Consider the following 288358-nt stretch of genomic DNA (forward strand, 5'->3'; position numbering starts at 1 on the left):
TGCTTTAACGCTGTCTTTCCCCCAAAAAATGAACTTTTTTTTTTTTATTTTTTTTAGCCAAGTGTACATTCCTACCTGAAAGTCTCTGGGTCCCGAGGGTTGTCCTACTCTCCCTGGTGTCTCAAACTCCAAATTACCTATAGCTAATAACAAGACTTGTTTTTGAGCTTTAGGAGGTGGGGAGAATGTAACAGGAGGGAGGAGGCAGAGGAGGAGGTTGGTGTGGTGGAAAGAAAGGGGGGGGGGGGTGGCAGTGTGAAGGTCAAATATATTTCTGTCAAGGAGCGGCTGGAGTTGGGCTGGTTAATGAGTAACCCCACAGTATTTGGGCATTTTGCTATTGGGAATTACAAGTGTGCATATATAATCATTCTGAAACGGATACAGCTATATTCACCCAGGTGTGTTGTATATGTTGTGGGAAGGGAGATAAGGTGATCGAGATAAGGTAAAATAATTTAACTTTTCACTGACATAACGAAGAGCCAGAAATACAGGGAGGCAAAAATACCTGAAATGTGTATAAGTACAGTACACAAATGAGAGTGCATTGTATTCTGTAAGTTACCTATGTGATATGCACACTGGAGAGAAACAGGAGGCATGACAACAGAATTTAAACGTGCACAAATTTAAAAACCCTGACACCCTCCTACCAGTCATATTTTTTTTCAAACTTTTTACTTTCTTGTGCAGTAGGTCAGGTGGATTGTTTCCCGTATGAAGTGTCACAGAGCTCCATCTAGTGATTGAACATTGTCAACACTAGTTAGTTGTCTTCATAGTGAAAGGTAGCCAACTGCCCAGGTAGTACAGACAGGGGCAGGCAGGGGTACGGGGCAGGGGGGCATCTGCTCACCCGGGCCGGTCCCATAGTGGGCTAGGTCACTGGGCCACCTGCTGAGTTGAGACTTGCTCCCGGGCTAAAATTCGCCAGCCCTCCCCTGAGTACAGGTGACTAATATGTTAGTATAGAAGTCCTGGTAGAATTAGTCGAAGACAGCACATTTTAATGGGATATTTATTATTCAATGTCTTACAACACTACTTCTTCTGTACTGAGGACAATCAATGCACGGCAGGGCAACGGTAATGAAATGGTACAATGACACTGAAATATCCAAAGACTTTCGCTTTGGAAGAGACGGTCAGTCTTCGGAGTCCTCCGTGTTCTTGAACATAAGGATGGAGTTGTAAATTTTCACTGCTGGTCCTAATTTAATGCACAAGATCTTTACAATGTCCGTCTGCGTGAGGAGCAGTAGAGCTTGTCCGTCTATCATCTGCTGGGACAAAACAGAAGTCAGGGATTTGGTGCTTATATCATTATATGACAAAAGAATGAGGTTATAGTTACTGCATGCTGTAGTGTTATGAATACCTGTCACAGGAGGTGCTTTACCAACTACAAAACATGTAAAGGTGCATTACATGCCCACCTCACATATAATAAGGGGCAATACCACAGCACACCTATATACCAGATTATAGGACTCACAAATAAAACTGCTTCAGCGTCTGGGGGGGAGGAGGGTTGTGAAGGGCAGATGGGGGAGATTCGGAATACATGTGGGATCTGAGGGCTTTTGAGGGTCTGAGAACATGTAGGGGCATTTTGTGGCAGGTGTGGGTCTCAGGGCATGTGGAGGAATAATGGAGCATTCAGGGGAATTTTGGGATGAGTTATATGGCTGTGCTGAGATTTTGGGGCTTTTTTTTTTCATTTTTGAAATTAAGGGTAATGGGCAGCCCTTTTGAAGGTTGGAGGGCCACACATCAGGCTGCCCATCACTGGACTAAACTGTACAATCATCACTTCTTAGTCCTGCATTCTAACTCTTAAGAACCAGCAACTTCGTTAACTTCTGACTTTAGCCTCATTTATGTGTTATCGGGACTGTCTTTTTTATGTGTCACGTTTGTGTGTTTTTAATGTTCTTTATTACATTGATCGCATAAAAAAGGTGATTACCCATTTAAAGTACTCATGGAAATTGCAAAATGCACCCCACTGAAAGTATAGACCGAGGCCTGGTTTAGAAAATGATCTATGTCCACACACCCCACTTAACAGAGAACACCTTCCTAACTTCAACAGCCTTTCAATCTCATCTTAATTATTATGCCTCAGAAAACGACCTTGTGTTTGCACAGGGGTGCATAAGTAGGTACATTCACATAGCTCCCAGCATTTAATGTTTGTGAATCGGGCCATGGTCACATCAAGTTGGGGGTGCCACCACATCTGGGAGTGTACCTAGCACCTCTGAAGCACTAGATTGTCCCAACTCTCATGAAAACACCGTTGCATTCCATTTGCAAAGACGCACGGCACATCCTCACCAATATACCTCCCAACATTCCCAGCAGAAGGGACAAAGGTCATGACTGTTGAGGCAGCGAGACAGTGCCCTAAAAATTTAAGAGGTGGGTTTTGCAAGTAAGAGGTCGGGGTTAAGTTCCTAAACAGATGGTTTGTTCAGGGGAGAAGATTATATAAATTGTAAGGTGAGAGAATAAAGTTTGGGGTGAATAGAGCAGATTGAGGTAAGGGCTAAAACTAAAAGAAGGTTGTTTATGGAAACAGATGCCGTGATGGAAATGAAAGAGGAAATAAAAAGGGAAGTACATGATAATACTACCATTAATGACAATACTATACCAGTGCAGCAGTTCTGACTGCCAGATATAGTTATAGTTAAAGTATGGAGGCTGCACAGTACTACTTCTTAGGTTCTGCATGTCATATGCAGTTCTCAGTGTCTGTTACTCTGTATGCAATGCAGGTTAAAACGCAAAAATATAGAAAGAAAAATATAATTATAGTATGAACAAACGTGGTTAATTTTTATGTTTCTATAAACCACTTTAATGGAAAGTACCTGATTTTTTGTCACACTAAAGTACAATGAGCTCATACTGCAGGTATCAGTCAATACTGTTCTCTTATGTATAATTCTTTGTCATGGTAAACTGAGGGACATTTTACTTTTAGTCACCATTTTTTAATGGAAATATAAAGCAAAATGTTTTCTGAGTGGAGAACACAATCGTCAGAAAACAGAGAATAGGACTGAACCAGAGCAGCTGACTTCCACATCACGTGACCTCGTCTGCACCACGCAGGGGGGTCACACAGCACACCAGAGGAGGAGGGATTACAGCGTATTCTGCACCCTATGCTCTTCCTCCTTCCTATGCGGGCTCCAGCTGTAAAAGTGTTTTCATTTGATTAATCAGTAAAAGGACATGTGGGGGAGGTGTGAGGGGTATGTGGGGGGTATTCTAAGGGGTATGTGGGGAGGTCTGATGGGGATGTGGGGGGTCTGAGGGGTATGTGGGGGGTCTGAGGAGTATGTGGGGAGGTCTGATGGGGATGTGGGGGGTCTGAGGGGTATGTAGGTGGTCTGAGGGGTATGTGGGGAGGTCTGATGGGGATGTGGGGGGTCTGAGGGGTATGTGGGAGGTCTGAGGGGTATGTGGGGAGGTCTGATGGGGATGTGGGGGGTCTGAGGGGTATGTGGGAGGTCTGAGGGGTATGTGGGGAGGTCTGATGTTGATGTGGGAGGTCTGAGGGGTATGTAGGTGGTCTGAGGGGTATGTGGGGGGTCTGAGGGGGGTGTGGGGAGGTCTGATGGGGATGTGGGGAGGTCTGATGGGGATGTGGGGGGTCTGATGGGTATGTGGGGGGTCTGAGGGGGATGTGGGGAGGTCTGATGGGGATGTGGGGGGTCTGAGGGTATGTGGGGGGTCTGATGGGGATGTGGGGATGTGGGGGGTCTGAGGAGGGTCTGAGGGGGATGTGGGGAGGTCTGATGGGGATGTGGGGGGTCTGAGGGGTATGTGGGGGTTCTAAGGGGTATGTGGGGAGGTCTGATGGGGATGTGGGGGGTCTGAGGGGTATGTGGGGGGTCTGAGGAGTATGTGGGGAGGTCTGATGGGGATGTGGGGGGTCTGAGGGGTATGTGGGGGGTCTGAGGGGTATGTGAGGAGGTCTGATGGGAATGTCGAGGACTGAGGGGAATGTGGGTGGTCTGATGGGAATGTGGGGGGTCTGATGGGAATGTGAGGAGGCCTGATGTGAATGTGGGGAGGTCTGAGTGGCATGTGAGGAGGTCTGATGGGAATGTGAGGAGGTCTGATGTGAATGTTGAGGACTGATGGGAATGTGGAAGGTCTGATGGGAATGTGGGGGGTCTGATGTGAATGTGAGGAGGTCTTATTGGCATGTAAGGAGGTCTGATTGGCATGTGGGGGCACTTTGGAGTACATGTGAGATCTGAGAGCTTGTGCGGCAATTTTGGATCAAGTGGGAAGTCTGAGTGACATGAAGCAGAATTTTGGAGCAAGTGAGGGGAATTTTGGGATGAGTGTTTCAAGTGTGCTGAGGACTTGTGTTTTTTTCATTCAAGCAATTAAGGGTAATATGCGGACCTATTGAAGGCTGTAGGGGCACACATGCTGCCCTTGAAGTATATGAGGTTGTCTGTCACTGCTTTACATAATTCTTCTGTTCAGGGATGTTTTAAATACTTAGCTGGGGTGATACTATTTGCTGCCATGCAGGATGTTGACCTGGAAATATGCTGCCTTTTATATTTTATATGCTGGTTATTATGTGGATCAGTCATAGTAATTGTAATTGAGCATTTCTTTATGAATTACAGCAAAATCAGTCATAGTATGACATATGAGTTAGCATCAATTTGTAAAGCTCATTTGTATAAATCTATAATAGTAAGCAAGGAGTGTGTAGGAATCTTATGTACATAATGTTTGTTTTATGCTATTTTTTCTGCATAATGAGGTGCACATACCACCATACGACAAGTCCGCAGAGTCCAGCTGGCGACCTTACCAAGACAACTTGTTGAACAACATAATTTTTATCCCCAAGAGTCACGAATTCTGGTGTGGGGCTTACTGATTTGGAGACTGCCTCAATAAAATGGGAGCATGGCTAGGTGGATGGAGGGCATTATTATTATATGTCTCGATCCCACCACCTCCCAAAGTATAGTATTCATTCCACAAACATATAGCTATAACCAGTGGTTGAAGTGGAAATTTAGTGGCGTTATGGAAATCTAGAAGTGGACCTATGGTAAAGTAAGTGAATGGAGTGTGATAGTTTCACAATGAAGGCAGTAGGATAAGTAGAAGTATGGCACAGCACTGTATACCAGTCCACTATGAGCACTAGTTATAGAATATATGAAGCCCTCTTCATGAAAATACATGGACAGTACCAGACTGTGTCATAAAATGTATTAAGACTTTGGGGAAAATGTACCAATCTGCGTTTATTTGGTCAGTTCCTAAACTGCCATTACACAGTCATTACAGGTCCACTTATAAGGAGGACTTTAGTGTAGGTTGAAGAGACCAAAGTGCAGAACAAACTACTGAAAAGTAGCAAAACTGACTGTCTTCCGTTAAAAAAGTCATATAAACTATAGGAAAAACTGATAGAAACTGTAAAATAGCACCTAAAAGAGAAGACATATAATTAAGTCTTTTTGGCCTTTCACTGGTTGTATGGAGACGAGCATACAAGTGGCAGTTATAGCTAAGCATCTTGCAGAAAGTATTGAAAGAATGCACTGAAAACAGTAAACAGTATGACTGTAGCAGAGAGAGAACAAGAATTTGTTGATTTGATCCAAAACTTAACAAAAACTGAAGACATTAAGAGAAAGAAACAGTCAAAGGGGTATATTTACTAAACTGCGGGTTTAAAAAAGTGGAGATGTTGCCTATAGCAACCAATCAGATTCTAATTATCATTTATTTAGTACATTCTATAAAATGAAAACTAGAATCTGATTGGTTGCTATAGGCAACACCTGCACTTTTTCAAACCCGCAGTTTAGTAAATATACCCCAAAGTATTTAGGGTTCCAGGGGGTGGAGGGTGAAAAACTGTCAGCTGAGTTAATGGAAAAGGAGAATCAAGTGGCAAAGTTGAGAGAGGAATTGGCGAAAAAATCATTCCAGTTATGCAAACATGAAAAAAAATGAGAGACTCCGGCAGAAGAAGAGACAGTGAAAGGAAAAGGAGACTTAAAACAAGAGATCACTGACCTAAATTTCCAAGTGAGAAAACAAAGCGCAATGATAACCTCTCTTGAGAAAATCATATCTCTGAAAGAGGTGGATCTACAGAAAGCCAACACCTACGAGGCTATGGGCAAAATGAAGACTGAGGAACTGGACAACTGGAAAATATCACAATTCTTAAACAGCAAATAGAGATAATGATTATATTTAAAAAGCAAGCTGAAGGGATTTCACAGCAGAAGGAGCTCCTGCTGCTGCGAATTAGAAGCAACAATTATAAATCTCTAATACTCTGGATTAACGAGACATGGAGTAGAGGCGATTCAGCAGAGCAATCTGACGTTTTTTTTTCTTAATTGGAAGCCCAGGGTGGTACTTTGTGTCACCCAAGTGCTCCAAAAAAGTGCATAAAAACAAAAAAAAAGTGCACAGGGGTGCAGTCTTCAGGCTGTCCTCTAAAGAGAAACGGCTCTTCTGTCCCTGACACTGTGGAACCATAAGGTCCCTTAGGAGTGCAAAGCTAAGGGCGTCCCTTTTGCGCTGGTTTCTACAAGAGCTACACCCAGGGCACCAAATCTTTGGGAAGGGCCATCACGGGTTTCAGGGAGATGGGAACCACTAGGACCACTTTCCCTAGTACGTTGGAGCATGAGACCCATAAGGGTTGCCGCACCACGCCAAGCTGTGGAAAAACATAAAAATAAGTGCAAGTAACGTACAGGTGAGAGAATAAATTAAAGAAATAGAGATTGTTCAAGACGCCTCCAGCCTTTCATCTGGAAAGATAAAAGTGTGTACTTTCAAGTGAGGGTCAACCAAGTGATTTCAGGCACCCCCGGGTTGCTACTACAGGGGCACAACATCCTGGATTTCAAGCTAATAGCCTTCTGGTCAAAGGACAAAGGTAGTCTGTCCCTTATGGTAGGGTCCCTGAATTACCCTCCGAGGGATCTTAAAAAACAGAGAAGCGGAGTTACTTCACAAAAGTTACACGAACACAAAGTCTTTTTTGACCTGATATATGAAACTGCAGTAGCAGAGCGTACTGCCCGTACATCTAAAAGAGAGGGCATAGGGTAGAGAAGAGAGCAACATAGGGCACAGTTTCTGCAACAGTTAGAGGAAGACTCTACAGATTTATATTATGCCATTGCAGAGCTGAAAGAACAATTTGTGGAATTAAAGATGCAGATTGTAATGTAGAGTTGGAGAAACTCTGATCAAGAAAATGAGCAACAATAAATTGTGAGCCTGGCAAATGGAGTGCACATGACTGATAAACTGTGACCACACCAATCTGTCGTTCAGTAGAAGGTCCGCTGTGTGAGGTTGTTGTGTATCTTGCAAGAAGCAGGGAAGCTAAAACAAACCAGTTGTAGATGGATATGAGGTCTGTCCCGAGAGGACTGGATTCCAACAGACAGGAGCTCAGAGCTCTCCTGTATTACATAGAGCAAATATTTTTACAGTGGTCAGTTGGAGACAGCAGAGAGTCCATTCCCTGAATAGCTGGAACCATGCCGAGTGCAGGGACTATAGACTGTATGTTCTGCCTCTAAAGAGAAAGTGATAACTGGTTAGAGAGGGATCAGGAAGTAAGGTTGTGCCCTGATTGGGAGCTGAGTGTTTTTGTTTTCAAAGAAACATATGTGCGCCTAAACACTGTATCACTGACAAAAGGTTACCTTTGAATTATATGATATATATATATATATATATATATATATATATATATATATATATATATTGTATCATACCTGCCCTACTCTCCCGGAATTCCCGGGAGGCTCCCGAATTTCAGGGAGTCCTCACTGACTCCTGGAAGACTAGGCAAAACTCCCGAAATTTGGCAAAATTCACGGCAGTGAATGGAGGGGGCGGGGCTTAATAGAGCTTTTAATATAGTGGGGGCTGGGGCTATGGTGGGGCTCCTACTGCATGTCACATGACTTCTCCCCCGGATCTCCCGGGGAGAAATTGTAAAAGTGGGCATGTATTTTATATATATATATATATATATATATATATATATATATATATATATATATATATATAAAAACTATCAAGAAAGCAAGAAAATAAAATTGGATTATTAAAATTAAAATTAGGACTTCTCACCTCCTCTTTGAACAGTCTAGCCTGGTCCTCACATCCTGTCAGTGTTGTCACAAAGTTAAACACCTAGAAAATAAACACCCATTTACTATGTCTTTACCTGATAATAAACTTGGAACACAGAGATCTAAGGTATGGAATGAGTATATCCAGGGCCGGATTAAGGGAATGGAGGTCCCTGGGCTAAGGGGGCCTCCATTCCCCTGTGAGGCCCCCCCCCCCCCCGTGATCGGAGCTGCCTGCACCCCCCCCACCTCCCCGGCACTTACCTCCTTCTCTGGCGCGCTGTACTCTCTTTACTGAGGAGATCTCGTGAAAGTGAGACTCACAAGATCTCCTCAGTAGGATACTACAGCGCGCCGGAGAAGGACTGCAGGGAAAGTGCTCATCAGCACTGATCGCGCCGAGGGCACCCCTGACCGATCAATACTGCTGCTGAGCACTTTCAAGGGCCCCATGGATGCCATAGGCCCCTGGGCTGTAGCCCAGTTAGCCCTATGGTTAATCCGTCCTGAGTACATCCCGCGATGGGGTGAGATATATAGAATGGAGATATACCCATGATTTCTCTCTTAAGACATAACACTATTACACAAATGTAAGGGAGTTGTATCACTCCTCACCCCCTTTTCCACACACAGATCACTTTTACAATGAGGCTGGCAGGACTTATCCAACATAGCACGGGTGTAATACATGCAGAGGGGTCTGACTGATACCTCTTCTGTATTCCACTTAGACACTGTATTGGCACTAATACCAGCAACACCAGGCAGTAGACGACAGTGTTGCTCCCAGCAGTGAGCAAGGGCTCGATCCGGATGTACAGACATGGCTGACATGAAAAGTGACTGGTGAACTGTGTCTACGGATGGAGAAGGTAGAGAAACACAACAAAATATATTGGAAATATTAATGCTGAAAAAGGGCTTAGATGCAGTAAAGGAGAATTGGAATAATATACATGATTCAATGGTAGAAATTGTCACTTACCTTGAAAGTTGTCCGGTTGCACTCTACGATATTTGGGAGGACGTCCAATCCTGGAATGGGATATATACTTTAGGGTTCATATGTACTTATTAAAAAAACCAAGTGCTTTACCGTGAGTTCTTGTCTGCATTATAGATTTGTCCAGCTCTTCAGTATGTATCATGCAATCACAAGCATTTCAGCTTCCTTTACCATTGTAAAAACGCCCTATGTATTTATGCATATAGGAGCCTCTATTAGCATACATGTTGCATTGCGCTGAAACATGTGCTTATCAGATCTTAAGAAAAAACTGGAAACGTTGGAAGTGCTGTGTCGGCACCCGTTCTGATACCTGCCATGGTGTCTGGATTTCCTGCGGGGCGGTAGTGGGATGGGATTCCTGCTTCGCGCTGGTTGTTGGTTCCTATCAGCGAGAGGACAGCCAGATAGACAGTGATGAGCTGTGAACCTTCCAGTCACATGACCAGAACCATCACAACCAGGCGTGGGACACTTTCTGTGGGCAAGAAGACACATAGCTTAGAGCGGGTGAGAATGTTGGCAAACCTAAGTAGACAGTGCTAATGTAGACTAGAACAGCTTAGGTACACATAAGCAGACAAAGAATCCTACTACAGCAGGTTATAATACATTTTGCCCAGAGACAGATATGTATAGAGTGACCGAAAAGAAGAAGGACAGGGGATGTGACCAATTCCATTGACAGTGCACTAGTGACAAATGAGCGTACAAGCAGAATGGCTGACCTGTGCTGGAAACTGTATTTGCTGCTTCGTGAGTGAGAAATTCCCTTACAACTGAGGGATACACAACCTGGTAACATGTTGGGATCATCTCGATGTCCTGTGGAAAGAGGAGGGAGTGATGAAACGGTGCAGACTCATTTTTCTGCTGTTGATAGACTATGGCAGGTTTCTCCACTGGCAGGCCAAGACATGCGGAAACGGGTTTGCAAAGGAGTTTAATCATGGTATTTTTCAGAGCACTGTCTTGAAGGTATTATTGGGATGCATTATTAACTGAATACGGTTTGCTTGACTTATTTGCATTGGACTGCCCACAATTATTTGGCACATTATTTTCCAGCATTTTTGGCATTGTGTCGGAATAACGTTTGTTTGCCTGGTGGGAACTTACAATTGCTTTTTCTTCTAAGGAGACATTCATGACTGAACTAGTTGTGGTAGTACTCACGGAGGGGAGTCTGCAGTGGGTGTCCTGTTCTCTGGCACCAACCCACAGGATGTAAATCTGGGTGGTCAGCGTCCAGCCAAAAGTCATACAAATGGCTCCAGCCATCAAAGTGAACCTTGGGAGGTGGGATGGGTTGTCAGAGACCCAGAGTATTAGTAACCCTTCCCATTGCCCCACAGTTTAAGATGGATGCACACCAACACCCACAGGGAAGATGGTCTAAACCACAACAAACAGATGCATGTAATGGAAGAAAAGGAGACTGTCACATACAATGGATTTAACAACATGTTATTCACCTTTATCCTGCACTCTTCCACGTCTACCACAGATGCCACACGGATCAATGAGGGACTTCTTCTGTCTACTGCTTCCAGCCTCATGTTGACCTTGAACCCAAGTGGAAGCCACTTCAGGAGATTTAAGGTGGGAAATGGATTATGATTGAGGCACATTTGGTGACACAAATACTAAGCACTGACTTCCAGTGATATATTATCATATGACAGATGTTGACATTACCGTGTGAAAGGAGTGGGCAGGCACTGCAGTGGCTCCTGTCTCAGACAAATATCTGTCCCAAGTGAAGTTATCGGGGTCTGGATAATCTGCATGGAGACCACTGATCAGAATAGTCCAAAGCCTTTTTAATTATATGAGTTCTAATATCTAATACTGATAGTCCCATGTTTCCTAATCAGTACTTTATCATCATCACCATTTATTTATATAGCGCCACTGACTCCGCAGTGCTGTACAGAGAACTCACTCACATCAGTCCCTGCCCCATTGGAGCTTACAGTCTAAATTCCCCAACATACACACATTCATTGCAAGTCCTATTTGGGGGTCTAGTAGAGAAACTAGTAACTTTTCTTTGGTTTCAGTACAAACTCTGTATTGTTTTAATGTTTTAGGGAATTTTTAACAGCCATTGGACTTTATTTTAACAGGGAAAAGTTTAATTTAATGTTGGCAGCCCTCAGCGTGTTCTCTGTTCTGGACCTATTTATTTGTAACCCTGACCCTGTCTGCATACTGGTAGATCAATGTGAGAGAGGGACCTAGCACGTGTAAAATAGCACTATCTGAATCCATGTCTGAGAAAGAGATTGACAATATTATCGTAGTACAGGTTGTAAGGTTGACAATATTATTCCCACAGTGCAGTGTTCTGTGTCAAAGCTCAACTCACCCTGAGGGGGAGTAAGAGGCTTCCCATGTTCTGTACACCAGCCCACAGGATGAACATAGGGACTACTGGGGTCACACCTAAGAAAAAAATGTTCATGTCACATTAAAGATACAAAAGACAGATTTTGTTCAATTATGCTGAATAAGCTATTGCCATTAAACTGCCCAGCAAAACAATAAGTAAGACAGACCCAGGACTGGACTGGGACTGAAAATCAGCCCTGGTGCACAATCTGCACTAACCCATATTTGTGTGTATGACTGAAGTAAAATTTCAAAGGGGACATCAAAGAAGTGCCCAGAATTATTCAGCAATCCCCAGTACTGCCTACCAATACCCTGCAGTTCCCAGTACTGCCTACCAATACCCTGCAGTTCCCAGTACTGCCTACCAATACCCTGCAGTTCCCAGTACTGCCTACCAATACCCTGCAGTTCCCAGTACTGCCTACCAATACCCTGCAATTCCCAATTCCTGTACTGCCAAAGCAGGGTCAATAAAAGGATTCCCAGTAGCTCCCAGCACTGCCTCCATTATAATACTATTTATTACCCAGTATTACAGAGACTATTATCTCAGCAATGCCAATAAAATAATTCCCAATAAAGCCTAGCATTAACCAGCAGTGCCAAAACATTATTCCCTGTAGTACCCAACAGTGTTCAGAATATTACCTACAATAGTATCCAGTATAAGCTTATTGCAGTATAGTGGTCAATATATTATCGCTAGTAAAGTCCAGCTGTGCCTATCATTACCACGAGTGCAACAATAATCAATTATCAAATATAAAAATCACAAAAGGCAATCGCAGTTCAAAGTACAAGCCCTTATTAACACATTTCAACATAGACCTATGTGAATCATACACAACACTTATCACACACTCTGTAATTATGATAATAATTCACACAAACTAACCATATTGTATCAGTGAAGCAATTGAAAAAAATAAATAATAATAACCAACTAACCATAGCCACAAAAATTGTGGCACATACGCATATGATCAGTGTAGTCCAAGACACATCAATTTACAATTGCCTCATACAATGCAAACTCTATGGTCCATCTTATAAAACATGCAGAATATGGTAGAAATCCAAAAACCCAACCAAGGATTTGAGCAAGAAAACTGGTACTGCGAAATGCAGGAAAAGCAAAGAATCTGGGAATTGCACACAGCATACAGAACAAGAAAGTTGGTATTGCACAATAACTCTTGTGCTGAGCCCCAGTGCAGGCCACTCTCCTTGTTTATCTTCTCTATTACTTTGAGCCACAGGAGCTGTAGAGTTAAACAAACAGGGGTATTCAAATTGTAAAAATCACATGAATGCAGCAACTCTGCTTTATGTTATCACTCTACCTCTCCTTCATGCCATCAATATTTACTCCACATCAGCTATCACTGCACCTCTCCACATCATACCAGCAATGTGCACCGCAAATCATGCCTTCACTGCTCCATCCACTGTGCACCCATACCATCACTGTGCTCTAACTCTTCCCCGTGTCATCACTGCGCTCTGACTCCTCCCCATGCCATCACTATGCTCTGACTCTCCCCATGCCATCACTGCGCTCTGACTCTTCCCCGTGCCATCACTGCGCTATGACTCCTCCCCATGCCATCACTAGGCTCTGACTCCTCCCCATGCCATCACTGCGCTATGACTCCTCCCCATGCCATCACTGCGCTATGACTCCTCCCCATGCCATCACTATGCTCTGACTCCTCCCCATGCCATCACTGCACTCTGACTCCTCCCCATGCCATCACTGCGCTCTGACTCTCCCCATGCCATCACTGCGCTCTGACTCCTCCCCATGCCATCACTGCGCTCTGACTCCTCCCCATGCCATCACTGCGCTCTGACTCTTCCCCGTGCCATCACTGCGCTATGACTCCTCCCCATGCCATCACTAGGCTCTGACTCCTCCCCATGCCATCACTGCGCTATGACTCCTCCCCATGCCATCACTGCACTATGACTCCTCCCCATGCCATCACTATGCTCTGACTCCTCCCCATGCCATCACTATGCTCTGACTCTCCCCATGCCATCACTGCGCTCTGACTCTTCCCCGTGCCATCACTGCGCTATGACTCCTCACCATGCCATCACTGCGCTCTGACTCTTCCCCGTGCCATCACTAGGCTCTGACTCCTCCCCATGCCATCACTGCGCTCTGACTCTTCCCCATGCCATCACTGCGCTCTGACTCTTCCCCATGCCATCACTGCGCTCTGACTCCTCCCCATGCCATCACTGCGCTCTGACTCTTCCCCATGCCATCACTGCGCTATGACTCCTCCCCATGCCATCACTAGGCTCTGACTCCTCCCCATGCCATCACTGCGCTATGACTCCTCCCCATGCCATCACTGCGCTATGACTCCTCCCCATGCCATCACTATGCTCTGACTCCTCCCCATGCCATCACTATGCTCTGACTCTCCCCATGCCATCACTAGGCTCTGACTCCTCCCCATGCCATCACTGCGCTCTGACTCTTCCCCATGCCATCACTGCGCTCTGACTCTTCCCCGTGCCATCACTGCGCTATGACTCCTCACCATGCCATCACTGCGCTCTGACTCTTCCCCGTGCCATCACTAGGCTCTGACTCCTCCCCATGCCATCACTGCGCTCTGACTCTTCCCCATGCCATCACTGCGCTCTGACTCTTCCCCATGCCATCACTGCGCTCTGACTCTCCCCATACCATCACTGTGCTCTAACTCTTCCCCGTGTCATCACTGCGCTCTGACTCCTCCCCATGCCATCACTATGCTCTGACTCTCCCCATGCCATCACTGCGCTCTGACTCCTCCCCATGCCATCACTATGCTCTGACTCTCCCCATACCATCACTGTGCTCTAACTCTTCCCCGTGTCATCACTGCGCTCTGACTCCTCCCCATGCCATCACTATGCTCTGACTCTCCCCATGCCATCACTGCGCTCTGACTCTTCCCCATGCCATCACTGCACTCTGACTCCTCCCCAAGCCATCACTATGCTCTGACTCTCCCCATGCCATCACTGCGCTCTGACTCTTCCTCGTGCCATCACTGCGCTATGACTCCTCCCCGTGCCATCACTAGGCTCTAACTCCTCCCCATGCCATCACTGCGCTCTGACTCTTCCCCATGCCATCACTGCGCTCTGACTCTTCCCCATGCCATCACTGTGCTCTGACTCCTCCCCATGCCATCACTATGCTCTGACTCTCCCCATGCCATCACTGCGCTCTGACTCTTCCCCGTGTCATCACTGCGCTCTGACTCCTCCCCATGCTATCACTATGCTCTGACTCTCCCCATGCCATCACGGCGCTCTGACTCTTCCCCATGTCATCACTGTGCTCTGACTCTTCCCCATGCCATCACTGTGCTCTAACTCTTCCCCGTGTCATCACTGCGCTCTGACTCTTCCCCATGCCATCACTGCGCTCTGACTCTTCCCCATGCCATCACTGCGCTCTGACTCTTCCCCATGCCATCACTGCGCTCTGACTCTTCCCCATGCCATCACTATGCTGACTCTTCCCCGTGCCATCACTGCGCTCTGACTCTTCCTCATGCCATCACTGCGCTCTGACTCCTCCCCTTGTCATCACTGCGCTCTGACTCTTCCTCATGCCATCGCTGCGCTCTGACTCCTCCCCATGCCATCACTGCGCTCTGACTCTTCCTCATGCCATCATTGCGCTCTGACTCTTCCTCATGCCATCACTGCGCTCTAACTCTTCCTCATGCCATCATTGCTCTCTGACTCCTCCCCATGCCATCACTATGCTCTGACTCTTCCTCATGCCATCGCTGCGCTCTGACTCTTCCCCGTGCCATCACTTCGCTCTGACTCTTCCTCATGCCATCACTGCGCTCTGACTCCTCCCCATGTCATCACTATGCTCTGACTCTTCCTCATGCCATCACTATACTCTGACTCTCCCCGTGCCATCACTGTGCTCTGACTCTTCCTCATGCCATCACTGCGCTCTGACTCCTCCCCATGCCATCACTGTGCTATGACTCCTCTCCATGCCATCACTATGCTCTGACTCCTCCCCATGCCATCACTGCGCTCTGACTCTTCCTCATGCCATCACTGCGCTCTGACTCCTCCCCAAGCCATCACTATGCTCTGACTCTTCCCCATGCCATCACTGCGCTCTGACTCTTCCCCATGCCATCACTAGGCTCTGACTCCTCCCCATGCCATCACTATGCTCTGACTCCTTCCCATGCCATCACTGCGCTCTGACTCCTCCCCGTGCCATCACTGCGCTATGACTCCTCCCCATGCCATCACTATGCTCTGACTCCTCCCCATGCCATCACTGCGCTCTGACTCTTCCTCATGCCATCACTGCGCTCTGACTCCTCCCCATGCCATCACTGCGCTCTGACTCTTCCTCATGCCATCACTGCGCTCTGACTCCTCCCCATGCCATCACTATGCTCTGACTCTTCCACTACCACATAAGAAAATATGTTACTAACATAACCCCTCCCCCTTGCTGGAACCAATATGGGAGTTTTGAAACATTGTTTTAATATTGGGGTCCAGTCCCTGATGTACAACCATTCTGTATAACCAGAAGATATTACAAAACTACTTGTGACACAGGCTTTCATTCCCTGTTGTGAAGTGGGTGGGACTAGAACAACCTATAACCAATCAAAGCATTGGAATGGTCACAGTATAATAAAATATTTCAGGAGGCGAGTGTGCTGATCTTGGGGGAATACTCACATGATTTTGCAAGTGAAGACAGGGGGCAGTCTGCACCCTTCTATCCTCCCCTCCCCTGCTCACCTGACCCCATAACCCCCATGACCCCATCTCTTCTCACCTCCATTGCTCCCAGCTTGCACACCTTCTCAACCTATTCCTCTCCTATGCTACCTTCCCCTCCTTCTACAAACATGCCTCCCCATACTCCATACTCAAAGGACTATCTCTCTAATTACCGCCCTATCTTCCTTTTGCCTCCAAACATCTCAAATGGGTTTTTCTAACCATCTCACCCCCTTTCTCTCACCTTACGCCCTCCTGGACCCACTCCAATCTGGATTTTGCTCCCACCACTCAAATGAAAATGCCTTCACTTAAGTCACTAACAACCTTCTCTCCACTAAATATAAGGGATAATTCTCCCTTCTTATCCTTCTTGAGCTCTCTGCTGCCTTTGATAACATTTACCACTCCCTCCTTTGCAAACTCTCCAAACAATAGGCCTGTGTAACAATGTCCACTTCTGGTCTTCCCTTTACCTCACCAACAGCTTCTTTCATACAGTTGACTCCACATCTCCCCTCTCTCTCTTCCCTTATCTGTCAGAGTTCTCCAAGGATCCGTTTTTGGCCCCCTGCTTTTCTCCCTCTAAATCTCCTCCCTTAGTGACCTCATTAGCTCCTTTGGCCTCCAGCAACACTAATGCTAATGACACCCAAATCTATCATTCATCCCCTGACCTCTCCCTTTTTCTTGTGTCTCATGTCTCCTGCTATCTCTTGACAATCTCATCTTGGATGTCCCATTGCTTTTTAAACTTAATATTTCTAATATTGAAAGCACCCGTACAGCACTCCCTCTCCCTCCTCCCTCTCTTTTTCTGTTGACAACACTACCCTCTTCTCTGTCCCTCAAGTCTGCTTCTAGGGGTTATCATGGACTCCTTCCTCTCCTTCAAACCTTACATTCAGTCCCTCTCCAAATCCTGCCACCTCCACCTCCGAAATGTATCCAAGATCCGACCCTTTCTCATTGTCTCACAACCAAAACTCTTATCCGCACCCTTGCAATCTCTCGCCTTCATTACTTTAACCTTCTTTCTATAACTTAGATAAAGATATTAATAATAATAATAATAATAATAATAATAATAATAAATCTCATGATACAAGAAAGTGAATAGAGGTAAGCTGGAAGCCACACACTGAAAGTTAGATAATGGAAGGTACAGGGCCTCCAAGAAGCACAGAGAAGTCATGTGAGGTGCTCTATTTAAAAATTCTGAGAATGCTCCTACCAGTACATGGCATGTTCCACCTCTCATTAATACTGATGAATATTAATTTATACTTGTCTAGAGAATGGCTAACTTCATGCAGACATATACAAAGATCAATTTCGAATTTCCGTTGGGGAATGATGGCAGCTATGGTATAGATGACAGGTTCGCTGTTATATCTGTACCCTGAGAGAGTTCAGAGTACAGTTATATAGACATACACACATATATGACACTTATTTTACCATTGTGTCCTCATTGCCATGTGGATGGCACAAATCCCAATAAGTCATTCCTACCAATAATCATAGGTGTCGCCCCAGTTGTCAAAGTGCACAAGGAATCTGTCTTCTACCACATCCGTGACACTAGCCACACAGATAAGAGATGGATTCATCCTGTCCACGGCCTCTAGCTTCATCCCTACCCGAAAGAGGGAAGGGGGAGCACCCTATTAGGAAGAAAGATGACTAATGAGAGCCACAAGAATTGTGCAGAAACAAATGTTATAGAGTATAACTATAAATCATCATGAAAAAAGCATCTACAAAGTTTCACAAATATAGGGAAATGATCATAGGAGAAATGTGTCTTTTTCTTGGAAGCATAAGACGATCAAGGCACCACTTATCACATAGTTCATTTTAGTCTTCTATGGAGGGAAAAGGTCATATGCTCAAAAAAATGTGCTCGCTCAACTTTACCAAATCTCTGACCTTGCATATTACAAATGTTTTGCCATAACCAGCAAACAGTAAAATGACACTCACAATTTTTGGGGTTATAAATAGGTGTTTTGGAGCTACGTGTGCCTTCGTCAATCTTAGGTAATTAGTCCAACTGAAATCTTCATCTTTGTAACCTACACATAGGAAGCAGGAAATATAAAGGATGTGAATATGCAATTTTGTGTAAATGAAAGAGATATGGCACACTACAAGGGAGGGAGAAAATTAGTTTGCAATAGGAGTTACCCTTCAATAGTCACAGAACTGAATCCATAAAAAAACTGTGATAAAAAAAAAAATTAGCTCCTGAATGTGTGCCTTACACGTACATGTAAATCAGAGGAACGTTAGGGCTTAGGTTTCGCTTAGCTTCCTTAGTATTTGACTAATTGAGTGCATTCCAAATAACACCTAAATGAAAATAGAATGCAAGACTACAGGAGAAATCAGACAGACAATTATTGGCAAAAGTTGATGGCTATCAAAGTCAAAACCTCTCTTCCATGACCTTTTGGGGGCTGCAGTTTGTGTCTAGTTCTCTCGCACCAGCCGGCAGGGTGAATGTCAGGGCAGTCAGCGTTGACCCAGAAGTCATGGCAGTCAGAATACCCATCAAAGTGGAGCCTTATCCGAAATCCACACACCTTAAAGAGCAGAAGAGCGTAAAAGGAGAGTAGACAAAGAGACAGTAAATTGAGGGAAACAATTGACTGAAATATAAATAAAACATTCACCCTACACTGGGATGGATAATTTCCTTATATTTCTCAGCAGGGAGAAAGACAGCACAAACAGGTCACAGGCCAGCATTCTTGTTTACTAGTAAGGACAATGGCATTAGATCTCCTAGTAATGGGAGGAATAGTACCCCTATGTTACAAAGCAATGAGAGTGACAATACCTTATCACCCAGCAGTGAGAGGAACAGTATTTATCTAACATTACATGTGACACGGGCAATGTCCTTATGTCAATGAGAGGGAGAGTACCTTATATCATCCAGCAGTAAGAGGGACAGTACCATTAGGACACCTAGCAGTGAGAAAGGCAGTGTCTTTTTGTTAACTAGCAGTGAGAAAGACAATGACTCTATGTCAACCTGCAGTGAGAAAGGCAGTATCTTTTTGTTACTCAGCAGTGAGAAGACCAGTGTCATTATGTCAGCTAGCAGTGAGAAGGGCATTCCCTTTATGTCAGCATGCAGTGAGAAGGACAGTCCCTTGATGTTACCTAGCAGTGAGAAGGACAGTCCCTTGATGTTACCTAGCAGTGAGAAGGGCAATCCCTTGATGTTACCTAGTAGTGAGAAGGACAGTCCCTTGGTGTTACCTAGCAGTGAGAAGGACAGTACCTTAGTGTTACCTAGCAGTGAGAAGGACAGTACCTTGATGTTACCTAGCAGTGAGAAGGACAGTACCTTGATGTTACCTAGTAGTGAATAGAACAGTCCCTTGATGTTACCTAGTAGTGAATAGAACAGTCCCTTGTTGTTACCTAGCAGTGAGAAGGACAGCCCCTTGATGTTACCTAGCAGTGAGAAGAACAGTACCTTGATGTTACCTAGCAGTGAGAAGGACAGTATATTGATGTTACCTAGTAGTGAATAGAACAGTCCCTTGTTGTAACCTAGCAGTGAGAATGACAGTCCCTTGATGTTACCTAGCAGTGAGAAGAACAGTACCTTGATGTTACCTAGCAGTGAGAAGGACAGCAACTTGATGCTACCTAGCAGTGAGAAGGACAGCAACTTGATGCTACCTAGCAGTGAGAAGGACAGTCCCTTGATGTTGTCTAGCAGTGAGAAGAACAGTCCCTTTATGTTACCTAGCAGTGAGAAGGACAGTCCCTTTGTTACCTAGCAGTGAGAAGGACAGTCCCTTTATGTTACCTAGTAGTGACAGTAACTTGATGCTACCTAGCAGTGGGGAAAGAGTCCCTTGATGCTATCTTGCAGTGAGAAGGACAGTCCCTTGATGTTGTCTAGCAGTGAGAAGGACAGTCCCTTTATCTTACCTAGCAGTGAGAAGGACAGTCCATTTATGTTACCTAGCAGTGAGAAGGACAGTCCCTTTGTTACCTAGCAGTGAGAAGCACAGTCCCTTTATGTTACCTAGCAGTGACAGTAACTTGATGCTACCTAGCAGTGAGAAAGAGTCCCTTGATGCTATCTTGCAGTGAGAAGGACAGTCCCTTGATGTTGTCTAGCAGTGAGAAGGACAGTCCCTTTATCTTACCTAGCAGTGAGAAGGACAGTATCTTGATGTTACCTAGTAGTGAGTAGAACAGTCCCTTGTTGTTACCTAGCAGTGAGAAGGACAGTCCCTTGATGTTACCTACTGTGAGAAGGGCATTGCCTTTATGTTACCTAGCAGTGAGAAGGACAGTCCCTTAATGCTACCTAGCAGTGAGAATGACAGTCCCTTGATGCTATCTAGCAGTGAGAAGGACAGTACCTTGATGTTACCTACTGTGAGAAGGGCATTGCCTTTATGTTACCTAGCAGTGAGATGTGTAGTCTTTATTTCAGCCAGTAGTGGGAAGAACGTTGCCTTTACTTCACTATGTAAACTACAGGAATGTATCCATGTCACTATGCCAAGTCACCATGCAATTCTTTTTGTTGCTAGCAATCTCTGCTGCCCAACTCACCTCGGCCACAGTTAGGATGAAGTACATGGATGGATGCTGGGGATCTGTTCCCTCTAGCTTCATTCCCACCTTGAAGCTGTTCTTATGCTGTGTTCCTAGTTGCCACTGCATAAAAGTGAATAGTCACATAGCGATACACACAAAACAGTACACTTTACGAGCAATTTAATCTAAAGAGTGAAATCAGTTATCTGATTTTGGGTATATGAAGAGAGGGCTATGTTGTTACTGGAGACAGCTTATGTCTACCAAAACAAAAGTTTGTTGTAGACATCTAAGACCTTTAGGGATCTATTCATCAAGACATGGTGATATTGATTTTATCAGTTTATCAATTAGAGCCTTACCGCTTGCCGCATAAGTGTAGGATCCCTTTACGCATGCACACTGGAACTGGAAACTCAAGATTCAGTAAATAAACACCGGCGATACCCCTCCATAGGCTTCCTGGCCAGGGGGCTTTGTTAAATATTGAAAATCCTTAAATCCGACAAAACTTAACTTTTTGCTGAACATAGGGCTTCTCACCCACTCAACGGACCAGTCTCCATGGATAAGTGCATACATGATCCGGCTAGTCAGTTCATATGTGCGCAGTGGAATTGAATTACAAATTATTTTAATATAACTGACATGTCAAAAAAAGCTTTGTTCAAATAATAAAGTATTTTTCATTGCATTTCTCCTGCTATCTCTGTCCTGAGATGGCGATAGCAAAAGTAGAATTGCACAGTGTATATTGTTGAATAGGCTTTCACATGCTATCGCCAATGAACCCCAGAGAAACCTGGCAAATCTTTTCTTCGGTGGAGGCCGACCCTTTTATAGGTCTCTGTTTGATAAATAGAGCTGTCAAAAACAGACGTCAAGAACAGGAGTCTAAGCAGATTATTTGGTCACTAAAAGGAGGCTTCAGTAAGGCTGGGCTAGTATTTACAGACTTATGTATGCGTAGCCTAGTTTGCTTGGTCACATGTGCACAAAGCCAAATCTAGGGTTTCAGTTCCATTTGTAAATATTCTGTACTATCTCATGCAACCAACTGTCTTTCTGCTGTCTCCACATGGATGTCCCAATGCTACCTAAAGCTCAACATCTCCAAAACAGAACTTATCATCTTCCCTCCTGCCATAGTCACCACCTCCCCTCAAATCTTTCTCACTGTCAATAACACAATTTCTTCAGTCTTCCAAGCCCACTGTCTTGTGTCACACATGACTATGTCCTCTGCTGTATTCCTCACATCCAGACTCTCTCCCTGTCCTGTCGACTACACCTTAAAAACATTGCCAGGATATGCCCTTTCCTTACTCAACATGCTACCAAAACTCTTTATTCATTTCATCTCCCATCTTGACTACTGCAAATTCCTGTTATCTGGCATTCCCAATACCCCTGTACCCCCATGAGACGAATGGACCTCCAATGCCACCCTGTCCAGTGTTTGCTGGGGACCGACTGGGCTTGCCTTGCCCCTGTCCCCTTTCTTTATCCCAAATTGCGCCCCTCTAACTGCAGTTGGAGGAGCCTGCTGCCACAGACACATAGAACCGCGTCCTTCTGGGTAACTCTTGCTGCTAGTGTACCCCTTTGCTGGGCACCTGGACTGGTACACCTGACCTCTTTCTTCAGATCAGGGTTGCTGTGGATGGATCCTCCTGGCCTAACATGCTAGCCAAAGCTACAAGGTAGCAGGCAGAGCGTTGGATTGGATGCTCCTGTTATACACATTATGACACACAGGGGGTAACATCGCCCACTGATCCTAGATGGCTCCTCAAAGACTGAGATATTACATCAGATATTTAGTATCAGGATACAATATGTTCTCCACTTAGATTTAAATGCAATACAAAGTTGACAAAATTTACATCAATCTTTTATTTACTAAAACTTGCTGGTTGCATCAATCAGACAGGTTCTAAGATACAGGATGAAAACTAAACATAAAATGGAAGGTAATAACCTCCTGCGGTGCATTCAGGCTAAAACAAGTGTTTGTCACTTCACATGAAAAAGGTCTAATTAGCCTTCATGAGGATTTCCTCTCAAAGCTACACAACAGATTTCCTCTAACAATTGGCTACTTAATCAGAAATCAATACCTCAGAAATCAGTACATTTCTAATACACTGTATCAAAAATCAGTACATTTGCAATTATATTAATTGGCGCCTGCGCCACTGATTGAAATAAATTCTACAATAAGTTATTTCTACGTCATCTAGCCATACCCTACATCAATTCATCCTAAATGATGCTGCAAGACTGTTCTTCGTTTCTCACTGCTCTACAACTGCTGCATCTCTTTGCAAATCCCTACAATGGCTCTCTATGTATTTTAGAGTCCAATTTAAATTACTTACCTAAAAAGCCCCCAATAACACCACCCCTTCATGCATCTCAAATCTCATATCAAAATACTCTCTCTCCCGTCCTTCTACATCTACCTCTGACCTGCGCCTTGTCTCGTCTCTGGTAACCACCTTTCACTCTCACCTACAAGACTTCTCCTGTGCTGCTCCCCACTTATGGAATTCCCTACCAGGCTCAATCAAGCTATCCTACAGCCTTCAAATCTTTAGGCATTCTCTGAAAACCCATCTCTTTTTAGAGGGTGACCTTATGCCTGATTATAATAGTCACACTAATACACCCTAACAACCATCCCAATCTCCACCATAAGCTACACTCGCTCCTCTTATTTCAGCTGTACCCTCTTCCACTTACAATGTAAGCTCTCTAATGAGCAGGGTTCTTCATACCCTTTGTTTTCATGTCTGCATTTATCTTGTATACCTTGTATGTCCCTGTTTTATGTATGTACTGTTTTCCCTACTGTACGGCGCTGTGGAGCACTGTACCGCCTTTCAAATCCACGATAATCATCATAATAATAATAATAGTTAACCTATTTGAAATAAAAATGCTTTATAAAGCATTTTTTAAATGATTTTCATCTGTTAGAACAGGTACAGCTGTAGTACTTGTTAAATAGGAGAAGTCACCACCTGCGAATCATATCACCAATGAGGGTTACCGCTGGCAATAGCAGTGTTATTGCCGGAAGGCAAGTATTGGTTAAAGGCACAACATTGAAAATTGTGCCCCTCTTGAAAAAGTTCTGTAAAAATGAAATGCGTTGAGAAATCAGGCATTTCAATTATCATTACTGTTATTTTATCATGTGTTCATTGCCGGCGATTCAGAAGGGGACGCTGGCTGCAACCTAATATGTGCGTAGTTAACTTCACTTATGTGTAAGTACTACGTTTGCAAAGTTTGTTAAAAATTGATTATCCCCTTCCGTACTCTTATTAAGAGCCCGAGGCCATCTAAGTGGAGCGACATTTGGGTATACTGATACGCCTACTACGGACGCTAACGTCGTTAACGGAGTGCTGTTATATCCATACAAGGGACCCCAGGCTATCTGGACATATTGCACCTGACTGCTGTAGAAGGGAGTACAGAGATTTCAGCACGGAGAACACATACACCATGTGGAGAGATTACATGTAAGTGATCTACACTCTATATGCCGTGTTGTTATTCTGTGACTGATTCCGGTCTCATTTCTTTCATGTGCATCCATTGATGAACTATTGTGAGAACATTTTTCACCATCCATTGCCATCCAAGAACTATCATCTATGGACTGACCGATTATCCAATATGTATTATATTTATTATTGCATGTTATAATTCCAAACAATTCTGAAATTGAGCGCTGTAAAATTTTGGTATTGAAAATTGTGCTTGGCTGCTAGAAAAGGGTTTGAAAATGGAAGAAATAGATTTATATTCTAAGTAAATTAATCCTAATAAGGATTCCCACATAATAGGACTGGCAACTTCTCTTCCATTTATATTTAACTTAAATTATAGTTACTCTGTGTTGCAACATGTTTCTGGATGTCACAAAATCCCAACGTGATCTTCTGCAATCAATTAAGGTATAGATACTCTCTATGTGCACTACTGGCTCCAGTCTCCAAGTGACAGATAGAGAACCAAATTTGATTTCGTTTGGACGCCCTTGTTTCTCCCACTTCTGATGATAATCCAGATTCTAGAAAAGCAGTGAAAATCAGTGCCCCACAACTGTATTTCAGCTCCCCCTCCATGGGTGCTGCTTTCCAATTCAATAAAATTATGTTTTTAAACACTCTCACTAGGGGTAGGCTTTCAATTAGGATGTGGGATTAGGGTAATGCTTAGATTTTAGGGTGTTTGCTTTGGTATTTGGGTTGGTTTAGTTTTGCCCTTTCCAAAACCCAAGATAAACTTTTAGACCAATGAGCGTGTATGAAAACATGATTTTATTGAGGCATGATCTTATAGGTAAAATAAAATGAACAAAAATGGAGAGAAAGTTTAAGGAGAATCGATGTTCACAGCTACTGCATCATTAACAGGTAAAGCCAACCACAATCTGTAGCATGGTCAGCAGTGGGGGGAACTGAATTTCATGTAACACTGGAACAGTGGGTGTGTTCGTTAATAACTGACAGGCTCCAAGAAGATGGTAGTATCTCAATGGGATCTCCATTGTGCCCTGCGTTGCTCTGCACATTGCATTAGCATTAAGAGTCTATGTCTGCCATGAGGCTATAGTGCTAGAGAGCAAACTAGTGAAAAGTAGGCCTGGCAGAGCAGGTCTGAGCCATCCATACTACCCACCTGCACCAGGACAACGGCTTCTATTGATACATCAATGTTTTGTAACAGAACCTATGATAGTGATTTTGAGATTCTTAGTAGTATGCCTGTGCTTGTACTAGGTACCTAGAGTAGGGCACAGAGTTTTCTCATTGAAGTGTGTATGAGAAGAAATAAGTCCATGTTAGAACATGGAGAAGAGACAGACTACTTGCAAATTAGAGTCCCTGCTGAGACTATATGGCTAATGCTCCTGTTTAATAAAGTCCTGGTTGCTGTTCCCGCATGAGGTCTACCACCGCATCATACTAGTGCTAACCTCTTAATTATGTTGCACACACCTTACATCAGGCACTATACACTATACGGGAATCCAGCTAGACAAAATAGACACCATATTCTGCAAAACCAAAGCTTGCATTTATTTACTGATCCATTATTTATATTGTTTAGTTATTAGTTATTTTTCATTCCTTTACTGTTTATTTTTTAATTGTTGGGACTAAAAATAGATTTTGGTATTTGCGTATTTACTTTTAAACATTCTATTATACAATTGCATATTTTCATGTTATTAGCAAATGGTATATTAATAGAGTATTTATGAATTTTAATAAAACATGTTTTTGTGTATTTTTCCAGCACCAGACTTACCTCCCGAAAGAGATTAGGAGGAGCAGCAATGTATTTCTGTTCCTCCAAGTAGGTAGACCAAGACCAAGAATCTCCCAGCTCATCTCCGGAAACTTTAAGGAGAGGAAATAAGATCACTGTCAACAATCAAACTGTAAAAAAGAAGTGGGGCTGGAAGGAGGAAACCACAGTGTTGGGACAGAGAAAAGACGAGTCTGGGGACTGAAACATTTACTGTGTGCAGAGGAAGCTGGGATGTGTCCTACACAGGGACTGAAACATTAACTGTGTGCAGAGGAAGCTGGATGTGTCCTACACAGGGACTGAAACATGAACCGTGTGCAGAGGAAGCTGGGATGTGTCCGATACAGGGACTGAAACATGAGTCAGGTGCAGAGGAAACTGAGATGTGTCCTACACAGGGACTGAAACATGAACCGTGTGCAGAGGAAGCTGAGATGTGTCCTACACAGGGACTGAAACATGGATCGGGTGCAGAGGAAGCTGGGATGTGTCCTATGCAGGGACTGAAACATGAACCGGGTGCAGAGGAAGTTAAGATGTGTCCGATACAGGGACTGAAACATGAACCAGGTGCAGATGAAGCTGGGATATGTCCTACACAAGGACTGACACATGAACCAGGTGCAGAGGAAGCTGAGATGTGTCCTATACAGGGACTGAAACATGAACCGGGTGCAGAAGAATCTGGGATGTGTCCTATACAGGGACTGAAACATGAACCGGGTGCAGAGGAAGTTAAGATGTGTCCAATACAGGGAATGAAACATGAACCAGGTGGAGATGAAGCTGGGATGTGTCCTACACAGGGACTGACACATGAACCAGGTGCAGATGAAGCTGAGATGTGTCCTACACAAGGATACATTTTTTCCACACTTTTTATTTAAAGCCTGAAATCGTGATAAATCATTGTAAGACATTTTTCCACCTTTCATGTGACCTTGCAACCAACACAATCCAAGTGAAAAACAAATAGACAATTTATTTTAGGAAAAAGAAGTGAAAATAAAAAAAACTTCAAGGTGTAAAAAGGTCTGAAATAATTTTTCAGGCTTAACTTACAAACACCTGCAATTTCAATAAGGGTGTGTATACGTTTCATATCCACTAAATCTGGGTTTGATGTGATTACCGGTTTGCAGGGTAAGGCATGCCACTTTCCCTAAAAACGATAATGACTTTTTATTTGCTATTTTTACACGGGATGTTACAGCTATATGTAAAATATATACTGTAGGGTTTAGGATGGCCACATCAGTATTCTCAAAAAGAAAAAATAGCTTGCAAACTATTATAAAATGAGAGGGTTGCTCTGTAAGAAAGGAACAATATTGTTTTCAGTGATCTGTCTGGTCCAATAGCAACATGTGGGGGAAAATGTATTAAGCTCCGGGTTCTTCAACACCCGCGAGTTCGGCGTCTTCAGCGCTTAAATTTAAAGCGGCGCTGCCTTGTAAAGGGAAACTTCCTTTTACAAGGCAGCGCCGCTTTAAATTTAAGCGCTGAAGACGCCGAACTCGCGGGTGTTGAAGAACCCGGAGCTTAATACATTTACCCCCCGGTTGTTTTCCTGAATGTTACCATGCTTGGTGAGTTGTGCACAGGGTGACAAGATGCTGAATACCTGTCTTCAAATAATAACAAAGACACAAGGCATAGGGAAAGATAAATTAATTACTTTGTGTGTCTCTTTGGCTCCACATCTCCAGTTCTGAGTTCCTCATGTGCGGTTCCTCAGCATCTGAGGTCTTCTGGTCTTTCTGCTTTTCCTGAACACAAATATCTTGCACATACATATCTGGCAACATCATACAACAATAAACAGCAAGAATACAGCCAGCAACCTTCTGCCACAGCACACTTAACAATGTTCATATTTTGCACCACAGAGCTACATCATTCAACACAACAATCTTAACTGCACATTAGACAGTGTACTGTTTTTAAGCAATGTGTCCTTTAACGGTACACTATTTAATAACGCTAGAACCACCAGACTTCATGATATAATCCTAGAACACAGAACATAATTACGTGTGATATAGTTCTGCACACTGACACTGAGAACACTTCATGTCCTTGCACCAATAGAGTGATCCACAGCATTCTTCACTCACAACAACTCCACAATGAAATGCAGTGACAACACTCAGTTGACATGAGTGCAGTGATGGCTCTTGTCCTCACCATTAGTTCGGCCTCTGACTCAGCTGGGCTCTGATACTCTTTTGGTCTCCGTTTCTTGATGGGTTTTGGGGTCTCGTTGCCTACCCCAAACCCTTGTGATGTCTCCAGGACCAGGGACCTGCTGTGGACACCCCAGAAACCAGGGAGAGGGTGACACTGACCCGCTCCCCATTTTCCCCCATTATTGTGACCTGCAGGTCTCAATCTCACCTCTCTTTAAATTGACAGATTTCACCACATGTCTCACATTTTCCCCCAGCCATGTGCTGGCAGCCACAGGTATCACAAAGACACATCGTGGTATCACAAGTGGGACTTTCACTTCCTTCAAGACCTGTGAAGGCATAAAAGAGTCAGATCTGTAGAATCCACATGCACAGTCAAACGCACAATTACACAGCACCAGGTTACACAAATACGAAGTATCACGCCGTGCAAGTGCCAAGAGAGCGATTGACTTCAGCTTTCTTGACAAGTCTCCTTCATCTCTGCAGATCTCTGCTAAGACCTGGCAGTTGTTTGGTTGGCAGTGCTACCTGTTTCCATTCCTATGATGAAGCTCACATGTACATACATAAAATTATTTTACATAATTATATGCATTCTATACTGTAGAGATAAAATACAAATTCAATGAGAATTCTGCAGATATAAGGCAGCACATGTCTGAAATATGGATGAAACGAATAGATGTAATAATGCTGTTTCTACATCACTATTACATAATAAAGGTCACCTTGAGAGAGGGTCTGGCTGCTTATTTCTATGGTTTGCTTGGGGTTTCCTGCTTTGGGGGGTCTGGGGATCTCCTCTTGAGGATCCAACCGGCTGAAACGGAACTGACAGAGAACAGGCAATTAATATGAAATATAAAAGGATTTGATGTTAGCAAAGCTTTATACACACCCTTATCTGGGATGGGGAGAAGAATTTGGGGAACAAGTATATCTTTAAAATAACTGGTCTCTTTTTACCAGATGAAAAACCCACCAATGCTTAGAAATCATGGTCATTGGTCATATAATGCAAATAACTGATCGTATATATAACTGGACACCCACTCTCATTAGCAGAATGCCTTTGTTGTGACAATGGTCCTTTGAGCTGAAAGGGTATTGCTGAGCACTGTAAGTATGTGCAGTAACTGTATAGTTACAAACTGCAAATGCATCTCATGCTTCACTTGGACCGGTCAGAGCAAGACATGATGCTAGTCAAGGCAGTATGACAAGTGCTCGTAAGAAAGAGCCAATGGCCAAATCAATAAATTAAACAAGCTCATTGATTTATTGGATTTTTAAAGTTTTAAGACTCGTACTCATGAGAGTATAATTTGCTTGCTTTATCTGTCTAGTATTGTAGTTTATTTGTAAGTGTGCATTGGTTTCTATCAGCTCTGGTAGCATTCTTATCTTTTTAAAGTAGTTTCATGTGTTATGAGTTAAAGGTATTGAAAATACCCTTTAAAGCTGCATTGCCAGCTATGATCTGGCACTACACCTCCCTGGAGCTCCGGGGCTGCTCCATGCACCTGTCTTGCTGAGGTTCTGTGGTTTATCTCACATCCCTGCCAGAAAAAAAGGTCAGTGTGATGCTGCAGAGGGAATGTGTGTAAATGGGAGTTCCAATTAGAAGTTACAACCATTGAGATTGTGGCTTCTGATTGGTCCTCTCCCACACCCACCCTTCTACAGCCATTTGAAAAAGTGTCAAATAAAAAGTTTGACCACGTAAGAGGTAGTGCAGCTTTAACCATAGTGCATTCACCAGAGTGTGGAAATGTAGGTAACCATAATGGTCATAAACTCCTATGGCTACCACATGAAAAACACGTTGGGTGTCATATATGAAGGGCAACCAATGGGCACTGTAAAACGCCACTGGTTCAATACTGGTGTGTCTGAATGGTCTGCCCAGGATATATCAAAAGGGGTCCTATAAAAGTATAGGACAAGAAATGAAGACAACCAGCTGTACGCTGGTGCAAAACTGTGGAAATAGCGGTGTGCCTCTCTGCACAGTGAGTAAGGCTGGGTACATACTACAGGGTTTTCAGCCGCCTATCGGAACAATCACTCATTAGTGTGTACACTCCAACAATGAACATATATCGTTCCAAAGCCCATTGTATCGTTTCATTTGATTTTTAAACTGAGCTAAAAATCTTGTTCAACGATGGAATGATGTCATTCCAATTCTGCAGTGTGTATGCACTCAGGACCGCCAGTGTCCATAGATCTCTATGGAGTGTGCAGAGTCACAATTTGTTCAGCATATGTTTATGACAGATGAAGGGTGCAGACCTGAAGGTAAATCTTGTAAAACGTATTTAGTGTGTACACATGAATAGATATACTGATAGGGGCTTTTTGTTTTTTTTGCAGTCGTTGGTAATATTGCATCGGGAGAAATTTTCTGTAGTGTGTACCCAGCCTAAACACCCATAAATACACACCCGCACCTCACTTTATCTAATTGCAATAATACCTGTGTAGGAACACCTTCGCTGTGCCCGACTCCCCATCTTCCTATGCAAACGTCTACACCTCCTCCAGAAACAGTGCTATCTTGCGCTATAAACCCATGACCTCGGCAGAAATCTAGGCGAACATGTACAAATTGAGGTGTGCGGTGGGCCCGGAGTTATTTTTGTACTGTGCAGTGGATGATTTGCGCTTCAGAATTAATATCTATTATGTATAGTTCTCACATCATGGGGTAAAATGTATGATACTCCGGTTTCTTCAACTCCCGCGAGTTCGGCGGGATGACAGCTGCCTTGTAGGGAAACTTGCCTTTACAAGGCAGCGCCGCTTTAAATTTTAGCTGTCATCTCGCCGAACTCGCGGGAGTTGAAGAAACCGGAGTATCATACATTTACCCCATGATGTGAACAGACAACCGTTGACGAACGAATGTAAATTTTTTTGGTAAACTGTGTTCACAACTCTTTATCTTTGTGTAAACATGCCCTACAGATGTCAAACGTTTCCCCTATTACCTAGAAGGTTTACTTTTGAGGGCTAATGGTCTATCGTAGCAGGAGGAAGGGGATTGTAGGATATGGCAAGCCTTCTGCTCAATGGAAAAGAGTGTTTCGGACAAAGGACAAGTGAATGACAATAATGTGACTAACAAAACAAATTTGTACGGTCACGCTGTCAGAAGAGAAGAGAAAACACACACACACACACACACACACGTATACACACATATGTTTACAGCAGACCTTCATTGATCAGCTTGCAATTATCCAATAACCCTTTCGCACTAAAATCCCAAGTCAGACACGGGTGTCACGATCTGCCTGCAGCTTGCTGCTTTGTATTGGCAGCTCACGCCTCCAGGACTATTAGACTTTATTGTGTTTCTTTTTATGTGTTGCAGCAGTACCTCTATTCACCAGAGGTGCTGCTATTGTGCCTGCTTCTAATCCCTTAGGAGTTAACCCTGCTGCACTAATTATCCCTGGCACCTGGGTGTTCCCTATGTATACCTGTCTCTCCCAGCATTCATTGCTGGTTATTGATGTTACACTCTGTGGTCACATCCTGTTATTCTTTCTTGTTGCTACCTCCTGCTGTGCTGAAGGGTTTATGCTGCTTGGGATCTCTACATACATTGTGTTTACCAGTATCATCTGTGAACCTGGTAATTACCTCTGCATTTCCCTGCACTTGCTGCCTGGAATCATTCCACACCTCCTGTTTACCTGCAACTGCCGTATACCTGGTAATTCTGCAAAGCTCATTATTACATCTTCTGTTCATACTCTTCAGCAAATAAACATTGAATGTTTTTCACCTTATTCGTGGCTCCTTAGCTGTATTCCTGCATTGATTCGTGACAACGGGATAATGAACAAGTTTCAACCTGTGTTGCAACCCTTAATACCCCTTTCACCAGAGGCATGGACCCGGGAATAACCCAGGTCACTGCCTTTCACACTGGACTCGTGCCTGCCCTGTATTTTCAAGTTGAGCCCCTTTAAATCAGCTGCTTTTAACTGAACCCGGGTCGGATAACCCAGGAACACCTTTCATACATAAGCTTACTCGGCTCCATCCCGGGAATAACCCTGTGGCCTGGGTCGTGGACCCGGGTCGCATGACCTGGGTCACCCCTTTCACACAGACAAATGACCTGGGTTATTCTTGGTTTCATCTCTCTGTGAGGAGGGGTATTAGATACAACCCTGCCATTTTAATGTCACTATAACCTATAACAAAATAATACCCCTTTCAGATTGCCGTCCCTGCAATATCCCGGGTATACGAAACCGGGATATTGCAGGAGAACAGAGCCTCCCACCCCACCAAATTTCCAGGTAGACCGTGTTTACACTGAACACGGGTCTGCCCGAGTCTCCCTGGCAACATCACAAGAGGAGCTCTGATTGGCTCCGATTGACCCTGGGTCTCACCATTCACTCTGGCAGCTACCCGGGTCGCACCCGGGAATAACCCTTCAAGACGCCTGGGTCTAACTCCCGGGTCAGCGGGGCTTGTCCCGGCAAAACCCCGGGTCTTTTAGGCAGTGTGAATGGGGTATAACAATGCTTCTGAACAATCTGTAGTTTCTGATATTAACTTTTACTTCGGCCTAACCTGTGGATTTACTGTGGCTGTGACTGGCTCCATTCCCCTCCTCTCTCGCTGCTCCTCCAAAAGGGGGCGTTGCATGTCCGAGCAGCAGGTTAAGTGCAACTTGACAACTGTTGAGAAGAAGAATATTTTTAAACGGCTTAAGGAAGCTTAATAACCAGGAATAACCAATAATAAGGTACACTATACGTAACCGCTAGCTCTCAGTAAGGTATTAGCATCACTCTTTACTGATTTCTACAGAGAAGAAGACACAAAAGGTAGAGGCCACAAGAAACCCAGGAGCCACATGCAATATTTGATGTCCCTCAAAATCTTGGGTAGGATATTTAAGCAAGTTTCATATAGTAGACATTATGCATTTAAAGGGGGAGGGAGGGTCCTGGTTCAGCACCTCAGAGTCCCTCTAGCACACACAGCAACTTCATTTACACATATTTAGAGGTGCCAGAGATTGAGTGTCAGATAATATTTTCAATGTGATGCTTTTTACACACCATAAAATACATTGATACATGAAATAAAGGCAGCCCAGATGTCCCCTTATTCATTTGACTTAAGCCATAAATAAAGCTCCAACGAGCACTATTTTAAGGAAAATAAAAGTAATTAGGGGGGTGGTCTAGAATTCATGGTAAGCAGGGCTTTAAAGTCTTTACTTGTCCTGCTATATGCATTCCCAATTTAGAAACATAAGTCCGCAAATGGGCATGTAAAGTGTGTGAAGCTTCTTCCCGAAAACAGAAAGTGGATTTGCACCTATGTATGTGCATGGCAGGCAGATAGGCTGATTCCACACAAAAACTGCTGCAAGTCTCCATTTTTTGGAATTTATCATCATCATCATTTATTTATATAGCGCCACTAATTCCGCAGTGCTGTATAGAGGATATTTTTCATTCACATCAGTCCCTGCCCATTGGATCTTACAGTCTAAATTCCCTAACACACACACAGACATGGACAGACTAGGGTCAATCTAATAGCAGCCAATTAACCTCATAGTATGTTTTTGGAGTGCAGAGAATATACAAACTCCACACAGATAAGGTCATGGTTGGGAACTCATGACCCCAGCGCTGTGAGGCAGAAGTGCTAACCACTGAGCCACCGTGCTGCCCATTGTAAATGTAAAGGACACAGAGGCCACTGAAAAACATAATACCACACTCTACCACTCTAACTGGCCACACACCAGCTATGTACAATGGGTCAGAAATTAGGATCTCACAAGTCTACTGAGTTGATTGATAAATGGTATATACTGTGTATCCAAAATAGGAAAAGTTGTATTAAACTATTTGCTAAAGTATCCAATCTAAGCCAAGGATAATTAGCTTTATTTACAGTTTACATTGTATTTCCTTTTTTGTAACATTGAAAATATGCATATTTTTTTTTCATTTTGTTTTTATTTGAAGCCAATTTCTTTAAGATGATTACAGTACATGTTCACGCTATATTTCATTTAAACATGCCAGCCTCAGGGTTAATGTATCTCCTAGAGAGAAAAACTGACATCCCTTAGAACACTGTTGGTCCGACATTTTTGTGTGTCCTTGCTCTGATGTGTTTTACCTGTGGCAGCGGGAGAAGGTGAAAGTACAGCTCTGTCCTGGTGCACCTGGGACGAGGGTACATCATTGTCTTCATCACCTTGCACCTCGGCTACAAACATATCCATAGCATCACTGGCTCCAGTACAAAGAACAGAGACCCTGTATGGGCAGAAATAAGTAAAGAAGAAAGGAGGTTAAAGATAGAGAGGGATGAAGAAGGGATGGGCTGTTTAATAAAGAAGAACAGATTGTCAGCAATAATATGGAAGATCAGAGGAATGGTGTATATATGTGTGGGGTGGGCTGGGCAAGGAGGGAGTTTTAACACTGCAGAACAAAAAAAGCATGAAAGGAGGAAGAGAGGTTGCAGGAAAAATCAGCAAGAGACAAATATATTTTCTATAACCCCCTTGAATGCCCATAAGGGATAAATTTACTAAACCCATCACATGAAACAATAGCTTTAACATTGAGGAATTTTCCATTTCCACAATCTCGCCTCTTGCACCTATACAGTATAGAATACAACAATCCTCCAAACAGCAGACAGCATTTCTTTAATCTTCGAGAGCAGGATCCATTGTTGGTAGAAATAATGAGGTAAAGAATTGAATAGAATGATCACCAACCTGTTATGTCTCCCACGTGGCAGCAAAGAGGTTAAATACCAGAGAAGCTTACCTAATGTAACAGCACTGCTATTGCAACCGCAATCTGCAGGGTGCTTGTGCGCCTGTGCTATACTATTGTGTGCAGCACAGAGGGATCAGGCAGAAAGCACAGTAGCAGCATTCAGAGCTGGCGTGGGGGTGGAGGGAATGGTTGAAAAAGGGCAATGAATAATGTAAAACGGAATTTATATTCTGCTTTATTTATAACAGAAAAAAGTGTTACTGCTTTGCAGTTTAATAGATGACATAAAACAGTGATGAGTAGCTCATTTATATACTGCATGCTGATTTGCTACTGAATAATGATGCTACAAATAGTCTTATTCCATTTGTATGAGTATTACACAATACACACAGGGGCTCATTTAGACTTGGACATGTCTGCATTTCTGTACTGTACATTTATTCATATTATTGACTGGCATCTCCTTACACCTGGAGAGGTGACAAAGGGCAAACGTAAACCTAGTGCAGTAAATGCATGTTCATGTAAGTATGACACAATTAGACGTGTATGCATCCGCAGATACTCTTTCTAGGAGGCGTATCTATTGCGGGTGCTGGAGGGCGTGTGTAACAATGCACAAGAATAATGAGGACTATTAGCAGCACTATTAACCTGTTTCTGATTGGCTGACTGTGTTATGACCCCGTCAGCTGATAAATAAATGATTAGCGGCTATATTATATGAAGTTGCGGACATCTACAGACATTACTTCATATTTCCTTTTGGACTACTGGGGGAAAGATTGCTATTGGATATTTAAAGAGGAAACCGACCAATGTATTTGATTCAATATTTGGGTTTAATTATTTTTTTTTACTGAAAATGGCTTTCGACTTTCACATAAATTAAATACACTGTCAAGAAATTATTCTCTCTTGTATATATAACACTTTGTTTTAGTCTAACAAGGATTAATGGAAGGAACAAGAGAAAATGTTTATGGTCTACAACGAAGAAGATGAGGATGCCTATGGGAACAAAACCAGAATATGAAGATCCATATGGATTTAAGTGTGAAATAAAGACTGCAACAAGGGCATGGATGAGTACTTATTTATATTAAAGTATTTTATAAATCAGTATGTGTTTTTACTTGAATATATGGCACTACTAATCCCAGCGTGCTCCACCTTCAAGGACATGCTGGCACTTGTAGTTCTACAAGCGTCAGCAAGCCCATGAAGTTAATGGCTGCTGAGACCAGTAGTGCACCAGTTATTACACCAGACTCTAATTTGCACCATTGGTACTATAAAGTGCCAAGTCACTAGGAGAGGATGGCCCAGTTTTTTTTTGTCAACCCAATGCCTTAGGAAATTACCCTTGTGCTGACCTAGCTGGGGCTGGATCCCACTATTACAGGTGGGCCCCCACTCTGCAGATCTCCCCCTTATAGTGGAACCATCCCAGCCTGCATTTGTCATACAAGAGATCAAAAAGACTTTCATACTTTGTAAACATCTGATTAGGGCAATCTTACCTCTGTTGGTCTTAATAGCCAGTTTAGTTTTTTGTTCCCAAATGTAAAGCACCGTGGAGTTATATGGTGCATACAAATGAATGTTAATAATAATAGTAACAAGAAGGCAGTATGTCGGTACCAAGGGCAGAACAGTGCATCGCAGGGCTCCATAGCAAAATTTGTGTATGAAGAACCCGATGATACCGCTCTCTCCTGCTCTGCTCTCAATTAGCGGTCCGATTCGTGCGCTCAATAAAAATGCTCTTTTGAGAGTGTGGGTCTTATGGAGAAGCAGGGGTCTTGGGGGGAGAATGAATCGGCATTGTGGGTCCTCCCCTCACCTCCAGGCACTGTAGCTTCTGTAGCTATTGTTACATCCCTGGTCAATACGCAAATTTCCAGCACAGGGAAAATGCACTCCTACAGATCATGTATCTTTCAGATAAGTGAAGATTCCTAACACAATAAGGCAAAATTTTAAGAATAAGCACCTTGCACAGTCACATATACATTTCCGTACTGTGTATGTGCACCAAAGGTACGTACATATACATCTATATGCAGTTTCGGTCACATCTTACACTTTTGACTTGTTAATTTTAGAGAGGTGGAACAGATGTAGGAAGAGGCAGACAAGCATAGGCCGATACAGCAAGGGCATATTTTCATAAATGCTTCGTAGATCAAGACAGACATCCCTTTACTCACAGAAAACAAAGGTGTGTATCAGGGGCACTCCGTAGGTTAAATATATAAAACATAAATCACATTTTATATATATATTCAGTTTTATATATTTAACCATCGGAGTGGCCCTGATACACACCTTTGTTTTCTGTGAATATATTCAATCATTACTATGTGTGGGTGCACCACTTCTAGGGTGTTTAAATTTATAAAGGAGTTATAAGAGTTCCCATCAAGAAGTTGTTAACTATTCCTCTAGGATGTGTAGGAGTTTTCTGGTGCTGTATATATTTCTTTTCTTGATATAGACAAGTCTATACATAAGTCACGACAGGTGCTTTTTGTCCTAGCACTGAAAGAACACACTAAATATTGTCTCATAATTATGACAATTATTTTTTGTCTCCTTTTCTAATAGTTGTTTTAGTATAGCATAACTATTTTTTGACACTCTAGCTTGATTACTTAATTTAATCTTCTATATCAGCTTACTTGTAACTGAAAAATAAAAGGTTTCTTCAACAAATACTGGTCCAAAATGTGGCAAATGTATCATATATGCTGCAGGGATGCCATACATATATTGTTTTTAGATACTTGTTTACCAACACATTAAACAATGGTACATGTGGTCTGCTTGCATAATCAATGCACATAATTCCTCTGTTCTTTGTGTTAAGGTGTCATATCATTTTATGTTTTTATTATCTTCAGGAGTGAAAACAGCAGAAGCAACTACAATCAGACACAGGGGGCATATTTAAAGGGCACATGTAAGCCTTTTTGGGATTCCTGAACCAGAGATGAGAAGCCAGTTCAAACTCCCACCTTAGATCATCCTGGAAACTCTGACGATTTTGCAGAGTAACTTTGAGCAATAACACCTCTGAAATTGTTAGTTGTTTCACATTTCTGTGCATCGGTGTCATTCCAGACCACAGTAGCTGTGGAGGCAGGGATGTCACAGACTGCTTTTATAAGTGCACTAAAACAGGTTACATGGGCATTTCTGTCATGCATCAGCGAGTTTATTATACTGGCATTCAATTGATGAGGACTCCCTTTTGTGTATAAAAAAGCAATTTCTAACAACTTTGTGCATGTTATAGTGGCAGTGAATGTTACACATGTAACTCTTGTACCACCGATTCAAAATTAATCAATGTTTCAAAATCACAAATATTGCCAATCCCTCTATATATAGGCTTTAAGTGATGCATCTCTCCTCAATAGCCTGGTTAGCAATTTTCCTGGGTGTCCCCATAACTCCTTCATATTGAGACAATATGCAATATGGCAGACATTATCAGAAAGACATGAACAGGAGTGGCTAGTGGGTAAGCATGTAATGTATTCATTCACAGTCCATTTGGTCTGTATCATGGTTTTTGGCTCTAATTAGTACCTGTATGTATTATTTTACATACAGCTTCATTTTTTGCAACATTACTCCATGCATGGAATCAAAGGTTTACTTTATGACAATTGGGCTGCATTAGGAGTGCTGGTGATGTGGACAAAGAAAACAATTAAATTATCTAATCAGTAGCCCCAGCACACAAAAGCAATGAGAGCAGTAAATTGTATTTCATGCATTTAAATTCCTTTATGCTAGCTGTGCTAAATGCTAGTGTACAATGCTGCATACAAATTAAGTGATGTTGACATTTGGGTTTTCAAAGAATGTTCATGCACAATGCATCCTACTTCCAAGTCACTTTCAGGGCCCAAGTTTGTTTTGAAATATACCAAGGAAGAAGCATCTCCCGTATGCTAACTTATAACGTATACCAGCCTCTGGTCCTAACGAGACCCAACCTGAATAGGGAGAAGGTTTGGGGAATTTCTATAAATCCAGTGTTGCCACAGGAGGACCTCAATCAGATGGCCCCGCAAGCGTCTAAGGACATGTAACGAACTGAGGCTGCGTATCGTGTTTTTGCATACCTGTATCCCCTAACCTACAACAATGGCATGCTATAGGAACAGTGCCTTGTAACTGCACTGCCCCTTGGTCTGCCCAAGTTTCTAAAGCCCTAATGACCCTGCAATGAGTCAGGGATGGGATATTGGTTAGGTGAGTGTCTTAAGCACTAGATACATGCGGTACAATACTTTCACCATCAGGTTTGTTGCTAATTAGATAAGGTCCCAGGCTAGGTCAACTGCCACCACCAGATCCACCAAGTCTTTGTGCCTGTAGGTTTCTTCCAGAACCACTTGTGGGGAGAGGCAGAATCCTCCATACCGCTTCTGATTTAGAAGAGTCCTAGTCCGACAGGCTTCAAGGGCAGGCCAGAGTGAACCTCTGACACTTACGTACGTTCATGGCAACAGATTAAGGTCTCCACTAAACACCAAGCGATTGGGTTCTCCTGGGGGATGCTATGTGACCAAGTCGGGCCAGGCCCGTATCTTCTTTTGGGGCTGGTACTTGTCCACCTTGGAAGGGAGTACAGTAATGGAAAAAGGCTTCAGCTCTAGCTTATATCTCTGCCGGCCTGGCAAGTAGGTAAACACGTGTCGCTACTGTGTCCGCTCAGTTGCACACAAGCATATGTGCGTGTATGTATATATCTGGCGTGGTGTGTTACCCTGGTCCTACTTACCATGGGTAAGCCCCACAGTCTGCAAAGCCAGACCGGGGTCTTTCAGTCCACAAGAAAGACTATTATATACAGAGCAGCCACAGTAAGCCCAACTCCTTGGGCACTCAACAAACACTGGGGCTACAGGGGGTTGCAGAGGGGAGGAGTTGTCAGCAAATATTAAACAAATTAATTAACTTGTTCAGTAAACTTCAAGCTCCACACATGCAACCCATGGTAGCAGTGTCCCCCAGATAGAATGAAAGAGAAAAAAATGGATACCAGAGATAGTAAAGTCGATTTGTTGAGCATGCCAGATGAGGATGGAGTTTCAATTATTATAACTGATAAAAGGACAGGTATGGTTGACAGCAGCTACCAAAGTTTCTACAGTGACTGTTTCTTGTTTCATGTCTCCACCTTTCTCTGCCTATGTTTCACCTATGCCACCACCGGTAGGTGCACAGAAATGCCATACACGAAGTACTGCTTTATTATGGCAGCTTGCAATGCTGTAATAACATCGCATTTTCCCGCCCCGCTAATATTTCACTTCCTTATATAGCTGGTGTCACAATTTTGCCTACGAACACAGTCATGAATAAAGAATGGCACCAAAACATCCAAGAACAGTTTGGTGACGAACAATCCCATTGAGAACTTGTGGTCAGTCCTCAAGAGGCGGGTGGACAAACAAAAACCCACAAATTCTGACAAACTCCAAGCATTGATTAGGCAAGAATGGGCGGCCATCAGTCAGTATGTGGCCCAGAAGTTGATTGACAGCATGCCAGGGCGAATTGCAGAGTTCTTCAAAAAGATGGGTCAACATTGCAAATATTGAATCTTTGTATAAACTTAATGTAATTGTCAATAAAAGCATTTGACACTTATGAAATGTTTGTAATTTTATTTCAGTATACCATAGCAACATCTGACAAAAAGGTCTAAAAACACTGAAGCAGCAAACTTTGTGACAACCAATACTTGTGCCATTCTCCAAACTTTTGGCCATGACTATACATAAGAGTAACACAGGCATCTGCTACAAAAGCCAAAACAGGTCATATGTAGCCAATTGCATCAATAGCAAGGGCCTGGTGTTGTAAATGTTACAAAATGTCAACACTAGTAACAATTAATTATATCTTGATCTGTTTAAAGTTATAGACATAGAGTCCAATTTAGGAAACACAGGTTATGATGTATATGTAGTTAACTACTTAGGATTCTTAAAAATATGTTTTGCTGCAAGTGGCACAATGGCCCATTTTTTTTTAATTTAATATCTTGAATATTGTTGGGCGCCAATGTAACTTGCAAAGATAAAGCATAGTACATAACATTTGGGAGAGGACAAGAAGAGAGTAAAGAGAGGGCCCTATAACTAAGTGGTAGTATATGAAATATAATCTTTGCCGTGTTGCTGTGGAGAGGGGGGCTTTTCCATGTCCATTTCCTCAAATCCTACGATTTCAGGAACAGGGAGGGGAACGGACGTATACACAATTTAGTCAGGGCGCGTCGAGTGCGAGTGCACACAGCAATGTCCAATTCAAGCTTTGGTATCTCAAAGGTAGGTGGTTTTCTGTCGTATCACTCTACAGGTCAAGTGTAAGTGCCGATTAATATTGATGACCTTCTTTTAATGCCTGTTCTGTTGGGACTTTATATTCCATATATATATTGGACGTATCCTGCAGCGTATTGTATCTGTCAAAGCAGAGAGTAGCTAGACCCGTATCCGACTTGAGATGTATCTTCAGATCCACTTGTAGTTGTATACGGCTGTGCTTATGTCTGAACTACGTCTGTTTTGCATGCCATAATGAAACAGGTCCAAAATGTTTTATTTCATGTTGCTCATCATGTGTTTTATAAAAACAAAACCCAGTATTTACAGGGCCGTCTCTTCCATTGGGCACGATGGGCAGGTGCCCAGGGGCCCTGCAGGCAAGGGGGGCCCGTGATGTCACGCCCAGCATTCACTGCAACCACAGTACGGAAGAGGGCAGAAGAGACTCAGCGGCGCAGAAAAAAGAAGAGGATCGGCCTTAAGGTAAGTTAAGGGGGCCCATCTATATATGTAAAAAAAAAAGTGATTATATATAATCACGTTTTATTTTACATACATATATTTTTTTTTTACACACACACACACTATTTATATACATATATATATATTTTTTTTAGGGGCCCGGTACACTGCATTGCCCGGGGGCCCATAAAGTTGTTAAGGTGGCCCTGAGTATTTAATGTCCATGATCTGTGTACTGGATGGAGATTTGTGTGTATTATTAAGGGCAAAGATGCAGCACTGATATGTACTGAATTCTACCTCCACAGTGGAAATAAAAGTCAACATTCCCTAACCTAAAATAAAATTAAATGGTGCCTGTTACCACAGCAACAAAACAGCCTTACTCTGTGGTTCATTACTCAAAATAAAATTAATCGGCAGAGCTTAATGCTAGTATTTAAATGTATGCATGACACGTGGATGTGAAAGGGTAACACCACCTCATCGGTCTCAAATTACTAAAATCCCTCCAAATTAAATCTCGCTCACTCTTGCCACCAAAGAACTGCCAGCACTAAGATTTAGTTCAATAGCAGACACACTAGAAAGTCTTCAGTTACTGTATGACTGGAATCACATTCTCAAATTAATCAGACACTGTAAACCAAACAATTCCTTGCATATACAGCCTTCTAAAACCCAAAGCTATGTGAAAAATAAAATTATCTAAGCGCTCGAAGACAGTGTTATTAAATGGAGTTTAATATGATAATTAAATGACATTGATACCTTACTAAGGCTGTGATTTTACCACCACCCACTTTTAAAAAAGTGACAAGGGAACTATTGGTTACAGGACAGTTTTCTGCATTCAGCTGGTAAAACAATTTCACATTAATGTGATAACCCATCTGCCTTCCCATGCTCTCTGCCCTTCTTGTACTGTATATTTATTCCCCCCCACTGGTCATCCACATAACAGATTTGGGATCTGTAATTCATGTACGCTTTGGCACAAACCAATATCATTGAACTATCATCAATGTCCAAGTCTTGCAACTTACTTCACGGACAAGATTGATAAGATCCAGCATGAAATGTCATCCTCTTCCCGACAAAAAATCTGCTCAATTCATTGCTTGCCAAGGGGAACAAGCCATGAGACACACAAATGACATACAATAACATGAATCAGAAGGGAATGATTATTATTATTAATTTTTATTTATAGGGCGCCACTAGGTGTCCATAGCGCCGTACAGGGACAAACGAGATTACAATACGAGGTGAGACAGCACAATACAGTAAACAATAATCACAGTAACTCAGTGAGCTCAAAGCACCGCTAGAGGGGCGGAGGAGGGGAGAGGAGAAGGTCCGCCAACGACGGAGTCCAAGAGGGAAGCACGGATGACAGGCAGACCCCTAGAGGGGAGAGGAGGGAGCGAGAGGGGACGCGGGAAAGAGGGTCCTCAAGGAGGAGGGCTAAGTAGCTGGAGAGCAGAGTTAACAGTGGTGAAGACAGGAGGAGAGAATACCCTGCTCAAAGGAGCGTACAATCTAAGGGGTGGGGTAGACAGAGACACGGGGGAGAGATGGAGGAAAGGAGGATAAGGGGGGAGGAAGAGGCAGAAGAAAAGGTAGGAAGTTAAGTGGGAGACTGGAAGGCTTTAAGAAAAAGGTGGGTTTTTAAAGCCCGTTTGAAACTGGACAGATTAGGGGGAAGTTCTGATGGAGGGAGGGAGCTTGTTCCAGTAGAGGGGGGCAGCACGGGCGAAGTCTTGGATACGCGCGTGGAAGGAGGTGATCAGGGGGGAAGAGAGGCGACGGTCATTGGCAGAGCGGAGAGGGCGGGATGGAGCATGAATAGAGAGGAGGGTGGAGATGTAGGGTGCAGTGGAGTTGGCGAGGGCCTTGTATGTAAGAGTGAGGAGCTTGAACAGGATTCTGTAGGGGAAGGGGAGCCAGTGAAGGGATTGGTAGAGGGGGGAGACAGAAGAGGAGCGGCGAGAAAGGAAGATGAGCCTAGCGGCTGCGTTAAGTACAGATCAAAGGGGAGCGAGACGAGAGTGGGGGAGGTTGCAGTAGTCCAAGCGGGAGATGATCAATGAGTGAATAAGACATTTGGTGGCATCTTGGGAGAGGAAGGGCCGGATGCGAGCGATGTTGCGCAGCTGGAAGCAGCAGGATTTAGCAAGAGAGAGAATGTGGGGGCCAAAGGAGAGAGGAGTCAAGGATGACACCGAGGCAGCGAAGTTGGGGGTCCTGTCTACATGAGCTTACAATCTGGGAGGAGTGGGAAACAATACATAAAGCAGGGGTATTACTATTGTTTTTTGAGAATGGGGTAAACTGCGGGTGGCCAGTAATAAAGTCGCCAAAGGTGACAAATTTCTGTCCAGCTAATGGTGGTTTAGTACAGTTGAAACTGCAGAAGGCAGACACAAAATATGAACCAGTCACTGCAGAAATCATAAACTAGAAAAAGCTAGTAGCAACCATAACAAGTGTAGATTCAGTAGAGGGAAGACAGGTTTTTTTGTTTTTGTGCTTCATAGACACTCTAATCTACTATCACCTTCTCTTCCTCCTAAACTCTCAATTTAACTCTAAAACCTCACAAATCACAACCCCTACTTCCTGTGCTCATCCCAGCTGTAACTAATGATATGTAGCTATATTCATCCATAAGCTGGTACTGAGGGTAGGGAGTCCTGGGGGTTTGTGATGGAGTATATCAGCAAAGAGAGCGATCATGAATTCTCAGGCCCCTCCTCCACACCTTTTAACAAACATAGCTGTTTGCAGGACCTTCTCCAAGAGTTCTATAACTAAAGCTAAGGGTGACAGGGTGCAACCCTTGTCCCATCCCATTGGAGAGAGCTCAGGTCAGATAAATAACCATTAACCAAGACACTGGCCCATGGAAAGTTATACAATGCGGACAAATCAGTCAAGAATTCAGCCGAGAAACCATATGCCTTCACAGAATGAAAAGGTCCAAGAAATCCAGTCAAATTCCTTCTTGGCACCTAGAGTCTGGGAGTCAACTATGGTTGATGATCTCAACCAGATCTATCACCCAACAAGTGTTATTCCTGGCCTGGGGTGAACCCACCTGGTCAGTGGGTCAGTTCTGGAAGGACACTTCAGGCGGGTGGCCAGGATCTAGGCATATAACCTGACATCTACATTAAGGAGGAAGAGGACAGTAATTTGCAGTTGCATGGGTCCTTCCTTTCCTGGTAGTGTGCGCTACAGAAGCTCTTCTGTGGGATTGAACCAAACAGGCTAGCCTTCGCTCACCATGTGCATCAAATTAGCCTTGGGTACATCATACCTGCCAACTCCCGGAAACTTGTTTCCGGGAGAGGGGACGTGACTGGACGACGGGGCGGGGCAAGGCCAATCGTGTCATTTTGCCCCCCCCACAAAACGTAGTTTGTCACAGGGGCGGTGCCAAAATGACATGATTGGCCTCGCCCCGACCCTTCCAAAATGACGCGATTCTCTGTGAAATCCGGGAGAAATGCCAGCTCTCGCGGGAGCCCAGGAGACTGATACAAATTTCAGGAGAGTTGGTTAAGTATTGGGTACATATGACCATGGCACTGGTTCACTTTTGATAAATACTGCACACTGGGAACACCCCGCGATAGCTGCCATCTTTGGAGATGTAATGCCCCGTCATCTAACCATAATTCAGCCCTTGTCAACATAGCATTAAGCAGTACATAGCTGCAGATTGTCCCAGGCAGGTCAATGTGACTACTCGGGACAGTTGGGAGTGTATTATATACATATGCAAGTAGCCCTATCCAATGCCATTTTCTTCACACCATACTCATTTATTCATTCTATACCATCCTTTCTGCTTCATTTACTTACACAGCCTTCTGTTTATTCTCCATGGAAGTCATGCTCTAGAACTTCCCTCTCCAACCTATATTTTCCCCCCCTGCTTAACTTTCTCCCTCACCAACTCTTACTTTTTCACTCTACTCCTTAGATAAGCAGGCAAAACAAAGGATGCGTCAGACTGGTCATGTGATTCCACATTACATTGCTGCTCCTCAGTGTCAGGAAGCCTGGCACAGACACCTGATTTCTAACAAATCAGAAAATAGTTTGCATCCTCATTTTGCTGAATTAGACCCAGCTTTATATCTTCATTTTGTTTCTTGCATGTTACATCTTTCATGTAACATGCAAGAAAGTAACATGCAATCATCAAGCTACATCCTAGTTTAAATACTTCTACATGAAGACCTGTCCCCTTTTAGAATATAGGTTTGAGAAATATACCTATAAATCTACACTTTGCATCTAGATCAAATTTCGTAAAGCAAAAGCAAGACTGTAGGACAAGGTGACATCTGTAAAAGGATCTGCTGGCATTTCACCTGAAATAGAATATTGTCCTTACAAGTCTTGCACAGAAGGGACAACCTCGCATTTTGAAATATGGCTAACACCCATGCCATTGTGTTTGATTGTAGCCAATGAATGGTACCCATCTTTTGTGTCTTACTGCCAGGTTTAATGTCAAGGAAAAAATATATGACAAACATTGTATAGCATTTCTGGAAAGAAGTCATCTCAAATTTAACAACTTTTTGTTTTTTAAACTCTAAAATACAAAGGAAGGTGGTTTAAGGAATTTTTAAATGTAGTGCTCTAGTTTTATCATGTGCTGGGCAGGTAGGTGGAAAGCCTTAAACGTCCAGTAGATGTATCACCTGCACGACGTCGCATAAATTCTGGTTTATATTTAACTATGAGTAACTATATAAATTGTGAGCATTAATTTGTAATGAACTAAATTTTCCCGGTAAAAAGCTGAGGCATAAAATATTAAAATTGAGGGTTAAAACATTTCTACAATCTTCAGTTTAGGGTAAAACTTAAATATTTACGTAATTTATTATATCACTTTAAACATTTAGTTTAATGGCTCTTTAAAGCCTGAATGACAAATGCTTATTTATGCTCATAAAGAATTTTAAATTGAAAGGCATTAGAAGCCATAATTTCAAAGTAGTTTTTAACCATTACTTTGAGACTAGCCACCAGTCACTACTAGGCAAGATTACTGAAATAGAATAGTTTGCATTAACTTATAAACCTTGTGAACACATGGGTAAACAATGTTACTTAGCCCTTCACTTCTGAAGTACAGCTCAATGCTAAACAGGTAAAATAATTTCCCCAACTTCATGTGAGAAACGCTCTGAAAATACAGCAAGCACCATGATCATTGATGTCCATTTACAGGCTGTGCCTGTACTAGAGAAGTCTCCTTGCTCTGTAACAGTCTAAGGGGCGTATTCAATTGTCAGCGTTAACGCTGCAAAACGAGCGCTCGAAAAATCTTACCGTTAATACGGTAATTACTTGCAGAATTTCAGCTGAAATTCCACGAGTAAACTACCGTATTAACGGTTTTCGCGCGCAATATTACCGTATAAACGGTAATATTTTTCGAGCGCTCGTTTTGCAGCGTTAACGCTGACAACTGAATACGCCCCCAAGAGTTCTGAAATTGCTTATTTATCACCAATTACCATGAAGCTTTTTTCACACTTCTTGGCTGGTCATATTCCAACATTAATATCAGTAATTTGTGCAATACCCCCCATTTTTCCCCCCATAAAATACGATTAATATGGTTTTAATTCCTATCACTTTTAGTGGGCTCTCCCCATTCCCTGGCTCTTCATTCTTGTTCTGTAAGTAGTGTGCAGAAGACATGGGGCAATCATAAAGCCCCATCACCTCTTGACCACAGACAGGAAATAGCTGTGGGGTACAGGCAAGTAAAAATCGAACATGTTTGAAGCCCCTGTGTGCCAAGAACGAGTCTCATTTGTCTTTAGTGCTGAAGGGGCTAACCACGTTCTTAGGCTTTATGACCGTTCATTGCACTAATCAAGATGCTATGTGCAGCAAATGTGCTTGGTTAAGGAAAAAGTAATACCTCACCAACTGTAAAATGTTGCATAAAACATCCTTCTAATCTGAAAACGTGCAATTTTAAAAGAAATCTATGATCTAAAACGGCAGTATATTAAGAAAAAACTGGCATGACATGTACACCGAAATTAAACTACAGCACCATTTGACACCTTAAAACTGTAAACACATGCAATTGATACACTTATTAGGAAGCAATATTTATTAGGTCCAATAAACAAGTGTTGTAAAGCAAATACCATATAAAGTGTTGAATTCAGCAGTTTAACTGTGCAGCATGGGTGTAAGGTTGCTTTTTTTAGCCATTGAACATATATGAAATACACAGCCTGCAGCACAGACCACCATCTACACATCCACCATACTTACATGTCTATTTAATCCATGCAAGGCTTCATGTGATTGACAGCAGCAAGTCTCACTCGTCACCTTCAACCACGTTGGTTAAATTAAGAAGCAAGATCTCTTTAGCGGCCAGATTTACTAAATATGGCAAACAAGGAAGGAAGCCTTATTTACACTGAGCATTTTTTACGCATGGAGGGACAAAAGTAATATTTTATTTGGAGAAAACTCAAAAATAAATGATTAGTTTTAATTTAGGGAAACATGTTCTATCCGCCTGTCAAGTTTGCAACATCTTTGTATTTATTGTTACCATGTTGTGTAATCAAGTCTACATGGTAAAAACAATCACCCTTCAGACATAGTTAGGAAAAAAAAAAAACATTTCAGTCACACAGTGCACAGGATTAAGCCACAAGACAATCACAAAAAGGCAAAGCAAGTCAAAATCAAACCACTTATAATAGGAAGATTCAAATAAGCACTGCAGAAGGAGCAGGACATATTGGTCAAAAACTTTATATTGGAACATACATCAACCACTGCAGAGTTAATTTCTTTGCTAGAGATTCAATATTGCAATTTTTAACAACACTAAGCCAACCGTGCACAGTGGAAAAAGAAAAAAAAAACAACTACTATTTGCTATGCAAAATGTACATAAAGAACATCCTATAAAGGAAAAGTCACTCCTTCAAGACAATACAAATCTTTATTTACAATGTCGACAGCTAGCGACTGAAATGGGATCAACATTTCATTTTCATCAAGCACAGTAGAGTTTAATACTTTACACCATCCAATTCATTGAAAGGTGTACCATTTACCCCATCATAATGGTTTGAATTCATTTATGCACTATATAAATCAACTGTATTGGGTATAATTGAAGGGGAAAAAACCCTCAAAACTTAAAAGAAATAACATGCATTAGTTTTAAAAAGTTATTGCCTATGAGTATTTACACAACTGAAACCATTTTGCTAGGATAAATGGCATAGAAAAAACAAAACAAAACTCATGCCTGCACTGAAACATACAAGGCTTTTACCTATGGGTATTGACTTGAGGTTGCTCAGTTCTAACACTGGGCATATTAATCTACTTCACAATGAAAACTACTCTGGGGAGCTAGAACGTGACCTGGAGCTGGCAGCTGAGGAAGGCTGGGGAGGAGGAGACGCTGACCCCTCATAGCTGACAGATGGTGGAAGAGGAGATTTAGAACGAGATCTAGCATCCTCTTTCCCATTTTCCCTTGGCGAAAGAGATCTGGAGCGGCTGCGGGAAGATCTTTCCGGTTTAACGTTTGAGCGACTTCTTGAACGATCCCTTCTGCTTCTGGATCGACTACGGGAGCGGTCACGAGTCTCCTTTGACCGACTTCGGGATCTCTCCCTGGAAGCTTCTCGGGCCCCCTTTGACTGACTGCGGGATCTCTCTCGGGACCGCTCCCTTTTTTCCTTAGATTGTTCTCGTTTTCCTTTAGAGTGGCTTCGAGAACGTTCCCTTTTCCCTTTGGAGCGGCTCCTAGAACGCTCTCTCTTTCCTTTGGAACGGCTGCTAGACCTTTCACGCTTTACTTTGGTCCGACTGCTGGACCGCTCACGTCTCGACTTAGTGCGACTATTAGAGCGGTCTCGTTTCTCTTTAGAGTGGCTCCGGGACCTCTTTCTCTTTCCTTTGGACCGGCTGCGAGACCGTGAGCCACGATCTGATTTAGGTTTACTTTTTGAACGAGACTTTCTCTGCTTTGATGGCGAGTGTTCTTTGCTGATGGACCGAGATTTGGATCTACAATAATATACAACATACGTAAGGTAATGCAAACATGGCAAGAATTGTAGTCTTGAAGAACACACCAGTATTTCACATTTTAATTAATGGTGAAGGACTGGTGCATTCATTAGCTGTCACAGCTGAACAAAGCTTTCAAAAATCTTGACCACCATAAAAATCTTATAAGTCCTCAATTAATTTTATCTTGCGACATAAATGTGTAAAGTCAGGAACTTACCTGGATTGACTCTTAGCAACTGAATGTGAACGGCTCCGTTTTGGAGAACGAGAGCGGCTGCCCTTAGCAGGAGATGGAGAATGACTTTTAGCTGGAGAATGGGACCTGCTCTTTGCCAGTGAACGAGACCTGCTCCGTTTAGCTGGCGAGCGAGAACGGCTTCTGGATCTACTGTGACTACTATGTCTGCTCCTGCTGCGTGATCTCTTCCTGCTTCTGGATCGTGACCTAAAAAGAGAACAAGACATTTAAAAAAACCATAAAAAGAACTGACCTCCAAAAAAGATGGATTACAACATTAGTTGTTACCCCCTATATATCCCATTTATGTTGAGATACCAAGGGAACAAGATGGGGCCTCAAATAAGAAATGAGGCTACTTATAGCCTGAATAAATAGAGCACTACATAAAAGGTTCCTAATTTTTCTTCTAAAAATCAGCTTTGATTCGCTTCACAACTGCATCTGGTCTTCAGTATTTACCTGGACCGGCTGCCAGAATAAGATCTCCTTTGGCGTGTTTTACTTTCTACCAGGCGAATTTTTCTGCCGTTTATCTCTGTGCCATCCAACTTTTCCAAGGCTCTCCGCATGTCAGAGTGAGACCTGAACTCTATCACTCCCTCATTGGTACGCTCCTTGTGCGCATCTGCATAAGTAACCTCACCCGCTTGCCTCATGAAATCCTAAAGCAAGACACAGGTTCAAGGAGAAACATGAAATGCAGTACTGTTAATCATGGAAAAATATTACAGGATGAAAGGGTTAATTACATAAATTTTACACTTGCATTCGTTATTATCTAATTGAAAGGAAGGATATGCCTTTAAAAGTAATAGTACAAAATACCATTTATAAAAAAATTCTGCATAATGACACAAATATAAGAGCCCTACTTCTAATAGCTTAAGAGAAAACTACTTTGTTGAAGCTTTTTTGACTCCAAAGACATACATTAATAGAGAAATGGGGGTGGACAGGAGTTCACGGCTGTGGAGTCAGTACGCCAAACCTTTGACTCTGACCACTATTTTAGCGCTGACAAACTCCTTCATAAATGGCAAATGTAAATACCAAATTTACTGTAGTAAAATGGTATTCACACACCATACTACTACACTACATTGATTAATTGAACATAAAATATACTTTATTAAAATTTCTAAAGAAAAAAACGGTGCTAAGTTTTTAAGTAATGCTATGCATTTACTAACTGAAAAATGGTTTTAACATAAACATAGCATATACCTTAAAACTAAGTATAGAAAAATGCAAGTCTATCAGAACAGGATCATTTACAAGCTGTCCTCTGGTTACAAACATTTTATAATTACATGACCAACTGCTTTCCTATAAATATATTTAACTACTATTCTACTGTGTATGGTAAATCAAATGGGAAATGAAAACATTACAGAAAATAGGATATATCTTTAAACATATAAATAGGACTAGAAAACCACAAAATATCTTTACTTGAACAAAAAAAATTGAACACAAAAAGAATGCTGCAAGACGTATATATACACAATACTGTTATTCAGTGCACACTTAATATTTTTCATAAATCTATGAGGAAATTGACCCCAGTAACTCAGACCAACAACAGGAATCCACAAAACATTTCAGGTCACTTTTTGGAACACAAGTGTACTCTGAAAAATACTTTATTTAATCTTATATGTCATCTTGTTACATGTACATTATTGCTTAAAAATGCGATCTTGAAATAAACTTAAAATTATTAGTATTAAATCTTCTACACCGACTTACTGAAACTGAGGAAGCCATCTCAAGGACAAGAACTGTTTTACAGCTCCAAAAAAAAGCAGCATGTTTATATATTTAGATTATGCTTGTATATAATAAAATGATTTTGATAATTTACAAAATTGAAACCGGATGGAAGACAGTAATCAATTTTGTAAGAAAGAAAAAAAAAAAACAAACAAGAATTTTAAGTTTATGTTAAGGTAACTACAGTACTCTGCAATAGAAAGGTAATCATATAAACTGGACATTGCAATGTCTTCTGAAAGATAATCCAGGTAAAGTAATACCAACCTTAAGGTCCTGCCAGCTGCAGCGACTGGAGAGGTTCTCCACAATAAGCCGGAACTCTGTACGCACAGGGGGGCCATATTTATCTCTGCCAGATCTTTGGCTCCTGTAGCCACCTTTATTGCACATAGAAAACAAGATCAATGTTCATCGCAAAACCACAAGTCATTATCTAAAATGTTATGGGAGGGCTTTAAATAAAACTAGGATGACATTCTTTACATAAAACCTCCTTTGAAGCCGTGATTCTGGCCACTGATAAGCAGCAGGGATGCTGTGTTACTCACTCCATTCTGCTGTGTTAAGAATGGGCCTGTTTAGGGAGTGTACTCATCCAACCTTATCAACAGGACATCACAAAGCTTACAGGATTTATGACATTACAAGGTTTAACTCATTTACATGCATTTCTACAAAGCATTTTACAAGAGATGCCAGTCACTTTATTTACATTATGGCAGGAGGTATAAGAAAAGTGGTACTTTGAAGCACACGCAAGGGGAGTCCTCTATTCCAGATTAAAGCCGATTTGGTCTAACCCTTTTAATCCTCACCATCACCCTGCGTCTAATGGCAATAGGCTGCTGTCGTCATGGCTTCCGGTAAGGTCAGCCAAAGGGTCATAGGGCAAGGGTCACACAATGTTTGGAAAGGCCAACCAGGAAAGGCAGTCATCTTAAGCCTCAATGGTCTCAGCCCCCACTGGTCTCTTTCAAATTGAAACATCAAGGACGGTTAAAAAAGGATTTTGGAATTCGACATGCAAAAAGGTTAAGAATATACAAGTTAAACATGACAATAATACCACCCACTTGTAAAAACCCTTGCTCCCCTATTAGAACTAAAGCCTTCCCCTTCCACACACCAGATTTCCCAGATCAACCACTGTAAAGACCTAAAAATGTAACCCTTCGTGCTGCCAGAAGTATCAAATATTACCACAAGGTTTAACTGAGTGCAATACACCAGCTGACCATTAATAAACTTGCAAAAGGTGCACTGTCATAATAGAGGAATGTCTAAAAGCAATAGAGCAGAAGTGGTAACATTTAGATAGAAACTTGGCCTGTCTAAACAGCTACCACTGCTACACAAAGGGGTCTTACATTAAAATGGTCTGTACAGTCTACCTATGCACACCCAATTTGTTGCCTTTGCTGTGCAATAAGATACAAAATCATTGTATAGCAGAAGGAGTTTAAACTGCACAATGGCTAGCACAAAATAAAGACAGATTGACATAAGTGTCATTCAAGAGTAGGAGCACCCTCCACCCAGTTAACATACGACAATGGCAGTCAAGCATCGCATCAGCATGTTTTGAAATATGATGCATTAAAGTATGGAAAGCCAGTAAAAACTTTAAAATACTCTTCTTGAACATTCTCCTTCCAACAAAAGAAAAAATGTATTCCATCAATAGTATTCAATGTCAAACTCAAAGCAACAGCTCAAAACTTAGTTCCGTCAACTCTGGCACACCGCTACCATCTACAGCAAGTCTGTAAAGATGCCACACAGACAATTTAAAGCATTAAAAGGATACTTGAATTGTATAACTTTAGTGCAATGTTGCATATAAAATTTACTAGAACAGCTAGCAGTATTTTAGCATGTACATAACTTCATTAATAGTAGCCATTTAATAGATGGACTATTTTAGCTATTGAGAGGGGCTGTAGGCCTATTTACACAAGCTGGAACAAAGTTATGAGCTGTTTCTTAACTGTGGCAAGTCCAAGGCAAAAAGTCAGACTTTATGCAATACACCTGACAACAAGTACTCCTAGAACTCCCCAAAAGCTGCAGCCAAAATAGGCAATGCTTACTGCGACTTCCAAAGCTGTATCCATCCCTGTCCCGTCGTGGTCCTCGGGCGAGCTCAACAATCACACGTTCTCCACACAAGTCTTTCCCATTCAACTCGTATACTGCATCATCAGCATCACGCGAGTCCTCAAACTCCACAAACCCGTACCTATAAAGATAAAGAAACAAAAACTTTAAAACTCATGGCACAATCGTTCCAAGAAATTAACAAAAAATATATAAGCCAAAATATGGTGCCATAACTCATTAGGCTATTGATAATTAATTACCACGAGTAAAGATACACGAGGTCATTGCATGAATTACACTTCAACACAAAGGCAAATTAAGTCAACTAATAACTGAAAATGAACCTATGATCAATGTTATACTGCCCATACACATGGATACCAAATTCACAGTAACTCCAGAAAGAACAATAATGATGCCATTATTTCATTTCATGTATCCATTACATACTATGGAACAGATAGCAGATTCTGCCACTGTCTAGTGCTTGTTGTGCTCTAAATGACAGCGTTAAGATTTTGGAAGGTGATATTGCAATATATACAATTACAAGACATAAAATTTAAATCCAATTTCTGAAATGTTCTTTAAAACTGATCCCAGCTTTGCTACTTGTTAACCCCTGTTTTTGTAGCAGTAAACATTTGAATTGTCATTATGCCAGTCTAATACATACAGACCCCTCAAAACGTTCTACTGAATTTCTGCATATTGAGATCTTCTCTGTGAAGGAACATACCAAAGGGGCCTTTTTATTAATCATTTTCCTGGAAAATTCCCTTGCCGCTTTCGGGTAATAGATAAAAATCTAAATATCCTGTAAATGTATTAATACATCACGGCAGATCTCTCCTGCTTTACATTTCTTTTTACTGCAACAACTAATGAAAATGCATTTACACATACTGTAATGTACACCAGCTAGGTGTGGCATACATTACTGTGTGTAATTTTTCAGGTCTGCTCTATGGGGAGAGCATTACGGTTAGAGGGATCCGTTGCCACATCTTACTGCTCCCCCTTCCAGTCACTATGACAAAGGTGGTCACTTGGCAATAGTGACCATAGAAAATATATGAGGGGTCTTCCCAGGAACAGCAGTTTTTTCTGACTGCTTTCCCTGAAGTTTTTTTAATAAACAAAAACTATTAATCCTTATCTTTGCTATAAGGAGTGATCATTTTAAAAAACATTGACATTAATAAATAGTGGGTCCAAGAGGGGTATGCATTTTTAAAAGGACATTAATAAATTTCATAAACCACTATCATCCTTCAATGTACTTGTCACTTTAATCAACTCATTGCATTTAAGGCAAGTGACTGCAAACTCTTAAACTGGCATGGAGCAAGGCAAACAAAAAAAACTAAAAGGGAGTTCTAAATCAACGTTCAGTTAGTGTATTGCAAATGGGGTGCACTGTTCCCATTACACCATAGCAATTCCACTGCCAAAATGGTGCATCGTAGAATCAATCTTTGAAGGGGTAAGATTCCCAATTCATCCTAATGATACACTGGCTGAGCAAAACATCACTGTAGAACACTGCCAGAAAATAATGGCTCACTAAAGTGCCTGCCCAGGTTGATAGTAGAAGATAAGTTTATCTACTTCACATTTTTAACCCGTTGTGTGTTTCGGTTTAGCACATTTCTTGGTGACAAATAGTAACATTAAGTTACTTGTCTTCACGCCACTCAGTAACTATTTGTTTTGAGGAGTTAATCACTGCCTAAAAAACAGCTACCTACTACTTCTCTATGACTTCTATCATGACAAGATCACCAGAAAGAAAATGCATTTGCAAAGCTTTCCTTAAAATGTGAAAATGTAAATATTGTCTACAAAAAGACTTTGTACATGTGACTTCCATTCTAGAACCTGCACATAGTGAAATCCCAGCTAGGAGCAGCAGATTCTAGAGCAGTGTTGGCTAACCTGTGACAATCCAGGTGTCGTGAAACTACAAGTCCCAGCATACCCTTCCAGCAATAAGCTGCTATATATTGGCAATGCATGCTGGGACTTGTAGTTTCACAACACCTGGAGTGTCACAGGTTAGCCAACACTGATCTAGAGCAAAGACAATTACAAACTGGGGTCCCCTTATGCCACTGTAAAATTAAAATTCAAAGAGGATAGAGAAAACAATGACAAACAGATAGAAAAAATGATAGTAATTAACACACCCCTTGGGGACCCAAGCTCATACTGATCCAAATGATTAACTCAGACTGGTGTACTGCAGTTTTAAATCTACCTCAAACACTAGAAGGTAAAAAATAGAAAACCAATCAGTAACTAGTTAACACGTGGAGATGCAGAGGGGCAAAGTATAAATTCTCAGGCACTTTGAATAAATGTACATTACTCAAGTATATGCAATTTAAAGGGTTAAACTTTAGAATATGGTAAACAAAAACATGTGAAAATGGTTTAGAATAGCTGAAAACAAATGAAACTTGACATTACTAATGTAAGCTTTGCAGATCATTAATTGGATTAATTCCAAATATCTTTCTCTACAGGGGACAACACAGATGTGAGATCTTCATCAATGGCCAAAGCTACAAGCTATCCCACATGGTACGTGGAGTGGGTGTATATGTGTGTGATAGAGAGAGATAGAGATAGATATATATATATATATCTATCTATCTATCTATCTATCTCAGAGGGACACCAGGGCTGGTATAACAATGAGGGCCCCGCTGGCACAGAGGACCCAGACGTTATCTATGTAGACACCTTGTCCCCCCCCGGCCCCCATCAGCACACACTGCGCAGTATGGAGAGTGACGACACGGGGCAGTTTGGCCGCCACCATTTTGAATCAGATCCCTCGCCACACACTACACCCCCCTCTTCTCCATACTCAGGCAGCACCATCTCTCTCATCCACCAGTAACATCCCGCTGCCGCTAATCCACCGGCCAGGAATCTTCCCCCCCATTTACCGGACAAGGCCGAGACCCCCCCCCCCCATACCGAGCTGTAGTCCCCTCCGCTCTTACCCGTTCTTCAGATCCACCTCTAGCAGCTTCCCATAGCCTCCGAAGAACCTCTGGATGTCTTTCTCCCGGACATGGTAGCTGAGTCTCCCGATGTACACACGCGGCATGTCGCTGGCAGGCAGAGAAGATGGCGGCCTCAGCTCCGCAGCACAATGACGCCACAAAGGCGGGAGGGAAGAGGTTTAATAAACTGCGGGGCGTGTCCTGGCGAACAACGGTGCACGCATGCGCAACAACTGCGGGGCGTGTCTTGGCGGACAACGTGTGCACGCATGCGCAACACCACCAAGGAGAAGGGGGGAGAAAGTGGGGTATGTCTCCATGTCTGTCCTCTGTACCCCTCTGTGACCACCAGTGTGGCTGCTACCTACATACTACCAGGTCGTGTTGTGTAGTGTGCCCGGCCTTATGGCTAAGTGCAGGTGTGTAGTTAGGGTGTTACTATAGTCCTCTTGTATCCCCCACATAGCTGTAGTTAGGGTGTTACAATAGTCCTCTTTTATCCCCCACATAGCTGGCAAATGCATGGTTGCCAGCTGTTACTACAGTAACATACATCTCTTTCTGTATATTGGATGTCGTGTCTACCAACTGTTCTTATTTTTAAGGCTTTATAATTTAATACTTCTTGAAGAGGAAGACTTAAATTATAAATAAAAGCTCATTATATTCAGTTAACATGACATCATTGCAATTGTAGTGGCCCAATGTCTCCCCTAGTCCCCCATGATGTGTTTACAAGGAGGCTGAAGTTGGCTTCTTTTTTGGCCAGCTTCAAATTCACTTATTATTCATCATCATCATCATCATCATCATCATTATCTATTTATATAGTGCTACTAATTCCACAGCGCTGTACAGAGAACTCGCATCAGTCCCTACCCCATTGGAGCTTACAGTCTATATTCCCTAACACACACACAAACTCCACACATATAAGGCCATGGTCTGGAATTGAACTCATGACCCCAGTGCTGCCCCCATGCACCATACTCCAGCTTCCTATTCAGAAAAGCTTATTTTTAAAGGATTAAATCAAGGTGTATCACTGATTTCACATCAGATTAACACTAAAGGGTGTCTCTTATGCAAACTGCAATGGTATGTAGCTTGACCCAACAAGGTTTTGGGCATGAAAAGTCATCATATTTTATCATTTTGAATAAGTAGCTATAGTTTTACAAGGGTTAAATGCTTTTGGACCATCAATTTGATAGTGGGAATCAACACAGGGTGGTCAGTTACATATAAAACACCTGTCTTTTGCCTGACCCAACACTTTTCAAAATGTGGCAAAATGGGCACAGCATTTTGATCATTTTGAATAAGTAGCTGCAGTTTTGCAAGGGTTAAATGCCGTTGGGCCACCAATTTGATAGTGGGAATCAACACAGAGTGGTCAGTTACATTTAAAACACTTCTCTTTTGCCTGGGCCAACACTTTTTTGGGCATGTAATCAGGTGGCACGAATAAGAAGTGAATAAGAAGCTGTCCGAATAAAGAGCTAACTTCAGCCTCATGTGCTTACATCCATTGATTTGACACAACAGTCCTCGGAACATGTTGTGATATATTGGAAACTATGGAAATATTCCTGATTCTCGGACACAGTTTTTAACAAGGGTTCCTGAAAATAACCCTATTAACCCTATTAACCCTATTGAAACTGCATCATTTTGGACCTGCAATGCTTCTTCATAATAAACAAAGGTGGGGTCCGCGCTCCTAGACCTGTAGGTAAGCAGCCAATGGGATATGGATGGGGCTAGTCCTAATCCCCAGAAATTTCTAATAGTAATAGATAGATACCCAGGCGCTGGTGTGATAAAGGGATATAAATTGCATAAGTGTAAGCCGTTCACTTTATCACACCAGCGCCTGGGTATCTATCTATTACTAATGCTTCTTCATAGTCCATAATTGCTAATTTACAGGGACAGTTGTAGGTTTTAAAGATTACACACTACTCATTAACGCAAAAAAAGGAGTAAATTTGATCACAGACAAACCATGTTAGAATGCAAGGGGTACAAATGAGTTCATTGTTTTGCATGTATAGAAAATATTGCCTACTTTTTCATGTAGTACACAAATACTTGATAACTTTATTTTTACATTGAAATTTAAATTTGATCTAGGACACGCCCTACCCCAACTATAACTCTGTCCCCACATTTTAAATTTACCTCCCCCTCCAATGCAACATGGTTTTGCCAAGGTGCAAGGTTATTCCTTTTTTTTGCTTTGCTCTCCTTAATGACTCAGGCCCTAGCAATGTTCTTATTTTCCACTATTGAAGAAATGCATAATAAATTGCATTTTATTTCTGCATGATACATGTAATTCATAGACCTTATAGGTTAATATTTATTATAGAGGAGTATTTAAAGTTCAAAAAAGTGCATCATAATCAAGTTTTGTAAACATGACAAAAATTGGAAGTGTTTGTAGTTATGCACCCAGGCAGTTTTTCATGTTATGTGCTTAGATACAGTGTAGGACTGGAACATAAAGGGTCCACCAGGGGAATGCAGTGGTAGGGGCCTTCTTCATTGGGGTGTGGCCAACTGGAGGCAGGTGTGGTCAGCCAATGGAGAACAATGTATAGCACCATAGTGTGGTCCATAAAGAAAAAGTGGACATTACAAATAAGGCCAATTTCACATGTGTCATGTAAAAGAACTAGAGATGAAACTCCACTACACTTGGCTTTTTTAACTGGGTCACAGCAATCTTTGTCACTGATTTCATTGTCATTGTAAAATCAGAACTGTATAGCAGAATGCAGAGCTACTGAGAGTGAAGATGTGAGGGGGCTGTCACTCCTGCGCCTGTCATTGTCCCTCCTACTTGCTTATTCTCAAGTGCCTGCCCAAAGATGACTCATTATCTCAAGCCTTTACCATGGGAACATGTAAAGATTAAAACCTTCTACATTTTTCTTTCAGGTTTTCTTTTTACTTTGGATAACAACTATTCCTTTATATTTCAAAGTGAATTTCAGTTTATACCTGTCCCAATTTTGCACCCTAGGCTGCATCCTAGTCAACCTGTTGGATAATCAGGCCCTGCAAGAACCTCCCACCCCTAATAATAATATATATAGTATTTAGGAATAGGACTTTCATTTCTTTTAGATTTGTGCTCTGGCTTATGGCAGACACCCCCCCCCCTCCCCATACTAGTATACATAATGTTTTCTAGCAGGGCGTTTTTTTGTGTTCATTTGCTGACTTATGACAACCCCCCCCCCCCCATAACAGTGTACACAATGTTTTCTAGTAGGGTTTTTTTTTTATTATTTATGCACTGGCTGTGTTAGCTTTTTATTGTGTCAGAACCCCCCACCCCCCATTAACAGTATATAGTCTGTTATGTTTACTTATAGTGTACTTTTAGTGCTTCTTTATGTCAGAACCCCCCTTCCCCCATTAACAGTATAGTGTGTTATGTTTACTAGTAGTGCTTCTTTATGTCAGACCCCCCCTCCCATTAACATTATAGTGTGTTATGTTTACTAGTAGTGTACTGGTAGTACTTCTTTATGTCAGACCCTTCTTTCCCCATTAACTATAGTGTGTTATGTTTACTAGTAGTGCTTCTTTATGTCAGCCCCCCCTCCCCCCATTAACAATTGATACTAATTAGCTTCCCCCACCTCCAAAGATAAGATAGCAGTCAGCCCCTCCTAAAATTAACCCCTTACACTACTTTGTGATATCACAGGGTCCCCAGCTGTTCCATGCTTCCTGTAGAGGAAGGAGGGGGAGAATGAATGCAGCTCCAGTCCCCTCACCTGTATCCTGTACACCACCTGATCTTTACCCATAACCCACCCGGCTTCACTTTAAGGACAATGAATGACAACCTCACTGCCACATCATCAACATACAATACACAATATACATGTTTACAATGAGCTCCAATGTCCTCAACAATATTCTGTTGAGCTGGGGAACAAGAGCAAGGGCTATAAAAAGTACATGCTATAATCCACATTATGTGAGAAACGAGAAACAGGATGGTTAGTGTTATCACAATCGTTTCGTCACATAATGCCTGGTGAATATGGCTATGGGGTTTGTCTTATGACAGCCCTGGAGGATATCAGGGCAACTTTTGTTATTAGAGGTCGGTGTTGTCCATAGTCAGTTGACAAGACAGAAGCACAGTGATTTCATAATACTGTACATTCTGAAAACACCATAACCGTCAAGAGTAATAATCATGCCACATGCTTATATTCGGTTAAGAACGGCAAATCATAAATTACTGACATCTATCCATATTATGTCAGCTAATACATGTATTCAGGGTCAGATTGGGAATTTAAAGTGGCCCTGGAAAAAATTCTTGACGTGGACTCATGTGGGTTGGGCCAACACAAAAGTAGGTGGGATTTTGAACTACTGGAATGTGGTTGTAACATTTTGGAAAACCTGGATGTGATGACTTAAGACACAGTGGGTCATCTCTAAGGCAATGCAGTGGAAAAGCTGCCAGTCCTGTGCTATAAAAATACATGAAACCTTTTACATGATCTGCAACTTTTTTATGAAATCAATGCAAGAACCACTAAAGTATCACCAGAGCTGGAATAAGGCACTTAAGACAGGGGTGTTATCATTTTAGATAAGTTTTAGACAAATACACATGCAAAACTGTGTGCACTACTGTCAGGTGCATGCAGCTCTGCCTTCACAAGCAGTACAGTGTGAAGCGGGACATACCTCCCAACTGTCCTTGCAGTCGGACCAAATCCTGACTAAGCAAGACAGTCACCAAAAATTTAGGACTGACCCACCAGATTCAGGACTTTTGGCAGACTCTCCCGCTCTCTCCTACCTGTTCTTGTCACTTTCACCACTTGTGGCTGCTGGTGTCTTTAGATCAGTAGCTGCTTGTCTGGATCCTGGAATGTTTTGAATGTTTCCAAATAGGAAAAAAAAATAGGTGCATGAAATTTAGAGAATTTCAACCAGCCTCGGCATTAAATCAATAGCACCCACATTTAATAATTAGGCCTCTCTTCAGCCCCAACATTAAAATAATAGTATACACATTTAATAAATAGACATTTCCCTCCGACCAACCCCAACATTAAAGTAATAGTGTTCCCATTTAATAAATAAATCTATTACCTACCTTCCAACTAGCCCCAGTAATAAATTAATAGCATTTGAGTTTGATATAACCATTTCCTAGAACCACCCCCAGAATTAAATAATTAATATTTGCATTTAATAAATAGCACTCCTCCCCCAACTCTGCCCCACATTCAATTAATAGCCCCAAACTACCCCAACATTGAATTAAATAGACCCATTAATAAATTAAATTGCTCCACCATCACCCCACAAATAAAAAAGCACATATAAAATAATTAGCCCCTACCACTCCACCGTTAAATTAATAGCCTAGCTCCCACCGATGTGCTATTAAGATAGCCTCCCCTCCCTTCCCTCCTATCACACAATATAGTAGGACCCTCTCCCTATAGTTTGATATAGGCAGCCCCCCTCCATATAGCCTAATAGGTTCAGCCCCCCACTCCCTATAGCTTAATAGGTGCAGCCCCCCTCTATTTATAGCTTAGTAGGTGCAGTCCCCACTCTATTTATAGCTTAATAGGTGCAGCCCCTATCCCTATAGCTTAAAAGGTGCAGCCCCCCTCCCTATGGCTTAATAGGTGTAGCTCACCCCTCCTTATAGCTTCATAGGTGCAGCCCCCCCCCTCCTTATAGATTAATAGGTACAGCCCCTCCTCCCAATAGCTTAATAGGTTCAGCCCCCTAACTTACCTTTATTAGTGCTGGACGGCATTGCTCCTTGCTCCTCAGATCAGCAGACAGGAAGGGAAGACTTCCTGCTTCCTGTCTGCTGCATAGTATTGTGGGACCCCCATACAGCAACAGGCAGCCTAGCGATTGGCTGCCTGTTGCTGTTCAATGACCACCAATGATTTTTATGCTTTGGTGTGTTTAAGCATTTTTTCCCATATGTGTTGAATTATTTCTCCTGTCTTAGAGATCTCGGTGCACTCCTGACTGAAAATGTCGGGCATGATGACTTAATGCCCAACATTCAGTGCACATAAATAGCTGCTGATGATGATGATGAGCGCAGCAGGGAGGAGGGGAAGAGGGAGGGAGCCAGATCGCCACCGCAAACAGATAAGATTTTTATTTTTTCCCTTTCTTCCAGGCCCCGCCTATGGTGTCCCCAATGCCCGTGGGGCCCCCGGGTAATTGTCCAGCGTGCCCTTTCGGAAAGACTGCCCTGTGTCTGTCCCCGCAGCAGCAGACCTGTGAATCGAGGGCTGTGGTGCAGTTTTCTCCCTTTTGGGCTGCTTATTCAGTCTTGCCATTAGCATATGTTTGTCTAAGAAATTAAGTCATACATGTAGAACATACAGTGAAACTTTCATTAAATCAATTATTGTTGCATTGATTGCTTCATCTGTTCCTCAGACAACTTTGGTAATGCTGCAGCTAATATATGCAGTTGAGCAGTGACCCTCAGGGATGTGTGCATTTATTATTTAGAAAAAAACATTCTTGTTTGGTGTCTGTAGATGAACTTCATCCCCAAGATGGGAACAATACCTTCAAATATGTGCCTTATCAATTTGTGATGGTGCTTTCTGTACCTACCATGGTGACTATGGATAACAGGGAATCAAGATTACATTTTGGAGAATGAGTCTGAGAAACGGCTACCACATCCAAGGAAGGCAGCAGATGTATAAATTACCCACTTCCCCAAACTACAGAAGCTCAGACAAGTAACCAGGGAGTTGGTAATAAAGGCAGAAATCCAGCATTTGGTTGGAAGACATTAGCAGTTTAGTAGACCAAATTGTTGAGCCTGATGTCCCAAGTAAGAAACCACATTGGATCCTTTATAGCCTAATTTCTCACAAAATCTATTTTATATTTTCTAGTGTGAGGCTGCGAATTCCCCCGATATCCATACTGTGATATTAATCTACGGAACCAAGTTAAGGTTCAGTGGAAAGAAAGTTATGGTCTGAGGCCTAGCTACTAACCAGGCGTGAATGACCTGCAGCCTCTCCTTCCCTATCCCCCAGGAGAGACTTGCATATAAGACTCACGCATAATTAGAGCATATCACGCATATCAGAGCTGCTGCAGACCGGGTCCGCATGCCAGGGACTCACCCGGGATCGCCTGTACTTAACCGGGCGGCACACAAATTACCACTACACTGGGGCTATATACTGTTACACCCTAAAGGAGACTTCAAGCCATAGGGTACCATACCACCACTTAATTTAATTTCATTATCGGCACTCTCCAGACCGGCCAAGGAAGAAGGTACCACTTTCCCGCCTGTGTATTGCACAGGTGGGTGCCATTTTAAGACATATCAAAGCAGTCAGTGAACAATCTCAACAACCAGTCAAGTACATAGCACGCAGAATACTACAACTAGGAGTACATAAGTGTTCCTCCACCAGAAGCTAAACAGCGGTGAGTCACTGTTGAGAGTGTTTACAACTAGTTCTGTCCGAATACTATTGTCCGGGGCTTCCGCTCTACTCCCCCTGGATGAACAGTGCCTACATCCAAAGGGCAATAGATCTCGCTAATATAAAGAGGGGCACACTTGAGGCTTCTTTGGGGCAATGCGAAACCCAGATATATATATAAAGTCCAGGGATTAACATTAACAGCACCCTCCGAGAATAACAGCTCAGTATAGTTTTTATAGAACCAAAGCTTGTCACCTGACTTGTGTGCTTTTGCCTCCTGCAGGGAAATAGTCTATTTGGACTCCTTGTGATGTTCTCTATAAACTAGCCCAATGTTACTTACATGAACCTCTAATACTGCCGGCAGCTTCCTAGCAGCAACAACTGATAACTTGCTCTCTACTGCCACCAAGTGAACACTACTGGAAGGACAGTGTTTCTATGCAAGTTACAACCCCAGCTAAGATTAAGGTAAAGACACAGGGGCCTATTTATCAAAGGTACCCCTCCCTCTTAAATCCCCGAAAACTGTTGTTTTTGGGGATTTACAGCAAAATCACTATGTATTATTGTAGCATTGAAGCAGATATCTCAGATATATGTTGCTTTGCATTTATTAGCGTTTTTCTGAGCACTCCCCATAACAGTCTATGGGGAGTGCTCATTAACGCTATGTATCAAAGTGTCCCCTCTGAAATGTTTCTCTTTTTATACATGTTAATGTACGCCATCCGAAGCTGGCGTACATTAACGTAACTGAAATATTTTGCAGCTGTCAACTCTGCTCTGTAAAGCAGAGTTGGACAGCGCATGTGTGGAGGGATCATGTGATCCCTCCCTGTCACATGACTTACCTTTTTGCCGTCCAGGAAGTTAGTGCGCATGCCTGAAGTTTTCGGTCGGCGCATGCGCACTAACAAAAAAGAGAAGATCATTGCAGCTTTCTTCAATGAGAAAACGCTGCGATGAAGAGGTGAGTCACTTCTCAGGGACAGCAGGTTATTGGCACTGCTGTTCCTGAGATTTTTTTTTATATATTATCGGAAACTTTCAATCATTATCAAGGAGATAAGAATTTAAAAGTTTCAACCCAAAAAAAAAGAAGAATGATAAATAGTCCCTACAGTGTGGCTACATATATCTTAAAAAATAAGACTGCCATGATACATTCCTTATTAATGGCTCCTTAAATACCTGAGAATGCTTTAATCCCCATCCCTCACAGAGTAACCATACGATTTAGCTTGCAATTTACATCTAATCCCTGAAAGGATTATTAATTGATTATCAACTGTTCAAACAATATGGGGCCTCAAGCAAGCAAGACAGTCCCCCACTCCAAGTCTCAACCAATCAGATTCTAGCTGTCATTTTGAAGAATGTACTAAATAAATGATTACTTGAATCTGATTGGTTGCTATGGGCAACATCTTCACTTTTTCAAACCCGCAGTTTAGTAAATATACCTCCAAGTCCCCTAAAAACTGTAATACACAGCTGGATAGTGATCATATTGATTACCTGTCACAGATTAGCTGCATCCAAAACATATCCCAACGTTAGCAGATCGAAATGAACCACTGACAGTGGGGAAGATGCAGCAACTACTCGCTTCTTTATAAGCTGACATCACGGCTGAACTGAGAACAAACCTAAGGGAAATGAAAGAAAATATTATAGGTCTAGGAGGATGCACAGACCATACAGAGAATGAGATGAGACAGCTAGTGGAATCCTATAGTGACCTAATAAAAGCTCATGAGGCATTACAAATAAAGTAGGGACCTAAAGAGATAAAATAATATACTTGGAAGATAGGCCACGCAGGAATAATATTAAAATCTGGGGTATCACCGAATTAGTTAACAATGCAAGCTTAACTGATATCATCATTACACTCTTCAAGAAGTTGGTACCTTCCGAACCTGAAACAAACCTGCTGATTAACAGTATCCATCACCTCACAAAACCAGAATGCATGTCGGATAAAGAGCCCAGGGACACACTCGCAAGACTCCATTACTTCTAAGTACAAGAGAGAATCCTCAAAGCAACTAAACCAACTACAACCTCATCAGAGTTCTGTGTTATTCGCTTACCACTCTGGCTAAGACTAGGCTCTTCCATCAAGTTACCTTAACCCTGAGAGTAGTGAGTATTGCATAAAGATGGGGCTTACCGGCAAAATTGATGGTCCAATATAATGGTTCTTCAATTGTACAGAAAAGAGGATAGCAAAAAGGGAAAAAAAGAAAATCTACCGCACCAGTCTAACTTGTATAAAGATGTTTTATAGTGAAAATAGTATTAAAATATCATATTATCAAAATAATTTCAAATTTGAATTCACATCAGTCGTGTTATTAATTTATACTATGGGGAAAGTGCCCTTCTTTATGACCAATTAAATTACATACAGAAAAAAAGAGAATAAAATATTTTATTGGAAAGCACTATCTATATGTCTAAAAATAAAAAAATATAACCTTTATTAATCCATAATTTAAAATACCAATTTAATTACCAGGAAATACTTTTGTGTAAGCAGCAAAATATAAAATACAGTGAGATAAAGATAGTACTAGTGTTGAAAAATTGAAAATAGTGATTAAAATTAAGTCTGTGGTTGTGAATTTTAAAGAATCACGTATCGTCTGATATTATATAGCCTTATTGGCACCCCTAGGAATTCCTTCATATACTGCTTCCTTGTTTTGTCTGCTTAACTGAATGCTGAGTCGTACACTACAAGCGCTGGACCTGTCATTCATTCAAACCAGCTGAGGTTGTAGTAGCCTATTAAACTTTCTTGGGCCAGGGAGACGATAGGCGAGAGGATGGCGTCAAGACACCTAAAGACTATGGGGGGTATTCAATTAGGATTCGCGCCCGCGACTATGCGCGGCTTTGCGTGTAAAGTGTCATTACGGTACTGCAACAACATGGATTTCCCCTCGCAACCCTATGGGATACGCACGAAAATCCGCAATTTTGCGATATCGGTACCCGTGCTGCCGCGCGTAATCGTGGGCGTGAATGCTAATTGAATATGCCTCTATGAATTCACAGATGAAGTAAGATCTAAATCTGCCTCACCAGTCCAAACTGATGGAATCTCACATTGTAATATACTTGTGAAATGTTTGTTTCATCTAAATGTGTTGTTTTCCCCCTGGACTGCCCCTTTATGCTTGTTCTTCAGGGACTACTAAAGCTACTTACCACACCTACCCACAGTTCAGCAAAGGTATTGACAAGCTTCTCCACAACATATGAAATGTCAGTCAGTGAGTACCTGTAGAGACTCATTCTAATGTTGGTTGTGTATCTCTCTGAAAGGCAGTGGTTCTCTGAGAGAGATAATTATCTTTGTTGTTTTGGGTTGTTACCTAAAGCTAGCAATGTGGATAGGCAAAGATGTAGGTTATAAGCTTGGATGTGAACTGCCTCCTTTCTCTAAATAGCACTCGGGGCTGCCCTATCAGCTTCCCTGTAAACATAGGCTAAAGAAACTTAAGTTTTAAATATTATGGTGTTGTTAGCAAAAGTTAGAGTTTGTTATTTAGTCTCACTAGTTGAGTTGTGGGGACTAAACCATTTCCCCCACATAATTACTTGTTCCACAACTTTCTGCAACAAAATTGTAACTCTCTATAACAGCTATTTTAATTTGGTTACTTCCCAGCCCAAAACTACCCAGCCCCCTATACTCTCCTCACCCCCTTCACAGACAGAATACACTAAACAACAAAATGACTACACATATGCATGAGAAAGATTACCTGTAACCTTACATCTAGGCTTGGTTAAAATTAAATTTGCCTGTGTTGATACTGATGTTGTCAAATCCAACGTATGCTATCCGTGGATTGATGCCGAGCTTATATACAATCAAAGGAAATCTTCCTGCATGCATGCATTACGATCGATCGGAGAACAGAATATACACAGCACCATCTCTTCTGTATAGAATCTGCTCTGTTTAATGCATACCAGGTTCACATTTTTATAGTACTTGTGAAGAACTTGTTGATGTGCAAAAATAGTTGATGAATCACAAGATCAGTTTCCTGACAAGCCTGTGGTTGTACTTATGGTGGAATTTTCCAAGAAGTTTGAAGGTAGCACATTATTTGTAATAAGCTACTTCTACAAATGTCATCTTTACTTCTGCCTCTAACGTCCTCTACAAAACTTCTTACAATTTCTAAAATATATACATATATCCCTGAGCATATTAAAATGTGAAGCATTCTTAAAGGTACACTACATTTTGTATAAAATACATTATCATTCCCTTCTTTTGATTCACCTTTTAATCTAGAAGCTCTAAACTATACCCTGCCTGTAGTCCTATTTGGCTCCTGTGTAGACCCTACTCCACAATATAATTCCCTAAAGGTTTTATACAATGGAATCTTATAGATTCATTCAAGCCTACTGTCCGTACCAAATAAAATCTCACCTCTTTCATGGGAAAGGAAAAAGGAAAGGGAAGGAGAAAATATACAGTGCGCTCGGCAAGTGTTATATGTCCTTATCTGTGTGGAGTTTGTATGTTCTCCCCATGTTTGCGTGGGTTTCCTCCGGGTGTTCCGGTTTCCTCCCACACTCCAAAAAAACATACTAGTAGGTTAATTGGCTGCTATCAAAATTGACCCTAGTCTGTCTCTCTGTCTGTCTGTCTGTGTGTGTGTGTGCATGTTAGGGAATTTAGACTGTAAGCTCCAATGGGGCAGGGATTGATGTGAATGAGTTCTCTGTACAGCGCTGCGGAATCAGTGGCGCTATTTAAAAATAAATGGTGATGATGATGATGATGATGATATGTCACTTATTTCACAATAGAAAGGATTGTCCATTGTGCTGTATATCTTCATGTGGGTAGGTTCCATCATCAGTAATATTCATGGGGACTCCATGAAAGAGGTTCTTGACATCTGCATTGTTCACAAATGGAAGTGGTGCTTGGGGTTCCACACAAAGCGCATTTCTTTAGCGGGGTGTACAGTACGGCAGTTAAGGTGTGGTAGCTTTAATTTTTCTGGAAGAGAAACACTTAGCTTTAATACACTTGTTGATAAGCCACATCATCAGTTTTATTAGTGTATATATATATATAGATATATATATATATAATAAGGATTAGTAACAGTCCTTGAAATACAAAATGTATCAGATCTGGGGGTAAATGTATCAAGCTGAGAGTTTTCCGGCGGGTTTGAAAAACCAATCAGATTCTAGCTATCATTTATTTAGTACATTCTACAAAATGATAGCTAGAATCTGATTGGTTGCTATAGGCAATATCTCCACTTCTCAAACCCGCCGGAAAACTCTCAGCTTGATACATTTACCCCCTGATATCCATACTCCTATACCCTTGAACCAATTGGCCAGGTTCAGTCATATAAACCATCCTTCTAGATAAGCATTTCGAGTGTGCTCCTTTAAAAATTTATATTTCATGTCTCTTATTTCTTGTAAGTGTTTATCAATTATTTCCTCTGGGACATCTGTGTCATTAATGAAAAAGATGCAACACTGAGCTCTTTGTTTGTGGGGCTCCGGCACCATCTGATACACTTTTCTTCAGGAGGGTGTCCACAATATTCACAAATACATTTCTGTATTGGTGGTAAGCCCCTACAGTCATCGGTTGCCCTTTCCTTTATGTATTTGAGTTAAACTTTCATTGGAATTTTTCTCATTATGTATAATGATCTCTACACTACTATTGGTGTGAGTCTGGTTCTTTCAGACCTGGTTTCCTTTTGTAGACTGATAAACACCTATAGCGCAAAACAAAAGAAAATAACTTGCAATTAATATACCTCCCGCTAATATCATTGAACACCACTCTCTGGTGTCCCTTGGACCTTAAAGTAACTTGTATTTATACATTTTACTTAGACTCCCCTTGTCTGAAGGTGTCTGTTTCTTGCACCTTCACTGCCGTGGAAGTAGTCAATAAGATCTGGTATGTTCCTTCAAACCTGGGTTCAAGAGCTTTTCTAACATGTTTTCTTTATAACAACCCAATCTCCAGGTTCCTATAGATGAGTGTTAAGATCCTTGTTTAGATCTGGCATGGAAGAGAACACCTTGCAGTGGATGTTAGTCAATTGTTTCCTGTTTGTGCCATTAGTTTCTGCATTTTTAATTTTAATGTACCATTCAGCCTTTCTACCCGCCCACTACTCTGGGGATGTGTAGTGCTGATGTGATACCCACTTCTTCTGGTACCTGCTGTAGTTCCTTCCCATAAAATGGGTACCTCTGTCACTCTCAATCACTTCTGGAACCCCATATCGACATACTACTTTGAAATTTGTTTCTTTGCCATTTCTTTGTTGGTTGATGTTCTACAAGGCCACACCTCCACTCAGTGACTAAATAATGCAGTGCACACAACATACTCATAGACAGCTATTTTTGGCAACTGTATGAAGTCAATCTGCAGCCTTTGGAAAGAGTACACAGTCTGTGGGGTACTTTTGGATGGGACTTTTACAGTCTTACCAGGATTGTGTAAAGCACATATCACACATCGAGATACATATCCTTGTGCAGCTTGTGCAAATCCAGGAGCCACCCAGTTTCTTCCCAGGTCCTTTAACATGGTGTCCTTGGACACATGGACCTTTCCATGTAGGGCTTGTGGCATCACTGGGTACAATGCTTTTGGCAAACAATAGTGATCCTGCAACCGCCATTCATTTCCTTGTTCCTCTGCCCCCAGCTTCTTCTGGGCTTATTCTTGAAATTTTATGAGTGTCTCTTAAGTCTAGGATTGGGGGTAGGGCCACAGCTTTATGCTCACAGGGTTCAGTGGCATTGCATTACCTTTAGGGCATTACCTTTGGCTTCTGAGGTCTGCTCTCTAGTGTGTGCCTGTACCTTTATCACCGCTAGTTGCTTAGGCAGTTGAAGAGCAGCAAACAGGGACCTAATGAGTTCTGCACACCCTGTGTATGATGTGCCATCAATATAATATCGGGAACCATCTACAAACAATTCTAAATCAGCATTCGGGAGAAAAAGAAAACGTTTATGTATTTTCTGTGTCTTGCAGCTGCAGTCCTTGATAAGTTTGTTAAACCATAACTAAGCTGTGCCAAAACAGGCTACAAACTTTTTTTTTCTTGGTGCAACAAGCTTACCATCATTACCATCATTACTGCGCCACAAACCTGTGTGGGCAGGTTCACATCCTCATTGCTTGCCATCTGGAGAACTTCTGTGAAGAACAAACTTTTTGCATAGAGATTAACATTTATTCATTAAGGATTAAAGTAACTGTCATTAATTCACATTTTTGTTCTTCAATCCTTATTCTGCTGCTTACTTTTATTACTTTACCAGCTCTGGTATTAAACTATTTGCCAATCAGTGTGTGTCCACCCCCTATCACTGTGTTTCCCTCACTCTCCTGTAAACCATCATCATCATCATCATCATCATTTATTTATATAGCGCCACTAATTCCGCAGCGCTGTACAGAGAACTCATTCACATCAGTCCCTGCCCCATTGGGGCTTACAGTCTAAATTCCCTACTATAGACACACACTCAGACAGACAGACAGACAGGGAGAGACAAGGGTCAATTTTTTATTTTTTATTTTTTTTATTTTTATTGCAGCCAATTAACCTACCAGTATGTTTTTGGAGTGTGGGAGGAAACCGGACCACCCGGAGGAAACCCACGCAAACACAGGGAGAACATACAAACTCCACACAGATAAGGCCATGGTTGGGAATTGAACTCATGACCCCAGTGCTGTGAGGCAGACGTGCTAACCACTAGGCCACTGTGCTGCCACAAACCATCAGGTAACCAGTGAACATTTTGTACAGTAGGTGGCTGCTCATTAAATAGTAGAATTGCACCGCACCAAGTAAACCATTATTACTCCTTTTGTGTTTATGATAGGTAAATATTTTATTATAATACTTGATGGAGGGTGCGCTCACACACTGAATTTGAATCAATACTACATTGTGGAAGGGAGAAAAGCGTGTTGAGGAATTGAGGCACTCAAATGGGCATTTAAAACTTATAATTTTTATTAGTAATCTTTAAAAATAAAAAGCTAATAATTTAAATCCAACAAAGGACTTGTAGCGAAAATATTAAAAAGTGAATCTGAGTGATTAAGACATAAAAAATATTAGTAACTGTTAAGAAGGTAGACAAAAAGCTACCTAACTGCGATGCTGCTCTTTGTTTTTATATAGCATCAATATTATTCGTTAAGTAGACCAAAATTATAGATAAAGACCAACAGGTTGGTTCCACCTATATTAAATTATATTAGGTGGAACCAACCTGTTGGTCTTTATCTATAATTTTGGTCTACTTAACTAATAATATTGTGGCCGTAAGGTATCCGGGCCTACCGGTGAATTTACCGGTAGCCCGCTGGGCCAGTCCGACCCTGCACCTATATACATACATTTACAGTACACAAATTATATGACTTTGAATTTCAACATCAAAAGTATCTGTTACAGGGAAGGTAATTTTGTTAGAAGTCTGCCTTATGCAAATGCTCAAGATACTCAACAACCATTAAGCTATTTTTCCTATACATGTGACTAGCAACTAACCCTTCAGTAAAACTTGTTTTTAACTCATTTTAATGACAGATTCACAACACAAATAATGCTAGTCACAATATTTTCACCTCCTGGGTCCTTAATTTTGCAGCATTCCACATTTTACACATTTCTTTACTCTCCAAATATTCAGTCCTGTCTTACATTTAAATTTCCACATATATTTTGATTTTCCAGATCTCTTAACTTCCCTGTGCCACCTCAAACAATCTCTTGGGGTTGGATCTCAATACCCCTTTTGTTTGTCAGGATTCAAACCCAGTGCTTCTGCCTCTTTGGACTGCTGCTCTACTGACTGAGCTATTCTGGCTGCTGGACAGTTCCTTGCTGTTATTTTGTGTTCCAGATCAGTTCCTGTGATCTCCTGATGTCCCAGCATGCCTTAGCTCCACCCCTTGACTTCCTATAAAAGCCTAGCCAGTTCCTGTCACCAGTGCCTGATTATTGTGCTCTGTGCCTGTGATCTAGCTCCTGCTCCTGTTCCTGATTTCCAGCATCTAATACTCGTGTACCGACCTTGGCTTGCCCTCCACTTCGCCTCTGCCTCAACCTTTGGACCTCTTCGCCTCTCTGTGTAGCGAACTCCGCTGCTCCCCCCGCCTGATTCTTATTCCCTGCTTCACTTACCTGGTTCCACGCTGCAGCTCTCCTCCAGCGCTGTCTCTGTGCTTCCTGGATCGGCAATCACTGTTCTGCGCATGCGCAGAACGTCCTAACCCTTTTCTCTGCTTCTACTACCCTCTATTGGTTGCCTAATTGGAACTACACTATTTAATGCCTTCCTGACCTGAAATCTGTGCTGGTTCTTTCAGTCAGTCTCTGACATCAGTACTGAATACAGCTCCTGTGACGTCTCAAATTTCCGGGGATTCCTACTCAGCCTTTCCGAGTTCCTGCACCTCCGGGCTCCTACGCCACAGTATATTCCGCTATTCCCTCCTGGAGCTGGTTTCACCTCATTATCGCTACCATCTCCAGTGACAACGCGGAAGGCTATCCGGTAGATTCGCTCCTAGCAACATCTCTTGGCTCATCTTCTCGTCAGTTGCCAGTAGCAACGCATACTACCTACATCAGTCTACACTCTCTCTCTCTCTCATTGTGCGCTGGGAACTTCCTAGGGGGCCGCGGCCTGCAAGTGGAAGCCGCAAAGTCCATATTCCCTTGCGGGGATCACTGGTGAACACCATTTCGCTTGTTAGACTCTGCGCCCCTAGATAAAGTCACATCAATTCCAGTGAACCACCAGGATCCAGTTGTCCCTCGTTGGAATCATGACACCCAGCTTGTTTGACCTTTCTTACCATCTCATCTCCTGTTAGCCAGCCTTCCTCCCTGCCATTGGGCTCCTATCCTGTCTCCGGACCGTGACATCGTTATTGTCACATTGCCACTTGCAACACTCTAGTTACTCCATCCACACATGTCAATTACTTCTCTTACATCTGCCATTTCTGCACATTCACATACATAAATCAATTCCTCCATGGTTTACAGCTACGTTTCACATTTTTCTCTTAAGTTATGTTTATCAATATATTTTGACATACTCTTTATCATGTGTTGTATCTTAATTGGATCAAAACTGCCATCTTTGGTCAAACCAAACTTGTTAAACAATTCACCCATTCCTACACAAAATTCCTTGCCATGGATATATTCTATTATGTCCAGAGGCATTCCTGGAACATCAGATTCTGTACTATTGTTATTACCCATGATCAAAATACCTTATGACTTTTAGTAACAACTATTGTTATTTCCCCTGGTCAAAATACCTTATGACCTAATCTAAATACCTTTTGACTTGAAACCACAATTAATACAATCTGGACCCGTACCTAGGTCCCAAAGAATTAAATTCCTTATCAAATTGTGTATCTTATGGATTCCAGTGCAATGACGTTACACTTTGGCCATCAAATTTTCAAAGAACAACAGATAATATGCAAAACATACCTTAAACAAAGCAAATATAATTTTTTTCCTCTGATTGGCTGTTCGAGGCACAGCAATACACAGACCAGGCCGGACTGTAGAAAGACACAGAGGCAAAGCAGAAAATTGCTGACCACGTGGATTTATGCATCTGTGTCCCTCTCTGATCCGAAGATCGTTCCAGGGGTCACTGGGCGCTGACCATCTCGGTGGGACCTCCAAATAAATGTCAAATCAACGTATACTATCCGTGGATTGATGCCGAGCTTATACACAAGCAAAGGAAATCTTCCTGCATGCATACATTACGATCGATCGTAGAACAGAATATACACAGCACCATCTCTTCTGCATAGAATTTGCTCTGTTTAATGCATACTAGTTTCACATGTTTAAGGTACTTCTGAAGAACTTGTTGATGTGCAAAAATAGTTGATGAATGACAAGATCAGTTTCCTGACAAGCCTGTGGTTTTACTTATGGTGCAATTTTCGAAGAAGTTTGAAGATAGCATGTTATTTGTAATAAGCTACTTCTACAAATGCCATCTTCTGCTTCTAACATCCTGTGCAAAACTTCTTACAATTTCTAAAATATATACATATATCCCTGAGCATATTAAAATGTGAAGCATTCTTAAAGGTACACTACATTTCGTATAAAATACATTATCAATGTCTATCACTGCTACAAGACTGAATTCCCCTAATAAGTGGAGGTTGGCATTCAGAACCTTTGTGAACAGTAAGGCAGAAATTGTAGCTTTATTTTGTATAAAGTACAAAAAAACACAGGTCATACGTTTCATTCAAATGTACACAGTACACCGTAAGACATGATCATGCATACGTTTTAGTACAATACAGGGCATAAAGTACAAGACATGACATCCTACACTATATACATCAAGTACTGCACTAACCATTCAAACTTTAACCAATATCGCAGTACAATAAAAATACATTGGATGTGAGGGGTAGGTAGGTGAGAGGGGTAGGGTGATGGAGTCACGAGCAAAAAGTAAGGCAGAAATTGTAGCAGTTAAGGAGATACATTTTATGTCCCAGGTTCCACTGCAGCTTTTTAACCATAAATATCCGAACTGCTATACTGTCTGTAGACCTTTTATAAGACATGGAGTGACCTTACTAATAGGAACTAACTGCCCATTCACTTTAGAACAGAAAATATCTGACATAAATATGTAATCTTTGTTGGCAAATTAGAAAATAGAGATGTTACATTAGCATCAACTATGTGTCTCAAATCAAGTCCCACTTTATACAATGAAAGTTTTGCAATGAAATACAGAATATTATAGGGTGATTTTTGTATGACCCCCTTCCAAAGATGGGCAGATTTGAATTCCCCAACCAAACTAGGGAGCCCCCCAAAACAATTCATCCCTGGTATTAAGACAGACCCTTTTGAGCATAATTTATTTGATCTAAGCATTTAACTGTCAAGAAGACAGGGCAGGGCAAGTCACTTCATTTTGCCTCCGACCCTGCAACAAAATTGTAATTTTATTGCGGGGGCGGGGTCAAAATGACGTGATTTACTGCACAATGCATAATTTTGGAATTCAGTAGTCGCCCAGAATGTGGGCAATTATGAGTTAGAAATATGCTTAAATCAGAGTGGATTGAAAATGAAGTTAAAGAGACTATAAAATCAGCACTGAAGGATAAAGCACCAGGCATGGACGGATACATGAATAACTTCCACTTTATTTTCCAGTAGGAAATTTTGTTGATCCTAAGTAAATTATAATATACAATGAGGGTTCTGACAGAGACCAATTTCTCTAAGACATGATTTAAGCACATATTATAACCACCACAAAGCCCAATAAAGATCCAGCATACTGCAAATGCAGATCCATTTAACAAGCCAAGGTCAGGAGCAAGAGAATACAGCAGTACTGATAAACAATCCAGGGCAAATACTGAGAGTCATACTAGGTTCAGGATATAGGGGACACTAGATCAAGCAGGAACTATCACTAGCATTGGTATGTAACAGGAAGGGGTTTATAAATAGGGTAAAACCAAGGAGAGGTTGCAGAATGATTAGCTGCATGTGTGCAGCAAGTGATTTTAAGCAACTGCACACTGGCAGACTGAGAGCTGAGGAGATGCTGGTTGCTAATTAAGTAGCAACTTGCTAGATCAAGGCTACAAAAAATGGAGAGGACGCTGCAGCTGTTGCTAGGCAACAGCTGGAGAGTGTAGCAGAGTGTAGCAGCGAACATCCACGGAACGGAACTGACATTAGGGCACAATCAGCTGTATCTTGAAAGAGAGAGGAGGCTAGTAACAGATCTGGCATGTGATGGTGACCACCATATTCCTAAACAAATCCCGACACAATCCATTGCTGCCTAACAGGGAAAGGATGCCGGCAACAGATCTGACATGCGACCATGATCAACATATTTCTTAACACGTAAGGGCGCAATCCAGTGCCGCCTGACAAAAAAGGACACTGGTAACAGATCTGGGGGTACATTTACTAAACTGCGGGTTTGAAAAAGTGAAGATGTTGCCTATAGCAACCAATCAGATTCTAGTTATCAACACAACCATACATAGATGCTAGGATTAATCTGACATCACTTAATATAAAATCTGTCCCAATCAATTCAAATTTTGTTGTAAACCCCTCTGGTGGGCAACCTAACTACACTAGTAACTAGGCACAGCCTTGTCAAATCCCCAGAGACAGCCCTTTTACACTACTTCCTGCTATATGCCCGTCCTACGATAGTTATGTTGCGGGATTTCTCATTCCACTAGAGCGGCTATTGTGCAACGGTGTAGAGATTTCTCCACCCCAATTGGCTGAAATTAAAGCAAAAGTCCATAGAAGTTTTCAGATAGAGACAGTGGGGTTGAAATACCCAATGTCATTGTCATCTCTACAGGTTAAATGGCATCTGTTCAGTACTGAAATGAACCATAGAAAGAAAAATAAATATTAGCTATAGAACTTGCAATTTCCCCTATGCATCTTGTAACATCGATGCTATGTAGATACCAATATTACTGATGTACCTACCCTATTCTTTTGTTCTGTACCCCACAAACAACTTAAAATTCAATAAGAATTAATAAGTAAAAAATAAAAAAGCTCTAGATCCTCCAAAGTGTTGTGTTTTATGAATAATTTCAGGTAAAGATAAGATTAAGAAGACAGAAGGAGGAGGAAGATGGTAAATATAAGCACTGATGTGAAGAGGAGAGCTGAAAGCAGGAGTGAGGAAAATGAATAAGGAATAAAAAAACTAAAAACCATACAAACCAATACATGACTCAGACACCTGTTTCCAAGCCCTCTCAACTCCTTTGCCCCCCAGCTGGTATTAAATAGACATTGCCCTAGTCAAAATAGCTTTGTGGGACAGATTAAAAACTTGAAGCATTTGTACAGAAGACCATATATTGCTAAAAGGGAAGGGGTTTATGTTTATGTTGAAAATGTGAGTGCTGAAAGCAGTAGCAATTAAAAAGGTAAAAAGCTAAGTAATGAGGCATATGGAAATTTCCGCACCCCTGGGAAAAGGCAAAAACAATAATAAGTTACACTCAAAACGGAGACAACAAGCAAACAAATAAAATAACAAACTTGTACAATCATGGGCAAGCCAACACATTACAAAGTGAAAAAACTTTGTATTTCACATTTGGTGACCCCTATTTCCACTAGCTTTCCACTAGTGTAAGTGCCTAGGGATATCACATTTTTGTATTTATTAAGCCAGCAAATTAGATAAATGAAAACCTTATCATGGGAAGAGAGAGATTAACAGCATAAAAATAAAGCAAAGGAGAAAAGTACATGTTTAAACAGAGAAAATTGAATGATCACATGACTTGGTAGAGAATGAGGGTTGTCTTCTAATAAAATTAACCTGTAAATAGTAATATCTCTTCTGGTTAGAAGACAGAGACACGAGTAGAAGAACTGGCACCTACAAGTGTAAGAGTGAAACTACAGGTAGAAATTTCTTTGAAAAATGATCTGCCACCTGTTGGAGAGAAAGGAAACATAGATGAGGAAGAAAGGCGGGAGAAGGACGCAAGAAGTCACAAGCTACAGGAAGTTCCAATTTAACTATATCAAATGGAACACTATCTTATGCAGGAGTAGTGAGTGGAACAATGTCAAGATGTATGGCGCAGTGAAGGACTGAGGGCCTGATTCATTATCATTAAGGATAGTTAAGCAAAAAATTGAGGAAGTTTTCTTACTCAAGGTTTCTGGACAAAACCATGTCACAATTCAAGGGGTGCAAAGTAGTTTTTTATTTTGCACATAAGTTAAATACTGCCTGTGTTCTCATGTAGCACACAAATGCTTGATAGCTTTATTTTTACATCGAAATTTAAAGTTGATCTAAGACATGCCCTACCCTAACTATAAATCTTTCCCCACATTTTAAATTTACCTCCCCCTCCAATGCAACATGGTTTTACCTTACTTACTTTTGCTTAACTTTCCTTAATGAATCAGGCCCAAAAGGATCAGTTCTCCTTTACCTTATTCCCATTGTTACACATATCCCTACTAAGGAGCCCTGATACTCTTAAGCTGTAGTACGAGAAAAGTACATAAACAGGAAGCCTGACTGCACCACCACGGGACTTGTGGGATGTATAGAATGTGTGCTGTATTTAAGGATAATAAATGTAAAATGCATTTTCATCAGGTACAAATCCAGATACCACAACAGCAAAAAGCACAAACCTTGTTGTACTAAATGTTATAGACAAAAAGGCAATGGAACAGCTACTCAAAGTAATTCTATAATTTCCAATTAAGCTACATGAGAAAAGAGCTGCGGTAGATTGCCTTACCAAGTTAAAAGTTATATATATTAACTCAAATATCGCAGCAGTCTACTTAAATCAAAGTTAATGATATCTATTATAACAAAATATAAAAACAGGTATAAATAAGCATAAAATGTATTTAAAATTAAAATGATATAGCTGATGCACTTAGATTTATTCAATAACCGCAGATAAATATCCACAACAGCAAATAGAATATAATGTATAGATATGATTGTTATTAAAGAAATAAAGTCCCATGAATAAGCTTATTGAGGAAGACAGCAATATAGCAGCCTGACCTTTAGTTCAGCCAGGGAGCCAGTAATATGGAACGGAGCTTTAGTCCAAGCCGCAACTGCTTATAAAGCAATATTCTGGCATGAATCTCACTGTTTCTAGTCCACTGGGATCATCATTCCTCCTGTGAATAGGTCTTAAGAAAGCCAGGTTGCATTTTTAAACGCTGATTCCAAATTATATCCTGCACTGTGGAAGCGAAATGGTGATAGAAACTGCACCGCTCCAACAGTCCAGCCAATCGCTAAGCTAAGTTTTAATTTGGTAAGGCAATCTAACGTTACTGTTTTCCTACAAATTCAAATACAAGCAGGTCTGCCAATTATAGGCAATTACATGTATGTTGTTGTGGGTTTTAAAAGTGTTATTCTGCATTACTGTAACACATACCTCCGAACATTTTGAATCACGAAAACGGGATACAAAATGCCCAGCTTCCATTCTGCCCAAACTCCGCCTACAAATGCTCAAATTTAGGTGAAACTCTGCCCACTTTTGGTTAAGCCATGCCCCTTTTGCAGCCCGAGAGTTGGGATATCCTGGCAAAATTAGGACAATTGGGAGGTATGGTAACAGCTTGCACTCATACTAAATTTTCCATCATTTTCCAGAATTGACAACAATCTGTCTGTACATTTTAAATTTGCTCACCTCCAGAGCGACATGGTTTTGAAAAGGTGCAAAACTTTGCTTATTAACTGAATTTTATTCCTATTTCTAAGTGAGGCCTCCTAACATTTTAGTTCCCGAATAGCACTTAGCTCTCGCACTTCTTGACTTACTGACTATTGATTGCACACTGCGGATCTCAGTTCTGACACTTTGGAATACAGCTATAAAAGTTTGGAATTACATTAGATTTTTTTTAATGAGAAATATCTCATAAGCAGAATAGTGGGTACACACCAGGGTCCTGCTATACACTGAAAACCTAACAATTGGAAGAGCAGCTGGGAAAAAAAGGTTTAAAGTTTGGGAAGTTATGCGGCATGAGCAAAACATCTTCACAGCTTGTCTTTGGAAGTGTGTTAAATTCAGGCAAGTCCTTGTAAGGTTCTGTGATCCACAGCAGAGTAATTATAGGATTAAGACTTATAAGCAGGAGAGATGGATACGTTATCGCTCTTAAATCCCCCTTTGTGCATTTAAGATGTTGGGTAGTTGGCAATGACTTATGTATATATTTCTTAAAACATTTGAAGAAAATAATACCTTGCCCATCATTAAGCAAGGGTTATGTGAGTGGAAGAATTAATTAATTTAACTGAACACCAACACGTAACAGCCAGTGAACAAAATGAAAAAAGTAGGGTATTTCTGCAAGACAGATTATCAGAAACATACATCAAAATCAACCATAAAGTAAAATGTAATTGAAACTCTGTGTTGAAATAGCAAATATTCAGTATAAGAGCAGAGAGTGAAGACATTTGAATACAACTATGTATATGTACATATGGAGCTGAGTTACTGCAGCAGTTGAGGAATATATACAGTGCTAAGTGGCACCTAACTAATGTGGATCAAGTGACTAATATTCAATAATTGTGTATATAAAGCAAATGTGACGTGTTTGGATATTGTGCCAAATCGTACAAAATACTGCACTGGGTCTACTGTTTAAATCAAAATCATACCTCCCAACATACAAGTCCCCTGCAGCGTGACAGAGGCATGGCCATGTCATGATGGGGGCGTGGTCTCATCACGATGGTGTGTGGCCACATCCCCAGAGGGCAGCCTAACACTGTAAAGCGCTAGATTGCCCATTAGATATCTTTCTTGCTCCCAGCATTCTCAACCGTGGGATAGACATGTCCCCAGACTGGAGCCCTAAATTTTGGACTGTCCCATTGAGATTGGGACAGTTGGGAGGTATGTCAAAATGAATGTTTATTGTGCATGTCCTCAATTAGAGGTGAACACGTATGCCATGCTTGCTGACTTTTCCCCCGAGATGGGAGGTGTAGTGTGAGGACAAAGGGGAGTGGGGCACAGTAAGCGGCATCATTTTGTTCCCATGATGCAATGACACAATTGGGGGGGTGGGATTTTGCCATTTGCAGGGAATCGCGTCATGGAGGCCCCCATCAGGCCTACTTCAGTAAGAAGTGGGCAGAGTGTAGGTGAATGGTCTGCTACCCGGAATTCGTGAGTCCCCAGAAATTCCGTGAGAGTTGACAAGTAGGAGATAGACACCCAGAATGTATGTAGGAAAAAAAATGTATGTATTCAAATGTAGATGTGAGTTGGACGCATCTCGAGATTCCTCCAAGTTAAAAAAACAGTAACATTAGTAGTAAATGCATTACCCTATTTGTGCACAAAATGTAATAATGTGTAATAATAATGTAATGAAGAGTCGTATCCACAAAAAAGTGTTTACACAGTGTTATTAATCAATGCAAAAGTCATATTTTCAATCTAACACATTAAATTAAATAGAAGCATCTGTTGTTTTCCCCTTTCAAAATCTTTAAGAGATTCTGGTCCATGTTGACATGATGGCATCACGCAGTTGCTGCTGATTTTTAGGCTGCACATTCATGCTGTGAATCTCCTGTTCCACCACATCCCAAAGATGCTCCATTGGATTGAGATCTGGTGACTGTGGAAGCCATTGGAGGACACTGAACTCATTGTCATTGTAGCACGTGCCCTTATGTTTCAAACTTCCATTGTCTCATAAGCTTGCGAGCAGGGCCCTCTTACCTCTCTGTCTGTCTGTATTACCCAGTGTTGTTTTATTAATATTTATTCCCAATTGTAAAGCGCTATGGAATTTTCTGGTGCTAAATAAATAAATGTTGATGATGATGTTGATGATTGTCATGTTTGTGGAACCAGATTGCGATGATGTGTGCTTTGTGACATGGCGCGTTATCCTGCTGGATGTAGTCATTGGAAGATAGCTAGACTGATGCCAGGTGGTACTCACTTTTTAGGCTGCAATAATCCCAACAACAGATAGCCTGACATAAATATTCTGAATAGTAACAGCCCGACAAGGATTAAATATAGACTCACTATATAAGTGACATAGAACTTTTCCTACACCCTGGATTATATTATACAGGCGTCACTTTAAAACCGGCAATCTTACTCTGGTCATTGTAATTCACGTCATTTCTTCATGCCTAAATTTTCAAAGTCACATTTTAGATCTGGTAGCAATTAGCCGTGTAGGAAAAGTTCTATGTCACTTATACAGTAAGTTTATATTTAATCCTTGTCGGGCTGATACTATTTGGGATATTTAGGTTGGCCTAACTGTTGTCGGGATCATTGCAGCCTAAAAAAACGTACCCCATCCAGATGCACATGGTCAGCAATAATACTCTGGTAGGCTGTGGCATGTAACTAATGCTCGATAGGTATTAAGGGGTCTAATGTGTGCCAACAAAACATTCCCCACAGCATTACATCACCATCAGCAGCCCACAGGAGGGACCCATGGATTTATGTAGTTTTATGCCAAATTCTGACCCTACCATCTGCATGTCGTAGCCGACATTGAGATTCTAAGATTACATTTATTCCTCACTCTGGTGTTTAGTTTGAACAACAACTGAACCTCTTGACCATGTCTGAATGTTTTTATGCATTGAGTGGCTCCGCATGATTCGCTTATTAGATATTTGCATTAATGAGCACTGGTATAGATGTACCTAATAAACTGTAAAATATTTAATCAATAATTCTTTTTTTTCAGCTTTCTTTTTTGGTTTATGTCATCCTGATATGGTTTTAACAGAACAAATACCATGGTGGAACAAGAAAAAGGCCAAAGACATGGTAAAGCCTTCACTGGTGATACGAAATGCCAACTGGGTTATCACTGGCATTGACAATGCTATAGCCAGAGGAAGCCACAATATTTTTGCAAGTATATCGGGCTTTTCGCTGTTTGATATATTTTCCCCACTCACTTTATCCTACTTATAATGCATTCCATTACATACCATGTTTTTTTAGATATTTTTCTTGGTTACATGAACATATGTACACTACACACTCCCCAACCATATCATAATCAATTGACTCATTAATATGGCAATCATTAACTTGTTTATCTGAACTATTTTAACAGGCTTGCACTAAAGTTCATGGGGTGAGTGACACAATGGGCAAGAAAAGAAAAGAATCCCACCAGGCTGATATTTTGCAAAATGACATTATATTGATCAAATCCCGGCTGATCCTGCTTTAGTGGTCATTAACATGATGGTGAGTGTCAACAGAAAATTAAATATAATTCTACAAATATATATGTGGAAACACAGGCTGCGAGGTGACATTGGTTAGAGCAGTGCTTGGCAACCTGTGACTTTTCCAGTTGTTTATTCTGCCTGTCAGTGACTGGGAGTGGCTATCCATCAACAGAAATAATACATATCAATGCCAAATATCAATTAGTTTTATATATTGTAGGGATATAGAATCAAATATAGCAGTTCCACAGGTTTTAGCATACGTGTTGGTGCTGTGTGCTGGGTGAAACTGCAGGGAATCCAGTTTAAAACTCAAAAAGCAAAATGCCATTGACCTCTGTCAGTTTGTTGTCTCTCCCTGAGCTCTAATCATCAACTCTGGTCAATCAATTGAATTCCATCTCTTCAGGGACACTCTGCCCATCTGTGTCCAGCTGGACAGTCTGTGTCTACATCCTCTATGGATTTCACTGTCCTCTTCACACTGGTCCCTGCCATGAGCTTCAGATGGGTGTGGTCCAACATTATTGCAGCCTATGTCACAAGAACTCCAGTAGGCAGAATAAACAGCATAATACCCATCTGACAACCTCTCTCTCTTTCTCTTCCCCTCCTTGTCCCCCTCTCTCCCTTTCTCTCTCTCTCTCTCTCTCTCTCTCTCTCTCTCTCTCTCCCCCTTTCTCTCTCTCTTCCTGTCTCCCCCTCTCCCTGCCCTCCCTCTCTCTCTCCCTCTCTCTCTATCTCCTTCTATCTCCCTCTCTGTCCCCCTCTCCCTCTCTCTCTTTCCCTCTCCCTCTCTTTTTCCCTCTCTACCTCCTTCTCTCTCTCCCTCTCTCTCCCTCTCCCTCTCTGTCTCTTTCTCTCTCTCTCTCTCTCTCTCTTTCCCTCTCCCTCTCTCTCTATCCATCTCCCTCTCTCTCGCTCTATCCATCTCCCTCTCTCTCCCCCTCCCCCTCCCTCTCTTTTCCTCTCCCTCTCTCTCTATCTCCCTCTCTCTCTATCACTCTCTCCCTTTCCCCTCTCTCTCTCTCTCCCTCTCTCTCTATCACTCTCTCCCTTTCCCCTCACTCTCTCTCTCTCTCTCCATTTCTCTCTCTCTATCCCTCTCTCCCTCTATCCCTCTCCCTCTCTCTCTTTCCCTCTCTCCCTTTCTATCCCTCTGTCTCTCCTCTCTATCTCTCACTCTTCCTTTCCCTCTGTCTCTCTCTCCCTCTCTCTATCCCTCTCCCACTCTCCCTCCCTTTCTCCCTTCCCCTCTATCTCTCCCCCTCTCTCTATCTCTCTCTCCCCCTCTCCCTTTCCCTCTGTATCTCCTTCTCTCTCGCTCTATCACTCTCTCACTCTCCCGCTTACTCTCCTTTCCTCTCTCCCTTCTCCTCTCTCTCTCTCCCCCTCTCTCTCTCTCTGTCCCTCCCTATCTGTCCCTCTCTCCCTCTCTCCCCTCTCCCTCTCCTCCTCTCTCTCTCCCTCCTTTCCCCCTCTCTCTCTCTCTGTCCCTCTCTTCCTTACCCCCCTCTCTCTCTCCCTCCCCCCCTCTCTCTCTCTCTCTGTCCCTCTCTCCCTCCCCCTCTCTCTCTCTCCCTCTCTCCCTCCCTCTCACTCTGTCCCTCTCTTCCTCTCCCTCTGCCTTTCTCGCCTCTCTCTCCCTATCACTCCTTCATACATTTAGCTGCTCTTTATTGATCAATAGTTTAGCTACTTTTATGTTTTGTTTGTTTTCAGTATTACTGATTTGAAGGGTGAAAAATGGGCGACCAAGCAGCACTAATCACATGACAATGCTCCTGGCAATGGAGCTGACATCTCTAGGAGTCCATCCTAAGCTGATTGTGTCACATTGGTTGTGTTGAGCTGCCACATTTAGTGTATTCCCATCGGTTCCAGTGTACAAAAACCTCATCTTGAATGAGCCTCACTATTTGCTCCCGCCATTTTTCCTGTTTCCTACCCACCCAAATTACCATAGACTACATCTGTCCGTGTCTCTTCATTAAACTCAATCTGTCTACAATACAGCCTCATGTCTGCATGAGATATCACCAACATGTTACACAGTGCTGTACAGAGAATGTTTTTTCCTGACATCAGACACTAGCACAGTGGGGCTGACAGTCTAATTTTACACAGGTACAGATGTGCAGACTCAGAAGCAAAATGATTTACTGGTATGTTTTCAGTCTGTGTGAGTAAACCAACAAGGACACGGGGAGAACATACAAACTACAGATTTGAACCCAAGGCTCCTAACTCATAGTTGTCTGCGCTCCTGGAATGTCTGGGAAACTCCTGGAATATTAGGAGACTGGGGACAGCAAGCTAAGCTCATGTATCCCCGCTACACTTCCGGCTTTCGCATGCGGTTGTGCACATTGATGGCCCCTAAGACCTGTAACTTGTGTCCCGCCTGTACCAGTGGGTCCCTGAGTCATCTAGCTGCAGGGGACGCTGCTAATCTCCATTACTGGACAGTCTTCCCAGGTAGGTATGGTCAGTGGAAAGTACAGCATTTCCCTGTCTTCCTGCTATGGTAAACCATACACATCCCAATCTTTTCTGTACAGAATGACAAGCAACTAAGTTTGTGGATATGCGGACATATCCAAAGCTATGCACATTGTAAGCATGCCTATGTTTCTTTCCACATGGCTTTTGCCAGTTTAATTGCATGTGTACTGCACATACACATATTTACAGTCAGTCATTTACTCATCCGAACAAGGTGCTTCTTTTCATACACACATATTGTTTTAGTAAATATCTTAATTGACTAAAACATCCAGACCACACTGAAAGCAAATTAAGTGCTTAGTTACAGTCATGTGTATGTATACAAATAGTTTGTTCTGTCCTGAAATTACTAAACATGTATGGTGTTTGACTGCACTTAACAGGCATTCTGTGTGTATGGACGTCGATTTGCTTCTCTGTTGCAGAACAATTTACATCTTTCATATACACATACATGGTCATCTTTGTATCCTTAGCTGATTGTTAATGTGGATATAGACATATATGACGTAGTAAAGCTTGGGGAACCCCTTGCTTAGCTCAGTTAAAATAGTACTTGCCTACTGTGACAGGATGGACCTCCTATACCACGCTGCCAATGCTTGATGGGGACCGGCTGGACTCTTCTTGCCACCGTCCCGTTTTCTTTATCCCAAATGCACCCTCTAACCGCAGAAGAAGGGGCTTTTGCTGCTGCCACCACTAGGCTCCTTCGCCAGCACTAGAACTGGTTCCTTCTGGGTGATTCTCACTGTGTGTAGTGTACACCCTAGTGTACCTCTCGCTGGGCACCTAGGCTGGTACACCTGACCTCTTCTGTTCAGATGAGGGTTGCTGTGGATGGCACCCCCTGGCCTACCACACTGGCCAGAGCTGCAGGGTAGCGGGCAGAGCATTGGTACTAGACGCTGGGTTCCAACCTCAGAACAGCAGATAACGGATTAGATTTGTCTAATCTGTAGGTCACAAGAATTACAGCATAGGTAAGTAGTTGTCAAAGCAGGATCTTGAAGCAATGATGTTTTATTAGCTTATGTAGTTCTAATAAGGACAGTTACACATCAGTCTGTGGTACTAGCAATCTTTCCAGAAGTTACAGATGAAATAAGAATACATTACATGGTCAAACAGTGCTCCTTTTATACACATTCTGACACATATGTTAGCAGGGGGTAACACCGCCCCCTGATCTTAGATGGCTCTGCAAAAACTGAGATATTACATCAGCTATTTAGTATCAGGATGCAATATGTTCTCCAAATGTGGATTTTAATGCAATACAAAGTTAACAAAATTTGCACCAATCTGTGATATCCTAAATAACATTGTTCAGAGGTTTCCTTTCCCTTTAACAAGGCATAATTACAGGTAATGACTACCTGCTGTGCTTTCAGGCTAAAAGGGCATGTTAGTCACTTCACAAGAAAAAAAAATAATTAGCATGAGGCTACCTCTAGAAAACTTCTCGAAAATCCAATTTCCTCCCTAGGCAATGTCTCAGAAATAAATACATTTCCTATACAGAAGTACAACACAATATAAAAAAAGCAGTACATTTGCAATAATATACAGCGGTGTCCTGCACACTTAATTAAAATAAATATCTACTATAAGTTATTTCTAGGTGATCCAGACACAAATAAGTTATTTATAAGTGATCCAGCCACTCCGGGAATGTCTGGGAATCTCCTGGAATATTGGGAAACCTTCCGGATTCTCAGGTAGTATAGATTTCTAGATCCCTGCTGTGCTTTCCAAACTGCCGGCTCACTCATGCATGTGAGGCTAGCACAGATGCACTTGCAGTATAAGCCTATATCAGAGATCAGCAAGAAGAATGTGGCTTATATATATTGTAATTAATTTGTTACAAGTCCAAAATGTATTTCTTAATGTTTGACTGAGAGATTGTTGCTAGTTAAAGAATTTAGAGCCTATTTAACAACATTTATCCCAGTGATATTTTTTTTTTTGCTCTATTTATTCACCCCATTATCATAACCAATTGGGCCCCCATTCTTCTGCATTAGACCTTATTACTTATCAAGCAGTGCAGCAGAAATTTCACTGCTGCGCTGCATGGTTATCGATTTTGTTGCCATAACTTTTACAAGTAAATATAAAAAACACTTCAATGGCACACCACATTTTGTGTGTTACCTGAGAGTGGGCAACTATGTGCTAATTGTGTCACTGTACTATCATCTATCCCTTTACCTTCTTCTACCTTGCTTATACCTCTCTGACACACACAGACACAAAAAATTGCCATCAGAAATTTTCAGATGTCTACAACCTTTAAAACAGGGCCTCCATCCGACCCTCCTCCAATTTTTAGAACTAGAAGGGAAAGCAGTTCCCATTCTGAAGGCTATTATATAGAGCAGATAGCATACTGATTAATAGTGCACATAGAAGAGGCCATTCTGTTGGCATTTGTACAATGCAGTGAATAGTCTGGTGGCTAGTTTATAAAGCAGACCTCAATCGTTTGGCTAATTTATAAAGAAGACCATCAGCTTGTGGCTAGTTAAAAAAGCAACACTTCTTCTTTCTCAATTCCAAGCCCTGTTTGGTCTCAGTTGTACTCTCTCCATATGGATCTCTCTCTTACAATCCACCCTTTCTCCCTGGTTGGCTCACTTAGGGCAGAATTGTTGAACAGACAATTTTGCAGAGGTGTGATTCAGGACCTCATTCATCAATGGAAAATGAGTGCAATGTGCATTTTAAAAAAACAAAACAAAAAAAATAGCACCTACATCGGGTACACGCACATCTCAATTCAAGGAGCAGATCTGAAGATACGTCTGTTGATGAATATGGGTCGAAGTCCAGACAAGACACTGCAGGATACATTTAAAACATATGTGGAATATCAAGTCACAAAAGAACACTCAGAGAAAAAAAATATTCAATTAATGTCACCTGGTAATAATAAAGTCATCAATGACAAATCATTAAAAATAATAAAAAGTGTTTTTTAATAATTTTTTTATTCCATAAAATACATTCTTTTAGGATGTTATTAATGTCTACTGTACATAAAACACATTTTTACAGTTGCTCTTATTTGCAAACACATGTTCTAGCATGTATACACAGCCGTCATCACTTGTAATCGTCACTTACACCAGATCTGTAGCTGATGTAAGTGATATAACTGAAAATCATGTACCTTAGAGATACCCAAAGCTTAAATCTGACGTTGTTGCGTGCATGATTATGAGATATAAAAAAAGATCCAAAATTCAACATTTAAACTGTGGATGGGTCATATATATATCACTAATCTTACAGCATCTAGTTGCTAAGTTTCTACTAAGATATGGTCTTACCGGAAATGTTGCTGATATCAGCTACTGGTTTCTTGACATAATCACCAGGCACAAGTCTGATATGTATGAATCAGTGAGACAATTAACTATAATTAACCACTGAAGTAACTAAGCATACAGCATACAAGAAAATAATACCTCATATCCCTTAATGTATTATGATCTAGGCATTTGTTTTGTTTGTATGATCATGGTACTCCACAATTAGTTTTCAATGGCACTTCCACTTAAAGAGCCTGTAAGGGATTAGTGCAATTGGACCTCATTTATGAAATGCAATGGATGCCTAGTGCACAACACTTTGGTGATGAAGCCCACCTTGGTATGTGGGGAGGTAAAGGTCACATCAAAGCTCAACCTCCTACCACTTTAAAACCACCCATTTAACTAATTTAAATTTCATGTTTGTCCCTAATTTACTGCTTGACCACAATAATGGCTTAAAATAATCCTTAGATACTGAGGGGTTATCTGGACTGTGAAAACTTTTGTGTGCTTTAAGCTTTGTTACGTGTGTCCATCTAATATAATAGAACAAAACCAAGTCAGAGCTGGTGCAAAAATGTCCTTTTCAAGAATGAAAATGGCTGTGCACCTCTCTGAATAGCATGTAACGCCCCTTACAATGGACTTTCTGCAAGTCCCAGTGTTGCCCTGTTATAGTATGAACAGCCCTGCCTATCATATCCTGCGGCTGGTGAGGGGACCACACCCTGTTTGTCCCCCCATGCTTGGAACGGCAGATCCCTCTTCATCATCAAGTTGATGATGATGACTGTTGACTCGAGTTTGCTGCTGCATCATACACTTTAAGAGTAGCTTCATGCGAATGCATCAATGTGTGTTTTTTTACATGCACTATAAGATATATGCAACTCAGAATAAACAGGTAAATGCATTTTTGTGGCACACATTTTACAACTTTGGAAGTAAATGTGTCCAACTCTATATGAGCCTTTACATACATTGTGATGGGATTATACTCAAAGGCTTTTGGTCAGTGACTAGTGTTTAAGGGCAAAACACCAGGCAATTCAGAGTTGTGAACATGCATCGCCTCATTTGTTGGCCCCTCTCTCCAGTGGGCTGGAATGCTGCTTACCACTTTCACTCTAGTGGCTGAACACACAATTACACAGTCCTTTCATTTCTTATGTTTCCTCCTCTGCCAGTTATTATGGTCTCTCTCTCTTAGAAAAAATGGACTATGCTGTTCTCCTGTGTTTTGAAATAGCAGCTTAAGAGATCTTGTCCATTGTCAAATATAGCACTCCCCTGAGTCTGTATGATGTGTGGGTGTGAAAGGGTTAATCAAAAGCAAACCACCTGGCTTGTCTAAAATGACAAATATTACCCCCAAAAAATGTTATTTCCCAATCCTTACTTAACTACCTTCTGCCACCACCAAGTTTGTTTCAAGAAATATAGAAACATAGAATTTGATGGCAGAAAAGAACCACTTGGCCCATTAGTCTGCCCATTTATGACAACGCTATGTAATCCTTATTTCTTTTAAGGATATTCTTATGTCTATCCCAATCATGCTTAAATTGCTCTAGTGTATTAGCCTCTACCACCTCTGATGGGAGGTTATTCCACTTATCCACTACATTTTCTGTGAAGTAACTTTTCTTCAAATTTCCTCTAAACCTACTTCCTTCCAGTTTCAGTGCATGTCCTAGTGTTCTAATCCTTCTCTTCCTTTGAAGACTGTTTCCCTCCTAAAAGAGCTAATACTCTTACAGGAAGTCTTTGCTTTCTCCCTGACTCATTGCTCTATACACCCACAACTTAAATTAACCAGAGTTATTGTAAACCAAACAATTTCTTAGTTATGTATATAACTAAGGAATGTTTATAACTAATCAAACTTAACCTGAATAATTTAAGAGCACAAAGACAGAACATTATTAAATGGAGTTTAATATGACGAAGAAAGACACTGCTTAATGTATAAAAAATGTGTAACAAATGGCACAAAGAAATATAAAAGGCAAACATGTTTCTTAAAATAAAAACCTAAAGCTCAAGCATTTTCATGATTTCTGTTACCAGGGAAATATTCAGAAAATGTACAGTTTATCAGTAGACTTATCTACAGAAATATAACAATCTTTTACAGTTTTTAATGAGTTTTAAACACCCTTTTTTCATCTCCACCCCACTTCCTTGTGACCTCACTGAAAGAGGTGGGTGGAAATGCTAAGGTTTCATGATAACTTTTATGACCCCGAGTTAATACCCATTTTAGTGCTGAATACTATAAATACCATATATTTCTTCAGAAACATACCAGAGACATACTTTTACATTCCTTAAACAGGTCATACATTCATGTACATTTGCATATGAAACACAACAATAATAAGAATATACTTTATTACGATAGTTTCCCTGATTTATGAATATGAATATGTGAAGCGATAATCTCAACGAAGGATTATGACAGTTATTGCTTTGATGCATTACATCTTCAATAGGAATCATTGTATGAGGTTTACCAATACTATTGTTTGTTTGACCCACCTTCTGAAGGGTGCTATAAACTTCATCTGATGGGCTGTTCTGGTCTGGAGATCTGACAGACACTAAGGGCTAGATTTACTAAGCTGCGGGTTTGAAAAAGTGGGGATGTTGCCTATAGCAACCAATCAGATTCTAGCTATCATTTTGTAGACGGTACTAAATAAATGAAAGCTAGAATCTGATTGGTTGCTATAGGCAACATCCCCACTTTTTCAAACCCGCAGCTTAGTAAATCTAGGCCTAAGTCTAGTTGAACATAAACAAAAATACCAGCTCTGTGGGACACATACACTACAGGTGACACCAATGGCTCCACATTTACACATTCCCCAGGTTATTGAATTAGCTTTAGTATTTAACCTTTAATTTATATTTTAACTGTGATTAGGCCATAATGACAGCATCTGTCTTCAGCTGGTCCTCTGGCTGAGCTTGCAACTTGTCTTTCTGTAGTACAGAACTCTCCTGAGCAGAATCTCTTGTGCTTCTACAACTGGTCCTCTCAGCTTTCCTGCCTCTTGCAATACATAGAGCAACCTCACACTGAACCCTCAGTGAGCCCCCTATTCCCACATATTTTCAATTCTGTTGTGGTAGATCCCAAACTCCAGGACATAAATCTAGAGCATTGAGGAGCAAATATCAGTGGAGTATCTAACAAGATTAGGAGGGCGTAGAAGTAGTGTTAAATTTTGTCGATTGATTGAAGATTACATAAAAATAAAGGGGTATTAAAGCAAATATGGAACAAAGAGTGGCGCACTCCCTCTCTTTCTTTCATATATGCCTCCACACAGTCACTTTGTGTCTTGCCAGAGTGGTGTGGCCACAGGACAGTACCCATGATAATGATATTAGTCATTACCATGCAGTCTGTTTAACCTTTCTGCCCCACCCTCCCTGTACCAAAAGCCTCCATCACCTCTGAGGTCATGGAGGTCAGCTCCGCATTTTTTGACCTGGTCAGTATTATTATGCGCACCAAAAATCGAGCACTGGGGTCTATGTACCTTAGTACATAGAGCCCATAGATTTTAACAGCAGAAAATAACCTACTTGTCCATCTAATGTGCTCTTGTTTTTTTGTGCGTTTTTTTAATATTTGTTTTTGTTTCTTCTGGCGGTTTTGCTTGCTTTACCCTGCTAATCTTGGTGTGATCTCTTTTAATGTAATACGTGTAGAAACCAGTGATTGAATAGATAGACAAGGCCAGCAAAATTGGGGCTCCTCTACACAGTCACCTTCCCCATATAAGGGCAGAAATGTTTTATAAATCTATTTTGAAGCTGTATTGACAATCCCTGAGGGCTGAATCACCAGTGGCTAACAATGAATAGTGTCATTTGATTTTACATTCAGATATGTGATTTGGTTTATGGTAGAATATAAAAATTATATGGATATACAGGTTTACTACACACGAGACATGTCTGGACTTATGTAAGTGTGATATCATTATCATAATTTATTTATTTATATAGCGCCACTAATTCCGCAGAGCTGTACAGAGAATTTACTCACATCAGTCCCTGCCCCATTGGAGCTTACAGTCTAAATTCCCTAACACACACACACACAGACACACAGACTAGGGTCAATTTGATAGCAGCCAATTAACCTACTAGTGTTTTTTTGGAGTGTGGGAGGAAACCAGAGCACTCGGAGGAAACCCACGCAAACATAGGGAGAACATACAAACTCCCCAGTGCTGTGAGGTAGAAGTGCTAACCACTAAGTCACCGTGCTGCCCAATATGTGCTGCTATCAGCAATTTTATTCTGTGTCATGCCACTTGTTTCTGACTACCATTCTCTGGCAATGAATTCAGCTGACCCTTGTATTATACCACATCATTCTTTTTATTCCGTTTGCAGAGGAAGATAGAAATCCTTCTGTATGTAATGATCCAAGCCTAGATTTATCTGAGTGTCATACTGAACATTATCACTGTTCTCTCTCAAGCTGTACTATCAATTTCTGAGGTTCAATTAAGTTGGGGAATATCGACAAATTCTATTATCAGTCGATTGTATCAATCATCTAGAAGGAGATGATCATTTGTATTAGGACTGCTCCTGCTGGTCTCATCTGTATACAGATGAATGCTGTTGGAATACAGCCAGTGTCTCTCCTAAGTTGTGTTACTTACATGATTTATGTTTATATCATATAAACATGACTTATAGTATTTTCTTAACTGTTGTGAGAAAATGGGGTCAATGTGTAGATATCTAAGATATTGACTTCAGTGTTTTTCTGATAGCCCATCAGCAGGGGAGGGCTGGCAAATTATAGCCCAGGGGGCAAATTTCGACTCACCAGTCTGTTTTAAAGGAACAAAAATGCAGGTGGACCCAGCCCAAAGTAGCCCACTATGGCACCAGAAAAAAAATGCTATTATCTCATGTTTTCATTTTGCTAGATACACACAGATATGCAGTGTACAGGATAAGCGCTGACAACTGTCTTTTTGTTCACTATGGGGCTAGCCTGGGGGGCCCCCTAGCCCGGCCAGCCCCTGCCCATCAATCTGCAATATACATACATATACACAGAAGCTGGCTGGCAAATTTTAGCTCGGATGGCTAGTACAACCAAGTGTTTGCCACTACCCCCCTCTCCACACAAAAATACACTGTATCTGCCCACAAACTAGGCAATAGCCCGTAAATGCATCCATTTGTTAAATTTTATAATTGTATTTTTTGCATGTGGACATACATGAGACATACAAGTGTGTTCAGCCCACATTTCATTTTCAACACCCAAATAGCCCAGCTCTTCCGAAGAGCCTCCACCAGCCAAGAGATTCACCAGCTTTTATCCTTCCAAAGCTTCCCATGCTATTTGGGTAAGCCTATTTAACAAGGATGGCACCGGCACAATTATTGCCACAATACTCCTTTCGCTATTACCACCTCAGGGTGGCGACAGCAGAGGATATTAGGCTACATTTGCCAAATCACTTGAATGACAAGTTCGGGCACTGATCTGTAAGAAGCGTTGTATAACTACAACTGTGTTAGTTTTCTCACACTCAGGATATTGGTGACTGCTGGATAGAATATATGGTAATCTGTACTGTATAGAGTGAGTGCACTCCAATCTGAGCGGTGAGCACTATCTTTACCACATATAATAATGTAATATATTGTTAGAACTTTACCTCCATATAACACAGGTATCACTTCTTTCTGAGACAATGCACAGGTGCACCCAAGACTGACTGGCAGAGCGGCAAAGGCTGCTACTACTGCTGCCAACCAGTATCACTTAGCAGCTCCAGCAATATTTCTTTGGTAAATGGTGCCAATAACTAATCTTCTATCGCTGCGATAAGGGTGAGAAAAAAAAATCTTTATCGCTGTATAATAATAAATAGGGGCATAAATACTTAGGTCATTGTCTGATATCAGTATAATTCTGTTGTCTAGGGAGGTGTTACTATGTGATATGGAAGTGGCATACTTTACTATAGGTGCTGTATATAAGACCATTCCCCTATGCTTCTTATCATCATCATCAACTATTATTTATATAGCGCCAGCAGATTCCGTAGCGCTTTACAATTGGGAACAAACAGTAATAAAACAATACTGGGTAATATATACAGACAGAGAGGTAAGAGGGCCCTGCTCGCAAGCTTACAATCTATGGGACAATGGTTTGATACACAAGAGTAAGTGCTACATCATATTGAATATTTGTCCAGCTCTAATGCAAAGGTTACAAAGTATTTAGTGGGCTGTATGCTCAGTCACATCTATATGTTAGTCAGAGGGATGTTGTCTTGTGTTAGCTGTGTAGAGGGTGGTAATAGGGTAACATCAGTATACATATATATATTTTAATTAGGTGACAAAAATAGTAAATGATGTGTATTTGACACAGGCTGACTCTTCCTCTACTAGTATTTCTAGATTATGGGTATATTCTACTAGAGACGTGAATCAAGCTTTTCTGACATATTATAAGTAAGTCTATGAGATTATGACAGATTACTCCAATGATGCATTGTCTCAATATTTGACAGTAATTCCATTTCCCTGCGAGTACAGAGAACTGGGAGAATCCTCATGGTCAGAGGAAATCATGGATGCTATTTAGAAAACTACTATAATTAACTCCCTAAGTTTAGTTGTTTTTCATCAAGAGTGGTATAAATCCCAGAGGAACATGACCTTAATTTACTATATAATATAGCCCTAAAATATGGTGAATTGCCATAGTCCATTTGGGAGGCTCTAATAGCTCTAATTCTGATTCAATATGGTTTAATCCCAGACTTCACGACAAATACAATATTCCTGAAATTCACAAATGTTCAAGATATAGGGTGTAAGCAATTACATCAGTTATATAGTGACACCTTATTTACATTTTTTGAACAATTAAAATCTGAATTTGGTGTTCCAAATATTTTTGTTTTTGATATTTGCACTTGTAGTTACATGATTTAAATTCACATCCTTGGAACAACTTCTCCAATAACCTATCCTGCAAATTGGAAGAATGATATAACTGATCTGTATGATGATGACTTGGAGGAAATATTAGTTCTTATTTAAAAACAATGATTTCTTCTACAAATTGTATGGTCTGCACTAGATATCTATATTAAAGTTAGCAGATTATATAAAACAAGAAGGCTGTCTAGTGATAATTGTTTTAAATGCTCACTGCAAAAAAAGTACCTAAATTTTAAATTTTGTTTGGGTATGTTCGATTATTACACCCTTCTATTCTGATACCTCTGAATTTATTTATGATGCATTCTAGTTCCATAACATTTTCTCTCCTAGGGCCTGAGTCATTAAGGAGAGCAGTGCAAAAAAAGAGTAAGTTTGCTCCTGGACAAACCATGTTACAATGCAAGGGGTTCAAATTACCGTATATACTCGAGTATAAGTCGACCTGAATATAAGCCGAGGCACCTAATTTTACTACATAAAACTGGGAAAACTTATTGACTCGAGTATAAGCCTAGGGTGGAAAAGAGCGCTAATTTAAAAACCTAAATAAAAATGATAGGTTCAATCTATGAAATCATTTTTAGCTAAACCATAAATAACAGTAGATGACAAGGAACATTCATAAATGATTATAAAATCATTGGCATTGGGTACAACCTAACCTAAATAAAGGGGTATATAAGGGGTAGGGATATAAATGTATGAACATGGTGGCTGTATTGTTTGTTCATTATGTAATTGCACTGTAAATTAAAAAAAAAAGGAGAGAGAGAGAGAGAGAGAGATATTTTTCACTTACCCGGCAGTGGAACGCATATGCGTTCCAACAACAGGAAGTTCGGCATTTGGAACGCAAGTTTGCGTTCCAAATGCCGAACTTCCTGTGTTGGAACGCATATGCAGAAGTTGAAGCCGAGGGACCGGACACCATGTAAGTTCACCCGTGTATAAGCCGAGTGCCCTTTTTCAGCATACAAAAGTATGCTGAAAAACTCGGCTTATACACGAGTATATACGGTAGTTTATTATTTTGCACAAATAATTGATAGCTTTATTTTTACACTGAAGTTGATCTAGGACATGCTCTATCCCAACTATAAACCTGTCCCCACATTTTAAATTTACCCCCCCTCCCCCCTCCAAAGCAACATGGTTTTGGCCAGGTGCAAAGTTGCTCTCCTTAATGACTCAGGCCCCTAATGTGTGTTTTCTGGCAATCACTGATAAAGGAATCAATGGCAAATAGGAAGTCATTTTCTTGAGATGATTGCTGTTGTGTGCCAGGAAATTAACAATAGAAATGATCTCTCCACCAATGACGGAAAGGAAAAAGTTAAATAACTCTGTGTTCCCATTGTATAAACTGACATTTATGAGTAGAGGATTTTATTTAATTTAAACAGATTTGGTCACTTTGGATGTGTTATAAATTATTAGCTTCCATATTATCTTATTCAGCGAATAATTTACAATGTATGTATGTATGCATGTGAATAGATTGTCTTTTATATATTGTTTTGTATTACAATATAATTTTTTAAAATACAGATAAAGTTTGCTAGAGGTTTACGGCATATTTCATCATCATTAACATCGTCATCATCATCATCATTTATTTATATAGTGCCAACATATTCCGTAGCGCTTTACAATGACTCATATTTATATTTTTGCACCTTTTTTGGTAAATATGCCCCCAAATCATGTCTAGTGCATGCTTCCCTCTTCCAGTTATACACATCCTCACTTTGTGAATGCAACAACATTACAAGGTTAATTTACCAATCGCAGAATATGCGGGTGCACATGTGTAAATGCACATAGAGACATGTGTGCATATAAAGGTGCTCTCCCTTATAAAATGTTTGGTGCAATAGGTGACCCACTGAAAGTATAGGTCAGCTCCCAATTTTAGGACTTGAAAAAATCAAGTCAGTTTGCAGGGGAAAAATCTCTGCGGCTGCCTGCTAAACCAGAAATGTACGCTCTCCACTCTTAATGTTTATTTAAATACTAGCTGAAGTACCCGGCGTTGCCTGGTTTTAAATCTTCACGTTGTTAAGTTATCAATGAGCTGGATTTAACTGTCATTATTTTTAAAATAATTAGCAGCTTAGCAGCTCTTCCAATACTCCCATGAGGTGGCTGCTCTGTGTCTTTTTTTTTATATTAAATGTCATCCAAATCCATCCAGTGGAAGGAGCAGAACAGGCTCCTCGGGTCAAAGTTCTGCCCAGCATTCACCTATGGCAGGTCCGACCGGGACCCTAATCCCCTAGTATGTCTTCTGGGATCCAATGTTACCAGGCTGTGAAGTGTTCCTCCAAATCCATCCAGTGGAAGGAGCAGAACAGGCTCCTCGGGTCAAAGTTCTGCCCAGCATTCACCTATGGCAGGTCCGACTGGGACCCTAATCCCCTAGTATGTCTTCTGGGATCCAATGTTACCAGGCTGTGAAGTGTTCCTCCAAATCCATCCAGTGGAAGGCTCAGGGCAGACTCCCCGGGTCCAAGTTCTGTCCAGCGTTCACCAACGGGAGGTCCAACTGGGACCCTAACTCCCCCTAAAGCCTGGCCAGGATCCAACTGGACCACCTCGTGTTGGTTTTATCCCAATCGGTGCAGGGGTGTTCAAATGCAGGCTCAGAACAGGCCACTCAGGTCAAAGTTCTGCCCAGCGTACACCAAAGGGAGGTCCGACCACGACCCTATCCCCCTTAAAACCTGGCCAGGGTCCAACTGGACCACCTTGCGTTGGCTTCATCCCAATCACACAGATAAACACATCAATAATTTTTATATTTAATATTGGATGTGTGAACCTAGTCTGCATTCAGCATAGTCCTAATATGACCAGCTCCTCCGATCAAAGGGAGTAAAATTTTGCATTCCTGTAGAAGTCACAGTCTTGACCCGCAAAGCTACAGAAATAAGCTCATCTCATCAGCAAATAGCATTTGCTATGCAGGGACACATTTTGTAGCTTGTAAATGATCCTTAATATTGTTACATTGCTTTATTTCTTGCATTCCTTAACATTACTGCTGGATTTCTGTTGCATATGCTTTGCTGACTTATTTTTCCAAGAGAATCCTCTCCAACTGTAATCACTGGGATTCATATATGAAGCAGACTCCAAGCACACCATTCACCTCCTTGGTTTTGCACTGGTACACTTGGATAGTTTGCCCAGCGAACATCAAGGTACAAACCTACTCGCTGAAGAGGTGCACCTTGAAAAATTGTAAACATCAGAGTCTAACTTGCAAACACTTTTCCATTTACCTCCTAAATTACTGCCTGGTTTAGACTAACTTATGGCATCAATTAATCATGAGTGGAATTAAATGAATGATCTTTTCATTTGTAAATCCCTCAACCACCTTGCCATTGGAAAAAACTGTCTCACCTCCTCTGACACTACATTCCCTGAATCTCTCAGACATGATACCAGACCTAGAAACAGACAAGGTAGTAGAGTAAACATTCTACTTTCTCCAGGCTGCACCTTCCTAGTCATACCCTCTGAACCCTTCCTCTCATTCTCTTCCTTTGAAGTCCACACTATCACGCGCCGGGTGTTCAGGCAGCGCACCTGACACCCGGCAGACTCACCTCTCATCGGCGCTCCGCTTCCCGTGGGCGCCGCCATCTTGGATTCGGGTCTGCGCATGCGCAGACCCGGTGATTATTCTAATTCCCCTGCTCTCTGCTGATTGGTCCTTCTCCCTGGCGGCAAGTTTAAAAGGCACCTCCTCTCTATCTTCAGTGCATGTTCTTCGTGTTACCTCCTGGTGATTGAAGTGGCTTCCTGTTACTTTCCAGTTATTTACCTCCATTCTGGACTGCAGAGCTGACGCTCATCTTCGGACATCTCCACTACATTTGTCTTCCGAGCTGACGCTCATTCTCCTGAACTTTTACCACATAGTGGTCTGCAGAGCTGACGCTCACTCTACCAAACTCTCCGCCACATAGTGGCCTGTAGAGCTGACGCTCACTCTACGGAACTCTCCGCCACATAGTGGCCTGCGAGCTGACGCTCATCTCCAGACATCTCCTCTACATTTGTCTTCAGAGCTGACGCTCATTCTCCTGAACTTTACACCACATAGTGGTTTACAGAGTTACACCGATCTGCATCATCTTCATTGCCATTACTTATTGTATTGATCATCCTTCCTACGGTACTACTGCCTGTAGTCTTCCCAGGGACTTTCGTACAGTGCTCTAGTAGGGACCGCGACCTGCGAGGTAGACGCAGCTAAGCCCATACCGCTTTACGGCAGTTGCTGGTGAACACCGTCTCCTCGTTAGAATCCGCGCCCTGTTGGAGTAGTGCCCAACTGTTCGAATCTCTTGGTTTCTCTACATCTGCCGAGTCTCCTCGTAAGAACCGTGACACACACTATCTGTCTATTTTATTCTCTCCGCCTTCATGTTGCTGTTATTTATCTCTCCCTCCGTCCAGTTTCCCAATTCCTCGACAATTTTGTGGCCTGGCTCACATATTTCTTATCCTTTGACCTGCCTATTCTCATACTAGGTGATTTTAACATTCCCATTGATAACCTACTGTCTCTTCTGCCACTAAACTTCTTTCACTTACTTCCTCCTTTGGTGTCTCCCGGTGAACCTCATTCCCCACCCACTGTGATGGACACACCCTTGACATTGTCTTCTCCCGCTACTACTCCATCTCTAATTTCTCCAACTTAGCCTTCCCATTCTCTGACCACAACCTCCTATAAGAAATAGGATTTCTTCTGTTTGTCTGATCTGTCATCTGTGTATTATTGCTGCAACCATGTGTAGGATCAACCCTGCATTTCACCTGGTTGCTAGGTAAATATCAACAAGCTTCTCTTCAGCTCCCAGTCTGGTATATCATCAGCTGTGCTATTACTTACCACACCCATGCAGCTAATTATCCTGCAGTTTCTGATTGATGCTGCTGCCGTTATAAACCTCTTTCTGCCAGCATGCCAACGCTGGTGATAGTTTCTGTTTGATCCAGTGTGCCTTTGTATCGTGACCTTATTCTGTATTTCTGTATTTGACCCTGCTTGTTTAAAGGATTCTGCTGTCTTCTCCGCTTCTGACCTTTTGGCTTGTTAAACGGCACCTATATATCTACCTGCCTTGAATTCTGGCTTGTCTGTACTCTGCATTTAACCTTGCCTGTCTGGCTCAGAGCCTTTTCTGTATATTATATTAAGAGACTGGGAAAACTCTGCATACAGCAGCCATCAGGTGTGTAACAGATATTTGCAATTGATGCACTATCAGAAACTTTTCCATTATTTACATTCTTATTGCTCACTACCTGTAACCGTGTCTTGTCCACTCTACCGGGCAAGTGCCAGACTATTCCACAATAACCCTTGCTTGTCTGGCTCAGAGTTCTGCTATTTACAGTGTGGTTAGTCACTACCGACTACCATGTATTGTCCACTCCACTGGGAAAGTGCCAGACTATTCCACAGTAACCCTTGCCTGCCTGGCTCAGAGTTTTGCTATTTACAGTCCGGTTGCTTACTACTTATTACTGTGTGCTGTCCACTCCACTGTTCAAGTTCCTCGGAAAGGGGGCTTCTAAAGGTGAACATCTTGCAAAGCGGTTTTAGCAGTTGAGGATCTCACGCTACTCTGACCTTAACACATTACTTCATCCTCGACTGACTTTAAGCCCTTTCCCCTGCACCCAAATCCACACAAATACAGCGACACTTAAGCACTCTTAACCGAATCCACTTCTCATTTTCATTAAAACAACTACTCTCTCCTATTACTGCATTGTCCTGCCCTAACCAGGCTGCCTCTTTCTACAACAAAACACTGACTTCAACCCTGGACAATGCCACTAAACCAAACACATACAGGGGTATATTTACTAAAGTGCGGGTTTCAAAAAGTGGAGATGTTGCCTAACCAATCAGATTCTAGCTTTCATTTATTTAGTGCATTCTCCAAAATGACAGCTAGAATCTGATTGGTTGCTATAGGCAACATCTCCACTTTTTCAAACCCGCAGTTTAGTAAATCTAGCCCACAGTCTCCGATGATTCAAACCCCAACCATGGCACTCCAAACAGGCCCGCTACCTGCAAAAGGGCTTCCACACTGCTGAGTGCCACTGGAAGGAATCTCGTTCCTATCCCTATTTACTCCACTATAAATTAATCCTTTCATTTTTCAGTACTGCCCTTTTAATTGCCAAACAAACATACTTCAGATTTATAATATCCACCCAGTCTTCTAACTCACGTTGCCTCTTTGTCACCTTCACCTAACTTCTTTGCCCACCTGCACGTCCTCCCCCTTCCTCTCTCACAGCCCATGATTTTTCCACCAACTTCAAAGACAAAAACGACTCCATTCGATAAGATGCCAAATTCCACCCACTCTACCCACCTTCACCTACACTCCCTAATCCACCCTTAATTCATTCTCTCCAGTAATTCTTTCTCCTGGACCTTTTGCTTTTGGCACTGTTGATTACCCTCCTCTCCTACACACCCTTCACTCCATTGGACTACATGACCCAGTTCTTTCCTGGTTCACTTCCTACCTATCAAACCACTTCTTTAGTGTTTCTACTTCTGTCACATGCTCCCGTCCTCTCCAACTATCTGTTGAGGTCCCACAAGGCTCAGTTCATGGCCCTTTACTTTTTCACTGTACACCTCTTCTTTTGGGGCACTAATTTGCTCATTCGGCCTCCAATACCACCTCCACACTGATGACACCTAAATCTATATCTCTTCCACTGACCTCTCTCCTTCTGTACTAACTTGTGTAACTGTCTTTCTGCGATTTCCACATGGATGTCCCAATGCTACCTAAAGCTCAACATGTCCAAATCAGAACTTATTTTCTTCCCTCCTGCCAAAGTCACCACCTCCCCTCAAATCTTGCTCACTGTCAATAACACCACAGTTTTCTCAGTCTCCCAAGCCCGCTGCCTTGGTGTCACACTTGACTCTGCCCTCTGCTTTATTCCTCACATCCAGACTCTTTCCTAGTCCTGTTGAATTCACCTTTAAAACATTGCCAGAATACGCCCTTTACTTACTCCATATGTTACCAAAACTTTTATCCATTCTCTCATCATCTCCTGTCTTGACTACTGCAACCTCCTGCTATCTGGCATTCCTGACACCCATATATCCACACTTCAATCCATCCTAAATGCTACTGCAAGGCTGATCTTCCTCTCTCACTGCTCCACATCTGCTGCCCCACTTTGCACATGCCTACACTGGCTCCCTGTATCCTCCAGAATCCAATTAAAATTACTCACCCTTACCTACAAAGCCCTCAAAAACACTACCCCTGTATACATCCCAAATCTCATATCAAAATACTCTCCCTCCTGCTGTCTTAGATCTACGTCTGACCTGCGCCTTATCTGGTCTCTGGTAACCACCTCTCACTCCCGCATTCAAGACTTCTCCCGTGCTGCTCCCCACTTATGGGATTCCCCACCATGCTGGATAAGTCTCCCACAGCCTTCAAATCTTAAGATGCTCTCTGAAATCCCATGTGGGCAGCACGGTGGCATAGTGGTTAGCACTTCTGCCTTACAGCACTGGGGTCATAAGTTCAATTCCCGACCATGCGTGGGTTTCATCCAGGTGCTCCGGTTTCCTCCCACACTCCAAAAATATACTGGTAGGTTAATTGGCTGCTTACAAATTGTCCCTAGTATGTCTGTCTCTGTCTGTGTGTTAGGGAATTTAGACTGTAAGCCCCAATGGGGCAGGGACTGATGTTCTCTGTACAGCACTGTGGAATTAGTGGTGCTATATAAATAAATGGTGATGATGATGATCCCATCTCTTTTTTAGAGCTTACCTTATCTACGATGATATATACACTAATGCACTCACACAAACATCTCAATCTCCACTCTGAGTCACACTTGCACCTCTTGTTTCAGCTGTGCCCTCTTCTACTTAGAATGTGAACTCTCTAATGAGCAGGGTCCTTCATACCCTTTGTTTTCATGTCTGCATTTATTCTTTCTGCCTTGTATGTCCCTGTTTTATGTACTGAACGGCGCACTGTGGCGCCTTACAAATCTACGATAATAATTATAATGATGAAGCTGGGACTGTTTTTATTAGTGTCACTTTTGTGTGTGAGGCGCTTTTTAATACAATGCTCAGAGTGCTCCTAAAAATGTCTTCATGCATGGCCATACATAACCCATTCACAATGCAAGGAACAGCCCTAAATGTGCATATTCATTTCTTTATCTCATCTCAATAACCAAGCTCCACAAAATGAAATCTCACTTTTGCACTGTTCCAAAAAATTAGGCACACTGGGGCACCTACATCGTACTTACCAAATAAACAGCCTAACTCTGCCTAAACTTCTCATCCTCCCCATATACTGCCACCTTGCTCCCTAAGCTATGCACTTGCACAAATCTAGAAGCACAGCAGGATCAGAGCTAATTTTGCACTATGGCTCGGTCTTGTTGCTCTTGGTAATAGACTTTCTCTGACTACTCAGTATAATATACCTGGCATACTAGAAAGCACCATGACTAAATGCACACAGACAATTTGCTTTCTTTACAATCCATTCCATGTTAACTAAACACTTTTATGTCAATGTACATTTATCAACTCACAAAAAGTGTGTTATGAAGATTTGAATTTAATGACTGTCACCAATTCTGGCGCATGTGGCACTCCCTCTAAATGGTGAGCTGGGACATACAAACAAACTTCCGCAAGTTGGGATAAATGTGCCAACCACAAGATGGTGGGACAGTCTCCTAAAATCAGGACTGTCTCGCTGAAAATGGTACACTTGAGATGTATTGTTTTTGTTTTAAATATGGCCTCAAGCCACCTGCAGTATTTAACACATCTCTTTCAAATGTCCTCCATTGTGCCTGACAAATTAGCACAAGTTTGTCATAAGGGCAAGATATAATAATGATGTCACTTGTCATATGATGTAGTGCATTGTTTTATAGCCTGCCACTTAAGTTCAGGATGTGTACACAAAGAGACAGAGGAAACCTCTGCTTCAGACCGAGGAAACCTCTGCTACAGACTGAGGAAACCTCTGCTACAGACTGAGGAAACCTCTGCTTCAGATCGAGGAAACCTCTGCTACAGACTGAGGAAACCTCTGCTACAGACTGAGGAAACCTCTGCTACAGACTGTAATCTAGAATACTCATTGCTTTTATTTTTTTAAGATTTTTTATACTACTCACTAACTACAGTATCGCAAATGTGCAGTAACCCACCTAGTACAATCTGGGGCAAGTTAGAGTTATTTACAAACTGTAAAAATTCAAAAGCAGTAGTGCAAATGTTCTTTTATAATGATCATCATGATATGGGGCCTGATTCATTAAGGATCTTAACTTAAGAAACTTCTTATTTCAGTCTCCTGGACAAAACCATGTTACAATGCAAGGGGTGCAAATTAGTTTTCTGTTTTGCACATAAGTTAAATACTGACTGTTTTTTCATGTAGCACACAAATATCAACATTAAATTTCAGTGTACAAATAAGCTATCAAGTATTTGTGTGCAACATGAAAAAACAGTCAGTATTTAACTTATGTGCAAAACAGAATACTAATTTGCACCCCTTGCATTGTAACATGGTTTTGTCCAGGAGACTGAAATAAGAAGTTTCTTAAGTTAAGATCCTTAATGAATCAGGCCCTGGGTGATCAGCTGATAGGAAGAGTACATAGATCCAGGGTCATTGTTTGACGAGTACAGGTTAGCACATGGCAATGAGATTTAGTTTGTGGGATTAGAATAAAATGAGAGAAAAGGGTGAAAACAGCAGTTTTACAGGGACATTACCTGCATTGCAGATTAGTGCATAGCCCTTTTCTCCCTGCAAATAATTTTGGGGGTGCTGGAGATCACTTCACCTTTATATATGTTTAATGGGACACATTTGGACCTTTCCAGAGCATTTTTTTTGGAAAGTGCATGTCTAGGCTTACTTTGACACTGATAGGCTTCAAACCTTGTAAAGCTGAATTCATACTTGGAGGTCGCTATAGACCTTGTAAAGCCAAGCCTAGAATGAGCCTCTACAACCAGGATAGTCATGCTTTTAGCCTTTAGCAGTGCCCTTTCACTTAGAGCTGAGTGCGCTCACCTGTATTTGGTTTACCCAGGTCTTGTACACGCAATAGAGGCTTATTCTTTGGAGGGTGCTCTCGCAAGGAAGATGGCAAAACACTATGGCAATACAGAGATGACACCTGAATGACTCTTTACTGTTGATTCAGCAGGCCAATTGCAATAAACACTTTGGCACGGCCAGTAGGTTCCATCTCCTTCATTTATGAAGTTGCAGATTTAATTATGACAACATAAATTATCATCTGTAGAACCGTGTATTCGTTAGCGCAATCAGATGGCTATTTTTATGGAATTGTCAAATAACGCTGCTGTTGATGGATATAACGGAATTGAGAGGATGGCATTTCTTACTAGTATCGGTTGGCCCAAGATGTGCTTTAAGGTAAAGGAAATGAGCAAAAATGATATTTACATTAATGGAACAAGATATTTAAATAAAGTAAGAGTTGTAGAGATGATATATATTTGAAGGTGTTCCTAATGGTACTGGATGCTGCAGGCTTTTTAGACCTACAAATTGGCCTGATAGATCCTCTACCAAAAAGGTTGGCTAGAATCTGATTTTGACTGGAAAGAAATGTAGTTCAAATACACATTAAGGCCTAAGTAATACAATATAAGAGGTCACACGTACATGAGTTTAGTTAAATCATACCTCCCATCTATCCAGATTTAGGAGGGACAGTCCTAGTTTGATCCCTGTCCCAATTCCAGGACAGTTTGGAGGTAGCACGGTAAAACGGCATTGGAGGGGTGGTTATAGTGGAACGCCTCTAGGTATCGTGGCACACCTGTGACATGACCATGCCCCATGTATCGTAAACACAACCCCCCTTCTCAGATGCTGTCCCGCTTCCCAACATCAAAAAGGGAAGAGCCTAATGTATTAGCATGACTTTTTCTCTACTCCAGGCCATAAACATAAGAGTATGTGCCATATTCCCTATGTTCCTACAGAACCCTACAAAATGCCAGAGCTGGTAACTATGACAAGAGGTGTCTGCACTAATACATACGTACAGAGGCGGAAGTAGCGAGGTGTGGGCCCCAGTGTAGGGAAGAGGGGAGGAGGGATCCGGGGCCTACACCTCCTCAATTCCCAGTGCAATGGGCCCCATTATCTTCATGGGCCCCAGTGTGCCGCACCTAATGCACTAATGGTAGTTCCCCCACTGCATACATATATACACGGTTACCCAAATAAAAATATGCTCCTAAATGATACTGCATGCAAATGTCCTTCATATTATAAACACATTGCGTCTCATGATGCACCCAGATCTGTATCAGTAGGAGATGCGCTACCGATAAGCCAGGAGTAAACTGTGGCACATGGGATTGGTTTACACCAGGAGCAACAAAAACATAGATGTGGCTTGTAACGGTATTAGTAGTAATTGCCAAAATCACATTACCCAATTTGAACACAATAAAGTGTTGTATACATAAGAGAGTAGTGTCTGGAGAGTGTTATTACTAAATGTGAAAGTGGCATTTAAATGTAAAATACTATTAAATACAATGTATACAAATACAAATTAAATTCAATTAAACACAAACATTCCTTGTCTTCTACTTTAAAAATCAAATGGGAATCTTATAACCTGCTGTGGCCCAAATGCAAATATCAATTAAGTAATGTAAATAGGTGGATGCAACTTCATTTAATATACTAATGCTTTATTTACTGTGAGCGGGAGGTGCCCAAGAGCTAACAGCCAATCAGATGCAGCTACTGATCATTATCGCCATCATCTGTGTGTATTTTGCACCAGGGGTTGAGCAGAATAGATAAGCCTCTGACAAGTGTATATGTGTTTGTGTCCAGTTCTACAGCAGTGGCCTTTGTGTGAACATGCTCTTACTGTACTCGGCCTATTCTTGCCCACCCTTGTAATGCCTCTTTAAATGTAGGGATGCAATCGAATCTACATACGAACCGAGGGCAAGTCATCTTTGTGCCCATGCCTTGTACGGAAATTAATATTTTACGCCCAAAAAAAAATGCACTCGCGTCCAGCTCTGAATGAGCCCCATTGTATCTATGGTATACTCAAATCACCGCGGTTCTTATATTTAATTCTCTCATTCTGTATATCAATGACAATCTATGGATGTGCAATGGCCCAATCTCTTCTAACATGGACTCATCCAAAAGTTAGATTAAAATATTTTCTAGCGTATAAAAAAGTATTGGCCAGCTACATTTTCTAGATTGTTTGGCAATTTTTTTCTTATTTGCAAGCTACTGTCACGCACAGCTGACATGGATACTCTTCAATACACAGCTCTAACACACAGGCTGCTGATAAAGTCACAAGGCAGGAAATGAACAGACTGATGTCAGAGATTTCCATGTTTGTATAAGGAAATGTGTAATTCAGTGAGAATGCTGGGACAGTTGTGTGTATACCGCATGTAACCTGTTCAGTGGAGATAGAGCACATAACCCTGTGTAAGACATTTTTAGGCTGGGTTGATTTTCAGGTCAGACCCTCCTTGAGACTTGCTGGGACCCTTATCTTGAATCCTAATGTCTTTAAGTCAGAACAGATTGCCTTTTATCCATGATGTCCCATGTCGCCATAGCTACTTTACCATTTCTGGTGGAAATATGCACATCCACTTGGTGTGTGCCAAATTCTGCCCATGCCAAGCGTTCACCTTACCAGGGATCTCTCTGTAATGTATCACCTATGTACAGTATTCATAGCATTGCTGCACATAGGGGGTGACGCTGAACCCTGGATGCCAGCAGTTCAGCTGCAGAGCCCATTAGCTTGATTGCAGTCATTGTGAGTGCTTGCAATCCAGATGAGGCTATTAACCCCTTGCATGCTCCTGGTGTCAGCAGAATGAATCAGCAGAGGAGTATACTCCCCTGCTGTCATTAGAGGACAGCAGCACAGTTTAACACAAAACACTGATCTCACACACACATACACACACACACACACACACACACTAGGTGGGGCATCCTCTATATCTATTGCACTCTGTCACACACAGAAAAAAAAACAAAAAAAAAATGTTTTTTCATCTCAGGAGGCTGGATCTCTGTCTCCTGTGCCCAGCCTCCCGTCTCCCTCCCTCCCTCTCTTCTTTCTCTTTCTCTCTCTCTCTCTCTCTACTCCAGCCTCCTTGTTTTCCTGCACTGCCCAACCTCTTCTGCAAGCATTACCTTTTGCAGTGTCTCTCTGTGCTGCATTAAAGATTTCTCTTTATTCAGTTTTAAGCAAGAGGGTTTAGGGCACAGAGGGGGGGTTGTTGCCTCTGAACTATTTCATATCCATCTCGCATTTACAGCTTTACAATTGCACATTTTACAATGCTTTGCCTGTGGAGTATGCGCTAGAAGAGATATATGGCTCGTTGAAGGGTAACCCACCCAAAGCCCCTCTCTCTCTGCTAACAGGTAAGTGACTGTTTTTACGTATGGGGTGTGAAGGGCTAATCAGCCACTGTCATATAGGGAACAGTTGCCACAGTCCTGCCTTAACCCATTACTGTACAGGCCTCTCTGATGCCCATCATGTTCAAATAGGGTGGGGGGTGAGGGGTGTAGTGTCTGGTTCCATCGTCAGATTCCCCCCGTTTAACCACCAGCCTGCATTCTGCACACCAGAAGCCGTCAGATTATCCAGCACACATCTGTCTGTGACTGCAGTATATATATATGCACAAATCTGTCATTCTACTCTCTCCATTCCCCCCTGGATGCAGGGTGCTTCCTGCTGCTGCAGGCTTTACTGTATTCCCAACATCTCTGCTGTTTTATTTTTAATCTGTGTCTGCCATTTTAACATATCAGTACACTGTAATATTGTTCCGTCACACAGTGTACTGAGATCATCTGTGTACACACATGCAACACCCCTACCTATGTGCAGATGCACATACACACCCTCCTGTACAATGGTAATGGTAACACAGTGTGTACAATCTGCACATAATCCTTTTCAACACACGCACTGATTATTGACCAATTTACACACCTTAGCCGTACAGTAATTAGATTACACATGTTTATGTGCAGGTGTACACACCCATACAGAGGGCTGCACATGCCTCACTAATGTATAGAAAACACTTTACACACCTGTACACAAACACATATGCATGCCTTATTATACAGTGACCAATACAGCCTACATAGACACAGATATAATCTCCCAACCACTCCCTTTGCAATCTAGAGAGATATTCTTTGTACACTCTGGGTGTGACATATTCAATATAATTTTATTGCATAACACAGACTAGGTATATTTCATTAATAGAATATGCATTTTCTTACCACAATCCATCATTGTATCCTGTACTTCCAGTATTCAGCCTATAATATTAAACATTTTACTCCTTGTCACAAGTACCATTTTAATATCAATGACCAAAATATATTCAGTGTTTAATAATGCCAAAGACTGTATATGAAAATACACATTTGCACTTTCTAAATTATTATTATTAATAATAATACCAGTCCTAATAATATCCGCTAAACTTACTACAAACCAAATTTTGTCATTAATATTTATCATACTGGTATATAAATTATATGGTTGTTTTTTTTAGAATTATGTCAAATTAGTGCTTTATTTTATGTGGATGATTGCTGGGAAATTGGCTGTCATTGTAATACCACTAGTTGTCGTTTAATGTTCAATGCAAGGACCTTTGATATAGCAATAGTGGAACTGATTAATTCAATTTCACTATTATATGAAATGATCTTTAATGTTATTTTCTATCTCTGATTGATGTGATAAATAATATTGACTATTGCTGGAATATTTTTTTGTAAACTACACAAGTATGACAGACATGCAGTAAAGAGATGTATGATTATTTAATTTTAATATTTAAGAATCAACACTAAGGGCTAGATTTACTAAGCTGCGGGTTTGAAAAAGTGGGGATGTTGCCTATAGCAACCAATCAGATTTTAGCTTTCATTTATTTAGTACCTTCTACAAAATGACAGTTGGAATCTGATTGGTTGCTATAGGCAACATCCCCACTTTTTCAAACCCGCAGTTTAGTAAATATACCCCTAAATCTCTTTAGCTACATACATCTTTTTTACATGTGCTGCTTAAAACAGCACATTGAATCTACAACTAACAATGTCTTGTCTCAATAGGAAAAACCCTACCATGATTAAACTATACCAATACAGTATATATCCTCCTATAATTATTATCCATTTGGTGATTTTATTTCTTTCCTGTATGACAGAGAAACATGTCATAGGTCACTATAGAATATGCTAATTGATCATTTCTTCTATGCAGACCTTGTTATCTGCAGTTGAGGTCACAAGGCCCAAACACAAGCAGTCATATTTAAATACCCCCCTTCAGCAGAAATATTCCATTGGTATTTTTATATAATGTTTTGCATTTGACAGTAAAAGGTATAATTGTGATGGGAACAGGGAGCAAATGAACAAGTTCAAGTGATGTGCTTTTGAGTGGGTAGAAGAAAAAAGATGATAAGGGAGGGGGGGGGGAGTGTAATGTAGATATATATTTAAGAAAGAAATTGACTGAAAGGGCCTCTTTGTAATCTGCTATTCTGGTTTAGCGTGTTTTGTTGAAAGAGTTTTTCACTCTGCAAATAAAAGAGAATTTACAGGAGATAAACTGCTCATCCGCCTATTCTGTTAGCTGCCACAAGGGTCAGGCGTGTGATGCTGGCAGTGGAAGGGGTTAAAGGGGCAGAGTCTCCTGCAAGTTTATTCTGAATGTTTGTACAGATTTCATCTGGCAGATTTGTTGCAGCTATAATTAAACACAGCAAAAAGAATGCTACAATGGGGCATGAACTATCGTTTCAATTTAAGGGAAAATGCATTTCATTTTTCTGTTCTGTCTTATGAACATGTTAGCAGCCATGCTTTCATTTCAAAAAGTGGTTTTACCAATCATCATCATCACCATTTATTTATATAGCGCCACTAATTCCGCAGCGCTGTACAGAGAACTCACTCATCAGTCCCTGCCCCATTGGAGCTTACAGTCTAAATTCCCTAACACACACACAGACACACACAGACAGACAGACACAGACTAGGGACTATTGCCCGACGGTTATGATGAGCGCCACGCAAACAATATGATCGGATGCAGAGTTGGTTCAATGTTTTAGTCTTACCTTAAACTCATATATTCTGAATGATCATCATTGATCTCCGTGTCCTGGCAACCTATGGCTGTTCAGTTTTTCTTGGACTATAAGTTCACAACATATCCTCTCAGTCTCAGGGCATGCTGTGAATTACTATTTTGAAAACATCTACTTCCCTTTGTTCTGTCACATTATTTTTAAACCCAATATACCTAAAAACAAACAAACGTGGTCTTAGGCAAAAATATGACAGCCCACGTATGTCCAGGAATAGCATGCGTTACTCCTGATTACAGGACTCTTAAAGAAGAGTTTTGTCTCTTCTCTCCACAGCCAGTTCTTACAAGTTATTTTGTTACCGGTTAGTGTCCATTCAATATGACAGTTTTTCTACATAGCTTAACGTGATATCTATCTTCATCTGTATAGTTCTAACTTCACTTCTCATCTGTATACAGATATCCATCCATTCCCTCAGCTGTGTCTACATTTACAGCCTTGAGTTGCTCATACACACGGCTATTTGGATGGTCTTTTTAGACCTAATTGGCCACAAATTGCCGCATGTACGGGCACAAAAAGACAGCCAAGCCCAATCTCCATCAGATGTTGATGCAGTCTCTTAATGACCACATCTGACTGTTGTCCAACCGCGCTAATGGAGTATATGTTTATGGCCAAATCTGATAGCGGTTCAGCCGCACAATGGTCCTTGCCAAGTGGTTGGATCAGTCAGTGTCTTGCCAGATTTATCAAAGGCATAGGTTTCATCTCCATCTATATATCTCTGACACAGACAGTCAGGTATCTTCTTAATTTCAAGTCTTATTCATATATTCAGACATTTTCAAACCTTCCACTTCTCTTTAGCTATAGACCTTTCCAAAAGTAACTTATCTCTTCTTCATTGGTGGGCAACACGTGGCTAAGTGGTTAGCACTTCTGCCTCACAGCACTGGGGTCATGAGTTCAATTCCTGACTGTGGCCTTATCTGGAGTGTGTATGTTCTCCCCTTGTTTGTATGGGTTTCCTCCAGGTGCTCTGGTTCCCTCCCACACTCCAAAAACATACTGGTAGGTTAATTGGCTGCTAACAAAATTGACCCTAGTGTTAGGAAATTTAAACTGTAAGCCCCAATGGGGCAGCGGCTGATGTGAGTGTGTCCTCTGTACAGCGCTGCAGAATTAGTGGCGCTATATAAATAAATGCTGATGCTGATGATGATGATGATTGGTGTGCATCTTCCCAAAGCTCCTAGGTCTGTTTATGCATTCAGACCCGTTAAAACCTCATGTCTCTTCTTAACACAGAGGATGCTTCCTACACCTCCATGATCTCAATTGTATAACTTTCCGAACTTCACAAGTCTCGTAAATTATTATAAAACCTCACAGGTCTCTTCTTCAGTGTGGAGGTACTCTCACACCTATACAGGTCTATTGATCTGAATATTGTGGTTGTCAGTGCTGCTCTTCAGAGGTCGCTAACAGCATAGGATGATTCAGTGTTTAAGATTGAGGCTTGAGCTATTGGCCCAGAACCAAGCTGATAGACCTCTGTACACATTTTCAAAACTATTATAAGTTTGAGAGAATCACCTGTGGGTCCGTCAACCTGCAGCGACTTCCCTTAGTGTCCCCTGTAAGTTATTCTAAAGCTAAATAACCATTATACATACACAGTCTGTGTGTTGCTGGTGTTTTCCCACAAACTTGTCTTTATAACACCATTGTCTCGTCAGTAAGGGACTATCTGGATACATTGCCCCAGTGCTGTGCATCCCTAGTCTAGAGCATTCAAACCTCAAAGGTTTCGTCATGTTATTTCATATACGCTGACAGTCCAGGGTTACAGGCCTTCATCTTCATCATCATAATCATCATCATGATCATTTATTTATATATGCTGTGACTATTTACAATGCAGAGCAGGGTGGCTAAGTGGTTAGCACTTCTGCCTCACAGCACTGGGGTCATGAGTTTAATTCCCGAACATGGCCTTATCTGTGTGGAGTTTGTATGTTCTCCCCGTGTTTGCGTGGGTTTCCTCCGGGTGCTCCGGTTTCCTCCCACACTCCAAAAACATACTCATAGGTTAATTGGCTGCTATCAAAATTGACCCTAGTCTCTCCCTCTTTCTGTGATGTGAGCAAGTTCTCTGTACAGCGCTGCAGAATTAGTGGCACTATATAAATAAATGGTGATGATGATGAAGTTATATATTGAGGCTACTTGTATTTTTTTAGATGTACTTATACATAACCATATATATGATCTGTTAAAGAGATTGGAGTGGTTGCAGTTTGCTGCTACCAGGTATAACACCGTTTCGCGCACATTGGCACTTTCCTGTAGTCAGGTGTACAGCAAAGAGTCATCTGGATTTCCCCATCTGTTACAATGTAGACTATAAGACTGCAGAGATAATTTACATATCTGTCTGCCTGTGTCTCAGATTGCCATAATGGAATTGTCGACTTCCATACTTTCAGGATAATTAGGTTGGCTTTGATCATAGCTGCATACCTGAGATTGTACGTCATGTGATTTATTTTTATGTCGTTATTTAAGAGAAAATGGCCAAGAGAAAGCCTTTGAGGGCTAGATCTTGTCTGCCATACAACCCTTCCTTAGGATGTCAATGGAGAAATTGGTAACTGCATGCATATTGTGAGAGCTGATGGCGGCAAACAGAATGTTAGGGCTACACCTGTGTTCCAACGGTGACTTGTTGTTGTGTATAACAAACAGATTGCTCACTGAGCAGGACAGTGATAATTGATGTTAGCATGTGTAATTAATTCACACAAGCTACTACAAGATATGCAGAATATAGTGCATATTAATGGCTCTCACTTCAGTCATCCGGAGTCTCCTAATAGACCAGACGGTAAATTTATCAAGCTGCGGGTTTGAAAAATGGAGATGTTGCCTATAGCAACCAATAAGATTCTACCTGTCAATTTGTAGAATGTACTAAATAAATGATAACTAGAATCTGATTGGTTGCTATAGGCAACATCTCCACTTTTTCAAACCCGCGGCTTGATAAATTTACACCCAGCAGGACGCTGCTAAAGAAATCAAAATTATTGCATGGTATTTAATTGGTCTTTTGGTTGCTACTTGTTTGGAAATGACTGTTACTATTTTTGTAACCTCGTTTATATGTTTTTAATCATTTTGCAATCCTCTTTAACTGCTGTGCATATGGGCTATCAGCAAATATAAATAACACTATATAGACATAAATATATGTCCAGAAACTCATACAAAGGTGAAATATAAGGAGGTGACGGTTTTGGAAAAGCGAGTTCTCACTACCATTACGTTTGGAAATTACGTTTGGAAGCCCCTGTGTTTTGTTGCCAAAATCAGACATTAAGGGGAAATTTAATGGGCCAGAAGGTTATTGAATAGATCAGGTAACCACCCCATGACTGGTTGATGGGCGTGTACTTTGTTGTTGGGCGCAGGATTCATTGTAAGTCAATGGTTGGTACCAGGTGTGCTGTTCATGTTTCAACTCGTGTAGTGAAGGCGGTGAAGGGGCATCTCAGGGTGTGTGAACAGTTCAGGCCTGCAGAACCTTTATTATATAAGTAGCAATGTATTTTTGTTACGCAAAATCACTTAGCTTTACAGTACACACAGCATATGTGTATCGCACCACCAGCAATACTCATGTGTATGACACATAATGAAAGCTGTGATGATCTCTTGACTTAACTGCTGTCTGTGACTGCTTGTGTAGAGCATGTGAATTTGTCTGACATAGCTGCATTATATTATGAAGTGTATACAAAGATCAATCACTTTGTTATTGAACGGTAATAGGGATGACCATGCAACAAGACGATCAGTGCATCTGCATTCTGATGAGAAAACAAAACAGGAACATTTATCTGGTTGATTCTTCCTCTGTTGTTCAGCAAAATTCTAATGTTAATATTTATGTCAGATGACACTGTATATGAAGCAACATGCCCCCTGTGGTTGCAGTATAAACAGTATTGAGCTCGGCAGATGTTCTGAATTACCACAGACATGCATCGAACATTTTCTGAAAATGGTAATGGTTCAGCCAGAGCTCTGCATTATGATTTTAATATATATTTAAACTGTTATACATAAAATGTCTGTGGTGAATCCTGGGGGTAGATGTATTATGCTGCGGGTTTGAAAGGGGAGATGTTGCCTATAGCAACCAATCAGATTCTAATTATTTATTTAGTGCATTCTACAAAATGACTGCTAGAATCTGATTGGTTGCTATCTCCACTTTTTCAAACCCGCCAGAAACTCGCAGCTTGATACATTTACCCCCTGATGTCATTGCTTATAATTGGCGAATTCTGATATCATCAGTTCAGTGTTCAGGTTGAAAACTTGTGTTTTATAAGAAATAATGCACCCCTACTGTCAATTCATTGTGCACATTAGAAGTACCCTTAGATTTGTGTGACCTGTATAAAAGCACTTTGTCTACTGCTAGAACCCTTCTGTGAATTTTATTAGCTAAATAATTTGTAGGGAGTACATTATCCCCTATACTATACTATCCTATACTATACTGTACTGTACTACACTATACTATACTATACTATACTATACCTTGTATGAGCAGAAGGAGCATCTGTATTATATACAAAGCAATGGGTGTTTAATCTGTTTTATATACCGAGCAGTGGTGTCTGTATTATACCCTGAACAGATTTCAGACAGTATCCATGTTCTCCAGGTCAGTGACCTCCTCTGGGAGATAGAAACAGTCAGTGTTTGTGTGTTTTTCCTGCTTGGATTTTAGTGTTTGTTGTGTCATTTATATAGTGTCTACTATCAGATTATGACAGACTGTCATTTATACATTAACACAGAGCTCCCAGCTGTCCGATTTTGATGGGACAGATCAGATTTGAGAAATCCGTCCCAACAGTTGGCATAGATTGTTTGCTTAAATTTAACTCCCCCCAACCCCTCGCCAGTGGTTGAAATGGGGATGTAAACGGCGGTATGCCATACTGCCGCTTCTCCTACTGCCTTCATTGTAAAACGATCCAATTCGGTTCACTTACATTCCCATTACATTTTCCATAGCATATGTCACTTCTACATTTTCCCCCGGGGACGTACATCCCAAATTATCGGCAGATGGGAAAAATGTGCTGACTGCCGAGAAGGAGGGACAGCCTAAATTGGGAAAGTTATTTGATACCATTCCATCTAGGTGCAAATTTGCACTGAACCACAGCGACCAATCAGCAGTTACCGTTTATGGGCCATTTGGAGTAGGCACGCTCTGAATGCATCTTCATGTGGCTAGAGTAAAGACGTGACAGTCATCATCATCAACTGCCGCTGATTTAAAAATAGACGGGTGGTAGGTGCCAAGGATGTTTAAAGTGAGAAAATCATAACAGGTGCTGATGATGACGGTCAGCAGGTATCTTTACTAGTTAAAAATAAATAGTAAAAAGGGTAGCACCAAATAAAATAAATAAAAAACCCTAATAAAACGTTGAGTACTGCCTCCTAGTGGTGCAGTAGTGAGAATGAATGAAAGGGGTCAATACATGAACAGCCAATTGGTGCGGTTTATTGCTTTCCAGCAAATCAGACACAAGCTGCTCTGATTGGCTGTTTGCATGTTGACCCATTTCATTCATTCTCATTGCGTCTACGCTACAAGCATGTACTCATCGTTTTATCAGGCTTTTCTTTTCACGGATCCACCCTGAGTGCAGACTTGCGGTGGTAGATTCACTTTTGAAAGCAACAGGAATTGAACAGCATTATGGAACAACCCCATCCCTTCATAACAGCAGGGTAGTCATCTACGAATGGGTCGTTTCAGTAAGATATTCATCATCATCATCATCATCATCATCATCATTTATTTATATAGCGCCAACATATTCTGCAGCACTTTACAATTGGGGACAAACATAGTAAACTAATAAACAAACTGGGTAAAACAGAGAAAGAGGTGAGAAGGCCCTGCTCGCAAGTTTACAATCTATTGGATATTGTTACTTTCCACAAATACCAAACTGTGGCTTTGAAAAAGTGGAGATGTTGCTATAGCAACAAATCAGATCATTTATTTAGTACATTCTACAAAATGAAAGCTAAAATCTGATTGGTTGCTATAGGCAACATCTACACTTTTTCAATCCCGCAGTTTAGTAAATATACCCCCTGGAGTGGTTTTAGGAACATGACAGCAAATTCAGCTGAATGCAGTGGCCATCCCAGTCACCAGATCTCAATCTAACCCAGCATCTGTGGATGACGTGGAGTACGCTCTTCCATCATTGAAAGGGTCCTCAATAAAGTACCATTGACATCTATCCACAGAACCTTTGTTTCGTTGCGTCCCTAAATTCAGTGGACAATAAAATCTTATTTTCTCTAATAATGTTCAATATTATTACTATTATTATTATTAATATTATTATTATGACTATTGTCATTATTATTATTAACTTTGCAATTGTAGACACCCCCCAGAACTGTCCCTTGCTGATTAGTACTGGGGCTCATCCTGTCACCCCTTGGGTGGTGGATGCCAGGGAAATGGTTTAAAGTGAGAAAATGAGCTATTTAGCTAAGAATAAACTTAAGAATGATATAAATAAATAATTTAATGGTAGCATATCATTTTGTTTTATACTTATACTGTGCAAATGTTGGTGGCGCTACCCTAATCTACTGCTGGCGCCTAGTCAAACCAATAACTAAAATGTGAGATAGTTACAATAATAAGTATCAGGAGCAATATAAATTTCATAAAGCATCAGTCTTTCTGTTGCTAAGGGGCCTATTTTTGAACCCCCGGAGAGGTTTAAATCCCAGAGAAAACTGTAGTTTACAGCATTTTAAGGTAAAGAGGTTATTAGTGGATCGCAGCAGATATCAGGCTGCGGTCCCAACCTCTTCAATCACAAATGCCCTATTTATCAAGACCCCGGCAGATAGCGGCATCGCAAGAGAGGGGTCTTCAGGTACTTCCCCGGCAGGCTTTGTGCTCCTCCCAATCACAAATTGTCCAAGGCCACAAGAACCTGTACAGTGATTGTGATCACTTTGCTTTAGATTCTTTGGTAGCACAGACTTCTATCGGAGCCTCGGCCCTGGCTAGTCAATTTTAAAAGTTGCCACGTTAATTAATTTCTTATCTTGATGCAAACAAATGATTTATAACATGAATAAAGCGCAATGAGTCCTAAATAAACCACTAAATGCCTCTATTTCCCATCTTCCTCATATGCTATAAAATTAGACCTTTGGGTTGATCTACAGAACAGTCAATTGCAGATTTTCCTAAGCTCCAGCCAAATACACTATACAGGTTAGATCTATAATCATGTGACGCATCACTTCTAAATAATTATCCGCTGACCCGACCCGTGGCCAGGTCAAAATTGAATTTAGTACATGGATCACTTTTACAAGGCCTACTGTACGGCCTACTGTACTTACTCTGTTTCCATCAAAGATGATGTTTTGATCATCAGAAAATGTTCTTACGTGTTAATATTTTATATTCTATATTTATTGATATGCTCTACTATTTTATTATTATTATTATTATTATTATTATGAGTTTTATTTTTTAGGTCTGTAATTATTTTTGTTTTGTTTTGTTATTTCAACAAAAATAGGTTGTATTTCTTCATTAAAAGTCTTATTTTTTGCAGTGAACAGTAAACGGGTAACTGCTTAAATAGAACCACTGAAACAAAGTGTCTTAAATGACGTTTAAATATTAAATGAATATATTTTCATCTCTCTGTCTGGAGTAACTTACCCACCCAATAGCAACCAGGAGACCATGTTTAGCTGGTCAACCACATGTACAAGTCCAAGGGTTGTATCCAAAACAGCAACTTTGACCTGGAAGGAGTTCTATGGTGGAGTTCTGCATTGGTATAATGACAGATGTGTGCTAAACACTCGGCATGCAGCTGCCATAGTAATTCTGCAGGGTTTTATAGGAAAATACTGCAGTGTTGTGCTGTTCTCTTCACTGCCCACTTCTGGTTCAAACCCTGGAAGACAGATAGGAATTTCACCATGGTCAGTGCAGTGTACTTGCATAAAAATGGGCTCCGTGTTGCTATGGGGTAACATTGTTACCAGGGATGGGCTTCTTTACGAAGCAGGAGAAATGGGTAAGATGACGGCAATGATGAGTAAGTTATGTGTGTGCTTAATAAATAAATAGAAATGGTTCTTTAGTGGTGCTATAATAGGCCGTTACACTACCATGAGCTGCCAGAACATCTTCATAAAACAGTTCATATTTGCTGATGGGGGAAAACTCTGATTCAAGGTCTAATCCATAATCTTTCATAAGTGTACAATTGGGTTGAGAGGTTGTGGCTGGAATGGCCGCTTTTTATGGTTTACAGTGTTGACATGCTCATCACACCACACAGTGACAACTGGTCGATGAAGAATTGTCATTCCACAACATTCCATTCTCATCAAGATAGAAATGCCTGACCGCGGGATGAAGGTGACCACTCAGAATGGCTCTATACTTAATGGCCCATGTCTTACCTTCTAAGGAGTTGATTGGACCTAAACTATGTAACCGAGTAAAGGGCCTCAAGCCATGATAAAGCCGTCAGAACCTTTCACAGTGGAAAACAGGCACTAATGTCTGTAGGCTTCTGTTGGAGTGTACTACGCTAGTACTCATTTCTACTGCTGTGTGGACAGTTTCAAGTGTAATTTTAGGTGTAATAAAGGGGTTTTACACCACAACCCAACTAATATTATCCCTTGATAAGAAGTTCTTGGTGGACGTTGCTTGATGAGACTGTCTGCTTATGTCCTAGATTGACGTCTTTATTGCCTTGCATCTTACTCCAGTGCATGGGCATCGTTATCGATTATGGGCTTTTATCCACAGCTGTTCTGTTTTTTTAATGTCTTTCTCTAAGACTTTCACGCCAACATCATCTTAGCTAATGTTGTAAGGGGAACATCAACTATTTTAGCTGTCTCACCAATGAGGTCCCTGCCAACCGAATTAAACCCTATCTCAACTTCAATGAGTTCCCTTCCTCTATTATTATTATTTCTATTATTATTCTTTATAAAGCGTTGACAGAGTACACAGCACTGTACACTGAGGGGATCATGACTCAAACATATTACATGAAATGACATGAAACAGAAGGTAACGATCCTCTACCCATGGTAAACAAAATACTTGGCAACTTGGCTTGTCCGGCTTTTTTATACATGGCCCTAAGCATGATGGGATGTTAACTGCTTCATTAACTCGGGGACCAAAGCTTTGTTACTGTGTATTGTGCTGAGAATATTTATGTTCCTGTGTAACAAATGTGAATTTAATAGATGTTTCATATTCAGTAACTACATTCTTAGGGGCAGCGACTTGCTGTTGAGTCATTCTTTCCTTGAGGATGCATAGAGTTCAAATGCAAGTTACATTCCATCTGAGGAAACTTACTGTAATGGCATGTGGTATATGTATGTGATAGTTGTGTGTGAAACTTTATTATTAGTGTACTGTATTTACATGCTTACACTCAAATACAGACTAGCATTATAAAACCAACAGAGGAACAGACAGCAAAATGTATGCAAATATATTTGTATATTACAAGCAAAATGGTCTTTTTACTTTATCTCGTTCTAGTTTTGTGGTGTCAGATGATACTTAGGGGTCTATTTAACAAACTGCTATAGCTCATAAATCTGGAGAAAACACCAAGGGGTATATTTACTAAACTGCGGGTTTGGAAAAGTGGAGATGTTGCCTATAGCAACCAATCAGATTCTAGCTGTCATTTTGTAGAATGTACTAAATAAATGATAACTAGAGGCCTGATTCATTAATGATCTTGGGCCTGATTCATTAAGGATCTTAACTTAGAAAACTTCTTATTTCAGTCGCCTGGACAAAACCATGTTACAATTCAAGGGGTGCAAATTAGTATTCTGTTTTGCACATTAGTTAAATACTGGCTGTTTTTTCATGTAGCACACAAATATCAACTTTAAATGTCAGTGTACAAACAAGCTATCAAGTATTTGTGAGCTACATGAAAAAACAGTCAGTATTTAACTTATGTGCAAAACAAAATACTAATTTGCACCCCTTGAATTGTAACATGGTTTTGTCCAGGAGACTGAAATAAGAAGTTTCTTAAGTTAAGATCCCTAATGAATCAGGCCCTAGAATCTGATTGGTTGCTATAGGCAACATCTCCACTCTTCAAACTCGCAGTTTACTAAATTTACAACCAGGGGGTAAATGTATCATAGTTCGGTTTTTGCATCCCGCGCGAGATGACAGCTAAAATTTAAAGCGGCGTAAAGGCAAGTTTCCCTTTACAAGGCAGCGCCGCTTTAACTTTTAGCTGTCATCTCGCCGATCTCGCGCGGGATGCAAAAACCGGACTATGATATATTTACCCCCAGGTCTTCAATTTATGACAGTGTTAACACAGGAGAAACTGGACATTTTTCCTGCATTTACCTACTTTTCATTTGTTACTGCAGTTCCCATAGAACTGTATTTATCAAGCATTACTTTTCAGGATGGTGTTAGACTACCTTTTCCTATGGGGTCCAGAGAAGCAATGGTATACTGTAGTATATTGGAAATACTGTATATTGTTATGTTGTGTGGATTTATAGTGCTATGTGAAGGAAAGCAGTACACTATCTGTGAATTAAAGAAACTATTCCATTTGCTTTTTATAAATCATAAAGCCTTTCATTTTCCTATCTCTGACCAAGAGAGAGAGGTTACTTATATTCTTTTCTTTCTCTTTAGATCGTTAAAATAAAACAATAATTCATAGCATGTGCCGTCCACATGCTCTGCATAACTTTGGGATGTTTTCTTATTAAAGTTAACGTTGGGTAAAACTTTTCATTGTCTTCTGAGATGCAAACTGTTGTTAAGGATTTTATTAGCAGTGGATGCGCATTAATGCTAACATCACTAGTTCTAGCAATTGAATTGGACTTTTAGTGTCCACCTAGACTTTTGTATAGGAAAAAAGTTGGTCAAGAAAATGATAAGTGTCAAATGCATAAAAATTTGTAAAAAGATGAGAATTGGAGTTTGCATGGATAATTTGTGACCAGGAAAATTGCTAATTGAATTGCCCCAATATGTCCTAAATGTCTAATTGTCTTCGTGTCTGGATATACAAAGATATAACAGAAATTGACTCTATGCAGAATAGTTTTAAAGGCAGTCCAATGTGTTAAATACATGACTTAGACAAACAGCCCCACTTAATACTCTACCCATCTAAGTTATTATTAAAGACCAAGGGGTATATTTACTAAACTGCGGGGTTGATAAAGGGGGAGATGTTGCCTATAGCAACCAATCAGATTCTAGTTATCATTTTGTGGAATGTACTAAATAAATGATAGGTAGAATCTGATTGGTTGCTATAGGCAACATCTCCTCTTTTTCAAAATCGCAGCTTAGTAAATATACCCCCAATACATTCAAGACATTCAAGTGACACACCATACATTCACATAGGACCAGAGACAAGTTGTTTACAGAGCCCATATAAATACAAATAAATAGCTATATATAATTAGGGCCATCTGATTCTGTTTCTAATTTGATAGTATGTTCATGGTACGTGGATGAGAAAATATTGTGTATTGTGTATTGTGTACATCTACGTGTGGTCTCTGTTTTCAAAGTTGTAATTATTGAAACTAAAAAGCCTCAGATAGATTTGAACACTATTGATTTCCTAAATGTCACGTAATACTTGGCTCACACAAGTGGAGTGAAGGTGTGTTCTTGTTACCTTCTGGCAAAAATGTTGCTGGACAACATCACTTTCAATCAATAGAAACAACTAATACTTGATAAACATGGATTTGGCATGGACATACAGTTAAAGGCATGCAAGCAATGTTATTATTGATTTTAAGGTAAAGGGAAGGGAATAAAGAAGGGAAGGGTGACATAAGGGAAAGGTACAAGGGGGCACGCACAGCATATTCAAATTAGACAATTAAAGTACAAACAGACTCTCAAATTTCAACGGCAGCCAATAACATCAATGCCATTGTCAGTGCAGTGAGTGTACACATACACATACAGTAGCAGTATACATATCATAAGAGACAAAGGTTAAAATGTAAATTATTAAACACTGTCGCTTGACATTAGTCTCCGACCTCTGTGCTACAGACACGCCAGTTATACCATGTTACTTGTGCGGATGGCGCTGAGGTCGGGTACTCCTGCCCTGCAGTTTGCGTTTCCGAACTTCTGGGGACTTTTATTTTAGATATTGGCGAAGGGGTAGGTTCCTTCAACTGCTGGGTTATAATGGCAATGAGGGTATGCCCGCCAACATATAAAGATTGTAAGCCTGCGGGCAAGGCCTTCTTACCTCTCTGTCTGTCTGTATTACCCAGTATTGTTTTATTACTGTGTTTGTTCCCGATTGTAAAGCGCTACGGAATTTGCTGGCGCTATATCAATAATTGATGATGATTATGATGTAATGGGAAAGTAACAGGGAATGATGAAGAGATGTCTCAAGACTGCTACATTTTATTATCATCTAAAGGAGACAGGGCTTCAGGAACTGTAAATAAGAGCTACATAGACACAGAAGTGTGTGTGCCGCTGCTGTGCACATTTTTATTAATGTCAGGAAGATGTCAGACACTTGCCGACCTCTTTTATTTCACACTGAAAGCTGAAAATGCAATTTTTATTGTGTCAGTAAAGTTACTGATGGTGAAAAGTGTCTCCAATTCCAGGTGCCGTGATTTTTAATAAATTGCAATTACTGTTGCTGAAACTCTCAACCTCCCCCCAACCCCCCTCCCTTTTCCTTCAGATAAAGATTATATAAAAATAAATCCACTGATGGTTTGTAACCCTGCAGGTAAGCTATATTATGCAGGGCTTCCAAGTGTCCCAGTTTTCTCAGGAATGTTATCGCTTCTGGTTCTGGAAATCTTCCAGTTATAATTTGTATTTTCTAGAATTTGAATTCTTAATGTACTCAGGAGTTTCTCTGTCTGAAACAGTAGCCCCCCACCCAAGACATACATACATGGCAGTCTGTCTGCCCTCTCCCCAACCCAGCGTGCTAAATTTACCCATAATCTGCCATGTTCAGGCTCCAAGGCTAGATTTGCGGAAAGGGTGGCATAGTCCCCAGATATATTAGGGGCAGTATAGTCGGGGCGACAGGCTTCCCCTCCTTCTCACTTGTGGCACAAATGCCTGCCAGCATAAAAAGTCCAGGGTAATTACTAATAGAATACTGTTTTTTCTCTTACACTGGTGGGATGAGGTGCAGGTTTTGGCCCTGTAGTTCTCTACTTCTCTGGGTGCCTCTGATTGGCTGGGTGCCCTGGTAATCCCAGCTGTGAGTGGGGTGACCGGGCACAGCAAAATTGCCCTGAGGCAAAGAAATGATATACGTGCCTGCCAGGGTTCCCAGTCTGTCCTCGCTAGACATATCTTTCTCCCTACCTCACCTGGTCAGTTTCCTTCCCAACTAAATCTCTCTAGATTAATTGTGCAGTACATAAAATATGCTGAATTTAAATCCTCATAGAAACTAATATTTGAACCCTCATAGTTAAGATGACTGACTCTAATAACCTTTACCTTACACATTCACACTGACTTCCACTATTAACGTTGTTCTCTTTTTGTGTTAAAAGAACTTTGCATTCCTTTGCTATGTGCTGTGTTTAGACTTGGAGAGAGCCAGTTGATACCCTTAGGTTAGCCATATCAAGCTTGAAAGACAAAAATGTCAAATCAAGCGAGTAAAACTCAGTGAGGTCCACGTTGATTCTAAGGGGGGAATTCAATTGACCGCGTTACTCGTGAGAGTAACGCACGCGGCCCGCTCACTATTACGGTACGGTAATTTGAACGCAGATTTCTGCTCACGGCTCTCAGAGCTGCAAGAAAAAATCAACAGTAAAATTACCGTAGTAATGTCAATAGTGCGCGGGCCACGTTACTCTCACGAGTAACGCGGTCAATTGATTTCCCCCATAAAGGGGCAAGAAATACTAAATTACTTAAGGGGTTAACATGTTACTTTATTTTTTTTTACATTTTTGTATTGGCTAAGAGGCCTATCACAATGGAATCATCATCATCATCACCATTTATTTATATAGCGCCACTAATTCCGCAGCGCTGTACAGAGAACTCACTCACATCAGTCCCTGCCCCATTGGAGCTTACAGTCTAAATTCCCTAACACACACACAGAGACAGACAGAGAGAGAGAGACTAAGGTCAATTTTGATAGCAGCCAATTAACCTACCAGTATGTTTTTGGAGTGTGGGAGGAAACCGGAGCACCCGGAGGAAACCCACGCAAACACGGGGAGAACATACAAACTCCTCACAGATAAGGTCATAGTCAGGAATTGAACTCATGACCCCAGGGCTGTAAGGCAGAAGTGCTAACCACTACGCGGAGTTTACCACACAAGACAGCTTAATAGACTACCTTACCCTAAATGGGCTCTAGTAACCGATTGCCTTTGTGTGCCGTCCTGATCAGTCAATTACTCCTCTGCCAGTGGGGGCCGACGCCGATGTTTTCCCGCTTTTGGCAGGTATACAGGGTAAAAAGCTGTGCGGGGTCTTGGAGATCTGATCACGTTCATGATCTTAGACCAGCCCAAGAGGAACAGTAACCCCTCATCAGTACTGTCCTGCAGAAGGACCACTAGCTTACAGCTGATCTCCCCCTTTTAACCCTGGTCCATTTCCCATGGTGGTATGCATTCTGCAGGGCAGATTTTAAATAAAGCTTCCTTGCTGGATTGGGTACCTGCATAGTGGTGGGAATCTTCCCAGTCTCCCCAGTCCCCATGGACCTCGAGGTGTGTGGCTTCGGTTTGTGGTGGAGAAAAAAGGGAATCTAGTCTGTCCTACTGAACCTATCTGGTGGCATTTAAGAATATGTAAAACAACACATTTCAATGTACATAATCACAGTTTCACAATACATGACAATTAATATGTTACTGGCTGAAAGAGGGTGCCAAGCGGAGATACCCTTTATTTGTGATGCCCGGCATCCTGCTCTCGCCACACCCCAGAGAAAGTATAGGACTGGTACTTAAAGTCTTATTCAGTGCATGGCATGTGATACTTTCATTACAATGCTAACATCACCTGAATCTGCTTGTCTCACTATGGGTGACGAAAAAATTCAGGGGATGAATGTGCTTGAATTCCACTGTAATTTATAATAAAGTATATTTTATTATAAAGAAACCTAACAGCTCTCTTATTATTTAAACAATATATATGTATTTCCCTGATACCCTGGATCAGGGACTTCTTCCACAGTCTGAGCTTTTTGTATAGACTCTAAGGGGTAAATGTATCAAGCTGAGAGTTTTCCGGCGGGTTTGAAAAGCCAATCAGATTCTAGCTATCATTTATTTAGTACATTCTACAAACTGATAGGTAGAATCTGATTGGTTGCTATAGGCTATAGGCAACATCTCCAATTTTCAAACCCGCCGTTAAACTCACAGGTTGATACATTTACCCCTAAGTCTGAAACTATTTCAGAATAAACAAGATAGATACTATACCCGTTAGTTATTTGGGTGCCACTTCAACCTCTGTACATTATACATAGTAAAACCATTTTTGGTTTTGGGTTCAATATATTTATGGTGCTGCAGTTCATTCTCACATGTAACAACTCCACTTCTCCAGTGCCAATGGGACTTAGGAAATGGTAATGTCTGCAGAGACCAATAGGAGTTCAAAGTGGAAGGACACCTACCAGACAGCTAGATGGGAGGAAGGGAAATCTCCTTATTGTCTGAAGTGCTCCTCAAAGTGTCTGTGACCCTGAAAGTGGTGGAGACCATCTATTTTTTTATACAACTATAATCCTGTATAATCTGTTTCCTCCCTCTTAGTTGCATACTGTCATCAGTGGTTAGCACTTCTGCCTCACAGCGCTGGGGTCATGAGTTTGAATCCTGACCATGGCCTTATCTAAGTTGAGTTTGTATGTTCTCCCCGTGTTTGCGTGGGTTTCCTCCAGGTGCTCTGGTTTCTTCCCACACTCTAAAAACATACTGGTAGATTAATTGGCTGCTAAGGGACTTTAGTCTCTCTCTGTCTGTGTGTCTGTTAGGGAATTTACACTGTAAGCCCCAATGGGGCAGGGACTGATGTGAGTTCTCTGTACAGCGCTGCGGAATTAGTGGTGCTATATAAATAGCTGCTGCTGACAGGGCTGCCATCAGGGGGGTACGGGGAGTACTGTTGTGAGGGGCCCGTAGTGACTGGACCCCACGGGCTGCGACATGTGGAGCAGGCAGCTGCTGTCCAAAACATGAAGCTGGCATCCTTTTCTTTTTTGTGCTTTTTATTTTGAGAACTTGTAAATGTTTCCTGTCACCAGGGCGGGATGTGATAGAGCCGGCAGCGGTGTTCTTGTCTGATGTCCGGCTTATGTCTCTTTACATTTGTCTCTGGTCCTTCCAATGCGGAGCTCGAGCAGTGACGTCAGCGTCATCCCGTGGCACTGCCTGTAACAGTGTGCTGACAGCTGATGTTCCTGTCTCGGCTGCCGCGCTGAGTAGAAGGTGACACAGGGGGTTCCTACACTATGCACATATGTAAATGTAACAAAAATAATATCAATTGAGGGGACTATGTGTGGCGTGATATCAACTGGGGGTACTATGTGTGGCATAATGTGAATTGGGGGCAATACTGTGCGGCATAATATGTACTGGGGGTACTATATGTGGCATAATATGAACTGGGGGTACTACTGTGTGGTGTGATATCAACTGGGAGTACTATGTGTGGCATAATATCAACTGTGGGCACTACTGTGCGGCATAACATGAATTGGGGAACTAATGTGTGGCATAATATGAATTGGGGGCAATACTGTGTGACATAATATCAACTGGGAGTACTATGTGTGGCATAATATGAACTGGGAGTACTATGTGTGGCATAATATCAACTGGGGGTACTATGTGTGGCATAATGTGAATTGGGGGCAATACTATGCGGCATAATATGAACTGGGGGTACTATATGTGGCATAATATGAACTGGGGTACTATATGTGGCATAATATGAACTGGGGATACTACTGTGTGGCGTGATATCAACTAGGAGTACTATGTGTTGCATCATATCAACTGGGACTACTATGTGTGGCATAATATGAACTGTGGGCACTACTGTGCGGCATAACATGAATTGGGGAACTAATGTGTGGCATAATATGAATTGGGGGCAATACTGTGTGACATAATATGATCTGGGGTACTATATGTGGCATAATATGAACTTGGGGTAATATGTGTATGATAATATGATCTGGGGGTACTATGTGTATGATAATATGATCTGGGGGTACTATGTGTAGCATAATATGATCTGGGGGTAATATGTGTAGCATAATATGATCTGGGGGTACTATGTGTGGCTTAATATGGCGTCAATGTAATATATCCCACACTATACATCGGGAAGGGGGGGGCCCTGCCTCTTTCGTTTGTACTTGGCCCCGCAATTTCTGATGGCAGCCCTGGCTGCTGATGATGATGATAGCACAGAAAAAAACATAGGTCATGTGCTGAAGTCCATATATATATATATCAAACATCAGCTTTGCCTTTCATCATTTAGTTAAGGAAAGCAAAGATGTCATTAGTTACAGTAGTCTTGCACACTATGTTATTACATAAGTACTACCTTGACCTGTTGCTGCCAATATTGCAAGATTCCATCAGAATGTTACAGTGCATGAAGATATAGGTACAATACATCAATTGTCGTCAGTGGGAGCTTGCACACACCTTCGGAAAGCCTTGTTTTCATTGAAAATGCATTAGCATTTTCACCTACTCAGTCCTTTTTATTTGCATATTTCAGAATGTGTTTCCAGGTTTCTATTGAACTCTGTTTCCACTTTTTTCAGCTACTATATATATTCTGTGACTGTTATTTTTTTTCTCTATCTCGTCTAACGTCAATCGAAGTCAAGGTCGTATTCTGTTCTTGAGCATTTTTGTGCAGCTGATTTATCAAACCTGTAGAATATAAATATGCAGAATACACAGGCTTTTGTCAGGGCTAGACTTACTGTGCTTCCATACTAAGGAAGTGGGCTAATGATGATGGATTGGATCATCAACTGCAAAGTTAACAAAATGATCACAAAATATACCAAGTTGTGAGTCTTCATCATTCCCAATGAGACCCAAAGATGTTGTAGAACTGTTATAGTTATTTTGTAGGAGACTTGAGAATCTTTTGCTGGCGGATGTTGGTCAGGGAAGGCCGGTAGGGGAGACTGAAGGGAAAATCATAGCCATAAATAGGGAGGTAGCCAAGAACTCTAAACCAAATTGGGCACTCGTATATGCCAGGGAAGTCAGAGCTGGGTGACTTTCCTTACATAGCCAGAAGTCAGTACGCGGGTAGTCAAAGAGAAAGGCAAGACCGTAAGATATAGGTACAATAATTTGACAGTTTTTTCAATGGACCGCCAGGCGTTTAGACCCCCAGAATGCAGGGGCCACACACTGGAAGTGGGCGGTAGGCTGATCGGAGCATGCTCCAGACAAATTCATAAGATACATGTTCTTTAAGATAAGAATTCAGATAAACAGCTAATGCTGTGGCTCTTCAGATGGCAAGAAAATCCCAAGACTCAAGATCAGGTTTGGTGGAATCTGTGTGCATTTTTCCTTCCTCCATATCCCTATAGTGCTTCTTTCTGTTTGCCAGTGTTTGTGCTAGTCTGCGAATGTCAGGGAATCATATTACTCCAAAAACATACTAGTAGGTTAATTGGCTGCTATTAAATTGACCTCTCTCGTGGTCTGTGTCTGTGTGTATGTTAGGAAATTTAGACTGTAAGCTCCAATGGGGCAGGGACTGATGTGAGTGAGTTCTCTGTACAGCGCTGTGCAATTAGCGGCGCTATATAAATAGATGATGATGATGATGAAGGTTATTTATTAGCTTTAAGGAAATGGGAAACATAGATCCATGGTCACTGTGGCAGCAGACTATTGCAGGGGGTTACCACTAACAATAACAATGTTGTTGCCTGCGATAACCCCACCGGCGTTAAGTATTTGTTTTGCATCAAGGATCCTATTTAAGTATTACGGCAGTACCGAGGTGGGTATGGTAGACATAATATTATTTAGGGGCAGTGGAACTGGAAACTCAAACCGGGCTTTCAGATCCATGGATGTGACGGGCCCCAGCAGAGCAGAACAGAGACCTACAGAGAGATAAGTATTTCTTACCGCTCTGTATAGTTTTCATCATCACAGTTGAGCATCGCTCATCTGTCATGGCAATAAAATAATACTAAATCGTTGCAATTTAAAAAAATTACACTTATCATCGTGATATGTGTAAATTTAATAAATTAGTCTTTTGCTAGTATAATCCATTCACCCCTAGAGATTAAGCAGAGGTTTGGTTGCGAGAGTAGCAGTCTGTGTTCAGGAGAGACATTAAAGCCACATCGCCAAATAATGTTTTAATATAATAATGGCAGTTATGCTGTGGAACATGGAACTAGTTCATTTTGGGGGTGAAATTCAATAGTTTTCATGTTAAGAATGTAAGATATAATGAGAAATATGCGTAAACATCCTAGGGGCCCCTTCTTACTACCCTGACCCCTTCCTAACCACTCCTCCCCCAACAGCTTACCCATTATAAACATTGGAATTTTTGACTAAAGCTTGGTACACACCTATGCAATCTTCCTTCAGATACAATTTCTCTAGCGATTTCACCAGCGACTGAAAGTCCCGATAAGCATACCGATTCATGTGTACACACCTACACGATTTACCTTCACATCTGTGATCCTCATCTCTCATAACCATCTGCTGAAAAGATTGTGAGTCTGTACACACTACAGATATCTGCCTAGACTGCTGATAGTCAGTGCATACACACTTCCACATTTACCCAACATCGTTCCATTGTTGATCGTGAGTTTTAGAAGTTTACAAAAACATATCAACAGATGCGATGTGTTTTGGTACGATAAAACCTGATCGTGAGAGCGTGCACACTCTTGCAATATCTGCACAAACGGTGGTGAATCTTGTGATCTGCAAGATAATTACATAGATTTGTACCCAGCTTAAATACTGGGGATTCCACAGCTCTGGTCCGACAAAAAGCAGCATGGAGGGGTTTCTAAATTTTACCTGAAGCAGAGGACAGCAATTTATGTTGCTTTAATTAAGAGTCGGACCTTGGTTTATTTATTTTATACCTACTTCAGATAGATACACATTCAAATTTGTTATAGAAATAATACACACAAAACTTCCACTCATATTGATTAAAACTAGGGGTTATCTGAGCTATTTTCTAAGTAGAGCAGGCTTTTTTTTAAAGTTTATATGCAGATTTACACCAATAAAACATTTTATTACATAAGGCCTTCTATATCAGTTAACAAGCTAGTGTGGGGGGCCTGGGTTTCTGGTGTAGTAGGTTCAGTTCCAAGTTACTAATTACTCTGTAACATCAAACACAGTAATTAGTTTCAGCCCGTTGCTGCTCTGATCTGCTAAGAAGCTGAATTCTGTATTCATGGAAAAATGACTATGTTGTAATCCACTGAAGCCTTAGATTACTATATATCTGACAAAATAGAACATATCATAGTTCTTGATTTCCAACAAAACGATATTTAGTGTAGTTATCTACATAGTTACTGTTACAATATAGCCCATATGGCTTAGATTTAAAAAACTGTATTGGATTCCAACTTTGAATGACTGGAGCCTGTAGTCAAAGAGTACCCATGAAAAAGGACAGTCCCAGATGCCACTAGGCAGATGTGCCCTTGTTGTATCTCTCTGTGGTGACCCAACCTGTCCAGAGCCCTTGCTCAGTGCCGTAGCTAGACATTTTAGTGCCCTGGGCGAGACAGGGCACCGGCGCCCCCCATCTAAGTTGGGAGTGACAATTGCCGAGTGGGCGTTGCCAACCTACTGTGGGGGCGTGGCTAGTGCTTTACAAGTTCTAGACCGCAACGAAACCCCCTCCCTCCCCATTCTTCACATTCTGGCTTTGTAAGGATCTTTATGTAATGAGCCTCCATAGAATCAAAGTACCTTAAATGCAGCTACCACATGCTAGCTGTATAAAAAATGAATTGGTTATTGAAATAAAACTCACCAGAGCTGTAACTTAGAATTCTAGCACCTGGGGCGAGAAAGGCAAATGCCGCCCCCCTAGCCCTCAATTTTAACCAATGTACCTAAAATATTCCTAAATTCCGCCCCCCTTTAGCGTTGCGCCCTGGGTGGTTGCCCCTGTCACAGCCCTAGTTACGGCCATGCCCTTGCTAAAGACTAAAAGGTAGGGAACTTGGATACCTCAGTGTGGTTTGGATAGTAAGACTGGTAAAACTAAAACAAATTAATTTTGGCATAACTGCCCACCACAGCCTTATCTGTAAAACAATGTATTGCACTAACCAATTTCATTAAAGCCCATGGTAACATACAAGCAGACTTGCCGGTGACATGACTTGCACAATAATGCAAAGATCCAAACATTTGTAGTAGTTACTGCCTGATCTCCTTGATAAACAATGGTGTGACGTTATTTTGTAAAATTCTTGCCAGTAGAATAAACCACATACTGCTATCATTAATTCATAACTGTCGAGTAGGTTTTGTCCCAGGAAGACAAGCGAGGACAATACTCGGAGAACCATCGATCTCATCCAAAGAATCAATCAATTCAAATCAATACATTCCAAAAAGCATCTTTACTTTTATCCCTGGACTCCGAAAATACTTCTAACCTGATCTTGTGGTCCCTTATTTTGTCTATCTTTGGTACATTTGAAATAGGCAGAGATTATGTAAAAGGTATTAAGGCCTTGTGCACAAACTTTTTGACCAGATTGGTAATAAATGGTTCCGTCTCCGATCTTGTCCAAAAATGAAATGTCACTAGACAAGTATCGCTTCTGTCACCTCTCATATTTACACTTGTAATAGAGGGAAAGGGGGGTGTTGGGGGCTATAATTTTTTTACTCTTTCTCATACTTCTCTCCCAAACCTATATAAAGTGTTAAATCTGTATTCGGCTATCTCTGGATATATACCATATTTCCCCATGTATAAGACGCACCTTTTTCCCCAAAATTTTGGGTCTAAAAACTGGGTGCGTCTTATACAGGGGTAGTAGCGCGTAGAGGACGGTAAGCGACTTTCCAGCATCAGGATCAGAACGGACAGAAGGAAAGAAGACTTTACCAGACAGAGGAAGCATCTGACAGGGCAGAATTATCAATAGGGTTACAACTCCCGTCTCCACTCTGTACCCGCTGCACAATTACTCTGTGAAAAAATTAAGGATAATGTTTTATCCTCAATTTTTTCACATGATTTATACAGGTGCGTCTTATACAGTGGAGCGTCTTATACATGGGGAAATACGGGTACTTTCCTACTCTCCTGGAATGTCTGGGAGACTGAAGCCTCCATCCTGGATCCTACTAACTTCATCATTGAGCGGTGAGAGGTGGAGCTTGAAAACGTGATTTGCATCATTGTGCGTGATGCCGCAAACTGAACCATCGCACAGCAGGAGATGGTGACGATAGTGGTTGTGTGGAGAGGTTTTCAATGCTGGCAAGTATGTCTAGATATACAATAATTTACTCTAAATCGGAAGCTCTCCCACTACATATTTTAGATAAAGATAATTATTATCCCCTGTGAGAGAAGAGTGAATAATGGAATCTGAATGCAAACAAAAGATAGATACCTGAGGCTAAGATAACGGTTAGAACAATATTTTATATCATACTCTTATTCAAATGTGCTGTAGAGACGATGAACTTATGACCGATAATGTCCCTTGTTGGAGTTCAGTGTTGTCAGACATGTGCTGGTTCCTATGTAATGACTGTATGTATTGTAATGAGAATCATGCTTGAAGGGAAGAACTTTGGTTATGAAGGGCCTGAATAATGAACCACTTGTCCACCTCAAAGATGCTCTATGTATAAGCCATATTAGTTTGAATAAGTTAGCATTATAGAAAGTTCAGGGTTATATTTATGTAATCTCTGGATAGGGCTCTTAATATGATGTTTAGAATAGTCAACAGTTGTTCTGTGTCCGGGGAAATGTATTTCTGAACAGGCATTAAAAGTCAAACCATTTGTAATCGTAGGATTTATGTATTCACGGGCACAAGTTCACAATATTGTACCAATGCATGCTTTGTTCACTGTAGAAATTGATTGTAACCAATAAAGATTGGATAAGAGTCCGCCAATGAGCTATATAAACTCCTAGTTGTATGTCTATTCCTGTATGAACTAGACATCTGTGTATACACGCAATAAAGTAGCATTTGCTTTTCATCTGACTCTGCGCCTAGAGGTATTATTATCTATATCACCCCGAACTATCATTTTAATTGGCGAATGAGGAAAACAAAAATTATTGGGGATTTATATTACAATCAATTATTCTTCCTAATACAAGGAAAATTGACCCACTCTCATTTCTGAAGTTCAAAAGGATATGCATACATGGAGCAGGTGCATTATTATACTGGTTTGACTGTATTGATGCTGTTAAAATGAACTCCCCTGTAGTCTGTATTTGTTCCAGACAACTCCAGTTCAAGTCCAACGTGGACATTCTTGAACAAATTAAGAGTTCTATAAACAAGTTTACAGGGATGAATAAATCTCCCAGAGTGAAATTCTCCATCCTGATTAGTTCAGCTGGTGAGGGTAGCAGAGGACTTCCAGATATTACTGTGCATCTCATCAAGGTAAACTTGTGAACTGGTTTCACCCCCCATCCTCTTCTAGCTGATTCCAAATAAAACATCTAGCGCCAAAGTTATTTCTTTAGCTTACATTTTATATGTTCCCAAACTTACCAGGGGGTATATTTACTAAACTTCGGGTTTGAAAAAGTGGAGATGTTGCCTATAGCAACCAATCAGATTATAGCTGTCACTTTGTAGAATGCACTAACTAAATGACAGCTAGAATATGATTGGTTGCTATAGGCAACATCTCCACTTTCTTCAAACCCTCAGTTTAGTAAATATACCTCCAGGTCTGTTGCTGAAATCGAAGAAGCTACTAAAAATGTTTCTCGATCTCTATGGTTGTATCCAGCTAGGAAATTTAAATTCACAACAATACCTTCACCAAAAATTCCAATATGGGGCATCCCTGACTTTCCCCCTGGTTCCCCCCTCCCTTCTATATAATCACCCTTGGAGGAAGATAAGCAGAGGACCTAAATGAATATATGACTTAATTGTTGGGTAAAATTGGAGATCCTTAAGCTGGGTCAACACTACACGGTTTTCGTCCAATAATCGGCTAAATCAGCCGACATACGACCGCTCGTTCAAAAGTCGGGTCAGTGTGTACAGTGACACGATGGTCGAAAGTTTGCCCAAATGGACGATTGTCGCCTCATTTGGTTGGTTGTACCGTTTAATATTTGTGTTCCAATCTCGTTTCCGTTGTGTAGTGTGTATAAACTTCCGACGGATGTGTACGAAATTGCAATCATTGCTCACGACAACATGGTTGTAAAAAGTCGCTAAAGGGACGTCCGCTCGTCCCTTTATCGTCCTAAACAAGGCTAGTGTGTATTCAGTCCATGGACCGAGCGATCGGAACATCGATCGCATGTAAAATCGCTCGGCATAAAAAGTTGGTGGAAAATTCTGTAGTGTGTACCTAGCTTTAGATTCTCTTCCAGAGAGATCATGTTGATCCAATGAGTTAGTATTTATGCGGTTACATTTACTCCTACAGGCTTTGCCAAATGAACAAATGTTTAGACATCTTTCTCCATTGAATGTATGTGTTATTATAATCCCAGCAGGAAGGTATCATTTCTGTATTTTATGATATGCTCTGAACTATTGCTGAAACACAAACCTGATTGGCAAAGGGACTTAGGACCCACCACAGATGAAGATATGTAGAGTAGAATTAGCAGTAAAGGAGCCAAGGCTTCCATATCAAACTTAATAGTAAATTCATATACAATACATATACATGTTGTACCTTGTTCCCACAAAACTACATAAAATCATCATCATTATCACCATTTATTTATATAGCGCCACTAATTCCGTAGCGCTGTGCAGAGAACTCACTCACATCAGTCCCTGCCCCATTGGAGCTTACTGTCTAAGGCAGGGCTCCCTAACAGTTCAGGTTTTCCATATCTCCTTGCTGGAGCACAGGTGTATTCATTACTGACTGACACATTGTACCAGAACCACAGGTGGTCCTAATTATGTCACATGTGATCCGGAAAACCTGCACTGTTAGGGAGCCCTCAGGACTGGGTTTGGGAAACCCTGGTCTAAGGGCCTGATTAATTAAGGATCTTAACTTAAGAAACTTCTTATTTCAGTCTCCTGGACAAAACCATGGTACAATGCAAGGGGTGCAAATTAGTATTCTGTTTTGCACATAAGTTAAATACTGACTGTTTTTTCATGAAGTTTCTTAAGTTAAGATCCTTAATGAATCAGGCCCTAAATTCCCTAACACACACACACAGACAGACACACAGACTAGGGTTAATTTGTTAGCAGCCAATTAACCAGTACTCAACTTCTTTATGCCAGCTGGCCTGTGGGTATAGAAGAGGCTTTATACATACGGTGGAATGTTCTAAGATTTAGAGGGAAATTCATGCAGTGCTTGAAGACTTACCGTACTTGATTCTAAATGTCGACCTTCTCTGTGGTCCGCTTTTGTGTGCCGTCACATCCCTAGTTTCAGGGCACAGTCCAGTAAATCAACCTCTTATATTTTAAATGCATCTAAAATAAAACATCTATAGCTAAATATTGGAAGACCCCATCTCAGTCTCTTCTCCAGCATGTTAATAATAACGTTTGATTTACTGCATTCATTCATAAAATCACATTACTAGGAAAAGCAGATAAATTCACTATATCTGAGAGCCCTGGGTCACGTTTTTTCACCCACTCCTTCTACCCATAATTGTTTTGTTTTCTCTTTATGATAATTCTAACAGGTGATTGTTTCCTATTATATGGATATAAACTGTATACTATATATCACTGAGTATGATATGTAACTTATCCTTTGTTGATATTTGAGTAAAGTACTTCCCCCCTCCCACCTCCTCTTCTTAGTTTCCGTCTTTCCTTCTTGCCCTCCCTTTCCTAAAAAACATTACCCTCTTAAATAAGTTTAAAAGTTTCTTTATTGTTAAAGATTGATTTTTCTTTTTATTGAACACTTTCGTGTTGTTCATTTATATTGTTTATACATATGTGTTGTTCATTTATATTGTTTATATATACGTGTTGTCATTTATATTGTTTATACATAGGTGTCATTTCTAAACGAAACGTCAGGAAGGTGTGATACAGAACGTATTCCAACATACCAATGTCCGGTTAGATATACTTTAGGCCTTCCACAATGACAGATGTTGAGTTGGCCAATCAAAGGAAGACATCATTAGTGAAGAACATAATAGACCTAAGCCATATATTATAGAGTATATAAAGCATTACAGTTAATTGACGCTATTTTTTAATGCTGGATGGGGAAACTACTACATTTTTCTATATATTTTTGACCCTTTATTTAACTGTCGCCCCCTTTTTTAACACTTACTTTCCAGGCGCATATTGGGCATCTCCACATGGCAACTCATTTCACGAGCCTTGATCAGTAAGCACCTCCAGCGTGGCCAATTTTAATCTTCCAGTTCTTCTCCTAGTTTTCACTCATGCTGCTAAATGTAGGTAACAATGGGGATCCCGGGGAGGACACCCTCTAAAAGACTTCATGAACAGGAAGGGGTCAAACTAAAGACACAGTTATTATTAAGATTGACTATTATTTCATCTTCCTATCATCCCTCATAGAGTACTTGCCCCTTCCCTCATTCAGGGCTTTTTGCCCCTTATAAATAAAATATTTTCTGACTTATTGAAAAGTACTGTGTGTTTTACCTTACTGTTATTGGACTCTGGAAATTAAAGGAAAAAACGCTATATATGGACTTTTTTTTATGGCTTTTGTCATTTAAAAAAACATTGGTTTACTTCACTCCAAATTTAGAGCCTTGTTATTCTTGTCATCTAGGATGTGCAATCTGTATGGCATTGAAAATAACGCTGGAATGCCCTCATATTGGCTCTGTCTCCACCTGGTCTAGTGCTTACACAGCTGTATCTGGGTTGTTATACATAGATCATGGCACAATTTAGCCATATCAAGAACAACCTTTTGTCTTTTGCAATCGACGTCTTGCAGCTTTGTGTTATGTCACAATAGATGTGACCCCCGGTGTGTGATTGTTAGGTTATACTGTGCAGAAAGCAGTGCTGTTCAAGCTTGTATCAGAGAGGACAATAGCCTAATATTGTTGCAGATTTCTTAGGTTGTATGACCAATTTTCCTAATATCAGTTCTACAATCACAGTGTGCGATGACTTGTGTGAGAAAGGGGCCTCATGTAGAATTAGACACAAGTCCATTTTATTTCCGTGCAATATGCATTTTCCTATTGAGCATCGCACAACAAATGCATAGGCGTACATCCCTATGCAGGCTCAGACAAATGTTTTAAAAAAACAATAAAAAAAAATAAAATAAAAAGTGTCATCCAGGGCCTGCTGGGACCTATAGTTCACCTGTAAAAAAAAAAGCATGTCAAAATAAACAATGTCAAAAGTACTTTATTAAAGATATAAACACTGTCTTACACCCCCTTCACCAATGTATTTCTTCCCTAAATCTGTGGGGAGTAGGAAGGGGGGTGATCCTCTCCTTTCTTGCTGCTTTGTAATCCAATTGGGAATAAAAAACTCTTCTGCAACTCTGATGACAGGCTCTGAGTCTGTCATTACTAAGCAATGCAGAGCGGCTTTATTCCTTTATTCTGATTGGACAGATCGTGGGAAATTAGCTCTGTATTGGTTAATAGTAGTGAGACCCCCAATAAGTAGAGATGCTCAGGCTCGGTTCCCCGACAACCGAACACACCCGAACTTAGTAGATCCGAGTACCGAGCCGGCTCGGTACTTTTGTGCTTCCTCTGAATTGAAAACGAGGCAAAACGTGATCTTACGTAGTCGGATCTCTGATCTCGCAATTTTTGGATTCTATAAGTACCACCCTCCACGGTGATCCAGCGCCATTTCACAGAGGGACACAGAAGGGGTAGCACAGTTCTTGGTAGACTGTAGAGCAGTTGGGCAGCGTCATAGGTAGAATAGAAAGAGGAGGGGTAGCAGTGTTCTTGAAAGTCTCCAGTGACATTCAATTGCTAATTGTCATTGCTGAAATAGAAATACTAGGGCTGGCAAGCTTGGTCTTCTAAATCTGCAGTCACATTGTACTGTGTTATATAGGTAACACACAAACAGGAGAGCTCCATTGCTCCATTGCTGATTGTCATTACTGAAATACAAATAATAGGTCGGACAGGTTTGGTCTTCTAAATCTGCAGTCTTTGTTTGAAAGTGTATGAAAATAATATTGTGACCACTGAGGTGGTCAAAATTGACTGCAAATGACTTGGAATTAGTGTTATTGAGGTTAATAATAATGTAGGAGGGGAAAAAAGCAAAAAAATTTGATTTTAGCAAAAAAAAAAAAAAAAAGAAAAGAAAAGGGATTTTAGAAAAAAATTGGGATCCAAAACCAAAACACGAAGTTAATCCAGATCCAAAACCAGAACACAGGGGTAAGTGAACATCTCTACCAATACGCTACAATGCTACAATGTAGTTCATTCATTCATTTTATCAATGAACTTAGGTGAGATCTAAATTATTGAACAATAGTGTGTGTAGGGGATCTTTACTTTTGTCACTGTGTTTATTTTACAGTGGTTTTTTTTTATACAGGTGAATTACAGGTCCAACTGGCCTTAGATATCAGGACATGCTGGTGCTTGTATTTGTACAAGTGCCAGCACGCTCTGCCATCCATGGGTATGCGGGTACATGTAGAACTACGACTGTAACAGTTTAGGCATGACATTGCTTGCTGTGACCTGTAGTTCAACAGCAAAAAAATACTTTTATCTTTTTTACACATTTATTACACCACACTCACTGCACCAGGGCTTTGGGAAGAGCCCTAATGCTTCAGCTGTTTTCTTCTGTGGGGGGGGCATTTTTTTTGTAGGCCTGGACCCCACACTGTGGGTTTCCCTGTTAACGTGTCACTAGCCCAGGTCCTTATAGCCTATTGCTGGTAGCTGTTCTTTTCCTCACATCTTTTGTCCTACTGAAATTGCCGCTAGTGCAGGTAGCACTTTGGGGGTGGGGTGTTACACTTTTTTAAATTATTTATGTAGGTAATAAAATACATAAACACACCAGTCATCATCAAGTTGTTGATGACTGGTGTCTCTTTACCACCATATTACCGTTTAGGCCGCTTAAAGAGTACCCGCCTTATCTGTGTGGAGTTTGTATGTTCTCCCCCTGCTTGCGTGGGTTTCTTCCAGGTGCTCCGGTTTCCTCCCACAATCCAAAAACATGCTGATAGGTTAATTGGCTGCTATCAAATTGACCCTAGTCTCTCTTTCTGTGTGTCTGTCTGTATGTATGTGTGTGTTAGGGAATTTAGACTGTAAGCCCCAGTGGGGCAGGGACTGATGTGAGTGCTGTACAGCGCTGTGGATTTAGTGGCGCTATATAGATAGCTGCTGCTGATGATCTTGCTACAAAATAAAGGGCAGCATGGTGGCTTAGTGGTTAGCACTGGGGTCATGAGTTCAGTTCCCGACCATGGCCTTAGCTGTGTGGAGTTTGTATGCTCTCCACCTGTTTGCGTGGGTTTCCTCCAGGTGCTCTGGTTTCCTCCCAAACTCCAAAAACATAATAGTAGGTTAATTGGCTGCTATCAAATTGACCCTAGTCTCTCTGTGTGTCTATATTAGGGAATTTAGACCGTATGCTACAATGGGGCAGGGACTGATGTGAGTTAGTTTTCTGTACAGCGCTGCGGAATTAGTGGCGCTATATAAACAGATGATGATGATGATCATATGCATTTTATGAACTACGCATCTTAAAATACGGGCAGGATTTTTTTTAATGCATTTTATTTCTGCGTTGTTTATATATAATGCCTTATCTCTCTCAAAGTGGGTGGTATATGCTGTTTAGACTATGATAACGCAAATGCTTACTTCTAATACGTACTTACGCATGATAAGTAGATCGTTCTGCTGTGTATGGTTCAGTGTGTACTTTTCATTTTGGTATTTAGCCAGATAGTCATAAAAATAAAGCATGGCTGTATAGGAAATAGTTTGGGTGCACAATGCTACAAACTTACATCTGGGGTAAATGTATCAAGCTGAAAGTTTTCCGGCGGGTTTGAAAAACCAATCAGAGTCTAGTTATCATTTATTTAGTACATTCTACAAAATGATAGCTAGAATCTGATTGGTTGCTATAGGCAACATCTCCACTTTTCAAACCCGCCGGAAAACTCTCAGCTTGATACATCTACCCCCTGATATAATTTCCATGCAGCGTGTGAATGTGCAGATTACAGAAAGTGGTGTGGTCAGACTTACATTATTGGCTTTATATTAGTGCTTAATTGTGTGCATTATGTTTTTGTGCCCATTTCCGGAAGGACAAATCTTACCAGGGAACTGTACTAGGAACGGGTTTATTATTTTGGTGTGTGAAGGTCAGGCTATGTTGTGTTACGTTGTGAGACAAGTTCATGAAGGCGAGGTATTATTGTACGGTTGTGTGTCTCACAGGTATGTGAAGGTCGCTGCAGGGGGTGGGGTTGGGAGGTTATACAGGTAATATTTCGGAGAGTGCAGGTGGTGCTGACTTCTTACTGTCAGCAGCACCGCCCACCAAAACCTGTTTGAGGATTGCTCTCCAGTTCCTGTACACTCCCCTGGCTTTGCTGTGTATTGGTAGGGTGCACCCCTTCATTGCCAGGGGTCCCCTTCCCCCACATTAACAGGCTGACATGTCATCCCTAATATTCAGCTGCCTGAGAAGTCATTACCTTCCTGCAATGGTAAAGGGAGTTGTTGTGCTTTGTATTAACAGCAGATTGTTAACTGGTAACTAATCATTGTTCCTGTTGTTTCTCTGCAGCCCTGAGACGAGCCCATTGGAGTACGGGAGCTGTAAGTACCCTGTAACAATTACACTGACAGCTCGGTGTGTCATCTATACATCTCTATTATAATTGTGCACATAATTTCAACATGACTAATGGCATAACTTCTACCTAGAGACCCCTCCACATTGCTTCATATGACCTTTTAAGCCCTGTCTGCTATTACACTTTACCCTCTGTTATACCTCTCACCCATTCCACTTAACCCTTTTTATGCTCCCTATACTCCTGTTATCCTTACAATATAATGTGTCATGTTGCTCTGTTCAGCACAGTTAAGTGACTAAATATAAAGAGTTATTATGATCCTTATACATGTTCATAAGTACGGTGACTGCCTCCAAGCCTATATAAAATTGTATAGGGGATATGGGAAAGTGTTGTGGGTCCCATGAGCTTTTATTTTGCGGAGCTAAAGGGGTGAAGAGCGCACCTTTTTAGAGGTGCTCCATGCTGTACAGACGGTGTTGCTTGCTGTACAAAAGGATTTGCATTCTGCACCAGCTCTTAGCTGGGTCTCGTTTAATGGGTCCACTTCAATTAAAAGTGACGCTGGACATCACTGCGATGTCCGACTGCGCAGTTTTCTGTGTGATGTGGTACCCCAACGTCGCAGATTTTCCTGTGTACCTCTACGAGGGAGTACCCTCAAGACCGCTCCTATAGATTATAAGCTTGCGAGCAGGGTTCTCTTACCTCTCTGTCTGTATGTATTACCCAGTATTGTCTTATTAATGTTTGTTCCCAATTGTAAAGCGCTGCAGAATTTGCTGGCACTATATAAATAAATATTGATGATGATGATGACCGCTCCTGGAGACACCCTGTGGCACATGGCAGAGAATTGAATTGGCCCCTATACAGTTAATGGATTGCATGTTGCACCTTACAGTTGCAGAGCATTTCTATGCACTCGTTGCCCAATGTAAAATAGCAACAAACAAGCAAAAGTGACCCATATAATAAAGACAGTTCCAATGTCCACTTATTATTATTAATTTAAACCAAGCAGCATTTTATGACAAAATATAATTCAATTCAATGGCCGAGGTGGCTCTACAGTGGTTGGATGTTGGACTTTTGATGTAACATATACAGTTTTTCTACAGTGCACTTCTTCAGATCTTTCCACCTCCCAACAAACCTAGGTGCGGTTCGAGATGATTCCAGAGAGCGGAGAGTAGACACACACATTTATATCAGCTGGGCCGACCATCATGGTGCAGTTGGTTCAAACCCATGGTGCTTTACTCTGCTCAGCCTTTACGCTTCATGAATGAGGTTCACTGTACCGGAGGTCCACTGTGCTTCTATGGGGTCATACAGATGGCTGCAGAGATGTCCAACATTCTAAAACAGTATAGTGTGTACTGACAGTCAGGTTCTTATGGTAACCAAGGAATCACAGTTTTGAGGACTGTCCCCGCAGTGTACACAGTGTACATAGGCTCTACAATAAAGTCTTGTTCACATAGCCGAAATAGCATAAAAATCAATTGAAGCAGATACAGACAAAATATTTCTCAGTGTCCCATTCATCATTGCTGACAGCACACGTGACGCATCATATAGATCTGGTGATCTCTATACATGGCTATTTGTCAGGGACATATTAAATGAAAACCCTTGTGTGCAAAAGCCTTATGGCGTGGTCAACGTTAAGGACACATTCTCACAGGAGGCTTGACGCATGATTGTTACATATACATTTAATATCTGCGTGGATCTCTAATTTGCTCTTGTCCACAGAGGTATTCTTGCTTTTGGACAATTCCTAAATGAGCAGTTAGGTCGCATTTTATGGTATATATTGGTTCGGTCACTCATGTATGTCTGAGCTCCAACTACCTAAGCTATATCGGCAGCAATGTCGGTTAATAAGTGATAATAACAAGCACCTATTGTTTGCAGTATAGTGGCCATTCTGTGAAACAACAACAAAAACTGCAAATTTTGACTTTGTATTCCCAAAAAATAGCTATGAAGTACGTATAATCATACACTTAAATCATACAGTTCTGATGATGGTGTCCCTTTAAGGGAGTTCTAGGGAATCTGACATTTGTTTCTAAGAACCAGGAATGCTGCAACTAGAGGTCTTGTTCTACAGCTGGAGGGTGAAAGCTTCATTATTAAGGAGAAATACTTCACAGAAAAGATGGCGAACAGAAAGTATCAGGCTGGGTTCCCTGGCAGGGAATCCCCCAGAGTCACACAGGCTGTCATCCTGCGAGTAGCTTTTAGATGTATGTTTTGTGACTGCTGTATATATTTCAGCAATTATATTGCAAAATGTCTAGAATGGGCTTGGACAACCTGTGTATCTCTACCTGTTGGGGTACTACAAGTCCCATAATACCCAGAGGCTGGGGAGACATGCTGGAAATCATGATGAATTCATACAAAAATCAAACTTAATATTGATTCAGTGTTCTGTATTCACTGCTTGCAATATGTCAGTTACTGCTTAATGTCTTATGTTTGCTGCTAACTCATTACCAATTTCCCTCTATGCGCATTGCTGTTTAGTATTCACTGCCTGTTTATTTTTCACATTGTTCCTTCCTGTGATCATTCTCAATTTGCTCCTAAAGCTATCTGCCTGATTCCTAAATGTATAATATCATTCTATATTTTAGTACCGCTGGGCCTATTAATAGGCTCCTTTCTCTGGCAATAAAGCTTTTTTTTCTTGTCTTTATCACCGCTTTATCTAGGTGAATACAAATCCCATATTGCTCCTACTGATTCACCATATTAGTCTCTGCGCATGCGTGAGTAGGACCAGCTGCCTTGTGCATGCTCAGTGGAACTGAAAACCTGCAGTGAGTCCTGTTAAATAGGCTTCCTGACGCAAATCTTACCGCTGGCGATAGCAGTGTTATGTCTCTTTGTTGTATTGGGCGAGATTAAAAGAAAAAGCCCTGTCGCTGGAAAAATAAACCACTTTTTGCTGCAAGTCTTGCTTTTTGCCTATTGGCAAATCAGCCACTAAATATGTCATACTTGTCAACTTTTAATTCATAAAGTCCGGGAAATCCCGGTGAGAGGGCGTCCTTTTGGCCACCCCCTTGCGATGAAAAAGGCCCCTCGCAATTCAGGATGTGGGAGAATTGCCTGCTCTCCCGTGAGACCTACCCAGATTTCGGGAGTCTACCGGACATTCCGGGAGAGTTGGCAAGTATGATATATGTATTGCTTTGTGGTGTTTATAGCTGTGTGCAGGAGATCCATTTCGGCAGCATTGTACAATACAGCAGCCGCGGCGCTGTCAAAGAAGCTTCCGCGGCGGTGCTGTATGCAATACAGCACTGCCACGGACGCTTCTTTGACAGCGCCGCGGCTGCTACATAGTACAGTGCCGCTATGTAGGGGCACTTCTTTAGCGGAGGGGAGGGGTTTCTGGAGACCCAGAAACCCCCCCTGCGTGCGCCCCTGGTGTGTATCTCTGTTTTGTTTACCACTTTTAAAATGGCTTTAAAAGGAAGCAGTGAGTGAAGAACCAATCAGAAAACGCAATGTCTACTTTCATTGGTCCTGCTGCTCACACCCTCCTCCCAAGTATTACACAGCCCTGGTTTTCAGCCAAGGCTGCATGGAACAGCCCATGGGGCTTCAGTGAGGGGGCGGAGCTACAATGCTCCAGGTGGGACTGCAGCTTTAAATATTCCTTTTCTGCCATTAGAAATGCTTGGAGGCATGTTTAATCATTTGCTACCCAGTAAAAACATTACTCGATAGTGAGTGCTGTGTGTGCAAACCACAGTGGCTGAAATAACTGCTGGTGCTTCCTGAATTCAATGTCATTTCATAAATCCCCATGAGAATAGTATAAATCACTGGTGAGGAACAGACGGCAATTCCTGACCAGTCTCTTTGACCTGCTTGCTGGTAATTCTGGTCTAACATAGTCATAGTTACCAACTCAACCTAATATTCAGACAGCTCCAGTTTTTAAACATTTGGCCCTGTAATTTTTTGTCCCAATTTTTCAGTACTGACCCACTATAAAATAAATCATCTTGATCTGTGTATTCTATGTAATAATAGCAATTTTTTCTTATCGTTGGTGCTAGTTAATAATTATTGAAGCAGTGTATTTAAAATGCATACCATCCAACTTATTAACTTCTCCAATTCCGACATAGTGTACGCTCGCACATAAGTGGAACGTCTAGCCTCCCCTGCCCTAAGATATTGTGTGTGGGCATGAATGGTGTCAGATGCTACAAACTTAGCGTACAGTCGCATGCGTAGGATATTGTGCGTGGGCTTGAGCAGTGCAAATTAGTGTACTTTACGCTAATCAAACAGGTGTACACCCAGCTTAGCATCACCCCCACTGTATATAGCAGGTTGGTCAGCGATTGGATGGTGACACCTTCTATTAGGACTGTTTAAATGTTACATGTTGATGTTCCATGGTTTAATGACCCACTAAATACAAGATAACTAATATAGCTAGTAATAACATTCAGCAATGTGTTCCCTAGGACAAACCAGTCCTGCGCTGAAAGCACTAGGGCCCATACCACACCCCTTGTGCGATGTGTGTGGGGTAATGAGTTGTAAAGCGCTACGGAATTTGCTAGCGCTATATAAATAAATGTTGATGATGATGTTGATGAATGGTAAAGGTATATTATATATAATTTTTTGCATGGTGCACTACTGATCCCAGCATGCCCAGGCCGCCTAAGTATATGAGTATGTTGGCACTTGTAGCACACAATATAGAAAACACCTTTTTTCTAAATAAACACTTCCCTCCACATTCCTCAGTACCCCCTTTATTTCCTCACCTAAGTACTGGCAGCTAGGATGGCACCTCCGGAATCTTTTGATGGCAATCCCAGTCCTGGCAACAAAATAAACCTTTATGTTATTACACTGAACTTGCTCACTGGGAGCCCCAGTACTAATGAGCTCTAATATTTATGACCAGGTCAGTGTAGTAGAGAGGCACAATGGGCAGACGCCAGTACGGAAAAGCACATTTTGAGCATAAAGGGGGTATTTAATTGTCAGCGAGTTTTATTCTTTAACCTCGTCAACTCATTTTAACGCTGTTTTTTATAATTTTCGAGCAGGTTAACTTTATCCGCGATTCAATTCCATTTTTAACGCTCTGTTTTTTTTTCATGAAATGGTCCTCTCGCGCTCCAGTAGAAGCAGGGCCACCTTAACTACTTTATGGGCCCCCGGGCAATGCAGTGTACCGGGCCCCTAAAAAAAATATATATATATATATATATATATCTATCTAATATATAAATGCTTAGTGGCGTCTGTGTGTGTGTGTAAAAAAAAAAACCAAGTTGCAGCGCCACCTGCTGGGCAGAGTTATACACTGACCTACTAAATTCTTAGTGTGTGTGGGAAAAAAAATTCTAAAAGGGCTGAAATTTGGTAGGGCTCAAACTCATTTTCGTGAGGTAATTTTACCTCATGAACACACATGTGTAGAGGCGTGCGTTAGTGTGTGTGTGTGTGGAAAAAACTATTTCCTCAGAAAGGGCTCATCCAATTGACCTGAAATTTGGTATACTGACATTATTTGACAAAAAAATTAGAATAGTCAAGTCAGTTAACTTCCATCATCCCCCCTTCCCCCCGTGGGAGGGGTAGTAAAGGCTAAATTTACGAGTTGAGGGGTCAAACTCATTTTCGTGAGGTAATTTTACCTCATGAACACACATTAATAAGGGCGCTTGCGTCGGGAAGTAACGATCTTCCCCTGAGGAGGCCTGGGCTAGGCCCAAATGCATGACAAGAACCTTTTTAAGACCTTAAGTATCTTGATTTGACTAGAATGCATGAGTATCATGCACGGGTTAACTTGTATATATATATATATATATATATATATATATATATATATATATAAATAGTGTGTGTGTGTGTAAAAAAAATATATATGTATGTAAAAAAAAACGTGATTATATATATAATCACTTTTTTTTTACATATATATATATATATATATATATATATATATATATATAGGGGCCCCCTTAACTTACCTTAAGTCCGATCCTCTTCTTTTTTCCGCGCCGCTGAGTCTCTTCTGCCATCTTCCGTGCTGTGGTTGCAGTGAATGCTGGGCGTGACATCACGCCCAGCATTCTCTGCTAGCACAGCACGGAAGAGGGGACCAGGGAGGGAGCCGGATCACTGCTGATGTGACCGCAAGGTAAGTATTTAGGATTCGGACGGGCCCCCCTTGCCTGCAGGGCCCCCGGGCACCTGCCCATCGTGCCCAATGGAAGAGACGGCCCTGAGTAGAAGGTTTATTGAAAGTATAGGGTGTGCGAGAGGCAGCCGTGTTAAAAGCTATTCAATTGTTTTTTAACGTGGCGGGTAAAACAGGAAAATATGCTGTTTTATCTTGCACCTCTTTGGGGTGTGTTTAAAATAAAAAACCTCTGAAAAGTATTTGAAATCATGTAATAATGTGGGAAAAAAGTTAAACTTATGTTTATCACTAATGCCTAACTTGTGTAAGTTGATTTTCTTGTGAAAAAATAATGAAATAAAATAAACATTAAAAAAAAGAAATCACTAATTAATTATATTTATGTATGTTTTTGGTACAAATATGAATGTAGTAATGTGTTTTGACATGATATAGATGATTGTATGGTAAAAAATAGTTCAATTAAAAATATGTCAAAGTACTGTAGTGTAGGTATTATCAATGTGTAATGCAATCTAATGTATGGAAATGTATGCAAAACCTTTTTTGTGTTATACATGAGCGCGTTAAAACTCCCCTTCACTCCCCTGAAACTCGCAAACACAATGTTTAATGCACGGGGACAGCGTTCCCTCTTTTTCAATTGAATTGTACGAGTTTTCCCGCTGCGCTAACTAAAAATGGTCGCTATTGCCGTCAAAAACCCGCGGGACTTTTATTTTTTACGCTGCGGGGAACAAAAACAACTCGCTGACAATTGAATACTCCCGTAAGAGTCGGACACCCAACTCTACGTGAGCTCCTGTGTAAGATTGATGAGATATTGTACCTACATTTGCTATGTGACTGAATGTAAGCCATTGTTCTCTAATAATAGTCATTTCTTTTTTCTTTTTTTAAAAAATGTATTATTATAGTGATTTTGTATAAAGTGGCTACAAGAGAATGGATGCCGTGTCCTTTAATAGGATTACCAATCTCACAATTATATCTTTATCTCGCATATTTTCTATTCTGATCTGCTCCTGAAATGTTTTACTTATACATTTGTAGCTGTTATTAAATGCTCTGTTATAAGCCGCACTGACCTGCCAGTGTGAACCAGAGCCATCTATAGGCTATGCCATACTGTCCATCATTGGTCTACAGCATACAGATACAATTATTCCATTTATATACGTCAACTACCTTTTGTCAGCACTTAGCAGGCTAAGGCAGCACAATACTGAGATCACCGATTTAATCACAGAGGCTATTTATGTGATATGAACCCATGAGCTTAATTCATCCTTACAATGATGTAGATGAGACTAACAGTAGATGGGGTATAATATGCATGATGTAGATGCATGATATATATATATATATATATATATATATATATATATATATGACACACACACACACACACACACACACACACACACACAACGAACAGGGACTGTCATGACATTATATTCAAATACATTTACTTTAATATGGAGTAGGTTCCCCTTTTGCAGTGATAACAGTTTCCACCCTTCTTGGAAGGCTTTCCACAAGATGTTGGAGGGTTTCTGTGGGAATTTGTGTCCATTCATTCTGTAGAGCATTTATGAGGTCAGGCACTGATGTTGGAGGAGAAGGTCTGGCTCACAATCTCGGTTCCAGTTCATTCCAAAGGTCTTCGATGGGGTTGAGGTCAGGGCTCTGTGCGGGCCAGTCATGTTCTTCCACACTGAACTCATCAACCATGTCTTTGTAGTCCTTCCTTGCTTTGTGCTATTGGGTACAGTCATGTTGGAATAGAAAAGGGTCTTCCCAAAACTGTTGTCACAAAGTTGGAAGCCTAGCATTGTCCAAAATGACTTGGTATAGTGAAGTATTAAGATTGCTCTTCACTGGCAATAAGGGGCCTAGCCTAAACCCTGAAAAACAGCCCCATACCATTATCCCTCCTCCACCAAACTTCACAGTTGGCATAATGCAGTCAGAACCCAGACTCGCCCATCTGACTGCCAAACAGAGAAGCGTGATTCGTCACTCCACATAATATGTTTCCACTGTTCCACAGTCCAGTGTCAGTGTGCTTTATACCACTTCATCTGACACATGGCATTGGTCTTGGTGATGTGAGGCTTGCATGTAGCTGCTCGGTCATGGAAACCCATTCAATTATGCTCCCACCACACAGTTTTTGCCCTTACATTAATGCTGATGGAAGCTCAGAACTCTTCAGCTATGGAATCAGCATAGCGTTGGCGACTTTTACGCACCATGCACTTTAGCAGTTGTTGACCCCACTCTGTGATTTTACTTGGTCTTCCGCTTTGTGGCTGAGTTGCTGTTGTTCTTAAAACGCTTCCACTTTCTAATAATATCACTTACAGTTGACCGTGTAATATACAGCAGGGATGAAATTTCACAAACCGTCTTATTGCATAGGTGGCATCCTATCACAGTGCCACGCTGGAAGTCACTGAGCTCTTCAGAACGACCCATTTTGTATCAAAAATGTTTGCAAATGGAGACTGCATGGCTAGGTGCTGGGTTTTATACACCTCTGGCAATGGGTCTGATTGAAACACCTCAATTCAATAATTAACAGGTGTGGCCAAATACTTTTGTCCATATAGTGTGTGTGTGTGTGTGTGTGCGCAGTGGCGGATCCAGGGGGGGGCGATCGCCCCCCCTAGCAGACACTTGCTGCCTACGGCTGCACAGTATGTGCAGGTCCGTCCAACCGTGACAGGCAGGGACAGTGTGCTGCCCGGCTGCTCTAATTGTGTTTAAAACACAATCAGAGCAGCCGGGCAGCACACTGTCCCTGCCTGTCACGGCAGCCGTCAACAGCCTAAACTGTTGGAAAGGGGCGGGGCCTAAATACCCCCCCCCCCCCTAAATCGCCCCGGGTACAGTAGTTTTCTAGATCCGCCCCTGTGTGTGTGTGTGTGTGTGTGTGTGTGTGTGTGTGTGTGGTAGAATTAAAGTCAAGGGTTGCTATCACTTAAAATGCTACAACATTTAGTTGTTTGAACTGGCAAAGAAAAATGCTTTTGATATTGTTACGTAGCTGTAGGACATATTGTTGGTCCATTCACTTTTAATGAATGAAAAGTTAATTTTCTTCCACTTGTTTATTAAGTCTGTTATAATGCCATCTCTATATTGTGTTTTTATATTTTATATGTATATACTTGACAGATTGACATATGTTGGTGATTAGATTGTAAAATGTGAGCTTGAAGCTACATAAAGAAGTGGCTAAGCAATATGAACATATTCCATGGATTGTTGTAGTAACCGTAAAGCTGGAGAACTACGTACCATGGTAGAGAATACAAACTGGTCTGTGGTTGTATGGCTGCAGCACTTGTCCTGTCGGGAACCGTCCGTCAGTGCATCCGACCCCTGAGGGGGACAGCTGCATTGTGCAAATAGGGGAGGGTACCCATAGACCTTCCCGGAATTCTGGAGTCTTCCGGATATTCTTGGAGAGTGGGCAAGTATGGGATAAATACGCACATTACACAATATTCACATTATAAATGATACACATTAGTTATAAGGGGTAAATATTTCCACATTGTGACTAATGCTCACCTTACAATGCAAAGTAAATCGTAGATTTTGAAACTCGCATCCTTTTATATGTAGGATTTTGGCACTTGCCATGCCAAATAAAATAAAAATATGGTATAGTTGCCGACGATGTGCAGACATTGCCAGCAGTCACTGCCAGAATATCCGTGCGAGGTATCTCCACGGACGTTCAGGAGACACCTGGCGGCAAATTGAATCTCCCCCTGAATATGCGAATTTCAGAATCCTGTGTTCATCACGCATATTTATAACCAGGACATGTTGACGAAATATGTGATTTGACGGAGGCGTGAAGGTGATTTTACATAACTGCGCAGATGATCTTCTTTATCGATACTATATGGGATGAATTAGACCACATTCCTGATCCTCACAAATTGCATCTAGATCTGCCAGATCACATGCATTTTGGGAAAGCTCACACCCACGTTCCCAGCGGGATATGTCCCTTTCGGGTTACAGGAAATCAGGGCTGGTGTCAGTTCTGCAGTACTTTTCTGGACCATAGTCCTATTTATAATCCCATATAGAGCTTCTCCAATGTAAGTGGATCTGCTGGTCTTGAATCTGGAATGAGAAAAAATCTTTGCTTGAATAGAGTGGTCTTTTAGATTTGGCATTTTCTAAATAATAGGTTATATTTCCTAAAATAGCAACAATTGTGCTTTGATCAGTCTTGTGCTAATGAAAGCACTAAGTTGCCTTTGAGTTTACATCCCCTCTTCTATTAATCTAAGTAGTAATTGTCCCTAAAACCAATATTATGTCTATGATAATAACTATAATGTGTAATTTTCCATTTTAAATTGAACCTCCTATGTACAGTGCTTTGGAAGCTTTATAAATAAAAGATACAAGTAATAATAATCTTACTGTTATACCTCCTTTATTAGGTTTTTTTTCCATAACATTATTGCTTTTTGATTTTTTTATTATTATTTTTTTTTTCTTTTGCTAAAAATGTGCAAATAAAATCTGCATAAGAAATTGAAATTTATGGAAACAATGATTATCAAGAGTATAACAAACACTAAAAGCTCAGTAGTAATATTAGCATAAATCAGATAGCAGAAATATTAAATATCTCCCTAGAAAGGTACAAAAAGTGGCCAATCTTGTTCATGAGATGATCTCAAAAACGACAATATAGTCCAAACAATCCAAACTTGTGGCTGAATCTTAACTATATCCATAGTAAATAACAGGATCACCAATGTTCCTAAACAAAACACAATTCACTGGAAGCTGCATAAAATGTAGCTCCCTGATAGTGCTCTGTGTATAAGCAGTTAAATTGTGTGTTCTCCATTTACAACATTGTTGATCCCGTTATCCATTATGGATATAGTTATTATTTAGCCAAACAATTGGTTCGTTCGGACTACATTGGCTGTTTAAAGAGCATTTCGCTAACAGATTTGGCCACTATTTTGTTTTTTTCTAGGGAGATATTTGATTTGCTTGTTAATGTGATTTATTTGCGAAGTGTCTCCTTTTCATCTTTTTTTTGTCTTTTTCATCATGTCTTTCATAATGTAAGCACTACAGCATGAAATCAATCAAGCATTTAAATTACATTTAAATTACTAGTAGGATACATTTATTTTTAATTGCTTATGACATGGGGTGGAGTTGGCCCGTGGAAAGAGAGAGGGAGAGAGAGAGTGAGAGAGGGAGAGAGAGCGATAGAGTGTGACAGTGTGTGATGGGGGCTACATGTATGACCATGGAGAGTAAAACATTTATATCAAGGCCTCCTGGTCTTACAACAAATCTCACAACATTGGTTATTGCTCTCAACACAGGGATAGTACACGGTTACACGTTGTTGTTTTGTGGTTGAAGTCACACAGCATGTTACATATGTGAATGAAATTCCTATAGCTTGCATGGACTGAATAGTTAAACTGCTTACAAAAGAAGGGAAAAAATAGTGTTATAAAATATATAAGAAATTCCTGAACAAATCAGGATTTTGGTAACATAGAGACATCGGAAAAGATTGATTAATTACTGACATCAGCCCAGATATCCTGCGTCCTTCATTTGTTAAGATGATAATTGCACCCCATACACAGAGCATATATATATATACAAGTTAACCCGTGCATGATACTCATGCATTCTAGTCAAATCAAGCTACTTAAGGTGTTAAAAAGGTTCTTGTCATGCATTTGGGCCTAGCCCAGGCCTCCTCAGGGGAAGAGCGTTACTTCCCGACGCAAGCGCCCTTTTTTAACGTGGTTTTGTCCACATGTCACCACCTCATAATTTTTCTCCATCACCTCATCCTTCATCTTCATCGCCACATCCTTCATCAAGCTACTTAAGGTGTTAAAAACGCCCCACTGTCACCCTCGGCAACCACCAACCACTCCCAACTGTCACTTCTCCTTCAAGAAATATATAGGTCAGTGTATAACTCTGCCCAGCAGGTGGCGCTGCAGCTTGTTTTTTTTCCCCACACACGCCACTAGGCATTTATATAGTAGATATATATATATATATATATATATATATATATATATATATATATATATACAAATATATAGAAAAACAATATTGGGAATTATGCGTAGCATGTATGACAAGAGAAGCTGTACTGTGTACAATGTCTACAGGGAAAGATCACCTACTGACACTAATGTCTAGCATACGGAACAAGCTAGAGGATATTGGCAGGACTAGGACGAGATAGACAAAAAAGACAGCTGCATTAGCCACTGCGAGGCTTGGGGGCGCTGATCAAGAACTGTCTACAATCTGTATTCGCTTCCTTTACACAATCAGCAGGTGAACATTGTCTTCAATGTGTGAAGCACTTCCTTTTTTTTAACAATAAAGAGTACTTCAGGAAGTTCTTGGGAGTACACAGTATTCCCACATTCATACCTCCCATTAGTCATGATTTCCATCCACAGGACAGTCTCCATTTTCCAAAAGGCTAAAAAAAGGTGTGGTCTGGGCAGATCAGAGGTGTGGCCTAATGTGTTCTGATTTTTCAGGCATTTGCCACACCCCTATTATATATCAGACAGCTGATAGTCTGCAGCTTACATTATGTTTTGTTTTTCTCCCATCCTTACCACCTTGTCCTTCTGACATATTTTATGGAATAGCACTGATTCAATGGGTATCATCATCATCATCATCATTTATTTATATAGAGCCAACATATTCTGTAGCGCTTTACAATTGGGGACAAACACAGTAAACTAATAAACAAACTGGGTAAAACAGACAAAGAGGGGAGAAGGCCCTGCTCGCAAGTTTACAATCAATGGGACAATGGGAGTTTGATACATGAGGATAAGTCTACATTTTGCATTTTGGCCCAGCCAGACTGCAAAGGTAAAAGTGACTCATAAGCAAAATGATCCTGTCACACAACAGTGTTGGTCAGGGGGCAGTTGTCTTGTGCGAAATTGTGTAACGGGTGGTAATAGGGTAATGTAGTGAGGTTAAGAGGGTGGTTGAGGAATATTATAAGCTTGTCTGAAGAGGTGGGTTTTCAGAGATTGCTTGAAAGTTTGTAGACCAGAGGAGAGTCTTACTGTGCGAGGGAGAGAATTCCATATGGGTATGTCTTGCTATGACACCCAGTGTAAAAGTGTGCCCTCTACCTACCACTCTCCAAGTTCCTTTATTCTGGTCATGAAAGGAGCACAGTACACAGAAAGTGACACTTTACCTGTACTGCACGACTAGCAGTGAATTACTGTTATACACTAAGGCATGTATCTGACAGCTGTGCAGGTAGATTGCAGGAACAGTACATAGGAGTTTTACAATATGATCATTGGGCCCAGTTTAAATGGCATTTATTGGTTCCTGACACACAGGGTAAAAAACTACAGAGCTGTCATGAATGAACCTGAAAGAGTTGACAAAAACATAACATAACAATTTGCAATGCAAAATGTATGCAAAAGTGGGTGGGGCCCGGCAGGTCAGAGATAGCCTAGATTACTAGTGTGTTTAGTATATTCATGCTATAGTACCTGTTACCCTAGAAATAGAGTAAAGGCAGAAACAAAGCTGCATTGAATGTAAAGAATCGGGTTTCTTCGGGACACAAGCGTCACATGCAAAATTAGTATTTAGGTTTAATAATAAGGGAGTACATGAGGAAACATGTAGCCCGGTTATTATATGGCAGAACATTGTAGCCTGTCTAGGATAATATAAGTCTTGTTATATCCATATATATTATACTTTGTCTCATAGAGACACAAATAGTTAATGACTTAACTACACAGGTCTCCTTGTCCAAATCAGGAAAACACTGTAGTAACATTATTTATTGACTTTTTATAATTATAGGTTGTTTATATGGTGCCACCAGTACTGTACAGAGGATATTTATCATTCATCATGTCTGTGTGTGTATATTAGGGAATTTAGACTGTAAGCTCCAATGGGGCAGGGACTGATGTGAGTGAGTTCTCTGTACAGCGCTGCGGAATCAGTGGCGCTATATAAATAAATGGTGATGATGATGATAGATTGTAAGCTTGCAAGCAGGGCCTTCTCCCCTCTTTGTCTGTTTCACCCAGTTTGTTTATTAGTTTACTATGTTTGTCCCCAATTGTAAAGCGCTGCGGAATTAGTGGCGCTATATAAATAAATGATGATGATGATGATTCAGTCCCTTGCTGCTTACTAAACTTTACCCAGTAGTTTGTATGGTGTCCTCAACATATACTCACGTTCTCCAGCAACACTTCAGCTTCTCCAAAAACTCTTTTTAAGACCAGTACCTTGCTAGTTTTTTAGCCATAACATTAGGTCAGGAGGACGACCTCATAGACCTGTTTTTATCCACAGATTTCAGCTTCTTGCTTTTCCCACCGCTTACTTGCCCTATTTACTCAACAGAGACTGATTAGCCACATGGGCATATCTGTGAAATGCCTGGTAATAAACATTCTGAGGCTACCGGTCAAAAAACAGTACTTGAATAGAATTGGGTACACCTCCTTCTAATAAGTGGCAATCACATTAGACACCAGGGGTTAAATGTATCAAGCTGAGAGTTTTCCAGCGGATTTGAAAAGTGGAGATGTTGCCTATAGCAACCAATCAGATTCTAGCTGTCATTTTGTAGAATGTACTACATAAATGATAGCTAGAATCTGATTGGTTTTTCAAACCCGACGGAAAACTTTCAGCTTGATACATTTATCCCCAGGTATGAGAGAAAAAACCTTATTTTCCATTTAAAATGCACAGATAGAAACAAGGCACATCTACTGAGCGCAACCTGCCTTTGTTTTAAAAATGCACGGAATTCCGGCCTACGCACGTCCGAATACAACAAGGGGCAGATCTGAATATATGTGCGCTGATGAATTCCGGTGTAGGTCTGTTGAGTAGTGTGGAATATAAATTTACATAAGAACGCATGCCACCTGTTAACAATAGAGGCATTAGTGATAAAACAGGTGTAATTTTTTCCATGAAGAACATTTATTAGGATGTTTCTAATGTCTAATGAACATAAAATACATTTTTACAGTTGTTCCTGATTGCAAACACATGTTATAGCATGCATACAAGACTGTCATCACTAGTAATCAGGACTTAGACCAGCCCTGAGCTGGAGCAATAGATATAGCAGAAAATCAAGTATCTTTGAGATGCACAAAGATTGAATTGGACGTGGCTTTGTGCGCTCCAGTTTGGCACGCCCTTATTTGTCCATTGATACAGTGTAGTCAACCACTGGCTCTCCCACACTCTGACCAATCAAAGCGAGATTATGAAAGGGAGATCCCATGCTGTGGATTTCCCTGGTATAGTGTCACCAATCCAACCTGTCATTGACAATGCTGGTAGCAAGTTTTTTGTACTGTCCCGATTTTTTGCTACTACCAGCCCAGGCTATGAGCACTGGTGGTAGGAGCACTATTTTGGGGGTGGGGGGGGGGGCTGCCTCTCCAGTCGTAAGGAGGTGCAAGTGTCAGATGCTATAAACTCTCCGAGGTCTGGGCTTGTGCAACGCAAATTAGCGTATTTGATGCTAATCAAACTGGTGTACACTCAACTTAGCATCAGCTCCATAGTTGCCAACATTTTAAAATAATTTGCTTGGTTATAATATAGTTTTGGGGATTTTAGATTCTACTGTTCAATAAACATATATATATAATAAAGCTAAGAGAATAAGAATCAAATTCAGAGTACATAATTAAAGGGACTGCACTGTGCTTTTGACCAGTACTGAAAAATATGGACATTATGAGGGACAAAAAAAAAACAAAAAACAAGTGTTTAAGACCTGGGTCTGTATGTTATCCTATAAAAAGGGTCTAATCTATTTTGTGTATAGAACAACACAGCTTTCTATAAATCTACCTATCGGACGGCAATTTATTTGTTTTTTAAATTGCTAATCATACTGTACAGCTGGGGGAGAAGAAACGGTACCTTGTTTTGGTGGGAGGGAAAGGGGCATGAGAGAACAATCTGTTTTACCATAGGAGAGCAGGTTATTGGCGGTTTATGTTATGGTAAATTCACAAATCAAAATAATGCCCTTTTAAAAACATCATGAAACAAAAGTATTTTCAATTAAATTTAATACCACCATATCACACACATTACAAAATATAATTAAGATTGTAAAAAAAAAAAAAAAAGATTATGATTTGCAGAAGCTACCTCAACTATAATTAATTTTTATATAGCCTTCTAATTAAAGCTACATATTTTAGAAACATAGTGAGATCTGTTGATATGCAACAATAAGAGTGTTGTGATGTTAGCTGAGATAATTAGAAACAATAGTGATCATTTATCAACATTACATTTTAATATAAACTTTGCACTGAACCAGGGGAGGGCTGGCAAATTTTAGCCCCAGGGGCAAGACTCTACTCAGCAGCCTATTAGGAACATTTTCAAACAGGCCTGTCCAACCTGTGGCCCTCCAGGTGTTGTGAAATTACAAGCCCCAGCATGCTTTGCCGGTAGACAACCAGCTGATAGCTGGAAGGGCATGCTGGGACTTGTAGTTTCACAACACCTGGAGGGCCACAGGTTGGACATGCCTGTTTTAAAGGGAAAAAAAATGCAGGTGACCCAGCCCAAGGTAGCCCAGTATGGGACCAGCCTGGGGGGCATATGCCCCACTGCCCCCCAGCCCAGCCTGCTCCTGCACGGAACTACAACATCCAATCAGCAATTAGTTTTATCTCTAGTACAAGTGAGACAGGAGTAGGGCCTCATTAATACTAGAACGCAATAGTGTACCGAACTAACGCTTAACGATAGCCTATTGGTAGTAGAGGTAGTAGTAAGTAAGAGAATAGTGTCTTCACTCTTCATAAATGCGAAAGCCGCATTTTCCATATGAAATGTAATTAATTACAAACACACCCACAATGGGAATCTTCTTTCCTGCAGTAATTCAAATGGAATTGGCAAAAAAGTAATGCGAATAGACAGTCGCTATAATATAGCCGCAACGCTAATGGGTTAAATACTATCAGCTGGAGTAGTCAATACACAATCAGCCAACCAGAAGCGGCTAACTAGCGTTGCTGATGGCCATGTGTCTCTGTACCAGTCCTCTAGTACCTTCAAGAGCTACGCCTCCTAAGCCTCTGCGGTCATCTTTTGACTTCATCAATTGGGTAGATCTTAGCCAATGTGCCATGTGTATGATCAGTACACCAGTTCCGCGTCTTTAGGCGTTGAAGTCTACAATTCGCAAAAATCTAGATACACACTCATTTTTGGCGCCCAAGCACTATACTGAAATGTGTATATTATGCAAAAAATTGCCGTTCATCCAACTCTAATACTCATGGCATCATGGCGCCTTGGGGGCAGGACCAACATTATATGATTCACGGCAAAATGGCCATGAGTGTCCATAGCTACATGTCAGTTAAACAATCTGACACCGGCTTCCGTCTCGTTAGATAGTCTAACGATCATTATGTTCCGTGTATTGACTGTAACAGTTTACAGTAAAGCTTTTATTCCATGTTTAAAAATGTCACGTTTTAATGTAAGCACCTTAACTTCATATTCACCAAGGTTATTTTTAAGACTGCTGGAGTGAACATGACCAAACTGCTAAAATGACCTCTAGCTTTCACTCTTATATGTATGACTGTGGCTCTCTGTGGATCACTTTTTAGAATGTAATATCTAATTTAACACAAACCCTCTTTGTGGAATTTACTCTTTTGATCCTAAGTTATGAAATAATACAAAAAAGTTGTTGAAAGTTTTTGCAACAAGTTAAATTGAGTGGTTAAAACTAGTACAAACATTATGTTTTAACTCTCCCAAGTAACATGTTATCATAAATGTGTTACTCCTGCAACATGTATGTCCAGTACAGCCCCAAATGGTATATTTGTCTCCTTAATGCAGCTGTGATTCCAAACCTGTCACAAAATGAAATCAATTAAACATGTTTTTTTGCTGTTAATGTTTTTTTTTTTTTAACACGTTACATGCTTAAGGCAACCTACTATAGGTAGTAGAAGCTGTGGATTGCTACTTAATTTTACAGGCAGGGAATCCTCCTTGTATGCCGGGCGTCTTGAATATATCAGATGAAACAAATAAAGGGAGCTTGTATGGTTTCATAATCGTCACTTTTTTAGGCTAAAAACCTTCCAATAAAAATGTACAAGATACAGGTAATAGCAGTGATTAGCATTGTCGCTTCACTGCGCTGGAGTCATGAGTTTGATTCCCACCATGGTCCTGTCTGTGTGGAGTTTGTATGTTCTCTACATATGTGTGTGTGTGTGTGTGTGTGTGTGTGAGGATGGATTTCCTCCAGGTGCTCTGGTTTCCTCTCACAGTCCAAAACATACTAGTAGGTTAATAGACTTCTGAAAAAATGGATCCTAGTCTCTGTGTGTGTAGTAGGGAATTTAGATTGTAAGCTCCAATGGGGAAGGGACAAGTGTGAATGATCACATATCCTCTGTACAGCACTGCGTAGTATGACTGGCGCTATTTAAATGAATGTTAATAATAATAATATCTCCGTAGCATGAGCTCTATGATGTTCACCTCTATGTCCTGTCCAAAGACGCAATCACGTATATCTTACTGGAAAAGCTGTCGAAATTGGCGCCAGGCCACACCTACAGCGCATTTATTCATCGGGACTTAGAGATCATCATACATCTTATGTTGCTTTTATGTGCTAATTCAAAGGGGAAGCGACAGACGGAACCTTTTATGTCTTGGCGTTAAGATAACAAGAGGACTTCAAAAGGAGTCGTTGACAGCGGCTAATTGGCAAACTTCTTTCTATGGACTCTCTGAAATCCTAAAACTAATTCCTTATGTTGATTACGTTGTGTGTAACTCACCATACATTTATCTTTGTGTCTTGAACGTATATAAAAAGCCTAAAGAGAACATAATGAAGAGGGGATGGAGGATCATTTTTGAACTGCGAACTGTATCTTCATGATAAGAATGTGAAACTCGAGTGTTATGTGCATATTGTCGCTAACCAATAACGATTGTCGAACCTCGATTTGTGTTTCCAACGCACAAAGATTTATTCGCAAATAGTAGAATAATATGCTCAAGCGAAGTGATAATAAATACAGCCGTTACTTATCGCAGGCGCTCTGGATCCAGTGTGCAGTCATTCAATCCTGAAGTCTGGGGACAAGATGTCTGAACACTAGATGTGAAGCTGCTGCTTATATACACACAGAAATACAGTAATACAATGAAGGTGGTATAGCTTGCATCTATTGGTCCAGGTCTTAGGAAGGTCCAAGCGGTTGTCAATCATTGGCTAGTTCATCCTAAGGAATCCAAAGGAGGGGGTCACCTCTCCAGGGGGTATGCTCGGCTCTTCCCGCCAAGATTCCTTAGTCTTAAGTAGTTCATAATTCCCTATCATTCATAACTTGTGTATGCACTCTGCGATTCCCTCGCAGAGTGAACCAAACAGTAGGATATGTAAAGAGGTTTATTATGATTCCACTCATGATATGATTCCTTCAACCTGTTCCGTGTATTTCACTAATATGCATGTAACTCTGATATAACATATAAATACTACTATATTTCGACATAGCTGACTATGTGTTGCAACTACCATTAATGTGTACTATTTTATTAGTATGCGTGTTTGTGCGAATGTATGGTAAAAGACCAATTGCTTTTGCTGCCACGTGTAGTGGATGCGTACGCCCTTTCACGCCGTAGCGTGCCCTTGTACGTCGTAGCGTACCGTACGCATCTTTTCAGACAAAGACAACCAAGTTTGCTCGACTGTAATTGAAATGACTTTATCCAATTTGCTGACTTCGACACCAGTTCTAGGCATTTTTGAACTTGCTTTCTGAGAACACGAGAGGCATAGGGCTAGATTTACTAAACTGCGGGTTTGAAAAAGTGGAGATGTTGCCTATAGCAACCAATCAGATTCTAGATGTCATTTTGTAGAAAGTACTAAATAAATGAAAGCTAGAATCTGATTGGTTGCTATAGGCAACATCCCCACTTTTTCAAACCCGCAGCTTAGTAAATCTAGCCCATAGTATTGATATGCAATAAACAAGTGGTAAATGTATCAAAAGAGGAGGTAAGATTAAAGTAATGTGACCCAATGGGCTTATTTCGCCACCCGGTCTGTTGGAGGAGGAAGGATGAAAGGATGTTCTTCCTGCACAATTTATCTTGGTTTCCTTCTCACTGTCAGTTTCCGACTGTTACTGACCACTCTAACTAGTGTCGCCTTACCACAAGGCACTCGCCGACTGCAAATGCCAACTGCGCAATAGTTGTAAGAGAAGTCAGCTGCCACCACTGGGCTCCTTTAACGGCTCCTAGAGCCACTTATTTCTGGGTAGTTGGTATAGCTGTTGCAGCGCCTCTTTATTGTGGGCTGGCTGGTATATCCTGCTTACTTTATTTATAAGGCGCCACAGATTCCGTAGTGCCTGATACAGAAGCAAGTAACTAATAGATGAGGTAATGTCAGTAGAATAGATGAGTGTGAGTAATGCTTACAAGGCTCTCTCCCAGTCTACTGCTCCCTATATCTCTAACCTCCTCTCCATTCACACCCCTGCCTGTTCCCTGCGCTTGGCCAATGACCGTCGCCTCTCCTCCACTCTGATCACCTCTTCCCACTCCAGAATCCAAGACTTCTCCCGTGCTGCCCCCCTTCACTGGAACGACCTCCCTCGCTCCATCCGTCTTTCTCCCAATCTGTCCTCCTTCAAGAGGGCACTCAAAACTTACCTGTTCCTAAAGGCTTACCAACCTTCCACCTAACCTCTCCTCCACCTGTTCTTCCCCTCTCTCCTCCCGCTCCCTGTTCTCTCCCCACTTCTTCAACTTGCTCCCTGTGTGCCTGTGTTCTGTCTACCCTCCCTTAGGATGTAAGCTCATTTGAGCAGGGCCCTCTTCCCTCTGTTCTCCATACCTGCTCTTCTGCTCCGTCTTTACTGCATTAGCCTGCCTGGAGTCTCTGAAGTTTTGGTATTTTTTGTTAACCGTTTGTGATGTGTTACCTTGTTTAGTCTACTGTTTGTGCTGTGTACGGCGCTGCGGAACTCTTGTGGCGCCTAATAAATAAAGGATAATAATAATAATAATAATAATGCTATGGGGACTCACACAGAGTGCAGCAAAAGACATGACAGAGGTGGGACAATAGTTAGAGAGGACCCTGCCCGCGAGGGCTTACATTCTAGAGGGAGGGGTGGTGAGAGACAGTAGGACCGACTGGGAGAAAAAATTTAGATGGGAGACGAGGAAGAAGTGGTGATGGATATAATGGTTAGTAGGTGGTAGGATAGGTGAGCTTGAAAATGTGAGTTTTGAGTGAGCGTTTGAAGGACTAAAGGTTGGAGGAGAGTCGAGTCAGATGGGGTAGGGAGTTCCAAAGATTAGGGGCAGCACGGCAGAAGTCTTGGAGGCGAGCATGGGAGGAGGTAATGAGGGGTGAGTTGAGGCAGAGGTCAGAGGCGGAGCGGAGTGCCCGGGTAGCTATGTACCTTGAGACAAGGTGAGAGATATAAGGGGGAGAAGTATTGGAAAGGGCTTTGTAAGTGAGTGTAAGGAGTACTTTGGATCAGGACTGCTGGATAACGGGCACAGCGTTGACACAGAGTCGCAGGGTTCAACACAGGACAGCCGAGGAATGAATTAGAGTGAAACCTCTTCTCTGCTGGTCACAGGATACAGCAGGTAATAGGCCTCAGGTAGAATCTTAAAGCAGGGATATTTTATTGCTCAAGAGTCCTGACAAGGCCCTTTCCACACTAGTTAGAGATACTAGTGATCAGCCAGCAGTAAAGATGGAATACTACAGTTAAAATACAAAATACAGGTCTTATATATACTGTTTCTGACACACTTGTTGGCTGGAGGTAGCCCAGCTCCATGATCCTAGTTGGCACCACAAATATCTGAGATATTACGATCAATAATTATCTAAACTTGGATTAAAATGTAATTTAAACTTAACAAACATTTACATCAATCTGTGATTTCCTAAATTACTTGCTGTTAGATTTCCTATCTCTAAGACACAGGATGCAAGTCTAATAACCCCCTTCTGGGCATTCAGGCTAAAGAATATGTTGGTCACTCACAAATGAAAAGGCATAATTAGCATGGTACTTAGAAAAGCTACAAAAAACAAATTTCTCCCAACAAGGCAAATCACTACATTTCTAATTGAAAAATATACAACACAATATCAAAAATCAGTACATTTGCAATGACATACAGTGCATACTTGCCAACTCTCCCGGACATTCCGGGAGACTCCCGAAATTTGGGTACGTCTCCCGGACTCCCGGGAGAGCAGGCAAGTATCCTGCATACGGCAACTCACTCGTCAAAATGACGTGATTCATTTTGGTCCCATCCCTGCGAAACCATCATTACGTCGCGGGGGCGGGGCCAAAATGACATGATTGCCTGCGCCACGCCCCCTCCCGCCCTCCAACCACGCCCCCTGCCCGAGATCTCTCGGAATTCACTTTCCAAAGGTTGGCAAGTATGATACAGAGGCACACTGTGCCAGTAATTGAAATACATTTCTGCAATAAGTTAATTCTACGAGATCCTTCCACACTTGGTAATGTAGAAATTTCTGTATCCCACTTATTTTTTCAACTCCAATTTTACTTAAAAAACTGTTTTAAAAGTGGTAAAACTATTTCAAAAACATTTTAAACCCAAACTTATACCCGAAAACCGGATGCTGTGTTTGAAAATGTTCTCTTATATTTTTTATGTATTTGATGTAATTTCCTTTACATTTACCTGATTTTCAAGAACTACTGACACTGAAACATATGTAATCTTAGTTAAAGAGCTAATAAAAGCATTGGTAGGAACATATTAATGTCATATGTTGGTCCAGCCCTGTGAAAGTCTGGATGCTCTGATTGGCTAATGGTTGGTCTAGTCTGTGAACTTTGCAATGCTCTGATTGGCTAATGGTTGGCCTAGCCCTTTGAAAGTTCTAATGCTTTGTTTGTATTGATTAAAAAAAAAAATGAAGCTCAGCATGACTGGACATTACATGACTTGTACTTGTCATTTGGCTGAATATGGCTCAATTCAAAAGCCCTTTGACAAAAACTATAGCCAGCCACCAGGTGGGCTACACATATTCATCCCTTGTAATTGGTAGTTACTGATATAATCACATCAGCATTCATGAAAGACCACAATGTAGGTTTGTTTTTTTTGTTTTTAATTAAATAAATTTTATTGCCTTTTCTGTGACAAACAAACATCAGGGGGTAAATGTATCAAGCTGAGAGTTTTCCAGCGGGTTTGAAAAACCAATCAGATTCTAGCTGTCATTTATTTAGTACATTCTACATAATGATAGCTAGAATCTGATTGGTTGCTATAGGCAACAGCTCCACTTTTCAAACACGACGAAAAACTCTCAGCTTGATACATTTACCCCCAGAACTCAACCCACACATTTTGGCCCCGCCCCCAAATTGCATTATGGAGGCTCAAAATCTGCGGAAGAATTGCCTGGAGACATACCCGGATTTCGGGAGTCTCCCGGACATTACGGAAGAGTTGGCAATGATGCATGGTGTATTTATATGATTATATCCCATAGATTGTAAGCTTGCGAGCAAGGCGTTCTTACCTCTGTCTGTATTACCCAATATTACTTCATTGCTGTGCTTGCTCCCAATTGTAAAGCGCTACGGAATCTGCTGCCGCTAAATAAAGAAATGTTGAGATGCTGATGATTATTAACTGACCTTCTGTGACTTATATTATCCACAGACATATACAGCAGGGATACATGATCCCACGCTATGAAATGCAGTGTGGTAGGGGTTAATCTTTTGCAGTGATACTAACCTCTATTTTTTTTTATTTATTTTTTTTAAATCTGGCATCACTGCATTTAGAGGAGCTCTTTGCGGATTTATTTTATTAGACTGCTGTCACAGTAATTCCTCCTTCTGCCACAGCTGCCTCACACTGCCCCTGATCTGTGCTGTGGTATGATTGTTGTCCACTCTCTCACCTCACACCCAGAATGTCGTGTTCTAGTGCAGCAAGCCATACAGTGAGCCGAGATAGGGGGAAAAGAAGTGAAGGGTCTGGAGGAATATAGAAGGGGGTGGGGGGGATGATAAGAAAGAGAAGGTGAATGAAGAAGGATGGGGGAAGCAGAAAGAGCTAATGGGGGAGGGTGTGCATAGGCTTGCACACTGTACTGTGTATATAGGAGGTGACGGGCCTCACACAGTCTGCGATGCTCCAACTGCAGTATGCATTAATCAAGCCAAATAGGAGGGGGCTCCTCTCCCTTCACACCCCCAGCCAGCCATGCAGAGACATCTGTGTGGGTGTAAACATATTTTTATGTGCAAACTTAGAGTAAGAGACAACATAGGACTGAGAACATGTAGAGTTAGTACAGAGCTGTTGTTATCAAATCAATCTAAGCCAACTTAAATAAGGATGCTTATATATTCTATGCCATTGGTGGTCCTTGAGGACTGATGTGAAAACAGCTGGAGACTGGCTCAGACATGAGTCCTTTACATCATGTAAAATGATTAATTAACAATGACTTTCTTTTTTTTCCCCGCAGCCTACAACAGTCTGAGGCATCATTATGACCACGGAGGTGGGGTCTGATACTGATCTCAATTCTGGACCAGACGGGCCTGCCCATGATGGAGTACATAACCCTGCTCTGCACCCACCTGACACCCCGCAAACGCCTGCTAATAACGTGGACAGGGCGGGAGCCAATGAGAATTCACGGAGACCTGTAGAAGTGAGTGTAAAATCAGCTCTTGGCAGAAAAGAATCTTGCCCCTATGATCATTGAATAAATCATTTGCATATTAGAGCAGTGTAGAAATATACAGATATGCGTCCAGCATAGGTAGGTTAACTGGACATAGTCTAAGTTGGATCAACATTTTGAATTGTTAAACCACTGTAACTCGCCTTTTCAGTGTAGTCTCTCTCTCTCTCTCTCTCTCGATGTGAGTGAATTCTCTGTACAGCGCTATGGAATCTGTGGCGCTATATAAATAAATGGTGATGATGATGATGATCGTTAGAAAAATGCTAATAGCTTTAGATGCAAAATTAATTTTTAACACTTCAACGTCATATGTTAGAGAACACCTTGCACATGAATTGCACTGTACTTAACCATATTAATCTCCCCTGTTCGGGCTTATCCATAAAAGCACCATTTTGCTCCATTAACGTTTGGCTGCGTTGTATATGAACACAAGTCAGTACAGTTATGGCACATTTCCCCTCAGGGAAAGGATAATAAAAGTGGTTATTTGGTGGACACTGGGTTACAATAGGAGCAAAATGCTTCTTGTGTGCATGAGCCATCTATGTGTGCAATGCATGTTGACCATTATTGCCACGGCTGTATCCGTTCCTGTAGTCTCCTAATTATTTACACTTCTTTTTTGTTTTACGTTGTGCATACTGGTCCACCGTTCTTTGCTGGCTGTGCTGTGATCACGGCACTGATGATAACTAAACTGCAGGGTTACATTACACAGAACACTGTAATATTTACAGTCCAATGCTGGTCATCTGATGGTTTCATTAGACACTTTGTACCCTAACCCTAGGATGAAGAGAGGCTGGATGCAGCGCCAGACAGAACAACACCCTCCCATGCTCAGAGGTCACCGCAGAAACTTTCTAGGAAACCCAAGAGTGCCCTTTGCAGGGTGACGCTGCTGGATTCCTCACACCATGAGTGTGAGGTGGAGGTAAGGAATATATGGGGTATTACTGAGGGCAGGAGAATCGTATCCAATGACAACATCTACTTACATGTCTAAAAGTGTTCCATGTACATTTTACAGCAACACAGAATGTGGGAATGTAGTATAAGGCAAAATATTAACAATGTGGAAACGCATGTGATAGTACGTTTATCCAGGTGTCTTCTCTGTGTTGCAGAAACATGCCAGAGGGCAGGTCCTGTTTGATACAGTGTGTGAACACCTCAATCTCCTAGAGAAAGATTATTTTGGTCTGACATTCTGTGACTCCGACAGCCAGAAGGTAATCCAGCCACAATCCACTACTGATGTCAGGATCTCTTCAGATGGGGTTGCACTAATGGTATGATCCCAAATGCCAAGATTTATCCTCCTACTAATTGCTGAACTATGCCAGTACCCACCCTGCTACAGGTGGTTGTGTTAATGCCAGGATGTACTAATGCCAGGGTTTACCACATTTTAGAGATTTCTTTACCAATGTCTGGTCTGTGTTATAATCCCCCATTTCCCCTCCCAGACAACACTGTGCTCATGTGAGCGTTAATCTTTTGCAGAAGTAGTTGGAGTTGGACGTAGCAGTGGACTGGGTCCCCCGAGCGGTAGACCTAATTTAATGGGCTCATACTCACAGGCAGTGTGACGTGTGCCCGTGATAACCGGCTGGTGACTGCAGCAAACGTCAGAATAATGATCTATTATCTCTATGAGGAGAACGTAGTCTATAGTCAGTAAAATGTATTCAAACGATGCACTGTCCAAAAGAAGCAGCTGCATACAGGGTCTATCTATTTGGTAATAAATAATGATTATTATATCTCTTTTGTCAGTGCCCACCAACTAGTGCACTCACTGAGCGACTGGAGCAAACTTTGCATCCGGCCCCTCTGCACATCCATTAACTTCTGGCTCAGCCGACGTCCTCACACATGTGCTGATTCATTTTCCATGCTGACATATCATTTGTGATCCAATGTTTGATGTGACTAATTTCGGTGTCAGGATGGAGTCGTACACAGTGTAACAGTTGGCCCCAAACCATTTACAGACCAAGGGCTAGATTTACTAAGCTGCGTGTTTGAAGAAGTGGAGATGTTGCCTATAGCAACCAATCAGATTCTAGCTTTCATTTTGTACACTGCACTAAATAAATGACAGCTAGAATCTGACTGGTTGCTATAGGCAACATCTCCACTTTTTTAAACCCGCCGTTTAGTAAATATAAATCTACATGTGTTTGTCCAGCTTCTGCCAAGATCCCCCTAGCACTGACTGCTTAGTTTTGCCAATAACACCAAATTGCAAGCGGCTGTGCTATTCTTTCATACTAACCTTCCCACTTTGGTTTTACAGAATTGGCTGGATCCCTCCAAGGAAATTAAAAAACAGATCAGAAGTGAGTGTGTAACTCACAGACGGCTGTGTGTCTTCTTCTCACCGTCTCTCCTTATCTCTTGGACAACCGTCTATTTTACACCTCTATCTTTTTTTTCCTCTATAACATTTTCCTTTCCATCTGTACATCTGTTCGTCATTACTCCTTGTCCAATTTTCCCTCCAAACCCTCTCCTCTTACTTACCCTCATTGTCTCTTCAGGTGCTCCCTGGACATTTGGATTCACGGTGAAGTTTTATCCTCCGGATCCAGCACAACTCACGGAGGACATTACAAGGTGTGAGGCACAGTGTGAGAGGACTGCATGTGGGTGTGACTGAGAGAGAAACTAGCTATGAGATGAGTTCTGAGTTACTAGACATATGAGGGGTTTGGTACCTTATATCGGTCATGGAAATCCCGACATAGGATACCTCGACATGATGACACCGAACGTCTATTCCCCGACAGAGTGCTAATAGTGGCAGCTTGAAAAACAGACTTAAAACAGTTCCGACGAATGAAGATCCCCGCAGGTTCCAATGACGTCACTTTGACTATGATTTGTGCTGTTAATATGGTAATTCAAGGAGGCGTCGAATGTACAATGTACTAGGCTTTGTAAAAAACATTGTACAGCCAGCGCCTCCTTAAATTACCAGCTTAACAGCACGAATCATAGTCTGTGCCTTCAAAGTGATGTCATTGGAGCCTGGCGGGATGTTCATTCGTCGGAACTCTTTTAAGTCTGTTTCTCAAGCTGTCACTATTAGCACTTTGTCGGGGATTAGACAGACGTTTGGTGGCATCATGTCAGGGTATCCGATGTCGGGATTTCCATGATTGACTTAATGGCTACCACCGCATATGAGTTGGGGTAATTTCTACTGCTCTCATACTGATGGTGGACAAACTTACACCGGCTCACAGAAAAGTCTACTAAATAGTTTACTAAGAGGTTTATTATATAGTTAAGCATAAAATTGGCCAGTGTTTTTCAGAATCCACATTTCTACTAGAGTTATCAAATGAGTTTATTGTCTCAACTTTACAAAATTACTTGGTAAACTGGGAAATGTTTTTTTTCGGGCAGCGTATTGAAATTGCATTGGTTTATGCTGTTCTGGAAAATTTAGTTCACAAACGGAACCTTGCTTGCGTTCAATACATTGGTAATATATTAACTATTGATTTCTGTCAAAGTGGTGTGTTTTATCCTTTGTCATACTGAATGGACTTTCAGACGTGTATGTAGAAAGATTTCCGTATGTTTCTCTCCAGAAATGTTTTCACTGGTATTAGTTAAGTAAAGCTGGCCAAATCTTATCTATAGACAGCATGTCTATTTGTTGCCGTTGTGTGTTTATCAGGGAATAAGTGTCTAGATCAACCTGTAAATGTCTGTATCTGTCATTAGGAATATGTGTATATATGTGTATATATATATATATATGGGACAGCACGGTGGCGTAGTGGTTAGCACATCTGCCTTACAGCATTGGGGTCATGAGTTCAATTCCCAACCACGAGGAGTCTGTATGTTCTCCCCGTGTTTGCGTGGGTTTCCTCCGGGTGCTCCGGTTTCCTCCCACACTCCAAAAACATACTGGTAGGTTAATTGGCTGCTAACAAATTGACCCTAGTCTGTCTGTCTGTGTGTGTGTGTGTGTGTACATTAGGGAATTTAGACTGTAAGCCCCAATGGGGCAGGGACTGATGTGAATGAGTTTCTCTGTACAGCGCTGCAGAATTAGTGGCACTATATAAATAAATGATGATGATGTGTCTGACAATATGTATTTACTGCAGTTGGATTTGTTCATGTGATATTGGTAAAATACTGGGGGGAATAAAAGATAGGGGTAATAATACCTAATTTTATTCTTATATATTTATAGATATAGTGACTGAGGCAAAATAAGAATGTTTATATTCTTTGATTGTGTATATGACAGCACATATATCTGTTGCTAGGAGACACAGTGACCTCACACACCCTCGCTCGCTATTGTGCTCCGATCCAGTGCTTAGAACAGCATTCACACTCTGTGACTATACTCTTTATTGTGTACTAGTGCTCTGTTAGAGCAAAATACCTGTCTGTAAAGCCACATAACAGCAGAAAACATGTTATTTAATCTTACATTGGTAGCTGGACATTTGGGAAGAGACTATAGTTTGTAAATCTCTCCATATTTACATTGATCCTAGGGTGGAAGCTGCCTCAATGCTCATAAAAATAGACAAGAAAAACAATATCTGTTTTATTATAAAATTATAAACAATTGGTAAATCCTGGTATCACAAAAAGTGTATACGTGGCGATCAAGCTTGACTCATCAGATGTAATTCCACGTACAGTACAGTATATTATGTTTTACTTTATCAAGGCAAATTGAAAATTGCACAAGTTACCTAGGTAAAGGGCAACAAGTGGGCAGAAGCCCTTATCTTACCTGGTTATAGGCAGAGCCGGAAATAGCACGTTGTGGGTCCAGGTGTAAAAATTTGCTTTGGTCCCTCTCACACACACACACACAAAAATATAACACTGTGCCCCTACATCATCACACTGTTCCTCCTTCTGTATCACACTGTTCCCCCTTCTATATCACACTGTTCCCCCTTCTACATCACACTGTTCCCCCTTATGTATCACACTGTTCCCCCTTCTGTATCACACTGTTTCTCCTTCTGTGTCACACTGCACCCCTGGCCCCTGTCTGTATCACACTGTGCCTCAGCCCCCTTCTGTATCACACTGTGCCCCTTTCTGTATCACACTGTTTCTCCTTTTGTGTCACACTGTGCCCACTTCTGTATCACACTGCGCCCCTGGCCCCTTTCTGTATCACACTGTGCCTCAGCCCCCTTCTGTATCACACTGTGCCCCTTTCTGTATCACACTGTTTCTCCTTCTGTGTCACACTGTGCCCACTTCTGTATCACACTGCGCCCCTGGCCCCTTTCTGTATCACACTGTGCCTCTGCCCCCTTCTGTATCACACTGCGCCCCTGGCCCCTTTCTGTATTACATTGTGCCTCTGCCCCCTTCTGTATCACACTGTGCCCCTTTCTGTATCACACTGTTTCTCCTTCTGTGTCACACTGTGCCCACTTCTGTATCACACTGCGCCCCTGGCCCCTTTCTGTATCACACTGTGCCTCTGCCCCCTTCTGTATCACACTGTGCCCCCTTCTGTATCGCACTGTGCCCCTGTCTCTATTACACTGTGGCCCTGGCCCCTTTCAACATCACACTGTGCCTTTTCAGCATCACACTGTTCCTCCTTCTGTATCACACTGTGCCCCTTCTGTATCACACTGTTCCCCCTTCTGTATCACACTGTGCCCCTTCTGTATCACACTGTGCCCCCTTCTGTATCGCACTGTTCCCACTTCTATATCACGCTGTTCCCCCTTCTGTATCACGCTGTTCCCCCTTCTGTATCACACTGTTCCCCCTTCTGTATCACACTGTGCCCCTGGCCGTCATCTGTATCACACTGTTCCCCCTTTTGTATCACACTGTCCACCTGGCCCTGTACTGTATCACACTGTGCCCCTGGCCTCCATCTGTATCATACTATTCCCCCTTCTGTATCACACTGTGCCCCCCTCTGTATCGCACTGTTCCCCCTTTTGTATCACACTGTGCTCATTCTGTATTACACTGTTCCCCCTTCTGTATCACACAGCGCCCCTTCTGTATCACACTGTGCCCCCTTCTGTATCACACTGTGCCCCCTTCTGTATCACACTGTGCCCCCTTCTGTATCACACTGTTCCCCCTTCTCTATCACACAGCGCCCCGTCTGTATCACACTGTGCCCCCCTGTCTCTCTCCCATTACCCCCTGTCTCTCTTCCATTGCCCCTTGTCTGTCTCCCATTGCCCCCCTGTCTGTCTTCCATTGCCCCCCCTTCTCTAGCCCATTGCCCCCTGTCTCTCTTCCATTGGCCCATGTCTGTCTCCCATTGCCCTTCTCCATATCTCTCATTGCTGCTTTTTAGCTTTCATTGCAGCCACCCTTAGAGTTCTCATTGAGGCCCCCTCCCTATAGTTTTTCATGTGCAGTCCCCTCCCTATAATTTTATAAGTAAAGCCCCCTCACTATAGTTTTATATGTGCAGCACCCTCACTATAGTTGTATGTGTATAGCCCCCTCACTATAGTTTTTATATGTGCAGTCCCCTCCCTATAATTTAATATGTATAGCCCCCTCACTATAGTTTTATATGTGCAGTCCCCTCCCTATAATTATATATGTATAGCCCCCTCACTATAGTTTTATATGTGCAGTCCCCTCCCTATAATTATATATGTATAGCCCCCTCTCTATAGTTTTATATGTGCAGTCCCCTCCCTATAATTTTATATGTATAGCCCCCTCTCTATAGTTTTATATGTGCAGCCCCCTCACTTACCTTGCGTTGACCGGTGCCATGCTGCAGCTTCGCTACTCGTTTTTAAGATCAAACAGACAGGAAGTGAATACTTCCTGTCTGAGCGTATGGTGTTGTGGGACCACATTCAGTAACAGGCAGCCCTGCGATTCGCTGCCTGTTGCTCTCCATTGTCACCAATTCATTTGATATTTGCTCAGTGGCAATAAAAATTAATGATGAAAAAAAAGAGAAAAAAGGTGATGGGGCCTGGAGATGCAGCCCGGCCAGGAGGCGCAGGCCCTATTATGTCCATGGGCCCCGATACCGTGCACTGCCAATATTTCCTCCTCTGGTCATAGGGTACACACTTTGTAAAATGCTGTGATTTAGGATATAGTTCATGCACTCCTACAAGTGTGTAAGAAAGGAGCAAAGTCCTTTTAGTGCTTTTCCCCTGTGGAATGTAAAGACAGCAGTTGTGGTATCTATACTGTGTTAGGTAGGACATCAAATAGCTCAGATCTATATACCAGTTTGATGTAGGATGAATTTTTCATTTAAACAGAAACCTTCCTTTAACTTGTGTTGGTTTTGTTATGGATATTCAATTTAGAAGCTTAAAGGGTAACACTACTCAAAAATGATGTTGCCTAATTAAAATCATTATGTTGGCTACTGCAAATTATTAGAATAACTCCTGATACTTAAAATAGCCATCCTTCCTTAGATTGCCAGCTAAAGGCAGTGAAACATACTGTTGCTGTTTGACAGTTTGTAAAAAACTGACTCCTTAGCAACATCTGCAACCATAGAAACTACCAGTTCAGTTTACAGTTGTTTCCATGGTTACAGATGATGATAAGAAAAATCACGTCTTGACAAACTATCGGATGGCAACAACAGTGTGTTTCTGAGTCTTCAACAGGCAATTTAAGGCTAAAGTGTTTTATATAAGTTATGGCAACCAGCATGCAGCTTTTATTGAGGCAACACAATTATTGAGTTTATATTAAAAAAAAAAAAAAATCGTCAGAAGTTGCTCACTCTGTTTAATAGTATATTGAAATGCACTAGAGCCCTTGACTCTAAACAATGGATCATAATTGAGGGCCATGCGATGTGAATTCCATCTGAAGTCCTTCCATGGCTGCCCAAAGTTCTTCATTCATCCCATCCAACTATTGGGCCTACTCTTTAATGCTGAACTAAACTACAGACTCTGAAATGTATATCTTCTCCACTATCTTACTCCACTGTCCTTTAATCCAGATTTCCAGGAGCTGTTAGTTCATGGTCTGATGTGATAACGGTCAGGAGTGCTCAACTGATGGCAAATGGTCATACATGAGCCTTCCCTGTTTTGTAGGAAAAATTAACCCTTTGCCTCTCTGACTTTTTTGTTCTACCTACAAACCAGACATTACTTACATGACAGGGCCATCCTGGCGGAGGCGGGAAGGGGCCTAGGTAGCTTTGAGGACCTGTGATTTTTCTCCAAAACATCCAAACATACAATTTCTAATATTTATAACATACTTATCGTTACTCTGTACGACTCCTTATCAGGTTATGCTGGATCTTTGGTCCAGGACCTGGAGAAGGGCTAGTAATGATCAGATATGGACTAAAATTTTCCAATTTACTCTGATTAGCTTTACTAGTCTTTCAGTAGTGGAGATACAGTTCAAGGTCCTCTCTAGATGCTTCAGGTGCCCGTCTCAGCTTAGTAAAATGTATCCAGTTGTTTCAGGGTCCTGCTTGAAGTGTGGCTCGGGACCTGGGACTTCTCTTCACATCTCGTGGAACTGCCCGGTCCTAGCCCCCTTTGGAGTCAGGTTAGAAAATGCATTAAAGAACTTCTGGGATACCCAGTGCCTGAACGTCCAGACTTTTGGTTATTAAATCTCTCCAATGTTACAATCTCCCAATACAAAAAATCATCGCTCAGACACTTAATGCTGCAACAGCCGTGTTTCCAATGCATTGGAAGTTTACTGTTTCTCCCAGTTCGAAGGAATGGTTTGGAAGGATAGGGCTTTATATGACTATGGATGACTTTAGCACGTCTAGCCAAAAGCAACTCATTGAATTCACAGTAATGTGGCTCCGTTGGCTCTAATTTAAGAAGTCCCCTTCCTATCGCTCCCTTATGGAACGTGATAAACCCCGTTTCGCATTATTTGAACAATCTGAGCAGGTTCATCTGGGTGGCTGGTTACTCTCTCTTAGTTAACCCACGTAGTATTATTATTATTATTATTATTATTATTATTATTATTATTATTATGGAAGTTCAGGAAAGCACTGAGGATCTTCTTTTCCCCTTCATTCCCCTTCTCCCACCTCTACTCCGTCATATCCCTCCTCTTTTTATCTGTTTCCACTTTTTATGTTATTTTCCTATTGAAAAATTGTGAGGTTGATTTATTCCTTTATAATTAAAAATGTTTTTTAAGAAGTTGCTCTTTTCTTAGTCAATGCTTATAAACAATCTGCCCAATGTGCACCAATGTATTCTATAGAAAACGTATTTTGATCTCTTACCTGTTTGCAGAGCAGATGTTTATTAAAATAGACAATTTAGGTTATTTACAAATGGATAAACAGGAGCAAATACAACTGTGAACCAGCTGTTTGCCTCAGTTTGTGTAAGCATGTCTAGATTTCCACCAGGGCCAATTGTTTTTCTGAGAACGCCCATTTGCACGCGCAGTGGGGAGGAGTTAGCCACAGTGAAGGGGTTCTTAGCGCAGTGTGGGGCTGGCGCACTGATGGGCCTCATTTTGTGGAGTATTGTAAAAAGGAAAAGGAGATTATTGCAATGAGATAAGGGCATGGAGAAGTCACATTTTCCTAGCTTTGCATAGGTATTTTGACTTTTAAAAAGGGATTTGAATTCTGCACCAGCTGGAAGACATTAACCAATACTTTTAATGAGACAAAACAGTCCCCATGTACTGTGCACTGTTTAAACATACAACGAAAAAAAACAGGTATCGTAGATAGGTAGAGAATGCTAAAGGGGAATTGATAAATTCCGTTCCCAGCCGACCCGGATAGTAGTATTTGCTGATCAGATCATTGTCATGGGGTTTGTCAGGGGTAATAGTTAATTCAGAAAGGGATGGGTTGCAGTATAACTGGGAAGCACTTACACCAAGAAAAGAGGAGGCAACACTCACAATGTTAATTGTTCTAAGTAGATCTGTAGCTTCCAATGTCTTATGTTAATACCAATTAATCCTTACTCTCTGTATAATTTTATCTCTTTACCATTTTAACAGTGCAGTGCCATCTCTTCATTGTATTAATGAACCATTGTATTATTATGCCATAATTACCATTTTATCTTTTTTGCCATCCATTGGAAATAGACACCTAAGGCAGAATGTATGAAGTGAAATAAATTGGAAAATATATGTTTTCAAACCTAACAGGCTGGGTTTTACCTGTAATAAACCAGCCCTTTTAATTCTTGCAGGAAAAATAGCAGAAAACCGTTGATTTGGGCAAATCTCAGCCTGAAATATTTTTAGAGTCCTGCTGCGTTTATTTACCAGCCTAGACTTAGGCAATTTAATGGGAGATGAATAATTTGAAACCACTATAAATGTGTGAGAACCTTTGTGTTGAATATAGCTGAGATGTTTCATGAGCGTTATATTTGTGAGCTTGGTGGATCAGGGGGTAAATGTATCAAACTTTCTAAAAAGCAGAAGTGAAGGTGTTGCCCATAGCAACCAGTCACATTCTAGTTATCATTTATCTAGCACATTCTAATAAATGATAGCTATGATCTCATAAATGCAATGTTAGTGCATGTAGTGAACTAACCACTATCCCACTCACATGTATAAATAAATATATGCCTTTTACAAGCAGTTTTAAAATAAGTGTCTTCATTTTTGAGGTTTGTTCCACTTTATGTAATTTATTATTATTATTCATTTTCCACATTTTCTCAGGTATTATCTGTGCTTACAGCTGCGTGCTGACATCATCAGCGGGCGTCTGCCCTGTTCGTTTGTCACTCATGCCCTGCTAGGGTCATATACCGTACAAGCTGAGCTTGGTGATTATGATCCTGAGGAGCATCATGGTAATTATGTCAGCGAACTTCGTTTCTCCCCCAATCAGACGAGAGAACTGGAAGAGCGAGTGATGGAGCTACACAAAACATACAGGTAACAGCGTTGAGATGAGGTTCTGTGGATGAGCAAGCTAGTCTGGATTATAGTACGCTGACACCAACACAAGTCCACGACCTTGGGGATACGCGTACATTTTATTTCTCGATTGAACGGAACAAATCAATCGGTAAACATGAAACATTCATAGTTCTAGTTTTGCCGATAATCCCTTTACTTTTCATGTTAACAACGTACAGGTTGATGTTCCCCCTGTTTTTGCATGTCAGTCTCAGCAATGAGTGGTAGCCCCAAAACTCTGCACGGCAGAAGCCCTCATGACCGGAGGTGTTTTACTTTTGTAATTATGGACAGTGATTGTGTAGGAACCAAATGATGTTTGTGTTGTTTTTGTATGCTAACTTCATTTAAATATCCCATCTAGAGATGTTTGTTACTTCGTGGCTAGTATAAACCAGTACAGCATACCTCTGTTGGCATTGGTGGAGATGGCATACATTACAGCATGTAGGGCATTCCTCAGGTTCCCACAGCGTGTTGGTTGAGGCTAGGAAGCGCTAATCATGTTTTTGCAACACGATCAGTTTTGCCATGCTTCCAGTCCACTCACCCTCAAGCAAATGTGTTGGACAGTTGAGTAGTGGGATGGTCCTAAATTTATTTATTAGTGCTGCTACCTCTTAAATGTATTGTTTGTTTTGCACATATACACAGTTTAATGGACAGCACGATGGCTAAGTGGTTAACACTTCTGCCTCACAGCACTGGGGTCATGAGTTCAATTCCCGACCATGGCCTTATCTCTGTGGAGTTTGTATGTTCTCCCCATGCTTGCGTGGGTTTCCTCCCACACTCCAAAAACATACTAGTAGGTTAATTGGCTGCTATCAAATTGACCCTAGTCTCTCTCTCTCTCTGTGTGTTAGAGAATTTAAACTGTAAGCTCCAATGGGACAGAAACTGATCTGAATGCGTTCTCTGTACAGCGCTGCGGAATTAGTGGCGCTATATAAATAAATGGTGATGATGATGATAATGCTCTGCTGGTAGGGCAACCTGGGCCTTGTAGTGCCATAGCAGCTGGAATGTCACAAATCTCGGCTCCTCAATACGGATTATTTCCCTTGATTTAAAGACTAGGGGCCTGATTCATTAAGGATCTCAAATGAAGAGGATACTCATTTCAGTCTCCTGGACAAAACCATGTTACAATGGAAGGGGTGCAAATAAGTGTTCTGTTTTACACATAAGTTAAATACTGCCTGTTTTTTCATGTAACACACAAATATTTGATAGCTTATTTGTACACTGAAATTTAAAATTGATATTTGTGTGTTACATGAAAAAACAGTCAGTAGTTAACTTATGTGTAAAACAGAACACTTATTTGCACCCCTTCCATTGTAACATGGTTTTGTCCAGGAGACTGAAATGAGAATCCTCTTCATTTAAGAACCTTAATGAATCAGGCCCTAACTTCTCATCTATTAATCATTTATAAATAGACTACCCGTGACTTAATTATATTGTTGTTCTTAAGGACCCAACCCACCCACCTGACTTTTTAAGTTCTAGCTACATAGTGCAGCTGTGACAGCGGCGAGGTTAGAGATGGCTCTAACTGCAAATGGTTCTCTATAATCCTGTGACATTCACCCAGTGCATTCAAAGTCAAAATGTGAATATTTTACAGCACTGCGTCTTTTAGTTAGATGATGTCAGGTCAGAGTGACATAGAGAGATGCGCTGCTGTTTGTAGAATAGAAACTTTCTCCTAGCAACTGTGAGGCAGCCATCTCCAGCCCTGCAAGTGCTAAAGTACTTTAGGTGTAAGATTCTGATATTTATGTACACTCGGGGTACACTGTATCCAAAGTAATTGTCCCCTCCCCACCCAATTAATTAAACAGAGCAATAATTTAAAAATGACCTCTGCATTTTTCCACACACTGCCTCTAGCATTGTCCTCATCGTTAAGTTATATAGTAGTGCTCCTTACGCTGACTATACAGGAAGGCAGTAGGTGTAGTCTGTGCTTATCACAAAGTCACTGAATAGCTGCAATTATTGGCCATTTTTTCCTTTCTGGTTTTTAAGGTACATTTGACTGTAGTCAGAGCACCTTTCTGCTATGGGTCTCCCTCTTCTGCTCATTCATATGTACCCTGTATGCAGGAATAGAACAACGTTAGGGGCAGTGTGATGGAGGTGATTATGTAGTGAGGACACGTCTGCATGCGTTAGGGGCAGTGTGATGGTGTGAGGAGGGAACTGGAGGTGATTATGTAGTGAGGACATGGCTGTATGCATTAGGGGCAGTGTGATGGTGTGAGGAGGGAACTGCAGGTGATTATGTAACGAGGACATGGCTGTATGCGTTAGGTGCAGTGTGATGGTGTGAGGAGGGAACTGGAGGTGATTATGTAGTGAGGACATGGCTGCATGCGTTAGGGGCAGAGTGATGGTGTGAGGAGGGAACTGGAGGTGATTATGTAGTGAGGACATGGCTGTATGCGTTAGGGGCAGTGTGATGGTGTGAGGAGGGAACTGGAGGTGATTATGTAGTGAGGACATGGCTGCATGCGTTAGGGGCAGTGTGATGGTGTGAGGAGGGAGCTGGAGGTGATTATGTAGTGAGGACATGTCTGCATGCGTTAGGGACAGTGTGATGGTGTGAGGAGGAGACTGGAGGTGATTATGTAGTGAGGACATGTCTGCATGCGTTAGGGGCAGTGTGATGGTGGGAGGAGGGAACTGGAGGTGATTATGTAGTGAGGACATGTCTGCATGCGTTAGGGGCAGTGTGATGGTGTGAGGAGGGAACTGCAGGTGATTATGTAGTGAGGACATGGCTGCATGCGTTAGGGGCAGTGTGATGGTGTGAGGAGGGAACTGCAGGTGATTATGTAACGAGGACATGGCTGTATGCGTTAGGTGGAGTGTGATGGTGTGAGGAGGGAACTGGAGGTGATTATGTAGTGAGGACATGGCTGCATGCGTTAGGGGCAGTGTGATGGTGTGAGTAGGGAACTGGAGGTGATTATGTAGTGAGGACATGTCTGCATGCGTTAGGGGCAGTGTGATGGTGTGAGGAGGGAACTGGAGGTGATTATGTAGTGAGGACATGGCTGCATGCGTTAGGGGCAGTGTGATGTTGTGAGGAGGGAACTGGAGGTGATTATGTAGGGAGGACATGGCTGCATGCGTTAGGGGCAGTGTGATGGTGTGAGGAGGGAACTGGAGGTGATTATGTAGTGAGGACATGGCTGCATGCGTTAGGGGCAGTGTGATGGTGTGAGGAGGGAACTGGAGGTAATTATGTAGTGAGGACATGGCTGCATGCGTTAGGGGCAGTGTGATGAGGGAACTGAAGGTAGAGAGGATCAGGATACAAAACCTACTATAGGAAAGTGACAAGGTGCGTTGGTTTAGGATATGGTGCTTAAAATAAGGGGAAATATGTGATTTGGTTTAAGTATGTGATTACTTCAATTGGTCAGTTATATTCCAACAATTATCCTAAATCTTTTGAGTAACTTAGTACAGATAAATAAATTATTTTACCAACACCTGTAACTGAGACACACTCTAGGGGGTATATTTACTAAACTGCGGGTTTGAAAAAGTGGAGATGTTGCCTATAGCAACCAATCAGATTCTAGCTGTCATTTTGTAGAATGTACTAAATAAATGATAACTAGAGTCTGATTGGTTGCTATAGGCAACATCTCCACTTTTTCAACCCCACAGTTAAAAATAAATATACCCCCTAGGAGCACAGATTGGTGGTATTGTGCCCCTATTTAGGAACACACTGCTTAAAATAATTTTTCATAAACTGGGTTCTTTAATCTCCACATTACATGCTGTTTGATTTAAAAGAAATAAACTGTATATGAAACAAAGTACATATAACTTGTTGGAAGTGGCTGGATAATGGTTTCTGGATAATACAGCATACTCAGAATAGAATGCCACATACATAGATTCTGTCGTGTACATGCATAAAAAAACACAGAAAGTAGTAGTGAAAATATATGTGTTGTTTGCATATACCTGTATATATACATTATCGTACCACAATATCTATGTCTATATCTGTATTTTGGAAACAGGGGGATGACTCCAGCTGAAGCAGAAATTCACTTTCTAGAAAATGCCAAGAAGCTGTCAATGTATGGAGTGGATCTGCACCATGCCAAGGTAATGGCTGATAGGCAAAGACCCCTACCATGACCTTAGTACTGACTATTAGTCCTGTCCGCAGCACTCACTGTCCCATTCCATCTGCACGTTCTCATGTCCTCATGTATTCCTGTGTTCAGCTTCTGTGTTCCTATAATGTATTAATCTCTAGTGCGATTTTCGCTGTATTTTCTCGGACTTAGGGGTAGGGTACATAGGCACAGGCCTAAACTTAATGGGCCACATTTCTTTCTTATTTTATTTTATTTCTATGGGTAGTGGAGTGGTAGGGTACATATGCCTGACAGCATAAAGACTTACTCCATTTTCAGTCAATAGAACAATATCCATGTCCCCCATCTCCTCTCTTTCCCTCCCACATTGCTTATGCTTTGCAAGGTATTTTCTCAAGTACAACTCTGCTTGTTCTCTTCTGGTGACGTCTGTTATTGTAAAGTATCTGTAAATAAGGAAAGCCATCTCCTGTCACCAGCATCTCATGTTTTAAGGCATAAGCAATGTTAGAGATATTGTTTAGAAGTGGAGTTAACCAGTTTCCCCCAATCTTATAGGGCATTGAGTCCAAAACATTCCAAACGGAATAAGCTATTTATTTCATCGATTGGTCGCATCTCAGTAGTAAAGATACATGGTCATCCTCACCCACTCTACATAAAGGCCACCAGTCATGACTCCCAGCTGGTCTTTGCATTGTTCTCCATTATAACTAAGCCGATAGAATATGTATCAAGATGCAATCCTTTCACAAATGTGCCCCCTCAGAGGGACTGAGTGCCCCTGATTTCAAGAACTTCTACCTAGCATTGCATTTGGCCCAGTACGACCAGATGTATAGACTCCCTGGTGCCGAACTCTGCATATTATTGATTTATGTTTCTCAAAACAATTTCTGTCTCCACAGTCCTTTAGTTTCCACACCAGTGGAGGTCGTCCACATTAAACTGTCACACAATCGTTGCGTTTTCTTACCGTGTTTGGGGGCTATTCTGCAGACTTTCAGTTTGCTCTCAGACCCACCCAGAGTCTTCCCCCTCCAAAACAACCTACATCTCCCTCCTGGTATGAATGCCATGGTGTTTGGGGCTTGGACTGTCAGGAACATTCAGATTCCTAAATGATCTCAAGCTCCTGCATACCCTGTTGGACTTTCAGGATCTGTAACCACGGCTCCAAATCACAAGTTCCCTTTTTCATCAATATCTTCAAGTTCATAATTTTCTCCACTTCTCTAAATTAAATGTGTACTGTAGATTAAGGGGTATGTTTACTAAACTGCGGGATTGAAAAGTGGAGATGTTGCTTATAGCAACCAATCATATTGTAGTTGTCATTTTGTAGAATGTACTAAACAAATGCTAACTAGAATCTGATTGGTTGCTATAGGCAACATATCCAGTTTTTCAAACCCGCAGTTTAGTAAATATACCCCTAAGACTCAGAACATATAAACACTATATCCATGCCTAACCACTCCTCTTGTGTCAGACAACAAACTGCACAGATTATCAGATTATGGGAGGTTATCGGAATAAATCTTTCGAAATACTAAATTTGTGTCTAGAGGAAGGACAATTCGTATAAGCTCTATTATAAATGGTATCTTGTCACCTCCAGAAGGCACTTCACCTCCCCCAACCATACTCTGATAGATCATGTCCCAAAATAATGGCTTCTTGATCTAAAAATTAAACATTTTGTTAAATCAATTACTGGAATTGTGATTGCTAACTCTCCTGAATTCTTCCTCCTTTCCCTTCCATCCACAACATGCCAAAATATAAGCATAAATTAACAAGACACATTTAAAAAGGGGGGGTAGCTGCCAGAAGGAACAAACCCCCCCCTGTGATCGCTTCGGTCATCCATTGAATTTGGCACATATTTTCCATGGAATATATCAGCGGTGTATTGTATGTCTCATCATGGTCCTGGGATTAACCACTTACATTTATCCCTCTTTAGAAGGCGACTGGTTCTGCTTGGCCATTATTTGATCTTGGTGTTATATCCTCATCATTTATGGTCACATTTCCCGGTTAGAGCTCTAGTTACTCTGATGCCGCGGCTGTCTCTCTCTTGCCATAAGCCCCTTGCCGTTGTTCTCACATTTTACCCCCCAACACCAATACACATCACACCCTGTTTATGAGCCATTGCAGATTGATATCAACATAAGCTTCTACACTTTTTACTTGTGTATCCATTCCAGAATTGTATCTGTACACCATTACTCACTGTACATAGTACAGGAGGGGCAATATAGCTCTGTTACAGTGGGTGGGATTGTAATAGCAGCCTAGAGAGGCAATACATTTAAATCAGTTCCTGGTTCAGACTTTTACTATATGGTGTTATCTGCCAAGCCATGGTCAGCATTCAAACTTTTCTGACTCTGTCTCTTTTCCTGCAGGATTCTGAAGGTATAGATATCATGTTGGGAGTTTGCGCCAATGGACTACTGATCTACAGAGACCGATTGCGGATAAACCGATTTGCGTGGCCCAAAATCTTAAAGATTTCTTACAAACGGAGCAACTTCTACATTAAGATCCGGCCGGGGGAGGTGAGTAGTGTGATATGACTTATTTGTGCTACCAATTATACGTGTCTGCATTACTTGGAGTAAATTCCTTGTCCCTTTGTTTTAGTATGAGCAGTTTGAGAGCACCATCGGGTTCAAGCTACCCAATCACCGAGCCGCTAAGCGTCTCTGGAAGGTTTGCATAGAGCACCACACATTCTTTAGGTGAGTGTAGAATTTCTGAAGGGATTATTATTACTATACTTAAGTTATTAATTTCCAAAATATTGTCCAGCACAATAAAACAAGAAAGTGACTTATATATATTAACACATACTTTGATAACAATACTAAACACTAGACATACCGAATTCTGCCTCTATCTACTGCATCCTTACCCATATCTTAAATCTTTTAAATTGCCCCTCCCAACTTTCCTCTCCACTATCGCAGACCTGGCAAAAGCACTCAGTGACTAAACTCTCCTGCAGCTTCTCAAAGCTGTTGAAACTGAGTCTGAGAATGGAGTGTGGATGGAGTTAAGAAATAGCACTAACCACGAGTCTACTTTGCCTCCAGGTACTGGCCACTATAGACACACTGGACCACCAAGGACAGGGACAGTGTCTCCTTAACTATAATCCACTTAGCTAACTATGATTGGGTGTGGTACACATCCATCAGAATGGCATTTTGGTACTCTGTGATGATTTCCATTTGTTCTTTATTCTACATGTCTTCATTGTCTGGGTCGTGTACTCCCCAATCTCACATGTCCAAGTCTTTTCTTTACTGTCGACTGGCCCATGTCCAAGTCTTCTCTTTACTGTCTGCTCTCCAATGTCCAAGTCTTCTCTTTACTGTCTGCTCTCCAATGTCCAAGTCTTCTCTCTACTGTCTGCTCTCCCATGTCCAAGTCTTCTCTCAACTGTCTGCTCTCCCATGTCTAAGTCTTCTCTTTACTGTCTGCTCTCCAATGTCCAAATCTTCTCTCTACTGTCTGCTCTCCTGTGTCCAAGTCTTCTCTCAACTGTCTGCTCTCCATTGTCCAAGTCTTCTCTCTACTGTCTGCTCTGTATTGTCCAAGTCTTCTCTCTACTGTCTGCTCTCCCAAGTGCTTTGTCTGTTCCCCATTTCTCTAGTCTATTTCCCCATGTATGCTCCCCCATGTCCCTTGTGCTTTTACCTATGCCTATTGTCTACTCTCCCATGTCTTAGTCTTCTCTCTACTTTCTGCTCTCTCATGTCCAAGTCTTCTTTCTACTGTCTGCTCCCCCTTATCCAAGTCTTCTCTCTACTGTCTGCTCTCCCATGTCCAAGTCTTCCCTCTACCGTCTGCTCTCCAATGTCCAATGTCCAAGTCTTCTCTCTACTATCTGCTCTCCCATGTCCATGTCTTCTCTCTACTGTCTGCACTCCCATGTCCAAGTCTTCTTTCTACTGTCTGCTCCCCCTTATCCAAGTCTTCTCTCTACTGTCTGCTCTCCCATGTCCAAGTCTTCCCTCTACCGTCTGCTCTCCAATGTCCAATGTCCAAGTCTTCTCTCTACTATCTGCTCTCCCATGTCCATGTCTTCTCTCTACTGTCTGCTCTCCCATGTCCAAGTCTTCTTTCTACTGTCTGCTCTCCCATGTCCAAGTCTTCTCTCTACTGTCTGCTCTTCAATGTCCAAGTCTTCCCTCTACTGTCTGCTCTTCAATGTCCAAGTCTTCCCTCTACTGTCTGCTCTTCAATGTCCAAGTCTTCCCTCTACTGTCTGCTCTTCAATGTCCAAGTCTTCTCTCTACTGTCTGCTCTACCATATCCATGTCTTCTCTCTACTGTCTGTCTGTTACTTGTGTTTTCCCCATGTAGTATTGGTGCTCCTATATGTGCCCCCTCATGAGGTGCAATACAGCAAGCAAGGGTCATGGATGGACCCTGGATGGTGGTATATGCAACATGCTACCTGCCGGCGCCATATTATCACCCTTCCCGTTACCTCCAGAACCCACCTGCACCCCTTAGCGGATAAATTGGGAAATTCATAAACACCAGTGTGATTGTAGCCCACATCAGGAAAGCAGTGTAGGCATGTGTCCTTAAATGCCTATATGGCAAATATGGACATGCCTGCTTCCGGCAAAACTATCTGTAAACATTATGCCAAAACTAGCATCTTGCTACCAGGAGTTACAGTAAATAAATCCACATTTGAATGGTAAAATAAATCACAGAGGGCCTGAATCATTAAGGAGAGCAAAGCAAAAAAAGGATTAACTTTGCTCCTGGACAAACCATGTTATAATACAAGGGGTGCAAATTAGTTTATTATTTTGCACATAAGTTAAATACTGGCTGTTTTTTCATGTAACACACAAATACTTAATATTTGTACACTGAAATTTATTATTTAGTTGATCTAGGACATGCCATACCCCAACTATAAATCTGTCTCCACATTTTAAATTTACTTCCCCCTTCAATGCAACATTGTTTTGCCCAGGTGCAAAGTTACTAGTTTTTTTGGTTTACTTTCCTTAATGAATCAGGAGGCCCAGCGTGTTTATTATAGAGCTAAATAATATACCTGGAGGAACATATTTTCCTCCATTTGTTCTATGCTGAAGAGAAAGTAAAAACGGTGGTAGTCAGTTTAACGGTACTGACCACCCCGACAGAGAAGAAGACGTCAGGAGGCGACTGAATGCCTAGTAGAGCGACCTGAAAAAAACCTACTTACCAGGATGCAGATGTCTTCATGGGACGACTCGTTGTGTTGCCGACTGTGCAAGATGGTGTCATCACAAACCGCGACTTGTATTAAAGCGGCGATGGACGGACCCAGCTGTCATTGATGTGTGTAAGTATTGTATTAGGGGTTAGAGGTATTAAGGTTAGGAGTTAAGGTTAGGGTTAATCCTAACCCTAATCCTAACCCTAACCCCTAAAATAATACTGACATCACATCAATGACAGCTGGGTCCGTCCATCGCCGCTTTAATACAAGTCGCCGTTTGTGATGATGTCATCTTGCACAGTCGGCAACACAATGAGTCGTCCCATGAAGACATTTGCATCCTGGTAAGTAGGGTTAGTTGTACCATTAATAGGTACTACACCCAGTAAAAAGTTGGTGGTTGTTCCCTATTGTGACATAACCAAATAAAACATTTTTTAATAAATTAGGCATCTAAAGTGATGGTAAAATGCACTGTTTTCTTTAAATATTGTCTCTATATTTTTGGCGTAAAATTATCAATTATTTGTAAAAATTATGTAAGAAAGAAGTCGGTCAAGAAACAAGTGTAAATAAAAGCACAGTAATGGTAGGGTGGAGTTTTGGTGTTAGCTGAAAGTGCAGAGTGATTTTATTTGGATATACAAATTAAGTTAATGACAGTGACTGAGTAAATAGTCCTCACTACACCATTGTTGCCTATGTAAATATGCTTTATTTGTGAGCAACGTTTTGGAGATTTATCAAAAATCATTAGTATTGCTATCAAAGTTACATCCTCCACAAAATTGTTTAAGTGACAATTTGACATTTAATCGGTGTCAGAATTTTTATTTTTTTTTGTCTTTTATGCTGTTGTATTCAAGATAGATTTAATCTACACTTACTTTAGCATCAGATCCCACAAAAACTTTTCACGTAAGATAAACGTCTGTGTGAGAAAAAATTGGCCCCCTACTGACACTACAGTAACACACAGAAGTTTCAATACCAATTGTGAGGTTGTGTAATGTTGTTAACCCCTTAATTGCAATCCTTGACTTCCTTGCTGTAGATGCCATTTCTACTTGTTATCTGTCAATTTATTTTTTACATAAGTGTGAATAAAATGAATCATCATGGGTCGGGAACCCTGCAATGGATGTTGGGCCTGATTCATGACGGAAAGTAAAGCAAACAATTGAGTAACTTTGAACCTTGGCAAAACCATGTTACAATGCAAGGGGTGCAAATGAGTTTACTCTTTTGCACATAAGTTAAATACTGGCTGTTTTTTCATGTAGCACACAAATACTTGATAGCTTTATTTTTATACTGAAATTTAAAGTTGATCTAGGACATGCCTTATCCCAGCTATAAATCTGCCATCACATTTTAAATTTAGCTCCCCCTCTAATGTTTTGAAAAGGTTCAAAGTTACTAATTTTTGTTAATTAGATCCATTGTCTTCATACTTCATATGTAAAAAAAAAAAAACATTCTGATGTTTAGGTGACCTTTAAAGTGTTAAACTTACACTAAACTGGCTTACTGACGGGCCGTGTGAATTATAGGTTCACTTTCACACCAAATACAGAGCAATCATCCTGCAAGTGCTATTGTGACATCACAAAGTCTATTTATGTGGTGGGGATATTTGTACAGAGCTGCTTATGTGTGTACACTTCTAAATGCACAGTACCAAGGGCATATCTGAGCAGATCCAGGCCACTCCTGACTGCTAAAGGACAGTGAGCCTGATTCATTAAGGAAAGTTAAGCAAAAAAATTGAGTAAGTTTTCTTACACAAGTTTTCTGGACAAAACCATGCCGCAATGCAAGGGGTGCAAATGAGTTTATTATTTTGCACATAAGGGAAACACTGGCTGTTTTTTCATGTAGCACACAAATACTTGATAGCTTATTTGTACACTGAAATGTAAAGTTGATCTATGACCTGCCCTACCCCAACTATAAATCTGCCATCACATTTTAAATTTACCACCACCCTCCAATGCAACATGGTTTTGCCTTACTTGCTTACATTTGCTTAACTTTTCTTAATGAATCAGGCCCAGTATGCTTAGGATTGATAAAAACAAGATTTTAAATGAGCTGGTAGAAGGGAAATTGGCAATGTACAGATGAATCAAGTTTATTTGAGACAAACGGTTCAACGTGGCCTGTGGAGAAAATATTGCAGTGTCACTGGGTATTGGCTCTGCCAAATCAATGATGTAAGTGCAGAGAATCTTAGTGGAGTAGCTGCTCCTCGTGTTGTTCCTATAAGATTAACTGTTTCTGTAGGAAAGCATTCCTGATTTTATATGGTCACACAAAATGACTTGTTACTTACCCAACCTCAGAGATGGCAGAAATCAATGCTAACGTACTACACAAGTATAGCGTGCTTAGCAGATTTATGCAAACCTAAACCAAAGTATTTTAGAAAAGGAAATTCTCACTAAATAAAGACAGCTCAATATCCGCTTACTTTCAGGAGTTATATGAGGCATGAATTAGGGTCAAACACGAGTAGAGATAGATAGATAGATAGATAGATAGATAGATAGATAGATAGATAGATAGATATGTACACATAACACTGTTCACCTCTTCTTACAGTACTTAGGCAAAAGAGAGTTCTTGAGGTAGATCTAAGTATGAAAGGATATAATGCCTGATACACAAAAAAAATTGTTTCATACCAAGGGGTATATTTACTAAACTGCGGGTTTGAAAAAGGGGAGATGTTGCCTATAGCAACCAATCGGATTCTAGCTGTCATTTTGTAGAATGCACTAAATAAATGACAGCTATAATCTGATTGGTTGCTATAGGCAACATCTCCACTTTTTCAAACCCGCAGTTTAGTAAATCTAGCCACAAATATAATCTATTTACATATTCCAGTTCTATGACATTTCCCTCTCCTAAACTATAAACCTGAGATAATGCTAAATGTATGAACTTCCTGATGATAACGGTGATGGCAAATTTCAATAGGTTCCATTCTATCAGGAATCACACCGCACCAAGTAAATCATTAATCCCTTATTGAATCATTATATCTATCTGAGTTTTTTCCTAACATAGATAGAAATTAAGGGGAGTGCACCCACACATTATGATGCAAATTTTTTTGGGGGGGCAAAAGTAGAAGTAAAAGAAAATGTGTATAATGGGGGCAGTCAATAATTTCGAACTTTAGTAAAAGATTTGTACTTTCATTGATAGGCATTAAAAAAGACAAAAATATTTTTATAAATTGGTTCTACTGACTCATCGTAATTAGCGAAATATTAAATTGCTAGTTGTAAACTGACATTGAGGTAACTGTGAAAATAGCAGTATTATACTGCAATACCACGCTGCTGCCCCAATATAGTGTATTAAATAATTCTAAAGAGATTACATTCCATAGGTATCGCTAATCTCCAGTTCTGTCTGATCCACTCCATAGCTGTATATAACCAGATATTAATAAATTACAAATATCTGTTTTTACCAAAACAATTCCTAATAGTTGTCAAATAACTATGATTGGCTTTATCTTACACAGATAAATATAATTTAATTGGCTAAAATATAGTAGATAGCATTACTATTCTCAGATTGTAAATTATAGGTAATTGAATATTCCCTTTTATTATAGTACTCATTATGTCTGGGGACAGCTAAATAAAGTAGTAAAGATGGAGGGATATATCCTGAAAAACAATATCTCACCTGGTAATGTGTTATCGCATGCATACAGTCAGTTTTCATTCATACACTGAGAGTGACCGCATCTAAATGTATAGTATGGGAGGGGTCACTTAATCAGATCTTGTTAATATTTAACTGGAGAAAATTAGATTCAGTGTACTGGCTTTCAAGCGCAAGCGGGTAGCGTGGCAAAAAACGCTGACACGCGTTTCGCTGATGAGCTTTACAGGGCATGGTAAACACAGATATTTGTAATTAAATAATATCTGGCAATATATAGTGATGGTGTGGCACAGACAGAATAACAATACATATGGAATGATGACAGGAGACAAAATATATATTTCTTTAGAATAATTTATTACACTATATTGAGGCAGCAGCGTGGTGTAGCAGTATAATACTGCTAGTTTAACAGTCACATTAATACCATTATGTCAGTTTACAACTATCAATTTTAATATTTCGCTAATTACAATGATTTAGTAAGTAGAACCAATTTCTAAACATTTTTTCATTTTTTAATGCATATCAATAAAAATGTTGGAAATCTTTTAATAAAGATTGAATCGTTGAGTGCTCCAATTGCACACATTTTCTTTTACTTATACTTTTGTAAAAAAAACATAAAAAAATCTATAGGCTATCAGCACACATTGCCCCTATATTGGGTCATGAGTAGTCTCAAAAAGATTGGCAAGGCCAAGAACGACCAGCCAAAGTCAACCGGAACATTTTCGATCATCACATTCTCATCTGGCCATCTTGAGGAATGAATAGCTGGACCTGTTCTGTTTGGTCAAATAAGAAACGATCCTGTTGTTTGGCACTCGGAATAAGTAGCAGGATCGGTCCGTGCGGCCAACATTACACCCGTCTCACGAGTCAGACATCTTTACTTTCTTATGTCCATTTTGAATAACCAGTTGCTGGGTGACACTGGCTGATACGTTTAAGGATCTATTATTATTATGTGTGTATGTTTTTTTGTCAATAATTCACATCTGTAGCTCATGCTTAGGTTTACGGCTGGCCCACTTACACCCACATACACAGAACCAGCTCGTAAGTGGAATAAAACTTGCATTTGCTATTAGGCTTCATATATTTAACATTCCTTCTTTTGTACACATGAAAGCAACAAAAAAATGCTTTTTGTGAATACACCCACAAATCCTATAATATAGGCACAATCGATGAATAGAGCACCCAGCAGCTTCAGAGGTAAATTCACATATCAGCCAATCAGAAGCTGCTAGCTAGTGCTGGCGATCGTCATCATCATCAGAGTGTGTTTGCACCCATCTAAAAGTATATCTGAATCTGCGTTCAGGTCCATATTGGCTGGCAATTGCCCGAGCACACCCTTACTGTACTCGGCCCATGTTAGAACGCCCCGTCCTTCTCCCCCACCTCCAGATGCAAATGTGGATGAGTACAACTCTGCATTGGCGTAGTTAGGGGGAGGGTTTCGTGGGCACTTCTGCCTTACAGCACTGGGGTCATGAGTTCAATGGTCTTATCTGTGAGGAGTTTGCATGTTCTCCCCATTTTTGTGTGGGTTTTCTCCGGGTGCTCCGGTTTCCTTCCTCATTCCAAAAACATACTGGTAGGTTAATTGGCTGCTAACAAAATTGACCTTAGTCTGTGTGTGTCTGTGTGTATGTATGTTAGGGAATTTAGACTGTGAGCCCCAATGGGGCAGGGACTGATGTGAGTGAGTTCTCTGTACAGCGCTGTGGAATTAGTGGCGCTATATAAATAAATGGTAATAATAATAATAATAATACTCAGAGCAAAATCACACAATCTACAATACACTACAGGCCTACGTTGAACTCAGCATCAAGCCCAGGGGGAACAATTGCTATTTTAGGGTTTTTTCACACACGGTAGTTAAGAAAATATAAGCCTGGGTAACATCTAAGAGAATAATGAAACTTTTAATATATGATATGTGTCCATGTGTTCACAGAGTGGGCTGCACATGTGTCAGAGATATATACGCTTACAGACAAGTTCTGTTTTGGAAATGTCACACAACAGACGTTATGGAGGCTCTCAAAGATGCTGTGTTATTCTTAGTATTAACAAATAGTGAAGTGCTACGATTCAGCTCTGAAGGGGATTGAACAGTACACATTTATTATTAATATTATATGAACTTTATATTACTCTAAGAATTTGCCCCTTCACTTCGCTGAATTAGCTGTGAAAGTGGTAGCTTGTCACTGACAAACTACTTGTGATAACAAAACAGATAACCCTGCCTGCAAGCTTTTATTGATTGATTGATTGATAGCCATATTTACAGAGAACAAATGTTTAAGGCAAGTGACATTTCTCATAATTAATCCTAATTAAGAATATTAGAGTAGGCTAGAGTACAATGCCAAAGTTGTATGAGGGGGGCTAGGAAGAGGGGGTTCTACAATAACACTGCAGGCTGTGTACAGAGAATGCTGCACCAAGTGTGCTTGTATACAGCTAGAAGAAGACTTAACTATTAATGTCTCCATTTGCCAGGCTGGTATCCCCAGAGCCTGCTCCTAAGGGCTTCTTAGTGATGGGCTCCAAATTCCGATACAGTGGACGCACACAGGCACAGACTCAGCAGGCGAGCGCCTTGATAGACCGGCCGGCTCCCAATTTCAAGCGCTCTGCCAGCAAGCGGTACACACTGTCCGAAAGTTCTGAAGGAGGTAAGTAAAAGGGTTTAGTGTTGTAGCAGATAATCATAAGATTTTATTGGTTTGCAATAAATTTTTTTTATTGATTTGCCAAATGAGCTGATGTGGTTTTACGTCTGAGGTCATGGAGATATTAACATATGATACATTAGGGCTCATATACTAACATTGCCTTTAGGTGCAACATTTGCACTAATCCACAGCGACCAATCAACAACTAGCTGTTATCTGTCTAGTACACGATAGACAATGAAAGCAAGTGTCTGATTGGTTTATGTGGTTTAGTGCACTCCCCATTGACTACCGATCCTATAAATCATTACATCCTTATCGTCTCCAATGTTATCACAGACACATTGAAAGCATACTTACAGCCTGATAAGTCATTATAGCTTTTGGCCATTGCTTAACATTTTCATCAAAGATAATTATCTGCTGACTTTGATTATCAGTCCCGACTATGCCAACTCTCCGTTTGACGAAAGATGCTCCGTGTCTTTCCATATCCATTTTAATATAGCCAAGATGACAAGAGGATTGCAGCAACATGTATCCTATTTTCAGCATGTATGCCCTGGCCAGGGGCAAACGCAGGATTTGTAGAGGGGGGTTTCCACACCATGCCACCAGTGGGTGTGACCAGCATGCATGGGGGCATGGCTATAATTTAAGACAGTGCTTGGCTGCTCTCCAACTCTTCCTATCCCCATAATATACATGGGCAATGCTGCATGCACTACTGTTAGGTGCACGCAGCTCTCCCTTTTCAAGCAGAGCTGTGTGAAGTGGAAGCAAGGTCCAGACACATCAATTTTACAGTGCCCCAGGCATGAAGGGGGGTTTCCAGGTACTAGGAAACCCCCTCGGTTTGCCTATGCTAACACCGTTGTGTTCTGTATTATTCATGCTTCTGTACTCTTAATTATTTCAGTGGACAGATAGAATATATACATTCTCATTCAGAAATGTCCATTAGATTTGAATGTTTGATTTTTCGGAGTTTAGAGCATGTTTTGCATGTATGTGTTGGTATGAAGTTGACTTATGTTTTTGGGCTTCATTTAGCCACATCATGCACCAAATGACCGCACTTATTACACTATTACCAGGCTGCCAGCTCCTCTTCTCTGGGATTCCACTGCAGAGATGTGTACATAGGATCATAGTGTATTTACATAGAAAGATACAATGGCTGATTTTTTCACAGGGATGGTTCCACCAAAACATCTACGAAAAAGCAATGTGCATATTCATATCATATTTTATTTAAGTTCTTTCCTCATGTTCTTCTCATACACCCACTCACTGCTATCCTCAGGATTTTCAAGACAGGCCGCTGTAAATGAGAATCACGAGTCCACCCCAGAGAGCTACGAAACTTCTCGTCAGGAGGGAGAGGACGAGGAGGAGGAGGTGACGACTCCAACCAAAATCAAGGAGCTTAAGGTGAGGTGGCAGCTGCTTACACACGGTATAAATATGTATGTATACGTGGTACAGGTATGTGTGTTTGTATGTAAAGGTTAGACCTACTATAATCAAAATAATAGAAATCACACTCCTTTGTTTTACTTAGCATGTGCCTAAATAGATCAAAAACAAAGTAAAATGCAAATGTGCAGTCCCAATCAATCACTTGTTTTCATTGTCTAACTCTATATCTATCACAGGCAGTGGCTGATTGCTATAGGATACAGCGCATTTGCACTTGGTTGTTAAACAAACCATTATTGGAGTTAAAGCACTTTATTCTCTACAGCTCTGAGTTACTTCCTGCTACGTCCTCTAGTTGTTTAATTAGAACTTCCTGTAACATGGTTCCGTGTACACGCTCTGCCATGCATGTGCTTCCTCTAACATCCACATGGACTTGCTCTCTGTTTCAGTAAAGTGACAGTAGCCCCATCAGAAGGCCAGTTAGCCCCTTTTTTTAGGAGGATGAAAGCTGTAGCTAGAGTGGCCATGTAATACCTGCGTTTATAAGCCCTTTATGGATTAAACATTACTTGGAGGGTTTGGCAAGGATTAATATATGGAGGACGTTTATAAAAAGTGGTGCTAGACAGAACAAGGGAAAGCATAACCCCTTTCTATGCTACATTTCTAATTTTGCAGCCGGGACATAAACATTGCTATAGACTCTAGCCACTTATTGCATCACATCGCATTTGGTGATATACTGCAGTAGTGGAGACATGGTTATATTGAGATGGGGAGCAAGGTATAATGTAAGGGGAACTACTTGTGTCTTATGGGAGAGGTTGGGAAATTAAAGACACAACCCCCCTGACTCTGCAGTGTGATGGAATAGCCCATTTGGTGGCTGGATAAGGAATATATATATATATATATCTCTAACGTGGACCTAATGACACCTAAGAGAGCTTTACTTTTCTCCATATTGTTGATACATAGGACTACAAGTATACCGCTGAAGAGGTCATCCGTATAACTCAGTTACATAATAAAAGAATAAGAAAGTTAAAAAACACCCCACCACACACTCTGTTGTGTTAAGATTTTAACCAAATAAAGCCCTAATTACTGATTTTGCCAAATTACTCCTTTGATGTGACCTGAAGTAGTTCACAGGCCGTCATATAGTCGGGGGAACGCCTGACCATCAGCTCGTTGCTCATTCAATCTAGTCACGCTATTACAGTGTGTCCAGCACCTATCTATTAAAGGCAGTTCCCTGCACCTCTCTTACCCGTCACTGAACTCTGACATATGCTCCCACTGTGGCTTAGCGATTGAATAAAATACTTTACATAAAAACCTATTCAGCACAATTGTTCCTCGGTATTAAGTGGTGAACATTGTTATTTTAAATAGTCATTAGCTGGGTGGGCACTGATCGATCACTACCTGCTACCACTGCTAACTATCCCCTCAACGCTGGAACTCACTCACCTGGTACACATCTTTTATTCTTAAGAGATATCTGCAGCGTTAAGTGAAGCGCAGTGTTAGTCATTATGAGCCAGATTGCTGTAAACACAGATAGAACTCTGTCCTATTAGATACTGACTGGACATGAAGACTTGTGGTGCGTAGAGGCCCATCACAATTTCGCAGGGGTGCGCAGAAATGCCCATTACACCCCATGCCCACTACCTTATCAATGAAGTTCGAAACATGGGTTTAACCAAGTTTATTGTTTTTGATAAACATTTGGTAGTTAAAAATAAAACAAACTAGCAACTTAGCTGACCTTTCTGTTAATGTTCTTACATTGTATTGAGAAAGCCAATTGCACTGCTATATTTAGTTCCAAAGTGAGTATAGTAAAAAAAAAAAGGTGGAAAACAGTTCCCTATATGTTTAAAGATATATGGGCATTTACCGAATGTAAAAAAAACGATATATAGTACGTTTACATTTCTGTGAACTTTCTGTGCTTTTTGTATATTCTGCATTGTGAGGCTTATTTAATACAAATGTGTTATAACCTGTGGCAGCCAATCAGAAACATGTTTCTATAGTTTATTTGGGATCTACAGCAAAATCTAAACTATCCCTCTCCCCAGCCATACCCAAACAGCTAACAGATGGTGACACATTAGTAGTGAATATTTAATGCTGCATTTTATACGCTAACATAGGCGTTAAAGAGGACCTGCCAGGACCTGTGATGTATATTTTTACTTAGTGCCCTATGATCCTTCCTCCAGCGTGCACAGTAAGTGAGCTGTGAGGTATACAGAAGGCTGAACTGGGAGCAGAGTCTGGCTTTCCCTGGGTTAGCTTCCTCACGCACAGCTCTCCTGCTGTGTAGTCTGAAGATAGCCCGCCAAGGGGAAATCATAGAGCACAACAACCCTTTGGATAACATAATTTGTCCACAGCAAACGGGGATCTGAGCATCCCAGTTTTGTTATGTTATATATACAATGCATACGGCAATATGTAGTAAAGCATGACAGGTCATCTTTAAACCTCAGAATAAGAGAGTCACTTATTAATATAAATATTACAAACAAACATGCAGTTGGGTATCCATTAATAAATGTAATTTTCTGCATGAAGCAGACAGATAGAGTCACGCCCGTAGTTTGCAGACGCCATCCTAGTGCTGGGCATACATATGGGCATAGATGGTACACTCAGTCACAAGCACCTTCTGCTTTTTGCCAGACAACTTCTTCCTACCTTAGTGAGGCACTGAAGCTGCTACATCTGATCACTTCGCAGTCACTGCTGAACAGAAATATAAGAAGTACATAATTGTTTATGTTGACGGGTACCAAACATTCTACGCAGCCAGCCTGTACAGTGGCATGTTACGCCAATGCTAACTGGCACTTGGCTAATCCAAAATAATCTGAAGGAGTAGGACTACAATTTCATAATTGTTTTAAATACTTTATAACAGTGTGTATTGATTGTGTGTACTTTTATTCATATGTACTTAGATTCTTGTATAACATAATATAGTAGCACTCTGCCTTGCATATATGTATGTACATTAGAAGGATATTTAACGCAGGTTTTTCGTATGTATTTTTGTTGCCAATGTATTGTATTGTATATTTTTGCCTTTTTGTTTATACATATGCATATGTAGGATCTGTATAAATTGCTCTGTGACCCACCTTTGTGTTATAATCCACTATATGTCCACAGATCACAGGTGTTAGATATACATGTGTAGTTGGTGCTGATCTACTGTTCCATGTATCCATGTATGTATGTACTGCTGTGTTTCTCACACTCACTCGCTTGCTTCTGTTTCTTGCCTATTGCAACCAGTCGGAGCAAGAGAGCACTCCCCGGCATAAGGAGGTACCCACCTATAACCGAACATCCATTTACCTATCCTGGATCCCATCTACCTACCCCGAAACCTAGCATTCAACAAGCTCCTCCTGTTCCCTCAGAACCAACCTTTTCACCATGGAACCCATCAGCCTGTCCTTAAAACTATCCCACATCCTACCCACCTATTACCCCTCCTCCCAACCACGTATTTAAGCATGTAGCCTCTCAGCATACTACTAAAGAACTTGGTGACTAGAACCAACAATATTACCAACCTACCATTCCTGTACATTATCAAGCCCATTAAACACTCCTTTACATTACAAGCACATGTAAGAACACACATAGGTCTGTAGTGCCATAATTGCTAGCACTATAATGGACATTATGACCCTGGTACCCAACAGCCAGTGGTACCTGGAAGGCCCCAATTCTGGTCAATAATGTGCCCTATAGGTTCAGGGGCCTGAGCATTTTTCAAGGGGCCTAATACTGAGTAGGCTGGGCTTTTAGAAAATGGAAGGGGCTGGGCTTTTAGAAAATGGAAGGGAGGGGACAATTTTTTTTAACAGGGTGGCTCCTGCTAAGCCTATCAGGCTCAGTGCAGTACACCACGCCAGGAACTCTACATAGCCAAACCACAAAGCTTCACATCTAGATTTACCAGGAAGTTTGGCCTAATTAAAAGACCACAGAAAGTCGGCATAGCATTGGCAAAGATAGCCACCAAATGTCACTGAACTAGAAACGCTTCATCCAATTGGTGATTTACAATAACCTGTCATTGGGCCACAGAGATGGGCAAAATGTGTCCTTCAGCTGCTAAAGTAGAACTCTCAGGATGTGTTTGGACCACGCAGAGAATTTTAGTGGAAGAGACACAACATATATAAATTATAATTAATTAACTGTAATTAATATCTGTATAAACTGAGTTCTCCTACCATGACAAGGATGGTTATTAGGACAATGTATGTATTATACGGAATAATACACTACATAAAGTAAATTATTATGACTATAAGACGTCATGTTTTATTCCTGTGACCTGTATAAAGACTACAGCCTTGTGCTTTTATACATAACTCATATGTGAATTCTAATATCCATGTAATTTTCTGCATTATTCCATATGTTATACACTCACTTTAAGCAAGGCTTGACTGCTTTTTTACATGTCTTCCATAGTACTCACAGTCATCATCCCATAACCTTCCCCAAACCCCCTCCCAGCCACCTACACTCTCTATTACCCACCTTCCCGAACATCTGTCCTGCACATATTTCCCCATCTGAATTCTCCTTTACCCATGTATTAATTAGAAGATCAGTATCGGATGTGTCTGCGGAAATTCTGCATTCCTCCCAACCATTTTATAGTCACAACGGGAACCCCTTCACCGCTAGTAAAGTCGGCAGCATGTGGTGGGGGTGAAGGGGTTAAAGGTTTGGCACTGACTCCATTTTTTTTTTTTGCTCCATCCTTCCTTCAGTTTTTGGACAAGTCAGAGGATGTCCTGCTGAAGCATCAGGCCAGTATTAACGAGCTGAAAAGGACCCTGAAACAGCCGAACAGCAAACTGGTCCACAGAGAACGCGGACGGGAGAAGAGGCTGCCCTCCTCGCCCACCTCCTCCTCCCCCAAACCAGAGGTCAGTGTGTGACGCTTCTAGGCAATTCGTATTTCCACACTGATAATGTAACCGTTTAAGTGGACTTGGTGGCTAAATCTGGAGATCCACCGGATCACCTTTTAGACTTGCTGCTCATTAGACCAGAGTTTCTTAACTTTATACAGCCAGGATTCACATTTTGGGGTATATTTACTAAACTGAGGGTTTGGGATAGTGGATATGTTGCCTATAGCAACCAATCAGATTGTAATTATCATTTATTTAGTACATTCTGCAAAATGATAACTAGAATCTGATTGGTTGCTATAGGCAACATCTCCACTTTTTCAAACCCGCAGCTTGGTAAATATACCCCCATGTCTGTGAGTCAGCTTTGTGACCCAAGGTTCAGTTTTACGTTATTATGTGTGTTTGAGTTGCTACATTGTCTGCTTGTGTATTATTATTGTCTGTAAGTGTAACAGTAAATATAAATAGGATATAGGAAGGCGACTTATCGAAATAATATTAAATGCAGATTAATTAGGATGATTAGTTGCTAAGCATTGGTTTGCAAATAGAGTATCATGGCTACCATGAATCCTGACGGTCTATAAATATATATTGTATAATACAATGGTGTAACATTGAGTATAAATGATAGATTTAGTAAATCGCACTTTGGTGTATAATGTGGCTGAAGCTATTTCCCCATGAATTGAGTTGGTGCAAGATGCCTAGGTGAGATTTACAGCCTGAACCTACAACCTAGTGAGATATTCTTGGAAACTCATTTGCAGTTGCTTATTAAAGGCTTTAAGGTGTCTGCTACTGTGATAATAAAAGCCGAAGTGACAGGATTTCAGGTGTCCCATATAGCTCTAGAACTAGCAGTGTTCAGTTATTCTGCATTCTGAACTTTGTGTCTTTTTATAGAGCCATGAGTGTAGTTTAGTAGAGAAACGGTGCCTGATTCATCAAGGAACGCAAAGAGAACACAATTTGCATTTTTAGAATCAGTCTGAATTTGCACACACCTAAGCCTGTATTCAAGAGGAATCTCAAGAATCCAGTCCTTTTTGCTGGGGAAGAAGCTAATTACAACCCACTGATCACCCGGGAGCACCCCTATATGTGAATCTCGTTTTCTAACCTGCTTCTGGTCTCAGAACAAGGTGCATGAGTACAGGGAGCGCCCTGATTACCCTTTCCCCTACCATCAGAAATAAATTCTAAATCTTGCACCTCGCACTCGCCGACGTGCCATGATAAATAGGCAGTTGACATCAGAAAATGTCATTTGATCTGCAGACCTACAATTTTTCTGGTTTGTAAATAACAGTGCTGTGTTGCGAATGAAATGGCAACAATGGAAGAAAACTGCCAAACAAATAGCACAGCATAGAAATCTTTTAATATCAATGTTCTGTTGCTTTATACAAAAAGCAAAATACATGGTATAGAGGTTACAGTGAGAATATGATTTCAGCATGATTTTCACCTGGCTGTCACACTTACTTCATTGTTGTCTGCGTGCACAACCTACACAGTATAACACAGAGGAAGTGGGAGCTCTGTGGTGTTTCATCCAGATCTTTTCCCCTGCATTTCCCTCCACATGGAATGCATCAAGGGATAATTCTTGTGTGGATGCACCCTTACAGAGGACCACTTGGTATATTGATATGGTGTGCCATTTGCTGGACGGGAGGCATATGGAAGTGTTAATTAGCCCTTTAAATAAGTTAAAAAAAAGAGTTATAGGTAATAGGTAGTGTTTCGAGCAGGGCCCGATTAAGGGTTCCGGCTGCCCTAGGCTATTTCAGCCGTAGCGCCCCCACCCCCCCTCCAGCCACCTCACCTGCCCCCTTCGGCCACCTCACCAGCCCATCTGCCGCCCCTCCCCCCGAGACATTAGAACGGACTTACCTGCTGTGGAGTCCTCTCTTCAGCGCTGTGTATGACAGGCAGTCTGGCAGCGATTGCTGCTAGCGGCCTGTCAGTGTGGCCGCGGGCGCTTCTTACTCTGGTGGTCACGTGAGATGTGGAAGTCCTGATCTCACGTGACCAGAGTAAGAAGCGCCCGCGGCCACACCGACAGGCAGCTAGCAGCGATCGCTGCCAAGACTGCCTGTCATGTGATAGTGACAGTCGGGACCGCTCCTTTAGACCAGTGGCGGTCCCGATGACTCCGCTTGCCACATTTAGAAAAGAAAAAAAAAAACATCTCTGTGACTTCGCCCCCCCCCCCCCCCCCCCTGGCTCCAGCGCCCCAGGCTGCAGCCTATTGGCTGATCAGGCCCTGGTTTCGAGTACAGTATCTCTTTAACCCTTAAGGCTCATCCTTTAAAAGCATGTATCAAAAACATTACTTAAGTGGATTTCATGACCTATACCAATGCACCCTCATGTTATCAGTAACACGACTAAAGTGCAGTTCAGACATGTCTTATCATTCCTTTTCTTTCTTAAAATGTTTAAGGATGCCAGAATTGTTTTCCTTGAACATGTCCAGAATGTTAACACTGCAGTTATCCTTCCAGGTAGATATATTGTGGCAATTGCTTGATTAATCAGGACCCCGGGGGAAACTTTTCTTCTCAAGGTTCTGTCTAGAACATCTTAATTCCGCTTGATCAGATTTCTACTCCTCTTAGTCTCCCCAGAGACTTATCAAAGAGTTTACCTAGGGGCTGAAGCTCTTCCGAAGGTTTCAGCAGCAGCTCACTGTGTCTTGATTAGGCTGAAGCAGTGGGAAATTAGCCTTTTTTCCCCCTGTAACCATCTCAGTCTGCTTTCTTCTTAAGATACCATATACTAAGTATTCTCCAGCTCCTGTTAGTGTCTTGGTACAAGGACTTAATGATGTCTGGTGCTCTGATCACACATCTCCAGGGATTCTCCCCTCTACACTCCATATGCCTCCATTCCTGGCCTGTCTGGATTTGGGCTCATGCATATGACTGCGTATGTTTAATGCCTGTAATTGATCTGGTTCTGTGTAGTCTTGGGTACGCTTTTTATCAGGTTCAGTGTCTTTAGCTTATCAGCAGCTACTTGATTAGTTCTTCCAATAAAGTAAAAAAAAAAATAACCTGTCTAGATGAACATCTTCCACCTTTGACTTATCATGTTAAAGTCCTTTTCTTTCCCGAACCTGCCACAGGCTGACACTCTATACAGTCACCTGGTGCTCAGTAGCTCTGTAGACCTCATTTCCAGTGTTTCATAATGTAGCGGCACACACTGTAGTAGTGTGATTCATGTGTAACTGTCACTACCTGAGCTATGTATATATTACCTAACCTAAACCGCTGCCTGTATTATATTTTCTGTCTACTCCTACAGCAGTGCATACAATGACAGCTGAATGCTGGATAATATTAAACTTGTATATGTGTTTCCTCTGAGCCCATCCTGGCGCCATCTTGTCTCTCAGTTTTCCATTTTGCCTCTGTTTTGTCTTGTGCAGGACACAGACGAGAAAGGAGAAGAGGATGAGCCTGATGCGGCCGCGGTCCAGGATTCCGATGTTTTTACTGAGAAAAGCTTGGCCTCGTCCCCTGAGGTGCCTCTCCTTACTTTTATAGCCATCTTTGTACCCTATTATTTACATGTTGACATGCACAGAATATTCCGTTCTAGAAGAAGAGATAATAGAATGTTTGATAAACTGTACATATGCATATATCTCTTCCACCAGCTTTTCCACTTTTACCCATGAACGATGTATGATAATGTTTTGTGAAAGCAGAGCAAATAAGCAGGTAATAAAGGTATAGTATTGTGCATGATATTACTGCACATATGGATCTTTTTAAAGTCTATATTTTAAAGTGCAGCTGTTACCTACAGTGGAACCAGCAAAATCACTGAGGTACGTCATGACCATTATTCAGGAGGCGCGGCCTTAGGCTGCAATCTCTCATGGATCAGTATGGCTGCCTTCATTGTGTGTAGGTAACAATAACCCATCCCGCCTCCCTTACAACACATTCCTTATCACAACCTCTAGCAACACATATCCCCCACCATACAATTACCCTGTCCACTCTGTAGTAACACATCCTTCCCCTTCTTTATCAACACATTCGCCCACACCCAAAACATGCTTCTCCCCCAGCTGTTGCAACACATTCCCCCCCCCCCCAGTAACAACACATCCCCCTCCCCATAGCAGCTAATCCTCCAGTAGCAGTATATACACCTCCCTTGGTGCAATAAACTCCCCCTGCCCCATAGCAACACATTCTCCTCCCCACACCTCCATAGCAACACATCCTCATCCCCACACCTCCATAGCAACACATCCTCCTCCCCACACCCCCGTAGCAACACATTCTCCTCCCTACACCGCCATAGCAACACATTCTCCTCCCTACACCGCCATAGCAACACAGTCTCCTCCCAACACCCCCGTAGCAACACATCCTCCTCCCCACACCCCCATAGCAACACATCCTCCTCCCCACACCCCCATAGCAACACATCCTCCTCCCCACACCCCCATAGCAACACTTCCTCCTCCCCACACCCCCTGTAGCAACACATCCTCCTCCCCACACCCCCATAGCAACACATCCTCCTCCCCAGTAACAACACATCCCCCTCCCCATAGCAGCTAATCCTCCAGTAGCAGTATATACACCTCCCTTGGTGCAATAAACTCCCCCTGCCCCATAGCAAAACATTCTTCTTCCCACACCCCCTGTAGCAACACATTCTCCTCCCCACACCCCCGTAGCAACACATCCTCCTCCCCACAGCCCCGTAGCAACACATCCTCCTCTCCACATGCCCGTACCAACACATTCTCCTCCCTACACCCCCATAGCAACACATTCTCCTCCCTACACCCCCATAGCAACACATCCTCCTCCCCACACTCCCTGTAGCAACACATTCTCCTCCCTACACCCCCATAGCAACACATTCTCCTCCCTACACCGCCATAGCAACATATTCTCCTCCCTACACCCCCATAGCAACACATCCTCCTCCCCACACTCCCTGTAGCAACACATTCTCCTCCCCACACCCCCGTAGCAACACATCCTCCTCCCCACACCCCCGTATCGACACATCCTCCTCCCCACACTCCCGTAGCGACACATCCTCCTCCCCACACCCCCGTAGCAACACATTCTCCTCCCCACAGCCCCATAGCAACACATCCTCCTCCCCACATCCCCGTAGCAACACATTCTCCTTTCCACACTCCCATATCGACACATCCTCCTCCCCACACTCCCGTAGCAACACATCCTCCTCACCACACTCCCGTAGCAACACATCCTCCTTCCCACACCTCCGTAGCAACACATTCTCCTCCCTACACCCCCATAGCAACACATTCTCCTCCCTACACCCCCATAGCAACACATTCTCCTCCCTACACCCCCATAGCAACACATTCTCCTCCCTACACCCCCATAGCAACACATTCTCCTCCCTACAGCGCCATAGCAACACATTCTCCTCCCTACACCCCCATAGCAACACATTCTCCTCCCCACACCCCCGTAGCAACACAGTCTCCTCCCAACACCCCCGTAGCAACACATTCTCCTCCCTACACCGCCATAGCAACACATTCTCCTCCCTACACCGCCATAGCAACACATTCTCCTCCCAACACCCCCGTAGCAACACATTCTCCTCCCTACACCGCCATAGCAACACATTCTCCTCCCTACACCGCCATAGCAACACAGTCTCCTCCCAACACCCCCGTAGCAACACATCCTCCTCCCCACACCTCCATAGCAACACATTCTCCTCCCCACACCTCCATAGCAACACATCCTCCTCCCCACACCTCCATAGCAACACATCCTCCTCCCCACACCCCCGTAGCAACACATTCTCCTCCCTACACCGCCATAGCAACACATTCTCCTCCCTACACCGCCATAGCAACACAGTCTCCTCCCAACACCCCCGTAGCAACACATCCTCCTCCCCACACCCCCATAGCAACACATCCTCCTCCCCACACCCCCATAGCAACACATCCTCCTCCCCACACCCCCATAGCAACACATCCTCCTCCCCACACCCCCATAGCAACACATCCTCCTCCCCACACCCCTGTAGCAACACATTATCTTCCCCACACCCCCGTAGCAACACATCCTCCTCCCCACACCCCCGTAGCAACACATCCTCCTCCCCACACCCCCGTAGAAACACATCCTCCTCCCCACACCCCCATAGCAACACATCCTCCTCCCCACACCCCTGTAGCAACACATCCTCCTCCCCACACCCCCGTAGCAACACATCCTCCTCCCCACACCCCCGTAGAAACACATCCTCCTCCCCACACCCCCATAGCAACACATCCTCCTCCCCACACCCCTGTAGCAACACATTCTCCTCCCCACACCCCCGTAGCAATACATTCTCCTCCCCACACCCCCGTAGCAACACATCCTCCTCCCTACACTCCCGTAGCAACACATCCTCCTCCCCACACCCCCATAGCAACACATCCTCCTTCCCACAGCCCCATAGCAACACATCCTCCTCCCCACACCCCCATAGCAACACATCCTCCTCCCCACACCCCTGTAGCAACACATCCTCCTCCCCACACCCCTGTAGCAATACATTCTCCTCCCCACACCCCCGTAGCAACACATCCTCCTCCCTACACTCCCGTAGCAAAACTTTCCCCTTCATATATCTTACTTACCCTCCCTTCCTCTACTTAGCTCTTTAGTTGTACAGGGACAGTCTAGCAGTGAATCAGAGGGAAGCACATTCATTCTGATTTGCTGCCAGACAGACCTCAATGACGAATGACAGGCTATGGGGGTGGGTCCTGGGAGAGTCCCCATCTACCAAGCCACAGTGAGACCTGGTACAATGTGGGACAGACACATGGACAAAAATACTACAGTAGAATTTATTTCCCTTGCGCACCAGTGGTGTAAGGTAAGTAAAAATGTGATTTTTATTTCATCTCAATGAACTCCACCCAAGTTGCATTTTTAGTTTAAGGTGGAGCTAACAAGTTGAATATCTCCATTATCAATATACAATGTGTAATGTGTTTTATGGTTTGTGTATAAATAATAACCATTCACAGATAGATCAGTGTTACTATTAGTTACTTATTTATCCATACATAGACACACTATATCATTAACAAAAAAAGAGAATTTCTCCCTTCCTGTACAATGCAGCCATAGGGAAACAACAAGAGTGCCACTTCACTCAGATAGTAATAAGGACAAATAAATATTATGTTCACCACATCTGTATATGTGTTTTTGTCTTTGCGCCTGTGGTGAACATAATATTTCTTTGTCCTTACACTATATCATTAACTGTGCTGTATATCTATTATAAGTATATAGAGACTTAATGCAGTGTGCATATCATAAGCATTGCAAGTCACACCTTGATAATATAAGAAGCATTCTATTAATGTCCAGTGTTATTAGCACAGAATATGTACATAAGATAACCGATCTTGCTTTCAAAGCATTTCAGAAAGCCAAGCGAGACATTTACTATAATGACCATTCTTACTCTCACTGTGCATCAGCTGCTAATCCATCTTGCTCTGGTTACCATGCAGGGCATGGAGACTTGGGTTTTTATAGAGAGGACAGCAGAAAGCTCTCATGCATCATTCGAAGATTTGCCAGCAGCCCAGACTGTCCAGATTTCTGGACATGATTTGTGCCCCACAAATGAAGATCACCTCCAAAGAGACCAGGTTCACTTTGATAGGGAGGAAAGACAAATGGTGGACCTACCAGAGGAGAGAGGGACTGAGAAGGTAGTGACAATGACAAAGGGAATGGAGAGAAGAATCAGATTAACACAAAGGGAGGAACGCCTGGTGATGGTGACCAGTGAATGGGACGAGGTGGAAAACAAAGCAAGGACAGCACCAGACGGTGCTCCTGCCGACGACAGCAGAGAATGGGCAATCAAGTTGGAGAATGTAAAACAAGGCCATGCCGGGAGCAAGGGAGAAGTTCCAAGAGTAAATAAGGAAATCGATGAAGAAGAGATCCCCATGAAGAGAATAGGGAGAGGAGTGGTGGCATATGAACCATCAGAAAGATCCCATGAAATGAGCAGAACCATTGTAGAGATTGGGGACAGCCGACGTGTCATTGTGTGTGAAGAAGAAGAAGAAGCTGAAGACAGTGCCGATGATACAGAAGGTGAGTGGCACAATGACGTCCACTGGGATGAGCAACAGAAACCTTTAATATGGTGTGAGAGTTCTGGCTACCAGCATCTTGAGAAAGCAGAAAACCTAGAGGACATGGACATTGGTGGGTCACCCAACCATCAACATGAGCTGACACGCACTATTATATTAAATGACAGAAAAGTTGAGAGCCAGCGAGATGAAACTGTGAAGAAAATGTTAAGGGAATATGTCACAACCGATATTCTGATGCCGGATGACCAACTTGAAGAAGTGATAGGAGAAGATCATATACCAAGAACAGATGGTACTGAAGAGGCTGGAGCTTTTGGACCACCTGGTGAACCACTGTCCTCAAGTGTACAAATGACAACTGAAAGAGACACAGAGGATTTACCGTTAGAAGATTGGGGTCCACCAGTGCTTCACTTTATGCTACCAACAATCATACCATTACCGGTGACCCTTCCCAGGGAGCGGGTTCATCAAGAGTTAGCTGCAGACCTCAATCAGACTGAACGAATCCTTCTCCAACCAAATTCTAGGCATAATTCTGATCCTCATCAAGAAGTAAATACCAGTCCTGCTGAATCCACAACTGACACTCCTGGGGACCTCTCCTCTCCAGATTCTGGATGTGAAATAACACTTACAGATGTGGCGGTAACTGTGCCGAATCCTGAGCAGCATGTTTGTAAGGGGGGGAGGGATAGAGGTACCAAATCTGCTTACCGTTGGCGTGTTGTGGTTTGGCTAGCACGCCGGGCCACTGTGTGTGTATACGGAGGGGCATGGTTTGATAATGGGATCTGTCTGCCTGTCTGTGCCAATCCTCTCCCACCATCTGCTTCACGCTGGAGTATCGTCTGGCTTAAAATACCCCGTCCCCAAATACCAGGCCGAAACGCATGGAAGCAAAAGAGGAGACGGGAGGGAGAACTGAAGGAGGGCTAAAGAGAGAGTGCCAGCCCCATCCTCTTCTTAACTAAAGTAAAACACATCTCCCCCACCCCAGGAACAGGTGCTTTCAATGACATTACAGTGATTCATTGGCTCCTGCAGCTAGTTCTTATACGTCTGAGAAAATCCATGCTTGGCAGGTACTCTGCAGTTCATGGCCCATGTTAAATACATGAGTGGATTGAAAAGCCTTGTGTTTTGCTCCTTTATGGAAAAGAAGGGGTTACTAATCTCCATCCCACCTCCTCCCTACTCACTGCACTGAGGCTGCTGATTTCTTGCTTTCGTGCTGCACATTTGGACACTGATTCACTGGGCTGCATTAAGCCTGGTAATAGCATGTACTATGCTTTTAAAAGCCTCCGAGGCATCATGGCCAACTTGACCCACATGCATTTTGTCATCAACACTTCTTTTCCTTATTGTCTTTCATTTATGTTAATATTTTCTTTTAATTTCCTGCCTCATTTTACCCCCCTTCAACCTTCTTCTCTCCATCTACCTCTTCCCATTCTTTCCTTCCATCTCCTGTCCAGCTATGGCCTAAAGAACAGAATACACCGACCAATGTGGCACATTGGCAATAATTTTAATACAGCTTAGTGAATCTGGGTCCACTCTGGCCTCGCTTTGATGCTGTACTGCCCAGCATCAGTCTCTTGCATCGTGCTGTCTGCCCCTTGGGAATCTTTTACTCTAACCCTTCTTTCCTACTCTAGAGTCAGCCTCTGGAACCAACATCCTGGGAGGAAAGGGACATCCCGTCTGCCCTCAGAGAGGTCTCCCTGCCGGACCAGGGTTATAGGAAAACCGGGATTGTCCTGTTTCAGGTCAGGGCCATAACCTGCCCTGATTCTGCTCGCACAATGCCATTTACTGACTTGGTGGGATGTAGAGCAGTCCATGTCTGTGTACATATACAATATGGTCTATGAGAAACAATTAGTAGATATTCATTGCTACGCATACAACTCAGTCATTACTAAACAACATTTACAAATGTACTTCTTTAAAACGAATACAATAAAAAGGTTACTAATAATCCTCCATCTTGTCTATTGAAATAAGTTAATTTATTAGTCATCTCTGTGCTGGGATATATTACCACCTATCTATGGAGAATAGATTTCCAAATATAGACCATAAATGTGTCTGATCCTCATCTGACACCGTAGTCGAGTGGTCCACTTGAGTGGTCCACTCCATCCACTGAATGTGTTTTTACACTAACCCCGTTCTTTATTCTTCAACGGACAAGACATCAATTGTAGTTGAGAGAGAAAAGTCACTGTAGTGAAGAAGATGCTCACATTGACCAGTGTCCATTAAAACCAGTAGATGTTTTGTTGTCCTAGTTGAATGTGTATTTGCCAGATTTCATGTTGACATTAAAACGAATACGGTGGGTTTTCCTTGATGCTAGTCCTGCCTATGAAGTAGTATTCCATATTGTAACGGAAGGGCTAAGTCACAAATCCGTCTGAACTCATCATAGCCATCGCTTTCAAGTTTGTCTCACTACGGCTTTTCCCCTATCATGGCTTTTTGAATTCTCTTAGAGAGTGAGCAGCAGGGAAGCAGAGGAAGGACGGACGGCAGGAGAGGAGGAACAGAACGCGGGGCTTCTAAAAGAAAACCAGCTGAGCATTGAGAGGAAGTGCTCAAGCATCACAGTCAGCTCTACATCCAGCCTAGAAGCAGAGGTGGACTTCACTGTCATTGGAGATTATCACTCCAACGTAGGCTTTGAAGACTTCACCCGCAGCCTACCCGAGTTGCACAGAGACCAGGGTGATGGGTCTGGGGGCACACCTGAAAATAATCCTGCAACAGCTCCCCAGGAAACACAAGACGGAGACAACCCAGAGGAGGAGACATTGGAGGTACAAAGTTACAGCATGGTAATGAGTGTCAATACGCACCCTTATCCATGTTGTAATTCTGGCCAGTGAATGAATTACCCTGTGGTAAATGCCCACGCAGTGCATCGCTGAAACTTTTAACGCCATTGAAGATGCTGGAAAATGCATGCCATGGTCAAGTACATTTGCCTATATGTATAACACATGTTTTATCCACTGTTGTGTTTGTGTGTATAATATACCCAGCTTGTGACCTCACACCGCATGCTCCTACGTCATTTGTTACTACTGACATGCATGTTAGCAGCATCTGTTGTGTGCGCCGTTTACAGGACCGGATGTCATTTGTCTTTGCTCATGATATCAAGAGAATTTCTAGCATGTGAATGTACACTGTGGTTTTGTCATCCTGTTATTGAATGTCATCTACCTACCCTGCGCATGTTTTTGAATTGTCATTCCTATATTTGTCCTTATAGCTTAATGTGTTTTCCATATATCTTGTGCCCTGCACAATCCTCTGTAACCTCTTTTTCTGGTAACCATTTCCCTTCGTAACAGTCACCGCTGAAGACAGAAGTCCAGAAAGAGGTCGTCAACAGTGTCAGTACATCCAGCGGGATGGATGGAGAAAACGGTACCCAAACACAGATTATTACCGTGCAAACCATACAGGTAACAATCTTCTTCCCAGTCACACTACTACGTGTGTAGTAAAAACACATGAACAGCTTTTTATCACTATCTTCGGGGTGCAAAAAATGTTTCCCCATTTAATAAGTGAGGGAAAAGTAAATGATAGCATTGTACAGCCATATAAGACACTTTAGTAAATAAAGCTTATGAATCGAGTTATCACACCTTCTAAAAAGCAACCACTCAGATTCTAGCTATCTAGACTCTACTAGATAATTGCTAGAAGGCATTGAGAGACATAGAAGAAAGCATACAATTGGCTGTGAGCTGCCCATAATCAATCATACCACCTTCTGTTGTACCAAATGTACTCTGCTCTATTCAAAGTTTTGCCACCGATCCCTATCTAAAAGTAGGGATTAATATTTTCAGGAAGGATGATGCAAAGGTCCTTTGATATCAAGGTTTTAAATGGGTAACTAGGGACCCGTGTGCAAAAATGTTTGATGTGATAGGGATGGCAGTGGGTGGACAATAGTGTGTGTTGGGGGCTAGGAATTGTGTGACAGGCACTGTATATCTTATTTTTCTTTATTTACTTATTTGTATTTAGGGTACACAGGGACCTGATCCCAGTCTCTCATGCAGCTCATGACATGTGTAATTGTAGTCAAATGTTAGCTAGCATTCAGATTGTGTCCCTCTTCTCCTCCCTGTGACATCATGATGATGTTGCTGGGTTTGATGTTGAAGTTCCGCTTTCGCAATGAGGACCATATTCTCCAACATCCAATGTCCTGTTACACTAAGGCCCAGAGGAGCAGAATATAGATCTACGTTGAGCTGTTTTTATGGGATAGACACAGGGACGCACAGTGGGAGTTGTGAAAAAGTATAAATAGTTGGGCAACAACTTAATTTAAAATAGATGAATTTCCCAGCAGGGACGGGGGTAGTGATGTCCAAGCTTTAGTGAGGGCATCACACCTAGCATAAGGTGGGCAAATGTTTCATCTATAAAATAATTAGGTGTCAATGTAGATCACGCACAAGAGTATTTGTTCTGGTGATCCACTTCGGGGGTGATTAAGAGGACTAGAGAGGCAGACCAGCCTCAAGCAGGAGAACAACTTACTTTTCTCAGTTGACCCTAAGCCAAATCAAGGAAGCGTAACATTTTTGTGCTACGAACCAACCCTTTCTGTACCACATGCAACATCATCAAGTAGCACATGACGTGACACTTGCTTTTATGTTTTAATGAAATGTTAGTAAATAGCAGTGACGTTTTTGCAGGTTGTAAATGCCGGTGCTTTCCACTGCGGGACGGTATTTCACTCTGCCGACATCATTGTTGGAGACATTGCCCCGCTTACTATTATAAAAGCACACAAAATAAAGAGAAAGTCACTTGTTAGTTTATTTCGGATTTGCTAAAAGAGAATGCATCGCAATATATACAATGTATGAGGTTAGCTAACAATGATACTTCTCATTGTCATTTATTTTACTTATTCCACAATTTTTTGCCAGGTGGATGGGAAGAAGGAAGTTGTCAGCAGTCAAATTGTATCCTCTCCGACAGTAACTCCAACACAGGTGTGGTTCCTCTCTTTACCAATCTGCTAGCACAAGAGTTTCACCACCTATATACAAAAAAGAGATCTATGGGCCTGATTCATTAAGGATATTAACTTGAGAAACTGCTTATTTCAGTCTCCTGGACAAAACCATGTTACAATGCAAGGGGTGCAAACTAGTATTCTGTTTTGCACATAAGTTAAATACTGACTGTTTTTTCATGTAGCGCACAAATATCAACTTTAAATTTCAGTGTACAAATAAGCTATCAAGTATTTGTGTATTACATGAAAAAACAGACAGTATTTAACTTATGTGCAAAACAGAATACTAATTTGCACCCCTTGCATTGTAACATGGTTTTGTCCAGGAGACTGAAATAAGAAGTTTCTCAAGTTAAGATCCTTAATGAATCAGGCCCTATGTTCTTCCTGTGGTTGGTACATAGTAATGGATTAGTATCCTCCCTTCCACTCCCATAACTGCGGCACACACACAGCCAGTACATAGAGAATGGAGAATGCCCTTTTAGTGTTTTGAAAATTAAGCCTGATCTTAAAGGGGTTCTCTACCGTAACTGAATGCAACATATAAAACTATTTGACACATACAGTAAACCCAAAGACTTTAAAGAAATGACTACATTGAGGAATACTTGGAAGATACACTTAAGGGCTTTCAGGTTGTTTGTTTGTAACATGAGCCCATTCATGTATAGGGCTGTATAAAATATTGGCACTATATAAATAAAATAATAATGAATTCCACTGTTGACCAGGGGAAACAATGGAAGAGCCAGCCAGCTGCTGCTCTTAGAACCCCTCCGCTAGTTCTTGGTGATTCTATTACCAAAATGACTCCTAGGTTATGTTACAAAAAATGTAAGAAGGAAGAGATCCGCACCTTGTAAAACTCCCGAGCTTATTTTTGTGGATTTACTTCCCTGTTACATACCTTGGATTGTAGATCACCTATACTTGGTGCGTGGTGCCCTTTTCAGATGCTAAGTATGATATGAAGTATCCTGTAAAAATGCTGCCTGCAGTCATTGTTGTGCTGTATTCCAGGCTGAGGAAAGTGGGACAGAGACGGCAGGCGAAGATCCAGCACGAGCCGCAACATCTGGTGAGAGCACCCAAGCCGAAGTCTCCCGCACCCAACATGTGAGTTTTACAAAAGAACCACCTGTTACTCTGATGATTTCAACTCTATTTGGCAGACACCTGGCAGGTTGTGTCGCAATGTGTAAGTGCAATGAGAGGTTTTAAGAAACTAAAGTATTGTACTTTTTCCTTAGGTTTCCCACACTGCAAATATCACCCATGCTGCCACGGCAGAAACAATGTCCTCGTCCACAACTACCCATGTGACCAAGGTGAGGATGTTTTAGCCAATACATAAGATGATGAACAGGAGTTAGTAAATCATTTTAATGTAGTGTATATAGCAGGTTTGGAATTATTTTTAGCAGTCTGTAAATTAAATGATAATATCTGAAATGGCAGACGGCAGTGGGAATCACAAAGTGACTACATATCAAGTCATCTTTTGTTGTCCGTTCTCACATACGCTTCCACCTTGTGTTTTACTGTGTGAGGTTTTCTTTACTGTGCATTCCTAGTTTTGCTGGTTTTACCCAACTGCTTGGAGTTCACTACCACTTAACACTACCTGACATCAGAAGCTAATTTGATTTTCTGGACACGTTGCTGTTTTTATTGCAAAGCGTTCCTGCAATGTACATTTGACTTACCTTTCCACTCTCTCCTTTGGTGTGCCTGATTCCTCCAATTCCAACTCCACTCCACCTGCTGTCCCTGTGCAGACAGTGAAAGGTGGATTCTCGGAGACGAGGATAGAGAAGAGGATAATTATTACTGGGGATGAAGATGTGGATCAAGAGCAGGTAATGCTACAACATGTCTCAATGCAAAGTATAACATAATTTACTAAATGTCAAAAACTAGTGGAGAGTAGAAAGCCCACTGCAGATTGCAGTAGCTGAATAAACATAATAACATGGGGCATATTCAATTCCGATTCCGGTCCGCAGGATCGCGCCGGATCAGGCTACAAACTTAATCCACGGTACCGCAATAACGTGGATTTTCGTTCGCAGCCCATAGGGTTGCGTACAAAAATCTGCGTTACTGCGGTACCGTATTACCGGCAATAGTGCGCTTGCGCGTTACCGCGGACCGGAACCCTAATTGAATATGCCCTCATGACTGTTAATGGTCTTGTTTTGTTTTTAAAAGCCTTCCATTTGTCCCAAACTTCCTTACATCTAGGCTCTAGCCATGGCTATAAAGGAAGCAAAGTTGCAACACCCGGACATGCTGGTCACCAAGGCAGTGGTGTACTGTGAGACAGAGCCATCCCCAGAGGAGCCTGGAGAGAAAGAACAGGTAATATCTTAACCCGTGTATTATTGAGAAGAGCTTACTCCGTATAAGACGGATATTTTTCTTACAATCTCCTTTTTCTCACCCTCTAGCAATCTTGACCTTGGATTTTGGATGATAATCCTCCCTTACATCTCCCTCTCTCTGTTCCTCTCTCATAAAAATCAAGACTGCCTCTCCCTTCCCTGATCCTACACCACACGCCAGCTGCAAAACCTTAAACCGGCAAGGACATCTGAGACCATTCTGACAGCATTCCCTGAGAGAGAGAGAGAGAGAGAGTTGTCACCCTTGTAGTGAGCAGAATGGCATCTCTTAAGTGCGAAGAGAACAATAAGACACTTCCTTCTTCTGCATCACCCCAAAGCTCGCTCCTCTTCTGAGAAGCATGCCTAGCATTGCGTGAATGCATGTGGAATCTGCAGGGTTAATCTTATCCGCTAGGGAATGTGTGATTTGAATTACTGAAGTGTCTGCTGAACTTAATCCCTCAATACTCTTCAGGGGACTCCAGCAACAAAGGGGTTAACAATTTACCATAAACTCATCCTTCTTAATATCCATTAGATATCTAGCATTTCTCTGATAACTTTCCGCCAGGAAATCTCTGGTATAGGTACTTAGCGCTGTCTGAGCCTGTCCTGTTAATCTGCAGTCAAGGACTTTACCCTGCTTTAGGTAGAATTGCAGCAGTTCTGATAATAGGATGTTAGCCTTGGTCCTGTTTAGTCTCTCTGGTATTCCGAATTCCTGTCCTACAGAGCTAGCAATACGGAAGTCAAGTAAGGTTTTCAAATAACGTCATCATACTGATCTTTGGACTCGGCCTGTAGGACTTTCTCCACAATTAACTCACTTGTTGCCGGCTGTGGAGCCAGAAGATGTCCCTGCTAGTTGGGGGATAGGCTGAGCCATGTGTGTGAAAGAGTTAACATCGCACAGGGGGAGGCCTGACCCACTGCAATGCTGTGCTCTCCCCCCAGTCCCCCCTCCTCCCTGTGCACCATGATCACAGCTCTATAGCCAATAAAAACAAAGTCAGTGTGACATGTGACTCTTTCCTTATTGTGCCTGTCAGTCTTTTCACATTTACCCCCAGAGCATCCAATAAATTGAATACTAACCTTGGTGGTACAATCTTTCCCCATGATGCTAATTTAGTTATACCGAAGAGCATTTGGTCTTATTTCACTACTGCGGCTTTGAAGAACTAAATATTATAGCATGCCCTGTCTGCCTGTTAAAAATACGAAAAGTTGAGTACATAACCACTACAGCACCAGGAAATATAGACAACAGCAGGTCATTATCTTGGGGACATCCTTGTGTACATGACCCACTTATTATCCAATCTGTGCCCACATGCTAATCTTTACACAAGCTTGATAGAATTGCTAAATAGACTTGAGAAACGCAAATGAAATCTAACAAGGCTTTTGATTGTGTTTGAATACAGGGTTATAATGTATTTAGAGTTGACATAATACACCCTAAATTATTAATTGTGCTGATGCTTACTTTATACACCTCTGCATGTCATACCTGGTGGTTATTAAACAAGTGAAAAGGAAAAAAGTAGGCTTCCCCATGTTTACAGATGCCCTAGGCTTCAGCCTATTTTGCCTGCATGGTAAATACATGCCATTGTCCACCTGCCTTGAATTGTTCCCTCATTAATACCCCTTTCTCACCAAACTCCTGGGTCAGACATGGGATAATGAACATGGTTTCAATCCGTGTTGCCACCCTTCACACCGCACTTTGGTCCCGGGTATATCCTGGGTCTATCCCGGGTCACCGCCTTTCACACTGAACCCGTGTCTGCCCTGCATTATCAAGTTGAGTCACTAAAAGGGGGCAACAGAGGCTCATATAGATGAAGTTGCAGAGGCCAATGAGCTGCTTTTACAGAACCCAGGAACACCTTCATACTACAGCGTGCCTGGCTCCAACACGGGAATAACCCTGGTCATGGACCTAGGTTGCCTGACCCGAGTTGACCCTTTCACACCGACACACTACCTGGGTTATTCCCGGGTCCATGCCTCGGTGTTAAAGGGGTGTTGTAGTGCTGATCTTGCAGCAAACTTAGGCCCCCACTGACTAGGGACTATAGAATTGTAACAGATTCCTAAATCCAAGTATGGTGACGGGCTGTGTTCTGTGTGGTGGAGAGCACTGATTCCGTTGCTGTTGTGTGGTAGCCCATAGCTATATGTGGCGAGAAGAGCCCCCAGAACAGAGTTGCATATCTCATGTCATGGTACTACAAACAAAACACCCAATGTTATCTAGTTGTGTTTTGTGTAGTTTTTTTTGTATTTATTATATTTAGATCTAAATCTTAGCAATAGTTTTTGCCCTATGCATTCTTGAATTCTTTTTCCACATTATGCTAACCTCTACAAACTATACCAATATGCCAATGGGTTCCTATCCTTTCCATATGATTCAGTTTTCATTGCATACTAATGGTAAAATACAATATATTCATAAAATAAAAATCAACATTCAGAACGATTAGGAGAATATTTAAAAATCAAGGTAAATGTTAACACATTAACCTGAAGTGAAGGTAAGAAGCTCTACCACTGTCACACAAGAGCACAAAAGTGCTGATGACTCCACATGCAATGTTTTCTGGGCTTAATCACTATTATGTGACAGGAACATCGTCCCCCTTTTACTTCAACCCATCACTGGGATCTAGTGAGCACTAAGGAATGCTGCAGTTTGCTAGTTGTATAGGCGCTATTGTTTAAAGTGTGACCCCCCCCCCCCCACACACACAATGTATCGTTAATATGTCATTAATATTGCATGTAGTATCTTTTACCCCTGTACTCCTGCGTATATATGGCTGCCAACAGGGGTGTATAGAGAGGAGCTGTATAGGGGGCCAGAGAGATCGGCAGTAGAAGGGGGCTTCGCTTTCCCAAGATTTGCTGATAGTTTCAGACAGAAGGTCTGTTTTATATATTAGCCTTCAGTTTGGATGTTTGCATTGTACAACTGTCATCAGAAAGGAGACTATTATATATTCATATTTATATCAGTGGTTTTGCTACTATTGCATTTTATACTTTGCCTTCCTACACCTCCAGGAGGATCAATAAGAGCCCCAGGCCATACTAACAGAGGCTAACCTTTTCTTATAGGGGTAGGAAAAAGCCCAGCCACATTTATCTCAATGTAGTCAAGAGACTCCCGAAGACTGGCTAAAGAGATTTTCTAAGGTAGAATATTAGCCAAGTCATGTGATACTTAACCCATACCTTCCATTTCTAGCTGGGCCAGCAATTGCAGCTGGACTAACACATCTCTGTGCAATGCTGCACATAGCAAAGCATTGAACTACATTGCAAGGTCTAACATTGTTTTTCATATCATGTTTAAATTTCCATAGTGTAGTAAATTGCTTTGATGTGCACAAAAATCTGCAATGTGCATTAATTTGCTGCACCCAGGAAGGGAGGGGGCAAGTGGGCTGAAAGTGCCACAATTGACAGGGTTTGTTGAGATTGACACTGACAGCTGTTTTCATTCCGGACACTATGACTGAGGTACACATGCTGTATTTTTCAAGAGGCCGTTATTCGTTGGTGATTGTGCACTATCACATCAGCTGAAAGATGGACTCTGCCTCCCTCTCATCTAATGTAACGTTCCTGTGCACATTACTACTGCTGGATGCTGGGATTTTTAGGTGGAAGGCAGGGACCTGTAGACTACAATTTATATATGGTTATAGATTCGACATATTGTGCATTCAGTAGATTGTTTGTTGGGGACTGGACAGGACTCAGCTGTCATGGTACATATCAGTGCTCATTACAAAGTTAAGGGAGTTGGAATGTCCTCACAAATTAGCTGAGAAGATGGTGGAGGACGCAAAGTTTTGTTATCAGAGCTGGGCTGATTTCTATCTCAGTAGTGACAGCTGCATCTCAATAGGACGGGTGTAGCGTGCTGGGAGAAAAGATGCTTAGAAGACGGGAGGAGATTTAAAACTAGGAACTGGGAATGAGATGAAGGTAGAATCAGTGGGCAGAATAGTGTAGCCAGGGAGCAGGGCCAAGTGAAAAGAAGTGGAGGAGGATTTTGAGTATATATGGGTAGATAGATGTACATGGCAACAAAGACACTGCTAGAGAACTGACTGCAGTTTGTTATACGTAGTGTTTCCAATTTACAGTGTTTATTTTTTGAATATTTTGGTGTTTATTATTTCTGGAGGGTTTTTTCACATGCAAAAACAATCAGTGTTTTTAAATGTTAATTAATAAATACACCATAAAAATGAAAAACTATATAAATTGGTGTTTGTTTTTATTTTAAACAGGAAAAGGGAGGGTGTCATGCGACAAAATCCAATAGGAGGGATGGGTTCCACGGAGAGTGAATGGTGTCAGGGGACAGATCCCAATAGAGGGGACATGATGCCATGGGGCAGGGAGTGTCTCAGGTGACTGGAAGAGGGCCCCAGGGGACAGGATTGCATGAAAAGGAGGTTAAGGGAGATGGTGTCAGGGCACATGATTCCAGAGGAAAGGGATGGGTATCAGGAGACAGGGTCAAAGGGGAGAGGGTGACAGTGGGCGGTGAAAGAGTCCCAGGTGACTGGGTGCCAGAGAACAGAAGATCCCAAGGTACAGGGTGGAAAAGAGAATACTATGAGACAGAGTTCCAGGGGAAATAAACCAGGGTGCTAGAGGATCCCAATGGAGAGGACAGGGTTTCAGGAGAGAGGGATGGGTATGAGCAGACAGTGTCCCAGGACAGAGTGATAACAGGTGAGAGAGTACCAGGGGACAGGGTGCTAGAGAATAGAGAGGATCCCAGGGGTCTGGGTGCCAGCGGAGAGGACAAGGTTTCAGGAGAGAGGGATAGGTGTCGGCGGACAGTGTCCCAGGACAGAGTGTGTTAAGGAACACAGATGATCTCAGGAGTTGGGTGCCTGGGAACAGAAGAAATGGCATAAATGGACAGGGACCAGAAAGGCAGAGGTTCCCAGGGTCAAGGGATCCATGGAAGGGTGTCAAGGGAGAGGTCCCCAGAGTCCAGTGTGCCAAGGAGATGGTAAAATAAGAGTGGATCCAAGGACAGTTGTAGTGAGTGCCAGAGGCATGGGGCAAATGGGAGGCAGGGACAGGGAAGCTGGTGCGGACATGTACCAGATACTGAAAGTGTCCCAGCAATCCAATCTCAAGTTCCATCCATTGGTTATCTCATGCATGTTATTTGCCATTAGGCTTGCTGGGAGTTGAGAAGGAGGGCAGAGTAAGCAGTGGTGGAAGTGTGCAGGATGGAGCTGCTGTGGTAACTGATATGGGAACGGACTCTGAGTGTACAGGGCATAGGTTCAGGCTCGTATAGGCTCCTTCAAGCTGTATGGAGGAATCAGATTTCAACCATTTTCTGTGTTCAATAGGCATAACATTGTACTGAAATTCATTCACCATTGAAAATTGAAAAGGCAGCAAACTCCTGTCCTCATTACAGGTTTTTTTTAACCAGGTATAAATGTGGAGACTAAAATTAGTAGTTCAGATTTTTACTAACTCTAAAAGTCAAAAACGTTTACCAAGTGGTAGAACGGGGAGATATATTGGACTAAAGAATATCATAACATGATAATTCTTGATGAGTGTTTTAATAAAATCTTAGGTGACGGTCTTAAGAAAACCTTGAATTTTTGAGTGGTTCAGACGGACTGTATAGCTGGATGCTAGGGATAGTGCCCTATCAGGCACAGACTCCAAACAAGAGTTCTAGAAATAAAACTGTTGTGGTTAAATAAGAAAGTAAAAAAAGTGATACAGTAGAAGTGAGAATGTTAAGTTGTTAAAAGTAAAGGGTACAGAGAAGTCATTGCTTAAAATAAGTGTATAAATATCCGGCTCAGTACCAGCACCACAAGCACCAAGGTCGTACCTGTTGCAAGACCTTCGCTCGCCCACCACTGCCCGGTCTACAGTCTGTGGGAAGCCCTCAAATCATACAGCCAGACAAGCCAGAAGGAGCTTCAAGTTTAGCCTCGGACTGCCAAGACCACATATTTTGCAAGTAAGTATGGATCTAGCAAAATCACCAGAGAGATCACTAAATCAAGTAGAGGTGTGACGTAGTTCTTAAGTTACAGGTCCATTAGGACGGCAAAATCTTAGCATCAAGAACATCGGACAAAGTCCTTCCTCCACCACACCATGAGAGCCTTCTACTGCTGGTTGTTAAGATACTTTTTCTCAAAGGGCCCAAATAAATGAAAGGGAAATTGTCTCCGAGAGGCTCACAACCCATTCCAGTACTTAAAGTATCACCCTCACATATATGTTTGTTTAATTATTACCCCTGCAAGAACCCTTGTAACTGTGATTAGTTTTTCGATGGACCTGTACTACCATTCCACTGTTGAATTTTAACTGGATGAGGTACCATTTGTTATCTATTATCCTGCTTGTGTAAAAGGAGTTTCTTTAGAAATTGCATCTGCATGTTCCTCAATTATCTACAACTCCGCAGTTTCTTATATATGTTGAGTTAACATTTACTATCACAGGTTCTATAAATTTGCTATACTTTAAATCAGATGATAATTGACATTAGTATAATTTTGCTGGTCTTCTCCTTCCTATCCAGTTTTATTTTCCATACCACCCTTACGGCTCATCTAATTGTGGACTCTAATTTAAAATAGGGTATTTTAATCTGTATACAAGACATAGGTGCGGAGATGCAGGCAGCTTGTGGAGCAGTCTCTGTTAATCACTTTTGTTCTGTCATACTACTTAAACTGTTGTTTTGTTAGTCGTGTTTGCAGTTGTCACTATTTTTACATTCCACAACACACATTTCCCCTTCTTACTTCTTCACCCATTAGGGTGAAGCTACTCCAATAGCTCCACATCTCAAACTTCCTACTTCTATCACTTGTTGAACCTCTAGGTGAGCCCCTCAAACTCAGGGCATTCCTGTACCAACTTACCGATCCTCATGGGTTCCAAACCACATATCTCCACTTCGGTCGTTATGACTGGCATTGGCCACCCCAAGCATTCCTGGTTACTGTCTACAACACTTCACTGGAACTTAGACCCAAACACTTCCCACGCACCTATCACGTCTGTTAACTCAAATGCAAAAAAGGTGTAGCCATCCTAAACATCTTAGTTTTGTGCCTTCCAATCAGTATTATCTGAGATCCTGAGGAGAGATATAGTAGTGGGTGAATTAAATAAGATCACTCACACCCTAGTTTATCTGTATGCTTTCACTCAAGACCAATCCTGGTTCTTCCATGCCCTTAATGAAAAGTTAGCTCAGCACAGGAGAGACAGGTTTGTCTTAGCAGGGGACTTCAACACTACTATCAATAGCCACCTGGAGAGGTCTGAACCCTAACCTAAATCTCTCCAACAAGTGGCCTTCAAAACCTGCAAGACTCTGTTTCTTCTCAACTAGCATCTTCTATTTGGCGCATGGAGGGTCAGGAGGCCCTCAGTTAGAGATTATACCGTCTGTCCCCCCTTACATCATGTGCATACTAGGTTAAATATGTTTTTTCTGAGTGCAGAGTCCAAACTATTGTTAACGCATCTATATTTCCTAGTATATGGTCATGGCCTGGTAGATAATATAGGTCCTCAGACAAAACAACAGTCCAAGCCTTGGCACCTTAACAAGAACCTCCAGTCCTCAATTGAAAATGCAACAGATAGAGAACTACATAATTACTTTTGTACCAATGGCACCATTTCAATCTCCCCATGTTATTATGGGATGTCCATAAAGCGGTGATCAGGGGTTGCCTCTATAATAATAATAGGTAGCCTATCTGTAACTGGCTGTCTAGTGCAAGAGACCGCTCCAGATTGGCTGTTGCTAGCCGGACTCACCAGAGCTTAATTCATTTTGCTTCATGTGCTCCTCAAGCGGATGGGGGCAAACTCTAATATTATTAATAAGGGGGCAAACTTTACTATTGTTAGTAACAATACAATAATACTCATGGGCTGTCATTGCATGACTTTTAGGGAACATTAGGCAGGAGCCTTTTTTTAAACTTTATTTGCATTTAATATAAGTGAGTTTGGCGGGGTGGCTCCTTTCTGGCCTGTAAGGCTGGGCCAGGACTCCACATAGGCAAACCGCAAATTAAAACCAGGGGGTAAATGTATTAATGTCCGGATTCTTCAACTCCGGCGTGTTCAGGGACTTCGGCGATTAAATTTAAAGCAGCGCTGCATTGTAAAGGGAAACGTCCCTTTACAATGCAGCGCCGCTTTAAATTTAATCGCCGAAGACGCTGAACACGCCGGAGTTGAAGAATCCGGACATTAATACATTTACCCCCAGATGTTTTACATCTGGTTTTACTATGCGGTTTGGCCTAACCCACATGTGGTTTGGACTAAACCGCATACGATTTAGGTGTTTGCAAACATTGGATCAGATCTGGTTTGGATCTGAAAGCTGAATCCGATGTGTGACAGATTTCAAAGGGCATTTTATACCTCACCTTTGTAAATTTAGCCCTATGTGTTCATTTAAGAATCTAAGATTGCACTGATTTTGAATACTGACAGTTAACCTGCATAACCAAAGTTAGAATCCAGTAGCACACAATCTAAAAAGATACTTAGCATTGCCCAGAAATCTATGTCAGTAGACCACATCAAGGATCCCGGAATGCATCCATTATGTAGTTGTTGATTGCTTGTTGTTGCTCATAAAATCACACAAAAAAGCATAAAAGTGCTATTCCATATGGTGGGGAATGGGGACATCCAATTTCTAACTCAGCAATGGCAATTCTTTCTTTTTATATGCAACATGTTCTGGGCCATATGCCTGAGTAGGATGAATTAAAGTGAGAGCAGTTTTTGCATGGCAGCAACAAAAATGGTTTGCACATTTGAAGGACTGTATGCTGGGAGAACAGGGGAGAATGTCAGTCATTCTTGGGGTATTCTTGGGGTATTGCGCCGGTCCAAGAATTTCACCTCTAGCGGCACAATACGAATGCCCCCGGCCGTCCTTTCTCAGCGCATAGATTCAAGATTCAGGCCAAGTTGTTTTCTCTAATACCCCTTTCACACTGCCTAAAAGACCAGGGTTATTGCTGGGATTAGGCTTGGTGTGAAAGGTGTTCCCTGCATCTACCCGGGTTGTTTGGATGGTTATTCCCAAGTCCGATCTCATCAACACCAATTACAAATCGCCCTATCTCACTTCTCCCCTATGCCTTCAAATTACTTGAGAGGATTGTCTACAGCCGCCTCACCAAACACCTCTCGGACTACTCCCTCCTCGACCCTCTCCAATCAGGCTTCCGCCCCCTCCGCTCCACTGAAACTGCCCTGGCGAAAGTTACCAGTGACCTCTTATTAGCCAAATCCAAGGGTCACTTCTCCCTACTCATCCTCCTCGACCTCTCTGCGGCCTTCGACACCATTGACCACCCCCTCCTGCTACAAACTCCTCTCTCTCGGCCTATCTGGGTCTGTCCTCGCCTGGTTCACCTCATACCTTGCAAACCGCTCCTTCTCTGTATCCACGTCTGGCTCTTCCTCCACCCCCTCCCCTCTCCCTGTTGGAGTCCCTCAGGGCTCTGTTCTCGGCCCTCTTCTATTTTCACTCTATACCTCCTCTCTTGATGCTCTCATCTCCTCCTTCGGTCTTCAGTATCACCTTTACGCTGATGACATCCAACTCTACATCTCCTCGCCCGATCTCTCCCCCTCCCTTCTTTCTCGTGTATCCGACTGCCTCTCGGCCATCTCCTCCTGGATGTCCTCGCTTTTTCTCAAAATTAACATCTCTAAAACTGAAATAATTGTCTTTCCTCCCCCCAGGCTCCTCTTCCACCATGACCTCTCTATCACTGTCAACAACACCTCCATTTCCTCTGTCACCCAACTTTGCTGCCTGGGCGTTACCTTCGACTCCTCTCTCTCCTTTACCCCCCACATTCAATCCCTTGCCCAAGCCTGTCGCTTTCAACTTCGCAACATTGCCCGCATCTAACCTTTCCTCTCTCAGGATGCAACCAAAACCATCATTCACGCTCTCATTATCTCACGCCTAGACTACTGCAACCTCCTTCTCACCGGCCTCCCCCTCTCCCACCTCGCCCCCCTATTCTGAACGCGACTGCCAGACTCATCTTCCTCTCTCGCCGCTCCTCCTCTGCTTCCCCTCTCTGCCTTGCCCTAAAATGGCTCCCCATCCCCTATAGAATCATCTTCAAACTCCTGACCACCACATACAAGGCACTCTCCCTGTCTACTGCCCCTACATCTCCAACCTCCTCTCCATTCACACTCCTGCCCGCTCCCTGCGCTCGGCCAATGACCGTCGTCTCTCCTCCACTCTAATCACCACTTCCCACTCCAGAATCCAAGACTTCTCCCGAGCAGCCCCCCTTCACTGGAATGACCTCCCTTGCTCCATCCGTCTCTCTCCCACTCTAAGCTCCTTCAAACGGGCACTAAAAACCCACCTGTTCCTCAAAGCCTACCATCCTTCCTCCTAACCCGCTCTCCCCTCCCGTCCCCTCTTCTCTCCTTTACATCAACTGGCCCCCTTTATACCTGAGTTTTGTTCACCCTCCCTTAGGATGTAAGCTCATTTGAGCAGGGCCCTCTTCCCTCCTGTGTCCTTACCTACTCTTCTGCTCCGTCTTTTCTGCATTAGCCTGCTTGGAGCTTCTGAAGTTTTGGTATTTTTGTTTACTGCTCAGTAATATTTTACCCTGTACTGTCTATTGTTTGTGCATTGTACGGCGCTGCGGAACTCTTGTGGCGCCTAACAAATAAAGGATAATAATAATAATTTGAAAAGGACACAGTTAAAATGAGAGGAGTGAGTGTGGCTCAGAGTGGAGTTTGGGACAGTTGTGAAGGCGTATTAGTGTGGGTACTATAGTTCAGAGTCAGGTAAGCTATAATAAAAAGATGGGTTTTCAGAAAGTGTTTAAAGATTTGTAAGCTGTGGGAGAGTCTGATTGCGCATGGTAGGGAATTCCATAAGTGGGGAGCAGCACGGGAGAAGTCTTGTAGGCAGGAGTGAGAGTTGTTTACCAGAGAAGAGGCAAGGCGCAGATCAGAGGTAGATCTAACAAGATGAGAGATATTGAGATAATTTATTTTGATATAAGATTTGAGATGGATTAAGGGATGGAGTTGTGAGAGATATCTGTAGGCAAGGGTGAGTAATTTGAACGGAAATCCAATGTAGAGATTTGCAAAGTCCAGTGCCAGATATGCAGCAGCAAGAAAAGAAGATGATTCTTTCTGTAGCATATTTCTAAGATGGAAGCAATAGGACAGAGATAATGGATGTGATAAAGCAGAAAATTTAGGTGTTATTGATGGTGAGGGAGATCTGAGTTGAAGTAGTGACTCTGGGACAGGGAAAGATGAGCTCGGTTTTTGACATGTTGAGCTTTTGGCAGCATTGGGACATCCATGTGAAGGTAACAGAGAAAGAGTTTGTTACAAAAGATATTGAAGAAAAGGAGAGGTGAAGGGAGTAGAGGCAGACTTGGGTGTCCTCATCATAATAGTGGTACTGGAGGCAAATTAATTTGCCAAAATAAGAAGTTTACAGCGAGACAATTAGAGGACCAAGAACCAAGCCTTGTGGGACTCCAACAGCAGTGTAGTGGTTAGATATATAGGAAGTGAGCCAGGAAAGATCTGTGTCACAAAGACCAAAGAGTGAATGGTGTGATGGAAAACAGAGTGATCAATGGTATCAATAGCAGCACAGAGATCCAGAAGAATGAGTATGAAGAAGCGACCCTTAGACTTTGCGCTAAGTAGATCATTGATCACTTTTGTGACTGCAGTCTCAGTGGAATTTTGGGAACAGAGGTCTGATTTCAGAAAATAGAGAGAGAGGAGAGAAAGGAAGATATTTGGTTGCACACAAGTCACTCTAGTAGTTTGGAGGCAGGGTTGGGAAAGAAAGAGGCCGGTAATTGCAGAGGAAAGCTGGATCTAGAGATGGTTTCTTTGGGGTTGGTGAGATGAGCGCATGTTTAGTGGAAGAAGGAAGAGTGTCAGTGGAGATCTAGAGGTTGAAGAAATTAGCTAGATGTGGGCAGACAGTGAGGGAGGAGTGGAGAAGTTGGAAGGATTGAAGGGGCAGGCTGTGGTGTGAAATGATGAGATGGGTGCAAAGACTTCATCCTCGGTTAGTAAAGGGTTGTTTAATAGGCTCTGAGTGTGGTGAACCCCCTGTTACTTATTCCTTGAAATAGCTGTAATCTGTAATCTAGCTGCTGTCTAGTAGACTAGTTCCTGGGGGTATAACCTGTGGGTTCACTGTGGTGAAACCCATCACTCCCTTGCAGGAAACAGTGGTCCCTATTAGACTCTGCAACTCAGATTTAGCCAATGCCAAGCCCTAGCTTGTGCCACCTACATAGTAAATTGAATAAAACTCTGAAGACGTCTGCTCTTGGCAGTACTTCCCTATTGTTGACTCCTCCGGTTTCAAAAAGTCCCAGGCAGGCAGAACCTGGAGGTTCCACCTCCAGGAAATACTGGTTCAAGGGCATTCTTTCCCCTGAGCTATGCCATCTGCCATCAAACCCTTTTCAAGCACATAGCCCTGATCCATGTTGTCCATAAAGAAAGAGTGATATTGCATGTCCTATCTTCGTCCAAGTTCTTGACACTAATGCAATGGGTGACAGCAATTGTAGGGATTGTTAAGTACATTAGGAAAAGTACATGTGATAGAAGAGAAGACATCAATGTCAGAGAATGTCAGTACATAGAATCTGTATAGCAGGTAATCCTGTAAAGGTCCAAGTATACATCACAAATCCGGCCACTGTAATCAAGATCCCAGATCTAGGTCCGGATCCTTAGATGTTGATGGATGAAGACAGGATGCCAGGAACGATAACAGTCATCATCTAATCGCATATTTCAAATTTAGTTTGGGATTGGCAGTTTTGTGTCCACACTCTGGGATTATATATAAAACGGCCTAAATAACTGTCATAATTGCACATTGTGTGGGCACCTAAAGAGAAAGAAAGAAAATGTTAAAAGGTGGTAGTCAGAGAGGAAAGGTAGATGTTGTGAGTGATAAGAGAGTACAGTTCCTGGGAAACTTTGATGATGAAAGAAAGACAAAATAATACACCAAGTTGTGCAAATTAATGTGATAGGTCAAACAGTAAGCATACATTATATTGCATGATAGTCTCTTTCTTTTTCTTCTCATTTTGTATTAGGAAAAAGGGGCCTGATTCATTAGTGATCTTATCTTGTGCAAAAGTTAAGATGCTTATTTTTAAGAAGAAACGGGGAGATAAGAGTGAAGTTAAGATGGATTTTCATCTTAACTTAAGAAATTCTTCACCTTCGCAGTGGATTTTGCTTCTTATCTCCCTTTTCTGAGCATGCACAGAGTGGATTTTCTTAAGATAAGCAAAAAAACGTCAGATAAGATCACTAATGAATCAGGCCCAAAATGTCCTGGATCACCCATGGAAACCATGAAAATCATCTCTAACTCACATCCCAGCCCAAGGTTCTTGCTGAAAGAAGCCAATGTTATTAATTTTCTCAACCCTTCTAGTTAAATATCCTGATTCGAACGTACTTGTACTTACCTATTATTTGGATTTACCACATCACCAAGTCTTCTTCTTCTTTTTTTTTTTTTCCCTGGAAAATTTAGCACTGTTCTACCCCCACACCTTCCACTTGTTCATATTTACCAAATCGAAAAAAAAACACGTCACCACTTTTTTTTCATGGGAAAAACAGCTAAATTACGTTTGCTCTTCAGACAAGTCACAGACTATTATTTCCCATTGTCTCATTATTTATGCTGTGAGAATTTAAGTTGTTCAAACTTTTAGCTTTACATTTTTCACATTTGAAGAGATTTTTTTTAAACTTATTTTAATTATTTCTTGGCTTCTGCGGCCTCTTGCTGTTCACCTCTCAGTTCCCCAAGGCAAAGATGCATTATCTTTTTTGGCTGGAACATAATTGTTCTTAGCCATGAACTCATTTATGCAACTGGAATTACTCTATTTCAACAATTCTATTTAGCTTGGCAAACTTGGCTTTCACAACCGATAAGTTGCAAAAAGAAATCATTACGATTATACGGACTTCAATGAACATTGATAAGTAGAACAAAATAAGAGTTGCACTAGTTGCCTAAATTTGGTTCTTTTAATAATGAAACTGGGGGCCTCATTTACAGGTGGATAGAAGCCACAACCAGTACCAGGCAAGGGTGCACGCAGGGGGGGTTTCTGGTTCTCCAGAAACCCCTCCGCGAAGAACAGTGTCCCTACATTGCGGAACTGTACTATACAGCTGCCGCGGCGCTGTCAAAGAAGTGGCCGCGGCGGTGCTTCGACAGCACCACGGCTGCTGTTCAGTGCAGTGCCGCCGAAATGGAGCTGCTGCGCATGGTTTTCTTGGGGGGGGGGGGGGGTAACGCCCCCTTAAAAATCCTGCGTGCGCCCCTGCCAGGCTATGACAAGTTGGCCTGATCCTACTATAACATTGAACACCAATAACAGAGGCTACTTGTGCTCTTCACCTACAATAACACTGTTTCTTTTAGAACTGGGTCTGCTAAACAGTACTATGCTGCTCCCTCGGACTTTGGTACAGAATTATTGTTGTTTACCACCCAGGGTAAGAGTGCAGAAAGAGGAGGGCAATGTCATACAGCAATCTGGTCAGCAATAGCTATTCAAAATCAGCAGACTAGAAGAATTAACAACAAACGTTGGTCAGGAAGCAGCATATATATCAAATTACAAAATCGTCAGGGCTGGCAGAGATTAAAACAAGGTCAAGGCCGGGACACAGGTAAACAGCAGAGATACAAACAGCACCTTAGACCTATAACAAGCATTGAATAAGCGTGAGAGCATCTATTACATAGCGCCTATGAATGGGTCATCAAACTAGATACTTCTACCCAGCAACTTCAGCATGCCTGTGTAGATGCAATGCTCAATGACATGCAAAAGTACAGGCCAAGATGGCTCATACATGCCTAAACCATTAGGTAAGAACCTCACAATACCAGAGAAGGGGCATCATTTAAAAGGGGATTTGCAGAATGCGGTTTATAAAAGTATTTTCCACGTGTTCCACGTGTATAATTTTGGCTGGGACCCAAGGTCTTTCCCCAGGACCATACCCTTTCCAATGTACTAGGTAGTGAAGACATCTATAGAATCCTCTAGGGGCTCATGCTGAGCTGGGGGCATATATACGTCAAAAAAAAGTTTTTTACACCCTTATGCTGAGACGAAGGCATCTCAAGATACATCCAGCCCTGCACCAGTCACATATGCGCCAGGGTTACGACAGGTGTACTTACGTCCAGATACACCTACACCCGAACTGGTCAAAAGAACAAGAAAAGGTTTTTTCAACATTTGTGTTGATAGCAAAAAAAGACATCGCTATTGGGTTTGATTTAAATAAATTAAAAAAACCTCTGTAATACAACAGCTATAGTCTTCCTTCTAGTGTACAAATGAAATTAGCAAAAAACGAATATAGGCATGAGCAAAGAAGAAAGCACCTATCAGCTTCAGAGTTAAATCTGCAACCAGCCAATCAGTAGCAGTTAGCCAGTGCTGGCGACAGGACGACATCATACACCTGCCCTCAGGCACCTGCAAGTGATATGGATACTCACAGGCATATATGTTTCTCCGTGCGGTAATGCCTTGTTTTTGCAATTAAGCAAACATGCTCTTACTTTACCCACTCTGCATTTGCACATCCCTTTATTCAACCTTCCATCCTCTCCAAGCAAAAGGAGGTGCATGCACCAAATCTGCATAGGGATGTAGGTGTACGCCTTTTTACTCTGGTTCATCTTCATTTATGAGTCAGAAGGATGTGAAAGAGAAGTGATAGTCTAGATAAATTAGCTCATTTCAATAATGATGGTAGAAATTGTTGAAATTATATTGGGTTTATTACTTTTGTAATCTTATAGGGTTCAATGTATTTAGGAGCCGGCATAGCTGAAGGTTGACAGTTTGATGTTCCTGGTTAATGATGAGATTCTATCTCCCACATTGAAATCCGTTCTGCAGCAATGTTTATCCACATAGTATTTTTGCTCGGAAGCAACGTTTGTTTCATAATGAGAAACTATGAAGTAATGTGAAGGATATAGATGTGGGGTGACTGTCCATGAGGGAATGTTCTGGGACTTTTATTTCATGTACAGATCTCACAGGAATGAACATACTTTTAGAAAGAGAGGGTCACCAAACAGTTGTGGATAGAGATTACAGGATAACCTGATAATATGGAATTGTCTATGTCTGACGAGAGCCTATCAACGATTTTATGGCACATAAAGTAACTTGGAAGTGCTTCTTCTTTAAAGCAATCAGGTTTTGTTGGAACTGCCCAGATAAGTTTTGATTTGAGGCTGCAATGATTTGAGGTTCTTGGATGCAGGTCTGAAACTAATGATAAACTGGAATTATGAAAAGAATAAAGACTACCTTGGCTGACGAGGATTTAGTCTTTGGCTGTTTCCATATTTTTATGGCTGGTATAAACTATGATTATGTGATGTGCTGCATTTATCCAGTGTCTCTATTCATTAAAAATCCATTTATCAGCTAATAAGTCAGTTCTCAAGGTCATAATTGGCCTCGGAGGACAAGAATTTCTTGTTAAAATAAGCACAGGGATGCAATCTTTTAGGATCATTGGAGTGCTGGGACAGAATTGTTCCAGTTATAACCACAGAAGTGTTGAGTTAGAAAAGTGGGAGATATACATTATGCGCTGAAGAACTGGGGCTATGAACAGGCTGATTTTAACTCGTCAAAGACTAGGGGCTAGATTTACTAAACTGCGGGTTTGAAAAAGTGGACATGTTGCCTATAGCAACCAATCAGATTCTAGCTGTCATTTATTTAGTATGTTCGGAAAAATGAGAGCTAGAATCAGATTGGTTGCTATAGGCAACATTGCCACTATTTCAAACCCACAGTTTAGTAAATATACCCCTAGGAGAGCTTCATGAGATCACGATGAAGGATGAGTTTCTCTTTCAGTCAGTGTAGTACAGGGAGCAATAATAGTACAAGCAAATCCTAAGATCCCTCTATAAAGATTTTTAGATTTTCAGGTTGAACCCAGACCACGATTGTTTAAATCTTATCTGGATCCATATGAAGAATGCCTGTAGATATTATGTAACCCAAGAATGGCATTTCAGAGATGCAAAGACATCATCTAATTTGGTAAATATGCTATTTTCTCTTGTTTTCTATGACTATGGTTACATGTCTACAATGTAAAAACAAGAGGATAATAAGATTAAACTATCATCAACATATCAACACTTTATATCACCACAAATTAACCTAAATATTCTCGGAATACATTGTTTGCAAAGTCCTGGAAGACAGCCAGAGCATTACATAACCTAGCAGGCATAATGAAATATTCATAGTGCCCGTGTCTGGTATTGAACGCCGTCTTCAATTCGTTTTTCCCTGCCTAATGCATATAAGATCAAGTTTTGATAGTGGCCTCTTTTATTTGGTCAAATACTAATGATGTTAAGGGAAGGAGATATGTGTTGTTAACAGCGATCTTTTTAAAACCCAGTTAAGCAAAGTAGAGGCACAAGTTGGACTTGTGTTTTGATGGACACAAAAAAGAATCTCACTGTTGCAGTGATCTGGGGGATATAATAAACCCTGTTATAGATTCTCTTCTATATAGTCTTTCAAAGCTCTGTTTTCAGGAATGAAATGAATAGGATAACTATATATACTATGAGGTGGTAATTTCTATGCAGATTTCTTGCTAACAATGTCAGAGAAATTCTGGTAATACAATTAGGAGCCAGGTGCCACCGTACATCGTCTCAATTTTCGGATGCTCACAATTCTGTCTATCACGGTAAGGAATCTCCGCACATTTTTCTGTACACCTCTATGGCACTCGAGGAAAAATTAGATTTCAGCCTCAACATTGTGTTGACCGTTTTGGAGACACATCGTATTGAATTGAGTCTCCCCCATACAGTCACATTCTGTTTATTCAGTTAAAAGAGCATCTCACTTCTAGAATGACGCGTTTGCGTCATTACGTCACAGAGGGCGGGGCCAAAATGACGCTATCCGCGGAGCCCCGTCCCCTCAGGCCCACCTCTACTCCGAGACTCCCGGAGGCCAGGCTGTAAAGGTTGGCAACTATGTATTAGAGAACATCTTTTTATATACACATCAGTATTTCAAGTATATTATTCAGCACAGTTATACAAATCTTTGGTTATTTTGTAAGTCAAATAGTGGCTTTACTTGTTATGTAAGGTATTTCTTTTAGAGAACAAGTTATTAACGGCATCTTTGGCCCAACGGTTTTCATGTGTGCTTTGGGCACAAAGTCCACTTGCTACCACCTTGCCCCAGAGAAGAAAAAATGACCCAGTTAGCTGTCTCTACAAGCACGTATGTTGAATGCCGTGTTATTCATTATGGAAAGGCATATGAAGCTAAAAGATCAATTATAAGGAAGAACAATAAAGACGTGTGACTGGCTAATAAGATGTTAGGCTGATGTAATGTTGAGCAGAGTTTCAAGATTACAAGCAAAAGGATAAGCTAGAAAATAAACAGCAAACTAGTGAGTTGCAAGAAATATTATAGTAAAAATATGAGTGCCACATCATGGTTGAGTGGAATAAACAAAACGTTATGCATTGAATGATACAGTAACAAAACATTAATAATTCAAAAGACCACTTAAAAATGGATTAGTGTAATACAAGAACGTGAGTTCCATTTCAATTTCTTATATCATTTCTTTTACACCTAGTGGTCGAAGTGGAAATTTAGAAGTGGCGGTATGGAAAATGTAAGTGAATGGAATTTGATAGTTTTACAATTAAAATAGAAGTGGAGGTATGACTTACCACCCTATACAAGCCCTCTTTGATCATTGTTTACACCCATGTCTTCAGTGATATATATGTTTAAAGTACTTGTACTTTAAACCCATTTCCTAGTCGCCAAACTGAAAACATCCCATGGATTGTGATATAATTATTATATTGTGATATATTAGCAAATAAACTGCTTATTACACAAATCTTAGCTAGTTTACTGCTTCCAGTACGGAGCCATACTGTCTGGATATGCTCTTTATCCTTCCCTGTGCTTCTTATCCTGACACTCTCCCTAGTAAACAGATATATTTAACTTTTGACCAGTGGGCAGAGGCATTATGTAGGTGGCAAAGGAAAATAAATTTATGAAGGCAGTGGAAAATTACAGAGTAATACCGAGGAGTATCATTACACCAAAGACAGGGTCTTTTTTAAGATCTACTGGAATACTACCTCAATTCAATTGCTGGAGTCCATATGTCCATGTACTCTTTGGTTGCAGACACAACATCTGAGAACTTGTGGAACGAGTGTTTGTGCTCTGTGTACAGCAGTGAGTATGATGCCAAGGACACATAAAGGACACGCAGCTACTTCGAGCTGACAGATAACCACAGGAGTGCCCACGCAGCACAAAAATGTAAGTGTTTCCCAGAACCAGAACAGGAAGAAGGTTTGGTTAATGTAAATGGTGAAGGACAGTCATGATTGCCAGCAACTGTCTTAAGATTTCTACAATTACTAGTTCATCTTTTATACGCCCACCTTTCACTGTCTCTTCAGTGCAACCATAACACACCACCAGTAGCTCTAATGCCATCAATGGTAGCTTTAACACTGGCAGCTGATCATGTTTCTACCTTATAATTGCCTACTCTGTCGGAATGTCTAGGAGAATTTATAGGAGTTCAGTGAGACTCCTAGGAGAGCATTAAGTCCCACCCACTTAGCCAGTGAAGTAGGTGGGGGTGGGCTGACAGACCATACTTGCCAACTTTAGGAGATCCGGGGAGAGGAGGACATGTGGACGCGGAGCTCAACGAAATGCACCATTTGACCATGCCCCCCAATAATGTGAGCACAATTTCTAGCCTATTACAGCAGGAGCGGGGCCACGATGACACGTGAATCACATCCTAAGCCCCGCCACTTAACTAATGAAGTTGCCAGGAACCGGGAGGTTGCCCTGCTCTCCCGGAGGAATCCAGGAGTCTCCCGGACATTCTGGTAGAGTAGGTAACTATGTGATACAGTAGTCACGCACACTTTCCCCACAGCAGCTACTCCACTTAGATTGTAAGATCATTAAGGCAGGGTCATCGTTACTTTTCGTTTTATGTCATCATACAAAATTGGTTTGTATTCTGATCTCCGTGATGTACAGCGCTATATAATATATTAGCATTTTATAAATAAAGCATAATAATAAGTGTGAGGAAGCACTTATATATGTGCTCTTTCCCATACTGTATAGCAGGCCTGGTCATCATATGGCTCTCCAGGTGTTGTGAAACTACAAGTCCCAGCATGCTTTGCCAGAAGGAAGCCAGCCGATAGCTGGCAGAGCATGCTGGGACTTGTAGCTACATGACACCTGAAGAGGTAAAGCTTGGCCAGGTCTGCAGTATGGTGTTCCTCAAACTACTATGATCTAATTTAATCCACACTGATAAAGGAAATACTTTGAAAGACCTCAGACTAAAACATTGTGGTGGTTTAGATATGGAGGTGGTCGACACAGTTACAATAAATCAATAACCCAACTCTTTCCTCCACGTTTGGAGGTCCGTTGGGGGCACAGTCGAAGGAGGAGTCGGGGCCAGCATGCACGTGCAAGGTAAGGAGATTAATCTTTACTATGGTGCCTGAAGCGTCGTTCCTCCCCTGCTGAAATGCTACTTCACCTCTTCTCATTTTGGAGCAGAGCTTCATTATGTGTAATACATAAATATTACACTGTTCTGCACCAGAAATGGAGCACTGGGGCTGGTACATATGTCTTGCGTCTATCATTTTTATTACTATTGTTGTTTCATTATTGCCAATTTATTTATATCTGGTGGTCAGACTCATTATTGTCATGTTTATATCTGGTGTCCAGACTGTCTACTATTGTTTTTACACCCGGTGTCCAGACTGTCTACTGTCGTATTTCCACCCGGTAGCCACACTGTCTACTGTCGTTTTTACACCCGGTGTCCAGACTGTCTACTGTCGTTTTTTGCACCCGGTGTCCAGACTGTCTGCTGTCGTATATACACCCAGTGGCCACACTGTCTACTGTCGTATTTCCACCCAGTGGCCACACTGTCTACTGTCGTATTTCCACCCGGTGGCCACACTGTCTACTGTCGTATTTCCACCCGGTGGCCTCACTGTCTACTGTCGTATTTACACCCGGTGTCCAGACTGTCTACTGTCGTATTTACACCTGGTGGCCACACTGTCTACTGTCGTATTTCCACCTGGTGGTCACGCTGTCTACTGTCGTATTTACACCCGGTGGTCACGCTGTCTACTGTCGTATTTACACCCGGTGTCCAGACTGTCTACTGTCGTATTTACACCCGGTGTCCGGACTGTCTACTGTCGTATTTACACCCGGTGTCCAGACTGTCTACTGTCGTATTTACACCCGGGGTCCAGACTGTCTACTGTCGTATTTGCACCCGATGTCCGGACTGTCTACTGTCGTATTTACACCCGGTGTCCAGACTGTCTACTGTTGTATTTACACCCGGTGTCCAGACTGTCTACTGTCGTATTTATAACTGGTGGCCAGACTATCATCATATTTATAACTGGTGGCCAGATTATATATTGTCAACAGTATTGTGGTTATATAACCTTGTTAATACCACTGTTAATAAATAAATTAGAAGAAACACTGTATATATGTCCATGTTATCTTACCCCCTCACCTGCCTGCAATGAATCTCCAGTGTAGCAGCAACCAAAATAAGGATGTACATTCATATTGCATCAAACATGCTGGAAAAAAGACATACTGAGCAGTTGCTTATCCAAAAACCACATGGGGGACAGGGAGACCTTCTGGAACATAAGTGACAGAGTAAAAACCTCATAACTTGAGTTAAAAATGAATGGCAAGAAACTTTTTTTCTGTGCATGAATACAATGTGCTAGAGACACCTCATGCAACCACGGAAACCCTGCTTTAAGCTGCATCTAGCAGTGATAGATATAGAAATGATGGTTGGAAGGAACCTTTGTGCCCTCTACTTGTTTCCTGGGGAAGATATACGTGGAACACGGGAAGTGCTGCTTACAACCAGGAGGTGAGTGTATAACTCATGTGCATTGTGTTGGTTATATATTATGCTGTGTGTCTCTGATGTAGTTCACATGAGGCACAATTATTACAGGGAGATAAGTTACATATCTGTCCATGTCAGTGCTCACAGCACATTAGTTAGGGTTACTTGATCAGTCACATAAAGTGTCACATGCCTTATGGCAATTAGCTCACATGCATCCTTCTGCTTATTAGGCATATTATATAATAGCAATGCAGCATATGTATCTCGTATATGGTGGTTGATTGGGTACTATATATTAAAGTAGCATAACCTGTACAAGCAAAGTGCAATACTCAAATTGAATAATTAAATGTCCTGCTCTTGCAGCATACAGTGTAGCACAGTGTTGGCTAACCTGTAACACTCCAGGTGTTGTGAAACTATAAGTCCCAGCATGCTTTGCCAATCGATAGCAGCTTATTGCTGGAAGGGTATGCTGGGACTTGTAGTTTCACAACACCTGGCGTGTCACAGGTTAGCCAACACTCGTGTAGCATATCTTGTTCCTTCCCAATGTATCTATTTCATTAGTATTTTGCTGTAAACTGCTTACATAACACTCGCTCTTTTATTGGCTACCAATATTGTGCGAGTGCTGGTAACCTGCCAAGTGTGTGCCTGTGTGTGTTCCTTTGTGTAGGTGTTTTGTGATAGTTTAATGTTTTTTTGCACATTAAACATGTTGACAAAAAGCATCTGCAAAACAAATGTGATATGTTGAGGAAGGACTGGATGGGAGTCATAAAATTGTACATATAAGCTGACTATAAAAACATCAGTGGTGTAACACAATTCTAAATACTGTAATATTTTTGTTGTGCAGAAATGGCGAGTTCATCTGTAGAAATGGATCCGGAATTGGCGCGGCAGTTGTTCTTTCAGGGAGCAACATTTGTGATTCTCGGGTTTCCAGAGGGTTCTGAATTTGGTATAGACTCAAACTGTTGGCAGGTTGGTCCACGATTCAGAGGAGTGAAGATGGTGCCTCCAGGAGTTCACTTCATCCATTACAGTGTGAAGAGGAGAGGGGGAGCTGCTGGGGAGACTGGTCCACGCTCCGGCATTTTCTTTCACTTGGAGCAAAAAAAGATCCATCTTCTGAAATGGGACTCTCAGGAAGAAGAAATGGTCTCTGCCTCCCAGGAGGATGCTGAAAACCTACGGGAACAGCTAACCTCCTTGGATCCCTTTTTGGGGCCGTACCCCTATGAAAGCCTGCGTTGCTGGGTTTCCCTGAGCAGCCACATTACTGAAGAAGCAATTTTAAAGCTGCAGCCAACTTGCGGGACAATCTGCTCTTTTCCAGAGGTCCTGCCCATTGAGATAATGACTCTCACAGAGGATCGAGCCAAACACAACTTACCCAGGTAATTATAATAGGAATGCAAAAAAGGCGATTAGGGAATGTGACATGCTATATAATTTATATTTTGTTAAAGGGCGCGGAATAGCTATTCTAATAGTCTGCTTTTACATAGGCAATCAAGACTGAGTCACTCACTCTCTTATGTTGCTTCTCTGTATTAAAAGTATATTGTGATGTTTTGCCATTGTAAAGGCAAATCAAACATATTTACATCTAATTACCTTTAAATATTTATATTTACATTGTGTATGTGTGTCAACAACTTTCTGAATGTTTCTCTTTATTTTTTGCCAATATATTAAACAGCTCTGTACTCAAAAACTTTGCAATATTAATGTACCCAAATGGAGTGAAACCATTTATAGGAGACCCTACTCAGAATGGCTTACTATAACTATTCTGTTGTATATTTGTGTAAGCATACAGTGTGTGTACATGTGTATCACCATGTATTTATTTCTTTGCACAGGTACGACACGGTGTGTCAAAACTATAAGGAAGGCCTGTCCAGACTCCCCCAAATGAAACAGAAAGAGGGAACGGAGATCCGATTCAGCCAGCTCCCGGAAAAAATGTATCCCAAGAATGCCACTCCTGCTGAAGTCACTCAGCACAGCATGGACCTGTCCTACGCCCTGGGGCAAATCATTGAAACATACTATCCAGGAAAACCTATAGAGCTTCTAGGTCGGTGAAAAATATTCCGTCAAAGTATTTAAAATTCATTCTATTTAAATTCAGACATTGGGTCTAATTTATGAGCTTACACCTGGACTATTATGGGTGTAATATTCTTTTTATGTGCTGATATGTATACATTAATTAATTACATATACATTAGTACTGAGCAGGATGTTTTCTGTCTGTGCAATTATAATGGACAAGCTCCGCTGTATGGTCACAGTACGTAGGTAGTAATATATATTCTTGTATACCGTGTATGTGTAATGTCTTGATGTATGATAAAACTGACTGTTTCGCAGTACTGCTCAGCTACACCCTTGTTATATTTTCTTTCCATTGTTCTTTCCAGCTGAGCTACAGTTTTCCTTTGTGTGTTTCCTCTTTGGGAACGTGTACGAAGGGTTCGAGCAGTGGAAGAACCTGTTGAATCTTCTATGTCGGGCAGAAACGTTCTCCCTGCAGCACCCAGATCTGTACAGTGAGGTCATCTCTGTTCTGTATTACCAGCTGGGACAGGTTCCCACAGACTTCTTCATAGACATTGTATCTCAGAACAACTTTCTGACCAGTACTCTGCAGGTAAATTAATTGTATGTGCAGTGTGTTACTACCAATAAGTATCATTGTGAATGTTCTTATAGGGTTCTGCTCTCATCTGTTAAAGGCTTAATGTACTTTTGTTCCTAGTGGCTCAATTGTAGTACATCTATTTCATATATCTTACCTGTCCTGTTTTATAAGATGCTGGTCCAACACTTTTATATGTAATCCCTGATAATATGTGTGTATATATATATATATATATATATATATCAGTCATGTTCTACTCTACACACTCGTGCCTAAGCAGGATTTTTTTATAATAGTATTTTATCAGTAGTTTACTTTTTTTAATTGATATTTTTCATGCACAGCTGAACATACACTTGTCAGGCATAATTAATCCAAGGACACATCACTCAGTGTTGATCACTGCCCTTAATTGCTTTACTGCTCCTTCTCCCATTCATCATCATCAGCATTTATTTATATTGTGCCAGCAAATTACATAGAACTTTACAATAGGGAATAAACATTAATAAAACAATACTGGGTAATACATACAGACAGAGAGGTAAGAGAACCCTGCTCGCAAGCTTACAACTTATGGGACAATAGGAGTTAGAAACACAAGGGCACGTGCTACATCATATTGCACACTGGACCAGCTCGAAGGTAAAAGTATTGAGTGGGCTGTGTGTGTGGTAATGTTGGTCAGAGGGTTGTTGTCTTGTGTTAGCTGTGTAGAGGGTGGTAATAGAGGAGATTAAGATGGTGGTTGAGGAATATCATAAGTTTGCCTGAAGAGGTGGGTTTTCAGAGAAGGTTTGAAGACTAGAGGAAAGTCTTACTGTGCAAGGGAGGGAATTCCACATAGTGGATACAGCCCGAAAAAAGTCCTGTAACCGGGAATGGGAGGATGTGATGAGAGTGGAAGAGAGACGCAGATCTTGTGCAGAACGGAGGTGTCGAGTAGGGAGATATTTTGAGACAAGTGAGGAAATGTATGTCGGTGCAATTTTGTTTTACAGAACGTGACCAATATAATCACTGTACTTCTCTCTTTAGGTTCTTTTTTCATTCCTGTGCTCCCCGTCCACGGATAAAGCTCTGAGGAAGAAAGCTGTCCGTTTCCGAGCCCATCTCACCAAGACGTTCCAGTGGGATTTTGAGGAGGATCCTCTGGACTGTGCTCCGCTTGTTGTCCAGCTGCCTGATGGGTGGGAGAACACTGCCGCAGACCAAGCTACAAGTCCAGCAGGGAATAATGAAATTCTCCTCCCTTCGTAGTTTAGCTATGATAGGGATAACCAACTGATATAACTATGTCGCCGGCTCCTTCTCCTGCAGCTGTTTTCCTGAGAAAAGTAAGAGACATCGGCTTCCAACTGATGCTTGGATGGGCCAGCGAAGGAACATAATGCATAGTGAGATTTAGGTCCTGTGCAAATGAACTATGAAACTCCAGTTTGTAATGTTTAGTTATTTTGGGATGAACTATGGGAATTTGTCCTTCTTGAAATTCATTGTGGTGTATCTACATTAATACTGATTTCTAAAGAATTCGCGGCTGAAGAATGCCCTTTGCTTTCAGGCTATTGTCTTTTCATTACAATGATTTCAGTATGGTCTATTTACTGTATGTCTGTCACTGAATCTCGGCCACACAGCTTTTGACTTTTTAAAGCATTCTAGAAACCATTCTGATACTTGCTTATCCAATATACTGGCTGTTTGGTAGACTCAATTTAAAGTCCTACTGGCATCTTAAGATGAACCCTTAGCCCTGCTTGTATAGGCTGAAGTTACTTTTGTGTATAAAGGCTTTTGTTGGGCAGGGTGTGACGGTCTCTGCTTGAAAATCATTGTTTTTTTGTGGAAGGAGGTGTACCCAACCTGGTGATGTAACACATCCCTCACTGTCAAGAGAAAAAAATAATAATTGGACAAGTAATAAATTATTCTGTCTTATTCTCATTGCTCACCAGAGGGCGCTGCTCTGCTTAGAAACCTACGGCAAAGCCATAAATGCACACTCGACCTGTAGAACAGAGGAGTTTAACAGACATAGGAGAAATACACTACAGTGTATTTGTTTTTAACACATTCCTAAGGTAGCTCCAAGAGTACAAGTCCACCAGAAAAGAGCTGGAGACCTATGTTGCAGGCTCTAGAGATGCGAAGATGATCATGGTCATGTAACGCATAGGGAATGTTGAAAGTAAGTGGTATGTTCTCTTGCTTCTATGGGAGAACTTGGTAAAAAAAAAGGCATGTGTGCTGACTGCCAATACGCCCTGCAAAAACCACGTCCGTGAGCCCTGATGTTACCAGATATGTGGCAGAAAACAAATATATACAGTATTTTTTTACAGCATCACTCTCCAATTGGGAGCTCGTCAGGAATCTAATTGTTTCTTCTTACTCTACTTGTCCTCTTCTACATTTTGGAAAAATGAAAGAAAAGTTTTCTAATGGAGACCTATTTAAAAGACCTTTAAAAGCGTGGGCACTTCCCTGCACCGATTGGCACCTCTCACTTGGCAGAAATTGTACGATTGTCGCAGTAAATGCATCCGAACAGTGATCGTTGTCAAGGGCAGGCGTGTAGACTGCGTTGCGGCTGCAATTCTATAGATGGATACCTATCTTTTTTTTTTTTTTTTTCTTTGCAAAATTATAACCATGCAACATTATATAACACTAACCAAAATACATTCTATTAATAAACTACCATGCCTACAATATACTAATTCACATTTGCCCAAAATGCCTCTAGCATTTCCCTCCTCATTATATTGTGCATCGGTTCTCCGCACAGTTGTCTGTAGGAGAAACTTGGTGTTCTTATCTGTGTGAGTGATTTTCTTACTGAAAAGCAGCTATTATTTACTTTTTGTATGATAAATGTAGGCGTAGGTAATAAGACAAAATGTTCCGTGACCAAATGGAGATGGACATAGAGGAAGTCATTGTGAAGAGCTATCAAATTTTAGGACTTGTTTGGTTGCTGAATTGTCATCCAGCTGCCAGCAGGAGTCAGCGGGTTGGTTGCGCGATACCTGTTGGTTTGCTGCACAGATTTCACGCTCGGAGCATTGGTTATTTATATTTAAATTAATTCATCTCAGTGAGTATTTTCTGCTGAGGAAAAGGAAAGGAACTCATTCAGAAATAGCACCATGCCATCTACTACTTGATTGTATTGAAAAGGTGGCTGGTGTCAGCATTGAATCTCTACTGCACAAAGATTCTCTTAGATCTGGGTAAGGTTCCCAAGTGTATTGGATGTCTAAGGATAGTACCAGGTTAGAACCCTGGAAATATTAACACAGAACGGTGATTGTTCTAGATTCCAGCTACTGTTCAATGCACTTACCACCCAGGAGGGAAGCGGAAAGATAATTTACAGCCTCAGTCACCAAGTTGGCGATTATTGACCGTTGTGTTTTCTCATGTGTCTCAATGTAGTTAAAGCCTGTTGAATTAAAAATGCATTTTCACCATTGTTCTTGCGTGAGCGATTTTGAATTGGGTAGTGGTCACACGCACCTGTAGCATGAAAGCATTGCGTTCAAACACAAACATGAACAGATCCAACTGCTGGAGAAAGAATAACAGAATATCCATACGGGAGAGCTTCATATATATCTGTTCATGCATCCACACCATAATTATTTCTAGTCAGCACTGTGTTAAATTACATATTATGAGCCGCCTTCCATAGTTACGTAAATGTTGAACTTTAGCCACACACATGGAATTGGTAAAACATGAAAATGTTTACTAAAAATGTATTATCACGTAAAAGAAAAGCAAAAAAAAAACAACGTAAACAACTTTCATAAATCATATAAGAATAATTTTGCTTTGATATAACTAGGTGCAGAATTGATTTGCAGAAAACAGTATCTCCTGTGGATTTTCTTATAGTTACTGACTAAAATACGGTTTATCTACTGCAAAAATTAAGACTTCGGAGCTAATCATCCCATATCGTAAATAACTTTTATTGACAGTGTTATTATCTTACAGAGCATAACAGCCACTTAGCAGTCATCTGCCTAAGTTGTATAGTGTAGATGATTACACAAGAACATATTCCCAAGTTCATATTTGCAGGAAATATAACATACTTGTATGCAGTCATAGAAACTCTCCTCCTCGTCTCAAAGTATCGAAAACAATGTGATTATTATACACATGGAGCCCAAAATGGAAATACTTCTCATTGTGTAAGTGGCCACTTTACTTGTGTATTATTTGTCCAGTGGAGCCTGTTGAGAGCAATGGTAAATACACAGGAAATACAGTTTGTCTACTGTCGGAGATTCACAAGGAGAGGTCAGAGCTTTTGGCAATGGAAGGAAAATTAATTTGTCTATGAGGTGCCACCATGTGTCTCCAGGACAGCCCGCAGAGACACATTGTATAACCGTTCATGTTCCCTTGTGTCCCAAAGATGCAAAGAGAACATGAGCGGGATATTTGTTACCGTATTGGTTGACAATGTGCACAGGAGATGTCCGGTGACACCTCTTCTCAAATTGAGTTTACCCCCAATGTGTCAACTACTTTTGAGCCAATTCATTTTAACTTTATTTTTTTTGTTAGCATCCTATTTTATTAGCCCCTGATCTTCTCTTTTTCTTTTTTTTTCAGGTCATATATTTAACTTGCTAACTAAGCTGAGGGAAAGGGTGTCTTCCTCTGATTCAGACGTGCTTTAGCTGGCTTTTAAGTGGGAGTCGAACATAAAACAAGAAACCTCTAAAATGCTATGGTTACTGAATGAAAAACCTATAACAACAGTATTTGCTGGATAAGTTCCTGTAACTTTTTGCACGTTGACACAAGGTAGCCAGAAGTGTGTTATAGAATAGGGAGTACTTCATGTCACATGGTGTCCCAGTTTTATGCTTGAATTTTGTTTTATTTGAAATTTATTGCAATGTTGTATTTAGCCCAGTCTTATTTCATAAGCGTGGGTCTTGTTGACGCATTTCACTGCGAATTGTTCCAGCAGAAAGTATGGTTGTTTGTTCACCTCAAGGGGTTCTCTCTTTTACCTCTGTAAAAGGATGTGCTGGTGTCACTGATGGGCTAATATCGACACAAAGATGCTTATCATATGATGACTATTTATAACTAATCTCAATCACTCACAAAAGTAGCTTCCAATTTAACCAAGAAATACTATTCATTTTCTGGATTTAGTTAACTCGGTTTGACGTATGTATCCTTATATATCAGTGGTACTCACTAGAACATTTTTCAAGAGCCACAAAAAGGTACTAACAAGCACAAGTGGTCGACAACCCAATAGAACTACAAGTGCACTAATCTATATTATATTATACCTCTCACTGCCACATATCTCTCTTGTTACCCTCATATCTCTCTCGTTGCCCTCCTCATATCTCTCTTGTTGCCCTCCTCATATCTCTCTCGTTGCCCTCCTCATATCTCTCTTGTTACCCTCCTCATATCTCTCTCGGTGCCCTCCTTATATCTCTCTCGTTGCCCTCCTCATATCTCTCTTGTTGCCCTCCTCATATCTCTCTTGTTGCCCTCCTCATATCTCTCTTGTTGCCCTCCTCATATCTCTCTTGTTACCCTCCTCATATCTCTCTTGTTACCCTCCTCATATCTCTCTTGTTGCCCTCCTCATATCTCTCTTGTTGCCCTCCTCATATCTCTGTTGTTGCCCTCCTCATATCTCTCTCGTTGCCCTCCTCATATCTCTCTTGTTACCCTCCTCATATCTCTCTCGTTGCCTCCTCATATCTCTCTTGTTGCCCTCCTCATATCTCTCTTGTTGCCCTCCTCATATCTCTCTTGTTGCCCTCCTCATATCTCTCTTGTTGCCCTCCTCATATCTCTCTTGTTGTCCCTATATCTCTCTTGTTGCCCTCCTCATATCTCTCTTGTTGCCCTTATATCTCTCTCGTTGCCCTCCTCATGTCACTCCCATTGCCTCTTACACACTTAGCTTCGTTTTGACAGGTGTTCTGCTGTCACTTCGCTGCATTGATTGTACAATACATAATCATATTTCCTTTACTCTGTTCACATAGTTGGTATAATACATTATATTGTTTGCCTGTTTCATGTATGTAAGTACCTTCCGTGTGTATGCATCACCGAATTCACTACCTATCCCAATACAACTTCCTTTCTTCTGTACTACAACTCATATCATATATCCTCCATATATATCTCACAAAATGCTATCTGACAACATAAACCATATACTCTCACATGTATCTCACAAAATGCTGTAGCTCCAAGTACAAACATACATTTCCACTATCGGTTCACATTGTTGACCACAGTACTAACTACAACTTCATATTATCGCACAAAGCACAAAATGTCACTTGCTCGTAGTAATACCACTGTTTCTCATGTATATAAAGAAACTCCATATGTTATGTTACAACAGTCTCCATATCACAGTATGAATCAATGCCCTATATGTAATAGTCACAATATCCTAGTACCTTACACTGGCATCATACAGTCCTATCAAAAACTACATAGCCCTATATTATCGTATATGCACCACATATCCCCAATATATCAACCAATCATGCATGTTCCAATATGTAGTATTGCCGTTTCCCAGTATAATCAGATAAGCCATATATATATATATATATATATATATATATATATATATATATATATATATATATATATATATTTGACCCTGTTGTGCCCTAGTGCTGTTGTCTCTTTGTACAACACCACACACTCTGCAACCCCAGCCACCTCTCATTGTCTCCGTTTCAGTCCCCAAACCTGGCTCTCAACACGAACTCGCTACCATGTACTTGTTATGTTTTTATGTTTAACTTGTATTTATGTGATTTTTGTTTCATTTATATTTATGAAATTTGTAACTTGTATAGCTGCTACTTATAATTGTACATTTATGATTCAGTCTTGTAATTTTGTACTTGTACGACTTCGGTTTAATTTGTATCTGCGTGATTTGTCTGATGACTGTCGGCCCTGCGGAATTTGTGGCGCCTTCCAAATAGACAATGATGACGATGAAGGGATGGTATTTAGTACAGAGGTTATTTAAAGTGGGGAAAACCCCTTTAACTGCCGAAGCATTGTTTTGTTCCTGTAAGATATGTGATAGGGGTTTGAGGTGGGAGCAGTATGCACTTGATTATATATCTGGGTCACCAGTCCAATCACGTGCCATTGTTATGATGAGACTTCACAGTCTTTTCAGATTTCTCAGAGGATTTAAATAATTCTCAGACGCTTAAGACAAGGAAAAGCAACAACCACTTTTGATTATGTTGGTGCCGCTATTAAGATCCAATTTTTAGATGCGTTGGTAAGCCGATATTACTTACATATGTCTATAGTTCACCAAAGTAGCTTAAGTCATAGATCACATGACATTATTATTATTTATTATTATTATTATTAATTAGTATTGTTTTTCTGGTCTAAATTGACCACATTTGTTATATGGTTGCAGCTTAGTCACATTCACAAGGAAAGTCAATGACATATATGTAGCTAATTATATGAATCATTATTACTATTTGATAATTGCCAGTTCACACACACACACTTATACATATATTGTACACACTGTGCCTAACAATAACAAGTCATAGCTAATCTTGTGGATGGCAGTAAGAGGCAAATGCTATTTTCAGACACTGTCCAAAAAAATAGTATGTGTTTATTATAGCTAGGCCAAGCAGACTCATATAAGGAATGCTCGGAGACATTCTTGTAGACCTGCACACTCACTTCCCTCCCCCGATTGTCCAGCTGAGAGCTGCCTTGAGATGATTAATGTACTGGTCACCTCCCACTCCTCCCCCAGTCTTGCTCTTGGATGCTGTCAACCAGGCTCATAACAAACCTGTTCTGTGACATCACTAACAGCAGCCCTGTGACATCACTAAGAACACATTTATGCATCGATGTCTGTGCTACATACTGGTTTCTGCATGTGTTTATTTTTTTATACAGAGCAACATGTACAGTTGCCAACAGTGTAGGCTCATTTCCAGAGACATTGCTGCTGAGCAGGTGCATCTAAGCACGTCACGATGCCATACTCTATAGGTGGTACCACCAGGCAGTGCAATCGCCCTTGTGACATGTTTAAGGTATATGATTATGATGTATTAATTTTGCATTTAAATACTTTTTAGAAAGTCAAGTACAAAATGCTCCGCTCCCAATTTTTCCCACTTGTTACCCTTTCATCAGAACACGGCTAAGTAAATTGATTTATGAGGCAAGTCTTTTTTTTTTTTCTTAGCTTCAATTAATTTAGCCGAGGCTACTGAAATGACAGGGAAATTTGGGGCTAAAGCAAATTAAGATCCGCAGGTGTCGGTGTCCTGGGTTGGCGCAGAAGATGGGCTTTTAAAGGTTATGTGAGGTACAACATGCTGAGAATCTTGTCTGATTAGAAATATTGGCCTTGCCTTACATTTTTTTGTCTCCTTTGAGGTTGTAAACAACTTGCGTCACTCTACAATTATTGTACATGTAAAAGTGTTCCGTTATGTGGATAAAATACAAGTATGTACATATTATTTTTATTATTTTTTTTTAAACCTACCTTTCCCAAATTTCCAATAATGGATCCACAGGCAATTACAAAGGCAGCCAACAACCCTCCCAGTGTTCTGATCTGTATGTCTGTGCTCAGGTATTTAAATAGTGTTTGCAGCTGTATACATGCAGTTTGTGTATGATTGGCTTTGTGTGTTTTTGTATATCCCTACACAAACATGCACTGGCCCAGTTGATTTCATTATGATTGGCACAAGCCACTAGCACAAGTTAATTAGCAGCTAATTATTAATCAGGGTCTTGCTGGCTGGAAGGGATGAGTAATCTAGCGGGCAAGCGGCTAAGTTGTGCAGCAAGTGACACCAAGGAACAGGGCCTGAAATCACTTACAACTATTGTGTCTTTAGACTTTACCTGCCGTTGTGTGCAATATGGAATATTGTGTGTTGGAGACCTGTAGTTTTTGTTAATTATTTGCAATCCGATGTCTACAATGTGTCTTCTATAAAGCACTGTTTTCACAAGAATACCATTAGTAGGGGATGCCCTTGTGAACGTAGTACCTCATAAAATACATAGCTTCTAAAAGAAACAGACATTACTATATGTAAAAATATTGTTAAAAGCTGCAGTATATTTGAACAAAAATCCATAGCTTTTGATTGAGTGGTGGAATAAATTTCTGTGATTCCAAAAAAAAGAAAAAAAGAAGCAGTAATATCACATTCAGAACACGTGACCGTACATCTCTTACTAAAGACGAAGAGTATAACAAAACAATTTGAACGCTATTGGGTAACAATTCTCAAAATGGATCAATAGGGAAATGTAAAGAAAAGGTGCTGTAACCCATAGTAACCACTAGACAGAATGTAATGGTTGGCAACACCACCCTTTCTTACACAGATGCCTGTTGAAGTTTAATAAGTACTGTATATTACTAAACTGCAGGTTTGAAAAAGTGGAGATGTTGCCTATAGCAACCAATCAGATTGTAGCTGTCCTTTTGTAGAATGGACTAATTAAATGACAACAAGAATCCAATTGGTTGCTATAGGCAACATCTCCACTTTTTCAAACCTGCAGTTTAGTAAATATACCCCTTAGTGTTTCAACCAAAGGCAGAACTACAAGGTGTTCGGTCGCTTCAGGGCCCAGGGGTGAAGGGTGTCCAGCAATGCTGTGTCACCCAGGTGGTGCAACTATCATTGCTGATAATAAGTAGGGATTCGCTGTCCTTAAATAAACATGAATTATTGCACTGTAGCACAAATCTTACTTAGTGATTAAACAGAGCATTGTTAAACATCCCAATGCATTCATTTGGAGTGATTGCTAAACAACCAGTTCTGTGGCTAAATACAGGATGACTGAGATTACACAGGTCTGGTCATCTCGTGGTGACTGCATCAGAAGTGGTCTCATTCATTCTGTTTGGCCAATGAACCCCATTCTAATGGCAATGTGATTATCAACTAGGGATGAGCGCACTCGGATTTATGAAATCCGAGCCCACCCGAACGTTGCGGATCCGAGTCGGATCCGAGACAGATCCGGGTATTGGCGCCAAATTCAAAAGTGAAACTGAGGCTCTGACTCATAATCCCGTTGTCGGATCTCGCGATACTCGGATCCTATAAATTCCCCGCTAGTCGCCGCAATCTTCACTCGGGCATTGATCAGGGTAGAGGGAGGGTGTGTTAGGTGGTCCTCTGTGCTGTTTAGTTCTGTGCTGTTTAGTTCTGTGCTGTTTAGTTCTGTGCTGTTTAGTTCTGTGCTGTGCTGTGCTGTGCTGTGCTGTGCTGTGCTGTGCTGTGTTCTGCAGTATCAGTCCAGTGGTGCTGTGTGCTGTGCTCTGTCCTTCTGAGGTCAGTGGTGCTGCTGGGTCCTGTGCTGTGTCCTGTTCAGTCCAGTGGTGCTGTGTCCTGTGCTCTGTGCTTCTAAGGGCATAGTTATTTCCCCAATATTCCCCTGTGTTTAAAAAAATAAAAAAAAGTTTTTTTAAAAAATACCAAAAACTACTTTAATATTTTTTAATTACCACAAAATTTTCACAACCAATCCTGCAGTATAAGCCCATTGGTACTGCAATATTACCAAGTTCACACATTCAGCAGTAAAAGTCCAGTGGTACTGCAATATTACAAAGTTTACACATTCTGCAGTATCAGTCCAGTGGTGCTGTGTCCTGTGCTCTGTCCTGCTGAGTTCCGTAGTGCTGCTGGGTCCTGTGCCGTGTCCTGTTCAGTCCAGTGGTGCTGTGTCCTGTGCTCTGTGCTTCTAAGGGCATAGTTATTTCCCCATTATTCCCAAGTTTGTAAAAAATAAAAAAAAAGTAAAAAAAAATAAAAAATTAAAAAAAAAAAAAAATATATAATAATTATAACCAAATTTGCAAAACCAATCCAGCATTATAAGTCCATTGGTACTGCAATATTACCAAGTTCACACATTCTGCAGTATCAGTCCAGTGGTGCTGTGTCCTGTGCTCTGTCCTGCTGAGTTCCGTAGTGCTGCTGGGTCCTGTGCCGTGTCCTGTTCAGTCCAGTGGTGCTGTGTCCTGTGCTCTGTGCTTCTAAGGGCATAGTTATTTCCCCATTATTCCCAAGTTTGTAAAAAATAAAAAAAAAGTAAAAAAAAATAAAAAATTAAAAAAAAAAAAAAATATATAATAATTATAACCAAATTTGCAAAACCAATCCAGCATTATAAGTCCATTGGTACTGCAATATTACCAAGTTCACACATTCTGCAGTATCAGTCCAGTGGTGCTGTGTCCTGTGCTCTGTCCTGCTGAGTTCCGTAGTGCTGCTGGGTCCTGTGCCGTGTCCTGTTCAGTCCAGTGGTGCTGTGTCCTGTGCTCTGTGCTTCTAAGGGCATAGTTATTTCCCCATTATTCCCAAGTTTGTAAAAAATAAAAAAAAAGTAAAAAAAAATAAAAAATTTAAAAAAAAAATAAAAAATAATAATTATAACCAAATTTGCAAAACCAATCCAGCATTATAAGTCCATTGGTACTGCAATATTACCAAGTTCACACATTCTGCAGTATCTTGTGCTACATATAATGGAGACCAAAAATTTGGAGGATAAAGTAGGGAAAGATCAAGACCCACTTCCTCCTAATGCTGAAGCTGCTGCCACTAGTCATGACATAGACGATGAAATGCCATCAACGTCGTCTTCCAAGCCCGATGCCCAATCTCGTAGTACCGGGCATGTAAAATCCAAAAAGCCCAAGTTAAGAAAAAGTAGCAAAAAGAGAAACTTAAAATCATCTGAGGAGAAACGTAAAGTTGCCAATATGCCATTTACGACACGGAGTGGCAAGGAACGGCTTAGGCCCTGGCCCGTGTTCATGACTAGTGGTTCAGCTTCACCCACGGATCTTAGCCCTCCTCCTCCTCCCCCCCCCTACAAAAAATTGAAGAGAGTTATGCTGTCAGCAACAAAACAGCAAACAACTCTGCCTTCTAAAGAGAAATTATCACAAATCCCCAAGGCGAGTCCAAGGGTGTTGGTGGTTGTCAAGCCTGACCTTCCCATCACTGTATGGGAAGAGGTGGCTCGGGAGGAGGCTATTGATGATGTAGCTGGCGCTGTGGAGGAACTTGATGATGAGGATGGTGATGTGGTTATTGTAAATGAGGCACCAGGGGGGGAAACAGCTGATGTCCATGGGATGAAAAAGCCCATCGTCATGCCTGGTCAGAAGACCAAAAAATGCACCTCTTCGGTCTGGAGTTATTTTTATCCAAATCCAGACAACCAATGTATGGCAATATGTAGCTTATGTAAAGCTCAAATAAGCAGGGGTAAGGATCTTGCCCACCTAGGAACATCCTCCCTTATACGTCACCTGAATAACCTTCATAGTTCAGTGGTTAGTTCAGGAACTGGGGCTAGGACCCTCATCGGTACAGGGACACCTAAATCCCGTGGTCCAGTTGGATACACACCAGCAACACCCTCCTCGCCAACTTCCTCCACAATCTCCATCAGATTCAGTCCTGCAGCCCAAGTCAGCAGCCAGACTGAGTCCTCCTCAATACGGGATTCATCCGAGGAATCCTGCAGCGGTACGCCTACTACTGCCACTGCTGCTGTTGCTGCTGTTAGTCGGTCATCTTCCCAGAGGGGAAGTCGTAAGACCGCTAAGTCTTTCACAAAACAATTGACCGTCCAACAGTCGTTTGCCATGACCACCAAATACGATAGTAGTCACCCTATTGCAAAGCGTATAACTGCGGCTGTAACTGCAATGTTGGTGTTAGACGTGCGCCCGGTGTCCGCCATCAGTGGAGTGGGATTTAGAGGGTTGATGGAGGTATTGTGTCCCCGGTACCAAATCCCCTCGAGATTCCACTTCACTAGGCAGGCGATACCAAAAATGTACAGAGAAGTACGATCAAGTGTCCTCAGTGCTCTTAAAAATGCGGTTGTACCCACTGTCCACTTAACCACGGACATGTGGACAAGTGGTTCTGGGCAAACGAAGGACTATATGACTGTGACAGCCCACTGGGTAGATGCATCCCCTTCCGCAGCAACAGCAACAGCTGCATCAGTAGCAGCATCTACAAAATGGCTGCTCATGCAAAGGCAGGCAACATTGTGCATTACAGGCTTTAATAAGAGGCACAACGCTGACAACATATTAGAGAAAATGAGGGAAATTATCTCCCAGTGGCTTACCCCACTTAGACTCTCATGGGGATTTGTGGTGTCAGACAATGCCAGTAACATTGTGCGGGCATTAAATATGGGCAATTTCCAGCACGTCCCATGTTTTGCCCACACCATTAATTTGGTGGTGCAGCATTACCTCAAGAGTGACAGGGGTGTGCAGGAGATGCTTGCGGTGGCCCGCAAAATTGCTGGACACTTTCGGCATTCAGCCAGTGCCTACCGCAGACTAGAGGCACATCAAAAAAGCTTGAACCTGCCCTGCCATCACCTCAAACAAGAGGTTATGACGCGCTGGAACTCCACCCTCTATATGCTGCAGAGGATGGAGGAGCAGCAAAAGGCCATTCAGGCCTACACAGCCACCTACGACATAGGCAAAGGAGTGGGGATGCGCCTGAGTCAAGCGCAGTGGAGACTGATTTCCGTGTTGTGCAAGGTTCTGCAGCCATTTGAACTTGCCACACGAGAAGTCAGTTCCGACACTGCCAGCTTGAGTCAGGTCATTCCCCTGATCAGGCTGTTGCAGAAGCAGCTGGAGAAAGTGAGGGAGGAGCTGGTAAGCCATTGCGATTACAGCAAGCATGTAGCTCTTGTGGATGTAGCCCTTCGTACGCTTTGCCAGGATCCGAGGGTGGTCACTCTTTTAAAGTCAGAGGAATACATTCTGGCCACCGTGCTCGATCCTCGGTTTAAAGCGTATGTTGTGTCTCTGTTTCCGGCGGACACAAGTCTACAGCGGTGCAAAGACCTGCTGGTCAGGAGATTGTCCTCTGAAGAGGACCGTGACATGCCAACAGCTCCACCCTCATTTTCTTCCACATCTATGGCTGCGAGGAAAAAGCTCAGTTTTCCCAAAAGAGGCACTGGCGGGGATGCTGATAACATCTGGTCCGGACTGAAGGACCTGCCAACCATTGCAGACATGTCTACTCTCGCTGCATTGGATGCTGTGACAATAGAAAAAATTGTGGATGATTACTTTGCTGACACCATCCAAGTAGACATGTCAGACAGTCCATATTGTTACTGGCAGGAAAAAAAGGCAGTTTGGAAGCCCCTGTACAAACTGGCTCTATTTTACCTGAGTTGTCCCCCCTCCAGTGTGTACTCGGAAAGAGTTTTTAGTGCAGCGGGGAACCTGGTCAGTGAGCGGCGAAGAAGTTTGCTTCCTCACAACGTTGAAAAAATGATGTTTATAAAAATGAATAATCAATTCCTCAATGAAGTACAGCACTGCCCTCCAGATACTACAGAGGGACCTGTGGTTGTGGAGTCCAGCGGGGACGAATTGATAATGTGTGATGAGGAGGAAGTACACACTGTAGGGGGAGAGGAATCAGAGGTTGAGGATGAGGACGACATCTTGCCTCAGTAGAGCCTGTTTAGTCTGTACAGGGAGAGATGAATAGCTTTTTTGGTGTGGGGGCCCAAACAAACCAATCATTTCAGCCAAAGTTGTTTGGTAGGCCCTGTCGCTGAAATGATTGGTTTGTTAAAGTGTGCATGTCCTATTTCAACAACATAAGGGTGGGTGTGAGGGCCCAAGGACAATTCCATCTTGGAACTTTTTTTTTTGCATTATATGACCAAGCAACAGTCGTTTGCCATGTTCAAAAAGTAAAACCAAATGTAAAAAAATTCAAGAAATTAAACCAAAAGTAAAATGCCGTGTCATAATTTAAAACAAGAGGTATTGACGTGCTCTAAAACTACTGTATTGTTGTTTATATTTTATAAACACTACACTTGAAAGCTTGAGTCTTTCAATAGAAAAGTAACTGTCCATTGCACGAATATTTGCAACAGGGACAATTTTAGGGTTAAGAAAGTCAACTAATAATAACACTTCGACGCTGTGTGTCTTTATAAACACTACACTTGGAAGTTGGAGGAGGTATTGTGGCCCCGGCACCAAATTTACTACCGGGGCCACTCCACTGTGCAGTCCATATTTAGGTGTATCAGATATTAAACAACGGTGACAGTTGATGCCCAATTTTTTAATTATATTGTGGCCTCGGTACCAAATTGTGTACCGGGGCCACCCCACTACGCAGTCCAGATACTTGTTTGGTGGAATTCAGACCAGTTGAGGGTTTTATTATTATATTGTGTGGACCACTCTATCTATACCACACTACAACTCTATACCACTCTATTTCCTACTTTAATTCTATTTAATTCTATTTCCTACTTTAATTCTATTAATAATTAATTACCATAAAGAGGAACAAAATAAACCAATTTTACCAAAAGTATAATATGACTTAGACTTACAAACACTACACTTTAAAGATCGTGCCTTTAAATGAAAAAGTCAGTCTTCATTGCACGACTATGTGCAACAGGGACATTTTTTTGGGTTTACAAAGTCAAACAATAACACTTCGACCCTGTCTGTCTGGGGTCTCTCAATGACGAATTGTCTGTAGCATGTTTGGAGGAGGTATTGTGGCCCGGTACCAAATTGTGTACCGGGGCCACCACACTACGCAGTCAAGATACTTGTTTGGTGGAATTCAGACCAGTTGAGGGTTTTATTATTATATTGTGTGGACCACTCTATCTATACCACACTACAACTCTATACCACTCTATTTCCTACTTTAATTCTATTTAATTCTATTTCCTACTTTAATTCTATTACTAATTAATTACCATAAAGAGGAACAAAATAAACCAATTTTACCAAAAGTATAATATGACTTAGACTTACAAACACTACACTTTAAAGATCGTGCCTTTAAATGAAAAAGTCAGTCTTCATTGCACGACTATGTGCAACAGGGACTTTTTTTGGGTTTACAAAGTCAAACAATAACACTTCGACCCTGTCTGTCTGGGGTCTCTCAATGACGAATTGTCTGTAGCATGTTTGGAGGAGGTATTGTGGCCCCGGTATCAAATTGGGTACCGGGGCCACCCCACTATGCAGTCCAGATACTTGTTTGGTGGAATTCCGACACGTGGAGGATTTTTTAATTATATTGTGGCCTCGGTACCAAATTGTGTACCGGGGCCACCACACTACGCAGTCAAGATAGATAGATGCGTATTGCGTATCATAGATAAAGTACATTCAGTGGTGTGGGGCAAATTGAAAAATATTCCAAATGCACTGACATTATCAAAAACAAGAGGTTGTCACACGCTAAAACTCCAACATGTATATGATGGAGAGGATGGAGGAGCAGCCGTATGTGTAGTGTAATGCAGATCTGTTGAAGGTTTTTTATATATTTTATTGTGGTGCCCAGTGCCCACTCCTCTACGCAGTCCAGATACATTTATTGGTGCCAATCATAAAAGTTCAGGGTTTTTAATATATATTGTGGTGACCCACTCCTCTACGCAGTCCAGGTACATTTATTGGTGCGATTCATAAAAGTTCAGGGTTTTTAAGATATCTTGTGGTGACCCACTCCTATACGCAGTCCAGGTACATTTATTGGTGCGATTCATAAAAGTTCAGGGTTTTTAATAGATATTGTGGTGACCCACTCCTCTACGCAGTCCAGGTACATTTATTGGTGCGAATCATAAAAGTTCAGGGTTTTTAATATATCTTGTGGTGACTCACTCCTCTACGCAGTCCAGGTACATTTATTGGTGCGAATCATAAAAGTTCAGGGTTTTTAATATATTGTGGTGACCCACTCCTCTACGCAGTCCAGGTACAATTATTGGTGCGAATCATAAAAGTTCAGGGTTTTTAATATATTGTGGTGACCCACTCCTCTACGCAGTCCAGGTACAATTATTGGTGCGAATCATAAAAGTTCAGGGTTTTTAAGATATTGTGGTGACCCACTCCTCTACGCAGTCCAGGTACAATTATTGGTGCGAATCAGAAAAGTTCAGGGTTTTTAATATATCTTGTGGTGACCCACTCCTCTACGCAGTCCAGGTACATTTATTGGTGCGAATCATAAAAGTTCAGGGTTTTTAATATATTGTGGTGACCCACTCCTCTACGCAGTCCAGGTACAATTATTGGTGCGAATCATAAAAGTTCAGGGTTTTTAATATATTGTGGTGACCCACTCCTCTACGCAGTCCAGGTACAATTATTGGTGCGAATCATAAAAGTTCAGGGTTTTTAATATATTGTGGTGACCCACTCCTCTACGCAGTCCAGGTACAATTATTGGTGCGAATCATAAAAGTTCAGGGTTTTTAAGATATTGTGGTGACCCACTCCTCTACGCAGTCCAGGTACAATTATTGGTGCGAATCATAAAAGTTCAGGGTTTTTAATATATTGTGGTGACCCACTCCTCTACGCAGTCCAGGTACAATTATTGGTGCGAATCATAAAAGTTCAGGGTTTTTAAGATATTGTGGTGACCCACTCCTCTACGCAGTCCAGGTACAATTATTGGTGCGAATCATAAAAGTTCAGGGTTTTTAAGATATTGTGGTGACCCACTCCTCTACGCAGTCCAGGTACAATTATTGGTGCGAATCATAAAAGTTCAGGGTTTTTAAGATATTGTGGTGACCCACTCCTCTACGCAGTCCAGGTACATTTATTGGTGCGATTCATAAAAGTTCAGGGTTTTTAATATATATTGTGGTGACCCACTCCTCTACGCAGTCCAGAAAGATACCTTGTTGCAACGTTTTGGACTAATAACTATATTGTGAGGTGTTCAGAATACACTGTAAATTAGTGGAAATGCTTGTTATTGAATGTTATTGAGGTTAATAATAGCCTAGGAGTGAAAATAAGCCCAAAAACTTGATTTTTAAACTTTTTATGTTTTTTTCAAAAAAAATCCGAATCCAATACCTTAAATCCGAACCGAGACCTTTCGTCAAGTGTTTTGCGAGACAAATCCGAACCTCAAAAATAACGAAAATCCGGATCCAAAACACAAAACACGAGACCTCAAAAGTCGCCGGTGCACATCCCTATTATCAACCAGATTTTTGCACCTGCACAATCCAATTTACTGTGATAATACATTTAGGTATCAGCTCATCTGTCAGGTAGAAAATGATGACCATCCATACTGTACAGATAGGCAACTGCATCCTTTTGTTTATTTTCGATTTCTGTATTTCTCCTTTTTATTTTTGAAAAAACTTTTGCATAATTTTAATAATTATCATGCTTTTAATAATGCATGATTATTGTAAATATTTTTTATAGGAGGGGGGGGCTGGTGCAGTTAAGACGGGATTATCATTGTAGACAAATTTTAGACAAATACACAGGCAATACTGTGAGCACTACTATTAGGTGCACGCAGCTCTGCTGTCATGGGCAGTACGTTGTTAAGCGGGACATACCTCCCATCTGTCCTTGTTGGCGGACCAAATCCTGACTAAGCAAGAAAGTCACCCACATCCTGGACTGCCCGACCAGATTCAGGACAGTTGGCCGACTATCCTGCTCTCTCCTACCTATCTTGTCACTTTCACCACATATGGCTGCTGGTTTCTCTAGATCAGTTGCTGCTTTGTCTGGATCCTTGGAAAGAAAAATGGGTACGTATAATTTAGAAAACTCCAACCATCTCCAGCATTAAATCAACAGCACCCAAATTTAATAACTAGGCCTCCCTCCAGCCCCAACATTAAAGTAATAGTACTCACATTTAATAAATAATCCTATTACCCTCCCTCCAAGCAGCCCCAGCAATAAATTAATAGCATTTACGTTAAAAACAACCAATTCCCACGACCATCGCCGGCATTAAATAATTGATATTCACATTTAATAAATAGCCCTCCTCCCCAATCTTAGCCCCACATTCAATTAATAGCCCCAAACCACCCCAGCATTGAATTCAATAGCCTCACCAATAAATTCAATTGCTCCACCATCACCTCACAAATAAAATAGCACTCATTATATAATTAGCCCCCACCTAAACTCCACCATTAACTTAATAGCCTACCTCCCATCGATGGGCTATTAAGACAGCTCCTTCCTTCCTATTGTTTGGTATATGCAGCCCCCCTCCTTATAGTTTGATGTAGGCATTCCCCCTCCCTATTGCTTGGTAGGTGCAGCCTCTTCACTTACCTTTATTAGCGCTGACCGGCGCTGCTCCTCAGATCAGCAGACAGGAAGTGAAGACTATCTGCTTTCTGTCTGCAGCACAGTATTGTGGGAGCCCGTACAGCAACAAGCAGCCTAGTGATTGGCTGCCTCTTGCTGTGCACTGACCACCAATGCTTTTTATTATTCATTTTCTTTCTCCCCAGACATAATATCAGAGCAGCCTAGTCCACTGGACTTGGACATAGCCAATCTTTGTGGCATAATGTGACCATTCTCTCTATATCCTTTTCAGTTCAGTGTTCTCTTGTTTAACGTTGCTCATTTGGCAAATCGTTTTTACATTTGGATAGGGCTGGCCATATGTTTTAAAACAAGAGGGCTACTGATATTGGGGCTCATTTGAAACACAGCTCTTTGATAAAGTCTGCCCTATATCTTAGTCTACAACTTCTATAATATCCTATAGTGCAGTGTTTCTCAACTCCAGTCCTCAGGACCCCTAACAGTGCATGTTTTCCATATCTCCTTGCTTACGCACAGGTGTATCATTTTACTGACTGACACATTGTAACAGATCCACAGGTGGTATAATTATTTCCCTTGTCACCTGGAAAGCCTGCACTGTTAGTGGTCCCTGAGGACTGGAGTTGAGAAACACTGCTATAGTGTCATATCCCAGGAAAGCAAAAATAAACAACTCTGTCTGATAATCTATATAGCTATAGGCAGAGTACTAAGTTCAAAAGATAAAGCAAATCATTTAACAAAAGTGCACAGTTTAGTTAGTTTGTATGCTTGTGTTTTAAAAAGTGTGTCCATGAAGTACTATAATTCTCATCCTCTCCTATTTTCATGTGCAACTGTGCTTGTATTTTAATAAGTATGTAACATGAATGTGTTCTCTATTGTTTTAGCCTGTGCTGACCTAGTGATCATTGATGGATAATTTATGACATTGTTCTGGCATTATCTAGCCTAATAAGACAAATAGCTGTTGTTGTTTTCTCTGATCAGCTGACCAAGACCAATTAGCACAGATGTAGCTTATTCCGAGATCAGCTTCACTATATCCTAGCATCAGGGCCGGTGCTAGGGACCTCGGCGCCCTAGGCACAATGCAAAAATCCGACCCCCCCCCCCCCGTCACAATGTAAAAAACTCCCCCCCCCCGTCTTTCCTTACCTTGGCTCCATAAAGCTGGTCCTCTCTGCCGGGTCCCATCCCTCACTGACACTGTTGGGCCGTGATGATGATGTCACGCCTGACAGTCAGTGAGTGGAGGGGAGGAGAAAGAGCGCCCCATCAGCTGTTGGAGGGGAGGGCGGTGGTGATCCATAGCCCCTCCCCCTCCCCGTGGATCGATCTCAAGCTGTGTGGCGGCCGTTTAAGGTATGCTCAGCGGTCGCCGTACAGTTTTAAACTACAATAGTAATTGCTTTTTAATTCTGAGGCGCCCTGCAGAGTCCGGCGCCCTAGGCAACTGCCTAACCTTGCCTAATGGGAGCGCCGGGCCTGCTTAGCATTCAGTCTAGGGGGACAGACGCGTGTTTTCTGCACTAAGTGTTTTTGTCACAAAGTATTTAGAAAATACAGTTAAACAACACAGTTGAACAAACACTGAACAACAACTGAAGACATCCAGGCATAAGATACATCTGCTCCAGCCTGACTATGCACTTCTTCTCTAACTACAGTGGACATAGTAACTCTGTATTTCTTTTTATTTCCCTCAGTTTCTTGCTTTTACTCTTAACTGTTTGACAAATTGCTTTTTATAATCTCCTTTCGTGGAATTATCTTTAGGACTATATCATCCTTCACCCTTTTTGGAACATACATCTTTCTTCACATTGCCCCTTCATTACTTCACGCACTTCTATATTCACTGACTTTAACAGCCTCATTCTGTCACCAGAAATTAAAAGGTCACACATCTTACAATCATATTTCTTATCTTTCTCTCTCTCTCTGCTTCTAGTGATGGCTGCATAGCTAGTGTGTATAGTTCTAAGTGTATAGTTACAAGTGTAAAATATTTAAATAGCATAATTCAGAGTTATACCGGAGTTAAACAGGAGAAGAACATTCTGTCTATTACCACAGTTACACAAGGACAACAGTCAGTATTCATCTGAAACTTCATAATCTACTCCTGATGTTTCCATCTCTCCCTGGCTACAAACTTCACACCACAGGAAGACTGTTTGGACTTATTTTCTACTGAGCTCATGAAAGTTTGTTTTATCTGTCAGTTTATTTTCCCTGCAAAATCCCTTATGTTTAATCAGCCTGCTGTACTACTTGCTCAGCCACTCCCTACCCATGCTACAGCTATTTCAGTCCCCTATCTCATCATTGTACTTTCAATTCTACTCAAGGCTTTGTCTGCTATCACAAGTAGGAAGAAATGAATCTGACTTTGAACCGCTCTCCCCTCTCATCCCCTCACTACTCCCACACGCATATATCTGAACGCTACAGAAATCCAGCAAACCTCAAACGCATCACTTGTCTCCCCTCTCTTCCAAAGTCCTTTAAATGTGCTCTTTGGAATGCCCGCTCTGTTTGTAACAGACTTACCTCCGTACACGATCTCTTCCTCTCAAGCAACCTAAACCTTCTAGCAATAACAGAAACATGGCTCATGAAATCAGACACTGCCTCACCTGAAGCCCTTTAACATAGTGGTCTCCATTTCACCTACACCCCCAGACCAGGAGGCAGACAAGGAGGTGGGGTTGGACTACTTCTCTCCCACGGTGCACATTCACAGTTCTCCCAAATGTCCCATCACTCACGTTCACACCTTTTGAAGTACATACTGATTTTTAACCCATTATCTATGCGTGTTGCTGTCATCTATCACCCCCCTGGACCACACCAACAATTTCTTGAACACTTCTCTGCATGGCTCCCTCACTTCTTATCCTCTGACATCCCCACCCTCATCATGGGTGATTTCAACATCCCTATTTCTAATCTACGTCCCGAAGCTGCTTCCAAACTACTCTCTCTAACATCCTCACTTGACCTCTCCCAGTGGATTGAATTCGCTACTCATCAGGATGGCCACTGTCTTGATCTTTTTTTTTCTCTAGACTATGCTCAGTTTCTGATTTCCTTAACACTACTTTCCCCCTCTCGGATCATCACATTATTAGCTACTCGCTCACCCCCAGTTCTTTACCCTCCCCAGTGTCAAACTCTTCCAAATCTCCTCACAACCGCAGGAATATCAACTCTATTGATTTTCAACAGTTTTCCACCTCTCTCCAACACCTTCTCTCCCCAATTTCTACATTATCCTTCCCTGATCGGGCAGTACCCCATTTTCACCAAACCCTAGCAACTGCCCTTGATCTTGAATCTGTAATCTATATCTTTCTACTGGTATTTTTCCATTACTATTCAAGCATGCAGTGATTACTCCTATTTTAAAAAAACAAAATTCTGACCAAAACTCTCTCAAATTACCGCCCCATCTCTCAGCTCACTTGCCCCTCTCCAGAGGGGCTCTCTGCTTCTCCAGAGAATTGCCTACACTCGCCTCACACACTTTCTTACAGCAAACAACCTACTGTATTCTCTTCAGTCAGGCTTTCACTCTCAACACTCCACAAAGACTGCGCTGACCAAGGTTGTCAATGATTTGATCACAGAAAAAAGTAAAAGCCATTACTCTCTTCTTATGCTCCTGGATCTCTCTGCTGCATTTGACACTATTGACCACTCTCTCCTCATACAAACGCTACAATCCCTAGGTCTTGAAGGCACTGTCCTATCCTGGTTCTCATCCTACCTATCTAATCGCTCTTTCAGTGTTAATTTCTCTAGATCCACCTCTGCTCCATTTCCTTTTTCAGTTGGAGTACCACAATGCTCAGTCCTAGGTCCTCTGCTACTCTCTATCTACACCACTTCTCTTGGAAAACTAATAAGCTCCTTTGAATTTCAGTATCATATGTGCGGATGATACACAAATCTATCTATCCTCTCCTGATCTTTCACCATATGTGTTGTCTCGTGTTACTGTTTTTCTGCCATTTCACCTTGGATGTCTTCTCGCCAACTCAAACTCAGTCTTTCAAAAACTAAGAATTAATATTCCCACCCAAACACAGAAGCTTCCTGCCTGACATTTCTATTTCTGTTGATAACATGACCATAAATCCCACCCCGCAAGCTTGCTGCCTAGGTGTAATCCTTGACTCACAACTATCATTTATTTCCCACATCACTCTATATCTAAATCATGTTACAAACATCTAAAGAACATTTCCAGAATACGCACATATCTCACACAAGACACTGCAAAAACCTTAATTCATGCACTCATCTTCTCCCGCATCAACTATTGCAATCCCCTACTTACTGGTCTTCCCAAAATCAGACTTGAACCCCTACAATGTATTTTGCATGCAGCGGCTAGATTGGTTTTCTTGCAAACCTTTCTTCTTCTGCTGATCCACTTTGTCAGTCTCTACATTGGCTGCCTGTATTTCAATGAAACCAATATAAAATTCTTCTACCAACATACAAGGCTGTCAACAAAATTGCACCGATGTACATCTCCTCACTTGTCTCAAAACATCTCCCAACTCGACACCTCTGTTCTGCACAAGATCTGCGTCTCTCTTCCACTCTCATCACATCCTCCCATTCCCAGTTACAAGACTTTTTTCGAGCTGCACCCACTTTGTGGAATCTCAATTGTCTCAAAATATCTTCCAACAAGACGCCTCCGTTATGCATCTCTCTGCCACTGTCATTAGTTCCTCCAATTCTCGGTTATAGGACTTTTTTTCGGACTGCACCCACTTTATGGAATTCACTCTCTCGCACTACAAGACTTTCCTCTAGTCTTCAAACCTTCAAGTGTTCTCTGAAAACCAACTCTTCAGACAAGCTTATGATATTCCTCAACCAGCATTTTAATCTCCCCCTGTTAACCTATTACCAACCTCTACATAGCTAACACAAGACAACAACCCTCTGACAAACACTGCTGTGTGACTGACAGAGCTACAGCCCACTCAGTACTTTTACCTTTGCATTCTAGCTGGTCCAATGTGCAATATGATGTAGCACATGCCCTTGTGTTTCAAACTCCCATTGTCCCATAGATTGTAAGCTTGCGTGCAGGGTTCTCTTACCTCTCTGTCTGTATGTATTACCCAGTATTGTTTTAGTATTGTTTGTTCCCAATTGTAAAGTGCTACGGAATTTGCTGACGCTATATAAATAAATGTTGATGAATACTAGCCAGTGATATATCACTTAATCCAGGTCCCCCTCACATCTTCCATATTCACACATATTTCACAACACTACCGTAATCCAGCAAACCTCAAACACACCACCTTCCTCCTCTCTCTTCCAAAGTCCTTTAAATGTGCCCTTTAGAATGCACACTCTGTAGCAACCTTATGTCAGGCGCCGTCCGCACGGCCGCCCGACTGTGTGATCATTTCCGGATTCCCCCTGCCATCCACTTCCCCCGCTGTATGACGCGCCCCGTTGCTAGGCAACGGGACGCTATGTATTCCCGGCGGCAGGCATGACAGCGCTCAGCGCTGAAGCTGATTGGATCCTCACATTATTTAAACCCCTTCCTGTCCTCTAGTCAGTGCCAGAGTATCAGGTCTTCCTGCCTCCAGCGTTTCTGTGTACCAGTTGCTATATTGTTCCTGACCTTCCTCGTGCTGCCTGTGACCCTTTTGACCCGGACCGTTTGACCACCCCTATCTGGATTCTGCCTTTGTACTGCGCTCCCTGAAGATTACCGACTCGGCTTGCCTCACCATTCTTCTGGATTTCCCTTTTGTACCTCCTCTACCTGAACGTTGCTGAACCGGCCTGTCTGACACCCCCTTGTATCTCGCTGTGGACTCTAGGAAGGACCGCGACCTGCGTGTCCCTGCAGCGGAGTCCATACTTCCTTGCGGGGGTTCCTGGTGAATACCAGGGGCACGTTAGACTCCGCGCCTTCCTCTGAGTTACGCCAACAACAGCAGGTACCTTCTACCAGTCATACACCCACTACAGTCGTGACAGTATACTCTGGCCATGACAACGGAGGGGTCTGGTGAACCGTCTGCTCGTGACCTACTTCTGCATTTGGCCCAACGAGTGGAGCAACAAGAAGCAGCCCAAGCGCATCTTCTACAATGTGTCCAAGGGATTGCTACCCGCTTCGATACATTTCAGAATGCTGCACCCGCTACACCAGCCATAACCTCTGCGGCGTCCACAGCATCCAGTGTGGTTACGGTCTCTACAGCGGCCTCCGGTGTACGCATCCCGACACCCGAAAAGTTTGACGGTGATCCCAAGAAGTGCAGGGGCTTTCTGAACCAATGTGCCATCCAATTTGAGTGCAACCCAGGGGCCTTTTCTTCAGAACGCACCAAAGTAGCTTTTCTCATCTCCCTCCTCAGTGGTCAAGCCCTTGCCTGGGCCTCACCTTTATGGGAACAAGGGGGTCCACTTCTTCATAACTCCAACTCTTTCATTGAAGCTTTCAGGAAAGTCTTCGATGATCCCGGAAGAGTTGCTTCTGCAGCTACCAGCTTGTTAAACCTCCGCCAAGGTGACCTGTCCGTGGGGCAATACGCAGTTCAATTCCGAACCCTGGCTTCCGAGTTAAAATGGAATAACGAAGCACTGGTGGCAACCTTTTGGCAAGGTCTGGTGGACCGGATTAAGGATGAGTTAATTTCCAGAGAACTCCCGGCTGAGTTAGATTCTCTCATCTCCATGTGCATCAAGGTGGATTTGCGTTACCAAGAGCGCACGCAGGAACGCTCTCCTGGCAAACGGTTCATACCACGGCTAGCACCCCAGTTCCAAAATCCCATCCTGCCAGTGGACGAACCAATGCAAGTAGGACGCTCTAAATTATCCCTTGAAGAGAGGGAGAGACGCTTCAAACAACGCCTGTGTCTGTATTGTGGAGATCCGGGACACCTGCTAAGAGTTTGTCCCAAGAAACCGGGAAACTCTTCCTCCTAAACGGTGGCGGGGAGGCCGTTTTAGGGGAATCCACAGTTGCTCCCTATGCTAAAGAAAATTCTCCAGAATTTCAGATGGCTGTCATCCTGAGCACCCCTAAGGGTACCTTTTCCACCACGGCCTTTGTGGACTCCGGCTCCTCCGGGAACTTCATTTCGGCGGATCTAGCTTCGCAGCTCCAAATACCTCTGAACCCATTGCCCCAACCGTTATCTCTGACGGCAGTCGACGGAAGTCGTGTCACTCACGGCTCCATCTCCTCCGTGACTTCTCCTGTTCGGTTGAGGGTAGGAGTACTTCACAGCGAAATGATCCAACTTTTGGTGTTGCCGAGGTCCATTAATCCCCTCATCTTGGGGCTACCATGGCTGAGAAGACATTCTCCTCAGATGGATTGGGACCACGCTCAAGTTATGTCATGGGGTGAAGGATGTCGCTTTGAATGTCTGTCTAGAGTCTTGCCTCCTAAATGTCAAGTAATGGCTCAGTCCGAGCTAACCCACCTTCCTGAGGCCTATATGGAATTCCAGGATGTATTCAGTAAAGTGGAAGCGGAGATCTTGCCTCCTCATCGTCCCTGGGATTGCGCTATTGTTTTATCTCCTGACCAACCCATCCCCAAAGGGCGGACCTACCCTTTATCTCGTCCAGAGACGTCAGCCATGTCTCAATATATTTCAGAAAACCTGAAACGGGGATTTATCCGCAAATCTACTTCCCCAGCGGGTGCAGGTTTTTTTTTTGTTAAGAAGAAGGATGGGTCTCTTCGGCCTTGTATTGATTATCGTCCTCTCAACCGCATCACTGTCAAAAATCGATATCCACTACCTCTCATCTCCGACCTCTTTGACAAACTCAGTGGATCTCAAATCTTTTCCAAATTAGATCTCCGTGGGGCCTATAATTTAATTCGCATCAAGGAGGGAGACGAATGGAAAACGGCCTTTAACACCAGAGATGGACATTTCGAGTACCTGGTGATGCCCTTCGGCCTCTGCAACGCCCCAGCCATCTTCCAAACCTTCGTTAACGATATCTTTCATGACCTGTTATACACTTCTGTGGTAGTATATCTAGACGATATATTAATATTTTCTAAAGATCTGAAGACTCATCGGGAACAAGTAAAGGAGGTCTTACGTAGACTTCGGAAACACCACCTCTATTGCAAGCTGGAGAAATGTGTGTTTGAGATTAGTCAGGTATCTTTTCTTGGTTTCATCGTGTCGAGTCAAGGTCTTTGTATGGATCCCACCAAGGTTTCAGCTATTCTGGACTGGCCTCAGCCACAAGGCCTTAAAGCCATTCAAAGGTTCATCGGCTTTGCAAACTATTATCGCCAATTTATTCAGGGATTCTCCACCATTATAGCCCCCATTACAGCGTTAACCAGGAAGACTGCCAACCCTAGGGTCTGGTCTTCGGAGGCCATGTCTGCCTTCATAACGTTAAAGAAAGCATTCTCTTCAGCCCCAGTTCTGTCCCAGCCAGATCAAGAACGACCTTTCTTCCTAGAGGTAGATGCATCCTCAGTAGGCATTGGGGCGGTGCTTTTTCAAGAGTCTCCGGCTGGCTCACACAACCCGTGTGGGTTTTTCTCCAGACGATTTCTTCCAAGCGAATGTAATTATGGAATAGGGGACAAGGAATTACTGGCCATCAAGGCGGCTCTGGAGGAGTGGCGACATCTGTTGGAGGGGGCTATATTTCCTGTTACTGTGTTTACCGACCATCGGAATCTAGTGTTCATTCAAGAGGCTCGTTGCCTTAATCCTCGGCAAGCCCGCTGGGCATCCTTCTTTGCTCGATTTGACATGAAACTCACATTCTGCCCGGGAGCCAAGAATGGACGTGCCGATGCATTATCTCGCTCATTTGACGATTCCGATCGTTTAAGACCATTGGTTCCGCAGCATATTATTGATCCTTCTAATATCGTAGCCCTTACTAGGACCAAAACGTCCTCTCCTCCTCCAGGCCGGTCATTTGTGGAACCCCATCTCCGGTTCAAGACCCTGCAGTGGGCTCATTCATCCCGCATTGCCGGCCATGCTGGAATAAAGAAGACAACATCGCTGCTTTGCCGACGCTTCTGGTGGCCTAATGTACGTGCCGATATTGAGAGATTTATTGCTTCCTGCACTACTTGTGCTCAACACAAAACTTGTAGAAGAGTCCCGGCAGGCCTTCTTCGTCCACTTCCTATCCCCGATGCCCCTTGGGAAAGTGTGGCCATGGATTTTATCACAGACCTACCCCTCAGTGCAGGGTTTACCACTATCTGGGTGGTTATTGATCGATTTTCGAAGATGGCACATTTTATCCCTCTAACTGGACTGCCCACGGCCAGTCGTCTGGCAGATATCTTTATCAAGGAGATATTCAGACTACATGGGTGCCCGAAGGAGATCATTTCGGACCGCGGAGTCCAATTTACATCCCAGTTTTGGAGAACCTTTTGTAAAAGAGTAAACATAGAATTGAAATTCTCTTCGGGATACCATCCGCAAACCAACGGACAGACGGAGCGAATCAATCAGGATCTCGAGACATTCCTCCGCTGTTTTACCTCCGACAACCAGAATAAATGGTCTCAATTCCTTCCTTGGGCGGAGTTCTCCCATAATCAACACATTCATGAGTCGACCGGATTCTCTCCGTTCTTTATTGTATACGGAAGTCATCCTGTGTTTCCGGATCCTTTTCCAGTATCCTCTTCACCGGTTCCAGCCGTAGATACTCTTTATCGGGAATTTTCTCTCATTTGGGCTAAGACTAAGACGGCTTTACTCAAGGCTACTCAGCATCACAAGATCTTTGCAGATCGTCATCGGAGGGCCACTCATCTCTTAAAGGTGGGAGACCAGGTATGGCTATCCACCCGGGACCTAAGACTCAAGGTTCCTTCTATGAAGATGGCTCCTCGATTTATTGGCCCGTACACCATCATGCAAGTCATTAATCCTGTATGCTTCAAATTGAAACTTCCTCCTTCTCTGAGATGTCATAATACTTTTCACGTCTCATTACTACGACCACTGGTACTCAATAAATTCTATCGACCTCCCGGTCGTCCCCCACCAATACAAACCTCTTATGGAACTGAATTCGAAGTCAGTCGGATCTTGGCCTCTCGCATTCTTCGTGGCAAACAGCAATTTCTGGTCCATTGGAAAGGATTTGGCCCAGAGGAGAGATCATGGGTGGACAAGCAGGACCTTCACGCTCCTAGAATTCTTAAAGAGTTCCTTCAAACAGGAGGAGGAAGAGGAGGGTATACTGTCAGGCGCCGTCCGCACGGCCGCCCGACTGTGTGATCATTTCCGGATTCCCCCTGCCATCCACTTCCCCCGCTGTATGACGCGCCCCGTTGCTAGGCAACGGGACGCTATGTATTCCCGGCGGCAGGCATGACAGCGCTCAGCGCTGAAGCTGATTGGATCCTCACATTATTTAAACCCCTTCCTGTCCTCTAGTCAGTGCCAGAGTATCAGGTCTTCCTGCCTCCAGCGTTTCTGTGTACCAGTTGCTATATTGTTCCTGACCTTCCTCGTGCTGCCTGTGACCCTTTTGACCCGGACCGTTTGACCACCCCTATCTGGATTCTGCCTTTGTACTGCGCTCCCTGAAGATTACCGACTCGGCTTGCCTCACCATTCTTCTGGATTTCCCTTTTGTACCTCCTCTACCTGAATGTTGCTGAACCGGCCTGTCTGACACCCCCTTGTATCTCGCTGTGGACTCTAGGAAGGACCGCGACCTGCGTGTCCCTGCAGCGGAGTCCATACTTCCTTGCGGGGGTTCCTGGTGAATACCAGGGGCACGTTAGACTCCGCGCCTTCCTCTGAGTTACGCCAACAACAGCAGGTACCTTCTACCAGTCATACACCCACTACAGTCGTGACACCTTAACTCCATATACGACCTCTTCCTCTCAAACGACCTCAACCTTCTGACAATAATATAAACATTGCTCACGCAATCAGACACTGCTTTACCTGCAGCCCTTGCATATGGTGGCCTTCATTTCACCCACAGCCCAAGACCTGGAGGCAGACAGGGAAGTGAAGTTGGACTACTTCTCTCCCCACAGTTTTTACCAAATGTCCCATTACTAACATTCACTTCTTTTCAAGCACATGCTCAGATTCAGATTTTTAATCCATTCTCTTAGTGTTGCTGCAATCTATCTCTCCCCTGGACCACACCAACACTTTCTTGAAGATTTCTCTGCATGTCTCCCTCACTTCTTATCTTCCAACATTCCCACCATCATCATTGGTGATTTAAACATCCCCATTACTAATCCACATTCCAATGCTGCCTCCAAACTACTCTCTCTAACCTCCTTCCTTGGCCTCTTAGACTATGCTCAGTTTCTGATTTCCTTAATACTCCTTCCCCCCACTCGGATCATCAACATATCAGCTAAATGCTTACCCACAGTACTTTAACCTCTCTGCTATCAAACTCTACAAGCCTTCTCATACCCGGAGAAATCTTAACTCTATTAATCTTCAACAGTTTTTTACCTCTCTGCAACAACTTCTCTCCCCAGTCTCTACAATCTTCTCCCCTGATATGTCAGTACTTCATTTTAATCAAACCCTAGCAAAAGCCCTTGATCAAGTGGCTCCAGCAAATATTCATACTCCGTGTCTACTTCGATTTCAGCTGTGGCACATTAACGTAACACAAAATCTTCAAAAACGTTCTCGTAAAGTAGTGTGTCATTGGCATAAATTTTGTACCTCTATTGATTTCCTCACATATACTGCCATTTACCACTCCTATCAAAATGCTCTGGACACTGCTAAAGAAACATATTTCCAATCTCTCATCTCTGCTCATGCTTCTAACCCCAAATGTCTCTTTTACACATTTAAATCTCTTCTCAACCCTCCCAACATCAAACCCTCCTATTACAGTGCCCAGGATCTTGCTTCCTACTTCAAGTACAAGATTGATAAGATCAAACTAGAAATGGTATAATCTTCCTCAACAAGCAATCGACTCAATTCCTTGCCAGCACCCTCTGACATTCTCTCTTCATTTGATCCCACAAATGAAGATGAAGTATCTACCCTCTTCTTATCTTCCTAGTCTACCTCCTGTCATCCTGGTCCTATTGTCTCACAAATTAGTAGATCCCTATCATCTTTGCTCATTCCACCTCTAACTAAAATCTCTTATCTCTCTCTCTCTCTACTGGTAACTTTTCTTCATTATTCAAGCACACAGTTAATGCTCCTTTTTCTGAAAAAACAAAGTTCAGACCTAAATTCCCTCTCAAATTACTGTCCCATTTCCCAGCTCCCATTCCCTCCAAGCTTCTCAAGAGAATTGCCTATAATCACCTCAAACACTTTCTTATAGCAAACAACCCATTGGATTCTATTCAGTTAGGCTTTTGCTCTCAACACTCCACAGAGACTGTGCTGACCAAGGTTGTCAATGATTTGATCACAGCTAAAACTAAAGGCCATTACTCTTTTTTAAGTCTCCTGGTTCTTTCAACTGCATTTGACACTGTTGACCACTCTCTTCTTATACAAACCAAATACTGAAGAGAGAAAGATTCTATCGCACTAGTTGTCATCTGAAAAAATAACCCCAATAAATGTATAATCTTGTTTGTATATTAACCTGGGGGTGCCACCTAAACTTGATTACTAGTATTATAGAAGAAGAAAAAGAAAGTTATATTGTAGGTGCACTAATGTTTTCAGATGATTATGTTTAATTTTAAGATATAACTTTTATTCAGTGTTAATTAAAATTTAGCGAAATATAGGTTAAAAAGAATAAAAATACTCGCTATCTGTTTGATTATTCTCTATTGGTATTAGGACTTATGCTGATAAGGGTAGTGATCATAGCAATATTTATTATAGCAAATGTGCTTATTTATTTATAGCCACTCCTTGCTAACATTTTCCTGATATAAGATTAGGCTGTGGTGTTGCTAATCAATGACATGTTGTATACTAAGCAGTAGTAGCGATAGTGGTAGCGTAGCGGTAATAATTTTAATCAATGTATTGATTGTTTATAGCCGTTTTTTGCTAACATACTTCTGGTGTACAGTGAGGCTATAATATTGCTTAGTCAATGCCAAATTAATTACTAAGTAAATAAGATCTACTAGTCTTTATGGAGGTATATGTTAGAGGGAGTGAATTGCTAGCTACCTACAGATACCTCCGAACTAACTCTGGGTATATCGGGGTATGCTTTCAGCTGCCAATATAAGAGATATCAGCTTAACAGACAGCGAGGACGCCGACGCGCGTTTCGCTAGAGTCTGCTTTGTCCAAGGCAAATATTGCTATGATCACTACCCTTATCAGCATAAGTCCTAATACCAATAGAGAATAATCAAACAGATAGCGAGTATTTTTATTCTTTTTAACCTATATTTCGCTAAATTTTAATTAACACTGAATAAAAGTTATATCTTAAAATTAAACATAATCATCTGAAAACATTAGTGCACCTACAATATAACTTTCTTTTTCTTCTTCTATAATACAAACCAAATACTATAAGCTCCATTGAATTTCAGTATCATCTCTATGCAGATTATACACAAATTTATCTATCCTCTCCAGATCTCTTGCTATCTTGTCCCACGTTAATAATATTTCCACCCAAAAACAGAAGTTACCTACCTGATATTTGTATTTCTATTGACAACATGACTATAAATCCCACTCCACAAGCTCGCTGCCTAGGTGTAATCCTTGACTCACAACTATCCTTTGTTCCCCACATCCACTCTATATTTAAATCATGCTGCAAACATCTAAAAAAAATTTGCAGAATACGCACATATTTCATATAAGACCCTGTAAAAATTTTAATTCATGTACTAATCATCTCCCGCCTTGACTATTGCAATTCCCTCCTTACTGGCCCAGCTGTCCCAGGAACTTCTAAACATTCTCATCCTGTTGCTGGGCAATGGGATGTGATTCTCTTGTTCGCGTTGGTGGTCAGTGACATCACTGACCACTGGATCTTTAATTAGGAGCCTTATATAAGGAGGTGTAGGGTGCCACAATAGAGTATTCGGTCCATTCTAGCTCCAGCTCTTTTACCAGTCCCAGCTTCTGAGTTCTGCTTCTGTTCCAGTTGGCTTGACTTCACTGTTGTGACCTTGGTTTGGCTCCTGACCATGACCGTAACTAGGGCGCAACGCTTAAGCGGGGCGCAATTTAGGAATATTTTAGGTTAATTTGGTTAAAATTCAGAGCTAGGGGGCGGCGTTTGTCTTTCTCGTCCCAGGCGCTAGAATTCTAAGTTACGGCTCTGCTCCTGACTTCTCCCTTTGCCACTGGTAAACAGGCTCCATCCACTATTTGTTCTTGGTTTCATGACTACTGGTCTTCCCCAAATCAGACTCTCACCATTATGATCTATGATTGCAAATCGTTCTACCACGGCTGAGTCACGCTGAATCCAATATCAAAAACTTCTACTAACATACAAGGCCATCAACAAAACTGCACCAACATATATCTCTTCTCTTGTCTGAAAATATATACCAACTCGACACCTCCATTCTACACAAGATCTGCGTCTCTCATCCACTCTCATTGCATGCTCTTATTTCCGGTTATATGATTTTATTTGGGCTGCACCCACGTCGTGGAATTCTTTCCTCTAGTCTACAAACCTTAAAGCATTCTCTGAAAACCCACCTCTTCAGATAAGCTTATAGTATTCCTCAACCACCCTCTTAACCACCCTAGGTTACCTTTTTACCACCCCTTACACCGTTTACACAGGACAACAGCCCTCTGACCCCCTGAGCAACGTTGCTGTGTGAATGGATCCTATAGTCCACTAAGCACTTTTTAACTCTGCATTCTGGGTAGACCAATATGCAATATGTAGCACTTGACCTCATGTATTACACTCCACGGGACAATGGAACTTTAAGCTTGCGAGCAGGGATTTCTTACCTCTATCTGTATTGCCCAGTATTGTTTTATTAGTTTGTTTCCAATTGTAAAGCACAATGGAATTTGCTGGTGCTGTATAAATACATGTTGATGATGATTAAACACTTCATCCAATTTCCAATTAAGGAATCCGTAAGGATTTTTTCTCCACAGCAAGGATAAATTGGCAGCTGTCTTGCTGGGGTTTTGTATTGCTTTCTCTGGATCAACAAAGCTAATCTATATAGGAATCGGTTGATTGACTTGTGTTTTTCATATATCAAATGCTAATTGTAACCAACTATGTTATAGGTGGGGAAAAACAACTTACTTTTTAGCTGACGACAGTCAATGATACAGATATTTGTAGCTCATAAAATGATATAGATATTATAACAGGATCTCTTCTAACATTGTTTTGTAGCGGTCACGATCTTGTAAGGTATAATTCTATTAATCTGAAATAAAAAGGTAGTTTATTTATGAACATTTTAATCAACTCCAACCAGTCTTTTTTATTTTTTATTTTATTGAAAGCCCGGGAACAGTGCTTTCGTGCCCTAATAAACGGAAAAAAGTGCTTCCGTGCCCTAATAAACGGAAAAAAGTGCGAAACTCTAAAAACGTGTACTAGGGTGCGGTTCATGGCCCTCCTCAAAAAAGGATAGGCCCTAGACCCCGACCCCCGGATCCATAAGGACCGTTAGGGGGCAAGGGTCTTCAGACCCCCCTTCGGCCCTGGGATCCACCGAGGCTTCACCCAGGGCTCGACAACTAGCTCACCCCCGGAAGGATGAGCCAACAATGGGGTTCAGGGGGGCAGGAACCAAAAAGCCACACAACCCCCCCTAGATATTAGGGGACACAGCCCAAAAGGGCCTACCCGCACCCCTAAAAATCTGTGAAGCAATCAACATAAAAGTGAAAGTGACAAACAAGGAGTGTCATAAATAAAAATAATAAAGTTCCGAGTGGTTACGACTCCAACCAGTCTTGCTTCATCTGAGGACAAGCAGCTAATTATGTGAAAGGGGTCATTAAACCTCCTGCATCACACTCGTGTTAATAGCATTTAGTCTTCCTATGGGTGATACCAGAAATGCTGACTTCCCAGTTACCTCGCCTATTATTATTTTTAAGTTTAAACAATAGGCACAAAAATTCCAACAATAACAGCACTACGTGTGAGGATAAATTAAATAAATATATATATATATATATATATATATATATATATATATATATATATATATATATATATATAAAATAAGTTTTAAAATGACTAAATTAAAGTACCAGCACAACACTGGCTTAAACAAAGTATTTTAATAGACAGCATATAAAAAATTATAAAACATCAAAACCAAATCAATATACAAAATATTTGGTACTAGTGGAGAAAGAATATCAAAGCTAATATTTTAAATTGTATTCACAAAATATAAAACATGAACAATGTAACCAACTAAACAATAGTTGGGTATTGTCCATATCTACCAAAGATGAAACGGCTGATATAAATACAAATATGATACTAAGTTTACCAACATGTTAGATGGGTGAATCTTCATATATTTACAGAAATGTATTTTACATAAGCAGTTTCTGTTATATTATTTATAAAATTGACAACCATTGATCCTTTTGAATTGGTTACTGTCATCAATTGACACACATGGGATATTAGCACCAAGCATTTTATGCAACCTGGATCAGATCCACAGATTACTGCTCTCCTGTTATTATCACTGGTTATTTAAGGGCTCATTTAGTAACATCGCATTTAGGTTCACAATCTGCGTTTTACCAAAGCAACCAAAGAGACACTTGCTTTTATTGTCGGACGTGCACCGGACTGATGAGGACTGATTCAGAGTGAGACATATGCAGGAGAGGGCTGAAATTTTTTTGCTTGGGGGCAAGACTTGACTCAACACCCTATTAGGAACATTTTAAAGGGGAAAATGCAGGTGACTCAGCCCAAGGTAGCCCACTATGGGACCGGCCCAGAGGCCAGATGCCCCCTGCCCAGCCTACCCCTGGATGTATGCCCGTTTACATTGTATATGTTTTTTTGCTTTTTGCACTGTGTGTGCTCAGAAAGTGAACATATGCAACTGCGGATATTCAGTACTGGAACTTTTTGCCACCTACGATTCCTTACACTTCAAGAGGGGAGGGAATGGGGGTTCTCATGTAGGAAATGTACATTAACAGAGTTATCCAGCAATTGTGTACTGATTCAGACTGGGACGTAGTCACAGATGCGGCTGAAAAATTGGTTTTATTTGCGGGTGGTCGGGGCATTAGAGTTTTGAGATTTATTTTTTTTTGTACACAAATCGGAAAGTAACGTAGGCTGAGTATGATGCTGGACAAGTATCAGGAAGACATGAAAATGTCTGGTTGGAGTGGTGACTAAAAGGCTAAAATGACATAGTTATGTAAAATAATCGGCTCCTGTTGTCTGCAGAAACTACACTAAAAATATTAAGATGAAAAAAAATTGTACAAAAAGTGATAATTTATGTCATTGGCAGTGGTGGAAGTGGGGTGTATACGGGGGTGTATACGGGGGTGTATACAGGGGTGTATACGGGGGTGTATACGGGGGTGTATACGGGGGTACGCCATACTGCCACTTCTCCTACTGCCTTCATTGTAAAACTATCAAATTCCATTTCCAGTTCCGTTTTTCATACCGTCACGTCTAAATTTCCACTTCGACCACTGGTCATCGGTGGATATATCACAAAAGTAATATTCTTGTTGTATTTTTGTTATTATGGTATGTACTACGCTTTCTCAACAAATACTTTGTCTGAATTCGGTGGTATGACGTCAGTATTTCACACAGAACTGTAGAAACGTGTATTCATGGGGTGATGAAATTACCTGGAAAAAATACTGCAATTAGAAATCAGTATAAGCACGTATTAGCCCTTATACTGAGTTGGACTCATGTTGGGCATAATTTACTCTAAAGAAAGCCACCCATAAAAATAGCGTATTTATACCCACGTACTGAGTCTGTGGCATTTTAAGTATCCAGCTCTATGCCTGTAGCATATGTGCCAGGTTTACATCAGGCGTACATGCATGTATCTACACAAGCACACAACCAGCTCAGAAGCCCAAGAAAAAGGTTGTTAACATTTGTTTTAATAACAAAAAACTCCTACTAGGCTCGATATTTTTTTCTAATTTGCAATCAGCCAATCAGAAACGACTAGTTAGTGCTAGTGACTGTCATCATGTATTTGCGCTTCCCTTTTAGCAAGTGTATAAGATATCACTCCTGATAGGTTTATATTCATCTCGGGGCTGGTCTATGCCTATGTTAGATCGGGGCTTTCCTCCCCCAGTCGACCTCTCTAGTAGTAAGGAGACTCGTGTCAGATGAGCACAACTCTGGTTGCGCCTATATGCATACACTATCTTTATGGGCATGCACAATGCAAATTTTTGTCATTTATGCTACGCAAATAGGCGTACGTTCAACTCCGATCAGGCCCAGAGTGATTTAACAGCCCCAATGTTGGTTTTTCAGGACATGTTATTTTGTCCATGTGCTAAACAACATGGAAATGCTGAAAAATCATGGTCCATGGTTAAAATGGGAGATTTTGAATGTATGTATATGTGTTTTTGTGTGTCATTATCTATCCCCAGTACCTCGACATAGTCCCTCACTGCATGCTGTCTTTATCCAAAATAGTACATAAAAATAATTCCGCTCTAGTTGAGCCCATCATTAAATGTGTAAATAATTATTAATATGTAAAATGAAGAAAAAAGAGTGGCACATTGTCAACCATGCATCTCTGCCGCCTTAGGCTCAGGTCCATGAAGCTTTTCCACAAACCCAATGGAGCAGGGATGTGGTAGTAGGTGTGTAGCAGCATTTCTCTGCTCGTTTCACATGAGATTTTGTTTTTTGTTAAATTATTTGTTTACATATTGTAAATATTTAATCCTGGGTTGAATCAGGACTGATTGATTTGCAAATTTCTTATTTCTTATTTATGGGACTCAGTCAGAGTTGATACCATATAGTGCTATGGCAGAAGAGGGCTTTATGGGAATCACAGAAAAAAGAGGTCTAAACTCTAAATATGGGCCTGTGTTGTGACACTGTCCTCGGGGATTCCACAGTGATCTTCTGTTTTGATGAAAACACAAATCGAATCTGTTTTCAGTCTTTTTGTTGTAGAGCAAACACAGTGGCACAGTGATTAGCATCGCTGCCTCAAAGCACTAGAATCATGAGTTTGACTCAGACCAGGGCCCTAATTGTATGGAGTTTGTATGTTCTCCTCATGTTTGCATCAGTGTGCTCTGGTTTCCTCTCACAGTCCAAAAACATACTGGTATGTTAATTGGTGAATTTACTGTGATGAGGGAGTGGGGGAAGGCATGTACTGTGATGTGGGTGAGGAGGCATGTACGGCAAAGAGGGAGGAGGCATGTTTGGGGAGGGAGGGGGGGGGGTGCCAGATTAATTAGTGTGAGCCCCACAGTTTCTGATGGCAGCCCTGTGTCTTACTATCTATTATCACAGGATTACAGGTGTCACTCTGGGTCAGGCTTAATTGGCTACCCTATCTCTAATTTGCATGAATGCAGTAAAACTATCACATTACATTCCCGTACATTCCCATTACAGTTTTCATGCCGCCAGTTCTACATTTACATTCCACCACTTTCTAAATATCCACTTGTGTTTACCTGAATATAATTTTACTTACCATCCCACAAAAAAACATAATTTTGAATAAAATAATTGCCATTTGTAACACCAAAAAGTTATAAGCTGTACAATAAAATTAAAATAATATTTTGAAAACAGAAATCATGCCCACTCCCTTCACATCTCTAGGTAAATGACCTGCCAACTATGTTCATGATGGAGTTTGTAATGAACAGTGACTGCATTTTAAATGGAAGGCGTCAGATGAGCCTCTCGATGATTTCTGGATACATTTACGATATGTGGGATCACTCATGGATCACATCAATAATTCAAGACAACTGTCCAGCTTCTACTTACAGTGAATGAGATTGCCCCAGATCCAGGGCCGGATTTACCACTATGCAACCTAGGCACTTGCCTAGGGCCCAGCGGTCCCCAGAGGGCCCTCCCAGGGCTGGCGGTGAGACCAACCTTTACAAATAGGCCACTACTTATGGGACAGTGCTATGTGCTTGCCCCCCTGGGCTAAAGTCTGCCAGCCAGGCCCTGAATAAGGCTATATGTTATGCCAAAAACTATAGTGCTATGGATTTTTTCAGGGAGAGGGCCCCAAACCAGTATCTTGCCAAGGGCCCCATGAGGTCTAAATCTGGCTCTGCCCAGTTCCCCTTCAGCATCTAGTGTCCCTGTGACCAAAGACTAATCAAGTATGATATATCAAATATTTGATCTCTTGTTCCTCCCTCCTAGTACACACTACAGATACTGGGCTATACTGTTACAGGCAATAGCAGGTTTTAAATGCTTCCAGAATTAAGGAAGTGTCAATTTCATTGGTATATCCCTGTAATTATATTGCACCTGTCATTCCTACTTTGGTAAAGGCAAGGGGAGAGGAATATTGGCAAAGCGAACCTCCCTCTAGACCAGAAATACTAAAGGCCTGAGTCATTAAGGAGAGCAAAGCAAGAAAAATGAGTAACTTTGCACCTCGGCAAAACCATGTTGCATTGGAGGGGGGAGCAAATTTAAAATGTGGGGACAGATTTATAGTTGGGGTAGGGCGTGTTTTAGATCAACCTTAAATTTCGGTGTGAAAATAATGTTATCCAGTATTTGTGTGCTACCTGACAAAAGTCAGTATTTTATTTATGTGCAAATGTGCTAATAAACTAATTTGCATCCCTTGCATTGTAACATGGTTTTGTCCAGGATCAAATTTACTCCTCTTTGTTTTTTTGCCTTGCTCACCTTAATGACTTGGCCCTAAGTGTTTGATTTTAATTATTGAAAAAAAAACATTTTAAAAAAGGTTTCCCAACTTTTGGCAGCCACTATGTATATGCCCCATAGAGTAGTAGATGAGGGGAACCTTCTCCATTGCCTTCAGCAGTGGCTGGACCACATTGTTTACATGCAAGCAGCATACACATCTCACAATAGAGCTGAATAGAGCTCTGAGTAGACAAGTGAGACTGGGGTCCTGAAAAATGGGGACAACTGCATAAAGTGGTGGGATTGTCCCCTTTAAGCATTGCACAACAATTCTATAGCTGGTTTATACTGGGGTGAAGCACGTCCGTAAAATAACTATAAGAATTACACCTACTAATGTAGTGTTAATTAGCTCCTCCACATAAGACCAGTTTTATAATTATGAGAAGTGTTGGCAATAACATGGCTATGTAGATTTATATCTCTGAGTTAATTTCCTACCCAGAATCCTTCTCTCCAGCTTGTTCTGCCCGTTATGGCTCCCTAAATACTTTTAAAACTCTTCATCAAAAATGCTTCTCCTACATTGAGGGGAAAAATTCGAAGGATTAAATAATCCCCTTGCATAGCTCATCACAGACAGCCTTGTGCCATCAGATATTCATGCATTCAGCTTTAATGATGGTTTTCACTTTTTCAGGGTAAAACAAAGTTTGACATCATGCAATTGAATATAACAGGGGTGTGGGCCTGATTCATTAAGGAACGTAAATGCTGATATATGCTGTATTTTGTGTAAAATCGCTCTGCACATGCCAAGAACCAGACTATACCCCAGTGAACACAGCAGCAGCATCAAATTCATCTTTAAATGACCCTGACTATAGCCTACAGTTTCATGGGCAGAACGGGGAGGGGAATGGGCATATACACGTAGTCAATGTACAGTAAGGGCGTGCCAAGCTTGAGCGCACACAGCAACGTTCAAAACAAACTTTAGGCATCTCAAAGGTACGTGCGTGTTTTTCTGTCGTATCAGTTGCACCAGATAAAAGTCAGGTGTAAGTGCCAATTACTAGTGATGATGATCGCATACTAGAAGATGTGTTTGCAATCAAGAGCAACTGTAAAAATGCATTTTATGTATAGTAGTCCTGATACATGTATTTTGAGGGGAAAACACTACAAAATCACTTTGTGTATGCCCAGAATCGGGAGATATGGCTGTGAAAGCATCCCTGTTCCGTGTGTTTGCGAGCGCAAATATAACTTACTACAGCGTCCCACCTTAGGAGCGAAAGGGGGTGTGGAAGGGGCAGTCACCTGTAAGGAATACATAATGAAGGCGCTTACCTGCACATACGAGCGTTTATACTCTAGCGCACGCAGAAATGTACATATCTTCAGACGGAAAGCATGCGCCACCTAGGGGTCTAGTCTAAGTCACTGCTGACAGCTCTAAACAAATACAGCTTGATACCCACGTCATGTCATCATCTAATGCAAGTCTGAACCCAGCATACACCTGTATACACTCATCACATTATACATCACTATATATGACCCATGGAGGGAGATTACTATTGTGGCATTTTGTGAAGCGGTTGTGAGATTTATAAGAGCGATTGATTGTTTTTGGAGACCTTCCCATTGTTCAGAGGTATATTTATTTTATATGTGTTTGCCATGCACTGCATACTAATGTGAATGGTTTAAATTGTATTTGTTGCAAATTGTGTGTTCATACATTTATACCATAGCAATGTGCCACATTACCAATGCTTCTCTTTTTTAAAATGTTATGTGCCTGTTGAATACTTTTTCACCTGCTTGGGTACATTGACAATGTGTTGTTTTTTACAAGCAATATGTGTTATCCACCTATATTAATGTAAGTATTTGTTACAATCTGTTATAAATGTCACTTTTAAAGACCATTAGATAAAAAAAAAATAGACACTTGGTTTTGTGCATTATCAAACAAGTGTATTAATCAAACAAATATCCAAAACCACACATCATCCAAAAACAAAATCACAAAATAAAATATTAATTTTCTAAGCGGGTAGGCCCTTGGATGCACGGTAGTCTGTTTTAGGACCTTCTGGTAACCCGTGATGTGGAAGGCAACAGTGTGGAAGAAGCAGAAGTCATTGGGGCAGCAGAGAGTGAGGGTGTGAGAGACAATGTATGTGTCAAAGTGGCTGGGAGTTGTGCAGAAGTGGGTGGAAGGTGTGCCAAGGGGGGTGGGAGTGTGCTGAGGAGGCTGAGGGGTAGTCATTGGGGGCTAGCGGGAAGTCAAATGTGGCTGGGGGGGAGAGGGGGCTAGGGCGTATGCAGAAGTGGCTGGTGGAGTAGCTAGAGGGGGCTGTAGAGTAGCCAAAGGAGGCTAGGAAGTAGGCGGAGGTGCTGGGGGATAGTCAGAGGAGGCTGGTGGGTGGGATAATGTGGTTTGAAAAGAAGAGCCTGGTAGTGCTAAGTTATGTTGTGGCACAATTGGTTGGGGCCAAAAGAATGCATTTGGGTTGGAGAGGGTAATGGAGCAACAATGGAAAAGTGGGGACTATTACCAGGGGAGAATGGTGCTTTATGTTGCATGGGTTCTTGTGTGGGTAAATGAAGATGATGGACAGGAGTGAGGCATTGTGTTACTAGTGAAGGAGAGGAAACGTGATATTTGGCTAGGAAGGTTGGAAGTTGCATATTGGGAAACAAGGTCAGTGAGATGGGAAAGGATATTGTGGGTATCTGTGATTGTGATTCATTGTGGTGAAGGAAGTGTCCAACTATTGCTCAAAGCGGGTGAAGGTAGTGCTCATCTCCTGGGCAATGTTTTGAAGTTGTGCGTTTGATTGGTGAAGGTCATAATAGAATTGAAGGAGTGAATTTTGCCGAATGACCCCTGCTTCTTCCTCCACGTCATGGGCCTCCTCCACCAGTTCCTCCTGCACATTCTCATCCCTCTTCTCACCTGTAAAGAGACGAAAGACAAATTTATGGTTATTCACAAACATATAAAAATGTGCATTATTTTAATCAGTGTCAATTGTTTGCACCCCAGTTTGCTGTGTACCAAGGGTGAAATACTACCTCCAATTTTGTGGTCCAAAAGAAAACCTCACTATATCAACCAGCTATATGATGGGTGTACTGTTATCTATGTATTATTTGGAACTTGATATATGATTTTGACAGTAAATAGTCCTTCATCTTGAACACTGTGGTCTGATTGTACACTAGGATGACTATGTTGCAGAATAAGTGACAAGAGTTTGTTATGTGTATTACAAATTTACCAATAAGCCAGGTAATGTTGGGGGAGGGGGTATTTTGATCAAGCAAAAACATGTAATTCTGTGAAACAATGTATAATTGTTTACACTGAACCTCTGGAAGATAGAGCTTCTAATAGGACTGAGTTGCATCAATGCAGCCCACCTGCTGCACTTCACCAGTGCAGGCCAATGCCGTGGTCTCCAGGGGACTGAGGTCTAATTGTGCTGGAGGACCACTGTCTGTCATCTGAGCATGCTTGTGGTGGTCCCCCAACTTGTCTTTTAGCCGGCGCTTAGTCTTGTCAGCTGTGTGAAATGAAAAAAGATAATAATGTTTCAAATTAGGCAAAGCGCTAATATTTGCTTTGATTTGTTTAATGTATTATAAAAAAGAAATGTATTTGACTTAGGGCAAACATTAACAAAGGGTCATGCTCAGTTTTTAAGTTTCCACAACTAAAGAAAATACAAACTTGAGCAATGAGCCGCCCCCCCCAAAAAATAATTCTAGTTTATATAAATCTTTTAAGTATTTTGAACAATAACCTGACTTGTACTAGGGTTGCAGATAACAATATATAAATTATTTGACTACAAAAAAAAAGGTACCGTATATTGACCTCAGTCACTGTGCAGCTAACGAGCCACGGCATTGCCCATATCTGGCCTTTGGCCGGGTGGTAGAATACAGCTTCTCCACCGCCAGCTGCACAAAAACCTCCACCTCCAGTGTGGTGAATTTGGGCTGCCTCCGCTTTGAACCTAGCATTATCTGGCTGTCTCTATGTAAGTGTGAAACAGAGAACAGCTGACTTATAAAGGTCATGTGTCATATTTATTCCAATAGTCCACCTGACTGCTCTGCCGCTTCCATCTGCAGTGGCAAAGAACTGGGGAGATGACGGTGCCAAGGGAGGAGAAGCAGGAGGCCGAGGAGGAGCAGGAGGTCAAGGAGGCTATTGATTTGGTGAAGGGCCAAAATCAATAGCATCTTGATGTAATAATGTTGGATATTTTGTGAGGTTGGGAGGCCAGCATTAAAGTGTAGAAAGCCTTGATTTCACACATGTAATTTACCCTAGACCAGATGAGAAAAAAAAACCAAACATGCAAATTCTGCATAAAAAACAACCCAATCGCACACTACAAATGATCAAAGCCAAGATTCCTCAGGATTCCCCTTCACCAGCCAATAATAAGCTGCCAGTGCTGGAAAATGTTTTTGATTTCCTGGCATTTAAGGGAAGTCGTGGGGAT

General features: G+C 41.6%; 5 protein-coding genes and 1 long non-coding RNA gene across 19 annotated transcripts in view; 3 read left to right on the top strand and 3 right to left on the bottom strand.

Annotated features, from left to right (window-relative positions):
- Nucleotides 1-168, bottom strand: part of SGK2 (serum/glucocorticoid regulated kinase 2) — a 31384-nt gene extending 31216 nt beyond the window's left edge. The window contains exon 1 of the mRNA XM_075177631.1: nt 76-168. The gene's annotated coding sequence lies outside the window, so the exon portion shown is untranslated. The remainder of the gene's footprint in view (nt 1-75) is intronic.
- Nucleotides 169-1005: 837 nt separating this feature from the next.
- Nucleotides 1006-35586, bottom strand: L3MBTL1 (L3MBTL histone methyl-lysine binding protein 1). 6 transcript variants are annotated; one of them, XM_075177606.1, is made up of 22 exons: nt 35315-35575; nt 34653-34792; nt 33078-33184; nt 29207-29309; nt 28681-28804; nt 28471-28588; nt 27962-28052; nt 26281-26372; nt 20965-21069; nt 18824-18959; nt 18358-18449; nt 17887-18038; nt 11561-11637; nt 10888-10973; nt 10665-10775; nt 10366-10480; nt 9918-10014; nt 9503-9667; nt 9169-9218; nt 8895-9040; nt 8179-8241; nt 1006-1283 (listed from the first exon to the last, which is right to left on the bottom strand). In XM_075177606.1, exons 2-22 carry the CDS (start codon nt 34756-34758, stop codon nt 1149-1151), a joined length of 2271 nt encoding a protein of 756 aa, XP_075033707.1. In that variant the 5' UTR covers nt 34759-34792; nt 35315-35575; the 3' UTR covers nt 1006-1148. The 6 variants fall into 6 exon arrangements, with proteins under 6 accessions (XP_075033707.1, XP_075033705.1, XP_075033706.1 ...); XM_075177604.1 differs by having other exon boundaries at nt 28471-28591; nt 35315-35574; XM_075177605.1 differs by having other exon boundaries at nt 28471-28591; nt 35263-35574.
- A 13494-nt stretch (nt 35587-49080) lies between these two features.
- SRSF6 (serine and arginine rich splicing factor 6) lies at nt 49081-57486 on the bottom strand. Its single transcript, XM_075177611.1, has 6 exons — nt 57319-57486; nt 54295-54443; nt 52469-52581; nt 50888-51090; nt 50405-50632; nt 49081-50181 (listed from the first exon to the last, which is right to left on the bottom strand). Exons 1-6 carry the CDS (start codon nt 57423-57425, stop codon nt 49506-49508), a joined length of 1476 nt encoding a protein of 491 aa, XP_075033712.1. The 5' UTR covers nt 57426-57486; the 3' UTR covers nt 49081-49505.
- LOC142094950 (uncharacterized) lies at nt 57454-63765 on the top strand. Its single transcript, XR_012677725.1, has 2 exons — nt 57454-57740; nt 63524-63765. It is a non-coding gene; the product is annotated as an uncharacterized LOC142094950 (long non-coding RNA).
- A 47036-nt stretch (nt 63766-110801) lies between these two features.
- EPB41L1 (erythrocyte membrane protein band 4.1 like 1) lies at nt 110802-219898 on the top strand. Of its 8 annotated transcripts, none has more exons than XM_075177612.1 (26): nt 110807-111117; nt 145046-145077; nt 169946-170134; nt 170964-171107; nt 171301-171465; nt 172476-172518; nt 172720-172795; nt 180851-181069; nt 185149-185236; nt 187650-187802; nt 187888-187985; nt 196694-196869; nt 198176-198303; nt 201610-201642; nt 203112-203270; nt 206704-206799; nt 210820-212070; nt 213087-213197; nt 213927-214250; nt 214791-214904; nt 216399-216464; nt 217514-217609; nt 217744-217821; nt 218272-218352; nt 218738-218854; nt 218944-219898. In XM_075177612.1, exons 3-26 carry the CDS (start codon nt 169970-169972, stop codon nt 218950-218952), a joined length of 3990 nt encoding a protein of 1329 aa, XP_075033713.1. In that variant the 5' UTR covers nt 110807-111117; nt 145046-145077; nt 169946-169969; the 3' UTR covers nt 218953-219898. The 8 variants fall into 8 exon arrangements, with proteins under 8 accessions (XP_075033719.1, XP_075033713.1, XP_075033717.1 ...); XM_075177616.1 differs by having other exon boundaries at nt 171301-171405; XM_075177613.1 differs by lacking the exon at nt 110807-111117 and adding an exon at nt 144865-144965.
- Nucleotides 219899-240764: 20866 nt separating this feature from the next.
- Nucleotides 240765-247202, top strand: AAR2 (AAR2 splicing factor). Of its 2 annotated transcripts, none has more exons than XM_075177621.1 (6): nt 240765-241083; nt 241928-242471; nt 242940-243157; nt 243504-243733; nt 244763-245533; nt 245580-247202. In XM_075177621.1, exons 2-5 carry the CDS (start codon nt 241930-241932, stop codon nt 244982-244984), a joined length of 1212 nt encoding a protein of 403 aa, XP_075033722.1. In that variant the 5' UTR covers nt 240765-241083; nt 241928-241929; the 3' UTR covers nt 244985-245533; nt 245580-247202. The 2 variants fall into 2 exon arrangements, with proteins under 2 accessions (XP_075033722.1, XP_075033723.1); XM_075177622.1 differs by lacking the exon at nt 240765-241083 and adding an exon at nt 241100-241195.
- Nucleotides 247203-288358: the final 41156 nt, after the last annotated feature.

This window comes from Mixophyes fleayi, chromosome 6 (assembly GCF_038048845.1).
Source record: "Mixophyes fleayi isolate aMixFle1 chromosome 6, aMixFle1.hap1, whole genome shotgun sequence".
Lineage (NCBI taxonomy): Eukaryota > Metazoa > Chordata > Amphibia > Anura > Limnodynastidae > Mixophyes > Mixophyes fleayi.

Bases quoted from the DNA above. Each gene is read 5' to 3' on its own strand.
- SRSF6 (XM_075177611.1), bottom strand. From the start codon at position 57,425: ATGCCGCGTGTGTACATCGGGAGACTCAGCTACCATGTCCGGGAGAAA. The intron at 54,444-57,318 runs GTAAGAGCGGAG...TTATCTTTATAG, and splicing joins GAGGTGGATCTGAAGAACGG to GTACGGGTTTGTGGAGTTTG. The intron at 52,582-54,294 runs GTAAGCATTGCC...TGTGCAATAAAG, and splicing joins ATACAGCTTTGGAAGTCGCA to GTGGCTACAGGAGCCAAAGA.
- EPB41L1 (XM_075177612.1), top strand. From the start codon at position 169,970: ATGACCACGGAGGTGGGGTCTGATACTGATCTCAATTCTGGACCAGAC. The intron at 170,135-170,963 runs GTGAGTGTAAAA...CCCTAACCCTAG, and splicing joins ATTCACGGAGACCTGTAGAA to GATGAAGAGAGGCTGGATGC. The intron at 216,465-217,513 runs GTGTGGTTCCTC...GCTGTATTCCAG, and splicing joins CGACAGTAACTCCAACACAG to GCTGAGGAAAGTGGGACAGA.
- AAR2 (XM_075177621.1), top strand. From the start codon at position 241,930: ATGGCGAGTTCATCTGTAGAAATGGATCCGGAATTGGCGCGGCAGTTG. The intron at 242,472-242,939 runs GTAATTATAATA...TTCTTTGCACAG, and splicing joins GCCAAACACAACTTACCCAG to GTACGACACGGTGTGTCAAA. The intron at 243,158-243,503 runs GTCGGTGAAAAA...TGTTCTTTCCAG, and splicing joins AAAACCTATAGAGCTTCTAG to CTGAGCTACAGTTTTCCTTT.
- L3MBTL1 (XM_075177604.1), bottom strand. From the start codon at position 34,758: ATGGATATGTTTGTAGCCGAGGTGCAAGGTGATGAAGACAATGATGTA. The intron at 21,070-26,280 runs GTAAGTCTGGTG...ACTTTTATGCAG, and splicing joins CTCCTAATCTCTTTCGGGAG to TGGCAACTAGGAACACAGCA. The intron at 10,776-10,887 runs GTAATGTCAACA...AATCTCCTGAAG, and splicing joins CTGCCCACTCCTTTCACACG to TGGCTTCCACTTGGGTTCAA.